Here is a 288,358-nt window from a genome sequence, read left to right as displayed (position 1 = left end):
AATGGTTTTGTTTTACTTGCAATATACATTTAAAATATTACTCTTAGAGTTTCCATTCAAACGTATGACTACATTGAAGCTCTGAGCACTGTAAAGATCTCCTGTGGAGCTGTGGAGCATCAAAGCTGCTGGTGCTCTGCTAACAGAGCAGCTGATCATCTGTTCATGCTATGCCTTTAGCAGAGACATGGTACGATGAGTGCCTCTGCATACAGAGAATTTACATGTATCTGCAGGCAACCTTCCTTTCAGCCTAATGGGGCTCTCAGACACAACGTGACGACCACCTCTGTGCTCTGAAGCCCATTATTCTCAATGGCTTTCAGCACGCCGCAATGGTTTGTTACTGTGTTGAGCAAAGTGCACGCACAGGGCACCACTCTGCAAGCTCAGCCCAGTTGAACTTTGACCTCTATGTGCTAAGACAAATGCCTGCATGGTTAAAATAAAACAAGGAACCAATCACAAAAGGGAGTCCCTGAATTATAATGCACTAATGTACATTTGAGTCAGCACCTCAGAAGGAAAATCCTATCTTGGGAATTGATTTCTAAGTAGGCTGGAGGTTTAACAGTCATGTAGCTTGTTGTATATTTTATCCTCAGATATTAATTATTACCTTAACAAACTTTCCTTCATCAACAGCGGTGCCGGGGCAGCGCAGTAGACAAAATGCATGTATGTCTCCATCATAAGCCTCCTGGAGCATCATGTAAAATGGAGGGTCAAATGGAGTTCATGGCAGCTTTACACAGGGCTTACCTCTCTTTACACAACTATCAGTTCAAGTTTTATCTTTTGAATCGGATGGCAAATTGAATCATGAAAGACTGTAATGTATATGTTTCAGAGGAAGGTGGATATATGTGAGACATGGGGAATTAGTCAGCTGCAAATATGACTTGACCTCAAAAAAATTCTAACAAAAGGTTTCTCAGTGGTTTACAGTAGTATCAGATGTACTTAAAAACATACTAAAAGTTTACCAGAGTTTGACTCCAAGAAAGGCCCCATTTTCAAAATGGCTGCCGTCAGGTCCTTTAAAATGACCATTACTCCTTTGTTAACCTCCTAGACCAGGAATACTGGTGCCTGATACATGTTTTGGCCATTTAATATTCGAATTAGCATATTTTCATGATAGATGAGTGAAAACAAGTACATTTATATATTAAAGTAATTGGTTACAAGCATATATATGCGAAAAATAAGTCAAATTCCACTTAAGTAATTGCATATTTCTCTTTTTTCATATTGTTTTGCCTTGTGTTGGTGGTTTCTGTGGTACATAACCATTTTTTTTATTCCAATAAACACTAAACTAATAAGAACTGTGTGGTACTGTAAAATTAGTCAAAACAGGGCTGCCACGTGAAGGCTCAGTACCGCTAACCCCTTTTCATTTTGTGTGTTTTATTTATTTATTTATTTTTTTTACCTTTTTTATAATGCATTTTTTTTTTGTCTTTTGTTTTTTATATATTTTTTAAATACTTTTCTTATTTATACACCTTGCAGTGTGACCTTAATTCACCATTAGTCGTCACACTCTTCCTCCCATTGAGGTTGATTATAGTGATTCTCACAATTCCCAATTTGACATGGTCCACAAGCAGGCATGCATGGTAGTCCATATGCCCTGCAACTGCACCGTTGTGTTTTGCAGGCAGTTGTGCAATTACAGTGTATCATCTGCAGGAGGCTTTCTGGGGCAGCAGTCTTACTAGTCATAACTGGCAGGAATCGGTTGTCCACCAGTTTCCATCCCCAATCCACTGGGTTCAGGTCACCTTCCTTTCCAATCCACACCATGATCTGGAAGTAAACCCTTTGGCAGTGGTATTTGGTTGCGGACTCAGTTGGAGGCAGACGTTCTGGGCCAACAAATGATTTGGCAGTGGCGATTTTCTTGCTAAAAAGATTGTAACGCAAAGAGGCAAGTGAATCGCTACTCTTTCCGCCAAACAACACTGCCATTGCCTTGGTCCCATGGTCCTCTATGACATTCCTTGCTTGATGTTTGAGCAGAAACACATTTGCACAGGACTGGATGGTTGACTCGCCATTCACGAGTTTCTGGAATGCTGTCTGTTTGCCAACACTCAAAATGCGTGAAGTTGTAGCACATCCTGTGAAGGCGTGAACAAACAGCAACTGGGAACACAAGTCACTATCCAGGACTTGTTTCATCTCACTGATGTTGTACACCTTAGTAGCTTTGGACTTGTCTGAACGAAAATAGAGGCCTCTATTTTTCGTCCCAGCATAGAAGAGGAGAAGAATTAGTAAATCTGTATCCTCCCCTATCAAGGTTGTGGGCTGATGTTCTGAGGCCTTGACTGCAGCTTTGACAATGTCCACGTCTGCGTCACCTGGAGCATTGATAACAGAGCAGCCCTTCTTCTCCAGCTCCTCGGTCATAAGATGGATAAGTCCTTGTTTGTTGCAAGATCTGGAAAGGAAATCATCCTTTCTTCCCACAAACTCAGTCTCTGCATTGAAGTTAACAATGGGGTGAGTGTTTTCACCACGTCTCTGATGCGTATTGTCTTTAATGGATGGACCTTCTCTATAACCATCAAAAACGACTGTTGCTTTACCGTAAAGGCGTATGGTAAAGTCTGCATATGACTGTGCAATGGCACCGTAACTGTCACCCTTTTTCCATGCCAAGCGGTGAACCAGGGAACCACCATCAAGGACATAATGCTCAGTTGCTGGGATGGAATCCAGGACCGTTTTGTTTGATTTCTTGCTTGAGAACTCAATGATAGCCTGCGCTAGTTGGGGCTTGTTGGCTTTACGGAAGATTTCCCTGCCTTCAAACAGGGCTGCAGGAAATGAGCAGAGCTCATAGCTCATTACATCTTCCAGTGAAAACTGCCCAGTTTTCGACATGATCAGGAACCGTTGGAACAGCAAAGCAGGATCAATGGTTCGGTCATGGGCAACTTTGACACTGGAGTCATCTGCAAGGGTTTTTGCCCGGTCTTTCCGTTTGAAGGATATTCCAAAAACAGGTTTTCCAATCATCAAGCTATTAAATCCGGTTAGCATCATTAGCATTTGTTTAAAACTCTTGCGTTCAAGTTGACTGATCATCTCAATATCAATGTTTTCCCAGACTTAAAAGTCTTGCACATGCCCCCCCCCCCCCAAAAAAAAAAAACCATTAAGGTAGGCCTATGTATCGAACTGTGGGTCAAACATTGTGATACAAACCAAATTGTGAGATTGGTGTACCGTTACAGCCCTAGTAATCTCATAAAATCATGTATTCCATAGGTATATAATTATGCCAGGGTAATTTAAACAAGTCCAATGAATTCCTAGACCCAAAAAACATGGGATTAGACACCAAGATTACTTTGCTAGGTAAAAAAATGAAGCAGTTAGGATATTTCAAGGACTTCCTGCCCATCTTGGACGCCATCTTGAAATTTACAACTTTCTAGTGGTCAAACTTTGGTAAACTTTTAGTATGTTACTAAGGACACCTAATACTACAAGAAATAGCTGAGAAACCTTTTGTTAGAATTTTTTTGAGGTTAGGTGTTTTTTTTTCATATATGCAGCCGCCTAAATGGAGTAAAGATAAATGGCTTTTATTATAATTCATGATATAAAAGACAAATGTTGTTGCATTCCGTATGTACAACAACAAAACATAATGGGGCAATCACTGCACCTCAACCATTAGTCAGGAAATGTACATTTGGTTCAATCACATTAACTCTATGTTGGTTAGCCATGTAAACATTTCACCATGTGATGATTCACTGTAAACATGGGTGGGCTGATTGCTTTTAATGTTGTAATTGCTACAGAATGACTATGCTTATGGAAATATGAATTTCAGGACTTAATGATCATAAATGCTTTAAGGTTGTACACAGTAGGAGGCTTACCACCTTCTACCTATGAAGATCAATGGAAACGGCTCTTTCAAGAATAAGTGGGGGGCTTATAAAAGCTATTGTGATATTTTAAAGAGGTGCCTCGGTAGGTTTGTGTTGCAGAGAAAACAGGTGGGCATATCAGGCTTTGTTGATTCTGCCAGGGGATTTCACCTGCGGCAGAGTACAAATAGTAAAGCTACGGCCTCGTGGGTGAAGTTAATGGCTCCCGCTCCTCAATGTTGAGATGAAGTGATGTTCTCTTCTTTTTTCATTGGACACGAAGGTTTAGAGTGTGGTGGTTCCACTTTTGGAAGTTGCAAAAGGCCTAAATAGCTTTTACAACAGCATCCACGTTCGCGGGGCTCATTCCAGTCGGCCACTTGAAGAGCCTCCACTGTGGCGCTAGAGCTCATAAAGCATTGTTGATGATCCTCCCGAGTAGTTAATATAGATATTAGCTAAAAATGCAATAATGAAAACAATTAATAACAACTTAGAAAACATAGTGCTGTGTGAAAATGTGAAAAAAAGAAACCAGGCAATAAAGAACCCAGTTAAGGAAGCCTTATAATGAAGAATTAATATGTCTACCCTTTTCAGTCAGTTCACATCCAGCAACATTGCCATGGAAAGTGGCTCATTTGTTTGGATCCTTGAAATCTTAAGCTATGTTCACCATGAAAGCCTTGGTGCCCAATCAGAATTTTCTCATTCTCCTACACAAAACTGTGAGGAATATCGAGAGTGATATAAAGATTGGGGCCGTTTCACTGTGTGAACATAGTGTAAGGTCCGATTCTCCCCCAGCAGACTGTCAAACTGCTCCCTGCTGAGCCAAAACTAGACCTGGAACCAGTGGCTGTAAAAACAGAGGTCCCTTCACCAGACTGAATTCCCCAAACTGTTCTCTGGATCCAAGGGCCTCATAAACCCACAGCCTCTTCCTTGTTGGCACGAGACAGATGCATCTTTGTTTCTGGCAACAATAGTTTCTAAATAAAATAGGACCTTCGAGTTTGGCAACAACAAAATAACCTCGTAGACATGACACAGTCCTGCCTATTCAATTAATGTATCTAAAACTCCTTGAACAGAGCCCTGAACCCAGCGGCGTCCTCAGTGCAAATCAGATTGTGTCTTTATCTCAGCAGACTTGCGTCAGAGAAGCAGTCTAATGTTTATAAAAAAAGATAATCACCGACAATTGGGAATAAAAATTGTGTCAGAAAGTGTATGGAATAAGGATAAATAAAGAATTATACAGAATGTGCCAATGTATAATCTTTGTTTTACTTGCACAAGCCTGTTTTTCGGATTCGGTGTATCTGTTTATGTCCATGTGTTTATTTATTTTTGTGAGTGTGTGTGTTTTCATATAGAAGATGCTTGATCTGTTATCGCCATGTGTGATAGCTGATAAGCTTATGGAGCCATTGGGGACTTATCAAACAGTGTAGGATCATAAAACCAGACTCAACTTAATGTGTTGTTTAGAGAAATACTACACAACCACATTATCCACATATTTAGCAATATGTTTTCCACAGTCTGGAATACTCCAGTAAAAGCTTTTTTTCTTTACTTGGATCAAATGATAATGTTCAGTTGCTGACCAAGCTGTGTGCGAATCACTGGTGGCCAAACAGCGTTGGTCCTGCTGTCCGCCCTGAAGCCATGTAAGGCTTCCCACCAGGCAGCATGACCACAGCCTTCTAGGGATGTACTGGAGGAGATCAGAGGCAGATGAGGCCTTTGACCAATTCATCTGGGCATGGAGGGTGCACAGAGGAGCCAGAGACTTCTCAATGGGAAGCATGGACATGGCAACAGATACAGACACAGCTCCCTCGGAGAAGATCAGATGAGATCAAAGAAATGTATTTCAGACGGGGGTATTAGATTCGAGATTTCCTTGAGGGTTTGTAGCATCACCCTCATATTGAATGCTAGATTAGTTTGTGCTCTCAATCCTGAGCTGTAAGGAATAATCAGTCTTTCTTGTTTTTGAAAGATATATTTTCAGTCATTTTTACTTACTTGCCAAATCCAGTCAATCGATGTACAATTTTGCTCTTGCTAACTTGATTTGGCCCACCCCTACTGCAGTTAGACTAAACTTTACCCACATGTTGTGTTACTTTTTCAACTTTTTGCAATTGAAAGGCAGAGAGGTTCATAAATTATTAACCATTTAAAAATTAGCTTGTCCCATGTGAGGATTCCTACCGGGTTCAACCCCAGCTATCTGCTTTGCGTTAAGCCGCACACATTCCTCCCAGAATTTCCCCTAATAACCTTATTTTCTTATATCTGTTTATTTATTTTTCAACCATTCCTGCATAACTCATTTATTTATTTTGTATTTATCTGGGAACCGTATGTCTTGTTGGTTGGAGACACAAACTGCTTTGCATTCACTAACATACACAGAGCATAAATATTGGATTAAGTAAACAAATTCGAGAGGCTCACCTCTGAATGATATCAGTAAGTCGGCTTTCGGAGCCAGCAGGAATGCCACGGCCGCAGTCTTTGCTTGAGACTGAACACATGAAAAGAGAGAGGGAGGCAGGGAGAGACAGAGAAAGAAAGAGAGAGAGAGAGTCAAATGGCAGTTTAATCCTCCCTGAGTGTTATCTTGCAGGTGTTTTGCAGACTGTGCTCTCTTTGGAAACTTTGAAATCGGGCCAGGCTTTCATGTGCAGGATAAGGTAGAGAGTCGGTGCCTGCCTGTTTGTGGGCAATAAACATCAACACAACAGTGCAGGACTCAAGCTCACAACTGCACTTAACATGTTATTCCCCCAAGCTCCTTGTTAGGCAGTGGGCCAAGTTGTTAACTTAAAAAAAATACAGCAGTTTTCTTTTTCTTTATTCCTTTTGTAGTGGGACTGAAAGGGAAAAAATATGAAAACGCCATCTTAATTTCTATTTTCCCTCAAACAGGTAATTACAAAGCACAATGAGTCATACTGAAAGGTGCAAGAGTCCTCTAAAGTAATTAGAATTGATGTCATTTTATCTTAAGCAATTAGCATAGAGCAGCATCCAATAACACCCATCTGGATACAGAGTTAAATTTCTCCAGCGTATTCACACACATGTTCCTGACTTCATTACGATTGAACCCTGAGCATAGATTTCCTCCCCAGAAATTAGCCGGACTGTAAAAGCAGGGAGGGGAATAGACCCACGGCCTCCTGCAGACAACCAGTATTGGTGTCGCCGAGTTTTAATGGCCCAGTTCATCACCAGGCTTCTATGACAGCGGATGGTCGGGCAGCATTTGGTTCCCCCAAGAGAATGTGCTGTTTTATTGGCCTCCTCAGCGCTGAGTTGTCCCCTGTGCCCATGTAATACAGCAGCAAACGTTAGCGAGAGGGAAGGCCCACTCTCTGATTAATCGGCATTGTATGTTTCTCAATGCTACCGCTGCGCTCGTGTTCCATATTTTGTAATGGTTATGGGCACAGCCATTTAAAATGCTGCTGAGGGAGCCATCAGTCAGGATGCCGCATGGCTGAAGTGGGCCCAAGTATTATCGAGCGAAGTGTGTGCACATGAGAGCTTGTCTGGCAAGAAGAGCAAGAAGGATAAGGACCGGAAAACAGATGCATGGGTGTACGTATGATGGAGGTGTGCGTCCGCTTTGTTTCACTTCCAAAAATATAGTAAGCATCACTTTCTGAATGTCTTTCAACAGCACAAATTTCCCTGGGAAGCAGCTCTACAGAGCCACCCCACTCACCTTCTGTTGTGAAAAAAGCCTCAGTGACGTTTAGCACCTCTCACCAGGTAAAAGCTAAATCATACCGACAACAGTGTGGGGCACACATAAAATCCAAGGGAGAGGACTGTTCCGAGCACTTGGCTCCCTGTGGCCCAGCGTTATGGGAATCGGATGTGGGGGCCAAATGAGACAGGCGATGGTGAGGAGCAGTTTTTTTTTTTTTCATTACCCTATAATTCCCACAGAGCCTGGCAACCCCAGTGTCTCAACATTACGCCCAAATGCAATGTGGCATTTCATAACTGCTCTCTCCATGGTACTGTAACTGTGCTGGTTCTGGTGAAGAGAGCCACTCTCCCTGTCGAAGGGGCTGTGGAGGTTAAACATATGAATCAGTGCCTTGAAGACAACATTTCATCCAATGCACATTGACATTGTGAGCAGCGACTTGTGGGAATGTCAATGTTAATATCAACGTTGTCCAAATCTTTTGCTGAGAGACAGAAAGGCTCAGTTACATAAGTATTTCAAACGGTGAAATGTTGCTGACATATCAGTTCATTTGAGTTGATCAGCAGAGTAAACCTGGCAGCGAAGAGAATCCACGCAAATCTTTAGGATGCGCTCACCTTTGATAAACTTTGACGGGTAACGTTGAGGCGCTTACTAACATCAAAGTGTCTTGACAGTGTTGACCTTTGAGGTAACAGAGAGCTGGAGAGATCAAACAGACCGAGCTATCGCAGCTTATTAACTGTGTTGTCCAATCCACTTTTATTGAATCTGCTCTATTAGAGTATGAAGGGCTCCTTGAAAGAACCATGGTTCATTAAAAGTCATGGTTCAAATAGTCTTGAATAAACTTTGTGAAGAAAATGCCCCGTTAGTAGCTGAGTTGGCAGTTAGCTGGCTCCGAGAGTTATGATGTTCCAGCCCTTACGGGAACAGTAAGGGACGGGGAGTGGCCACAAAGGTGGACTCAATTTACATGACTTAGTCTAAAAAAATACATGACTTTTATTTTTCTTTGAATTTTGAACCTTCTTAATGGAAAATAGTTGATAACTTACAAATTGCCAAAGATGATATTTGCAAAAGATCAATCTTTTTTCGAATGAACTGGAGGTAACAGTATTCACTCAGGCTTTATTCCCCAGCATTCAATCACATTGCAGCAAATAACCTTGAATAGCTAATTCTCTTACCTCACTCCCTTCTTGAAAAAAATTTACCAAAGGAACTTTAATTCACATACAAGGACTATTAGGAAAACTCCTGCATGCAAAATATGATGGTCCACAATAACAGGTGGGCAAAAGCATCCAACTTAATTTGAAATTTAAAGTCAAGGCTAATATTAACAATGTTTAACAATTTTTAAGGTAACAGGTAACCAGAGCCAGAACGTCAAGTAAAAAGGAGTGGAGGAAAAAGTTTCTAGAAATTAAAGTCCATCACTTGGTTGAATGTGCTTGGTTACAGTCCAGGATGTGAGGCATTTCCTCATCTGTTTAATGTGCTCAGATCCAACACATTTGTAGAGTCCCAGATTTAAAAAAGAATCACAAATGAACCACAACAGCCTTCAATCTCACAGTTCAGTGACACTTGCGTAGGGCGGCAAAGCAATGCTTTATTGTCCGATGTGGATATTTATAGCAACTTGCCCACGTCTATTGTAAAAAACACAATTTGTGACACTTTCTGACTCTAATTTGACAGTTAATACAGCCTGAGGTGTCACAAAACAAAGACATCCAAAACGTAGTTTACTGCTGCAGAGACTTTCAAAATGGAAAACTCAGTTGAGCATCACAATTTCACTCACTGTGGACATTTGGTTTGTCTTAAAGATGAGGGGGTTTGCTTGGTGTCAGTGTGCTGTATATAAATATATTATATCTGTTACCAATTCAAAGCCTCATGTACAGCTGAAAGAGTCAGTGAGAAGCTTGAGGCCATATTTGATGAATGCAAGATTTAAGAAGATTTTGATTCGATTTTTTGTGACATTGCAGCCAACATGCGGAAAGCATTCACAAAGTGCACCCCCACTGAGCAGAAAGATGTGCTTGATGAGGATCACCTTGAAGAAGCAGAACTCGGGCCTGACCTAACCCTGGAAGATCAGCAAACATTACAAGTTGCTATTTTGCAATGTTATATGCACATTCTCCAACTCAGTGCTGCACATTGGAGAATGTGAGGAACATAGAGGCATGCTCACTTCTGAAAGCTCAATATGGAACTCAAGACTGAGACAAGTGAAGACAGCTCCCTGGGATCATCGAAAGCTCCGTCATGTTCCATATAAGGCTGGAGACAAGGGGTTGACGCTCCCAGCATGTGAGTGGAGCCTGTTTAGGGAGTTGGTCCCAAAGCTGTTTGACCCAGCAACAAATTTGAGAAAGGGAAATGATGGATACAATCTGTTTAGTTGTTTCCTGTGTCCTGCCGCTGAATCAGCACCTTGAGAAGCTGAAGCTACATGTCAGAGTGGCCTTGTCAGAAGTCCAATTGGAAATATCGAGGAGAGAAAATGCTCCCTTCAATGGGGGAAAGCTTTATTTGTTTTCTTCATTGGATCTGATCGACTGCAACAATTATACATTTATAATGTATACAGACAATTCCACTGCACTGCATCCTCAACAGTTATTGTAATGAGGGTTCTTCAGTTTTTTTGCCAGTTTTGATGAGGAAGGGTGAGAGGACCATGGATTAGGGGAAGGACTGTTTGCATCATACATATAAAGGGCGAAGGATGTTGGGACTACAGTTTTGTAACTACCTTGACATCTTGTTCTGGGTAATGAAAAAGAAGGCTCATTCTTCACTTAGTCTTGGAAGTGCCTGCCTCCAATGCTCCAGTTGAGTGAGTTTTCAGCCATTGTGACATCATATATGTTAACAGTGTGACTGACAGACATTTGGCCAATTTGGTCTTTTGCTTCAATGCATCATAGGGCCCGGAGATCACAGAAATATTCCAACCCTGTGGGAGAATACGTTGAAGTTAATGCAACTGTTTTTCCTCCCTCACACACACACACACACAGAAAATGCTTTACACATTTGCTTAGAGAAAGTATCGCTATTGGTAAAGAGTGCTATATGCTATGATAGGACAATTAAATTGGGTACATTAAATATATTATCTCTCTGTTAAACATGCATTGTTTATGATGAAGAGGGCATCATGGCTTGTGTGTTACTGAAAAGTGTACATTTAGGGCTGGAGACTTATAACTTGTCAGTATAGACTTGGTTTCACCTCTGAGTGGTCACAATTGGTATTGCAACTTCCAAAAAACGTCTTTAGCATTGTGACAAATTAATCTAAAGAACGCCTTAAGGGAATTTGACCAGGATTGAATAAGACTGAGGGAAGTAAGTGACAGTCAACTGAGTGGGATTTGTACACTACTGTATGGGAGAAAAATAATAACAATTGAACTCAGTGCAAAGGGCAGATTTGACATTTCAGTGGTGTAAGGGGCAAAGGCACAAGCACAGGTTGTACACCCTGGAGCCCAAACCTACTTGCTTCACTAGTCTTCGCAATCTCACCTTCCATCACTGAAAGCAGATTTATACATCTCCCCACTGTCACTTTTTCATTTTTTTCCCCCTTACTCAGATCAGCAGCAGCACCAGAGTCAATAGAATTCCAAAAACATTATGTCCATCCAAGCAGAAAATGTGCTCCAAACACTGCCCTGCTTCGGCCAGCAGTGATGCCGGGTCCCTGCTTTGTGATATGTTATCAGTTGGGGCAGAGATGGCCACAGCCGAGGCCTGTTGGTCATCCTGGAGAGCAGACGTGGCTGATGGATATCTTTAAATTATATCTGGTAGACAGCACGGTAGGTTTGCCTCAGTGAATGTTAAAAACCTTTCTGCTGCTATGCAGTTACAAGGAGCTGTCTCTACTGCTCTCTTTTCTGCACATTTGCTTCAGGGTTTGGACTTTTTACTTGTACACAAGTGATCTAAACACAATTATGTCTAATTCAATCAAGTTAAAACTACTAAACACTTTCTAGAGATTAAATGCTGCTTGTGTCCTGTTTTTACCGTTGTAAATTAAATAAATTTGGTTTTTGTGTTCTTGCAGACAAGACAAGCCCTGTGATAGAAAACTATACTTGATAATAACAAATGTGTCTATTATCGAGAATACAGTGTTTGATTTTGACTTCAGCATAGCCTCAAGAGTCTATACGTAGTCATATGGATTGCACCTACCGCTCATTTCCATGGTTGAGTAGACAGATTGGTGCATGTGTCCACTCCTGTGAATGTTGGTTAGGGGCTATATGATGGCGCTCTGTTGCAGGCCTAATGCATATTTCAAATTTAAAGTAAGATTGATTTTTGTGGTTAATAGCACAAACCAGCCTCATGGATTTTACGCCACCGTAAGTAATATTTCAGGAAACATTACTTGGCAGGATGTGTGCTTGGTTTCCCCCCTACCCACCCTGCTATCACCCCCCACCCTGTCGCGGTGATTGCCTTGCTATCTCTGGGCAGCAGTTCTGTTTGTGCAGTGCCTCTGTATGTCAAAAGAGAGCCTGTTAATTTTATGATCTGTCACACGTCTGCCTCTCTGCGACGGGCAGTGGGCGACTAGGTCTGGACTTCCTTATCGCGCTGTTCATTTCTGCCACCCCTGCCAGACTGGAGTCACATCACATATCCGGGCAGCAGGACTGAATTGGTTTCCACATGCTATTGAGAATAGGTCGGCTCACAGTGAGGAGATTATTTCAATGCTTTGACTTTGAATGTAGTTCAAAGGAGGTTTGCAGGCACACTGCATCAGTAATGACGACTGCAGCCATCTCTGCTCACACTATATAAACTTTGGTTATTAAATCCCTGCATAATCTAAATATGTATTTGTATGCAGATGATGTTTATCATTCAGTTAGAATAATTCCTTTTCAAAGTGGTCCAAGAAAAAAAATTCAGGGATTCTAATATTGCCTTGACAGCTATGATATCCTGTTGAGTATCTTGAGTCACTCCAGTCACTTTAGTTTCTGTGCTCGGAGAAGGTGGGAGGTTCTCAGAATTAGCTTTCATCAAAAGAAGAAATGAGAAAATGATCTACGTGACACTAAGGACAGTCACTAACCCTCCTGGGAAATGTCTCCGTGTATGTCTGTGTGTGTGTTTTTCACGATTGTGAGCATGGTGTTGGTGGAATAAATAAAGATCTCACATTTGGAGCAATAACACATCTTTGGGCAACTAAAGGCTGGAGGACCAAATTGTGCAATCCAAAGTAAATGATGACCTTTCTTTAAGTTTAAGCATGTTTACAGGAAACATATTACAATGTTTGTCTTGTGCCTCCATGAAACATTATCCAGATAAGTCTACTTTAGCTCTTATAGATAACAACATCTACTTACATCAGCACTGGAATAGAAACTGAAGATCTTTATAAATCCCAAAACATGAAGCACTCAAGTAACCCGAGCTTTGTTAGGATGAATTAGTAATCTTCTAATCAAATCTGCAATCTTAAACAAAGACACTATATCCATCTATCCAAACACAGAGCAGGTGGGCCACTTCCCTATGTAAATCTGAAGGCTGTCCGCCAAAATTGCTCACAGCCGCAGAAATTAGGAGGCTTTGTGTTGCAGGGAAACAAGGAAATATTCAAAGCATACAGAACAGCCACATCAAAGTCAATGGGCACAAATAGAAATACAATCTTCACTGAAATAACAGCGCATGAACTGGTACATGCGCATGGCAACATTTCTCGTGAATCTTAAGGATTTGGATTATTGCCAGAAAGCAGATTTTTTTCGGAGTAAATTGTGACTGTGGTGCGTTATTTTTCACGGGATGACGTGCTACAGAGAATCAGATCTGAGTCTCATGACGACCGCCTGGGGAGCCAGGGTGATGATGTATTAGGTCTGAGTTTTTCCGAGATGGCTGAGCCGCAGTCACCAAGACAACAAAAGGGCCCCTGTACCAGAAAGCATTCCTTCTTCCTCCCACTCTCATTGACTGCTAATGGGAGTGAAAAAGCAAAGGAGGCCATGGAAGAAGAGATGGGAGGAAAGATGAGAGCTCTCCCACCCATTTCAGAATAGTTCCCACATACTGGGCTGTCATCTGGAGGACGATGCCATTAATGTAGTATTGCAAATGCTTTGTTTGGATCCATTATTGCATCTCAGTTTTCTCAAAGCTATTTAATTGTTGACAGCCACGAGACATGGTTTAACAAACAGTTCAATATGGCCACAGAAACAAATGTTTTCAGTTTCATTGTGTTCCAAGAGCCATACACTGCATTGTTCTTAATGATGATGAGCTCCACACTGTAGCATGTACCTGATGCCTCCAATGGTTTCTATCCTGTCCACATTCTGAAATTCATTGGATGGATCACATCAAGAAGCAGGGCCGGGTCTAGGCAGGGGCAAGAGGGGGCCTGGCCCCCTCAAATAAATGTTGTGCCCCCTCAAACTAAATAGGGTTAGGGTTAGGGTTAGGCACAATGCCCCCCCAAGATTTGTGGCTGCCCCCTCATACATGCCTGTCTAGACCCGGCCCTGTCAAGAAGCCTCCATTTCAAAATCCCTGGTTCGTGGAAGTCATGATAAGGGGCCTCCTACTGTTGGTGGCTTGATCCTATTGCATAAGAATGGTAGACAAGAGAAAAAAACAGTGGTGATTGTGCATTCCCAACACGTCTTGAGAAGGAGGGTATGGCATCTTTGTAACAGGGTTGGAAAAGGTTGTTTGTCTGGGCCCATTTCTTTAGACTCTGGACTGGGGGTGGCACACTTCAGAGGCCAGATGGAAAAAATATGCCAGGCAAATAGAGCAGAAATTCTATTGTTGTGGGTAATGACTTTCTGCAGGATTCATGCTGAGAATATGAAAGGCAACCCCCACCCCCGCCCTCCACTAGATACCCTCTCTCTTCCTCTCTCTGCTGTTCTGTCTTGTCCCCTCCTCTCTACACAAATCCTACAAATTGCAGCGCACACAAACAAGTAGCCTGCCTAGTAATTCACTGGAGTATAAATAATGCAAACATCCCAAACACATATGTGGTTGAATTATATTAGTACCTATAGTGACTAGATATAACTTTAAGCATAAGCAGGTGCTGTCCCTTCGGGGGTGGCATTAGAACTTGTTATTATTCCCTTACGCCCATGATGCAGTTTTCCTGGGCCGCAGCAAACAATTAGCTGCATTATGATTCTGGCGGACGATATTTCCACGCTGGCTTAATTAGGACTCCAGCCACAGAGGCTAACCATCAGTGGTTTGAGCACAGACTCCCACAACAGGTGACCATCTGCAGAGGGACACTAAATACAGGGTAGAATTAAATGGCAGAGGGGGCATTACAAGTTCATGTCATATGGCACCAAATGTAATTTTGGTGAAATAGTCATAAAATATGTTTGTACTGTTGAAGAATCTTTGCTTTGTTGAGGTCTATAAATAAAAGAAAGAAAATACCATAAAAACACAAGAAATACAAAATACAAAAAGTGTGTCTTGATTAAAAGACCGACGACCATGTTGGAATGAGTTGGGAAAGCTAATAATAAAACGAGAGATCTCTTCAGTGGCCCTTCCAATGTCACACACAATAAAAACAAAGAACAAGAATTACATATAAAAGCATACACTCGTACCTGAACACAAGCAAGGCTGCCAAGCAAGAATGAATCACATTTAGTTTGAAATAAATAGTCGAACTGAACTGAAGTGAACCAACGCCACTGAGAGAAGCTCCATCATGAGCTCAAACCATCTCAGTGATGCCAATAAGAGAAAATAAATTATGGCTTCATAATCTTTTGTGGTATCTTGATAGCACAATATGGTAAGAATGGCACCATTTGAGCAGAGCACTGCCAATCAAAGCCAACTTCACCACAGATATGCACATTACCTCTACACAATACTCTACTGTACAACCCAACCCTCGTGACCTCCTTTCCTGTGATGAGTAAAAGAAAAGCACCAGAGGCAAGGAGGGTAGAGCTTGTCATTACATTAGGTGGGGTGTTTCTTTTGATTTGGTGGAAATAGTTTCTGCATTAATGGAGTCATTCTGTGGCTCGTCTCGTGCTTCAAAAGAGGGAAAAACAAAGGCTGCGGAATGACAGCCCTGAGCACTGTCCTCACATATAGAATATACATTATTGTACAAAGCTGTGTACATGATAGAGAAGCATGTGTTACTATTCAAATGATATTCCTTTGCAATTCAAGCAATCTGTTTATAATGACGTCATTGATGGTAAAAATAAAACCCGCATGAATATGAGTTGAATAACATGTAACAATCATATATTTACAGTGTTTCAGCCTCAGATGCAGTTTCACCTTGAAACATCAAAAAGACTAGAACTGCTTTAGAGGATTGCAAATAGTCATAATTACACAAATACATCTTACATAATATTAATCACATTAACAATGTTGTGTACAAGATCATTGAGCAGTTATAGGTTGTCCAAGTTTGCTTATCTCTTCAGAAGTTCTCCAGACTTACCGAACAATAAATCCATAACAAGTTGCCACAAAAAGTTCCACACTTGAATTGTCCCTGCGGTTTACTGTGTTGTTTACTTGAAGTTAACAGCACCCCAAGTCCTCTAATTGGAGGGTTTTTGAAATGCAAGGAAACAGATGAGCTCTGATGATAATCAAGCTGAAATTAGCACAGGGCTGCAGTCACAGGTGCTGAGCCCTCAGATGCACAAACGAGGGCGAGCAATGCTAACTGTATTGATTAGCCGCTAGCGCTTTGTGCCATACAATCAGCATTCCATGCACCATTGGAATTAGCCACATCTGCACCCACTCCTCGGCTGCGCACCATGGTCAACTAATCATCATCACAAACCATTCAAACTTCTGGGAGAGGACTTTGATTACTGGGGAGAGAGGCGCCTTCGATTGCAGCAATTCTGTCGGTTTGCAGAGTTTGAAGAATGTCTTTGAGGATTAAGTTATTGACATGTGCTTTTTCTGTTGTTTTTTCTCCATTGCATAGTAAACTTTACTGTCCTATAAATGTAGCATACATTTTTTTATTAAGAATTATTTGGGTCTTTAATTTGTAGTGCTACCTTTATTCCTGTCTTATTACATCACTTCAAAATGAAACAGTCTGGCAATACTTCACTTTCTCCCAGAGCCATCAATTTCTTTTTTTCATTAGCCATTTTGGCAACATCTCAATTTATTTTATTCTTTTCAAAACATTTCAAATATGGTTATAACCTAGTTGCGCTAAATTTGCTACAATGCTATAGTTAACGAGTCATCTGGCACCTCTAGCTTGACCTTTTTTAAATTCACAAGTCTCTCAATATGGGTCGCGTTCTGTAAAAAATGGAGATGGTACAGAAGAATGAAGAGACTCAAAGACCTCCTGAGAAAATGGGGGTCTGGGAAAGGACAACAGGGGTGTAATGAGTATTGTGATAGACATCAAGTTGGAGTCATGTTTCATCAGTTGAAAGGCAGAGAGAGCTGAGAAGGCAGATACAAAGAATGGCACATGAAACAACCAGGGGAAAGCAGATCCCAGAACCCTGCTGCTCTGACTCAGATTTATTCCCTTTTCCCTGTTGTCTAGAGCAGCACCTGCAAGATGCAGAGCAGTCCAAGTGCACATGCTGTTTTTAACAACTGTACAAGGATGACAGCAACAGACAGTAGCGGTGGGACTACGCGACAAGAGATGGTGAAACACGAGATCCTGCCATCTCCCCAGTGTACAAACAAGACATGGCTGCAAGGGAAGAGTGTGTACTCTACAAAAACTCTCTCCCTCTTTTTCTTGTGTTTCCAAGTGTCTGGCCGATGCTTATCACCCACTGTCAAGATAGCTTTCACTATGTCGTGAGGACACAAGGACAAACACAGAGGATGGAGGGAAATCAGGAAGGAAGGTATAAATGTTCCCTTTGAAGGTCCTGAAAGACGCTCATACCACACAGACGCCCAGGGGTGTGAGATCTGCACTAAATAACAATGGGTCAATTAACTACATATTGAGAAATGGTTGCTTAAGTACTAATGAGTATAATCAAATCAGTATGCAGTACCCCCAAAGGCCTTTTTAGGGTCTTGAAGCTCATTGATTGCTGTTTCGCGTGATTCACACTTGGCAGGTTTGGAGGATTGCAGTTGGAAAAGGTATTTTTTAAGCTTTACCTGGTTAATTTCAACTAAGATACACAACTGTAAACTGTGATGGATGTTTACAGTGGACAGTGTGTGCTCTTGTCTTCTTAGTCTAAATAAGTTTAACCAGGTGTTTGTTTAAACCCGGACTGAACGGCCGATTGCTTGACTTCTTTGACTTGACTCCTTTAAGCAATGCTTCTGTGACTCCACAGATCATATTGTTGTGTTCCTATCACCAACATTTTTCTATATATTTCTTTATTTTTAGAGGTCAGGCTTGTTCTCTATCTGCACTTAATAGAATAGTACCAGTACATGAACAACTCATACACTCCTTGTGTCTCTTCATAAACTCTCTGATGCTCAGGGATCTTAAAACTTTCATCTCCGTGTTTTAACAGTACTATTTTAGGTCATGTTTGTAATGATGAATATGTAAATGCTCAGTGTTTGTTCTGATAATTCTCATGTGCTTCCATAGTTGGTGGTGGGAAATCCACAGAGGACTGGGAGTAACCCCATTAGCGCACTGCTGGATAACCATGCACAGGCCCAGGGGAGGTCATTATGAAGGAGCTGTTTGCTATCTTCATATCAGTAATTAACATATTCAATGCTGACAACTACTCTCAGCATTTAACCTAGATCTATTTCAACCACTCTATATAACATACACAAAACAACAAGAAACCCAGAGAAAGACAAAATAATTCATAATAGTGATGAAAACATCACCTACATTCCACAGATGACAATTTTAGTCAACAGGTTGAAATTGAAAAAAACAAATGGGCAATACAAAGAAAAGGTTTTTCTCCTTTATTTAAATAATAAAAAAAAAAAATCCAGTTCCTGTTCAGGACCTTTGTGACCATTTAGAGGAGGTGTGTTTGGGTTAGAATTGCAGGAAAATGAGACAGGAACCAGCTGCAGAAATCAGTTTCCACTTGATGGCTCCATATTTACACGTGAAGAAAGCATGAATAAAGAACAATTCACTACCAGGGTTCTGCCTCTGCTTTCATTTCATGCACAAAGAGAATGAAAGGAAGGAGGAAAGAAAAAGCCCTGTGAGAGAAATGACAACACAGCAGAGGAATGTTTGATATACACTTGGACTCTGAAGGTAGAGTGAAAAGCCAAACGTGTGTATCTGTGTTTGTGATAAAACAGGTACGAGTCTTTCATCTGAAGGAAAATAGGCTGATCTTCCAGTGCAATCATTCTGTTTCATTCAGTTTTTTAATGCGGAAGAACCACAAACAACAATTTCTCCCAGTTCCCTTCAGCTACCGTGTTTGTCTCCGTCCTTTGATAACATCATTTTGATTTGGAGACAGTCATTTTTTTATCTGCATTCTTTTGAAAATCACATGAATTCATTGGAGGGAACAGGTGGGGAACAGGTGGGAAACTGGTCGCCTCTCTTTGTGGAATTGCTGTAAGTTGATTCCCAGCCAGTGTTTAATTCAGCTACAGGGAGGCAATGGGCGAATGTTCAAACACATGCCAGCTTTGCTTCAGGGCCTTGCCTCATCCTTCGATACGTCAATCGCTTGCCAAGTGGTTCATAGACTGTGAGAAAACACAAGTTTGATTTTTAAGGGCTGATAGCCAGATCTCTAAATAGACAAGCAGCAGCACTTTTTGCTTCGGTGTATTCAATCATATTATTAGGTTGACAATACAGTAGCACAGGGATATTTCTCATTAAAGTATATAGGGATGAGGGGACTACAGTTGGAAGCAGAGTAACATTTCAGAGAGGCTTCTAGTTTGATTGCTGTGTTTATTCTAGTCACTGTATTTGAAGGTCTGTAGAGGTCTATTGTATCATAAAAATTGGTAAAAAAAAACAATTACAAAAAGTTTATTTAATTATTTTTTTTTAGATTTTTGTCAAATCAAGAATTCCTACCACACATGTACCAATTAATACTGCTCTAATATATATTTTTCCTGGACACAGTTTCACCAGGCTTATTCTCTCAAATCATGTGCCAAACTGCTCAACTTGTGTTTTCAGCAACGAGCTGTTAATGCACCCTTGTTGCTCTCACAGCCATATTAAAGTAGTTTTTTAAGATGTGATAAGGCTTTGTTAATGCAGATGCTGCTTCTAGTTCATATTAGAAGCTTTCCACTGTCAGGAGGCTCTTATCGTGAGGCAGAAAATGCAGTGTTGCCTTGTTAGCAATGCAATTAATCAATACAAATTACTCTACACAACAAGTTATTGACATTTCCTCAGTGGATCAGTTAAGAGTTTTGCAGAAACAGAGGAAGTGAGGTTTGTGTTACACCATGCAGTCTGTGTTGTTTGTGAGAAACACCTACAACACGTCACCAGACATCGCCTCGCACCTTGCCATACTTTCCTGTAGAGGACCATTTGCAACACTTGAATGGGCATGGTTGCTTAGCTCACCCGTGTCAAAAAATAGAATTCATGTGATTGCTGCATGATTCAAAGCGTAGGTCAAGAGGAGCAGGTCATAATGACCTTTAGCAATGAGGGGCTTGTCTAACATGCTCTGCACTGACTAATATTGTCTCTCTCAGCTGGTCAGCAAGTGATGGTCTTTATAAACACTCTGGCTGATTTACTTTTGGTGCTTGGCTCCTTTTTGTTCATGCACACAGCATTAAATCCTGATTAAAAACGTGCACAATCACACCTCCTTTTGAATTCTATCTTTGTACGCATGCACTTGTTGCAATAACAAGTACGAAATATTGACAAGAAGTCCGGCACCCTATTGTTGTTTGGTAATGTAAAACAGCAACAGTTGCCAGGGCTGCCTGCCGTTCATGGTGTTATGAGCCCGGGCCCTGATAAACATAAGGTACCAGCTGGTCAGTACCCGTTTCCTCAGAGGCAATTTGCAGATGGAAAAATGCTTTCATGCTCCACACTGACATGCAAGCACACACATGCATAACAGTATGAAAGAGCCCGAGGCTGCTTCAATACATCCAGACCAGGGAGAGCACTTTTGAAGTTGTGCAGGTCTGAGATGTTAATGTTTTCCAGGTTGAGTTTGGGTGTAACTTTGCTAGCCTGAAGTACATTGCATGCTCTGGATGATTCTGTACCTGATCCAAAGGATTCTGGTGCTCATGGAGGGCCCAGGGGATGAGGGGAAGCAGAGAAAGTTATGAAGGGAGGAAAGCCGAAGATGAATGAGTTCAGCTGGAGTTAGAGACATCCTAGTTTTCTAATCTTCAGGTGAAGTGTTTTTGAATTTTAAGTTTTCACATATCTTTACTCTTTCATGCTTCAAAACTAGTTTGACGGGGGTGAACTGATAACTTCCCTGAGCTCTGGGGGATCAAAACGTAACTTTGCTCCCTGGAGTTTCTGTACAGGTGCACGGCAAAAGTTGCATATTAACAAAAGAGACAACTGCTGACTGTTTCTTGAGGGATTCACACAGAGCTGTGGGGCATTACAGCCTTTCATTAGAATGCTGATCCAGTCAAAATGCCAGCCTGGAAAACACAAACTTGGTGAAAGAGAAGAGGCTTGCCTTGTCAGGAATTTACGTTGATACACCAAAGAAGAGGGCAGGCTCTCCTCTGTTTGCTTTTTTTCATTCTCCCGCTCTCCTTTTCTCTCTCTGTCTTCGATTGTTCTGCTCTGTGGCTTCATCAGCATTTTCCCTCCATTTAAAAGCGTGGGATTATGCAAGAGAAGCAGCATCAAATGATAGGTAACTCCCCCCCCCCCCCCCCCCCCCCCCCCCCCACACACACACACACACACTCTCCCCCTTCGCCTGAATACCACCCCCTCTCTTTGTCTTTAAGTCTCCTGGCTGCTGGGCATGTAAATTTGTGAAGCCTGTAAAAACACAACTCAACAGTCAAGTCACTCACTGACAGGGAGCGCTGTCAGCACACACACACACACACACAAACACATAATATAGGGACTACTGTATATTTTCATACATTTGACCTTGACTTCAAAAACCAGCATGTGTTTGTGTGTGTATATGTGGGTGAGCTGATACATAATGGAATGTCTCTAAGCCGACGAAGCGCCTTCAGGATGCAATTGTCAGTTTCGGTGTGAAGCGGCAGCGCTGCAGCTTTAGTGTGGTGAGGCTCCTGGTTGGTGAAAGCTGGGATGAAGTCAGCAGTTGGTCATGATGCCCTGCACTGCTTTTCTTTGAATGGCAGCTGCAATAAAACCCTTTAGATATCTGTTTTTTTCTGCCACTTATGCATTTGTTGTTGGAAATCTAGAAAGAATACAGGATCAATGAGAGCATTTTATCAGTTGACTATTGAAAAATGTTTATGCTGAGAATTTGTGTTAATGCTACGCTCTCCCAGCTGACTGATTCTTGTAAACGATTTTTAAAGGTCTAAAAACATGTAAAGAGACACATTGCACACAGATACAAATTTTTTGCAAGGGTGGACCAAATGAATAAAATCGTGAATTGTTCTTTTCAGCTGAGACTGAAGTCTTGCAACAGAAGCACCACTTGAGCAGTCGGTAAACAACAATTCTGGAAATGATTGCCACTGCAGGATGTCCTCTCACAGGATTATCTGAAGGAGTTGATCAAAAGGAAACCTTTCTGACTTCTGCGGAGACGGAACTTGTGTGGATAAGGTAAAGTTGTTTTTATTGACAGCGTGACTCTTGTGTGCAGTGCCCCAGAAACTTGTCTGATGCCGTCAAGCCAAAGCACATTGATTATTGGGTGTCAGTGAGTGCACTATCTCTGAACCTTTGTGTCTCATCTGAGGCGTTGGAGTCGTCTTTTGAGTCATTGTGCTCTTTCTGTTGTCTACGGGAACTCACACTGTCCTTTTGGTTGATGAAATCTTTCGATCTGTGCCCTTTTTGAAGGATGTGGTTCAATATATTATTCTTCCAGGCTGATCCTTGGATAAAGCTGCTGGAATTTTCTGTGCCTTGTAGCTTATAGAACCAACAAAACCAGTACTTTTCATATATTTTTCATAGATGAATAAATTATTCATTTGAATAACCCTGAGTTACTTCATCATTGATCTTTTTCCTGATATGGCGATAAAAACATCCTGTATAGAGTTCCTATTACACAATCCGTGTCTGCTCCCCCTGACAGTATTTCCTGGCATCTGTGTGTTAATCAGTGATTGCTTGCATTGAATCTATTAGTGAGCCGACGCAGGACCTTTTGCTTCATCGACAGACCTGTTGTTTAGCCCACTGGTTCGGCAATAATCCATTAAACACTTTGTTTACATTGCCTATGTAAATAAACCCCCTCTTACATCATATGCGAGCAGCGATTTATTTAGCCTCATTTAATAATGCTATTAAACTTTTACTGTGCAATGAAAAGACTGTACTCACAGCTATTAGGGGCAGTGCAGGAAACCAAGTGTGCTGTGATTTGCACCACATTATCGCCTCTGATGCATTTTACCTTTAACATAATGGCCCAAAGTGGTGGACAGCGTAATACTGTGGGTTAAGATACATTGTGTTATCGTCGATTTACATTTACAGTTTGTATGTCCATGCGCACAATATTTGTCTTTGTGAGTGACTTGGATTTTTAATACATAATTTTAGCTCTTTCCATTAAATATGAAAAAGTGCATCCTAGCACAACATCTATAAGAGAGATGCACGACCACGAGCGGCGCTTAATGAAATCCCTGAGTTGACTCCTGTACAGAGCCGAGTGATAAAACATCACATCCTCTTTTCATGCGTGAGTGTCAGCCCACATTACACATCAGTGGCTGCACAGCAAACCAAACAGGCTTGAGTAATGCTTTGCAGCCTGCCAACTAATCTGCCCAGCAACATCTTACCCAAGGCATGACAGATAAGCAGGGGAGAAGCGTTGGTGAATGGGTGAGTGGGCGTGAGGGAGATGTTCAGGGCATGGAGGCTGGGGAAAGTGTATTGAGGGATGCGCAGGTCTGTGGCATGTGGCACTGATGGAGGAATAAAGGAGTTGTGTGCATCCTGGACACAGGACTGAACTGGATCTAGGAAGCAGATGTGCATTCTTAGAGTTTCCTGGACATGCACTCTGGCTTATGCATGTCAGGGCTACATGTGGGTAAAGAAATTTGTGGAACGAATGGATGAGACAACATACCAGGGCCGGGTCTAGGCAGGGGCAAGAGGGGGCCTGGCCCCCTCAAATAAATGTTGTGCCCCCTCAAACTAAATAGGGTTAGGGTTAGGGTTAGGCACAATGCCCCCTCAAGATTTGTGGCTGCCCCCTCATACATGCCTGTCTAGACCCGGCCCTGCAACATACAGCTTGATGGAGAAATACTCAGTAATCTCCTTTTTGTCAGTAATAAATTCACAAATATACAAAATCTAGCAAGTGTATTTACGTGATAACTGCAGGTATCAGCAATATAAGTGTTCCACCACACCAGAGAGTGGCACAGTGAAATTTATCCTCAAAGTCTCACAAAAAAGGTGCTGCTGGAAACTTGGTGAAGTGACTGTGTGTCATGTGACACAGCTTTTATCACTCTGGACACTCAAATGCACTTTGTTGCCTTAACCCATGAAGTCTACATGCAGCATGTATCTCCCTTCAGGAGCAGGTGCATCGCCTGTGTGCTTCTGCCTTGAGAGCCAGATGGCATGTATGTACATTTATTAATGATGTCATTAACAAGTCACATGATCAGTGAAATATATTGTGATTTGCTCAAATGTATCCCTGGAAAGCAAATTGCATAGTGGGTTATGTGTTTTGGTTTGTTTTTCTGAAGTTTTAGCCCACAACAAACATTTTGGAAGTTACGGGTCTGACAAAGGCCATTGATCAAAGTGTAGGGAGCTATATTAAACCAAAGTAGTAGTGAGAGCTTTTGTTTGTACATCCCAGATCATCTGATTTGTTTTTAACAACTCTGAACTGAAACGAATTGCTGACAAATGTAGAAGAAAGGTTTTCGTGATTGTCATGTTTTAGTTCAGATTTGGAAATGCTCATGTTTCTGAATGGTCACCTGCATCCTGTCAGAGCAGATTGCAAATGATCAGTTCATCAAAGTTGTGACTCAACTGTCATCAAGTTACTTTGCCTCTGTATATGAATCCATTTGTCATGGTGATATTACTGATTTACATTAGTGAGATTCACAAGACAAAACATCTGATGCCTGATCATACTTCAAAACCCAATGGATTAAATCCTCCACTGAGGTATAGATAAATTCTCTGTAGTTTGTCCAGAGTATCTTAGGCAGCAGCATCGAAGCACCTGGTCGAAGAAACTAAATACAGGCTGTAAACTGGACTGTCAGACCCTGGACAAGAGAAGTGAGCGGATGGGGATGGCAGACAGTGGGGTGAGAAAGGGATAGAGCATGTGGGGGCCTGCAGTTGGTTCAGCCACGATAAGGGAAGCCAATGCTGTAAGAGACAGACTATAAGAGAGATAAAGACCTGTGATGACTTATTCCATAAAGGACCGACTGAGAGGAGGGAGAATCCATGAACACACACACACACACAGATTGATTTGGGTGAGCTGTTGAAAGAGAGCAGAGGGTGAAAGAGAGAGAAGATGAGGTGTGGGGGTGATGGACGCTCATGGTGGATGTCCACATTATTGTTCTGGCAGCGCAATCTTCTCCAATCTTGGCAGTGCGTAATGGAGGCCCGTGAGATACCAGGTGCTGTTCCATTCTCCATTTGAAAAGGCAGGACCACATGCCAGAATGAATTGGATGAACCTTTTATTGTTTGGCCTGCACTCGGCTGGGTTACTGCTGTAGGGCCCCGCTGTTTGCAAAAAGCCTAAAGGACAAACACGAGGCAAATAGGAAACATCTCCGTGTCTGTCCTGACACACAGTATATTGTTTAACAGTAGAAACAACTTGTTTTATATATATTTATATATTATATATTTATTAAATCTGTGACCAGATTTAAAGGGTAAATGTACTACACAAATTTACCAAAATATCGATATTCAGATTAAATCTGTTTTAAATTTCTACAGTTACCATAGTCATACTTCCACACAATGCAATTAGGAATGAGATCACTACCAAATTATAAGTACAGTCATTTTGTGTCTAATCTCTTTAATTTGGACAAAATGTTGGGCCCAGAAACCTTCCTGTTCCTGTTTCTAGTCTGATCAAATTTGAGCAGCTTTGGTTGCCTGAAACCTCACAGTCCCCGTGGAGAGCAAAAGAGGCGGAACACATTGACCGAAGTGCCTCGGCTGTCAGTTTTTTAATTTATCTGCATTCATTTGCAAAGCGCTGTTAAAAGAGATTAGCCAAAATGTCATCTGGATCTAAAACATACCAACAAAAAGTATCTCTGTTTGTGTTTTCTGTGGAGAAACGTTTAACTTGTGTGTCAAAAGGAACTAGTTGCACTGTAAACAGTGCATGGCGAACAGAAGTAAGAGTGTTAGCCCAGATGTCTGCTGTCTATACCGGAAGCCACAAAATATTGGCCGTTGCCCCACAGGCTTATTTGTTTTTAGATGATAGCCGATGGGCTCAGAGATTGCCTCGTGTCACACTTTGCTGTAGTGAGGTGGCTGTGCTCAGAAAAGCTCCACCATTACTCTTGTGACTAAAGCAATGTAGTTTGTCCAGAGTAACTTTCATTCGTCAATCACACATGTAGATGGTTCTTAATTTGGCTCTTCATTTGGCAGTGTGAATGACAGAGTGATTACCAGCTCTTCATCACTTACACTGATTGCAAGCGTGTCTCGTCTCACCCCCAACACACACAGGCACGGACACACACACACACACACACACACATACACACACACACAGTGAGACAAATAAAAAGGGCTGAGTGAAGTGGTTGGTAGTTGGTGGGGGGGCTGTTGTGGTACACAGGGACTGGAGATCATCAGATTAATAACCTTCTGTTTTATTAAGAAAACAGTATTATTGTATTTGATCATTTGAGCGTGACAAAACAAGCCAATACACTGACTGCCACAGAGCTGATTAGTGTCCATTATGTTTGTTTGGAGGACTTTGGTCAGGCCCAAAAGGATTAGGGCTGATTTAGTGTCTCAAAAGAGGGATTTGGGAGGAGTGTGTGTGTCTGTGTGTTTGTGTTTGTGTCTGTGTGCGTACAAAAACTGTTGCTGTGAAAGTGCGAAGCAAACACTTTGACTCTTTAGAACAAGACCCAGAACAGGGAGCGTGTTGCCTCGTTGCCTGGTGACTACGTTGCTAGCCGCATTGGCAGTACAATAGGATAATGAAATCTCTTGCTGTTCCAACTCTCCAGGCTACAGCACAAACAGAGGAGTGGAAGAAATACGCTTCGGTTCATTGTAGCCGTTGGATTATGGATCACTTAATAATGCCTTTTCTTTGTGAGGGACTAGCAGCTCGGGACATTATACGTGAAGAATGAGGGAGTCGTTCCCATGAAACCTCTTCCATTGAGATTAAAGTTGTCACTTGTTTAGCATGTTGTCAATTTTGATGTGGACGATCTTGATCATAGCCCAAACACGTGTTGGAAGAAGAAAAGAAGCTTTATTGTCACCTGAGCTCTGCAGTGCCAGAGGCCATGTTGAAGAGGGTTTGCAGCATATGATCAGCATGTGAGGACGGCCTCCTCTCTGTTCTCACCTGAGGCCTATGGGAGAAGGCGGGTCACCTCAATGAAGGTGTGAGGAGAATCTATTACAGCCACTGTCATGTTCCTTCTTAGCGACAAGCATAGACTCCCTGCCCCCTGCCTCCTCCTCTTCCTCACAGGTCCTCACATCTTTCCACCTATTTACTCTTACCTTTCCTCTCCTAAATCCTCTTTACTTCCGCCCACATTATTTTTTGTTCTTCCCCCCCCCCTACTAGCCTGTGGTGTCTTCACGTCTCATGTCACTTTTCTTCACCGCTCTCTGCTTGTGTCTTAAGTATCAAATCATGTGTTTTAGATGTGGGATTCAAAGCCTCGCAGCTCGGGCTCCGGGAAGCCCAATTCAGTGCAAAAAACATGCCATCTTCACAACTACTGTGAGCAGGAACACAACAGCTACAAGAGAAAGAACATTATTACCTACGAGCAGGTCTGCAGGCTCGACAACAGAAGGGACAGCAGATAGAGGGTGAAACAAAGATGGATAGCTCCTCATGTTTGGAAGAGTTGAGGGGGAAGAGGGTGTGTGTCTTTTTAGTTGTGTGTGTGTGTGTTTGTGTGTGCGTGTGCATTTAAAAGCACACTCCCTGTGCTTCTAATTAGCTGATGTGTTCATTAGCTCTGTCAAGAGATTAGGCGTTCAGTCAATCAGGGTGACAGCCTGAAACACGGCTGTTAATGTTTCCTTCTCTTGTGATTACACTAATGTTTGACTTGTGCGACAAATGTTGGAATGTCCCTGCGATCCTCTTTGCTGCTTCACTGTTTCCCACTACCATTCTTTCAAAAAATAATAATGAATAAAAGGTCAGGGCTTAAAAATCACTGTTTTCCTCTTTAACTTCTCTAATGTCACCATGTTGGCTTCTCTTTTATTTTTTACAAAAGCCCACACAGCATTGTTTCCCTCCCACACATCATTCATAACCTTGAGCAACCAGGGAGAAGTAAGAGACTCCGACCACTTAAATTCAAAAGAGGAATTTTTTCAATAGGAAGAAAAAAAAGAGAGATGTGACCCTCATGTATCCATGGTTACCTTGGCTTTATTGCTGTTTGTCTTGGGCAGCAGATGCAATAAAAGAGCTGGGAGAGAAATGACCGGGCAAGGAGTGTAATTGCAGAAGAGGGTACCACATGCAGGTGTTCACAGGGCATCAGGAGGTGGGAATTGACCTGAAACGTTCTCTGCTCTCCTTGATTTGCATAGCTATCTGGTTCATGTGAGTCTCATTAGCCATGATTGGACGACCCCTGGATGTGCCGGCACAGGACATCAAATTTAAGTTTTCCAATTAAGAGTGAGAGCCATAGGACTTCAGGTATGCTATTTAAAAAAAAAAGGCCAAATGGAGAATTCCATGTCTCTCACAGCAGGGTTGATCGGCTTGGCCTCATAATAATGAATAATGAAACATGGATGTGGCCACTCATGCATTTACAAAACAAACAGGAGAGGAAAAAGTGAAAATAGGGAGGGGGGTATGTGTTAAGATAAAAAATACCTGCATGCAATCCATTTTCAGGAATGCTTGACACCACACATTTTGTTAGCCATTTACTCTCCTGTTTGGCAGTGCACAAGGAAAACAATTATCATTCCCACCTTCGATAATATTCTTCGTCATCTCTTCTCATAATTGTACCTCTGCTGCGGGCCTGAGTATTAAATAAAAAATAAGACAGGAATGCATTCACACTTCTGTGGTCCTGGTGGGACAGATTGGAGGAAGAAGGAGGCACATTATCTCCTGTGGTGTGACCACCTCAGGTAGATGGCCCACTGGGGCTCAAGATAGATGCTGATATTCACATACACACGCACAAACAGACACACACACACACACACACACCCACACAAACACACACGCATACACGGGTTTGGTCATAGAAGCACTCAGATGTTGCTTTCCACTGAAATGACACTGTTTAGAAGAGACATTTGAGAGGAAGCTGTCTGAGTTACGGAGGTTGAAGGATAGATAAGAGGGGTCTCCCCACAACTTTACATTCTGCTTGACTATTAATAATGGATAAACCCACCTCACCTCACCCTACACACACACGGACACACATCCACACTCAGACACACAGGTTGTGTTCCACCTTGCTCAAGTTATGTGACGTTTGTTGATTGTCCTATTTTTTGTGTTTTTGTCCTATGATGTGTCACTTTTGAGTTGTACATTGCTGTGGTTTGTGAAGATCTCACTCCAGCTGCTGCATGTCGTTGACATTTGCAACATTCTGAAACAATAGATGAATAGTGATAGCATAGACAACAGGGAATATGCGAAAAAAGAGAGTAAAAGTAATGTCAAGAGTAAAAAGTGAAAAGTCCACTCTGATGGAAAGGCAGGTTCACGCGATTAACACAGTGACACACGAAAGCCTCTCCTGTAACAATCGAATGCGAGCCAGTTATTGTTCTGGCGCTGGCTCATCAGGGAGAGTGTTGCCTTTTGGGAAGGACACCCATGGGAGCTGCAGGAGAAAGCACGATGATGACACACACGGTGCACATCATTCAGGCACCCCCCCCCCGGGGCCAATGACTTCCTGATGTCTCACCAACAACTGACAAGCCATCTAATCAACATTGTGGAAATTGCTGTCCAGTATTGACCTGTGATATTTTTTAATTAGAAGGTAGGATCTCAGTGTTGGACTGTCACTGTCAAAATAAAAAAATGTTCAGACCTTAAACCAATTTAGAAAAGAAATTATCACACAAAGACTATTTTGTGTCATCACTGACTATCCATCAGCTTTTATATTGGATCTTTGGCAAACAGATATCAAAACTGTTTTGAATCCCATGCGGAAACACATAAATAGAGCATTCATTTAACACAATTTGAACACGTGAATAAAATTATGAAAAAAATTGGGAGTGATTTGAAATGATCACATATTTGTATCGAGAATTTATATTTTTTAAAGAAGGTATTTCAGCCTCAGTTTACAATGAAATGGAAATGTAGAGAGTTCCGGACTCTACTGAGAAGAAATGTAGCACTATTTCAAAATTCATGTTATATTGACCCAGAAACCTTAAAGTGAATTTAAAAAAGAAAGCTGAATCTTTTATCAGATTCCTTCAAAGTGGAGTAAGTAGACTTCAGATGACGTTTGGCTTAGGTCTCCTACCTGCACATTTAAAGCTTCCTAATGATGCAATCCTTAGTAGTTCTGGTTACGTTCCTTCCCTTTGACACCTCTTCAAAGAGCGAAACATTTTTAAATGCAGTTGCTTATTTTTACTGACCACTGTAGCATGTAGGAAACAAACAGGACCTAATCGTAGGAACTGTGAACTCCTGAAACTGCTCCGCTGAACCAATCTCTATAGTATCATATAAGAAAAATAATCAGCCAACACCATTGCTGAGTATTTCCACCTTGGACCTGCAGTGTAACAATGACAGTCTCCAAAACCTGATGCAGATAGCAAGGTTTTCATACATACATATACTTAAAGGGATGGTTCACCCAGAAATGAAAGTTCACTCATTATCTAGTCCCCACTATGACGATGGAGGGGTAGGTGTGTTTGAGTCCACAAAACACTTTTGGAGATTCAGGGTTAAAAAGTGTAGCAGCCGAATCCAACACAGTTGAAGACATTAGTGACCTATGTTTAGACGTATTAAAAAAACTGAAAAAACATAACATACCTCTATACTGCTCGTGTGGTGTCATCAAAGTATCCACAAGCCCCGACATTCATATTCAACTAGCTTTTTGATAACCTAGTCAAGCTTAGGGCCATTGTCATCATGCAGTTGTATGAGCGATTCATTATCATTTTAATACTTCCACTTGTAGGTAAGGCTGTACAATTTGCTATGTTTTGTATAAAGTATGTTCGAACAAGCTTGCCTGAATTACTTGGACATTACAACTTGTTCAGCATATTGCCAAAACAGAAAATGGCCAGAGGTTTGTGTTTTTTTTGATGAGCAGGTTCAGAGCTACAGACGAGTGGCTGACGGTGGGTGGGTGGAGATAGATGCAGGACTGATTCATATTCATAGATCTGCAAAGATAAATAAGTCGAAGGTGTAGAGTTACATCCAAGCCATCCTAATGCCATGCAGTTATCTTTTTCATGGAAAATACATCAAAAGATTTAAAGCGGACATATTAAGCCCATTTTACCACAGTTGATATGGTTCCTTGGGGTCTTAATGAAATGTCTGTAACATATTTTGGTCAAAATACCATAAGGATCATTTAAAACAGCACCGATTAGCTCGCGAGTTGGTGGAGCCCGGCTAGCGTTACCTTGCTCGTCCAAGGCCATGTCGCGAGACTTCCTACATGGGCATGGTGTGACTATGACTTTTATTTTGGTTGTAATCCCATTCGACGCACTCTAGCGTATCGTTTCTGACATAGAGGAACCACAACAAATCGCTGGAGTTGTTTTTTTCCAGAGTTTTTGTAATGGTAGACATGCCAGATACCCAAATCAACGTGTAGAAGCACTACAAAAGTGGAATTTTCACAATATGTCCCCTTTAATATCAAGGTGTAGAGGTAGGCTTTCTGGGGTTTAATCAGGACAAGGAAAGGAACTTTCACACCACTGATAACTGCAGTAGTCTGCAGCATCTATCCTGATATGTTCTTACGCAAGTTGCTTATGACAATGCGACAATTATCAAGGCTAACGTCTTGCCATTTCTCAGTCTGAAGGAGTGTTCAACAAATTGGAGTGGAAAAGTGTTAGTCCAATTATTTAGCAGAGTCTGAGCAGGTGCCATTACCAGGGACTGCATTGATCGCTTCAGTTCTCTTGCAGATATCAAATCAGACAAACACCGGTGTAGCAGGCATACAAATGAGCTAATGAAATGTGTCGGCGCATCAAAATGTTTCAGTCTGAAGAATAGCAGAAGCTACACAAAAATCCCTTGGGTCAATCCAAATAAGATTTTATTATTGATTGACCCGGAGAACAATGGGTATTTTGCATTCAAATGAAACTAAGGATGGAGAGTGAAGGATGTAAGATGCTCTAAAAACCTCTCTTGATTCATTAAAAAGTGTCTTCAACAAGAGAAAGAGAGGCAGTATTAATGTGTGTGCGTGTATGTGTGCATGTGAGGCACAGCTGAGTGATTGTCTCCTCGTCTCTGAGGGGTAGTTAGAGCTGGCGTGGCCTGTCGTTGCTCTACAGGCCTCTTCAGCCCTGGGACATGGCTGGCTGTGTCATCAGAGTCACAGAGCTCCGTCTGTGGGGAGAAAAACATGCCGTGGACCTCTTCCTGTGGAGCCCTAAGGGGTCACTCTCAAATAATCAGCCTGTCAGACTGTGCTCTATGTTTCATTCTCCCCATTGATGTTTTCACATGTCTCTCTTACACATTCCCCTTTTCATTTCCTTTCCTTTCCATTCTTTTTTGAGGTGTGAGGGGTTTCATTTTCTTTTATCTGCTTTTCTCTCCTTTCCTCTATTCTTCCTTCCATAACCTTTACTTTTTCTATCAGCTGCTTTCCTTCTCTCTCCATTGCTTCCTTTCCAATCTTGACTCCTTAAATCCTCAAACCTTGTCTTTCCATCCTTCTCTCCCTCGTGTTCTCTTTTTCCATCTGTCCTTATACTTGTCATTGATTTTCCACAGCTAGAAGCTATCAATATTTCTTGCTGAAGAATGAAATCAATCGACAACACCCCTCCATGAGTGGTTAAAAATGTGAGTCCACTGGTCTATTATTAAAAAGCCAGTAGCGAAAATTCACCCACCCATCTCCCCGTGTTCTGCTTGAGCCTACGTTCGCTAATGGCTGCCCCATAACCCACCCCGATATACTTGATCGATCCGCCGCCTTACGTGCTTAAAGAGGCAATCTAGTAGGGGAGGAAGTGCTGTACCCATCAATGTGTCATCCATACAAATGATATACTCTGCATAAGGTTTCAAGACACTTCGGCATCAGTCAAGTAAGCTTAACATAAACAGATAAAATATTTGGCTGGCTATGCATTACTTCCAGAGAGCAGAGCCACTTATTGAAATCATATATCTATGTTGCATTTTGGGAAAACATTTTCTCCGAAATGTGGGATGTAAAGATATGTACGGGGGAATTATTGAAGCCCTTACTGGGAACAATTTGCCATCCATGTTTTCAACCTGTCCGTCCCACATGCCTCCAGGTCTTTACAAAATAGTTTTTGTTGACAGTGACTCACGGTAAGAAGGTGCAGCTGGGATCTTTCAGTGTGGGCCGGTCGGGTTCTCTCTGTGTCTTCATGGGTTTTCTCTGTGTGGCCAGGCCAATCTCACACAATCCAAGGATATACAGACTGGGGTTAGATAGATAGGTTTGGCCTTGTGATGGGCTGGTGACCTGTTCTGGGTGTTTACCATGCCTCTCGCCCAATGTCTGCTCGCATTGGCTCCATCTCTCACAAGACCCTGAAAGAAGAAATAGTATACCTAATGGATGGGTGGTTTGTGAGAGATTGTGGTTCTTCTTCTAGATGCATGGTCGTAGCATTTTCTTCTTCAATTCTGTCCAACGTTTCCACCAACTACAATCAGAAATCACAATGTGGAGGCACAACGGGCAAAAATTGCAACATTGTGACAAAAAAAAGTCCACAAAGTGAATACACCGTACAGAGAAAATAAAGTCCTTATGCTGTAATACTGATGAAGCCTGTGGTTTAGCATCAACCTCTCAAGTGTTTGTAATCATCAACCATCACTCCCTGTACTTCCATTCGCCAGCTCCATTAGTCTCTCCACTACCAACCCATGGTGTAGCTGCAATGGAGTAGTTTCTTTTAGTGTTTCCAACCTAGTAATGGCATTGTATGTGGCTCTAATGGCGATGAACACCCGGGTCGAACTCAATGGCCGGCTGTTATATTTGTTTCACACAGCTATCAGTGTACAGTGTGGCCCTCCAGCCTGGATAGCAGAATCCTGTACATTTTAGGTTACATTGTACAGTAGGTGCTGTACATGAGCAGCATGTGCCAGCATTTCCTCTCTGATCCCTGACAGTAGAGATAGTTGTGTGTGTGTGTGTGTGTGCATGTCTTGACAGGAAGACGTGGATGTGGCGTCTTCTTTACATGAATGTTATTTTCTGACCAGGAAACATTTCCTCTATGCAAGTTCTGGAAATCAACCTGACATCAGCATGAGACTCAGGAGCAGACACTTTGCACAGCCCACCCCCCCTCACCCTCTTCCTTTATGCTCCACCCTGCCCTTCACCTACAGTATATTCTCATCATGTGCGCTGTCTCAGCTAATGCAGGAATCTGGAGCTCGCCAGCCTGTGAGTCAGCCATAGTAACGTCTTCCATCACCACCATCATCATCATTAAAGCCTCAATGCACGAGGTGTTTTAAACCAAATGTGATTTCACGAAGTTCGATTGACAACTGTGAGCTCCTATACCTGACTTTGGACTCTTATTGATTATCTGTATGAGGCTTACTCAAAACCTTGCTGCTCTCCTGCCAGGCTAGAAATATTTTCTAGTGTGTGTGTAAGTGTGTGTGTGTGTGTGTGAGTGCGTGCACACCAAAAGACTGACTGAAAACAATGCATCCTAAATTCCCCATTGCTTAAATGCAATCATTTGAGTCACACTGTGCAATCCTGGATTTGCTTTGGGTGAATATTAAGCCTCATTAAAATGTGTCAGACGTTTTTGTGCCCCAACCCTTTGGACAGATGGCATGGTCCACCATTAGAATGCTATTAAACTAATTATCAGGGCAGCACCCACACCCCCACCTTCTAATTATTTCCCAGCACACACTTTACCCTTCTCTGCGTGGGTGCCTGGAGGGGAAAAGGCCAAAGCTGCAGATTTGCCAGACAGAATCAACAGGACACCTCAGGGAGCTTCTTCCGCACTGGAGAGAGCTCAGAGGGGTGGATGGGATGGATGATGAGGGGAACAGGAAGTAGGAAGGTATCGGCCATCTGGTTGACCTACTACATACCGCTATCAATAATCAAGAAGTTCACAAATAGGACCTGGGTTTTGCTGTCCACCGGAGAACAGGGAGGTTAGTGTGATGATAACCCATGTCATTAACTCAGCTTAAATGAAATAAGCAGACATTTAGTAATAGACAAGACGAATACCCCCCCCCCTCCACACACACACACACACACTTTGCAAAGGTTATTTGAAAATTATGAATATACTCATATGCAATCCATCACTACAATGGAAATCGGAATAATTGGGCCGAATGCTGTGCATGTCAGCAACACAGCATGAGAGATGAGAATGATCTATGAGTTTTCTTAATGTTTCCTGCTGAGGAGAGCTGCCATGCTAAGAATGCGTAAACACCTTCATATACACAAATGGAGAGGCTGTGAAATAATAGAAGGAGAGAAGCTCCTGTCAAAATGACATGTCACACACAGACAAACTGACAGCTGACATTTCACACCGCAGTCAACAATCAAGTCATTGTTCATTAGCTGCACAAGGCTGAGTAAAAGGAAAAACTGTTTTCATAATGGAATTGACACCAACACACACTCATTTGTAAACCCATGCATGGGAACACAGACGTACAGAATGCTTCAACCTCTGAGGCCGACCCCAGATTGGGGATCCCCAACTCCCTGTCTCCCCATTCCCCCCAGGCCTCCAGGCGATAGCATGTGCAGTGAACTCATTCTGGTGCAAAGACAGAAGGCAGGTCTGCCACACATCCAGACGGCTCTGCATCCCTTAATGAATGTGGCATTTAGCTGATATTTACATGCCATGCATGATGCGAAGTTAGCATGCCAAACACTAAGCTTCAGATTAAACAAAGCTGAGCAATTACACAAATCTATCATGCAAAGATTTACTGCAGGTGACCCGTGCAGCTTAGCCAAGACACCCCCTTAGTCCTGGTCCCCCCCCCCCCCCAAACCTTCATTAAAATGTTACACACACAAGTTATTTACATAGCAGTGAAGCGAAACACAGTATCTCTGCAGGGGAAACTTTCAATCCAGTCCGTCTGCTCAGGATGAAATTGCTATGCTGACAAGAGGCAAAATATCAATCAGAAGTAATTTTTTCCCACTTCCTCGGCTGTCAGCGCTGCAGTCGAATGTTGACCTAGTGTCATAATACATTTGTTTACCATTTACATCACTCACTACACTGACTCCAGAACACAAAAAGATGTAGCAGCAGTGGAATATAAAGCAGTAAGGATATTTGTGTGGTGGATCCCTTCCCCTGTGGTACTCTCTCAGAAATGACTTCACCTCAGCTAGACCGGCCGAAATGAAAAACAAGGCGTCATACCAAAAATGTAGATCACAAACGCCAGTTGAAAGACTGACAAACATGTGAGGCAATAGGGAGTTGCCTTTTTTACATTAAGCAGATGACAGTGATTGTAGGTCTGCCATCAACACCCGTTAATGGAAATGGTGACTGACTGAAAAGCGACTAGCGTTGACAGAAGGGCTTATGTCAGCAGGTTAACTTCTGGGCAGCCTTGTGAGGCCCTTTGGAGCATGTGTCAAGATCTTTACTGATAGCAAATACGGGTTCAGGAGAATGGGTGCCATTTCAGTCTGTTTATGTTTGTGTCTGTATGTATCACACTGCCTCTAACTCTTAATTATCCTGCAGACCACAGCATCACAACCCCTTTGAATTCACGGCTAAACACTCCGACAGTGAATTTGCATGGAAACTAGATAAAAATGTCAGGCCAATAATTGCTAGTATCACAGCAATTTAGCATTTTCCGTTGATGGGGCCCGGCAAGTCACGGCTACATGAATTGATTTTTCACCAGGTCACTGACAAGGGAAAGCTTAAGGCTGCATGTGGGCCAGGGTGACATTATTGACATTTGTAGTTCAAAGTCAAGCATTGGTGGCAGCATATTCCAGTGAGAAACTTAATTCAGCCAGCGCAACTGTGACATTATTAGGATCATGTGTTGGGAATGAGAAACTCACTGCCAGATTGTGTTAGTGATTTCATAAACAGCGTTTTACCGGCAAAATGAGGAAATAGCTATCACTTTACCCACTTATCTACCAGAGGGAACAGATTAATCAACAATTTGGAAAAGTAACATTAGGCCACTTCCATAATTTATTTTCCTTTCCTTTTTTTCTTCCAAATGCACCTGTGTCCACTGTCACTTATTCTGCTGCTTGCACTATGACATCCCTTAGGTGTGGGCAAGGTGTCTGGGAGCTGTGGACCCATCTGTGGGCTTCCTCCTGAGCCTCTTGAGAGGGCCACAAAGGCTTCTAATTATCCCTGACCTTCTGGCTCTCCCTTTCTCTGCCTCGCACTCCGGGCCCCTGTGGCTCGCTCAGGTCTCCTCTCTCTCAACCCAGTCCTTCCTCACTCTGTTTGCCCCCTCGCACGTTCAAAATAACCCCTCGTCTTAGCTCCAGACGCTAATTGCTGCCATTTCAGAGACAAAGACGGTGTTTGGTGCAAGGCAATCCCGAAGGTCGGTCAAGGAGAGGGGCGCCAATAACACCTGCGTGTCTGTTGAGGCTGGGTGGGCGTGTGCAATCACATCATGCCTTGACAGGCACAACTCTTTGTTTCAAGGTGTTCCATTTGTGGAGACGAATGATGCTTTAAAGCCAGTCATTAACAGCGAGCAAGACAGAGGACAGACGACAGGCTTGACAGGTTTATGTATATTGTTAAAAACTTATCATTTTCAAGCTCAATTGGCTCTGTGTTTACAGTACTTTATGTTTGTTGTAGGAACATAAAGCTCGATTAAATACAAATATGAAATGACAATAGAGGTATTCATGAGTCACACTACATCGAGATAAGATAAGATACCACAGTGTTGATTGCTCCAGTAGTAGCAGCTCCAGTGTTCTGGCTGCAGGGAATTCCTCCCATTCAGACACAGGAGCATTAGTGAGGTCAGCCACTGATGCTTGGGGATGAGGCCCAGCTCACTGTCGGTGTTCCACTTCATCCCACAGGTACAGGGCTCCGTGCAGGTCAGTCCAGTTCTGGGGAAATCATTTGCACCTGGCTTTTGGATTTCCTCTGGGGCATCGCCAGGCTGAAACAGAAGTGGTCTTCCCCCAAACTTGCTGCCACTTAAGTTGGAAGCAGTCTACAGTGTAAAATACCTATTAATGATAAAGCACTCCAGGGTTGGAATTTTTCGGCAGCCACGATGGCCACATTAGCCTTTGTGGACAGATTTTCACCAACCTCGCGGAGGGGTTCACAATACTCATCTCCCTATCTCCATCCTCAGGTGATGACGAGTCAGATTTAACTCTCTCTCCCACACATACGCAAACTATTCCATTTCACCAGTGTGTTATCTCTTTTGATGTTTACACAGTTAATTGTGTGACTTGCAGGAATTTACCTTTTGAACTTAAATATTAGCATATTTATGGATTCTTAAGATTTCATTGAGGAAGGAGGGGATGTCAATTTACTTTTCTGTAGAATAAATATATATATGAAATGAATATGTTTTTTATTATATTTATTATGAAAAATTGTTTGACTGAATGGCATTTGTGCCCTAAAAATCCTGGCAAAACAAAAGGAATTGCAGTAGAGGCAGACAAGAACTTCCCAAATTACAATCACTTCTATCCAGCACCAACAAGATGCAAAATGCTGTCAATTCTGTATGACTGTCCAACCCGTTGTTAAGTTGTTAAGTTATTGGAAAATGATTGAGTTCCAAGCCAGCACCCCACATATTCTGTTCTATTTAATACTAACTACTAAAACGTGTGTCTCAAAAAAGTAGAGGCTGTTTATCAGGTGTGAATACAAGGGGATGGTTCAAGCTAATCATGATGGAATAATGCAAGAATATTCCCAAAGGTTTGTCCTGTCCTTCCTAATCTGTGAATATCGTTGTGGCATAAATAACCCAAGCCCCTTTACTCTGTGTACAATACGGTCTTAAAGTATGTTACTCTTGACCAAACTTCATAAAGTGTTTACTAATGAAAGTGAACTAACATTGCCCTGGTCTTGACAGCTGATGATGTATGGGTTTGGGACAAGGGGAACTCCATTTGTTGCTCATGCATGCCACAGCCACTCAGAGCGCTCTTGTTCAGTTTACGGTCACGGATGAATGGAGAAAGTGAACACGGGCGGTAATTAAGACCCCGGCTTACTGAATTTCACACTTTTCAAATTTAGATTTATCACCCAGTAAAAGGTGGCCTCGCCGTCTACCTCGCCTCATTGTGAGGACGCTGAACCAACAAACAGCGCTTTACACGTAAAAATAGGTCTGATAATTAGCCTTGGAGCACATATTTCTAAATAAACCTAAACAAGCTTTTGAGCTTCATAGTTTCTCAGCCCTACTTTTAGATATAACGTTCATTTTCCACCCAACAAACAATTAGGAGGACTTTTTATTTATTTTTCATAAAAGATAATTCCTGTATTTTAAAATGTTCAGTTAGTAACCTGACCAAGGGCCCATCGCCATGGAGACTGTAATTATGTATGCCCTGATGTGAGGGGTGAAAATAGACATGGAGAGAAAGGGGCTGATACTGTAAAGGACGTCAGTGAATATCAGAGCTTGAGCCCTGCAGTAAATAATGACTCCACTGCCGCACTCTGTCTCCTGCTGAAACCTCGCCGGTCTCTCAGAGAGAGTTGCCAAGGAAACAGTGAATGAAATAAATCTACAGTTTCATGTCAGAAGGTTGAAGGAGACTTGGGGGAACTAGACAGGAGACCAGGGAAGGATCGGTGTTCGAAGAAAATAATCAAATGTGTAATCATTTGTGTCATGCATAGGTGTACAGCACGCACAGATTAGTGATGGTAGGGATAGGGGCTGTGAGACATTCTCTAAGGAGGAAACAAAAGGGAATTTGGAAACATGGGAATAAAATTGTGAAACAGCATTTTGGAAATCCATTGGAGATTTTTCCTAGAAGTCAACCTTGAGAGTTCTACTTCTTCCCTGAAAGCACAAACTAACCTGGAAGAGCTGTGAGAAACTTATTGTGAATCATGATGGCAAAAGCTCACTGCCAACCTGACTGGTAACCAACAGCAGCAGAAACAAAGTCAGCCTTGTTTGCATGTTGTTTGTGTTCAGTCAGGATATTTTTGTCAGTTATCTGGCTTGTGTTGTTTGACTTCTATGTATCTAAATGACAAGTTGTTGCCCCCTGTTCTTAATCCTCGCCACCAGCATTAATTAAACATCCCTCCCCTGGTCTAATTAATGCAGCATTACGAGGGCAACAAAATAAATCACCGCTCTGCATATATCTAACTGATTATGTATTCCAAAGTATATGGCAAAGGCAACACAATTCTTCCCTCCCTCCTCTCATGTAATTACACACTGATCAGAGTTTTCCCACATTGGATATGATGCAAAAACCAGATTAATTACTAAATAAACAACAAATCTGGGTTATAGTTAGTCAATAGAGAATGTGAAAGAACTCAAAGAGTCAACATTTAGGTCATATAACACTCGGAATGTATAAAACTTTCAGGCCTCCTTTATCATGTGTTCCGTGGCTCCTGGTGCTGCGTCAAACCATTTGGAAACGGTCTCAAACCGTTTTCTTTTGGCCGACTTTTGGATTTGAGGTATGGTTATTTGCGGCAGGCATCTCTGCAGTGCTCAAAGGCAGAAGCGCCTTCCATCCTTCAGTGCAATGATAGTTCTGCTGGATCACATTTGTAACATGAGCATTTGCGTAGGTGGAAAGCCCTTAAACGCACAGGCATGCAGACACACGGTTCTGCTTTAACAGCCGCAGAGTTTCCAGCTGCACAGTGACAGAGGTGTCACTTTCTCTCATCCACCCACCTCCTGAGCGGACAACCTGTTTTGTTGTTAAGACCTCTGTAATGATGCAATGAGATAGGAAACAGCATCTGTCTTTGTGTGTATATGTGTGTGTGTGTGTGTGTGTGCACATGTTTGTGCACTTGGCTTCTGCTCACCATGTATACATGTTTGTTCTTTGTGTACTGATGTTCACCGCCTTGTTTCCTTCAATTACACACGTACAACTTGCCAGCAAACTCCCAAGTTCATGTATAATGGATCAAGGGATGTTCTCGCCACTCATACTGGATCACCTCAGTAAGCAGGCCTCAAACAGCCCGGCATGTCCTGGCAATTGTCCCAGCAAGAGGAATGGGGACCTCAATGACATGGATGGGGAGCTCAGGCAGCGCCAAGCTGCTCAAATATTGATCAGTGGAGCTGCCTTTGAGCTGGTTAGTCTCAGCCAGTCAGTCACCCGCGGGACCCTTTGGTGGGTTGAAAAGGCCACACAGCAAACAGAGAAAATATTCGCAGGCTTGTCTGATTGCATCCACATTTAACTGGGGAGATGCCGCTGCTTCTCTCACAGCAGAAGTCCTCAGAGACAGAAAGGGGGAAGCATCACCCTTATATCGATGTTCTGCCCAGTTGTACTAGTTGACACGTCCCAGAGGAAGAACACAGGTTGATCATTGGAGGACAATAGTCAATACACACCACTGAGTCTGAATTTAGCGTTTCATACAGAGTGTCGACTGATGTACTAAACTTGCTGTGGTAATCATATGAGAAAGAAAAACATTTCAAAAAGTGAAATGATTTGTCGTGTATATGATGTGGGCAACCCTGAGGGATGATACTAGGAATGTTTCTTACTATCTGTTGAAATGTGCACTTTGACTGTAGAAAAAAACTTGCTAAGTATTTGTCCTAAGATGCATATAAACATGACATGCGTTGCCGTTCATATCCCCGTTTTTTCTCATACATTATTTCTAAGTCACAAGGACAGTTTTGTACAAAGTCTAAACACCAGCTCATCCCTGCCCTCGTGCAATAAAAACCTGACACGCTCGCCTTCAGCCAATCACTTGTAACCTGTCAAACATTTAAAGTGTTTCTCTCCCCGCTGTCATTCTGCTGTTATTTCAGTGCCATGGAGTTTTGTGACCCAAGTCCACCCCTTCACTGTGGGGACTGACCTTGTAGTCTTGCTTCAAATTTTCTCATCATGAAATGGGATCGTGTCTCACGAGTGCATTCGCCTCACTGTCACAAGCATAAAACATGGCAGAAGTTTAAAATGTTATAGGGATGGCATGAGGGAACACTTTATGGGATTTTTCAACTGTAGAAAAAGCATCCATTTTGTTTTGTGCAGCAGTATCTTATGATTTTAATCATACAGAGAGCCAAATAAAAAAAGCTACAGGTGTTGAAAACCATGAATACCATGCCTCTTGGAGTTTATGGGGATCTTAAGGTCAAAACACATAGCTGCCAAATGTTGAGTGTCAAAAACAGCTGCCCCTATCATCTCCAGTGTACAACCTCCCCACACCAGTGGTGGCCGGACATATGAACACATTGACTCACAACTTGATCCCACTCTCCTATTTGTTGCTACACTGTCTCTAAAAAAAGATTTCTGTTTTCCTTGTCTCAAAATCTCTGTGCACTTGACAAGTGTCATATGACCTGATGCGCTACCGAAGTGGCAGCGTGATTTCAGCTTCAGACATGGAAGATGAGCAATGTCTCCAGGTGCTGAATATTCAAAATAGAACCTTTTTGGCTCTGCATTTCACCTGGACTAGTCTATAATTAAAATTAACTTTTTGATGAGCTCTAACTTTTTCTTCACCTAGGCTACTTGTCCAGATGCCAAACCCAATCTCTCCCTGACTCTATCCGTAGTCTCAGATCCGATTTGGACGACTGCCACTGATTCCCTGCACGACAACACAGCATCAGGTGCATGGCTTTCGACTCATCCCTTGCCCAACTTGAATTTTCCTCCTCGTGACTGCAGGCTGTTGAGTGGTGATGGCTGGCCGAACATCGCAGCCCTGCCAGAATCCTGACACAGACTGCAGATGCACTGACTGACATAGGTCCCCTCACCCCACTGGCACAGGCCCTCGCCTTGCCATCTGGTGCTTCCAGAGCAGGTGCCAGTCACTCAGCACATCCGTCTGTCCGCCCGCCTGCCTGCAAGACATGGCCCTCTGCTGCGGCCTTCAGACCAGCTTCACAGCCACCTCCCCCTCATCACCTCCCTTTCGCCAACGCTGAGTTATCTGTTGCCCAGGCCTGACCCCATGGGATACAGTGTTGCCAACAGGCTGTGGTTGTTCGGAATCGGTTCACATACATGTTGGGCGACTTTTCATTTGGCTTGTGAAGAACAAAGAGGGAATGTACAGAATAAGTGACATGCGCTTAGACAGATTGTCACTCTGCCTGATTTCAACATGAGCAAGCAGGCAACCAGTCACTTTGTCTTCCATGTTCAGAGCAACGTCTTGAAGACGAATAGATGTGTCGCCGGGGCAGACTCTTGTAGAGACTCTCATCAATCCTCCCTCTGTCAGTCAATGCTGGGCTGAAAGATATCTCCCGATCGAAGCAGCTGGGAGCAAAAGATGAAGGCGCTGATTTGACTGATGACATTTCAGTGGACATTAGCAGTTAAGCTGCCTGCTTTAAGAAAAGCCCATCAATATGATCGCCTCCTTCTTATAGACAGGCAGCATGTTGTGCTAGCCTTAATTTTGTGTTTGCTTGCTGACATTTCCTCTGATGTGGACAATGCATCAGAGCAGCCATAATCTCTGCCCATCTAAATTGCCTCTTTTTGATAGCTGCCACTGCTCAAGATTTGACGCAAGTTGCTACTGAATCCATTACCCCAACAGCTTGTCACTGAACATCAGTGACTGCAGATGAAGGAATGCATGAAACTCTTCCAAACAAGGATGGATGACATCTGAGTTGAAAGAGTGAACTAATTCAGTTTGTGGTTGTTTGGATTTTAAATGAGATACTTAAATTTAAATTCCCGAAGATCCCTTTGAAAGCGGATCACACACTGCACCACTTCTGGTATTCATTGCCATGCTTTGGTAAAAGAAGCCTGCATTGAAATCTCCAAGCCACATAAAAACTTCTAAACAGGCTAATTTGAAGCCAGATTGTAAGCCCAGTCTGTTCAAGGCCGTGGTGTGTCTTTGGGTCACGACGAACAGGTTGACCTGAAGGCAGATGTTGTTTGGGGCCTGTAAATGCTGAGTTGGTTTAAAAGGGTGAGCAGACATATGAATTGATGAATGTGTGTCAATGAGACCCAGCACCCGTCACAGAGAAATGTTGCTTGTGAGCAGAAGGCTTATCGTCTTCAAAGGGCCAAACCGTGCCATGCAGCATGTTTTGCAAACCAATGCAGCTCTTATCTTGGTAGTCATAAGCACTTCCAGAGGTCCTATCTGGTTTGCTGCCATGGGTTTAATTATAAACTAGTGCATGTCGCCATGGCGGCGTGTGATCTGAGCTCTAGATGAGTCACCATTCTAGTTTTTTACTGCTCAGGAACTTTACTCTTGTGTCACTTCATTGTTACACAACACTTTTCAGGCTCAAACTGGACTCCTCACATGAGCATAATATAGCCTTTCAACGGCCTGACCCTACAAACGCACATACACACATGCACACACAAATGCAGACGCCTCCCCCAACACACGTGGCAGGGAAGCCGGCGTGATAGCAGCATTCCAGCGCACATTACTATCTTCATCTTTCTGCTGCTCTAACACCCTAACCCGTTGTTCAGAGATAAAGAGAAAAGGACCATATGCACACAGACACTCGCTCACATACCAGCACGGCGATAAAAGTCACTGCACTCTGTCCTCCCCCTCTTAGATAAAGCCAAGCACAGATGAAAGCCCCTAAGAAAATATAACAGGGAGATTCATTTGTTGTGTTTGATAGCATCGGCATAGAGGAGACAATAGAAATGCACTAGTGGGGCTCAAGAGGGGCATTCAAGGCAAATGTGTTACTTCAGAAGGAGCACAAACACCCCACATGATGCATCGCGCCTGCAGCGCCTTGCTTCCGTGCGCTCCAGTCTGAGGTAAAATGTAATCTCTGTGAAGTTTGAAGGACGTTTTCACTATTGAGAAGATGCTCAACCACATGGGCAATGCAGAACAGTTAGGGAGATAACTGATTTCTCAGATCAAGGAGTCGTTCAACGTTGGATCAGGTTGAGCTGCCTGACAGGAGAGGGGTTTGAGAAGTTGATAAGAGTTTGCTATTGTACTTATTCATCTCTGGAGTATGATACAATGGTTGTCTCACTGTCTCAGTTCGAAACAAGCAAACTGCAGACAAGGTTAAAAGTACTCCCTATCTCCTGCTCTGAACTATTACCAGTTTCCTTCATTTTGAAATGTCAGACGAGGAAAAAAAATAATGACAAAATGGAGAAACTTAAGCATCATACTTGTGCCAGTACTCCTGAAATGAAGTGTTTCTCCCCTTATAAAGGCCCTAACCCAAATCTCTAGAAAACAAACAAAAAGTTCAGTTTTGTGTGGTCCTAAGACTTCATGAATCATACTGACGTAAAGCCCACCCCCAACCCATGGGTAGTTTATCGAGCGCAAGGCTATTACATTGTGTACACAGTGAAGGGCAACATTTTTTGCAAGTCAGCCAAGTTGTTATCTTATCAGATGTGATTTGTGTGTTTGTGTCTGGCAGAATTTATTAAACGCTGGCAAGTCTTAATTAAAAGTGTGGAACAAAACCTGAATACAGATTGCAGGTGCTCACTGTATTAGAAGTAAATGTTGCCTTTTTCATATCGACACATAAATCTCCCATCATTCCGAGAATTGATAATTCTTTTGGTCACACCTTTTCTGCAAGTTAATGGATAAAATATAGCCAGCAGCACTTATGAACATTACATTATCATTATCCAAAGAAAAGCAACTTAACTGTTAGTTTATTATCAGGCTTGCTTTTCATGGATGATTCACAATACATGTTGGCTGCATGTCAGTCGGTAAGCATCAATTATTATAACTTCATAAATATATTTATCCTGTAGATTGTAGTGGATCATTCCATTATCAGAAATGTAATCATTTTATTAGTTGTTAAGGGAATGGTTTCCATATTTTGGCAAATAACTTATTTACCTGTTTGCCACAAAAAGGATGTTGATATAACAGACATTTCGTCAGGGAGTTAGCGTAACTGAGCATAAAGACTGGAACAGGGGAACCACTCTGTCCTGAGGTAACAGCTCATGCTATATGGGTTAAAAAGTAATTGTTAGGAGTTATGATATGGGTTAATTTGTCAAACAACTAAATAGTCAGGTACATAACCACTTACACTATTTCTTACCACCTGTTTCACATGTGGCTCTTTTACGGCACATGGACAACAAAGTGTACTCTGCAGAAATGTAGAGTTACGCCCATGAAGTTAATAACATTGAGCAATTATCATGTTCAGCTTCTCAAATGTGACATTTTGCTGCGTTTCTTTGTGTCAATTCATTGTAATTTGAATATTTTGGTCATTTAGTCATTATACAAGCAATTTGAGAACAATACCTTTTTATTTAAGAATTGTAATGAGCATTCTATAGTTTCTTCTGACATACAGAAATAAAACCGTTGTCCAAAGGATAATGTTTTTATGAGTTTTTTTAATATTAGTAGATATATTTGTACAGCTGTCCATGATATTGAAAATTATAATTCTATAAAGACAATACTCACATCAATAATTTATAACACTCCACAACATTTATAAATACAACCACATACTTACATAATAACTATCCATGTTTAGTTATATTAGTTAAACAATTGTATAATAGTTATTTTCTACAGACTGACTGTAAAGTTCTTGCTGCTCTGTACAAGTTTGTATTATCTGCTCCTCTCTATGGGAGCAAGTCATCTCTTTTACCAGCTGCATGGTTGCCTGTTCCCTCCTCTGGAGGCCTGGGAGTTCTGGTGCTGATCCTAAGGGCCCCTATTTTTCCAGAGTCACCAGCAATTCAGCCTGGTTTTTACTGCACCCCACTGAAAGAAAACTAGCCCCCTCTGAACATGGACGTACCAGTAGAGACGACATGTTGTGGCTCATCGGTTAAACCTCTTCCTTTTGTGTTTTTTGGCTTCATACTGTCTCCGCAAATGTCTTTAAATACTGAGGCACTGACCACTAACAAAAGAACCAAATTCACACACTCATTCGTGTTCTTATACTCCCTGCATAGTCAGACATTTCTTACATTTTTCAGAGGTCAGCATTATTTAATTGTGCAGCTGGAAATTCCAAAGACAGTCTACATTTTTAGTGCAAGAGTGAAAAACAAAGGTGGGTGAAGTAGAACAATCCGATTCCGTGACACCTCCAGGCACTTCTGCATTGACACTCGCTTTGGCCTTTTTCCCCCCTCACCTATGCTGGCTGAAAGTACCTCGTATTCTCACCATACATCGCCGTCGCGAAGACAGACTCTAAGGGACTTAGATTGGTAGTGTGAAAAATGTCCCCTCTCTCGGAACCTTTGCACATTTGTTGCAAAGTGTAAGTGTAAGTAAGTAAAAGTTCCACACTGGCGACGCAGTTTTCAGTTCTGACATAAACACATCACGCTGGTATGGATGGTACAGATGTATGATGTCTTGAGCGCGGCCAGGTTCGTTGTGTTTATCAGCCGTTTCATCTGTAATAATTTAAGATTCCGAATAATAAATAAATATATATAATTCCCATTATCGAGCCGATAATATATTGGACAGATATATATCGTGCATGCCTGTTATTTCTGTTTTGAGACGACAGATGGCTGAGGAGATGCAACTGCACCACACAGTGCACACTGCACCCAGTCTGTGGGTGCAGTGTGCACTGTGTGCGCACCGAACGGGACCTGAACCTGAATATTATTCAAAACATTTTTTCTGAACCTGAACCTGCATGTCTGGTCCCGATGGTCCTGTCAGGCTCGGGTCAAGTACCACAGATGCTCAGCTGAGGGTTCACCTGCAGGGCTGTGTTTCCTATGATGTGCAGCTCAGAAAACTCTCTGAATGAGGCCCATTTACTGGGTCTTTCTGGAAATTTTAGAAAGACACACCTTCAGCAGTCTGTAAACACAAGACACAAACCACAGAATTGACTTGGAAGGGACTAGTGTCATTGAAGAGTTGTCCGAGAATGTAGAAAGATGAAGGAGGCCCTGCACATCTGATGCCGGGCACCATCTTTGAATAAGGGTTACAATTGCTCCCCATATGTGACCATGTGTGATCAAAGTTTTGTAGATAGTTCACATGATAATAACTGTGTTTTCTAAGAAAACTAATGAAGAATATTTGAGTTTAAAGCTCCCAAAGCTTGTAAAAACTGAAATGTGCATCCTGTCCCTTTATTTTCTCACCGTGTCTGAACCATACGAGTCCTTGTCCCAAAGCATAGACTGTACTCAGCTTTTAGATGACGAGGACGTGTTCCGGAGGGGACTGTACCATCTCGTTATAATCACATTTTGAAAGAAAATCTGTGAAAAAGTTATCATAAATGAAATTATGTTTGTGTGTAGGCCCCTGCCACTGGGTGATTGTGGGTGTAACAGCAATCAGCCAAGAGTCTTTGGAGTGTTGTGTTCTCCAAAAATCAGCTCGTCTATCACTTAGATTCCCTTTCATCCCTTTGTATGACAAACAACATCTGCAGAGAACACACTCGGCAATCAGCCTTTCATGGCTTGATCTCTTAAATGGGCAATTTCGTCTTTATTTTGCCGCCGCTGTATATCAACTGATACAGCAGTCAGTTTGGTTTTCCATCTCCATCGTCAGCTCCAGTCAAGAACACTTGAATGAGTCACTTTGAATCATGAGATTAAGCTTGTATATTATATGAATCAACATCGTTGGTAAACACAAAGAGTGTGGTCTCTCCCCTTGCTGGGGTTTACTTCATGTTATTTTAATTCTCACCTATTAAAATGCATAATCTCCTTTACTCCTCACAATTGCAGAGAACAATTGCAGCCTGAGAGCCGTCTATTGTATCAACAGTATGATAGCGAGCAACAAAGGCCTAATTACTACCTGCTGGATATGATGAGGAATAATTAGCTTGATTGTGGGGAGCCACTGACGACGAGCTTGCAAGGAGCTCACTGGTGCCCATTAACGGAGGGGAAATAAATATATTATCTCGGATGGGTTCACACGCGTAGTCGGTTGGATGTAATAAGAGCAAATCAGTTTAGTTTGTTTATTTCTCAGTTGTTGAACTGTTCTCAGGAACGTTTTTACAGACAGGGATTTTATGGTGAAGCAGAAGAACTAACTTAATGAACACCTCAGATAACTGCCTTCCCCACTTAGACTCGTGTTTAACAGCGTGCAACCTTTAATGCATCGTGGTGATCTGATGAGTCCAGCTGAGAGTTGACACTTGCCCAATCCCCCCCCTCCACACCACAGCCTTTCCATGGAGTAATTTGCACACCTCCTCGTTTCTGAAACTGAGAGTTTTAGAGCTGGGTCAAAGTATAATCCAGTGTGAGGTCGTGTAAAAAGCTCTGGTTCCTCAGCACCGCCCTCCACATGCGGCCCCTCCAGGCCTTCCCTCTCTGCTGGGGTTAACGCCCCATGCACCCTGTTGGTCCGTGCAACATTCCTGCTCCTCAGGATGACCGTAGACTGCTGCGGACCATTACCACCGAACAAAAGGAGTGGATGAAAGAGGGCGACGGCGAGAGAGGGCAGAGTGGAGGCAGGTGCATTTTAATGACTATGTTTCTGTGTACCCATGCATGTACAGTCCCTGAAATACACTGCTAACAACTCTTCTCAGCTGGGGAAGATGTGCTGCCACTTAGGAAAAGCCTCTCCACACTCTCCCTTCACAGATTCTCTCCCAAGATCCGATCACATTTTCATAGGCGCGTCTGACAAATGCTGTGCGGTTAGATGTCAGTGTGTGGCCAACCATTTGTTTTCCCTCTTTGCATGTGTGTGGCCACCTCTGTCTCATTTTTCCTAACCCAAACATTACAGATAGCTCCATAATTCAGAGGCAGCGTTTTTGTGTCTTTTTCTTTCCCCCCCACAGTGTTATTACATGCTAAAAAGCTTGTCTGGGTTCCTAATGGGAAACTGTGATTATTTCGCTCAAATTACCAAAATAAGTTATTGTAACTTATAGCTTGCAGATCACGGCAGGAAAAATAAGAAGCACAATTTAATTGTGAAGGCAGAATAGTGCATGCGGATGAAATATGTTAATAAGCTGCCGCGGCATGAGCGCAACTTCTGGTTAATGGCACAACACTGCAATCTGGCCCTCCAGGGGAGAGAGAAATGAGCATCTTCATCACCACAAGTCCCCCGTCTGAGAGAGAGAGGAAAGAGTCAAGCAGACAAACGGCATTAAAAAAACAACAAGAAAGACAGAGCGAGGCGGCTTCCAGTCCACATTATCACTTCAACCAGAGAGGGAATCAGCAAAGAGAGGCTAATTTCCTTGAAATATCAGGGAAAAAGAGAGCACATGAAAGAAACAGAAAGGATTAAACAAAAGGGCGAATTGTAGGGAACGTGAACCAGACATGAAGGAGAGAGGATGTGAGGCATGAAGCAGTGAAGGGAAAGATGCATGCAGAGAGCTGTGGGCAGCAGCAGGGGGTCGGTGTGAAAGTGGCATCAGCACATCTCGGGGAACCAGCCCATCAGATCCCATCCCTCCCAGCGGTGCGTGTTGCCGTACACACACAAATGTTATGCAGTTTGAAAGCCATTACCGAGCACCTCAAAGATTCACGGTCGCCTCACTTCCCCCCGTGCTTCTGCAGGGGTCCAACCCAAGAAGATATTTGTGCTTGTCCTCCTCTTCCTATCAAAAGCACTACTGATACTGGGGCTATGGGTGAGAGCGTGACAGGCGCATGACATCAACATCCCAACCCTCTCCTGGAATGATCTCACATAAGTGGGTGGGCTGACTCAGCCGCTGAGGGGTGAATCCTGGAGACGGGGGGCACAGCCAGGTCACGATGACAGCCCCGAGCATGACGCAAATAGAGGAGGCGACATTACAGGTTGAAATTGAAATCAAGCAGCCAGTGTTGATTAAAGCGATACGTTTGTTTTTGCACAGGGGCTCGGGGGAAACGGAATGGCCTTATTAAACTGTGGTCTGTGTCACGCTGTCAGGGAAGAGGGAGTGATCGGAGAAAACATTGAGAGAGACAATTTGACTTCCATGTTCATTAATGAAACATTGCACAGAAGAGCATTGAGTGGCAGGCTGTGAGTCCATTCAAATATTCAGAGCTACAAAAGCAAACATGATTGAATTATAGTATTTTATATATTTATTTATTTTTCAATAAACTCAAATAACAACAATGAATTGGTACTTTAATATTGTGTGAGGGGCTAAAGCCTGACACACAGTATCTTATTCCTCTGTACCATAGAGCTTTAATGGTGTACACAATCTACTAGTGAGTCTCACTTTGTTTCCTTATTCATCATGAACACACACACTCCATTTATTTTGACTCAATCCCATATAAACTAATGCAGATAATGGGAGTTAATAATCCAATGTAATAACTTACTACAGCACCAAAGTTTGCTGTTTGCTGTTATTTTAAAATCGCCCTGGGACCGACCAATGACTAGAATCAACACCTCAGTACCTCTTTCAGGCTACTGTGTCATGTGTTTCCCCTGCATGACCTAGTAACTACCAACTGGTGATATCAGGAAGTTGTAAAACAGCAAGCTACAATTAGTCCAACATGTCTGTTGAGTCCATCGGCCAAGTCACAGCAAGACAATCTCTTAGATCAAAACTAATCAGTTGGTTATTGGCCCTGAGGACAAAATGCTTAGAAGACTGCAGGCAAGAACATTCAAGTCTGTGTAAAGCATGTCAGTAAGTCATTACTGAAATAGGACGTGAAAAGAATGGGAACTGTGTATAACTGAATTGTGAAGTTCAGAGTCTGAGAAGGGCAACATCATGATATATTTTATCGGTCGACATGCAAGACGAAGTGTGGCCCTCTTTGGCATAGCCCGGCCCTAAACTATATAGGATCTAGGCTCACCCTGGCATCATTGCTTCTCTCTCTTAATCTTGTTTTTATTCTGTGTAGTGTTTTGTTTTTCTGACAGCACCTGAACGCAGCACCCCTAATGTTAATATTCCCACTGCCACTGTTTCGTTTTATTTTCATTGATAAGTGTATTAATATGAACTCAGCCTAACTTTCAGACAAATTGGCAAATCAAATAATTTATTGCAGCTCTGAGGGGAAATGCTCTCAAATCTTCTGAGAGGAATTACAACATATTTCTAAACACCAGGGACAACAGAGCCAGGGGGGAGCTGGTCAGAGTGGCTGTCGAGATAAGACTTATCCCCAGGACAACAGCGCACATTCTCCTGCGGCCTGGTCTCAGCCCTTAATGTTTGTGCATTCTCTTATGTGTGTACTTTGTCCTCAGGGACCACTACAGTATTTTGAACCTGGCAGACAATTTTGTTGGTTTGAGCCCTTTTACGGTATTTGTTGACTGCTAGAAAAATATAAAATAACACCCTCCTTATTCTTGAAGGTCTCCCATGCCAGACATTCCTCAACTTTCTGCTCTTAGTTCCCACCAGTCAAAGACTTGTTGCTTTTTTTTTCTAAAGAGCAGTGGCTCTGTTTTCCGTCTAAAATAAAGGTTAAACAAAAAAAGGAGCACCAGTATCAATTTAAAACTCACCAATTGCCACACAAATTAAAAACAACACTGAGACATGTTTACACGATCTGACCCTTTAATTTTCTCCTTCCTCCTCCTGTTTACAACCAGTTTACACGCTATCTCATTTGTGCGCTTTGTTTACTTCACCCTACAGCAGCCCTTAGGTGTGGATGATACGTGCCTACTTTGCTTATGTGCATATGGGATTTGATGTGCGACGTGACAAAATGGGTTACCGTCTGTTTTTGCTATTTGAGGCCAGTGATCATTGTGTCTTCCCCATCCGCAAGATAGAGGAGGCGCACGGAATGATGATACACATCGAAGATTACCATCGCCCCTCGGACGCCTCATTGTGCCTCCATGCTTGATTTATAAAGCTTGTCACCTGTTTGTGTTTGAGGGACTGAGGAAGGGAGAAAGAGCCGAGACGACGCAATTCTAGGGCAGAAATGACATGGCTATTTAACAGCTAGTTGTGCATAATTATGCTGCAAATGAGTTTTGCATACTTAAGAGCTGACATCATAGAAAATCACTTACCCCATGAATGCACACAGAGGACAACACACACACACACACATGCACAAAGCTTAATCACGATAATAGCATTTGCTAGCAGGCGGGGTTGAGAAATCCCGTGTGGACAAGAAACTGTTCGCGAGAGGTTTTAGTGACCGGCCTGTATTCACTTAGCGTTATGAGAACTTTACAAGGAAATATTAAATCTGTACACTGCCTATGTATTTTCCCCTAATCACATTTCATGTACTTGTTCTACTACAAGGCACATGGTTTGGTAGACAGATGAGGTGCGGGCTCCAGCAGAAACCCTGTCTGGCTAATGAGAAAATGTTAGCAGAGCCCTGGAGTTGGAGACTAACCATCAAGTTGCGCTAGTTGGAATAAGGAAGTATAATTACGTCCTGAGGGTCGAGATGGGCTTCCCTCTCTCTACCTATCTCCCACTCTCACATACATTTCTCTTCTGTGCTCACAGACACACATAAACACTCGAGGCTCTATTTTAATGATCTAAGCACATGGTCTAAAGTGCATGGCACGAGCGCAATTAGGGCGTGTCCAAATCCACTTTTGAGAGTTCAACAGCAGGAAAATGAGGGGTTGCTGTAGCAGGCTCACGGTTTAAAATGGTTGTACTAAGTCCTTTAATTTTTAAGGGGCATGTTTTGGACACAGCATGCAATATACCAATCAGTGTATCATCTCCCATTCCCTTTGAAAGCAAGGTAAGCCTGCCCCATGGTCGATTATTATTATGATAGCTGTTCGCCAGCTTCGAGTCCTGCACCAGGTCGGGCAAGTGAAAAACTATATTAATATAAATTCATGGGTACAGAAAAACGTAAAGATTCAATGAACAGAGTTGGTTAGAATCAAGGAAATATATTTGCATTGCACTTGGTGCCGCTATGCTCTGGCTGAAGAATAGGGCCCTTTCTGTTAAATACCACACTCACAGGGGATTGTTCCAGCTCCAGCCCCAGCTTGTTTACCATCTGATGATCCTCTGACAGCTCCACTCTTTCCTCTTAACATAGGGGGCTGTTTGGCCATCAAGGCCAGGTGACAGATAAGCTGGTGGACACTCCACGTCCAGGGCTGTAACGACGCTGACCTTTGTAAACACAGATAATCAGTGACTCATTCGGGTCGGAGTCCCAGGCCCTCTGTTGTTTAGGAAGGTTATCTCTCCAGCTAAAAGTGGAGTCTGCACCCCGCAGGCATGTGAACAGGATGGCAAGCTTGTGTGACCTTGTTAGCCTTTGTGTATGCAGAAACCTCAAAGCTGCCCCTGGTTAAAGGTTAACACTCAACATAATAAAAGTCTTTCTTGTGTCTGGGGATGTCTGCGAGCATGGATCTCATCAACCGTGTAAGTGTGCATGAATGTTAATCATTCTACATACAAGTAACTCACAAGCGGAAAAGAAGATGATTTTTCCGTGTAGTAAATTACAAAGTGTGTCTGCTTTCACCAAAAGTCCACTCATCAAATCCCCCCCCCTAACCCTGACCTAATGTTAGGGCAATGGGTTATTTATTTCAAAAGACGCTGCAGGTTCTTAAAATACAAGACTCACATACCGTCATATGATTGTAAATGGTCAAAATAATTTAGTTATTGACCTTATTCTGAAAAAGACAATACTTTATACCAACCTCTTCATGTGCGGAATGAAGGTATATATGTTTACATGTAGCCGTGAATAGATGTACATAGCATACATCCTTCTGCTTTGCCCTGTCTTACTTGCATCACCTATTTCAAATCAGAAATTTGTACGATTCATAATAATAGTGGTATATAAGTTATACTACGAATGACCACGCGGATACACTGTACAATGTTGCAGATAATAGAGTGAAGAATGGGGGCTTTCAATCTGGTGTCTGTGAAGTTGTAGTTGAGGAACCTGTGAGTCTCAACAGGAAAACCACACATACACAAGCGCTCACACACACACACACACACACACACACACACACACACACACACACAAAAACGATGGCAGACAGGGAAACACAAGGGAGGGGTACACACTGTAAAGTGAGAGAAATAGTAATGACAACTTGATTGTAATGATACTCTATTATTAAGGTGACTGTGTAACCTGGTTATTTGAGTGCATTCAAATACTTAGAATGGACAGAACTCAGTCATGGGGTCAAATATGTTGCCTTTAACAAGGAGTAGGCAGATTTTGCATGCGTGTCTCTGACCTGCTGACATGTCAACATGCTGCTCAACTCCCCTGACACTGAGTGCAACGCTTCAATATTTGCCAGCCCCACAAAGCCGCCAGCCTCTCTGAGTGAAACCGAGCAATCCAGATTCTATCTATTTGATTTCTCACACTCCTAATATAACCACTTCCATATGAGGCTTTTTATTACCGCTCAGGGAGACAAGCTTTATTTGCAAGCTCTTTGCTGTGGCAAATAGTTATTGCTCCTTGGCATTTCAATTGAATAAGATATCAAGTTATTGTGTCATTCACTGGGCCCCATACGTGACTCCAATAGGAGAATAAGATATTTGAATAAGGGTTTTAATAAAAGGGAGCTGGAGATTTGATTCTACCTGAAAAGCGTAGGCCATATCCAACAATTGTCTGAAAAGAATATTATTTCCAAACTGATAGCTGTTTATCTTTAGCACTCAAACCGTCCATATATAGTTTTGTTTTAAGCACTTTCACAAAATCATGTCTGAGAATGTTGCTGGATCTTTCTATCACGCTGTGCTGTTTCAATATTGGCAATATTTCTATGCTCTGCAGTAAAACTTTAGGTTATATATGTATTACTTCAAAGTTCAGTTCACACAATTCATAAGGACACAAAACTGATTTTCTTTGAAACCTGTCATGCTACAGCAGAATCAGCATGTATGAATCAACATGTCTGTTAAAGGCTCTAACTTACTTATAACAGGTTTTTGGACTGACACTCATTTATCCTTTGTGATCCACAGACCACACATTGACACCCACTACCTGCCAACAGTTCTCATGGTGACTTTCTTCAGTAAAAAGTAGTTTCAGGGAGAACTAAGGACAGAAAGGTCTATTTTTCCACTACCACTGTGCTTCTGTTAGTGATGCAGGTGAAAGAATGTTATTTGTGAACTGTTGACATGATTTGGAAAATAACTTGTCACTGAATCTTCAGCACAATGGATTCACAGTGTGACTTTGCTTTCGCCGACATCTGAAGGTGCTGCAGCTTATCTTTGTAAACCCAGCTCTGCTGCCGCCATAGAAATACATCTTTCACCTGAAATTACGCAAATGTGTCCAAACTAGTCTGTGTGCAGCTGAAATGTTTCGGAAAAACACAGACACTGTTCTTTATCTGCTCGCTGACTAAATTTACTGTGGGACACTCAGGATGACAACACATACAAGCTCACATCAGGCAAACGCAGACAGGGAGATTCCTCTGCTATCCTGCTGACGAACATGTGGGCACACACACACACACACAAAAACAAACACACCTTATCAGAGCAGTAGAAGGTGGTTATGAAGCTGTGACAAACTGTCCAGCTAACTGAGGATATCCATGGAGAGCTTTTCTGTTCGCTTGTTTGATGCTGTTTTAGTCATTAACTCAGACAAATGCTCCAGCAGCTCCCTTCTGGTGTGCGCTCCACACACACACACTGTGCATCTATCCTCCCTGATAAACAGGAGAGTCTTGGGATGGGCAGAATGTGTCAACAGCGTGAGTAGTGTCATTGAGAAATTGTTTCTAAACGTGCATATGGGAATATGTGAGAATCTGTCGATGTGTTGAACTACACGTGAGGTTTCAATTGTACTTATGTTAACAAATACTAAACATTTGCTTTATATCCTTCCACGCATCCTGACACATGAGACTCACACAGTCATAGCTGGATTTTCATGCGATGTCAATATGTCAACACACAATGATTATAGTATAAACTGTTAAAAGCCAAACCGGTTAAGTGAGAAACTGTAAAGAAGGAAGAGATGCTGTTTGGAAGAAAATCTAAACTCTGTTCATTTGGGTGATTTTTCTCTGTTGACAGGAGTCTCCCAGTAGTTCTGCATACAGTAAAGGACAGGAGAATAATTGATTAAACTTTCTATATTTATTTTAATGGCGAAAGCATGTCAAGCAGATTAGAATTGCACTTGTCTGAATTTGGGGGACTCACAAGACACTGTATATTACAGCAGCAGTGGCCAAGATGTCCTGACTTTTAGCTATTCACAACAGCACATTATGCTCACGTCATTGACATGTGGACTTTCATTTTTGTTAAATATCTAATATTTTAATGTGTTCTTTATTTATGTTCTATAGCAGCCTTAAAGGAATTTCCCATCAGGCCTTGACCTTAATGTGCTAAATATCATGGCTCAACAAGAGAGTTTCCCTTGAGAGGTCACAGTAAGTTCAGAGGACTCAGCAAGATAGATTTATTTCCCTGTGCTCACAAAGTAGTTATTGTTAAACTTTTGTCAAATCACAGAAGTTTTAATCTCAAGAAGAGCTATAGGCTAGTGGACCCAAACTGGTTTAATGTGGAAAATACACCACTGAAATGTAATGAGATAATAACATTATCATTCATCTAACACAAGAAGCTGTTTGTCTGGGGCTTTTGATCGTATCACATGATGTTCCCTCGGCAGATATTTTATAGAATTATTGATGTTCCAACGTCAAACTTTTTGCATATTTTGTTCAAGACTTTGAACTTTAAACCTCATCCTCTAGCATTTATGGTAAAGAGCGACAGAACAGCCACTAGACTGTTATGTTGACTCAATGTTCGTCTTTGAAACCATGAGCTGCTGCATTCCTGCTAATTTATAGACAAGAATACGCATACACTAACATAAGGCTGGTTACTTGTCTCTTCTTTGTGAAAACAAACGGCACCAATGACAGACTTTTTTTTGATCTTATAATGGCCCATGACATTATTTACAGTTGCCGCCATGGAGTTTAGCAGCAAAGAGTTGTACTTTCCAGACTTCAAACCAGAACACTGAGATGTATTTATTTAAGCCTTCTTCTCCCCTCTTGTCTCGAGTGTTTGGTGAAAGAGGAGAGCTCTGTTTTCATGTTTGCACAGAGGGTTTCCTTGGCAAATAAATAAATTTCCCTCATCCGTTGATATTGCTTTTGAGGAAGGTTATCCCATGCCAAGCTGTTTAGTGTATCTTTTGGAACATATTAGACTTCTTACCCGCCACATTTATAGGATTAAAATGTTTGTATTCAAAGCTTTTGTAAAAGTAACATTTTCTTGTTCACAATAAATATTACTTTGTCTTGGTACCTCAACCGTGAACTCCTGTCGCTGGTCGGAATGTGGGCAGCAGGAATGAAGGCTTTGGGATTCTGGATTAAACAAACCATAAAAGATCCAAGTGTGCGCATGTTTCCACTAAACGTTTTATTGAATCATCCAGTTTCCGAGCTTAGACCTCAAAACCCACCTGGTGCTTTCAGCTGAGCTTCAAACTGCCCTCTCCAAAGAAAAAACCTCACTCACATTGAAAACCCAAATAAATTCCAAGCATTGCATTGTGTAGCTGAGCCAAGTTAAACATTCCCCATGTTTTGGTAGAGTTGGAGTTCAGTGTTCCGTGTACAGTAAAAGCCTTTTCAAAATCAGCCTCTTGTCTGAGTTAGGTAATTTGTATTAATCACCCCCCCAAAGCAAATTGCTGATGAGGCCCCTGATAACTATATTTCCACATATATCCAGACCAGGCTCTTGAATTCCTGGGGTATTTGGAAGCCAAACCACCACTGAGCTGCCCTGCTGTTCTTCCACTCTCTCCCCATTCATTTGACCTACAGTCTTCGCCAGCTCCTGTTTCCTGTTTTTCTCCCGTCTTTGTTTTCCCTGCCTGTCTTCATTAAACTTGTCAAGTTCCTGCTGCAGCTATGCCAGCCCTGTATTATGCACTGCTGTTCTCATCATCGTGCCCTTCAGCTGCTTGGAAACAGAGTATGACGAAGACACGTGAAGAGGCAGCGAACACCTAATACTAAGTAAACATCAAAGCTTGTTAATTAGAGTAAATGGAAGATTTTAGATGAAAGTGAGGAGCAATTATAATATAATTTTGGATAAATCAACATTATCTTTCATTGGTGTGTATGTCTTCTATGTTAAGTCCATAACCCGAATTACTTTGATTACTTACTGTGATAGGAAGTCGAAACCAACACATTCTCACTCCTAACTTGTGACATACAGACCATGTGACTTAACACATTGAGTTGACTTTTAAGCCTGGAATTCCCCAGGAGGTGAATCAGATGTAGGGTGGATGTGCAAAGTGCATGTCACGTCTTGTCATTTAGTTAACAAAAGCACTTTGGTAAGGTTCATAAGAAATGTGGTTTTGATTATGGTTCATTGTGACTTAACAAACATAATGTGACTATGAGGGGCAAATCAGCGGACAATGGGCTGTGGTCTGCTTGACTCGTGTGTCAACTTTGAGCACAGCAGAAAACATTGGCATTCTATCAGACCACCCTGCACAATCAAATATGAAGAAAGGTCCTGACCTAACCATTATGTGACGTCTTGGCAGTCAAGACGCAAACACACATCACATCTCATTATTGCTTTGGATTATAATCTACACTACATGAGAAAAAAGTAATTTAACATAAAATACATTACCAGATCATATCAGGCATCTTCCAACAATGCCCCAATCGGTAAGACGGAATCTCTTGTCTCTAAAATATGTAAAAAAATATACAGATTTAGTAATAAACAGACTTTGACAGGTTTAGTGATGGATAATTTTTTTGTTTTAAGGGTAAGGCTTCAGTGAACAGTCTCGGCCGAAGGAGATCTTAACCCTAATGAGATTTGTTTCTAACATTGATATGATGACACAGCCACCACCTTCAGTTAAGCGCCCTATAGAGGTAAATATAATTCTTGTGGTGCGTTTGTGGCTGAAACATGAAAAGGCCCAAGAATAACATTGGAGGCTGTAGCTTTAAGATTACTATTGACTTGGACTAAAGGGCTTAGACTAAACCATGAAAAATTACCCAGACTAAAAATATGTATGTGTGTAGATCTACTTTTGGCTGTGAGTGTATATCCTCATTGACAGCATGACACTAAGCCCATCTCATGCCTATTCAAGCCTTACATTCTTGACGAGATTTCTGCAGGCGACCACCAGAGGAGGTGTAGTCAGACCTGAGCTTTCAGATTTTGTTTTTTCTTGTATTTAAGTTATTTAATGAGCTTGACATGTGCATGTTAGAGTCTCCCAAAATGTTAATATAGACAAATAATTACTTTCTCTTGCAGCGAGGTAGGAGCACAAGAATAGTAACAAATAGATAAGTAAACATAGAAACAACATAATAATTATGCAAAATGTGCAATGTGGTGTGATTTGTATTATTCTTGTATGAGGCAAGGTTATGGTGATCTTTATGGTAAGTGACCAAATCTTGAATCCAACAATCCAAAACTGACTCCACACACGTTCGTGCTTCAGTGGACTGAGAAGGGATATGTGTATTTATTCCTCACTTTCAGACTGTATGATGAGACATTCATCAGTATACTCAGATAAACACAATACTGTGCAGCAATGCACACAGTCATGATCAGCAAATAATACTACTTTTACAAATATGCAGTCAAAAACATAGCAGCATTGCACTCGCAACATTAACACAATTTGTTTTTCAGATAAATGTCCCAACATTAATAAGCGTAATCATCCATCCTGTCTTCTGTTAAATATTTGCTTTAATGCTGACAGAACTAAACAGTGGACTGCTGAAGTAGCTGAAATGGCACAAACTGCACTGACTAACTGCCTAATGGGCTTTTTATTACTCACCACAAAGGAAGTAGTTTGGGAAACAGTGTGATAAATGGGATGAAGATTAATTCATCCATCCATCCCTTTTCTAGCACTTATCCAGATTCAGGTTGTGGTGGCAGAAGCTTAAGCAAAGTACTTCAAATGTCCCCATCTCCACCAATGCTTTCAAGTTCCTCCGGAAGGACCCTGAAGCCTTCCCAGGCCAGATAAGATAACTAATCTCTTCAGCATGTTCATCTCCAATGGAATGTACTCAGGAGGCCATCGGCTGATTGAACCACCTCAACTGGCTGTTTTCCATGCAGAGGAGCAACTTTTCTCCTCCCAGCATCCTCTGGAGGTCTGACTTCCCACCCATCTATCTGGGTGAGCCCAGCCCCCTTCCTGCCACTTGTATCAGCTTTCTCATTCTTTCAGTCACTACCCAGAGCTCATGACTATAGGTGAGGATTGTAATGTAGATGGTAAATCCAAAGCATTGCTTCCGGCTCAGCACCCTTTCACCACAACGATCTGGTATAATGCCCACCATACTGCTGATGTGGCTCCAATCCATCCATCAATCCCACACTCCACTTAACCTTGAATCCTGAATAAGACACCAAGTTACTGTAACCCCCCCGCTCTTCCGGCAGAGAACCAGACCATGGCCTTGAGGTCATCATCTGATTAAGACAACAGAGTCACATCCTGTGCAATAAACAGTGAGGCGATTCCAAGGTTGATAAACATGACACATTCCTCCAACTAGCTGCACCTTGAGATCTGGTGAATGAAAATCACACACAAACAGGATCTGTGACAAGGACCGTCCCTGGTGGAGAGCAACACCAACTAAAACATGTTTGACTTTCTGAAGAGAATACAAACACAACTCTGGTTATATAAAGACTGGATGGCTTGTTGTTACCTCATACTCCACAGTGTACCACCACAAGATTTCCATAGGGACACTGTCATAAGCCTTCTCCACCTTCATAAAGCCCCAGAGACCTGGATGAGCGAATTCTCACAACCCCTCTAGTCCCCATGCTTTGAATAATACATGTACAGACCAAAAATACTCAAAAATGATTTTTTTTAAATTAGCTCTCACCCGTCACTGTTTTTGTTCATCACAAGAAAACAGTCACTTAGTGTGCCTGTGTCCAGCCCAGTGGAATGACCAATCAATCCATTTTGACACAAATCATCCGTTCAGCTCTCCAACACAAACTAATCAAAAAGATACAATTTTGGAGGGATCTTTACATTCAATAATACATTAGTTGTGTTTATTCTACAAATTAAACATGCTATACAACTTTTCATTCACTAAAGTTCTTTCTCTTTGAAATCACTTTTCTCAAACTCAAATTCCCAGTGCCCTCTTCCCAATGTGCTTTTCACAAAGTAATTATTTCAGGACTACAAATGTATTTGGAGTATGTCCTCACTCTACAATGTGTCAGATGAGAAGCAGCAGACAGACGGGATTTCCCTCCCTATGAGTATTCAGACAGCCATCAGTTCATTGTCAGCGACTGCCAGTCTGCTATATGTGTTGACTTTTCCAAGCAGTGAAGAAGCACCATATCAAATGCCATCAGTCCTACTTGTCACTTTGCTGCCCATTGTATCTCATCAATGTGTGACACGCATTACGATGTGATCCCCTGTCGCTTTTTTTCTGAAACCAAAACAAATGTGGCCAATACTTGCATTAAAGCCAGGCAGCAGCTGACATTAAATCGATATGGAGGCATGTGTTTGTGGGCTGCTCCGTGGCAGCAGAGCTAATGACAAAGCAAGAAAAATTAAGTGTCTGTTTGGGTTTACTCCCCTGGCTTGACAGAATGATGGGGGCAGCGTAATGGGGACAGAAAGGAAGAGTGGACAAGAGACCAGTGCAGCTGCAAAGATCACTTCATTTTTAAAGCCTCGTTTGGAGAGTTGTTGGATACGCTGTGCACAATGCAACGTGACACTGATTACCACCGGCATGTCAAGGCAAGATAACCTCAGCACGTATGTGTCATGCTGGGTGTATATATGTGTTTGCCTGTGTGGTTTGCCTCAAGGGTCCATTGTGAGGCTGGGAGGGTGGCAGAGTTGGAGAGGCACAGACCAGGACTGATAAAACAGACAGAGGCATATCGCTAAATCAGACGCTGGCAGTGAAACAAATGGGGTCGGAGAAGGTCAACAACATCACAATGTCAGTCTCAGCCTGCTGCTGGTATGACTGTTGGTCTAGCAGAAACAGGGGAGCTGATAAACAAACATCTGAGCAGACGTACTATTGCAAAACAGCCACAGAATAATAGCTGGTAGTCTGGCATCTGATTCATATCAGTGAAGCAGAAAGGGAGGCAGGAGGGAGGGGGATTTGAGAAATCAACAGAGCCTATAATGGTTGTGTCCAATTGCAAATTAAAGTAACAGTTAACAAGGATGCAATGTGTTGGGAACAAGTGTGTTGTGTTGTTTGTGTCGTTGTGCTCTCATGCCCGGCCCATTGTATTTAAAGCACTCGCTGAAACCTTGTGGTGATTACACCCAGCCATATGTCAAGTCTGTGAACACTGAAGCTTGGCTGCCACTCAATCTATCGGCCTTTTATAAATACAGCCACTCTCATCAAACACTTAATAATTAACTGTAGAATATGCTGTGGTGAGTCGTTGCTTTTTTCCCACCATCCAATTCATCGGTCTGAGTCTTTATCGCAAATTAAAGCAGCATAGTGTGGCTATGTGCAGCATGTTATTTTGTCTTTATTACTCAGTGTAGACCTGCCGTTGAAATGGGTGAATGGAATTGCAATCGAATACTGCTAGTGTGAATGTACCCGAGGCACATCACGGACAATTGTGATCCAATTGCCCAAACCACCTCCTTGGGTGGTCAGGGACGGACTGTGACCACATTGTATATAGTTATAAATGTATGTGTTGTTGCTGTAATTTTTAATCACACTCAATGGTTCCAAACTAGCAAGGGAGCAGCAGATAGGCAGTCAGCAGTCATTAGGCAGTGAACACCTGTGGATGGAGAGAAGATCTGAAGGAAGCAATCACACTAACACAGCTTTGTGATTGGCTACCATCTTCTATTCTTCTTTCTCTGTAATTTTTGTTTTTGTTTGTCTCCGCTAAAAGCGACTGGATCCCAAGTGTAAATTATGTTAAAATGATCTTCGATCTTCGATTTTCAAATCGTCATATAAGATGAATTTTAATTCAAGCTTTAAATAGTCTAAATCTCGATATTGATATGTCTATCTAAAAAATATATATATTTCTCGTAGACAAATTGTACACTCTGGCCTAGTACACATGGTTGTATAGTGGTGGATTTGACACTAGACAACCATCTTACATCTTGAACATTTTTCAGAAAAAGTGAAAAGACTGGGGAGCATGTTGGTTTTCTTTTTGATAACACTCTTCTATTTTAAAACGCCACCATATCTCTGAAAGCAGTGGAAGTGGAAGTTTGTGTATTCCCAAGTTTCTCACAGTCTGACTGTCTACCACTCTTTCTATTATCTCCGTCTCCATTTCTCTCGCCCTCTTTGTCTCTGTAGTTTAAGTATATAAGTCTATATTTATATTCTCTGTTTCTCCGTCAACATGTAATTCAATTTCTGTCTTTCCCTGTCAACCTGCATTTCTTTCTCCCTTTTTTTCTTTTTGCATTCAATCCATCTCTCTCTCTCTTTCCCCTCTCCTGATTTTGTATTGCTCTATCTTGATTGTATTTTCTCTCTATATCCAATTCCATTTCTCGCTTTACATTTCTCACTGTCACTGAATCCAAATACTGCTGTGCCTTTCTCGCTCTCATCCAGCCTCTGTGTATCTCTGACTGTCTCTTCTTCCTCTCGGTCTTAGTCCCGCTACATCTCTCTTTTTTTCTCGCTGTCTTTCTCCATTTGTCTCAGAGGACAGGTCGGTTTCTCTGAGGGCTGCACTCTGACATGGTGAAATGGAGTTAGTTTGCTCCGGCAGTGACGGCGGCACTTGGCAGTCAGGATAACAACTCCAGATATTGACGGAGAGGACTTCAGGGTTCACCGTGAGCTGGCGGAAAAGGAGAGGTGATACTTGAAAGCGCTGCAGACATTAGGTGTCGGTGGAGTTACAGGAAATCACAGAGCTCTATCAGAACTATCTGAGGTTCCTTTAAATAGGTGGTTTCCTTTGAGGCCGATCTTGTGTTATTTATATAGTGTTGGTCTTTTATATTTGTGAAGATAAGGATTGTACGCATGAAGTTCAGTGCTGAGATCTGGGAACATGTTCAAAAGAGGTAGATTGAAAAATACCAGTTTAGCCAGAGTTTCAAAATCACTTTATTTTGAAAGTAAAAGAAAATGTCAGTTATAATCAGAAACTGTGTGTAGAGAGTTACAAATCAGTGTGTCAGTCTGTTCTACAAATTATGTTGTGTTTATTTTCCACTCAGAATAGGTTTGTGCCTGACTGATTGCTTCCTTATACCAGTTTGGCTTTGTTTTAAAATGTTGCCATGTCCACATGACACATCTATTACATAACATGGTGAGGCGTTAACCCTGCACAGCTCAGGCAGCTGCTTCTGTTTTCCCCTTTCTGATACCACGAGAGATGATTGAGGTTGAGTTATGTTATCTTTGCTCAGACATGAACTCCAGACAATGATTGCACAATTGTGTCCTGACTTTCTAGAATGCAGCTGGAGATTCAGGCGAGGCTGAGGTTATCAAGTGTTTCTGTTTGCAGCAAATCAACACCAAGGTTTGACTTCATCACCAAAATCTCTTGAATCTTGTCTTTCCAAGTTGACGTTGTTGTTTATGTCTTCTACATGTTCGGTATATTGGTTTTCTTTTTGTTTTTTTGTTTTTCAGTTCACCTGTCGCGTGTTAGAAAAGGTCATAGAGGGGTGAGTCCTCTGGATAATCTCCTATACTGTATTCTCACATTGGCTCATTCGGCCTGCAGAGAAAGTAATTTGCATTCTCACATACAGCTCCTCCGAATAATTTTAAGAGATTAACTGGAGTTGAGTGCATGTCTGAAATCAGTATTTGTCTACGTGGGGGGCCACAACTGGACATCATCATAATTCTAAAGAGAAAACTTTGCCCACAGCTCACAACTTGGTTAAATTTTACTCTCACTCTATAAAGAGGAGAGAATACTCAACATACCGTGATATATTCCTCACTGTTGCTACACCTTCAAATCCAGTTAAGCTCTGCTGAGGACTCTGAGGAGTCTATTAGCTTTTTGGGGGGGAAGCCAGATTCGTTCTGCCCATGAACAGCCTGAGGATGATGATACATCCATATGATGTGAAGGGTTCATCAGTTTGATGTTGAATACATTTTAGACTTATTGACAAGTAAATCCTTTACAAACTTTTTTTTAAATTGCAGCATTTTAATTGTGTATTCACAGGGTACGTTCAAAAACTTGTATGACTTTGATATTACATTTAGGTAGCTGTTCATGAGAACTGACCTGGCCTCGCGCTCTGATGTGAGAAGGCCCCTCATTTGTTCAGTTCTCGAGGGTAAAAGGCTTGATGAGTGATTCAGAAGAAGTAGGGTAATTCTACGCATTTATCAAAAACTTTTCATTGCTTGTGACCATCTTTGGACTTCTTAGTAGAACGTAGTCTTGTGATGTGTGTGTGTGTGACTGTGATATCATGGTGAAACTGCTACTTCCTGGTGAAGTTAGATTAGAGTCCAACATCAGTCTTGTTTTTCTCTGTTCTCTGAACCTATTTAGTCACATCCTGTCACTCTGTGGTAAATAATCCAAGACTAAATCGGGCACTTCACATGATACACTTTCTTCTTTTTTTGTTGCTGCTGCAGCAGCTGCATGACAACAGTCAGATCTTGTGAAAAAGACAGAAAACCAACAGGCGTTTAACACAAATATGTAAAAATAGCTACATGAAAAATAGAAAATATCAGCATGACAGCACACACACAAACACACACACACACACACACACACACTGAATGAGTGCTCCATCTTCACTCACACAAACTCATACAGTGGGACCAATGAGGCACCACCCAGCCCTTCAGCAACACACACACACACACACACACACACACACATACACACACACACTCATTTACAAAGGCCAGCGTTTCATCCTCCTCAGTTACCCGTCTCACTATTTCAGCTAATCTTTACCATCAGAGGCTGGGCTGCCATTGTTGAGATTTCCTCTTCTTAATTACTAGGACACTGGGCTTTGTGCTGACCGTGCTTCTGTTTCAGGCTCCATTTCTAACCCTGTTTTGTGCGTCCTTAGCCCCCTTGTAAGGTTGAAGGGCCAGAGGGGCAGCTAGGTTTACCACCTGTTGTGGCAATTACCAACAAACTAACAAAGCATGGAGGGCAGGGAGGGGCTTCCTTTCGTTTTTCATTTTATCAAGGAAAAAGTCTCATGCCACCTCTGCAATATTATCAATTCTCACTGAGGCATAAAAGCTGCATTAAATGTCTATATAAAAACTCACTAGGGAAGCACAGTAAAGATCTGATATGGCTAGATGAGAAAACTTGTCTATCCTCAGACGGATCAACACTTTAGAAGAGAAACATTAAATACGTAAACAACACAGAGCAAGTGCTTTGAAAAGGGGGATTAAATCAATCTGAGAGGTTTGAGATAAAGAATGTGCAGTGAATGTTTTTTGATTTATGATCAGGAACCATCTGAAAGTTACTTATGGTAGGACATCAATGCAGTAGGAAATATAAAAAATGATGATTGATCTTCAATTATGTATTTCCTATAGTTCTTGAGGAAGTTGGCAGCGAACTTTTTGAATGACAACATTGTTTTTTTCAAGCATGTGTGGCTTCTCTTTTCTTTAAGCCTTGATGAATATCACAGATTAAGAAATTGCTATGTGTCGATTTTGAAATCGGTATGACTTCATTTTGTCCTGTAAACAAACTATGCAACTAGTCAAGAATCATTTTTGTAACAATTGCTCAATTATGTGCACGCACTTTAAATGTGTTTGTTTTTTCTTTTCTATCATTTTAAAGATGAATATCCCTCTTCAAGAGCACCCTAGTTTGTTCCTTAAGTGCATCCCAAAGGGTTTTGATATCCTTCACACTGTTTGACTGCGTGTGACACTATGCATCACATGGTTTTCTTCAGGCACACTACGTGAAGCCTAATCTCAGACAGCAGTTTAAATCATACAGATGTCACTTCGTGAATATTTGGAGAATCTTTATTTCCCTGCTCAGATTGGAGAAAGAATAATTTTAAGAATCTGGCAGTGAAAGTTAAAAACGTGTCATTGAACGATTTTGAGAGTCATCCAATGTTCCTGTGTCCCAATAGATTTGCTCTTATTATTAATTGCTATTAAATACACACAAAGAAGGAACCTATGACATGTGAAACCAAACCAAACCAACCATGTGAGCCCTAAATGTCAGGACAAATGGAGAGAATGTTCTATCCATTACACGACATCTTCTACTGGCTGCACCTGCACAATATAGACACTGTGTGATGAAGGTTTCTTTCAAAACCTTGGAAAGACTTTAAATATATAAATATTAGCCAACATTCTGTATACATCTCTATTCGTAGATTCCCCTGAGAATGGAGGGTTTCCACAGCAGTCACCAAGGTGATTTCCGGGAGGGTAATCTCTCATAATTCAAGCCGGATGGATTCACCCGAAATCAAATCAGCTTCCCAGACTGTGAGCTGAGGAGGCAATATCCCAGCGCAATTCTTCATTGACCTACATAGCATTTCTCCCTGACAGTTCCTTCCCCCTCCACACCTCCCTCCCTCCCTCCCTCCACTGCTTTGCCCTGATCTCGGGGGCTTCTCCTTGTGTATTTGATGATGAGCAGCACAGGACTCATCATCTCAACCTCCAAAGTGGCATAAAAAAAATGGACCAAGTGGAGAATTTCCATAACCTACCTGCAAAAAAATATATATCTGCACCCAAATTGGATTCTGCGAGGCAGTTTGGGCGGTGGCTTTCCAGAAATGTAATTAAGCATCAAAGACAATCGCAAATCTGTGAGTCTCCAAAAAATGATCGCTTGATTAGGTATCGAAGATTGGGTAATTTACATCCATGATGATGTGAAATTGGGGTGCTGCAAGAGGTGTGTGAGCGACGCACACACACACACACACACACACACACACACACACACACACACTTTCACAAACACGCACCCATCCATTTGCAGCTAAACCCTGTCACATGTGCAGACGCTCGTACAGACCCACACACACACCCAGAGACAGACAGTAGGCTCCCTCATCATTAATTCAGGAGACATCACTCTCACCCTCCTTCTGCCCCTGAGAAACTCTCGATGCTTCCCAGCAACATTATGCATATTTATTCATACAGCTTCCCCGCTTCACTAAATGTCACTGTAAATGTTTCTACGTCTAATGACGCCATTTCTTTATGTTTTTGTTCTTTCCCTTTTCCCCCGCCTTCCTCCTCCTCTTCCTCTGTGTTTCCCCTTGCCTCCGTCTGAATTGAGGAATATCCCTGAAAACGTTTCAGGTCGGTTGTTCTTTCTTTATTACCATAATGTCTCCAAACTTCAGAAGCTCTTTATTCAGCCCTCCGCTAATTCCATTCACACTTAGTTTCACCTCGCCCAAACGCCTCAGAGGAGAAACGCTGCCTTTGTAGCAATTACTCCAGACCTTGATCTGACTGAGCCTCCCCTTCTACCACCTCTGCCACCACCCCGCCTTTCAAGAGTCAGCGTTGCGGGGATTGCAGCTCTCCTCTGTTTCCCATGTCTTCACCCAGAGCCTCAGAAAGGGACTGTAAGGGAGCCAGCTCACTTCATCCCCTGTTTATCTTTTCCCCCTTTTGTTTTCTGATCCATTCACCTCCCTCTCCTCTCTCTCTCTCTCTCTCTCTCTCTCTCTCTCTCTCTCTCTCTCGCTCTCTCTCTCTCTCTCTCTCTCTCTCCTTGTGTCTCTCTTTCTCTCTCTATCCCTCTCCCTGCTCTCCACCTCCTGTCTCACACAAACACGCACATGTGCATTCCACATTCCTCCAAAACAAAAAAGGATTACAACACAACGACAGAGGTTGGAGGAGTGTCCTTTGTGCCGGCAAGCCTGCTCAAGAGTGAGTGAAATATTCTGGGGCTAGTAATTATACACAGCCGCCGAAAATTGTCAAAGAGGTACAGTACAGCAGCTTCTATAGAGTGAGAGCTCTATCGCCCGGTTCACGTGCAGAATAACCTCTTTATTGGTTGTCATGGAGGAGACAGTGGATCATAACATGACAAATGGGGAAACAGTCTTTTAAAATGTTCATGGTCTGCACCTCTAATCCACTTTGTAATGCAGTGGAATGGGACGGCAAGGGTTAAGGTTATTTGCCACCTCACACTGAACATAAGTATACGCGGTGACGTCCCTGACGCACTCTCTGACAGTCAGAAACTTGCTGTTATTACAGAAGAATCACTGCCAAGATGGATTTGGATAGTGCATATCAAAGGTTGGGGTTTTGTAGCGCATAAATCCAAAAGCTGAAATGGTCTATATGACAGCAGCAGGCAAAACCCAGAGTCTGACCAAAATCAGACATATGTTGGTTGATTTGACATCAGGACTGGCATCCTGCACCCCGTCATTTGAGGGAGCGGGCCCGAAAATATCAGGCTGTGCAGCTGCAAACGGAAAATGGACCAAATCTCTGAATGGGTGGCTCGGCTTATTCCTCAGAAGTTGCTAGTCTGTTTGATTCTCCACAGTAGTGAACTGTTTGGGGTAATGTATGATCTGAATAGTTTTGGTGGGACGTAATATATCTTTGGGGCATTTTGTTAGCTCAGTGGAGGGGTTTAGAAACTTGTTGTGCATGTGTTCCCTTCTTATTCAGGGCTGAAGTGAGACATTTTAGACAGGAAGAAACGGAGGTCCTGAAGAAGATATCCGCCCAATTACAAAGACCATACTGTATTTCATTGTGGTCCAGATTTGATCTTATTCTTCTGTTACCTGTTAAAAGCTGTTCTGCTGATTTGTTTTGCATCAGAATTATTTTGTGTACGACCATCAAAGGGTTTCTCTGCACTTGTTTTAGTCCAACAGAGTATGACGTGCTCACATCCACCCAAACCAACTGAGCTAAACAAGGGATTATTCAGAAACTTGTCACATTAAATCTTACTGATAGACCAAAGAGAGTTTTAAGGGCAGGCAGCACTTTCACGTAGACCAGAGCTTGCCTCCTGTTATAAACCCGCAATTAACATTTCCATAACCATCAACCATATCATTGACACCTTTCCACCTTAGCTGAGAATATTTAGAAACTCATTTGTTTTTAAGATATTGACACTGGATGAGAGAAATATTGGTGTACTCAGGGGTCGTTGAGCATTGCCCACTTTTCTTTTGAGTGGTAGAGTTGCTTTTGTAATGTGTTGGGCTATTAAGAGCATCCAAAACGTTTTCAGTGCTCTTTGGCATCTAGATTCGACAATTTCTTGAATTGCACTGGTGAGATGGACACCACTTTTCGAAATATATTCCCCCGTTAAGTGCTCATGGACATTCTTTGGATTCTGCTGGCCATAATGTACAATTCACTCATGAACTTTTCAGGAAGGCCTTAATGCTCTGAATGGAAACATCATTTATCCTGTGTCTTTATTCAATTTGTCACCTGTCAGTAACGTCCAATCGAAAACAGCACAAACAAGTGTTTAAATCATATCTGAATTCTCGACCACTAACTCCAGAAACTGACCTTCGAGCAGAGCTGCAGGTACAATGCTCACTCGGACTTTCTGCCAAACGGTTTGAACCTGAACATTTCACTCTGACTCACTCACTTTGGTGAATAAAGGGCAGGCTAATGAAATCAAGTCCGCTGCACAGGAGCCGTAAAATGTCTGCTTTTGTACCAGAGCTAATTATTCATCGGGGCTTTACTAAAGATTAGTGCGGATAAATATGAAGAAGCAAATCCTTTAAATGGCTCTTTTATTGTCCCCCTACAATCCCCCCCTCATTTTAGATATGGCACAGGCAGGCACCCTTGTGAAATGACTCTAAGCCATTGTTCCCGTGTTATCCTGAAGACACGAAAGGCTAGTTAGTGCTGCCTTTGATAGAGATGCCCGCCACCATTTTAACATTTGTGTTATCAGCGAGGCTGAGAATTGTCAGGGCTGGGATGGGAATAAAGCCACTCGATCCTCGGTCTCCCTCTCTCTAGGAAGGAAAAATAATAATGTGCCGGGATTGTAGGCTTATCTTGCTCTATTGTACCACAAAAACTTTTCAAAGAGACATCTCAATACATGATGTGCATAAAACATGTCATCCCCCTGAATTGAAGTACTACTTGCAAGAGGGCAACTCAGTGATTTGCTACATTTTAGAACAGGGAGATGATAACATGTAACACACAGTTCAAATGACTGTTACACCGTAAGGAAGACGAGAAGTGTTAAGGCTGATGCATGGGAAGACTGGCTAAAAAAAATGATTTATATTAATGATTATATCCACAGAAACCTGTCATCGGTGCACTTGTTTGTAAACCCAGCTGTGGACTCTCAAAGGCAAAGAGTGAGGTGAGCCTGTGGAGAAGCGGGTGGTTCTCTCAGTGTTGGGAGAAGTTTGGCTTCGGGGCTTTCTGTTAGAAAAAAGTTGAAGAAACAACAGCTTTCAACAGTTTGGTTTAGTTAAGAACTACCATGTCATGTTTGAGAAAAGTTCATGGTTTGGGGGGTTAGACAGACCCTTTCAAAACTTTACCCACATCCAAAGTATTTTTCTTGAAGTCTTGAAGGGAACCTTCTCCTATGTGCTGCTCACCAGCTCTGATGCCCCCTACAGGGCAGAAGGCTCCTAACCACAGAGACCTGCAGCTGGAAGCCTCCAGTTATTGCAGTCGATTGTGCTCCAGCAGCAGATAAGTCACGCAGCGCTGAATCCTCAAGGCCTGGTGACAGAGGTTAGAGAAACAGGATTGGGGAAGTTTCAGCTAAATGAAGCCGAATCCTGTTTCAGTTCCTCTCACAGGAGAGTTGCACAATGGGGAAAATTAATATGAATGGGGGTTTTCACTGGAAGTTTCGCTGTCTCTAATGTAAACTCTAAAGAAACATCCACTTTCATAATAACTTCTATCAGAGATCTATCTGGGCCTTCTTTGAAATAAGGGGTTTCAGATGAATGCACTATTTGACAGGGTCATTCATCTTTGAAACTTTGGAGACTCCTGCACTAACATAGTTCCTCCTCTTTTTTAGACCTCTGGAATCCTTCTGTGTCACCCTTTTATATCTATATTGTCCATGGTGTCACCCCAAGAGTCAATTTGTCCTCCAAAGGTTGTTTTTTTATTCTTATCTGTGGTTTTTAATCAAAAATAATAGGCTTGAAACGGGGACTTTATTTGAATCATTGTTTACTTACTTGTGTGGATCCACTCACTGACATCTATAACGTCAATGAATCCCAGATCGTGTACAGAAAGACATGCTGTCATTCATGCGTCTGTGTGTATTTTTAGTGCAGGCTGAGATGGGTGACACACACACGCACACACACACACACACACACACACACACACACATACACACACACACACACACACACACACAGAGAGAGAGCAGCTTCTTTGTTCATGGAAGCAGCCCTGTGCACTCAGTGAGTCCCGTGGGCCCATAAAGACTCCCAGAAACCAGTGCATCAGCCCATATAGGCCCTCTACAGTATCCTTATGATATTGCTGTGACTTGAAGTGATGCTCAGCAGAACTTCATGCACTTATTGTGTTTTATTGAGATCACTTTAATCATCCTATCTTATAGCCACTCGTGTATGTAGTTACAGGTCTGCTGGATGTCTGTGTCCTATCGGGTGTCTACACTTCCACATAAGGGCAGATAAGAAAGAGTGAGCGAGTGACTCAGGGTAAAAAGACGGATTCACTCACAGGGCAGATTCAGACACGTCATCGGCTTATAGCATATTTTATGTCTGTGTGACTTTCTGACTCGTCCAGCAGACAGACCGATGGAGGCAGCTGGGGGGGGATCTGCATCTTGATTGCGAAGACACCCCCTCCACTTACCAGCACACACACACACACACGAACGCACGCACACAACCACGCGCGCCCTCGTACTCATCCCTCGTAAAGGGGCGTGTGGCGCCGGCAGGGACTCAACCCCTCTTCTCGTGCATCAGCGGAGGAGCCGAGAGCCGTGGCGCGCAGAGACACGGACGCGGGGGGGAAACTTACAATAGATCTGAGACGACTTTTCCCTTTTTTTAAATCTGTTCTTGTTTGCCTCCCCTTGGCATTTTGTTTGGGACCGTCTACTTGGTCAACACTGACCGGGGTGTCACTTACTGTGGCTGCGCTGAATAGGAACCAGCGATACAAGGAGAGCCCGAGAGATCGGCGGGGAGGAGAGTGGTCTGCACGCCGAGAGGAGAGCGCGAGTCTCCGGGCTGCGGCTGTGCGTCTTTGCGCTGTAGGGAGCCGCAGGACCGGGTTGGAACCGGGCGCTGTGGTGGTTCCACGGCTCTTTTTTAAGGGGGTGTTTGAGGAATAACTTGGACTTGGTTTTGAGGGGACGATTGTTGTGACATTTGTCCAGCAGAATCGGAGGAAGCCTGTCAGATTGTACACTCTGCTCCACGCATGTTGGAAGTGGAGAGAGGAGGGCTGGATGCCTGCGGGTTTGCGAGTCCTCAAGGCGCAGGTGAATGCAGCTCTTTTTTTTTTTTTACTCATGCGTAAGATGCAAAAAAAATATCTTAGAATAAATTTATTTTCATCATTTTATCATGTAGCCTACAGCTTTACACATCTACCTGATATGATCCCACTATTGTTTCCAGCCTCCTTATATTTTAGTTCTAAAATGTGGAAATTACAGCGTATATGTGCTATTAAAAGTAAGTTTCTTCAGAACATACCACTGTTGTACACTGTGTTTGTGCAGCAGTGTTACTGTACAGGGCTGCATGTGCTGATGGAGGTTTCTGAACACAAGCCGGCTCCTCTCGGAGGTTATGTTTATTTTTGTGCACCATGACCGTAAGGGCAGCCTGAAGTCAAAGACCCCCACGCTCCTTTAATTTACGCTTTAATTGATTTTCCCTAAATTACAAAGTGCCACTTTTAATGGTGTCACTGCTGTGGAACGGGGGTTAAACCGTCGGCGCATCTGGGGAAGCTACGGGCGCATACATTCAAACGACCCGGAGCAATAAAGAACTGTTTAAATGATTGTTCTTTTTCTATTGTTTAGATCCTGAGTAAAACCAATTGTGCTAAAAATACACAGCCTATGGATATGTTTCTATCCAAATTGGGGAATCATTCGTGTGGGGGACCGATGGATTAGGAGGCGCAGGAACTTCTTTTTATAGGCACTACCTCAGTTTGTCACATATAATGATGAGTCCCAGATAGAAGCGGAGGAGGACATCCAGAGGAAATACCCCCTACAGTATTAGTCATAATCCACCCTTGCAATTCCCTAAAACTAGATATGCTTTATCGCTTCGCATTTTCTCCAAACATCCCCAAAATCCTCAATATTTGGGGAGAAATATTCCTAGAGGGAGACATGTTGTGTTACTACATCTGCCATTTATGTGCAGCTCCTTTTTGTAAGGGAAGATAGGGGGAGGAGGGAGGGAGGGAGAGAGGGAGGGGAAGAGAGAGTGAGTGAGTAAAAGAGAGAGAGAGAGAGGGAGACAGAGAGTCATGTCACTTAACGGACTGCTGGCGCTCTGTGACTCAGTGTGCTGCTCCGCGTTCATATAAAGACGCGCGGCTTCTACCCACTATAGGTTATAGCTGTTTGTTATCAAGTCATATACACACCTCCTCCAGCCCCACCACTCTGATTCTACAGCGGTGGAGTGGTCTCAGTGTTGGGGATCGGTGTCTGTGCGCCTTTACACTCGTGTTTATATCGGTTAAAACCAGATTCGGGGAATGTCCGTTACGCACGGCAGCGGCAAGCATTCCTAACCTGCTCTGCATCTGTTTCCTCCAACTCCGCAGCCAAGGATTACCCCCAGCCCGGCCATCGTTTGACGGACTAAGGACACAAGTCAGGAGCGGTGTCATTTCTCTATCGTTTCTTCGTGCGCTTTGGCGTCTTTGGAGAGGATATGGCACGGCCGGCACTGGAGAGGGGAGCGCAGCCGGCACAGGCGAGAGGAAACCGGAGCTGAATGACAGGATGCCAGCGACCTGAGCCCGCACTCAGATCACTCCCGTCTGCGCTAAAAAGACACACTCTCTGCTTTTCTTTGACGAGTTAAGAGGAGAACAAGAAGAAGAATACTTACCAACAAAAAAAAAAGAGAGACGTTTTTGGAGGAGTTTAATTTTAAAAAGTTTTTTGTATGCGTAATTTTATTTTTGGGGTGATTAAAAACAAGGATGCATTGTGGATTAGTCTTGATCCTGTTCACGGGAATCCTCTTGGTGGTCAAGGCTTTCAAAAACGGTAAGTGTGACATCTGATATGTATTTAAGTAAATCTTTTATGTACACTGCAAGGCTACTAATCCCAATATTTTTTTAAAAGATAAGCTCAGCCTGATCCCCACTGATCTCCTGGCAAACCCGCAAGTCGCTCACCTGCCCAGTCTGCCAACACGGGGAAATAAATCTTAGTCTCTGTCAGTTCTGTAGACTTCTTGCTTAACGCGTTTTTTGAGATTGCATTGTCTCTCTCTTTTAACAGTGTTTTTTATATTTGTCATTGTTTGACTCTTTGTTGAATTTTTTAAATATTCCATTTTAGTTTCTTGGAATAGGCTGTGGTGGAGTTTATAGTAAATGCTTTGATAATCTCCTATTATGCCGCTTAAATATTGAATGAGTTTACTTTTATTTACTCAATATTAATTTCTGATAATTTGTGAGATCTTTTAAAAAGTTTTCTTTAGAATTAAGAATCGGTTTTCGTTCAGCAGTAGTGACAAGCGGTAGTTTCCAAACTCTGGTGTTCAGAGAGTCAGGCCAATTTCTGAACTTCCCCAACTTCAATAATCTCGCAGCATCAATTTTAGTTTCAACCTCGCGCTGTCCCTCCTTGTCAGTCGCTTAATTCCGTCAGAGCAGGTCAGGCTGGAGCAGCAGATGCTAGAGACTTTTATAATGAAATGATGAATAGAAGCGCAAATGAAGATGTATGCGAGCAGCGGCAGCAGCGGGCCTCTGGAAAACAAAGGATTAACCCGTCTGATGATGACATGCGCTGTTTAAAGTGATTTAAAGCAATAGCCCGTAGGACTTTGTGACTGTTGGCTTCAGCAGAACTAAAGTTCCCTTGAAGTTTTTTAATTTACAGCGATTTCTAAACAATAATAAAAGCTTCCCATTTTATTACTGTGTGTAAGTCCCTCATTAAACCGGTGTCTACTTCATGGGCTCAGTCTTATATTCTGTTTGTATTAAAATTATTGTTAATGAATTGTAACATTTATATTTTAAATATAATAATAACAATAGAGAATAACAAAGTGAATCGACACTGGGATATTTTTGAGACATTCTTAGATAGTTAGATATGGTTGTTTGTGTGTTTGCGTTTGGCACTGAGCTGAACAAGATTTCCGTTTGTATTGTTGTGGTGAAAGTCTTGTTTTCTCCTCCTTCTGCTTTTAAAGAGTTTCTTTTTATTTCCCCCCACTCCGCTCTGCAGATAAATGTGGAGGCAACATCCGAATCTCAAACGCCAACTACCTCACGTCGCCCGGATACCCCATGTCTTATCCCCCCTCTCAGAGGTGCGTGTGGGTGATATCGGCGCCTGGCCCTCACCAGCGGATCCTCATCAACTTCAATCCGCATTTCGATCTGGAGGACCGGGAGTGCAAGTAAGAGCAGCACCACTTCTTGAATATGCAAAGCAGATGTGGTTTTTGGCCCCTAAAACTAATTCATTCATTCAATCCCCGGGTCCTCAGTCTCATTTTGAAGTGGGTTTAATGAGGGATAGAGTGAAGCCTCTTATAAACATAGTTAATCTTACTTTATTTTATTTCTCAACAATTGGATAAACAATCGAACAGTTTTAGCAGTTGAACAACCATCTAAAATCCATTGTTTAAAAGTACATATCATTAAACTCTTACTTTATTTTGGGAACCACAACACGAGAATAATCCAAATCACGCAATAACATGATATTTCTTTCTGTGTGCTGGGTTGTTTACATGTGAGTTTGTCTCATGTACATGTGAGGTTTTATTGCATTTACGTGCGTGTGTGACTCTCGTGCCTCCCTTTCCCACATGCCTATTGCACATGAAACTGCGCCATCTAGTGTTCACAGCCTCTCTGAAAGTGTGTTCATGTGATCCGGCTCTGGCACCACTTAGGGCGCCAGGAATGTCTCACCCCTACCATTTGGTTTTGGAATGTTCCTGCTTTTCCTCCTGGTAGAGTGAAGTCATTGGGGCATAATATTGATTTGAAGTGCAGTGCTTATGCAGAAGGCATCGGGGAGAGAGAGCGTGTAGCTAAGAAAACCACCAGAGTCCATTAACTGTCGCTATTCTTTATGCTGCACGGAAAAAAGAATGGCCATCTTAATAAAGCATTCACTCTCATTTTCCCTCTTAAAATCCCATTATTCTCCAAACAAGTGAGACATTCCAAGAATTGGAGACATTAAAGAACAAATCTCTTTTTAAATCAGCACTCATTCTGTTAATGTCAGAGTTGGAAAGAAGGACAATTATCTGCCCTCTCTTGGATTTGCTTTTACTTCGATATTAACTCAAATGGAGGACAAATTAGCCCCTTTAAGTAAGATTTATTAGTCCCACCGATCCGTATTTGACTTGTAGCCACAAACTGTCACCTAGCGAAAGGCTAAGCAGCTATCCTTCTGTCAGATAGATGGTTTAAGCAGATGAAACCGGAGACAGACAGTAATGTGATGAGCCTGTGTCAGTGTGGGTGCCCCGAGGTGAGCCTTGCCTGGGCAGACCGCCTCCCTCTGATTGCCTGTCTGTGTGTCTGTGATTGTGTGTGGTTTTTTGGTGCGTGTGTCGGTGCCTCTACCCCGCTCCGTCTCAGCTGTTTGTTTACGCTGCAGGGCTCGGGAGAGTACAGGGCTTAGCTGGATCTTGTTACTGAATCCCCGTTCCACCCAAAACCTGGACCTTGCGCTTCTTTTGTGCTCCTTGAATGGTTCCTGGATTGGTTTGCAGGGTTTGGTTATTTTCCCTTTTTAATCCCAGATTTCATTCCCACTTTAACCTTCCCTCACTGCTGTCAGTGATTTATGGCAGATTGAATGCCGCTGTCTTTTCGAGGCAGGCTGCGCCTTCATGCTTCTTTTGGGTCCGATTTCAGCACCAGAGGGACCCTTAAACTGGCCGAGATACTGAGTTAGAAACGGAGAGCGAGGAAGGGACAGGAGGAAGGGGGGGTTGCAGTAACAATGCTTGTGCTAATCAAATTAGTCGGGAATGAATTTCCTGTGTCTAAACACACACAGTAAAAAGAATTTAGCCCCGCAGGCTGTAGGAAGGCAGCTTTTTTCCAGGCTGAAAGGAGGGCGGGCTTTGAGTTTTTGCGATCGAATCATGTACCTTTTACAATTAGCTCTGCTCTTTCATTTAGCGTGTTGTGTATTGCCAGTTCATAAATTTGTTAGCAGATGAAGTTTGTGTAGACTATGTGTCTGCATATGTGTTTGTATCACTCCTTCTCACTCATCGTTTTTTTTCCTTCTATTTGCATATTTCCTATTTGCATATTAATTACATTTGGAACAGCCTCTGTAATAACAATAGTACGTCCAGAGGACCTTCCTGCCTCGAGGAGCTAACAAACAGCCCGGGCTGTGAAACTTAAGTAAGGTTCCGATTCATGCGGGCCACTCAAGAGATTGCACCGGAAAACGGGGTCATCCTGACCTACAGCTTTTTCCTATTTTTAACACGGGCGTGCCTTTTCATTTTTAATGTTTTAATAGAGTGGTTTTCATGGAACTTCAGTCTCACGTCACAATACATTCCACCTTGTGCGCCTTCTCTATTTTACTCTGTTTTCTTCCCTAATTTCAAATTATGGGACGTGTAACATGAGGGGATAGGTTATTGTGATAACCGCTGACAAGGCATGTCCCTGGTAACTCGATTATAAGCAAGAGAATAGTCACTTATACATCTGCAGACAGTAGGGTATGATTTGTTTTGGAGCCATCAGACTCCCTGTCGCAGCTCCACTCACCAAATCTGCCCTTACATAATGGAAACTGATGAGATCCAGAATGGCTTCCTTATCTGATGGACTGGCAGAGTGGGTGGAGGCGCAGGAGGGGTGGGGGTGCGACAATGCATGCTTCAGTGCACTGCCTTGCAATCTAATTAGTGGGCAAATGGAACACACATGTCCCACATGTCCCCCAACATGGCTGTTATCAGCAAACCAAACAAGAAGCACTCAAAGTGGTGCTCGTAGAAGAAAAACAACCTTTTCTGAGTGGAGTCTGGCCGCGGCCGTGTTGTTGCACGTGTGCACGGCCCTGGACAGGTTTGTTTGGGGGAGTGCAGAGGCCTGTATCCTGAGAGCTGGAGGAGGAAAACACTTCATCACAGAGATAAGGACACTAAGTGAGCCCTGTGATTCTGAATGCAGAACGTGTTTACCTTTCACGCGCCGCTGTAGACTTTCACAGAGCAGAGATTCAGGGGCCACCCTCTCCACTTTCTCATAGCCAATGAGACAAAAGCGTAGCCGGCATCAAAGCAAATATTTGGAGTCAATTAGCTCGGAAAATCCGTGGGATGAGCATCTGAGCTGAGGTGAAAAATTCAGGTAAATAGATCTGCTGTCGCTGCGCTCACACCCCATGAACCCATTCTCTTCCTGTCCTCCATCTGATCAGGTCGGTCAGGCTCATCTGGCTGTGGGCGGACTTGTCAACTGAAGGAAAAATTGGGGTTTCAGTGGATTTGAGTGTGAACAAGTGACAGACAGATTTCACATGGGGCAGACTGAAGGGCAATATATCCAGTTTTTACACAAATATTTTCCTATAGTCTGATAAAGTTAGAGCTTCTAGACTTTTGAGCTCACTTAAACCTAGAGAAAGACCTAGAGAGTGTTCCATCCTGAGCTGCAGGCTGTTTTCCCCAACCTCCTTCTCTCCTGCTGACATGAAGAGGTGAACCTGCTTTCTATAGATATGATGTACTCCTGACAACATCATGAATCATAGATGGCATCGGATATATGCTGACCAGACCAGAAAACAGTTCCCGCACTTCTCTGGCACAGCCTCTGGAAGCCAGCGAGTCAGTCGAGGCGGCATTGTGTTGTTTCGGAGGAGCAGACGCGAGGGGTTAAAAACACAGTGGGATAGTGTCTCCTTCTTCTCTGTCTGGATGGTATTTTTTGGACCTCGCAGAAATTCCACTGTGACAGTCCGTGCAGTGGGCGGTGGGGGGTTTCGGAGATGTATGGCAGAGTGGTACTAAGCAGTGGAGATATTTGAGGAATGTCTTCTCAAACACCCTTTTGTGGGGGAGATTATGTAGAAAGTCAGCAAGAGTCTCCTGCCTGGCTATGCATCAAAAGTCTGCTCGAAAAGCACATTTCTCTTCTTTTTTTTTATTGTCTCCTTTCTCTGTCTCCTTCCACCCCGCTCTCCTGCTGAGCAGCCCCTGTGGAAGGCAAACATTCTCTGCTGTGCACCCTCTACAATAGACATCCTGCCTGCCCTGGCATTCCTGACCAGGCTCGGACTCTAGAGATGACTAACAGGAGCTTGGGAAGGGGAAGTGCAGAGTATTGTTCTAGATCTATAGTTGGCTCTTTCTTTCTCATGTGGCATCCCACCAGCTCCTCTCATATGTTCATAGAGCAGAACAAAGAGGGCCACCTGTTCCCTAAGTGAGAGTGGACAGAGGAGGCTTTAGGGAAAGGATCCTCTTGGTGACTTTCCTTAATTCCCCTGTTCCCCCTTCCACCTGAATAGCAGCAGTGCCCAGATAAAGCGCAGTGGAGCTTCACAGCTGGGGAGTAAGGAGCTGTGACTCCTCCCTGCATTTGAAAACAGCGGCTTCTCCCCACTCACTGCTCTCTCACACTCCCCTGCAAGGCAACCATGGGCAAATAAGGAGAAGTGGGCCGTGTGACCATTTATCAGCCGTTGTCATGGAGGAAAATAAATACGGCAGGAACGCAAAGAGAACCTTTTTTTTTGTAACAAGGCTGGAGGCTTTTAAAGAGGGGAAGTGCTGTGACCTGCAGGGGCCGAGGGGACGAGGCCTCAGAGTGACACGGATTGTTGGAGATACTTATGGCCTGTTAGCGGGCATTTATTTCTGTTGTTGATGTGTGCCTCTCTTCAAAGTGCGTGTCAGAGCACATACACGCAGGGGGAGTTGAAAGCGTCGCCGTGGAATAGGCACAGCAAAACAAAGAGTGCCTACGGCGACACCACTTCTTTTAACTACCGGCTTTGACAAAAGCGGCTGAAATTATGCACCTTGCATTTCCCACAGCTATAGACTCCCACAGCTCACAACAATGGAAATCAAATTACACCTGAAATTACATTGCGCTTGAAAAAATAATTGCTCGTCAAAAGCGTCTCAAAGAGCAACCCACTTTGAATTTATCTTGTTTGAACTCCACAGCAATTACTCCAAACCCTTGTTTTGTCAGCACGGTAAAACTTACAAAATTACTTCGCCGCTTAAATTTCTGTATGCAATATTTCTATTCTATTGCCTATCTGCAAACATGACCGTTTATGATGCAAGCGAGCCATTCAAAGCGAATGACAGCTGCAGAGCTGATAAATGTAACGCTTCGACCTTGTTAATTAACCAGAGGGCAGGAAAGACAGGACAGCAGATAGAGATGTTGCATCAGAAAGCCGTTGACCTTCACTGTCATTACTCTCTCTCTCTTCTCCTTCGTCTCTTTGAAACATAAAGGGTTACTCCCTGGCTAATGAGCAGGATTAAAGTAGGTCTGTGCACATGTGTGCTTGCATGCATGCAGTACGTGTGTGTGTGTGTGTGTGTGTGTGTGTGTGCAAGTGACCGTCAGGTTGAGGGTCTTTTTTTTTTTCTCCTTCTTCATCTGCCAGTGAAGTGTTTCACCTTGGCTGTGGTTTGGAAGGGCAGCCTGATTGAAAAGCTTTCTGGCTGTGGCATCTGCCATCCTCCCCACTGCTCTGTCACCACTTTGATTCATGCACAACCTGACCACAACCGGGAGGCGAGCCACTCTACCTCACAGCGGGAGGGAGGTCCACTTCACAGTGGAGGAGTAGGAAAAAAAGCAGCGAGTGAGGAAGGGAGGGAGAGGAAGAGAGACAGAGACAAGACAAGGCCCGTGCTCATAAATAACCTGCTGGATACTCAGTCACATATCTGAAGCAGCACAAAAGCATCATACAGTCTCATGTGTCTGCCTGTTTTGTCTTTCATCTCGATGGAGGAGAGTGAACAGCTTGTGTTTGCCAGGGATTGAGTGTCACTAAGCTGTTTCTGGCAAACGGCTGGTGATTTTTCCTTTTCTTCGACGACTTCTTTTTCTTTCCAAGCCCAAACCGACACAAGTCTCCCTATATGGAAGTTTCTTGTGGAATGGAGTCGCGGCCCACGCATCTAAGAGATGTCAGGCGTATGCTCTTTTACTTTTTTATCCAAAACAGATTGCTAGAAAAGGAGCCGTATGGAGAGGCTGCTGATTAGAGGACAACATTTGATAATCTCAGCTCTCTATCTGGACACGCATTTATTGACTGCAAGAAAATTCATACTCGTTTCCCTTCCTGTGCCGATGAAAAAGCATTAAACACTGGGGCTGCAATTCAATTACGCGTTTCTGTTTCCAAAGGACAGTTGGCAATAAGCACCATCTCCCCCCCTCTCTCTGCCTCATATAATATAATTAGCAACAGGTTTTCCTCTCTCGCCTTGTTTTTTCCTCTCCATCAATTGCTGATTTCTCAGTTTATGAGTCTTCATGGGTAAACACAAGAAGTGATACAGAGGGTGAGATGATTAATAATAATTTGAATTCATGATATGTAGGTTACAGAGAAGTTGCAGGTCGTGGATTACTTTCGAACACTATCTCCTATATCTCCTATGTCTCACTCGTCCACAGGAGAAATGAGAGTCTTCTTGGTTGAATTGATGAAGGAGTTCTGGATGCTTTTACACATTGTGTCCAGGCTTGTCAGACATGTTTCCTTCAGTGGTCTAACCTTGAATGGGGCTCATGATTTTGATTGATGGGGCTGTGCTCCTACGCAGCCTGTTTTTCCCCCTCCCTAACACCCCGGTGCTCACAGATTCACGAGGGGTGACCGGCAGGAGGGGGCCACAACAGCCACAGCGTTCTTTACTCAAACAATCAAGCGAGTCCCTGAAGGGCCTCAGGGTGAAGTAAAGTTTGTTTGCAATGGGTAAGAGGGTAGGTAGGTAGGAAGTGAAGCCATGGACTCTCCTGTCTCCGCGCCAGATCCCTGGGGTCATTTTCGGTTACTGTGTTTGCGCTCAGCAGGCTTTCGTGGCCTGCTGGTGTTTCGCCTCCACTCAATTCACCCCACCCCACCTGATTATGTCGGGGTGGCAAGCAGACAGTGATTGATGGGGCGGTACCCCACCGCTCTCTGATTGAGTCAGAGCACTCACAATCCCTCACTTTGTTTGTCCTTCGCTTGATCTCTCCTCACTAGATTGGCTACACCAGTTTGGTCTTTCTTTTACACCACAGCCACCGCTCCTTTTTTTTTTTCTCACGGCTTTAATTCTTTTGTTCGATGACAGTAATTGTCAAAAAAGGAGTGTAAATTTAGCCCCAAGGCAACCGTTTGTGGCATTATCACAGCAGGGTAATCCTGAAATAGTTATTAGAAGCCCTCATGTCTGGCTCTGTGCCCGGCCGGCCTCTTCCAGAATGACCCCTGCTTGGAAAAAGTGACAAGAAGGCTCGGCATACTTACTTACACAATCTCACCAGGAAGCAGAAGGAAATGATACTACTGAGACTGACTTCCTCCCAAGTTGACGGGAAACTTTGATCGTGGGGCCTGAAGTTGGAAGAGTCACCTTGCTCTCCATATGCTGGCCAGGGCTGGCTGGCCATCAGCACTTAGCTCAGCCCCGTAATGCCAAGCATTCCGTCCCTCTGCCCGACACCACAGAGGAGATGCACTGCTTGGCATGTGGCCCTCACAGCGCGGAATGTTTGGCTTTCAAAGTGCTGCATCATTGGAAAATCTGAGTTCTTTGTTCGAAATGAAAACAATGCAGCCATCAGAGGGAAATGTAGGATGTGGTTTTAAACGGTAGATATTGCAACCAACGGCTGATCCGCATTGAAAGGAAATCTGTCAACGAACGATCAACTGTTCTTGAAAATATGCGTCCATTGTAAAAAAAAAAGGAAAAAAGTGTATTTTTAACACCATCCCCTTTCCTCTTCCTGTTAAGAACCAGGAAAAGCTTGTATCGTCTCGAGGTTATTGTGTTGTTTAAGGTCACATGTGTTTGCTGCTGGATGTTTGTGCATGTTTTACACACCGAGGGGGACAATCCCAGTCCTCTACAAGGGTTTTCTCAGGGCCTGCTCCCTCTCCCCTGCTCCCAGCCAAGTGGCTGCATGTCCAGCCAGATGACCGGGTCATCGAGCACTCAGCCCAGACTGCTCTCTCACCCCTCAACCCCAGCCTCCTCCACAGGCTGCAGGGATGACAAAGAGAAGAAAGAGGAGGGGGACGCATGGTGGGGCCAGATGGGTTTTTTAATTGAATAATTCCCAGTGCAGTTATTACCACTATCGCCCTCGAGCCTTCTTTCCTTTGCAGAGCCATGTCAAAGAATCTTACAGCATATACATCACACCACTGGACCTTGCAGTTTTGACAAATGTTTGCCAACCACCTCTATCAGCTGTTTGCACCATTTTCTATTTTAGTTTTTATTCCTTCACCGCTTCCATCAACTCGCATGCCTTCACACTCTTTCTTATTTTGTCTATCTCCCTCAGCAGTCAGTCTTACTTACTTCCTGCCCATTGTGGAGAGGAGAGAGTGTTTTGAATGGCACCCAAAGCTTTACCTCCAACTGACCCCTCGCTCAACTCTGCTCCTCCCTTCCCTTCCCTTCCCTTCCTCCTCTCCTCTCCTTTCCTCCTCTGCTCCTGCTTTCTTTGAACGTGCCCTGCTCCTCTCGCACACGCACACACATATGAGCTGTGTGTGTGTGGTGGGTTGTGCACATTGTCATTGTTGTTGTTTTTTTCTCGTCAGCCCACATAATGTGAAGTCACGTAGCGTTCACTCGGCTAATCTAAGTCCCATGCCAGGCTCATTGGGTCTCTGGCTCAAGGTTGTTTATGGTCATGCACATGTTTCCTCATGTTCCTTCTTGTCACATGGTTCCAGCGCGCCGAATCATAATCATGTGCATCCTACACATGTAGTCATGAACAGGATATCCTGTGATAACCTGAAATAACCTTCATTTTTATGTTTCTATCAAAATAAATGTGATATTGTTCTTGGATGATCAGCGTCATGACTCAGTTCTTTTCTGAAAGGTAACTCCAGATAATTTCAAGATATTATCCGGAGGTGTATGTGACATCGCAAATGTTGGAGTCACTTGCTGTGGACATTCTCTGGAGATTCTTCTGCCAGCCCCTTGTTAAAATGGAAAAAGTCCCCATGTGAGAACACAGCAGGAGATTCTCCTGAAGATTCCCTGCGCAGTGAGTGGGTGCATTGACTGACCAGAGAATCTCCTGCTGTGTTGTTCATATTCGAAAGGCAAACTCCGGAGAATTTATGGACCCCACTGTGCAGACATTCTGGAAACAGCTCATGTGATGATTAACTGAGCTTCAAACAGGGTCTTATTTGTTTCACCGACTTTCATTTAGTTTGTAATGGGAACGAATGAATGTAGCTGTGTTTGATTTGCTACAGGCAGAATGGATTTATATCCTCAAGGCAACTAATTTGGTCCCAACTGTGTTGATAATAGCACCTAAATGAAAATGTCTGCATTGTTTTCTCCAGGTAGTGCTCGCTGGTTCACACTGGTTGCCTCATGACGATTCGTGCCCTCAGAATATGTATATGGTTTGTTTCTCAGAGGTGATTCACATGGGAGCTGTGCCAAATAATATCACGAGTGCCTCTCCTGGGCAGGGGTGTAATATTATGAGAAGTTCTCAAATGTACAGTATATATTGTGAACTGCGATGTAGGCTGTGGGTGCTTTGAGTCTTCATTATACAGTCAGTCTGGTAGAGGCTGCCTTGTGCTCCCTCTGTGCAGGCCGTGCATGTATTCCTGCAGCTGAGTCCCACAGGAGCCTCTGAGAGGGAGTAGGTGATAAGAGCGGGGAGGGGACAGTTTGTTTAAAAGACAGTATCAGGCCCGATATACTGCATTGTCCCCTTTCTCCCAGTGCCCTGATATTTTTACCCTTGACCTCTGATTGTTATGACGACGAAGCATCATTTGAGCCGTGCCGCAGACCCCTGTTGAGGAGTCCCTCTTCTCTCACCTCTGCCTGCCCTCCTCTCCTGTGTAATCTAAGATCCTCTCAAATGTCAAGGTGGGACAAATGGGTGCCATTCCCTCCTGTAATGGCCCCAGAAATGGGCTGGAGTGTTTCCCTTTCCCTCCCTCTCTTTGTCTCTTTCCTCTTTCAGAAAACATGCGGGCCTTTTCATCCCTTTCTATCTTATTGCATGGCTTTCTTTCTTTGTATTTTTCAGACTCTCATAGCAATTTCCTGCTTTTCTTTTTTGGCCTTTTGTAAATTGAATCACAGAGTTTCTGGCTCTGGTGTTTTAATATGTTAAAGCTTTTTAGGACTGGGTGTAGCACTGACATATTGCACAACGGCTTTCACTCAAAATCACATATAATAAGGCCGTTTCGTCACTGTGGCTTAACTTCTAAGAAGTGTTTCTAGAAGTTTAGCCCAAGGATTTGTGGTTTCATTTGAAAAATCCTACATTGGGAGCCTGAATATTCATATCTGCACACTAAGATAGATACATATGGAGCGCTGCTGTATGCTACGCAAATTCATTTCTGAAGCACACTGAGCAGAGAAAAAATAATAAATGTGTATTTTCGTTTTGCCAAAGGCAGTTTTCAAATTTATTATACTTATTCTCGCTGTATTCATGATAAAAAGATGTGTGATAGGAGAGAAATGTGTGGCTACTTGGGATATTACCAACCCTGCTTACCATTGTAGCTATTATAAACAGCTTTCATACAGTCTGTTGAACTTTTCACATCAGCAGTGAAGTCTTTTTTTATCTATTAAAAAAATCAAAAAGAAGAATATAGTAATAATAATATAATCACAATGGCAGCTTCCAACTTTCTACTGCATTCATAGATGGGATATTAACACATAAATACATGCTGAGGTCTTATAATATTAAATTTAGAGGTCTTTTATAAAGAAACTAACATTCTGTGTTTTGAACATTTCTTAAAAACAATGTAATTTAGAATTACCCTGTGCAGCTTAATAACCATTTATTGTTGTTGTCTTCTGGGGGTTAATAGGATTTATCCCATTCCAGCAAAAAGACCTTTGTGAAAAATGCAGTCAAGGTAGTTCTCTGGGAGCAGGAATCACACATTTTGGAAGCATCACAACACACAGTCTTGTTTCAACCCAGTCAACCACTTAAAATAAAATAATGAGACCTTTGATCATCTTCAAGTCAGCTGTGTTAGGCCACATAAGACACATGGCTGAGTAACAGAGAGCAGTTTTTATCCCTACTTTTATCTTTTACTCTCACTTCTATAATCCCATTATAGTGACCTATGTGTCACGACTTGCAGAAAATCCCCCCGTAGGGTAGAAGCCTCCCTCTGTCTATCTGTCCTTATATTTCTGAATAAATGAGCATGGTGCATGTTGCAGAGGGAGAAGGATGCAATAATTGAGCCTAAATAGCCAAATTCATTAATTTGATTGTTGGCGACAGCAGACCTCTCGACAATCGTGTAATTAGGAAAGCTAATGGATGGAGGCATGTTAAATCCATCAATGCTAATGATAATTGCTGTTTGGGAAAGCGACACTGCTCCACAAACGTGTGGCCAAGGCCGCCACAAAATCAGAACCAGCCACGATATCTAAAAATATGACAGATCTGACTCTCGCCGTGTGGGGGTGACACCCAAAGAGGCACGTTGGCCGGGTGCAGCTGGGCCGTCTGGGCGGGTAATCTACATCTTTTCATCCATCTTTTTTAACTTCAATCCATCCATGTGGCAGGGAGGCGGCGAGCAAAGCAATCATGAACCTCTCCCCTCACAGACAAGGAACCACTTCTGAACCCATCAGCTCTGATTGGTCGGTGGTTTATCCTGCTCGGTGGGTTGGCACGTTCTGCGGCCTTCTTTTTTTACGGATTCAGAAGTAGAGATCAGTGCAGAGGTTGATAGCTTAAAAAAGCTCCCAAATTTGTCATGCCTTATGGTAAAGCTGGTTTAATGATGAGGTCTCTCCCTTCAATAAAAAAACGCAAGGGTTACCACTGGGGTTAATGTTTTTAGCGTGGACCTGGTTTTACTACCCCGTTTATTTAGCTCTTCCTCGTCTGTCCAGGCAAGCTGACGTTTGGGTCATTACAACTGGACTGGCTCTTGGGAGGAAGAGGGAACTTGTTATTCTAGTCCGGGTTAATGAATGTCACATGCAAGAAGGGGAGGGGCCAGTATGGGAGAGAAAGCGGAGAAAGAGAGACCATTTTATTCCAGTGATATGTCCCCTCCAGGCTTGGAAAGAGTAAGTCGCAGATCAGCTTGTCTCGGGCCCCATTGTACAAGCATTAATGATATTTTCCTGGAGCCCCAATGACAGTTTGTTAGCGGGAACTCATTAGCACCTGAAGTCTCCGGCTGGAGTTTTCTGACAGCTGACAACAAGGTCCTTTTATCCTGTTAAGCCTCCATGGGCCTCCCAGAGCTGTCCCAAGCATGTTGTCCAGGCCTTTCCACCTGTGTTACTTGGAGATGTTTTGCAGGTGACATGTTTTCATGCAACAGCAATATTATACCGTGACAGCCACAGAAAAAAACAGAATGCCAGCAAAATGCGTGAGGCATTTGTTCTACACGCAGCTCAGAGCTGCAAGAGAGTAATGACACAAGAAGAGCTCTTGTTCTAGGGCTTTCCACAGAATGCTTGAGCTTATAAATGGTCTGATTAAGAAATCTAACCAACTGTTTGAGGCTTATACAGTCTGTCATAGCGTTATTCCATTGCCTCAGATTGTATTCCTCTTTGTAGAACCATATCAAGCGGACATTTATAGAGGGAGGACCGATTATTTCCATGGGAAAGCTTCAGGCAATATAACTGTTATATTGTTAGACCAGTGGTTTGTCGCCTTCTCTTTGGCTTCGCAATGAGGGCTAATGTTCTCGTTTGACACTGGCGGATTGCTTTCGCTCTGTGCCTGAAGAAAGACGGCGAGCTAATACATTTGAATCGGTGAAGCGAAGGTCGTAGAGAATTACATTCGCCGCCGCCCCCCCCCCCCCCCGCCCTGCATCACCCCCAACCCCTCTCTCTTTTTTTTTCCCTCTTAATTTCCCCACTGGATTGGCAAACCGTTTTGACTATTAGCAATGTGTTAGGGTGGCTCACTGTATGTGTGTAATCATCTGTGCATGTGTGTTGTGGTGTGCTGACAGGCCCACCCACACCCAAAGCCGACTAGACAGATAAATAGGCGCATGGCTTAACTGGATTCTATTGTCATGAGGAATAAGAACAACAACGGCAGCATAAAAAAAAAAAATCACCACACAGGCCCCTGAGAATCTAAGTTTAACTTGACAGGACAGGAGGACATAGTTAAGAGGCAAAAACCCGAAAGTGTGGGACCATGCGGGGCTTACAAGTAGGCCGTGTTCTTGTTCTTCTTTTGGAGATTCTTAACTGTCCTCCATCTTTCCCCAAAGACTCCCAACCCTAGAAGCAAGTCCCCACAGGTGTTTAGAGAAAAGGATTAGAGCTACACTTAACACAACTGGCAACAGGAGAGCCTTTCATAGGCGTCAAACTGCCCCGCCAAGCGTTTCCCATAATGTCTTCCAGATGATAAGGGCCTGGATAAAGTGTGTGGACCTACTGGTGCAGAACCACTGGAGTTCTGGCCCACACACCAGTCATTTAGTCACAAATAGAGATGTTTTAGACGTGTCGTCTTTCTTAGAGCGCGGCGAGAACCCCCTCCCCCCCTCTACAGGGCAAATTCTCTCTTCCATCTGCATCCTGTCTCCCACGGCGCCGCCTTTACGAGGACCGTGCGTGCTGATAACACACCAGTGTGAAAATGCAATGAACAGCTTTCCTGGAGTTGCGACGAGTTGACAGAGGCAACAATGAGACTATTTCTCTCGTTTGGAGGGTGAACAAAGACTCTGTGAGGACAGGCTAAATGAAAGCATGAGCTGATTGGCTTCTGTCCACATGCACACATATGTTTATGAGCTGTTCACACACTCGTTTGCACATATATCATGCATATGTGCAGAGAGACAACATAACTACACACACACAGACACTTGCTCAGCTCCTTCAGCTGTACTGCAGCTTGCGCTTCTCTCCTCTTCATCTCAGCGATGCATCTGAGCATCAATTTTTTAGGCGTCTGGCAATGCTCAGCTTTTGGCAGTTGCAGGGGAGGAGTCAGATAGCTGCAGAGACCGAGGCTCTGAGGTGAATTATAAGTCTGCTGATAGAGCAGAGCAGACCCACAGAAAGATTGATGCTCTCTGTTGTGAGCTGTGAACCGAGAGAAGGAGAGGAGAGGTGGAGGAGAGGCAGAATAGGAGAGGGAGAGGAGAGGAAGAGTAGTAGAGGGAAAGGAGGAGAGGAGAGGAAGATTAGACGAGGGAGAGGAAGAGTAGAAGATTGCGAGGAGGAGAGTAGAGGGAATTTATTTCATGAATAGAAACAATTTGGGGAAGAAAACTTACTGCTGCATCTTTTTAGAATCTGTTTAGATAAATACTGGCCCATTTATTGCAGACTATAACACAAGACATGTAAAAATACCTTTAATTCAATTTTGACTGTAAAAAACTTAACTGGTGACTTAACTCGACAATGACAACATTAGAGCAGAAACAGGATCCCTGCTTCAGGGGAGGCCGTTAAACTAAATAATGAGAAACTCCCTGGCCGTTAAGACCTGAAGCCCTGGAGGAGGATAACATTGTAAACACCATGTGAAACTAGTACATTTTTTACAGAGCTGCAGCTGATAAAGTAGCTCAAACAAAGTGGTACTTGTGAAGGCCGTGCTTCTGAAATCCAAGCAAAGAGCAACGAGGAAAAAGCCAAATAACTCAAGCAGGGGATTTCACAGAGCAAGCCACATAAATGAAAGGACTGGGCTCCTAAAGGATTTTAAGCAGTTTGAACTGAAGTGTAGGGAGCTATATATTGCCAGATTGTGATGAAAGTTGTAATGCAGCTTGAATGGCTGTATGATCGGCCTGGAGCTGGATATATCAGGGCACACGGGCAGTCGTTGGATTGGATTTACAGACTGCTGTTCTCCTGCCACATACAGAACCAATCCTTCAACCTGAGGCGCTGGAATTTAAAGAGACAACGAATAAGAGGAGACTCATGTTGAATGTTGACAGCTTGAATGTTGAATGTTCACCTCAGATCACTGTTCAGAAAGATGAGGGAAGTCATCCATCCACCCGTTCTTCTTTGCAACATTTGTCTCTTATGTCCAACTCCACATTTAGTTACACTCGGTCTTTCCCCCGGTTTTGCTGACTCCCACCACAGGCCATAATAATTCCCCACCTCCCCAAATCCCCTCTGGCAATTTAGTTTCTGTTCAGTGAGTTTGAAGCAGGTGAAGGAAACCATTTTCATACGGAAGAAAGTCCAAATTGGTGCATGTGGAGACATGTCGAGGCCCACCTCAGGGACCTCACCCACCCTGAGCCATCATTCAAAGTGTAAATCGCCTTTTTTGTGCAAAATCCTGTGAATTAAGTGAGTTCAGAATCGTTAAGAAGGCGCAATGTTTTGACAGTAATTTAGGAATCAAGTAAAACTGTGAAAATAGGCCCCTTTGCCCATAGGGCACATATTTTCTGAGAAAACAGAAGGCGCATTTGTACGACTAAATGTGCCTGCTCACCTGTTGCACATTATACTTAACATACATTAAAATGTATTAATGTAGTACTATGTGTGGATGCATTTTCTTTTTTCTTCAACTGGTTTCTGGTGAATATGGAGGAGCGCGGCAGCAGGTCATCAGGGTTTGGGCAGGAAAACGTTGGATAGGTGGCGTGCATAGCTGAAAACTTGGCGTGAACAGACGCTATGGGCAATTAGGATCCATGGAAACCTGAACCAGAATCTGCTTTGAGAGGGGCGCTCGCCTCGTCACTCCCAGACAAAACACAGCACGGAAAAGTCATCTAAATCATCGTGCAAACACACTCACACGTGCAGGCGCTGGAGTACAACCAAGTCCTGCACTTTATGTTCCCTCTTAATAACTGCCTGAAAACATATACAGTGATAACTCGAGGCTGTTTGGACCACCCTCGCTGATAGTCACTCTCATTTCTCCTCTGCCATCTTGGTTGGCGTGCTACATTCTGTGTGCGTGTGCTTGAGTGCGTGCGTCAGTTCCCGTTCCCAGTCTCATTTCAGAGCTGTTTTCCTCTTCTGCTCCCAAACCCTGCGACAACTCAATTAGGCGGCTGCTCCCTTCAATAGCCCTAGGTCTGACATTCCATTTGAATGTGATGTTTCTGTGTCGGTGTGTGTGTGTGTGTGTGTGTGTTTAAATAGCTTTACCACCTGCTCTGTCTATACACCACCATCCTAAGCCAAAGGCCAACATATAATCACTCTCGATTCTCTCATAGTCTCTTCAAGAACAGTCACACACACACTGTGAGAGTTGTCCTGAGGTTAAGTAACACATAGACAACTGTTCAGCTGAAGTTCAGTAGTTAAAGCTGTTACATAAACCTGACCTGAGCACTGTCGGAAGTACACAACCTGTGTGTGGTTGTGTGTGTGTGTATGTGTGTGTCAAATCGATGAAATCAAAGCCGCCCACCTGTTCTCACAGTTTTAACCTGAGACCTCATTAGTACACAGTGTTTTATTTCCACTACATTACCTGCACAATATGTTGTGTTGCTCTGTGTGTGTGTGTGTGTGCTCCGGCAAATATGAATGCATGTGTGCATTCATGTGTGAGTGACATACCTGCACAGTATACACAACATACGAGTCATGTTCTAATTCCCAACAAATGTAACTTTTCAAGAGGACAGGAAAACAAAGAGGACATGCTGTGGAGAGCACACTGGGACTGACACTGTCTCTCTTCCTCTTGTTCAGGTATGATTACATCGAGGTGCGTGATGGCGTGGACGAGGGCGGTCAGCTGGTGGGAAAGTACTGCGGGAAGATCGCCCCATCTCCGGTCGTCTCCTCTGGAAACCAGCTCTTCATCAAGTTTGTGTCGGACTACGAGACCCATGGAGCAGGTTTCTCCATCCGATATGAGATCTTCAAGACAGGTGGGTGGATTCATACAGATGGAGTTTCACTTAATCCCAGCTATCTGATACATATAGAGTGCACTACATACAGCATCATATCTCCATGGGACAGAAAGTAGCTTTCATTATTTCTACTTGAAGAATACTATGTTAAGTGGAACAGAGACCGAAAGAGACCGGTGATGGTCAAAAACTAAATATTACGTTCTCTTGAAAATTAGTATGATTTTACTTTAGGTGAATCCATCATACCAACAGAGCAGGATACAATATGAAGTTCTGATAATGGGTTTTTATGGTTTGTTTGTGATTTAGTCAAGGCACCAGAGCATCAAATTATGCACTCGCAATATGGCAGACAATATGTTCTATTCAAAACCAATGAATCATAGTCACATATGTTCCATAATTGCGGCAGTTTGTATTTTGTGTGAATTATTGCACAATAAGCATGGACATAATTCACTAAGCTGTGATCCAACTAATGTTGTGTGGAGTGTTGGTTTATCGTCAGATGGCAGGTTAGGACTAACGCAGCAAGGACATGGACCTGTCACCATAACTAATGACCAGCTGGTTCTGGAGAAAGTGAGATCAGTGGACTCAACAATACACTTGTTTTCTGAGTGCTGCTATGGAATTCAGTCACGTCGAGAGAACATATCAACTCTAGACATGCCTGGCATCCAAACTACGTCAAAATGTATAGCCGCTAAAACGGAGAAGAATCCTTTTTAGTTTGAAAACTTTGTGGTAGTCTGGACGAGCAGAAACAGAGATGTTTGGAAACGATGAAGTAAATCTCACACCCACTTGCTGATTGGATCTTTTCGGTGATGACGTAGACTTCACTGATTCGGCGGCCTCCTATCACATAACCACCTATTGAAAGAAAACAACCCTGAGGTTACATGTGTTGGAGAAAAGCTATTATTCCATTATTTCCTGTTTACACCCACACACGCCGCCAGTGGACATTTAATGTGCGTTTTTTAGGTGTGTTTGTATGGATGAGGATGCCATTGCCGAGACATAAATATAGAAGTATGTATGTAGCCTGAGGTTCCTTCCTTCATGTTAATCCTAAAAATAAGACCTCTGGGTTCTCCTAGTCGGGATTCGTGTATAATTAAGTTCACATTTCCTCAGGAGAAGTCTATCTTATCAGAACACAGCATAACACGAGGGAGTACCCTGTTGGTTGGCTGCCTGCTTTGTTTGGACTAAACGAAGCGGGAGGAGGACAACACATATCTGGAGAGTGACTAGCAGGCAGACAGGTGCCACAGACTCCACTTTCATTAATTAACCTCGGCAGCGCTCCGTAAGACGGCCCCCGTGACCTCGGAGACAAGATGAATGACTCTGCAAGGTCCCTCCTTACTTTTAATCTGGGGCTCGCATGCGTCTGCCGTGCCGTGTGTTTGTGTGTCTGGGCTCGTGTGTGTCTCCACCGCGGCAGGGCAGCTGGTGGAGTGTGGGTCCATTTACGAGATCAAAGCGACACTCCACCCCTGACGTACACAAACTCATCAACGCTGCTTCGTTCCCCTTGATAGTCCGGTTAATCTACCACATTCTTCCCTAATTTTTAGCTTGGTATTTCCCTTTCTCATCCATTAGTCAAAGCTGTTTATAAATGAGGCATGCAAGGGCCCAGTAGCAATAAAAAAAACACAGTTGTCGGATGTGTAGATATGAGGAAATACAGACTTGGCATGAAATGTGAACTAGTGTGGATAGAAGATAGAAAGTCAGGACGAGAGAGTTACACCTATAAAAATCCAGCTTTTTTTGCTGATTGAATCAAAGGGGAAATTGGGGCTGAAGGAGATTGAACCCAGGAACAAAGTTTTCTTCCCACTTCTTTTGCTTCCTTAGTTGATCCAGACATTCATTATGCTTTAAATTCACTCTGCTCTAACTGCTGCGATGAAAAGAGCTGGTCTTAGTGATCAACTAGCAGCTCTGTTTGAATAAGGCATAGAGAGCGAGTACCAGGCACAAAGAGAGATACAAAACTAGTTTATTAGCACAGCTTATCAACAAGCAGTGTATTAGTCGGGGAAAACACTGTGTTGGCTAACACATGTTTCGTTAATGATGGCACACAGATGGCCTGATAACGGATGGAGGAACGGGAGGCGCGCGCTTGTGCATTCCAATGAAAGGCAAAGCAACAAAAAAACAAGAAATGATGCAGGATGGGTTATCACTGTGATTATAGGCCTGGAGATCAACCTCAGGCACTGCTAGTACCTTACATCCTGGCTTTGAGACAAGCAAAGGTCATGTGGAAGATGGATATATGCACAAACAAACATATGTAAGGACTCAAATCGGGGATCACACGCCAATGCTTGCAAGCTGTAAAGCTGTAAACTATGTAAACACACTTTAAAACCCACGTTGTAGCCCTGGCTTTCATCAGCGGTAGCCTGCAAAGTGTCTAATTGGGAGAGAACAGGTTGTTTTGCGGCTCTCTATGGCCACTTCCACATCAGTCTCTACCCCACTCCACTCCTCAATCCCATCCAACCATCTTAATTAGCATGGGCTATTTATTTTATAGCCTGCAAATTGGCAGCCTCGCTCCACTGGCTGAAGTCTGGCAAGAGATGGGAAGGAGGGAGATCATGGGAGAGGAGGAAGAGATGGGGAAAAGGGATGGGTCGGAGAGTGAGGGATATTTGAAGCCGTGTTTGTGTTTCTTTTTGGCATACCACCTCCAATTAATAATAAAATGTTGAATTAAAAAATCTAAGCAAAACGTGAGGAACTAGAATGGCACTCGCATATCTCCACCAAGGGCCGACAGTCCCCATATGAAGCCACAACAAACCAACCAATGACCAAATGGACATGGGTTGAAAACACTGCCGTCTTTGTAAAAATAACGACAACCAGCATTATGGCTGCGTCAAATTAAAATCATGGTAATTCTATTTGTCTTATCATCTGACAGGATTTCACTTGAAATGTATCTGGACACCGCCATCCTCTCCAGTAGACCCATGCATACACAGCACATGTTTTCTTTTACAGCCCTGCAGTGAGCTCAGAGCCACATCAAGGCTGGCTGAGGGCCCATTGAAGTGGGCGACGAGGCAGAGATAGTTCCACTGGGAGCCCCCCTTCCTCCCACTTCCACACACTGAGGCTCATCTTCGTCTCCTCACTGTTACTCAGCACAATGACTGTTGGTGGCAGAGCTATCGTGTTTCTCCTTGCACTAAAAAACACAATCTCTCACACAGGAGCGCTGTTTATTATGTCATCGTGATGCGGGCACATTTACTGTGAGCACACACCTGTGAAAACACTGTCAAAGTGCGTGTGTGTGTATATTTATGCGTGTGTGTTTGGTGGGGCCTAATAGAGGGTACATTCTACTTTCATGGACGGCACGCCCTGATGGCATAGGTCACATCTGGCATGGAGAAGTACTGTCATCACACACGCAGCCCTCATGGAAACCCAAGACAACAAATCTCTTTAAGGGGAGCCGGAGGGAGACTGCAGCCCCCTCCTCTACCCCTTCCCCTGCCCCAGAATCCCAGCAGCACTGTGTCATCCCTCATTTGATTGGGTGGGGGGGCTGGGTGACGTTCCCGGCGCAGTCAATGCACTAAATACCATGTCAGAAGCCTCAGGGTGTGTGAGGGGATAAACGTCAACCGACCTTCCCATCTGTTTGAATGGCCGACACCCCATAGGTTTCAGGTTAATGTTTGATTTAGTGTTGAAAGAGTTAATTCTCCACCGGCGATTAATCCCCCCCGTTAGCTTGGCATGAGTGCAGGGCGGAGGAGAGGGGGTGTGGTAACAGGGGGTGAATGCCAGGGGGCAGAGGGGGGTGAAATGGGCTAATGATCAGCCAGAGAGCAACGTGGAATATAAACAGTGGTGATTTACTTAGGAGTCCAATAACAACACCTTCAGTCCCAATGGCTCCGGCCCCTAATAACCCCCGACTTTGGAGAGAGAGAGGGATGAATAGATGAAAAAATAGAGAGAATATGTGGAAAAGCAGTGCAAGAGGGAGAGTTTTAAAAATGAAAATAGCAAGAGGCCGTCACATTCTAACGCGTGTTCCGTGGCGCTGTGTTGTTCTAATGATGAACGCCCGGCCTCTGCTCTCAGCACTTAGAGCAACAGCTTAATAGAGACATAGAGGACAAGTCATCTAGAAGACTAACAGTTGAAAGGCGCCGTTTCCCCTCAATGCCGAAACCATATTTATTTAAAATGCATAATAAATCTCCAACACTTGGAAAGACTGAAATCAGATCTCCATTAAATACCATTTTACCGGCTACAACTTGTCCTGTTAAACAAACTCCAATCAGTCAGAGAGCGGGAGGGACTGACATTTGTTTATCCCCCCCCCCCCCCCCTTCCTGAGCAGAAGGGCTCGACATAAATGCGAGTTAAAAGAATCCATTACGGCCGGCAGTAAACGTTAGAGCGCCTGCTTGGAGGTTGACGGTAAATGCTGTGCGTTCAAGGTTACTTCTTTTTCTCTCTCCCGTCGTAAATGCTGCTGTTTGTTTAAAAGCAGTGCATGGACCAGTGGGCACATGCTAGTATTCGTGTGTGTGAAGTCAAACCTGTCATTGTAACAGAACCCTTTTCCATTTGAAACCCTGTCTCGCTGTCGATGTGATGAATCCGCCAGAACAGCGACAGAGAGTGAGTGAGGGGCGAGGAGTAGAGCATTTGGCTGACAACCGGGATATATTTGTTCCAACAAAGATGCAAGCACACAAGACGCCACCACTGAAAAGCGTGACCGCTATCACTGAATGCCTCTCACACTAACATCAGCACAAAGCATCCGGGTTGTAGCGAGGGGAGCCGGGGACGAAAGCCCTCCCGTGTTGAGACGCCAGATAAAAGAGATCTGTCGGATGATTATCTTGCCGGTGGGAATGACCAGAGCGCTCTGTCTTCTCTTGCCACTCTATTTTATTCTGATGTCTTCGCTCTGTCGTTTTCTCCGGGTGGCGGTGTATTAATAGAGACACACCAAATTTGACAATGGTGGAGTGTGTCCTTGGCTCGGCCTCAGTCGTAAGCATTCAGAGGCGTAACAGTAATGGTTAGATATGTAAAGTTAACTTTGAATTAAGTTGTGAATACTTTAAGCACTATCTTATACTTGCCAACTACAAAATATTAGTATTCAGGCCAGTCTTGTGCTTGGATTTTCACAGGTTTTCACAGTGGAACGGTTTCTCAAGACCAAATCTGTTCTGGTCAGCTGCTGCGCTGAGATAAGGGTCAAGGTGGGGGCTGATGAAATGGACGGAGAGCTGAGTTGTGAGCCCAAAGCCACAGGAAATTCAACACTCTGAACTAAATTGCATTTTGGATACCGTGGCTGTCTCGAGCACTTAGGAACCATGGACGCCTTTTTCAAAGAAGCTTCTTGCATCTCTAGTTGTTTTCCCCCCTAAAGCTGGCTGACATTTCTCCCAAAAATGGCGAGGATGAAGTGCAGAACGGCAGCATCCGTCCACCCGCTAATCCCAGGGAACGCTCTCTCTCGCTTTCTCCTTCTGAGCAGAGCCTCTTTATTTTCCAGGGGTAAATACGTGGGGGAGCAGCGAAATTAATGGTGCCCACTGTTCTAAAAAGCCACCACTTTAGCCACTGCACTAAATGTCAACTCTCTTTAGAGTCAAAAATGCCGCTTGCTGTGGCTTTCAACTTGGGAAGAAAGAAAATCAAATGGCTCTCGCTCCTTTCACTCACTCCACTGGTGGACAGGCTGAAGTGGGCCTGATGGTCTTGAATTAGGGGCCCAGCGAGACACTTGACAGTGGAAAAAGCAGTTTGCCACATTCATTTATGCAGCAATGACTGTAGTACAGCAGCTCTATCTAGCGATAACTCCCTGCAATTTTAGTCTTGATTGGCACCATCTGCACCCATAATGCCGGCTGTCAGAATAACATAAAAATTACATTATGACATTATGCTGGGCACATTTCTGCCACTAATGGCTCCAAATAATTGCCTTCCTGTTTTGTTTTTCCCCCTTCCTGTCATTGTATGTATGTGTGTTTGTGTAGAGCCTGTCTTGCTAACCCCACACAGGACCAGTGCTTGAGTCTGCATAGTGAACACGTCTTATGTGTCATTCCCTGCAGCTGTGAGCATCAGTTTTTCCCCCCCTCATGTGTCACTCATTCTCAAATCATAATCTTGCGCTCATGATGCTCTGACAAGTGGCTAACGTGGGAAATGTGTTAATGCTCCTCATCAGCTAAAAGGCAGCTCCCTGGGGAGCTGTGAATAAATATTTTGACTTTCCCTCGTGTGAAATTGTGTGTTTAAGTGTGCGTGTGTGTGTTGATGTATGCAAAGTCATTGCCCTTGCCTTCCATCACTGACACTGTAATTTCGCCTGAGCACCACTCTTATGTTTCACAGACTGGTCCTGATGAATGTGTGTGTGTCGGTGTGTGAGAGAGAGAGAGAGAGAGAGAGAGAGAAAGGGAGAGGGAGGGAGAGAGAGAAAAGTGTTTCCACCGTAAATCAAACTGTTTACTTATTGTTCCCTGCTCCTGGTGATTGAAGCCTTTCACTAATGTTTACACTCATGTTCCAGATGTTCCAGGAGTAGCAGATTTGACACACACATACACAGACACACACAGAAACAGTGAGGAAACAGTCTAATGTTTGTGAAAAGGGGGGGGGGGGGGGTGGGGAATGCTCAAAACCACAGTGAGAGGAGTTGAGACACAGATGTTGACTCTCGTGAAAAGATGAAGCCATCAAGGTGGTCCTTCTGTGGACCGTAAACTGTCCTCCACTCAAAAGACCAGATGGTAGGCAGCGCTCTTTAGTAACCACCACACAAAGTCACCCTTAACAGATCACCTAACCAACAGCCGTACAACAGAATCATCTCCGCCGCTCTCTCATCTCTTCCCTTCATCCTTCCTGCAGGTCCCGAATGCTCCAGGAACTACACCTCCAACAGCGGCGTCATAAAATCCCCCGGTTTCCCGGAGAAGTACCCCAACAACCTGGACTGCACTTTCATGATCTTCGCCCCAAAGATGTCCGAGATCATCTTGGAGTTCGAGAGCTTTGAGCTGGAGCCGGACCCGACGCCCCCTACTGGTGTGTTCTGCCGCTATGACAGACTGGAGATTTGGGACGGCTTCCCCGGAGGTGAGTGAACAGTGCCAGTAAATTGTTTTACTTGTAGTTTAAACCATGAATGTGTATTTATCTTCTATCTACCATCTCGGTCTGTCTGTATGTGGCTTGCATATCTCAAGAACCATTCATATCATCTGCTTCACTCTGCCCAAGGAAGTGCAGAGTGTAATTTGGTGCGATGTGGACATGTAATATGTTGAATATTAATGACATTTTAATAAAGAGGTGATTAGTGCTCTGAAGATTACAACTGCACTTCCCACCAATGGCAAGAACACCTGATTCTCCTGTTCTCGGTTCTCCGTACTGAGTTGAGCTTTACCGAGCTTTGAATAAAACACATGAACAGCTCTTTGTGCGGCAGCAGCTTCCACTAGTCAGGCTTTACTTGCCGCGGCTAAATTACGGCAGATCACTGTTATAGTTTCAAGAAAGAAATCTGCAACCAGCATTACCACAGACCAAGTAAACAATCCTTTCCATACAGACATGTTTAGAACAGGCACTGCACTAATTTTACTGAAAGAGGAAATTAGATGATTTTCCTAATAACATTTTTTTTTAAATGACACACAACAGAACCCATCCCTTGTTGACTTAATACACTCGGGGCATTTGCTGCCACAGCCTCACTTGTTCTTGTATGACTTATTAACAAACTTCACTTCACCAATTTAGACACAGAAGAGTGATTGTTTCAATAGTGGAACAGGAAAGATGTGAAAAGCTGCATTGTCCTGCTGCTTGGAAATCGTCTGTCCTGCACTGGGAAGCAGTTCATCTCTCCAGAAGGAATGAACAGCTTTACACTATATGATGGCATTACCCGGGCCAGTGGGCTCACTGCCTACGCCAGGCTTGGCAGAGCTCCAAGAGTCTGTCGTCATGAGCGTAATGCTTCGTCATTGCTCAGTGCCAGACACTTCCTGATTACAAGGGCCTCCCGCCCTTCCTTTTCTCTTTCACAGGCTGCATTGTGTCGGAGGATTTGTTCGTGTCAGTACGTTTGGGAATTCGGGGTCTAATGTAAGCTGTGATATTTAAGTTGTTGCCTCTCCGCGTCCTGATTCACAGGCCGATCTTGCAGGAAATTACTCTAAAAGGAATTTCCTCTGGAAATGTCCTTGTGTTTCCCACTACGGAGAGGAGAAAAAAAGTCTAATTGAATTTGAACTGAGCCAGTTTGGTCCTGATAAGAGCCAGCATCTCCCGGTCACAGGGCAAAGCAACGCAAGATTCAGACGCACAATAAAATGTAGTATTTCTCAAATCCATCTAAAAATCAGCAGGTGAGAGAGAGAGGAGCGGGGGAGCAATGTTCAAAGAAATGCTTCCATAGCCCAAGATGAGGCTTTGAACTCAGCGAGAAAAATCACCTCTTGAAGTTTTCGGCTTTTCCTCTGGCTATTCCAACGCTGGGTGCAGACGAGATGAAAGCTTCTCTCATCCGTCACTGGCTGAAAATTGAAAGGATTTTATCGAGTGGCGTTCAACCTGGTGCGTATCAATGCTCCAAGTGATGGGGTTGAAGTGTAAATCTAGTCGCCTTTTCAAGCGAGTTTACTCAAAGTTCTGTCTTCTCTGTAGATGTGCAGCAGCTGAACCTTTGCTCCGTGACTCATTTGTATGATCTTCCCAGGAGGTGGGACATGTTGAATTTTCAAGATTAGTGTTGATTAATGCTTGTAGAGCAGAGAATATCTCACATTATTATCACCTTTAAATACATATTTTTACAAAAAAAGCACCATTGGGGATGGGGAGAGAAACATTTCCTGTGCTACTTCGAAGATTTCTACGATTTCTCAGTTGACTCCGGTGAAAATGCGACACGAAAGTACCAGAATCAGTCGACCAGAATCTCTTTTGCCCCACACTGAGTCTGTGCAGGGCAGAAACGGGACACCACCGCTTTGGACTGAAGTGGCATCGCACCCTTCATGTGTTGTGACAGACAGCCTTGTGTCAAAATAAGCCACGGGTGGAAAATAAGTGTGTTGGCTTTTGCCAGGCGGTTCCTGTGGTGCCTGCTGGATCGATAGTACATTATCACAGAAGGCTGGAGCCGTGTTATTTGTCAGGGTGTGCAGAGCCAGGAGATGTCCGGGCAAAGGCAGACCTCCGCAAAGCACCAGGGGGGAATCACACCTCCCTGTACCACTACCACTCAAAACACACCCTGCTGGTCAGGCTCTGTGGATGAAGAACCTGCACTCCCTCATCCCTCTTCCCCGAGGACCAGAAAGACAAACAGGAGTTCATAGCAAGGGTCTTAAACATTTCATACTTCTGGGGAGTCATGCAGATAATCCAAGAGATAGTGTTTTGTCTTGTTCTGCCCAGTTCTTGGCAGGCTTAAAGGCACACATGGATTCTCACAAACACCTGGGTTATTAAGATTAATCTGAGCCATCGAGTCTCTGCCCTGTACCTCTCCGAGGCCGTTCCCGGAGGAGCTGGGCTGGAAGAAGCATGTTTTGGATGACAGGAAGCCGCAGGGAGGCAGGACTGTCACTGGCCGCTGATCACAGCATTACTAATCACAGATAAGTCGCAGCTCCCTGCACACCAACAAGGAGCACACGCGAACAAATGTGCACGGATCGCAGCGCACATCAGAGGCATAGCGCAAGGTCATTGTGCTCTCTTGCTCTCCCTTGTTACCACATCGCTCTTTCCCGATGCTTCCCCACCCCTCTGCCTCCCCTGTCTCTCACCTTCAACCCCTTTTTTTCCCCATTCCTCCTGTTTTTCCATTCCTCTCAGTCTGCTCAGTGGAACATGTCCCTCTCCTGGTTTTATTGCTCTTTAAATGGCCCTGTAGTCTATCTGTCCAGCCTTTACGTGTTTTTGTCTCTTTCACAAAACTCACTCAGCCATGGCTGTGTCTGCCTCAAGTCTGCACGGAAATTTAAAAAAAAAGAGTTTGGATAGAGGAAGGACGGGATGTCTGAAGTATTTACAGCCACCAAATAGACAGAGACCGTGACCTGTCCACACACCAGGTCCCTCTTCCGCTTTCCTCTTTTTGTGTTTGACCAGCAAGCATCCATGGAATGTTGGGAGTCTCTTCTCACGCATCGTTACGGGGTCAAGTAAAAAAAATGCAGCCGGTGCCATGCCTCATTGAGACACTAGTTTTCACACCTCTACAGGGGGGAGCTGCTAGTAAAAACCCATGTGTGACAAGGCCGTGGCAAACAAACAAATATTAACCTAAGTCGAGTCTAACAGAGTAACGACATTTGTGCTTTTCTCTCTTTTCTCCCCCTAGTCGGCCCATACGTCGGGAGGTACTGTGGGCAGAACACTCCTGGCAGGATCATCTCCTACACAGGCATCCTGGCGCTAACAATCAACACTGACAGTGCCATCGCTAAGGAGGGCTTCTCTGCCAACTTCACCGTCATTGAAAGGACCGTTCCAGAGGGTGAGCCGGCATAAAAACCACCGCAAATCAGACTGATGGGATTGTCAGAGAGGGAGAGCGAGCCAAGGAATGCAGTCAGAAACCAAAAATCTATATAATTGAGGTGGAAATCCAAATCAAATCAGAATCCAGGGAGATCTGTTCAGTGGAAGAAGATTTTGGTTGTGAGGATAGTGAATTAAAGCTGTGTAGTTGAATAAGAATTAGGGGGCAATAAAGTAACCACCAGAGGAATATTACTAAAAGTAAGAAACAGATGTTGACTGCTACCGAAGCTACTCATGGTCCTATTGTGACAAATTTCCACCGAATCGTTTAGACAAAGCTTAGGAGTTATTAAATAAACACCTCTTCCTGCTTCATTTGACAAATGTGTTACATTTGAGAAGACTTGTAAACTGCCTCCCGGGGTTTACAAGAAGCTACGTGTACACACTGTGGTTCCAGACAGGCTTCAAAAGGCAGCCCCCCCCACCAGTAACCGCTCTGGACACACACCAACACACAACCCCGGGGTTTCTTTTTACATGCTAGGCCGTCGTCACAGAGTTTGACCTCCAACCCCATTTTGCAAGACGTTCCGACTAAACATTTCATTAAGGAAGACGAGGACTGGAAGGAGTCATAAATCTGTCTATAGGACAGACCACCCCGGGCACACACAAACACACACACACACACACACACACACACACACACAATGTCAGTCTTTGAATAGCAATAGAGATGGATGACATTCAACAAATCTACTAATCATCATCAAGAGGATTTTGTTTTGCCCAAAGGGAAGATGGGCGCAGAGTACACACACACAAACACACACAACCCTGTCTCACACTAATGAGAGCGGCGATGAGTGCTGATGTCATTTTCTCCTTAGTTTCCCCTGAGCTGAGTTGCGTTAATCACACATCATAAAATCAGATTACGCAAATCAAGTTTTCACATTCAGCATTAAGTGGCATGGTGAAATATCTGACCCATGATCAGTAAATACCTTAATTAACTTGAATTGCTTGCTCTTACATCACCAGCTGAGAGGTATCCAAGATGAGATTAAAAAAAACTCCAAACTTTCGTTTTCCAGACTTGCACCACTTAAATCATTCATAATCCCCTTATGCATAATACACGCTTCTGCGTGGCAAGTGGAAGGGTGTACTCTGGCTGAAAGCTACTGTTGATAGATGATAAGGTGATGAAAGGAAGCCTGGTCTTTTGCCCTTATCCTGCTCCTCTTGCTGTCATTCCCTTCAGGCACCCTCCTCACCCTCACTTTCACCTCATATTCTCCCCTAACAATCCCCCTTTGGCCAGGAATCCACATGATCAGATATCGTCCTTTGCTGTAAACAAATGCCTGATTTTGTTTTTGTTGATCGTGACCCAGTGATCTAGATGATGTGGGTTTTTGCATACAAACGTTAAGATGAGAGCGAGCAGTCTCCTGAAAGAAGGAGCCAACGAAGCGGGTGGAGAGGTGTGAGACAATTTTCTCAAAGCCTCACACAAAGACTCGTGCATGAGCACATACATATGCAACCGCACACTGACACTGTCTAGCACAGACACACACACTGACCCAGTGACTGTGGTGTGTTTGCAGTGTGGCAGATGGGGAGACCATCTGTGTTAGCGCATAGGCAGCAGCCACGTAGCAGTTCCTCACTGCTCCTCATACTGTGTGTGTGTGGGTGTGATCAGATTACTTGGCCGAATAATTCCAGATTACTTCAAATTGCCATATTTTAAACAGTCGAGATTAATTCATTAAAATATAATCTGAGTTGATTATAGTTTCTTATGTTTACAATCTGATTACGTCATCCCTGTTATGTATTATTGCATTTTTGGCCAAAGGTAAATTTATGGTTTCTGAAGGTCGACACCTTAAAACACTGTTAATGTGCTTTATATCCAGCTTCATCACCAGGTGAAAAAGAAGTAAATAAACAATAGGAAGAAGAATTGTCCATGTCTGTGCGTAAATGTGCTGTCACATACCACTGTGTTGTTGTGGTGACATTATACAAATCCTTCCCAGATCAAAAGGTCAAGTCGTTCGTTCAGTCCGTTGCTGCCTCTCCGTCCGTGTTGGTGTCAGCATGTCTGACCTCCAGGGGATAGAGAGGCTGACCCCAACCTGACCCAGCTCTCGCTTTAGCCACGGAGCCCGGGATGCCTCGGAATGGCTTACCCATGTCAACACAAATAAGGGGAGCCACCGCCTACCACGGCTGGTTGGGCCATTGGGTGTAAAATATGGCCCCAAAATACAGATACACAGCTCACTTAAACTCCCCCAAGAGAGGAAGTAGGGGGAAGATAGTCACCATGTAGAAAAAAAGATACATTTCCCGCAGGGAGGTGAGGCAAATAGGTCCAGTCAGTGGAAGAAATAAGCACAGTGAAAGCCACTTTAACGCCTAATACCGGCGTAAACTTAGCTCACACTGAATGTTTTATGAAGACACTTTTACATCTTAATGTGGAACACTTCCATCCTTCTACCATTAAAAAGTAGAGCGAGAGAAACAGGAAGGAGTTACTGAGGCATCGCTGATACGCTGTTCTTTTCTGGCCAGCAGTGCTGAGTGCCTGTCGTGTGGTGTCATCCTCCCCAGAGACGAGCTCTGAATCAGGAGGACACTGAAAGCACATGCTGGGTACATTCTGGTGCTTTCAGCGCCTTACAACTCGTCTAAACATCTTTTGCTCACTCCCTTTTTATCCCTTTCTTCCACCTTCTATCTGCCTCCCCCCTCTCTCACCCTTCAGACTTTGACTGCAGCGACCCTCTGGGAATGGAATCGGGGGAGATAACATCGGACCAAATCATGGCTTCATCCCAGTACAACCCCAGCTGGTCCCCAGAGCGCTCCAGACTGCACTACTATGAAAACGCGTGGACACCGGCTGAAGACTCAAACAAAGAGTGGATACAGGTACAACCTTACTTTGCAGGATTGAATTATTATAGATTTTTTTTGCGAGCTAAATCAACTACTACTGAGGAAAGGTAGAAAGTATTTGAACAGTCCACTGTGGAAGACTGCCTGCAGTATGTTTTTTGGAGGTGAGTCACAAACTGAGGGTGTATGCACAGTAGGAGTGTTCGTGTTTGTCCTTCAGTCTCCGGAGCTGTTGTCTCCCCACAACGCTTTGACGAGAACCCAACAATGTGGATGATGAATGTCACCCACACTGATGGACCTCTGGGTGGTCAGAGTTCACGCCTCACAGAAATTGCCAGTGTCCACTCTCTCTGTCATTGTCTGCCTGTCTCTGTGTGTCTCTCCTCTGTCTTCCCGTCATACCTGACAACTTTCCCTTTCCTTGATAACGGAGTCCACCTCCAGAGAGGCTGGGATTTAGTCCAGGCATCCTGCCTAGCCACACACACATCAGCTGTGTCATACTTTTCCGTCTTTCTTTCGGCTTATCTCATCATCACCCTCCAGGGATTCTTTGGGAAGATTAAGGATTTAGATCTTCCTCAGATGGGGATAAGTCCCATATTCCAAGTCCAACCACAGTGCAGCCCCCCACCACCACCGCCACCTCCAGTGACACAACCACCATAGCTCTACTCGTGGTTTGCACAATGTTTGATTTATTAGCAGAAAGCCTCCAGGCCTTGTAAATGCCCAGACTGTTTTTCTTCTTCTACTGTTGTTCCACAGTTTTTGCTTCATCGTTGAAAAGTTTTGGCCCCTGCATATTCCTCAAGGGATGAATAATAGAGCTGACCCAAAGCCAAATATTTGCTTGGGGAGGGCCATAAGCAAGCTTTTCCTTTTATTATAGCAATGAAAATATTGTCCTTGGGGCCCCCCATTGCTCCTTTGGACTAATTTAATCAGTGTGTGAGCGTGTGTGTGTGGGTTCACATGCATTCTCCCGTGCTTGTGTGCGTTCTTGACTTTGTGGGTGAGTAAGAAGGTCTGGCTGGGTCCTTATCGTCCTGTAGAGGAACCCAGCATGTGTCTGAGTGGATCAGGATTCATGGCCTCCCTAAACACTTTTCCAGTAGTTGTCTCGTACACTTACATAAAAGCATTTGTCTCTCTAAAAGCAAAGTCCATGTTCATACTTGTCTCCACTCGTCCTTTTGTCAGTGGCAATTACAAGCCGTCACAATGATTTGTTGCCACTCAGGACTCTCCCTGCTGCAGTATTGATCATATTGAGGATTCGATTTGGTAGTGACATTTGGATTTTAAAGGGGTTGTGCAATAACGGCGTGCTGATCCCTCAATACTAATCAGTTCAAAATACTGAACTGGACTCTTTTTTAATTCAAACTCAGAGAAAGAGCCAAGTCTCTGTTCGTCACATAATTTATGTTTTCCAAGGAGTGTGATGCTCTTGCGCAGAGCACTCTGAGACGCCCAATTATCACAAGTGGTATTAAAAGAGGCGAATTCTTCATTCCTCTTTCATCATGCTTGTCCGTGGTGCAACAAGCTCTGGCCCCCTCACAGCACGTACAAGTCATCTCAGTCTGCTGTTACATGCATAGTAATCAATTCATTATTTATTTCATTATCATTCCCCATCTGCAGTATGAGGCCCACAGTTTTATTATTCATGACAGCTGGCCTTTTGAATCCTGGGCATTTTCTTCTTTCTTGTGCTGAACATAATCCAGATTTGCCATCCATTTTAATGCTGCCTTATTCTGATGCATGCAGAGGAGGAGGGCAAGATACCAGAGTGTGTGCACTCTTCTCTGGGTAATTAGATTGGTGTGGTGTGGCTCAGCAATGAGTGCTGGGTTAGCCAGGTCATTAATCGGCCCTTTGGTGAACACTGAGATAGACAGATGTCCTTTGAGGGGGTTGAAGAGGGAGTAATAAAAAGAGGCTGTAATCCCTTAGAACAGGATATCATTTTTTCCCTTGTTCCTTTCAGATCTGCTCATTTTCACTCCTCTTTTTTGCCCTTGTTTTCCTCATTCCTCTTGAAAATTCGGGTTTACAGATCGACATCAAGGCGAAGGGAGATTTGTGCATATTATCTGACTGCATGAGCCATGGCTTTCTTTGAAGCATAAGAGGATAAACAGTGGGGTTATAGTGAAAATAAATGAGGGTACAGCCCCCTCGCAGACTACCCAGTTTATGGACTGATCCTTGCTTTATGAACTCAGTCCACAAGGATACCTGAGCAACGCATAATATTGCTGAGGAAGAACCTTAGTCTGCACAATATGTTTGTCTCTAAGAGGAAGGTTTATGATTTCAGACTCGCAGGTCACAGCCCGAGAACTTACTGTTCCTCTTGGACCGTGACAGGGCAAATTGCTGAGAAGCTGATACATTGTAGAACAGCTTTGTCAAATATGTCAGTGGAAGGATCTGATGGCCGCCGTGAGCCACAGCAGCACCGATGAAGCAATAAAAGCAAGACTGGATCCCAGTCAGGAAGCCTCCATTGATTGCACATATACAAAACATGAATAATTTACACTGTCTTGGAGAGAACCAGACTGTCAATACCTGAAAGCCTCTTTATTGTGCATCACATCATGGTACGGTTCATATATCTCATACACCAGGACTAGGTTATAGTTTTTGATCCTAATAGGCTTCACTTCATTTGTGCTCTCCATTTCTATGATATAGTTGCAATGGCTCCTGCCATTATCTCCAATCTTCTTGCCATGATGAATTGTCCCCGACAACTTCATCAGTATTTGTCAGTCCCTATAACAGAAAGTGTTTAATCATGAGTAGACACAGTGAGCTCCTTTACTCTTGCAATCTTGCCTTAGGGGTAGAGGTAAAGTCAACCATTTGCGGAGAAACTTATAACAAGGAGTTAGGGACGGAGGGGTTAGGGGGGGGCATGTCCCACTTTAACCATATTTCCTCTGAATCTGTAAGGTAAACAACACTGTGAAACCTGGGCCACTTAGCAAAGATAACAGGTTGACTTCCACCGCCCGACCAAACAAACAACCACTAATTGTACACTTCCTCGACAAAATCACCAGTCTGGCAACTGCAGCGTTTCCCTTTTCTGCAGCCGCAAGTGGCGAGGGAAGTTTGGATTATAAAACGGCACTGGCTTCTATATCCTGTTTTCCCTTCTCATCCAAATGTGCTTTCAATTACCCCAGGTCAAAGCGCCACAGAAATACCCCCTTTACTGCCATTGTCTCTGTCTTCGCTTTCTGTCCCGAGTCCAGGGGTTCCCGCCGAGTTGATGAGTAATTATGATATGGACCAGTAATTAACAGCCGCTTCTCAGTTGATGAAGTGCAAGAAGTGAGGAGCATGCGGCTGCCGGTGAGATCATCACCGTGCCGCACAACTGGAAACAATGGATGCTGTCTGTGCCTCGCTGCTCACAGGCCTCGCTCTCAATTGGAAAATCAATGTGAGGATAGAGATCCACAGTTGAGTGGAGTAGCCCAAAAGTGGGACTAGAAATCGAAACATGAGGGATGGCATGATGTAATGAAATGAAACAGTGCTGCATAAGTACCCCTAGACACAAACTCAGCTCAGCCGTAATCAGTGTCATTTTCAGTGTCTGCGCTGGAGACAGGGAAAATGCCTGAAAGCCTGGGAGTCGCTCGTCATCAGTAAATGGAGCTCTTTAGCTTTATATCCAGGGATGGGGTCATCGTGCAGCTTCCAGACGTGACATACCTACAGGTCGCCCTCGTTTCCCTCCTGATCCCCGTGTCATGGTTTCATAATCATAACTCAAAGTGTTAGTCATGTGTGTGGGGTAAGGATGGGACTGATCCCATCTTAACTGAGTTAAGAGTCTTTAAGGTGATTCACACAGAAGGGAACTGTAACACCACTGTTAGGAACCCTTCCTTTAAAAGCTGGGACTTAAGCGATTAATCATGCAACAGTACTTACCCAACCGGGGGAGCACTTCACTCATGGCAAACTGGACCTTTTATTTGATTATATCTTTCACCCTACATATACGTCCCTCTTTGTCAGGAAAAGAGATGATCAGCGCATAGGAAGACATGCATAATTTAATGCCACCAAAGAGGTGTCGAGGGGCTAAAAATAAAGTGTAATTGCGTCAGGTGAATATTGTGATAAATGGAGGGTCGTAGTGGAGCTCATAGGTCCTGCAGCATCAGAGTAATAGAATTTTTATGAAAGGAGAATTAATTACACTCTCAGGTAATGGAGCTATTCCTAAAACGCTCAAACTACCAACAACGAGGTAGTGGAGTGAGTTCTGAATGTCTCTCGAACTGCATTGTAGAGTAGCTGTGTTTATAGCTGCCTTCTGGCACGCACTGAATTGTAGACAATCTCCTGGCATTCTTATGAGGGGATGTACGTGAGAATTCAAATGTCCGAGTTAGCGGCTCCAGATTTCCTCTGGCAAGCCCCTTAGTAAAAACTCAAAATGAGCCTCAATTGATACATTATGTCCTGCCTTTGCATGCTGCATAACCCCTTACCAGAATGCTCCGGAGATCTCTGTGCTGTTGTGAACAAGGTGAACTCCGGAGAAACAAATTCTGCGGAGATTCTCTGGAGTTCATGTCCTGACACGGCTAAAGTCAGCTCAGAAAGAAATGTGCTTCCCCTTATTACCATAGAAATTACATTTTAATCAGATTTTATTTGTAAAACAACAGGTGGATGCAGGTTTTTATGCATTTATGTGATGGCCCGGGATGATCCCAGCCTGTCAATCTCCAAACAGCTGCTCTTTGACTTTAGAACACAGAGGAGCGCTCAATCCTTTCTCACCCTCAGCATTTCTCTCGCTGTTGTTTTTGGTGAGGGAAAACTAATACATTCATTCCCCAGAGGCCTTGGTTATTCACTCAGCAGCCCACACACATCTCTCTCTCTCTCTCTCTCTCTCTCTCTCTCTCTCTCTCTCTCTCTCTCTCTCTCTCTCTCTCTCTCTCTCTCGCCTCAGTTAGAAGCAGAGAAATGGATGGGGGGAAAAAAGTATTCGGTAAATTTCTTTCACTCTGAGAACGATTCGCTGCTGCATACAACTTCTTGGAAACTCAATTATAAGGCAATCAAGCAGTGAGAGATAGAGCCCTTGAGCCTTTGCTATCCCCCCCACAGCCACATGTCTCCTCTCTACACCCACCTAACAATGACTATGCTTTAACCTCAAATACATATAATTTGGCCTTTGCTGCACATCTGAGTCATACAGCAGAGAGACAATACACTAAGCTCCAGGGTGGCGTCATGATCACTCCCACAAATGCCACTTGTGCTGAGGAATAAGCATATTTTTTTAGATGTGTACAAACACATGAAAATACATCCACTGTCTGTCTCTCTTCATAATGTTACCCCACATTAACACACATACTGATGGCTCAGTCGAATGCCTGACGTGGATTTCAGTTAGCTGATAATTGCAAGCACACCTGACATTACAAGCCTGAGCTCGTCTAATTCTTTTGCTGCTTTTCTGGTTTCATTAGTCTGTGAAAACGACTGGAGCCATGTACAGTGGCTGGTGTGAGTCAAGAGACTTTGAGTCATCAGTTTGCCTCACAACAGGAAAGCAGAGAACACCCAAAACGCACACACACACACTGATACAGAGTCAAACATATTTTGGACTGAGCTGGAGCAGGAGACAAGAAGACGTTGAAGTCGTGCCCACATATCAGCATGCCACTGCTTTATGATTTCTGATCCTGTCTGGAAGGTCTATGGCTCCAAGAGTTTGTTTGTGTCCCTCTAGATTTGAGTTACCATGATTCAGCATACCCAAAACGTATAATTTGCTCTGTCTATAGGTGGGATTGAGTCCGAACACGCTTGTAGGAGAATAACAATATAGTGAATGTGGATTTATTCTGTTGGATCAGCAAAGTCTGGAAATGCAACATGCCCCTGCAGATGCTAGATTAGGAGTCATAAATCTAACCTTCAGTGCAGTGATTACATCACCCATTAGGCATGATTCAGCCTTTCAGGGTTTGATAGTTTATCATCTGAGCGGCCTATATTTACCCAAGACCCGCTGCACGCTATGTGCAATTTCTAATTGTTGGTTATTGGTTAATGTATATAGGTCATGTTGTGCTGTTCATGGCTGCAGGATAAAAAGGAGTCCCGCCAGTAATCATTATCTGGTCCTGTTTGTTTTCACTGCGGTCTCTGCGGTGTGGGATGGACTGCGCTTTACATCCAAGCATCCTGGCAGCACGTCTTCTCTCCCTGACCCGCGTAACCTCAGTCTGTTAGCGCAGCCTCTGCCTCGTTCCTCTGCCTCTAACAAGCAGCCATTAATAAATCATGCTTCGCCCGTTACACATGCCCTGTTAGCAGCCCTTGTCTGTGAAATGGATCTCGTCTGTACACTCCTTCACTGGAGACCCCACTGTTCTGTCCATCACATATCTTCCAAGGCATCAATGTCAACGGCCAGCTACACCTTCCAACCCTCTTCCGTCCATCTATCCCTCGCACTCTGAAGACCTTTGTCCTCGTGTCCACAGATGAACCTGATGCCACTTTTGGACTTGTGTAAAAGATTTTCAAAAATTCAGATAATTCAGTTTTCCTTCAGGATCTCTTTGATTTGCAGGACCTTAAAGCTCCTGACTACAAAGTGATGTGTATAAGGGCATCTAAAAAAGAAGTCTGAAAAGAAAGTTACCACTCATCAGATGAAATCCTTTTGGCTCAAAATATTGATTAAAGTCTGACATCACTCTAACCCTCTTCAAATCAGCCATATTTCAGTGCGCTCATGTCCTGAGATTGTTCCGGTCTGAGCACCCATGAGTGTTCCCAATTAGTCCCGCCACTCATTTCATCCCCAGAGGTTCCTCCTCCCCATTACATCTAATGAGATCCTTTCAGAAAAACATCCCAAGGCCAAATCTACCTATTAGGTGAGCCTTTTTAGTAAGCCCCATCAACATTGGTCCAGATTGGAAATTGGTAAGACTGGCTCTTTGATCGCAGCTGTTAAAGACTTTTCTGCACTACTATAAGCAAGCAGAGGTCTCACTGCCATCCACTGTGCTTTCCCTTTCCAGTGCGGGCACATACTGTACAGATATTTACCCAACAGAGAGGAATTCAGCTCGTGTGTTATTAAATGGGAACCATCTGAAGCTGACAGGATTTGATTTTGTCTCTATTTGTGGACCCAAAAGAAATCTGGGACTTACTGTTAAGCCCATTGAGCCTGTAGTCAGGAACAAAAGTATTCTGTCTTTATATGAGACAGTCTTTGTGAGTCTCCATCCATCCACATCCTTCGAGTAGCCAAGAGACAGTGAGAGAAAAGCATGGGGGAACCTCATTTATTGCTACCATCTGTTTATCTCTTTTTACTTCTGGAAGTGGATTTGAGGAGCAGGAATGACCAGCGCTCTGTGGCATGCAGATGTTCCTTCCCTGCTCTTTGCTCCGAGTCATTACGTGTGGTAAAGTGCTGTATATGAGGTTGGCAGACGAAGCTAGCGCCTCCGACTGTATGGTTTTAACATGCCAGAGCTGTACTGGAGGCAGATCAACCTGGCTTTGATTTTGTCAAATATGTGCACGCTACTGGCTCTGTCTGCTCGCACCCGCATGAAGGATTTCACTGTTGTCGCTGTCGTTACACACCCTTGCAGATGCACATACCGATGGTATCCCCCTGAGTCGATTCAGTAATCTACTCAAGACTCTGGTCGCCATCCATCACGGCCTGAGCCCATCTCACGTCAACATCAAAGGCCTTGTCTCTCATCATGATCTTGGAAACCCGCTCCACCGACACCCCGGCTTTTTCGTGATTCGCCGTTTTAGCGGAGCCTGCATGCAACACCATTACACCTCATTAATGTCAGCTCAGCCTGTCAGCGGCAGTGTTAACGCTTGTTAAAATTAAGCACACTGCTTCATATGCTGAGGAGTTAGCATTCTTTGACGGGCTTTAAGTTTCACATCACACCCTCTTTTTTCCTCAAAGTTATGGATGAATGGATGGTACGGGGGGGTTAAGTAGCCTCCACAGAGGTCAGGAGGAAGACAATTTGTTGTTGTTGGTGGCTAGTGTGTCCCAAATATTAACTGACCGATCCTCCTTGCTCCGAGCCACGCCCTTAAAGTCGCAATGGGGTCAGACAAGACATAGACAGCAAAGAAAAGTGATATGCAGACGGAGTGTGTGTTTGTGTTTTCTTTGGCAATGATGGACATGAACAAAGCATGATGGCTGTAAGACACTATGCTGCTCCAACAGGTCTAATGCAAATCAATACATTTCTCTGGTCAGCATCGTCTCTAAATGTTTAACACACACACACGTTAAAGTATATACATGCCACGACAGAACCGACTCTCATTCACGTGCCTCTCTGAACCCACCGACTGCGGCTGCCTCCTTGTGAAAATACATAAGCCCTCCATTAATGCTGCGCAGTTCATGATTACTTTATAAAGCACTGCATGTTTAAAAATCCCAACATTTGATATTCAGTGTGGATCTCTCTTTCCTCCTGGCCGATTTTGATAATGTGATTGTAGAAACCGTTTTATTCAACATTCACTTTTATCCAATAAGCTCTTGTCTCCCATCTCAGGAAATTAGATTGTCATCCTGTGTCTCTTTCATTAATGTGACTATCATTTCATAGCTGTTTATTAAATTCCAGGTAGCAGACTATGGCCAGAGGTGATTCTAATAGAGAGGGGGTTATATTTATACCTCTCCAGCTTGTCGGTGCATTATTAATACAAACTGCACTGAAAGCCTCTTCTCCCAAAATTATTCATGTATCTGAGCCGGAAAGGAGCATTTTATTTCAGCGGTATATGCTCCAGTATGTTGCGCTGAAGGGGAATCTTGGCTTCCAAGATTCACAGCTACTGTGAATTTTTCTCACAATAGATTATATGCAAAGTCATTTTCACAGCATTTGCTCAGCTTATGTATCTTTTCTTTTGCCCTCCACAGGTGGATCTTGGGTTCTTGCGGTTTGTCTCGGCCATCGGCACAGAAGGCGCCATTTCCCAGGAGACCCAGAGGGTTTACTTTGTCAAGTCGTACAAGGTGGACGTCAGCTCTAATGGAGAGGACTGGATCACTTTGAAGGAAGGCTCCAAACAAAAGGTAGGCGACCGATAAATACTTTATTTTTGTTTATACCTGAGCAGTAACTATGTCATTAAACAAGGCTACACGTGTACTGCACTTAGAATATCCCAACCCAATGTAGCAACCAGCTGAATTGAATTGCGGTCTGCTCCAAGTTGCCTTTGAACGCAACAAAAGGGAAAATACTCAGCATTATGTACTTGTCTCTGTCTCCCAACATGCAATTATATGCTTTGCTCGGTATGGTAATATACACACCATCTGTGTAAGTAAATAGTATTTACAGCAAAGACTGCGGCGCTCATACGTCTCTGCAGTAGGCGCAGGGAGGATTGTGTAAAGAATGTAGCCACCGTTTTATGTCAGGCTCCCGTCAACTTGTAAAAGACTCAAGGTTGACAAAAGACTTGACAAACAAGGGTTAAAGGGGAGAGGGAGAGACAGAAACAGGAGAGTCTGTCATGTTTGAGCAGCTGGTAGAGGTGGGTCCAGGAGGGGAAAGGGGAGAAAGGACGGGAGGGATGGCATGCTTGACTGGAGAGCGACAGGCTATAACCATCGATTGCTGATCAGCCTGTCAAAAAGACCGGGTTTTGTCCATCTGGAGGTAAACAAACCCTCCACTGTGGGTGTCCGTGGGGGTCAGGGAGGCAATGTGTGTGTGTCTGACAGTCCTCAGGTTGTGTGACATGTAAATACCACAATGTGTTTTTTGAGTGCCAGGCCGCATGTGGAACAAAAATAAGTTCTCAACGGCAACAGAACCTCCAAACAAGCGTCTTTGCGCTGCAGTGTACACATACCCAAGGCCTGATTCTTTTATGGTCCCTCCAAAGTACACAAGTTGCTTCTGTAAAGTGGTGGCTTACGGGTGCCATGGTAAGCCCCGCCAGTGTTTTCCGGACTCTAAAGTGCTTTTGTGCGTAGGGGCACCATTTGCTACATGCTGATCTTGCAGTTTGGCGTCTAAACGCAGCTCTGAGAAAAAGCTACTTTACAGTTAGAGAGGGGAGAAGAGACCCAGCGTAACATGCTCTACAAGTATTGCTCAAGGTTACAGAGGGATAAACTAGTTGTAAAGACCAAAGGGTCAGCCCTGTTGTTTTTTTTTGTTCATCCTAGATTAGCTGAACCTCTATCTTTTTATCTTTCTCTTCATTGTGCTACTCTCCGCTGGATTCCTCTCTTGCCCAAAGCAAGGTCAGGAGGTCACATGGTCACCGGTGTTATTCAATTACCCAGAATGAACCGTGATGGACTGCGGGGAGTTGCTTAGCTGGGTGGCCTGCCTCTTCGTATGGTACTAGCAAACTGTCAACTGACCCCAGGGGAGAACAGCGGCATCTCTGACCTTTAAACAAGACGCTTGCAGTAAAATGTCCGCCAGAACTGGAACCGTGGGGACACAGAGAGGGCATCTTGAGCCAATCTGGTCTCGTCAATGTTACATTTAACTGCCTCGGGTTTCACAGTCACACACCGTGGCGTGTTTGTGCTGCTGCATGTGGTGCAAGAGGAAGTGCCGGAAATGTCAGGAGTGACAGGGAAGCTATTTATCAGTCAGCGAAGCCAACCTTCAGACGGCTTTATGGGATATTTGTCTGTTATAGAAAGGGTTTTCTTACACATTCTTGCACCAGTAAAGTAAAATGATCCCTTTTAAAGTAATATTTAGATTTTCACTTCTCGTTCCTATGTCAGTACGTTGTCTAAACGAAGATTAAGGCCAATCACTCAGCTCCAGTTATAAATCTCAACACTTGAACATGAATGTGAATCTTTTTTCGGTTCTTTATTCTGTGCCAAGGTCTCACACAAATTTCCAGCCTGCATCTCAACTCAACATGTTCTGTCAACAACTTTCTTTTTCTCCGCCTCTATCACAGGTTTTCCAAGGCAACACCAACCCAAAAGACGTTGCCAAGACAATGCTGCCTAAACCCACGCTGACACGCTTCATACGGATCCGTCCAGTTACCTGGGAAACAGGCATCGCGCTGCGCTTCGAGGTGTACGGATGTAAGATATCAGGTTGGTGTTGCTGCGATTTCCTGCTGATCCACATGCATACACACAGGTACAAACACACGTAGATCTCAGCCCTATGTTTGCATAAAGCAGCCGTGGAAAACAAACTCCGATTAGATACAGAACTGTTTTAAAATGCAATAGTCAGACGATACCACTGACTTTGTTTATGATATATGTCCGTTCAGCTCTGCTCACATTGCAGCTTAGTTGGTATGTCCCATCCTACCCCCAGTTGCACAAACACCTCTCTTCTTATAGGACGAAGCTCTATTTCTGTGCGAGTCCTCCTCCAAGGCTGAGGCAGGCTGCTGCATAATAGAGCAGTGGCACATGAGGGAGGATTACCTATTTATGCTACCCCATGTTTAGATGTAGCTCATTCAATATAAATGGAGCCAACAGCTGGAAGGCAGGGAGTGCTGGAACCGGGTGGGCTCTATGTGGTCCCATCCCTCCTGCTGATCTGGTCTCAGCCTCATCTTTAGCCACAGTCTGTCTTTTGCTCACAGTGCGTTGATTTTGGCAAAGCTTTTCTCATCCTCGCCTTTTTTGGGGGTTATTCATTGAGTGTGGTGTCTGTTTGTGCATATATGTATGCGTGTGGCTCACTTTCATATGGTTTTAGCTCATCTGACTGCATCTTTATGGCTCCATGAGCATGTGTATCGAATGCTAATTAGTGCGTGCCTGAATACTTGTGGACGTCAAACGAGGACAGAAAACACAGAAAGTATTCTTTTCAAATGTTGTTAGTTCAGGATGAAGCCTTGGATTAGATTTAGGGTCAGGATTAGACATAGTCAGCCAAACGTGCTCATTCGTCAAGTTTGTTGTGTTATCTCTTTGTGTGTGTAGTTGTGCATTACATACTGTGGATGTATCTTTTCATGCCGGAGCGCAGGGCACTGCGGGTACAGCAGGGCTGCAGCTGGGGCGAGTGTTTCAGGCACACGACCAGACCGCTGCGCAGATCATAAACACATCACAGGATCGAAGTCACCACAGGGCCTCCATGCTGACGTCAGCACCCCTGGGTGCTCTGAACACACTGCCAGCTCCACAGCATGGTAGCAGCACAGTGGGAGGGAGAGCAACTGAGAGGCTCTTGAAGGCTGCATGAACTCATTGACTCAGTCATTCCTACCTTAGGTTATGAATCTCTAATATCAGAACTTTAATGACAAACTTTTTTCTTGAAACTGCTGCCATAGTAGCAGCCTACACAGGGAGCTCTCTATATATAACAATTCAAAGTTGCATTATCTTTAAATGTCAAAACCACGATTAAGGCCGCAGAGGGGTGGAGGAGGTGTACCCAGACTGGTGCAAGATGCTTTTCCCTAAATCACCATGGTCCCATTCCCCTTGCTGATACAAACATCCACACATTAATAATAAAGATCCACCGCCCTGATGTTTGTAAATAAGCCTTGGTGTATAAATATCTGTGTTGAACCACTGATGCTCCACCCAAACCCTTAATGCGGCCCACATAGCCATGGATCAACATCCGTGCTTGCAGTCCACAAAAACACACATGTGTTTGTTCCTCTGGGTGTGTCACTACATGCGTGCCATCTCGGAAGCTGCTGTGATCGCAGCTGAAGTTGATTAACAGCCCCATATGAACCAGGGAGTTCACCGCAGTGCCTCAACTCAGATCAGCACCCATGCAAGCACGCACGCACACGCACACACACACACACACACACACACACACACAGACACACACACACACACACACACACACACACCTTTCTCTCATTTATTCCTTGTTCAAAGACAGTCAGCGTGCAGTTAGCTCTACTCTGCCAGAGGCCAGCTCCTGTGATCGCTCCCAAACAGACCTGGGCCAAAAACAGAAGAAGAAAAAGAGAGAAAAACCCTGAAAACAGTGGAGGGGCTAAACTGACGGCGTTTGTTCCTCGAGTTCTGATTTTCAAGAATGAAGGTCCAGAGGGTCCCACGGGTCTGCATACGAGCGGCTTTAGATAACCAGCAAGCGAGAAAGACAAGTCTGAATAAAGCCTTGTTCTCCAAATCTTTTCCCAGATGCAGCTACAAAATTGAGTCCCATCAGTGCTACAGTGCACACTTTGTCTCACAGAGACACAGGGGATGTAATAATGCCCAGATTTATTCCTCTGTGGGAGCCAGATAGTAAATATGTTATTGCTTACCCGAGGTCCCTGACTCACTGTCTTGGGACTGGGATTGAGTGCACGAGAAAAGTTAGTAAAAGAGGGAAGGGGGTTTTAGCCCTAACACAAGCTGTCAAGTGTCCGACGTCTGGTCGTAGTTACAACACACAAACATTTGTAAACTCCAGTATTTTCAATTTGGATAGAAGCAGAAAAACATTGCAACCAGTCAACGAATGCTGGAATACTTTACTCCTGGAGGTGTTTCAGAATTACATTGTTTTATTGAGATTCATATTCAAGTTATGCTACCCAAAACTATGAAGCCTATTCAAAGACTGCTAGTGTTTACATGAATGTCTTCATGTCTTTACACAAGTAATCCAGTCACAATACACAACAGTGTAGGCTATTTAACTGAAACCTTTATTATTGTTCCTCCCTACCTTTAAAGCAGTCTGGCAGTCACTTAAAATCCTTCAATTTAAGTTTTGGATTTTGTTTTATTTAAACTAGCACTGGTGCAAAGAAATCCTAGTTATAGTGTTGGGTTGTTGTCCTGGATGAAACATATTCTAGTCGTATCTCCCCCACCTTCTCTGGAGTGCAAAACAAATCTCATGTTTAAGCATGCAAATAGCTACAGTCTGTATCAACAGGTTGTTATTTTAATTCACCGTTTTGTATGAAGGGATGTCCATGAACAGTAAAGGGTGAGGAATGAAGGACAAAATGGCCTTCTCCCTCAGGAAACAAATCCGGATTGATCTTAAGACGCTAAAACCTATAGAGGGTTAATATATATAAGATCATAGACATGGAACAAAAGGAGGAGAAGAAAGTGGACAGAAAACAACAAGGTGTTAAAAGGCAGTCGCACAGATGCTGACAGCTGCGGCGTAGAAGGTAGATGACTGCAGCTGCAGATAAAACACAAAGAGAATGTGTTTTTGTGTGTGAGTATATGTGAGTCCATAGAGGGAGGAGGGGGTGGATGAGGGAGATGAAAAGAAAAGGCGCTCCCAGTATGCAGGAGGTGGAAGCACCAACCGAGAGGAGGGTTTTAATTGGCTGCCTGGAGACAAGTGCTTCAGGCGGAGGAATTAGTATGCATGAGATCTGCAGACAGAGGGAGAAAGAGTACGGAGGGAGAGATCACAGTAACATCACAATGAGTTTAGGAAATTGTTCTCCTCACTTTCACTGTCCCACTTGCTACTACATAAACCTCAAATTCACCAAACTTGACTTGTAGCTTAGTAATTTATGTTCAACATCAAGCCCTTGGATATAGATGAAGTCTGTAGTCGCTTGTACCTGTCATCTCAGCAGATTTTCATTGGTTTCTATCAAAATGCTAAGCACCTCTCGCTTTCCCTTTGTGTTTCAGAGTACCCGTGTGCGGGCATGCTGGGCATGGTGTCAGGCTTGATCCCCGACAACCAGATCACAGCGTCCTCCCACACAGACCGGAACTGGGTGCCAGAGAACGCTCGCCTGCTGACGAGCCGGACGGGGTGGACCCTGCTGCCCCAGCCCCAGCCCTTCACCAACGAATGGCTGCAGGTGGATCTCGGGGAGGAGAAGATCGTGAAGGGGTTAATCATCCAGGGGGGGAAGCACCGTGAGAACAAAGTCTTCATGAAGAAGTTCCGTCTCGGCTACAGCAATAACGGCTCTGAGTGGATGATGGTGCTCGACACCAATGGGAATAAGCCAAAGGTACGGGTTTCTTCTTTGCTTGTCGTTTGTGCTAAAACAATCTTGTAAAATACTGAGGGATGTCCAAAAGAATCCTCAAAGACTTCTTTATGTGTATGCAATGGTTCTTTAATGGGAATGGGTTGGGACTGATGGTTTGATAGGATATCGCTTTACCTTCTGGCTGTAGGCAAATGGTTCGAATACATACTTCTAAAAACTGGCTCACAGAAACATCGGAACATCAATTCCGATTTTGATGCATGTAGTCAATTTCCAGTGGAGCGTTGCGCCTGGCAGTTGTGACTCATTCAGCAGTCGTTCTGAGTCAATTTCAGCAGCGCTTTGAATCACATAAGGATAAGCATCTCATGTCTCGCAGAGTCCTTTCCTAGTTCTCCTCCTGCTTTGTATTCTGTGCGACTGTTCAACCCTTTCCGTGGATAGTGAAACCTCTCCAGGATGGGGGGGTGAAGAGAGGGAAGGGGAAAGACGAAAGGAACGACGAGAGCGAGGGAGGAAAGAGTGTGCAACATGGAGACGTGATCCAAGATTTATCTGCGGGCGACATTGCCTGCTCCGAGGACGCATGCCAACCGTTTTCACACAGAACCTGTATATACGAGCACATATACAGAAGCATGCGCACAACCCCAAGAAGAGCTACAACAGCCTGTCCCCAATTACAAGCGTCCCTGACAGGGCATAAATCTGATCCAGATGGGCTGATTGTTGATTTATGAAGGGAGTCAAGGGGATCCATATCCCCCTGTCCTAGTTAGCCGCCTCTCTCCCCTCGCCTGAGAGGTTCCCAGCATCTGAGGCACACCAGGCCCCTTCACGTGATCACACCCATTAATCCACTTCCATCAATCCTCTATCTCCTCCTTTGCTTTCTTCTCTCACACCCCACGTTCCCCTCTTTTCGACTCATTTATTCCTCCGCTCGAAGAGGATCTGAGGCGGAGTTGAAGAAACTGAAAGTTGCCTTTGACAGAGGAGTGGGCCACGCTGTCTCAGCCACGGGCCCCCTGCGCGAGTTGCCTAAGCTGCGCTTTAGATGTCAGCAAGATGAGAGCGATCTGGTCATCCTCTGTTCTTTCCCTTATTTCCAACAACAGAGCACATGCCACCCGTCCACCCATAGCTTTCAGAAGGCAGGAATAAGGCTGCTTCAGGGTATCTGCATTTAGAAAGCTGTATCGATCAAACACCCAGCACTGATGCTATCAAAATAATTACTCTTTTCCGCTCACACTTTCCTCTGTATCTTTGTCCTTCTTCCCTCCACCTGCAGATATTTGAAGGGAATAGTAACTACGACACTCCTGAGCTGAGGACAGTGGAGTCCCTGCTGACGCGTTTCATCAGAATATACCCAGAGAGGGCCACTCCTGCTGGCATGGGCTTGCGACTCGAGCTCCTGGGCTGTGAGATCGAAGGTAAGCTGGAACCCCAGTTAACATATGTACCGTAATCTGTTGCATGCTGTGTGTTCTATGCAAATGAAATGCAAGAAGCATTTCCTTCCTGTCGAACTGATTTCTCGTAAAGCTGAAATTATGTTTCTACCAATGGTGGCAAAGTACATGCATCCATCCATTATCTATAACGCATATCCTTTGATGGGAGGGGGGGCCTGGAGTTTTGGTTTTGACATTACCAACATCGGTGCTTAAGTTTTTTACATTTTTTGTCATTGTAATGCCAAAAAATAATAACTCAGCACATCCAATCACACACAACATGTATGTTCACATGTCATGACACGCATAAAGGTGAACCGTATATCATCCGGGCTTAATGACACCGCTGTAAGTGGCTTGCGCTCCATGTCTTCGCCACAGTTCAGGTTATTTAAAGATGTGTGTAAGGGCTCCCTGCGTTGAGCCCACAGCTGTCCAGCTCGTGCTCTTTATCTCTGCAAGGGACACTTGTCTTGTCTCCGCGTTACATCAAAGCCGCCCATATAGCTCGCCACTTCCAGAGGGGATCAAATGAAAGCCCACCTCGCCCAGTAGGATCATTGCAGCCTGGCCCCCATCGCACTCTTCCCAACCCGGACATGTCTTTCTTCGTTCAAAGGACCGCACACACTTTGCTATCTTTAAAATGACCCCTATTTTTCCCCCAGCTCTTTATCTGTCTCTCTCAAAGCTGATGTAGCGCACAAAAACAGCTCGGAGATGCAGAGCGCACTATAGCCCTAAGTGGATTTACATATTGGATTTCAGGGAGGCCCGTTCCTTCGTAAGCCTCATGGACTCCCACAGGGAGCTTTAGTCAGATGATAATGCTTGTTTTCAGTGTTAACACCAAACACACACATACTCACACAGACATATACACAGAGAGCAACCGCAATCACCTTGCCAAACATGTGGTTACAGGCATGTGTACACAATCACGCACACACAGGTGCTTTCACTAGTGTGTTCAAGTGTGTGTGTGTGTTTGTGTGTGTGTGCAAGGAGTCATGGTAAAAGGGCTAAATCCTCATTTCTGTGAGAGGCTCCCCTGACGCAACGCTGACCCCATCCCTGACCTTCCCCACCCTGACTCTGACAGGGGCTGATCTGCCCCATATTTCATCTTGCAGAGGGAGTGAGCGAGACTATCCCCTGGCACACATACAGACACACACTCACAATCTCTCATACACACAGATACTGTAAAAATACATTTTTCTGGCAGTTTGCCTCTATCTGTCTATCTGTGCTTTTCTCCTTATTCCACCGCTTCCCTCTAACTCTTTCCTCCCTCTGCACTGGGCAGCCTGTTCATTACTCAGTCAGTGTAAACACACACAAATACACACACGCACCGCAGGACGGCTGTGCGGCAGCGGAGTGTGGCATGCATCTAGGGCCATGGCCACATCCAAGTGTAACAAAGCCATAATGATAGGCCACTATGGCAGCCAGGGGCCCTGCCTATAGCCAATCCCGAGCCTTGTTTCTGCGTCATTCAGTTTCAGCCGCCCAAGCCTCAAGCACCAAGCCTTAGCTTGAGCTCTATTTATACACCCACATCTCCACAACCTGATAAAATGAGGGATGCTAATAGTTCAGGCCTCCATTAAAAACAGCGTGTTACTGTGAGCAGTGCCTGCTGAACCTATTTATACACATTTATTTTTTTCTTCGATTTTTTATCTTTATTTTCAACTTAAATCCAACTCAGCCTTTAAGACTGAATCTACACCCCTCCTTAAAACTCTTTGTATCCGGCATTGATCACACTTTTAGGATGACATCCTGTTTGTCTACAGAGCGTGTTTGAATACTTTTATTCTTTAGACAAACGTGTCATAAAATGAATGGTCTGACATATTTTTCCATCTAAATCTCAGGGTGTTATTTAATTTAAGAATAAGATCAGAAAGCACAAACCAGTAGGTGCTTGTTCAGCTCGTCCCCTCCAGCCCCTCCATTATTGTTTATGTTTAACCTGAAATCTAATCAATGCTCTCTGCTCTCTCGCTCCTTCACCTTCACAGCCCCTACGCTGCCGCCGACCACGATCGTCCCGCGCACCACTCCGTCAGACGAGTGTGACGACGACCAGGCGAACTGCCACAGCGGCACAGGTGATGACTACGACGTGACAGGTGCTAACATCGCCCTCATGAGACTGCAATCACCCCCACCCACCCACCCTCCACCCCTAACCCCCAACTCCAACCCCCAACTCCCTGCTCCTCCTTCTGCTTAAATGCTACCACCAGCTTCACTGCTCTCTGACACAGACAGATCTGATACTGCCACAGCTAAGCTGCCATACTGAGCACATTAACAAGGACACATGCATGCACGCATGAGCACCTTGGCATGTAGACGGATCTAACAGGAGACCATTATCATGCTTGCAACAGTCAATCAGTCAATCCAATTTTATTTATATTGTCCATATTCACAAATCACTATTTGCCTCAGAGGGCTTAACAATGTGTGCACCCTCTCCCCTAAAACCTCAACTAGACTGGGGAATAACTTCCAGAAAATACCTTTCAACAGGGGAGAGAAACACAGAGACCTCAGACAGAGGCTGCATGTAACGTAGAACAGCTGTCTGTGCACATCAACAAACGTGCACACCTCACAGACACCTGTTTCTAAGCCTACCAGCAGCGAGATCTGCGCCGCTCTCTTTTCCTCCTGCACCGTCTTTTCCAGTTCCTCCTCTTGGCCTCATTCCCCACTAACCCAGTGACTCTGAGCCCTCACTGCTGCCTGCTCTCCCTATTAACCAGCAGTCTCCAGTGATGAGCACGGCACCGTTTCAGTCTATGTATTTGAAAAGTATTACCTTACTGCTTTAGGGGTAGACGATTGACAAGCTAAGGTTAATTAGCATGGATACATGTAGTTGATGGGTGTAATTAGAGAAAGAGACTTTTCTGGATGCAAGGCAATGCTAACCATGGTCTTTTGTTGTGTCAGGTGTTACCACAATGCCAGAGACCACTACTGTTGACGTGGATACCCTCCCAGGTGAGCAGAACATTTGTTCTATCTTATTCCATATCACACTGGCCCAGGACTTTGAGAAATCAAGTAAATATTCAACTGCTCACGGTTTCTTTGAATTCATTTCCATATATTTATCCAGAAGCACACCTTTAGTTAATGGTTGCCAGCTGAAGGCGGCCTCTCTCCTCTGATGTGTGTCTGTTATTAAAGCTGATGATGTGGCCCTGAGAAGCTCCCGCTGACATGGTGAGGGAGGTTGTGTGATGCGGGGCGAGCTGATGATTAGCACTGGTGCTCTGCTGCTGCCTCCTCAGCATAATCACTAATCACTGGGCCGGCACTGACACACACAGATACACACACACACACACACACACACACACACACACACACACACACACACACACACACACACACAAACACAAAACAGGAAAGCACAATGCAAAATGACCACAGGAAATTAAGTGTCCTCTGGGCCCCCGTGCATGGACACACACACACACACATGGCTGTGTCTCCTATAGCATGGTGTTGAGGCAGCAGCCAGCTGAGAGGCTGAGCCACAGTCTGACCTTGGCTAATGGTCCATAGGCCCCACCCAGCCCCCCCGTCACTCCATCAGCCTGCTCTGTGGTCTGTCTGCTACTATAATAGATTAGAGCTGAAGTGCAGGTGTGTGTGTGTGTGTGTCTGTCGCATGCATATAATGTGAGTATATGAACACAACCAAGTGTCTGTGGATAAGCACTTTCCTTCTGAGTTTTAATTTCAAGAGTCTCAAAACATGCATGCTAATCAGTTCTGTTCATATGTACGTCTGTGCGTGGGTGCGTTTGTGTGTTTGTTTGTGTGTTAATGTCTGAGTGGCGGTGTGCGTGCCAAGTACCCTAATCTCAGAGTTACCGTTGGCATTCGGCAAGAAAAAGTGTATCTTCTTCTCCTCGTCACACAGCCACGTGAGTCATGTGGCTGATCATATTATCCAGAGCTGGTTGGTCGCCTCAGTCAAACCCTCCCAAGAATGGAACAAACTAAAAAAAAAAGGCCATAGCTATTTTAATTGGGAACGGGATTTCTTGATAAAAAAAGTGTCTGGCGTCTGAATCGCGGCCCCACGTGGGAATTCCATCCTTTGTGTTTAATGGATAAATAGAGCCGTTGCCTGTGGAAACCAGTTAAAACAGAGAGTATTGGTTTGTATAGTGTGTCATTTGGAGAGTCAACACATTTTATCTCTCAAGGCATCTCTTGCTGTAGTTAAAGGCCGTGGCTAACATCCCAAACATCTCCCTCCCGTGTGTTCTTTGGAAGACTTTCTTTATCCAATTTGAAAAGCACGAAGGCCTGAGCTCCCACACATTTTCTTGCCTCCATGGAGACTTCTTCAGCGCCGCGTGTGTCCACAGGGAGCTGCATTGTTGGAATGGGGCCCTGGCACTGTTACCATAGCCGTCTTCAAACCTCAAGTCCCCGCGCTCATTAAAATCCTGAGCTCTCCGCAGGTTGCTACAGGATTTGCTTTCTCGACCAGACGCCATGTCCAGACCTCATCTTTCTCCTCTGTTCTTAAAGTCCCCACATACCTTTCTTTATATCGCCTGTTACATTCATTAAAGAGATCATTCACTACAGACGATGGTTTAATGTCAACATGAGGTCTACGCTGACTGTTCTTCCTCATGTCATATCATAACGTGTCTTCCATTCCAGTCCCCTCCTGAGTGACTGTAGTTGTTTTAATGTCCCCCAGCTGTGGACTCTGAGCTTGGGTCCCATGGATCTTTGCTGCCCTCTACTGCTTCTACTTGGTCACTGTTAGCCCAAGTGGAGCCTGCTGTCAAACCATGAAATATTCCTAAATCATTTTGAGGATGAAATCTGATCTCCGCCCTTCTTCTTGTCTTTGCAGCCTTCCTGTGGTTTGCCTGTGACTTCGGCTGGGCCAATGACCCGTCGTTCTGCAGCTGGACATCCGAGGACACCGGCTCCAAGTGGCAGATCCAGTCCAGCGGCACCCCCACCCTGAACACTGGACCCAACATGGATCACACAGGTGAGAGCCCCGCACGTGATTCCTCAAATCCTCCTCACAATGAAAACCTACAACCTTCTGACCCAGTAGCTGCTGAAGTCACATTTCCTTGCAGCCTCAGAGCTTTTTCATGCCACTTACACAAGTTTCTCTTTGTCCCACAGGCGGATCAGGAAACTTCATCTACACGTTGGCAGCGGGTCCCCAGGAGACGGAGGTGGCTCGGCTCGTCAGCCCCGTGGTCAGCTCCCCGGACTCGGACCTCTGCGTGTCCTTTTGGTACCACATGTTCGGGTCACACATCGGCACACTGCACATCAAGCAGCGCAAGCAGACGGACGAGGGGCCCGCGGACATCCTGCTGTGGACGGTCAGCGGTCACCAGGGCAACCGCTGGAGAGAAGGTCGCGTCTTTGTGCCGCGCACCAACAAACCCTATCAGGTAAATACAAGTCTTTAGGAATTTTACAGCTGAAACTGGCCTTTTCTTCTTTCTGTGACTTGTTTGTGCTTGTACCATTATGCCTGTTTTCCACTGTGGCGTTCATGAAAAGACCAAAAAGTCACTCAGTGCTTTTTTTCTTTTTGTTAAGGTGGTGATCGAAGGGCTGGTGGAGAGAAAGAGCTGGGGAGACATTGCTGTGGACGACATTACGGTTCTCAATGGGCTCAGTATGGCGGACTGTAAAGGTGAAGCTTCTATTCTTCATATCCACTCAGTTCTTCATAAGAAATATGACTACACAGTTTAAACTGCAGCTTGTCACCTTCAGGAACCGTATTTATTTATCATTTCTTTATCAAACAGACCCTGCCGTACCCACTGAGGCCATGCTACCAGAGGATGGCTTCAATGAAATCCGTAAGTCACCCCCAAACACAAGAGTTGTTTTCCAATACCCCTCTTTCAGGAATCCTTAGGAGTTTATGTTCTGACATCTCATTCTCCTCCTCTCCCTCCGTCTCCTCTGCAGTCGAAGAGATCACTGAGTACCCGGTGTTCGTGGAGACGAACCAGATCAGCGGAGCAGGCAACATGCTGAAGACCCTCGACCCCATCCTCATCACTATCATCGCCATGTCCGCCCTGGGGGTCTTCCTGGGCGCCATCTGTGGCGTGGTGCTGTACTGCGCCTGCTCACACGGGGGCATGTCGGACAGGAACTTATCAGCCCTGGAGAACTATAACTTTGAGCTCGTGGACGGCGTCAAGCTAAAGAAGGACAAACTCAATGTACAGAGCTCATACTCAGAGGCTTGAGATGGGACTGAGCACATCGATGAAACTGTGTGACGTGCACGGCTCCCAGAGCGTGCACTAGACTGGCTGTGGGCGTATCCTCTCGTGTCTCCGCGAGCAGGTACGCTCAACGGACTGCCAACGCCCTCACCTCGCTGGATGAGGGACAGGTTCAGGATCCAGTGGGGAGGTTAGGACTGATCCACGCTTTTCTCAGGAGCTGCAGTAAAAAAAAAAAAAAGAACCTACCTGTAGGGGACACTGTGTACAAATAAAATACAGAAAAGAAATATGTACAGATGATTTAGATGATATTTTAATTTTCTATTTTGATTTTCATTCATTTTTACAATCGGATGCTGGTGTTGAGACCAATTTATTAATAATGTTTAAAGTATTTATCGTTTTCTGGGAGAGAAATGTTTGTTTCATCATCAGTTCATGAAGGCTGTTGTATATTTTCAACTTTTGAAAGAGACGTGTCGAAAAACTTCAAACGAACCATATCTGGCGAAGCGGTGGATTTGCCCCATGTCGTGGTAAACAGGGTGAGTCCGTAGGACCCTGACACGTGTCCTCTTTCCTCTTTGACCCCGATCACTTTAAAGTGAGGGTTCCATTCATGGCAATGTATGGTTCTAACAGTGCCTTTAGTACATTTTGGTTGCTCTCCTCTGTTGATTTTCTACTGTATATGGCTTAAGTTATGATTACAGGAAACAGGGGCACATTATCTTATAAATATCTACAAACCAGGATAACAATCTATCACTGCGCTTTATTTTTCTTTTATCTTCTTGTTGTCGTCATTTTCTGTCCCAAAAAAACCACACACTGTAAATAAGTTTTAATATATTTTATTGCCCTTTTTAAAGAAAGTAAAAAGGAAAAAAGCTGCAGTATCCCTTTTTTCATGGGTTTGTGTGTGCGTGTGTAAATACAATCCTCTCACTGTTTTGTGGCAGGTGCAGTGTTACTTCTCTTTCAGATTTAGCTGCTCGGTCGAGCGAGATTCATGTGATGCTGATGTTGCAGCAGTTTCAATGTGCATTCGAGCATCTGTCATCCAAACCACTGCACAAAAAATAAAAAACAGAAGGAGGTCGCAAAAGAAAAAGCTGACATACTGAACTCTTGGCACCTTCTCTCTTTAAGATAATCCCTCATTTCTTCATGAGTCACCAGAATCTTTCAGATTAAGCCTCAAACACACTCATGTCGATGGCACAGCGGCTGGTCAATTATTCGTCTGCCAGCAAACCAAAACAAGGCCTCATCCCTTGGTTTCATCTCAGACCAACACTAACTCTCCCATCATCACTGTGGTTTGAGTTCTATCTGGACGATGCAGCTTGAATGCACTTTGTTTCTGACCCCCCCGCCCCTCGTGATAGGAGCCTATCAAACCAGGGTGAAGGGGGTCACTACACTAACTGAAGAATGGTGCTATCATTACTTTAGCCAGACAAGCGTGTCTTGTGATAGAACCCCTGTTTGTATCCCTCACATGCTGTACTGTAGCTTCACGGCCGCTCGGGCCGCAACCAGAGTTGTACATGTGTTCACGTGTAGCAGCCATACCATTGTGATGTCAGAGCTGATGTCATTGGGACGGGTCGCTGGTGCAGCGGAGGGTCGAGTGGCATCCCCTGAATCAGGTCACCTGGCCTCCTCCTCCTCCTCCTCCTCCTCCTCCTCCCATGGCTTTACCAAAGGATGGTTGTTCTGTTCGCTGGGGAGAGGGGGGGTCACACCAACTCACAGCTGCTCAGTTCACCAGTGGGCATCACTCTCAAGAGAACTGATTCAACCTGTCCAAGCCCCTGGAGAGAAACATGGGGGGATGTTGGGAATTGTAGTGAGAAATGTTTCTGTTTTTTTCCCTGTCTTTTTAAGCTTAAGAGGTGAGGACGTCACCTCAGTGTGGACTTGTGTTTGCCGATGGCTGGGACAGTCCCACCATCCCCCACAGGAGGGGAGGGACCTCTGAGGGGACACATGGGCAACAGGGACCTGCAACTCAATCAAACAATCAAAAACTTGATCCTGAGGACGGTGACGTCTTCTTCATCCTGTGTGCGCTGTCCTTGTTGCCGTGGTGAACGCATCCTCAGCTCGTCCCATCTCCGTTTCAGCCTCTCCACCGTCCGTCTGTGCTTTCAGCTCTAGAAGGACTGTAGCCATGTGTGCTAGAGAAAAAGGATACTGTAGTGTGGAGTCAAAAGAAACGATGTTGCACTGATAAATATATTTAAGAGGTTTATGTGTTTATAGCATTCATTTTCCAGGAAAAAAAAACTGAAGAAAGTCAAAAAAACAAAAAAAAGTGTTCATTTCTTTCATCTTTTTATATATATAGTTTCAGATTATGTGATGTAATTCTGAAATGTAAAGATATCCAGATGTTTTCATTATTGAAAAAGGCATAATAGATTTTTCCAACAGTAACGTCCCTGACCCTTCATTTACATATAAACGCTTCGTTTTGTACTGTCTTTCCAATTTTGTGCAGAACTTCTTTTTACGAGAATAAGAAAAAAAAGACTTTTATTTTCAATACTGCTTCTGTAATTAGCTGTTGTAGGATAAAAAAATGAATAAACAGCAAGGCCTTAAAAGGAGAAGAGGATATTGGTTGTGTTAGGATCTGAAGCCTCTTTGTTTCCACTCTGACGGACGTACCAGTCGGGCTGTAAAGGGTCAAACCAGCAGAAACTGAATCTGTTTTCTTCATCCCAGTCGTGTAAAAGCATTTCTGCAGCAGGACGGTGTCCGCTCTCTGTCTCACAGCCATCGCTCTCCAAAGATACAAATAAACTGCGTCTTGATGACAAGGAGGTTTAATCGTTTATTTGATTATTTATTAATTACAGAGCAATGAACTGTGGTTATTCATGCCCACATCTTAAAGCAGATGCAAGCTTCTAATGTGTGGACGCTCCACCTATTGGTGGTAGAATAATGGCGTAGAGCGAAGGGCGGGTACTGACCACTAATGAGAAGCTGCTGTGAGCTTCATCCCGTCGCTCAGCTGCTCTTCATGTCGGCCTATCATTAGCCAGGGCTTCCACTCCATTGATTCTGGGCCAACTCCTAAACTGACAGGAGGCCTGATATTACCAGTGTGCGGTGAAGCATGCTTTTATTTATAGTTTGAAATAATTGCAGCTCATAATATTAGCACTTGTTTGTGATGATGTTTGTCTTTAATCGTGTGAGATAAATAGAGACAGTGCTTAGTCTCCATTATCGTAAACAAGCAAATTAGACCTATGAAGTCATTTGGCTGCGTATCCTTCACAGACAATTAGCCGCTGTAACCCAGCAACCACGGCTTCATCCTTTTTATCTGACTCAAAAAGACCTAAATCAATAATCTCGCTTCAATGAGTTCATCAGTCGAGCAAACAACAGACGAAGCTTCATCAATCATTTCCCCGTGGAGCTGAAAACGATCTACGGCCACAAACAATTACATTCGTACATTCAAAGATGCACAGTTTTAATAACCTGCTCAGTTTGTGATACTTGTATCAAACATTTTCATTTAGCTGTAACATTTTAGCATAGGTCCCCTTTGATAGAGGCTTTATTTGAGAAAGGTATTATGGTCTGGTAATTGTTGTAAGTTTTTCTCTAATGCAATATACATAGAGGGGAGTTGATGAAAGCAGGACAAGAGGAAAAGTGGAAACAGAATGAGACTATGAAACTTTAAACAAAAGTTGAGGATTACATTACATTACATTACATATCATTAGGCCAATGGTTTTTATTTAAAGGGTCTTACAATAAGTGGATTCAACTGGAGGATGCATGTTTGTGTGAAAATTGCGCAACAACACAGAACAACGTGTTCAACATATTATGTTTTTGATTTCTGAGAGATTGTTTTGTTTGGTTCAGTGAACTTAGCTCAGTTATAAATCAATGAACAACTCTTTAACTTCACTGATCATAAGTTCAGACAACTTACTCAAGGCAGCAGGGCAACTTACCACTCCAAGTTCAATTCACTTAAAAGTATTTAAAGTACAAATGTCTACTGAGACACCATATCTGCAGGTATGATACATTTCTATAAACCATTAATAAAGGGACATCATCACTTCATAACATTAGGTCTGAACTCATGAATATGATTCAATCATTAACAGATTGATTCTGGAGTTCGAGTTCAAACAGTCCAGTTTAATTAAAGTGGTTTTCACAACCTGCCAGGTTTGTTCCTTTAATGACTCATAACTGATCTATAAACAATGATAAAGTCATTATTTACAACGTATAAACCAAGTTAAAATAGTTCATTTACAGGCAGCAGATAAAAAGATCTGTGTGACTCAAACAGCAGCGAATGCAGCAGTAAACTGCATCTGTAGTTTTCGACCTTTACCACCAGGTGGCTCAGTGGAGCAGAACCTCTCAAAACAAACGTGTCATAGACACAACATGAAACTCGATTCCAGTTTATCACAGGAGAGAAAATCTCCTTTTTCCTTTTAATATCATGGAAACTGCGGAAGTGGATCAGTGCAGTTGAGGACGAGTCATTTATTTTTCATCTCTTATATAATCCATAGAAGTACCATTAAAGGAATAATTAGTAGACATCTTTGTAAAGGAAAAAGGTTTTACTGGAGATATTTGACCGGGCACTGTAGGAAAGACACAGTTATAAATAATCATTAATGATGATTGAATGAATCCCATTAGATTAAAATGGTGCTGTTATGTAAATGCTGTCCCACTTTCACGGTGCACCGCAGCACCGTATGAGATTAGAGCCATGTTTGGTTTTGTTCTATTTTATTCCTAGCAAGATAAATCAAAAATATTTGCTCTGATAAAAGTCCTGTTGTTATCCCACTGCTGCTGCTCTAGCTTGCTTGGCAGTGAAGCTGGAAACTATGAACAGTCATAACAAGAAAGTGTAAACGAAATGTTTGTTTAGGCATTTAGCCCTGGTTCCTTGCAGTGACTAAAACAGGCCACAGGGAGGCTCCAGAACTCAGAAAAGTACTGACAAGTATACACGTGTTTATACAAAGTCATTTCTTTATTAAATTTCCCTCAAAGCGTCGATCTCAATGCATTACATGGAAATCCCTACACAGAGCTTTAACACTAAAGAATGTTCTACTGTGCATAAAGTTAAGTTTTATCATACTGACAGAATACTGTAGTGAATAACATTTACTTATATCCTATGTTTGACCTTCAGAAGACAGAAATCTATAACCTGAACCATCAGCAAGTTTTATGCTTGATTTCTGTTGCTCCTCCTGCGACCCTCACACGAGAAGCAGTATCGATGACGGCTGATAGGATGTTGCTGTTTGTGGTTTTTAACTGTAACCAGCCGGAGAATTCTTTGGATAACATTTGAGACATTAAGCAAGAGGAGGTTTATTTCTGTCACATCTGCAGCACAGACAGTCTGAGCTCCTCGTCTGTTCTGTCAGTGTTTTTCTGCCTGTTGGACCCACTGAGCTTCCACTGAACCTCGTCACCTCCGCTTCCTGTTACCAGGCGAAAACTCTCTCTGTCTTTTTTTGGTCATATTTGTTCACGCTGATATGATTCATGGATCTGCAGGAAGGTCTCCATGCCGTTCATTCTTCAGCATGATTCATGAGATTGCTGCTTGACGTGACTGTAGATTCTCTGGGATTAAATAAATCCTCAGTGCCAGCATGAGTCCTCTATGAGGCCCTAAACAGAATCGATATGGGGGCCACTTACTCCCTTGGTGCTGCCAGTGCTATTGACTAAATTCACTGCTTCATTATTTGACATACATTGCTTTTGCCCATTAGCCTTCCTGAATGATAAAAGCCTACCCACCTTGTCCCAGAGACATTAGCTGTATAGAAATGTTCAGTGTCGTCCGTCCAGAGAGCTCAGTGCTGGACCACAGGGACACAAAGACACACATTCCCCTCTAAACACTCTCTGGGGACTAAACAGGATCCGAGGATCTTCCGGAGCAGATAGTTTGTTTTCTCTAACATTTTTCCACTGTGTCCGCAGAGCAGAGGCAGAAATTACTTTCCGATGAGTTTAAAGCAAATAAATAACTGGCTGGGTTGATTATTTTAACTAAAACTGATCCAGAAAACCTTGTTGATTCTTATTCATTTCATGGCATCTCAGAAAAAACAACAAATGAAATGAGAGTATTGTGATTAAGGCATTTATATCAGTTGATGAAAAGTTATTTCTTACTTTCTTTAGACTTTCCTACTTTCTTTCGCCTGCTGTTATCCTCAGTATAACTTAACTTCTCGCGAATCCTCGTGATACTCACAAGTTCTTATATAATAAGATAATGCAGTAGTAACTAGTAGGAGGATCACAGAGGACCTTGAGGCTAAAACATGGTGCAGATGACTTTGTTTTGAGTTGAATTTGAATGTCGGGGTTTACAAACACTCGTGTGACACTACAGGAGCAGCATGGAGGCATTTTATGTTTATTTCTATTGTTTATTTTCACGTTTGATGAATCGGTCACCATTTACCTTGGTTGTATTGGATTTGGCTGCAACACTGTTCACTCTTGAAACTCCTAGTGTTTACACCCCCCCCCCCCCCCCCCCCCCCCCATCAGCGTAGTGGTGAGTAGATAATGAGTGGATTTTCATATTTTGTGCGAACTATCCTTTTAACTGAAGTCGACTGTATCAAAAAGAAAAAATATTTAATGAACCCCATGAGGAAAGGAGGAAAACAACTCTCAGTTAAAAGTCTCTAATCAAACCTACTTGTTAAAAAAATTGAAGTATAGTCAGTGTTGGAGCTGAAAAGGATCGATAGGAATAATGACAGTCGGACTTTATAAATAATTTTACGTATAATTTGTTTGTTTCATGGTCAAGTCAACAAGAATACATTTATATATTCTGTTTCATTACATGTTGTACTGAATATATACATAAAAGAGCTGGACATGATGATGGTGGTGATGATGATGATGATGATGATGTCAGATTGATGTCAGATTGATGTTACAGTAAATAGAGACGCTGGCAGCATGTGGATCAACAGGCGGTGATGTGATGGGAGTGGGGGTGTCTGTCAGCCGTGACGCCGGTAGGAGGGTCACTGAGCTTCAGTAAGTTACAGATATTAATCCAAAATCAAACAGGAAAACAGAAGCATCTGCCTTCAAAATAAAATAAGCTAAATTGGGATCATTGAAGCATGTCTGACACAGGAAATTTTTTCAGTGGCCACTTTTCTTTAAAGTCTGTGTCTTTACGACCTGAATCATCATCTTCATCTTCATCATCATCATCAACATCATCACTTGGCCCATTGTACTTTACTGAGGGGACGACTGAGGAGCTGCTGTGACTGCCAGGTGAGGGTTGTAAAGTCAGATTGTAGTAACAAACTAGGCTGTATGATATAATTTTAACATAGTCTTGTATATTTATAGTCAATATTAAGTAGGTATATTAGCAGGCTGTGGAATCCAATAGGTTTATACTGAAATAAGGAATTTATCTTAAACATTTGAAGGAATTGTATACTACAATCATTAACACAGCAACATAAAAGAAAGCACAACGATAAAATAATTGTTTAACAGTGCGTCTGTCCGATCATCGACCTCACTATCTTTTTTCTGAAGCTTTTCTGATTGGAATGAGTGTTGTTGTGATTTGTTGTGTTTGTTTGTGATTTCAGGTTGTGAGTTGTACTTCAGGGCCTCCATAGTGCCGGCATGTAAAAACCAAAGTAAGGATTTGAAATGTTAAAAGTCATAGAATATTTTTAGTTCAGTGATGATAAACATGGCTAAATGAAATCTGATCATTCATTTATGTATTCATGTTTTGATCCACTCGACTAGACGTGTCCAGGTTTTATTTTGAAGGTCCTCCCCGGACATACTGTATGTCACTCTGTGTGTCTTGACTCTGAGTCCACGGCGCAGGAGGAGCAGAGCCTCAGTTTCTCTCGGACTCAGACTGAGCAGCAGGAACCAGGAGCCTCTCTGCTGCTGCTGGATGTGGCTCCGTCTCTAGCTGTTCTCAGGTCTGATCTGCAGGAGAAACACTGTGCAGTCTCCTGTGAGGCGGAGGAGGAGGGAATGAGCAGAGGGAGAAATCTACGGTGACTTTTTCCCGGAGGAGACAAGTGGCCCCGGTGCCAACAGGGCAGAGAGAGAGAGAGAGAGAGAGAGGGGGAGAGAGAGAGAGGGAGAGAGAGAGTGCTGCTGCTGCTCTATGACACCAGGGATATAACCACACTGACAAGGTAAACATTACACACATTGTTCTCTTTTTATCCTGTAACTAACATTCTCTCCGTTGCTGCTATGGTTACAGTTAATTATATGTTTGCAATACTTCATATAAAGTGTTCATGTGATGTTAAGGTGGATGATCATGTTAGTCACTTTCTAATTAGAATGTTAAGATTCATGGTTGTCTACAATAGTCAGAAATGACAATACAGTGCTTTTACTTTCAATACATCCTATCACTGTGATGACTGTATGTATACAGCTATGGTTGAAATGAAGAGAGACCACTGGGTGTCTGCTTTTACTATTTAAGGAAGGTGTTGAACATGTTTCTGCTCACAACAGATTCAATAGACACTGGAATGAAATGGCTGCCACACATGTAGAGATGCAGAGTTAACACAGATGTGCACTGGTCTGGTTAAAGTGATTGTTGTTGGGGGGGGGGGGGGGGGGGTGTTAGGGCTGGACCTTCTCATCATATATTGATAATTATCATGAGAAATGTCAAGATATTAGATATTTTAACTCTACAGTTCTCCTGAGTGAAGGTTGTGGTTTCTTCTTCATAACAGACACTAATTATTGATGTTGTTTTATTACCCAGCCCTAGAAGCCGGAGGTTTTTCTTAGTTCAAACCTCATTCCCCTTTTCCCCTATTGCCAGGATCTTATAGACCATAATACACACAATTATCCTCACACATTACATATAAACAAAAAAACTATAACTTCAAAAGGAAGATATTCTTATAAATCCAAAAAGTATCTGCATTCATGGAAAGGTCAGCCTTCAATTTAGTACATAAATTTGAATCACATGGTACTAAAAATAATATTTTCATTTAATTTATTTTCAAGTGTTTTTTTCCATCTAAATGTTATAATTCAATTTAAGTAAATATCACATGACCTCTTGATACTTGATAAACAACGTTATTGTGGACATTATAATGGGATAATTAGATATAGTAGATGGATCTATATATAAGTATATATATTGTGTTATTGCCCAGTCCTATAAGTGGCTTATTGCTGTTTTCAAAAGTGGTGGTAATGAAAGTGGAGGGCGTGGTCGTATTGGGGGGTTTGCATTTCAGTATCATTATTCAGTTCATCTGCACTGTGGACACAGGGATCTGCTCCATCATCCATCCATCATGCAACAGGCTGCTCTCCTCTTTTCATGTGGGTTGTCATATGACAGAGGCCTCAGCAAGGGATCTCACATGATCTATTTAAAACTGCTCAGTTCACATGAGACGCTGCCGGAGGGAGGGACAGACGTGGTGAGTTCGGGAGGTCCCAGGGACGGAAGGAGCAGTGGAGGGACGTGATGAGCAGGACGTCAGTGTGAGGATCAGATGTACAACAAAGACCTCAGGAAGTACACAGCAGCTTATTGTGCTGCTGCAGTGCATGACTGAGAGGCTGCACAGGATCCTGTGATTGGATCAAGCCCCCACCGCGTTCCACTCAGTCTGAAGGAGAGCAGGAGGCTGACGGCCTAATAAATCCAGCTGACGGAGCTGACTCCACACTGCAGCCGCCACCGCAGAGCCCTGACATCAGTTTAATCAGGGAGATGGAGGCTGGAAGGGAGGCGAGGACGGAGGGAACGGGGAGATATGGATGTCAAAGGGGGGGGGGGGTAGGAAGGACAGTGAGAAGGGAAGGAGGGGGAGGAAGGCTAATTGAGGATGAGGGTTAAATGTAGGACATGTTTGAGGAGGGGGGGAGGAGGTCTGAAAGACCGTGGAGGAGCCAGCAGCCACCAGCTAAATGGATGTGACCCCTGGGGGCCCCCCCTCAGGGAGCAGCTGCTGCTGCTACCGGGGGCCGGGCTCTCACCTGATTTACGATTCACTGCACACACACACACACACACACACACACGAACACTCACTGGACCACACCCAGGCCTTTCTACCAAACATGTGACGTTTCCGGTGGTCGTCTTGTGTGTTTTTGTTGCTTTGTCAGTGAGCGACACACACCTTATGTGTGAAGGTGTCCCACTGGGGCGGAAATGATGAATGTGCTCTCTGTGCTGCCGTGGTCCTGTGGGAAGGAAGTGATGTATGTGAAGGGTTGCCCTCCATGACACATGCTTTGTGCCAGAGGAGGGGATCACTGGCTCAGAGGTGTTAAGCAGGACAAATAATCGCATGTTATAGCTATTTACGCCCACCACACACACACACACACACTAAATGACACACACACTTTCACTGCAAATTCGAGTGCAGGTCCACACTGATCCCCGAAGAGCTGTTACTGTGATGTGTTAGGTTGTTAATCACATGTCTGACCAACAAGCACAAACCACAGCATCCTTCTTGCTCTTAATCCCCGTCCAGACTAACACGTCAAGAAACCCATACATCACGGGATATCTCACGTACACTGGCTTCCTGCTGTAAACAGGAAGCACTTGGTTGGTAGTTGCAGAAAGAGCAAGACTTCAAACGAAAAGCAGCAATGGCGAAAAGTAACAGGGTCAGAAACGCTTGTAATTAATTATACACTGTTAGTCGTGGCTATTGTCGGTTGTTTTCCTCTGAACCAGTGAAGGCTACATCGTGACCGAAGGGACCCTTCAGTGGTTGTACCTGTCTACGCAGCCCCGGAGCTTTCAAATTAAAACGGGGCCACCAAGCGTTTCCAAGCTTCTCCAGTTTAACAGCTCTGAAAGTCGGGAGGGGTGTGGACGCCAGATGCGAGTTGATGCGTTAAGGAAAACATTGTAGTATGGACGTAGCCTGAGACTGTTCTGTGCAACACAATAACTCCCTGTGTTGTTTTTAGTTTTCTAAACATAATTTTTGGAACGTTTGTACATTTTTGCAGCTAGATTATGGGGTGGGCCACACTCTCGGTTTTGGTCTGTGACCTCTGTTGCTGCTTTTAGCTGAAAACCTTTGCCTTTGCTCTTCGCGCTGCCCCACACAGGGTCTCCTCCTGCTTCTAAAAACAGCCTTTAAAACACCAGGGAGGAATGGCATGGTGGTTTAAAGCTGACCTCGGCTCAGCCAAGGTCTGCTGACAAAGCGGGGCTCGACATGGTGGTGGTAAACAGTAGCAGACGTTTATGAAGCTCAGAGTTCTGGCACAGTGTTTACTATTGTGACAGTGTGATGTTTGAGCCCAGTGAGAAGATAAATGTTTACGTGCAACAAAGATCCAACCAAATAAATGGTCTTTACACCTAATCGGAAAAGTATCAACCATCAAAACTTTGCTGGTGGTGAGTATTAAGCGTGTATGAAGTAATTCTATCTTTCAAAATATAAATTACATTGACCACTCCCTATGTGCCTGCTGCCTTCAGTGGCCTATACATGCATTGACACATAGAGGCAGCACAATGCAAACACTGTTCTCTGTCTTTGTGAATATCGTCTGTTCGATGCTGACGTCTCAGGGGTGTTAAGTGAGTTACCACAAGGCTACCAGTTCACAGACAGGAACTCCTTGTAGTCCAGTAACTTCATACTCCGAGGGCTTCTTTTAAAGTCACTCGTCAACACTGGGAAATTCCTGCTATATATGTAGGCATTGAAAAACACCCAGGAATAAATGTAGCGGACAATACAGCAAAGTCGACCTTTTTACACTGTACTCCAAAAGTCTTAGAATATAATCCTGCCCCATAAAGGATGGATATAGATTAGTGGTAAAGCATTCACATCATGTTTTCTTAGGAAGGCATCTTCATGGATAAGGAAGATGACAGCTGATCTGAACAGATAAGACAAAGTCTGCTTCCAGTCCAAATGTGTAGTATTTGGACTTTCAGGGCAGAATAGACATTTGAAGGTGAAATTAAATCATTGTTAACAGTGTCTGTAGAGGAGTTTGTGTCCTTCTGTTGTTTTGCCCTGTGAGTCATGTTCGACGTCCGGAACGTCTCCAGCTCTCTCACCTTGCTGTCTCTCCAGGGATATGTACGAAGAAAATGAATCACGGATTTTGCGTTCATTAAAATCAACAAGTACACAAACGTTGATAGCTATTCATGAGCCGGTGCCCGGAATTTAAATTTGCATCATAAAGTCCTGCATGACATTGCAGAGTCAGAGATTAGAAGCGTGCAGACAAAAGCCAGACGTTAGTAAGTGTTGGTGGGTTTTTTGAGCAGTGGAAAAGGGGCTTAAGAGATTACAATTGGAAATGCAGTAATTACATTATAGTTGCTTTTATTATTTTGACATTTATGAGACTCTACACCACTGGGAGTTTGATGGAGGGTGCAGGTGCTGGGCCGAATGCATCTTCAGGTAATTCCCAGATGGTCTTGCTTGTGTTGTTGGCTCATTGATGGGGAAGATATCATCCTCAGCTACACATTCAGGAGATTCATCTCTGTTTTGGAGTCGGATGGTCTGTAACAGCACCTCTGAGGTCAGGACTGGAGAACTGCGTGTGGTCAGTTAATAGGTTTGCGTATGTGTTAAAGTGTCTGGTGTCTCGGCTTTGGGTTTTGTTTTAATGACACTTTTGAGAAGCAGACAGCTGAGTAATAAAAGTAAAGAGCAGAGTAATGTAACGTTTGCTGCAGAGTTATGAGTAAAGTAATAGAATTATCTGACTCCAGCTTACAAGTAACCTAAGCAGTTTTCAGACATGTCCTGTGGAGGAACTTCAGAGAATTGGGTCTGGACTTTCTCAGCAGTCGGCCTCTCAGAGACAACACGGCGCGAGATTCTCCAATCAGAAGCATTCCCAACAGCAACCAAGCAGAGGCAGGAAGTAGCATATTCATTCTGCTGCGGTGAGCACGTGATTTTATTAACAGCACATCGACACCAGCGTCCCCTTGACTGTCTTCTACGTGTGTGGCGGTGCTTTTTAACCCGGGGATAATTGTTTTATTTTAAATTTGTTTTCGTGTGTCACATGTTAGAAGTGTGATCAACCCACAGACACATCAAATCGCTGGAGTTGTTTTTTTCCAGAGTTTTTGGGACGGTAGACATGCCAGATACCCAAATTAATGTGTAGAAGCACTACAAAAGTGGAATTTTCATAATATGTCCCCTTTAAGTTTGGCAAACTATTCAGATCTGCTGATGTAATTAAGTTTGTTGGATCAGGGACATCTTGTTTGGAAGCTGTTTAGCAGCGACGGTTCTCCAGAGTACAATTTTTTCATTTGGATTCAGCAGAGTCAGTCTCACATAGTTATAGAACATGATGTCCAATCAGGCCCCTGAGAAAGTCTCGAGAATTGAACATGACAGATATTTCTCCAGTGCTCCCAGGAGGAAATACATGTAGCCACGCAGCGCTCACTGTCTAGCTCTGCAGAGTGTTCACTCTCCCGAGGTAGCGGAAAAGGGGGGCCCTCTGGTTCAAGTGTCAAGTCTGGGGCCTAATGAAAGACATCTGAGTGTCATTAATGTGCCAGTCCTGGAGCATTAGGGCCTCAGCTAAAAGCAGCGCTGTAAAGGTGTCTACAGCCGGCCTGCTGCAGAGTGAAAATCCAATTAAAGGACCGGGCATTGACAGATCTATCCAGCGAAAGCAGAACTGTCTCGGATTTAATGTAGTTTCCACGTAGTCGCTGTGACTTTTAGCTTCTGTTGGGCAGCTTGCGCGTGTGCTGCTGTTCTCATGTACAGTTGTGTGGCTGCTTTGTCCTGACTTTCCGTCTAGAGTCACTGCGAGGTCAAGATTCGTAGTCTTGCATAAAATATCTTGACAACCATTGAATGGTTTGGAATGAAGTTTGCTGCAGTCATTCGTCTTCTTCTGAGGATGAATTTGAATAACTCGTTGATCCCTTCGTTTTTCAGCAGATGCCACCAACAGGTCAAATACTTGACCTCAGCAGTTTTTTGCATGTGGGGCTAATTAGTAAATGGTGGCATGCTAAAGGTGAATAATTGTAAAGATCTTCAAAGCATACATCTGTTAGCTTTGTCATTGTGAGCATGTTAGTATTTCGCTCGAAGAACTGGCGCGGTACAGCCTCTGAAAGGGGACATATTATGAAAATTCCACTTTTGTAGTTCTTCTACACGTTAATTTGGGTATCTGGCATGTCTACCATCCCAAAGACTCTGGAAGAAAACAACTCCCGCGATTTGTTGTGGTTCCTCTATGTCAGAAATGATACGCTAGAGTGCGTCGAATGGGATTACGACCGAAATAAACGTCATAGTCACACCATGCCCACCATGCACACCATGCCCATGTAGGGAGTCTCGCTACATAGCCTTGGACGAGCGAGCTAACCGGGCCGGTGGAGCTCTGCTAGCGTTAGCTCGCGAGCTAACGGTAGCGTTAGCTGCTACCCGTCAGACATTTAAGTGACCGCATAAACAAGGGACCCCCGGGACACCTATAAACGTTGACTCAACAGTGAGGAAGGATGCTGCTGCTGCTGCGCCAGCTCAGGCTCCCACTGCTCCCACTGCAGGGCTGCGCTGGGGAGCTGGGGCTCTGGCAGCCAGGCTCACTGGGGGTGAGGGGGGCGGGGGGCGGGGCACTCAAAACAGGTCAATCTGAGGAGGGCTGTTTTAGACAGGGTAAAAAGGGTGCTGTTTTAAATGATCCTTGTGGTATTTTGACCAGAATATGTTACATTTCATTAAGACCCCAAGGAACCATATCAACTGTGGTAAAATGGTCATAATATGTCCCCTTTAAGCTGTTGTTATGCCATTACCAGAAAAAGGCAAAGAAGAAAAAGAAGAGGAGGAAACAGAACAGTTTGGGCACCGGCTTGTTTCAGCAGCGCTTCAGGCTCATTCTCACTTCTTTGCCTCGACAAAACAGTTGCAGAGTTTTTTTTATCATAGTTTCCTCCAGAACGTCTCCTCTTCACCAACAGTAAACTTAACCCAAAGTTGTCCAGGAGCCATCTGAGAAACTCTATGCGAATGGGCTAGTGTGTTTAGGGGCACCATGTTAAAACTGTCGGGAGGTGTGCGACCAGCCGGAACGATGCCGTGCAACATGGCACGCGTCAGTGGACATGACATCAGTTGTCCTCACAAGGACGTGATCTGTGAGTATAAACTAGCTTTTAGAGCTGTTACTGTAGCTGTTTACGTTCGTTTAAACAAACTTTCACTGTGTCTTTTCAGATCTGGAGAAATTATTTGTATTTTTCTCTCCATCCTAACACACTATTCACTCATCCCATTTCACTGCTGTAAATATTTGTGGGAGACTTCAGCCTGCTGTCATGTATCTGATTTATTCTTCCCGCTGCCTCTGCAACACAGATGCTGCTCTGATCTTTGTAGATTTTCTTGTAAATTAATACACGGCAGTTGTTTGTTGATTAGCAGTGAGGTCCTCAGGCTGTTGTCTGAATCAGTTTGCCGGCTTGTTTGGTTTTTGACAGAGTTTAGATTACTGTGATGGCCTGGTTTAGGTTTAGAAATCACGCACGCTCAAAGACAATGTGCTGCTGTTTGGCAGCTAGCAGCATTTCTAATGAGGCAGTCTGGTCCCCTCTCTCTCTGTCTCCCCTCTCTCCGGGCATTTCCTTCCGTACTCGGTTGAGTGCCAACTCGGTTATCTGCGTGGCTTCAAGAGGGAGATGTGGCTCGTTTCCAGCCACAGGGATGCAAGCTTCCTGCGTGATCCAGTTGAGCTTCCTGTGTTTCAGCAAAGGAAGCGCCAACTCAGCAAACACAGGGCGTTTGGGGAGGCTTTCTGTACAGCAGATCCCAGCTCCACACGGCTGAGCCCTGGGCTCACACTGTCACAGCCAGGCAAACCCCACAAGAACCTAAAATGTAGCCTGCATTTACGCCTGGTGGTTGGTGGTGAGAATCAGATACTCTGCCCCTCTCTAGATCTGCTTTTCGAGGATCTCCATAAATGGTAAAACAGATGGCGCCCTGAAAATGTCTTATTTTACAGATGCTTGCGCAAACCATGTTTCTTTCAGGTCACTTTTTTTTCCCTAATAAATGCAACTGTACAACAGCAGCAAAACTTTGGAACACGGGAAAATGAATTAATTTATATGATTCACAGTACGTTGGTTGTATGAGATGTGAATTGTCTCCAAGGAGGTTAGTTGTGTGTCTCCATGGGGTTGATAGTCCACCTTTTGGAGTGATTGCAGAGGCCAGGTGGGGGAAGACAAGTCAGAAATAACTGCACAGCTATTTTCAACACAGAGATGGAACTGTGAATAAGGACACGAACTTGGCCTTCCCCCAAATGTTGTGGTTTTGCCCTGACTGTTTCCGCAGGACAAGATGTGATGAGATGTGAACCCAATTCAATATGAATGTGTTTTGGTTTACACAATACAACCCAGATCTGCCCAAGTGGTATTGATTCACTGACTGGAAAAGTTGGACTGTCCTTCCAAACAGTATCTGTCCCAGAAGCACGGTATATCTTTAGCCCCTGTCACACAAGGGGAATGTTGGCAGGCGTCAGGCCAACATATGTGGCTAAGTGTTTTGTTTGAATAGCAGAGCACATTTTTCAAGACCAGCAACAAACCTCTGTTGAATCGTTTCAATAAACCATCACAGAGTGCTGAAGAGGCTCTCACTTTGGATTTACTTAATCATCCATGGAACTGCTCTAAAATACCTGATTAACAAAGATTTGTGACGATCACCTCAGCCGTTTTCAGGCATGACCTCTGCGTGCCGTGTTTGTGCAATATCGTCTGAACCAAATCAAGATCCAGATCTTTTGAATTTAAATCTGGTTCATTTCATGTTTTTGAGGAAGGTGGTGGAATCCGCCCACATGCCTTTCTGTATGTATTTTCATTCTCCTTGTAAACAGCACAGAGGCAATGTCGTAATCAAATCATTTAAATTAAATAAAATGTTGTACTTTTAATCTAATATTTAAAAAATATTCTATACATTAAGACCATTTGGTTTGCTGTAATGAAAATAGTATTTATTTACATTTGAAAAACCCATGCTGCCAACAAAATGTAAAGTGTCACATCTGCCAAGGAGATGTTTTCATTTGGGTTTGTTCATCTGATTGTTTGCTTGTTTATTCCATGAGATGTTGTGGAGGAGTGGGGCACGACCCACCATTGAATTAAGGTGCGGATCCAGTTACAGCTTTCACTTTGTTTGTGGATATGGTGTAAAGAGCCACGGTAAGCAGCAGTTTAAAGCTCACTACGACTCAAATCATCATTTTGCAAGCAAGTGTTCAGCAAGTTGTAAAAAGCTGTAGTGAAAACAACATACCGATTATCATTTAAATTCACTTATTCAATTTATTAAATAGACTTATTAAAATCCTCTTTGCTGTTATCCTGTAATTGCCTTTGTTGACATGTGTTTGCAGCAAAGCCAGTTTCAGTTGGAAGGGATTGTAAATACAAGTTAAGGCTACCTTGGGAATATGACTTGAGTCCATAGAATGTGCTTAAGGTGTGCAGGGTATTTTGTAACATTCGTCTGCTCACTGAACTTCTTCTCATTTTATTTCTTTGAGGCCAACAATAAAGAAACTCAAGCTGAATCAGACGTGATGGAAAATCATTGGCGCTGCTTTTGCTCGATCACAATTTTCCACACGTTCGAAGTTACTCCCACTCTCCTTTTTTTCTATCGGACAAAGTAGCTTCTATTGAGGAATAGTTTGACTCCTGGACTGCTCATGTAATGTGGAAACTGTGATGAAATTTCTCCTCATTTCGGGCTTTCATCCCCTCCCATTTAGAAGTAGTTTTTAGTTTTTTTCCTCTGTATAAAGATCACATTGGAAACCACTTTGGATTCTCTGCCTGTATTGAAAGACATCGCCATGTTTCTCATTAAGATTATTTATCTTCTAGTGGCTCTTTTGGGAAGGAGGGGACGGTGAGTGGGAACACTTTAAAGATCAGACTGTCTGTCCTGGTCTCAGCGGGCAGCCTGATTCATTGCTTTTGTCTCTTGTGAGAGGGTCCTCTGGGTGGTGGTGGTGGTGGTGGTGGTTGGAGGTGGGGGGCGGCGGCAGTGGAACGAGACACAGACGGACACTGTTTGGTATTCCGCTTCTGTTCTGTGGGGCGGCTTGTACGTCTCGGAGCCCAGACATGTTCTCCTCTCTGCGCGGTTTGAAGGGTACGTGAAGTCAAGGGGCCGCTGGTTCAGCTCAGCTCGCTGTGGAGGGAGTTAACTGAGCAGTTGTGTGGGTGGTTTGAGGGGGGGAGGAAGGAAACGAGGAAACGAGGGAAGGGAAGAGAGAGAAAGGAAATGGGTGAAAGAGAGAGGGAGGATGGGAGTATAGGATGCCAGAGATATGCCACGGAGACTGACTGAATGCATTTTGGATTTTTTAAGGAAATATTTATTGAACTCAAGACCCACATTTTTTAGGTCTTAGATACTTTAGCCATACTAACGCTGTTCTTTTTCAAAATTAACACATAAACATTCTGATGAAATTACAAAAGCTTCAACAACCACATAAATACTGTTCAAATAGAGGGGGAGAATTAGGACAAAGTAAGAGGGCTAACTCAGCAGAAGCAAGGAGAGTCTGTTAGATCCTTTCCTTTGGAAACGAGGCAACTCCTTTCGCTCGGAGTTCTGCACCGCCCTTTCCTGTTTTCCCTTCTTTTCCATTCCTTCGTTTTCGCGGCCGGAGAAAACAGCCATTCTGAGGGAGGGAAGTCCAGGCTTTCCTTCCACAAAGAGCACTGTGACTCTGAAGGAGCACAGGTTCTCACTGCTGCAGTGTACACTCTGCTGTGTTGAGCTGTTTCCCTCGCTGCCTTGCTCCTGACTCTGCCGGTCGTTATTCATGGCTGTGCTTGGAAGTGAGTAAATCAATCCCAAGCACTTGCAAATGCAGTTGGCCAGTTTGTTGTAAATGTATAGTTCAGATCGACAACAGGGGCAGACTGATCTGAGTTCTTGGTTTGTGTTTGTTCTATTGCTGTTGTCCTTTTTCATTGACTTAATTATTTATAAATGGTTTAAATTAATCATTTAAAGACAGCAAATTCATAAACATCTGAATCTTGGCATTTTTGCATTTTGTGTTTGATTGACTAGCTCTATTTAAATCTATTTTATTCCAGAAATCTCTTTCTGTCTGTATGTTGAACACATATCTTGAGAAGTGTGTATTGTTAAGGGCCCAAGAAAGAACAGTGTCAAATTTGGTGAGATTTGACAGACAATACGTTCAATATTAATAAACTTTGAATAAACAGGCGACCAGCGCTCTGTAGCAGCTTCAACTGGCACTCATCAATGAAAGTGAGGTTTTTGATCACGATCCCAATGCGCTCATGACAATGGCAACAACAACTGATTCTCCACCAAACTTTGAATTATCAGGTGAGCAGCTCTTTGTGCAGGATTGCTTGGGCAGCTTCAGGCTTCTGTGGACTGAGTCCAGCAGCGGGTCAGAGGTTCAATGACTACAGGTCACTTTTACAGTTTCAGAGAGAAAGCTGCAACCAGCATTACCACAGGACAAACAAATGATTCCAAACTGGTGCTGACTAAATAGCAACAAGCTGGAGGAAGAAAGATGTGGGAATCAATCAGGGTGGTATAAATACAGCATCCTTGTATCATGGCTCACATTTCCCCAAAGTGCTGTAACAGTATTGCAGGTTTCTATCCTGGTCAGGCAGCGGTCAGCCCCTCAGGAATGCCTGAGAAGCTCGGCCCGTTTTAGTCACGCACTGCAGTGTCTGCCCTGCATCACTTTCTCCTGCCAACTGATAGAGCGTCGCAAAGCCCATAAAACACTGGGCTGCTATCAGTCACACCTCAGATGTGTGTGTGTGTGTGTTTGTGTGTGTGTGAGACAAGTGGACATGCATGCTGGTGTCTGGCAGAGAGACATAGAAAGAGCATGGGAGCTGTATAAACGACTTTCCTGTAAGAGACTGAGCAGCACAGCTCTGTCCTGCTGTTCACAGTAAACCGCCTGGAATTTATCTTTATCAAAAAGTTCACCTTGTTGAGCACGTAGATTCATTCCAGCAGTCATACAAGATAGTGCCTGCTTGGCTTTATCTTGCTTGTTCTCAATGGTATGTGGGTTTCATTTCTGCGCACCATGGTTTGTTGAGGCATTTTTTATGGGGGAGTGAAGTTTAAGACTGGTGTCATGGAGTGTTGCAAGATCTCGTCTTCCCAGCTAAGCGCCAATGGAAAAACTTAAAACATGGTCAATGCAACTGCTCAGTGTATTTAATATATTTTCTTTTAGTTTAAAGTCTTAGTGGACCGTTTTATTTCACTTTTAGCAGTACATTAAACCGGAGTGGATTATAGTACCATAATTCAAATCGCATGTTGTGGTCATGACCGATACATTTACAGATGTACTTGAGAAATCACAAAAGCCTTTAAAAAGCAGGATGAATGGCCTTTTAAGGAGCTAGATAACCATCCACATCATTATCAGACGATAAAAACCCTGTTTCAAACCATGTGTATCTGCCTGGAAACATCTTACATCTGCATCGTCTAAATTCACTGCATAAAAGTGTCCATAAAATCTTATCTTACAACATAAGGCCGATCAAATCTGATAGAAAGCATCATTAGATGCACGATTAGACATTTTCTCTCTAATCATTAGCACATTGTAGCAAAGATGTTGCTGAATAATTGTTTCCTCCCAAAATTTATCAAGGTAGTAATTTACTAAGTCGCACATGTTTTTCCGCTCACTAAATGTGAGGATTAGTAGCTTCCTTTTAAACTGATGATATATTTTTGTTTTGAAACATGGAATATAATGGAATATAATGCATTTTACGCCTCTAAACATACCCATATCAGATTAAGAAACCGAGTACGACATATTGGAATAATGCTCCTGCTGAAGAAACCTTTTTTCCACACTGTCATGTACCTATGACATTAAAGTAGAGGTGGACTCCGAGGTATCTGTACTACCTCCACCTCCACCATCTCCTCTTCAAGAATGGAAATGGAATTTAGCATGGTTCTACTGAAGTTCACAACTGTCTCCATGGTTGTGCCCTCATTCAAGAGCAGATGTTATTCCCACGCTACATAGCGCTCCACCAAGTCACTGCCACCTGCACGGACACATCCCATAACATGTGCAGATGAGAGGATGCAATGTTGTACTGAAAGTCAGAGGGAAAGGGAGATATGCATTGTTATACACTGAGTGACTGGTAGTTAAACAATTATCCCATAAATAGAAGACGATAATCACTAGATGGATCTCTAAGTGAATAAATCTTCTGGTGAGATTGTGTAAACACTAAAAACGACTCCTGCACATTTGTATGAGGTGAGGAGCTGAAGTTCCAGCATGTGAAAATAAATTATAGACAAATCGAAGCAAGAAATACACAATAATAGTTTGAGAAAGGAAATTTAAGCCAAACCCACATTTTTTATCTTCTTTCTTCTACTGAACTGCTAGAGAAGAAAAAGTGCACATGTTATATTGTCTGTGTCAACCATTCCAGATTGTATTTACGACTTTCTTAGTCTGAGATTTAAAGGTGCTCTTGGAGGCAATTTAACATCCCGGTCCTGACCTCTCCCAGCCTGCTCTCTGTCCTCAGCGCCATAATTCACCGTCGACCTTTTTTCCTCCCATTCCTCTTTGCAGCTGCTAAGCTCCACGGTGTAAAGGCAACACGGTTGTTTTTCTAACCCGACACCTCGCTGGACCTTTATCGACGTAGTTTGCATTTGAATGATTCTTTGGAACTGAAAAATAGAGCTGAAGTCGAAAACCTCAGCAAGAGAGAAAAGGAAAATATCTCTGTGGTTTTTCTTAAAAGAGGAATGTGAACCTGAATTCCTTTATTTCAGGCTCTGTGTTCACTTAAATCCCTCGCAAACATCGACTGTACTTTATCATATTCTTTCACAACATTTACACCTGCTTCACATACATCAAACTCAAAATATCTGTCTTTCATTTAAGGTCATCATATAAACATTTTGTGACAGATTTATTGTTAAAGTCCGATGGCTTCAGTGAGGCAGCGGTGATGAGGCAGATCAAGGTTAGATGAGGTATCCGTCTCCCTTGAAATCACCACGAACACACACTGACACACCGCATCCATGTAGAGCAGCGGAGATTCAAACCAGCTGATCTAATCTGGGGGGGGGGTGACTGCAGACAGGCCGTCTACCCCTCTGTGTCTATATAAACAGTCACTGCCACACACACACACACACACACACACACACACTCAGGAATGCCTCACTCAACACCGTGCACACTGAACACCAGAGCCTCCTTTACCCCAGTGTAAGGGAACGCAGTCTTTTAATGTGACCTCTATGAGTAGCCACAGCCGCCGGCCTAAAAAATTAAGAACAGAAGGAAAAGGTTTTGTCACTTTATCACTGTCTGCTTCTAATTGGAACCTGAAGCTTTGAGATCCAGTGTTGTTGACATAGGCTCCTGTGGAGATCCACTCTGTGGCTTATGGTCAGGTGGGTTATTGGCTCTACATTCCACATGATAATTAGATGAGCCCTTGATGGACAGTGAAGCTTTATACCGTAGAACATTATATTATTAAGAGATGAACTACTGTGTAGTAGCCATCTGAGCTGCAACTCATTCGATCTGTCAGTAAGAGGTGGTGAGAATCCCACAAGCACCTCAGTGCTCACTTAATGAAGGCAGCAGTGGTAATTTACACTTGTAGGACATAGTTTAAATATAAACATAGCTCTTTAGCTAGGATTATTTATTGCAGATAAAGCTGTAACCTCATCCTCTTCCCAGGCATGTGTACTCGATTGGTCGGCCTTTGGTCAACTCAACTATCTCTGGAAACTATTCATGATATTAAATAGATTGGCACTCAACCCACTGCTGAAATTCAGTAACTCCAGGCAGTGTACCTGCTTGACTTTGATGGTCTCCCAACGTCAGCCCACCATGAGGTTGAGGTCGTGGGTTTTATCTAGAAGCACCTGCAGGTCAAAGTTTTAGTTTCTCTTGCAAAATATTTGGAAATCCACTCAATCGTTCAGCAAATGATTTGAACAAGATGGGTGGTTGGTCTGACACTTTGGTCTAGGATAAAACTATTATACTGTTTTCAGAAATGCAGAACTCAACTGATCATCTGTACTTTCTCAGGAGGTCAATGCGTGAACACAAATGTCAGAGTTAGAGGCTACAGACTTTCACCGCCTGGCCTCCTAGTGTAAAGTCTGCTCCACCCGGTTGCTCCACCTCTCGCCTGAATAAGAAGGAGGATTTGTTGCTGTTGTGACCGCGTCCCAACAGAGAACCTCCCCCTGCGTTGTGCATGTGTGAAAGACAGACTATCGGTAAACTCTGGACCCAATTCCCTGGACTTTACTAGGTCATGACTGAAAATGGCTTGAATCACTATACTATCGGATGTGTTTCCTTGTATCTTGCCACAGACATTCATGTCCCCCTTAGGAAAATCTCAAAGCCGGTTTGTTATTGTCTGATGACGAATTAGCCCCTTGGGGCAACAGCCAATATTTTGAGGCTTCTGATGTAGTCGGTGGATATCATATGTGGATATGCCTTCCATCGTACACCGTTCCCTGTCTGACCAGTTTCTTTTATCACACGAGTCAAATGTTTATCCACAAAAAAACCAGCAATACCCTTTGTAGGGGTTGTAGATGACATTTTGTCTCTAATAACATTTTAACAATTTAATTAATTAATCTCCTAACTTTTGCTCTCATGCTATCATCAGGTAGAAATTCCTTTGTCCTTTTGTTTGGTTTATGATCAAATAAATCCACCTTCGAATTGTATTTTAGGTTTGGTGGTGAATAGCAAATGTTAGCTTAAGATTGCTGATTATAATAAACATTATAAATATATATACACTACTCTGTAAAAGTAGAGTCTCAGAGCTGTCAGCATTGGCTCTACACTGTTCCCAATTCAGTCATTGAGTTCAGAGTAATGTCCTTCAGTCCCCTCATCATTAGTAAGTCATGAGTGCTGCATTAGCTGCAGGACAAGATGTATCGATATGGCTGAGCAGAGGCCTGGGATCAATATACAGGACATAAGAGGGGGTTGGACTCAAGGGAGTCAGTGCTATTTACAATAAAAGGGGTTGTGGGAAAAAGGAGCCTGCCGCCTAAGCTAGGGGCAAGTTGATGTGACTGTGTGTGTGTGTGTGTGTGTGTGTGTGTCTGAGCGTGCATGTGTGTGTATGAAAGTGGTCTGAATTGAATTAGCTTACTGAGAATAGCCAAGCTCCCGTTGCTGGATTATTTATGACCTCCAATTATAACCAAGCCATTTTCGGATACAATCTTTCCTTTCTCTTGCTCCTGTGGACCCTGGTGTCCAGGATATTTGGATTTAAAGTGTTCAGGCCACCAAGCCCTCTGCTGACGGTTATTGTTAGAGACACGGACACATAGACAGCTGCTCTTTTAGTTTTCATACCACAGCATGTTAAAAGGATCTCTTCTCTGTGTGTGTTTTCAGATGGACCTGAAGCTGCTCTTGATATCCACATTGTTAGGAGTCATTTGTTACAGTGATGCTCAGAAAGGTAGGATTCCTCTGTCAAATTGTTCTGTCAAATGATGTCTTTTCGCATATTACTCATAATGACGGCTCCTTCCCTGGAGAGTGAGAGCAGCTACTTTAGCTAAACGATGTCCCTGAGCAGTAGAGCTGCACCCCAGCATCACGGAGCGTAGAGGATAATGGAAAAGACTGAATATTCTGTCTCAGTCTCCTATTACCGTTGAGCCACACAGTGTTCCACATGATCTGATGCGTAAACCCAACTGGGTTTAACAGCCTGCTTACTTTGCAGGGACTGTGATGTACGACTGCTCGCTCTGACTCTGCCTTCTCTCCCTTTGTTTTCCATCCAGAGGGGAACGAGTGCATCAATGCCAATGCCAAATCCTGCGGGGACTGCATCCAGGCCGGAGCCAAATGTGGCTGGTGTAAAGACCCAGTACGTGAATCAGAGCTGTCAGCTGTATTCGCTACAGTATTGCTGACGCCATTAAGATTATAGCGATAGGGAGCAAGTGGTGTGGAATCGTGCTTTATGTAGCTTTTACAATTATTAATTTACCTTATTTTTTTTAGAATAAGCTAATCATATTTGAAGTATCAGAGAAAAATAAAGAAACACCATTATAATTTCCTAAAACCGAGATCTTCAGATTACGTAATTTTGTCTGACTAACAGCCCAAAATTTTTTGTTCGTTCCCTCCTTAACTATAAAACTGAGGGGGGAAATAAAACCTTTTCACATTTTAGAGGCTGAATCATGTAAATATTTGGTCAAATTGCTGTCAATAAATTTTACGAGGTTAGAGTAATTGATAAATTGGATAATTGTTTCAGAACTAGCCTACGGAACAATAAAACAGTAAAAATGTCAGATGTTTCAGGCAGATTTAGTCACCTTCACATGTGCTCAACCAATCAAGAATCATTCTCAGCTGTCAATCATGACGTTTTACCTTGTTTTATAGCTTCAAAAGTAAAAAATTACTGTAATTAAACATGATGGGAACATTTACTTTTTAGTTTAGTCCCTGTCCCATAGATTAATATGGATAGTATATGTGTTGGACCCTCTCTGTCTGCTAAATGATTATGCCTTGCACTCAGTGCCACCAGTTTGTAAGTGTACGTCTTTTCATTGAAATGTTGTACTTTGAGATTAACTTTTGTTCCAAGCATAAGTCAAGACCTCAGAGTTAAAAGGCTCCTTTAGAACCATAAAAGACATTATTACAGCTTTCACAGACACAGTATTACTCTTTATGATAAACTGATATTCTCTGATAAAACTGATGGATTTGCCCTTTAATTCTCCCTGTGCTGCCGCTCTCAGGGCTTCCTGAAACAGGGAGAAACTGTGTCGACCCGCTGTGACGAGCTGCAGTCTCTGTTGAAAAGGGGCTGCGATGAGGCGATGATTGAGAACCCGCATGGCGTGCAGACGATCCTGAAAAACAAAGCGGTGACAAATCGCAGAAAGGGAGAAGATAAGCTGAAGCCGGAGGACATCACTCAGATTCAGCCCCAGAAACTTAACCTCACCCTCCGATCCGGTGAGGACACATTTTCCATTAGCCGCTTTTACCCTCATTGGTCTTTTTTCGATATTTACCAGAAAGTCGCTCTAGGGTTTTTTAATTATGTTAACTTCCTGTAGGTGAGCCCCAGACGTTTGACTTGAAGTTCAAACGAGCCGAGGATTATCCCATCGATATGTACTATTTGATGGACCTGTCCTACTCCATGAAGGACGATCTGGAGAACGTCAAGAACCTGGGAACCAGTCTGATGGTGGAGATGTCAAAGATCACCTCTGACTTCCAGATAGGTGAGGATCTTCAGCAAAATAATCCATAGATCTTGATGAAAACATTTATCTATAAGGGAGTGATATATATGAGGGACTGCAATTTAGTGCTGCTTGATTGCTAAGAGCCATTTTAGTTTTATAATTTCTTCAAATCCTGTATCCATCTTGTCCTCCAAAAGGTTTCGGTTCCTTTGTGGAGAAAACAGTAATGCCATACATCAGCACCACTCCGGCCAAGCTGCTGAACCCATGCACGGGCGATCAGAACTGCACCAGCCCCTTCAGCTACAAGAACGTCCTGAGCCTGACCAACAACGGCAAGAAGTTCAACGACCTGGTGGGCAAGCAGCACATCTCTGGAAACCTGGACTCACCAGAGGGGGGCTTCGATGCCATCATGCAAGTGGCTGTGTGTGGGGTAAGCCACAACAACTCTGTTGCCATTCAGTGATCCTGTGGAAATAATTACGCTCAGGTTCACTATTTAATGCAATTTTCCCACAATTATGCCACTTGCTCGGAGGCACACTGCACCAATAAATGTGTTTATGTGATGATGAGTGAAAGTAGAAGCATTTTATGGCTCCTCTGTGTTTACAAGGGGATGTTTTGATTCAGCGATAATCAAAAGTTCATGTGTCCCATTCTGAGCTGCTCACATACCTGCTTAGTTATTAGAGAGGCATTACACACTTTGACTAATAATGCATTTCTTCCTGGTTTATTAGGAGCAGATTGGCTGGAGGAACGTGACTCGTCTCCTGGTCTTCTCCACTGACGCTGGCTTCCACTTTGCTGGAGATGGTAAACTGGGCGGCATCGTGCTGCCAAATGACGGAAAATGTCACTTGGAGAATGGCGTTTACACAATGAGCCACTACTATGTGAGTAGAGAAATATTGTTGTGACTGACTTTTAAAGATTTCTGACTCTGCGTTGTAAATGTGACTGTTCTCCTCCATCTTCCTCCAGGACTATCCCTCCATTGCTCACCTGGTGCAGAAGCTGAGCGACAACAACATTCAGACTATCTTTGCAGTCACTGAGGAGTTCCAGCCCGTTTATCAAGTTAGTCCCCATTTTGAGGCTCTTTCTGATAATGTATTCGTCATCCCAAACTCCTAAGCTGTCCAATTCCTTTCGAGTGGTTTTTGGAAGATGCCCAGTGCGTCTTAATATCCACCTGGGTTGATGCACTACATCTGCTGTGAGTTAAACTGCAGCAACTCATTCAATCTCTGATTATTTCCTTGTGCCTCAGTGTTGTTTTTCAGGCTAGCTCAACCCAGTTCCATCTGAGCATGATCAAAGCTCTTTTATTATGTGTACACACAGGAGCTTCAATGCTCGAGAGCTAATGTATAATAATCTCATGTAGGCAGATTAAATTAGTTCGATTGCATCTAAATATGGAATGAAATGGTAAGTAAAGGTTTATTTTTGGATTCCAGTACGATGCATTTGTGTTTTACATAAAAACGTGAACAGAATAGTATTCTTGATCTTTTGTTGTTGCTAATTGAGATCAAGAACATGAACAAGATTAACAGATCTTTACTCTAAACTTCTCTTCTCTCCTCAGGAACTGAAAAATCTGATACCAAAGTCTGCAGTGGGCACTCTGTCTGCCAACTCCAGCAATGTAATCAACCTTATTATAGACGCTTACAATGTAAGTACACTGAGATTGTTGACCTTTAGAAAACTTTGGTCAAATGATAATTCATCCATATAAACCACATAAAGTGTTGAGTATTTTGACTGAGATGGAGCAGTCAGAAGTTTTGTCCAAACACGTTTATCACTCAGCCAAGCCTTTGTTTAATGCACGCAGTCAAAACAAATCTATCTGATGAATTTCCAGTGAAAAAAAACAACATTCCTGTCGTTATCTTTTGGTTTTGGCAGTCTCTCTCGTCAGAGGTTATTCTGGAGAACAGCAAACTTCCAGAGGGAGTGACCATAGCCTACACTTCCCACTGTAAGAACGGTGTGGTCAGTGAGGGCGAAAATGGACGCAAGTGCTCCAATATCTCCATCGGAGATCAGGTGAGAAAATTACTTTTTTTATTAGTCAGATGAGTAGCTAATAATTAGCCTGGCAGTCGTCTATAGTACGATAAAACAAACTCAAAATTCAATATGCTCAAAGTTTTTGCTGCTACAGTCTTACTGAGTCTGTCATAGCAGGAAAGTTATGAGAGCTACGTAAACTAATATTGAAAAACTTAGATTGTTAAACACAGCTTGTACCTACTAGTTATGTTTGTTCTCTTTGAACACTATTCAGTCTAAGTTAAGCTTGATTTGCATATTAAGTTATTGCATTGAAAGTAGAGATTCAAGTCCAATTTATTATGGATACATTTTTACTGACCTTTAACATTTCTAAACTTAAGTCAAATCATAAATCAGGGTTTGCTGCTTAATTTTTTTTAAAATTAATTAGGTTTTTAAATTTGTCATGAAATAAGTTCCAGGTTACTGTGCAGCAGCCTTAAAAAGGTTTAAATTGTTTTCTTTACTGCTGCGTTGACAGGTCATGTTCAGCATTAGTGTGACTTCGAAGGGCTGTCCGGAAAAAGATCGCGAGCCTAAGACCATTAAGATCAAGCCCCTGGGCTTCACAGAGGAAGTGGAAATTACCCTGAACTTCATCTGTGAATGTGAATGCCACAAGGACGGCATTAGGAACAGTCCAACCTGCCACAACGGGACCTACGAGTGTGGAGCCTGCAAGTAAGTCTGTCAACTTGCACTTGACACATCAAACAGAAAAATAGCCTTATAATTAGTCTTTAGATCTCTGTTTTGTTTTAGTGTTAAATGAACCCTCCCGAATGCCGACCTGTCTCTGCGTCTCAGGTGTAATGACGGCCGAGTGGGCAGAGAGTGCGAATGCAGCAGTAACGACGTGGCCACGGAGGACATGGACCGGACCTGCCGTAAGGACAACGGCACGGACATCTGCAGCAACAACGGAGAATGTGTGTGCGGCACGTGCGAGTGCAAGACAAGAGAAAACCCAGAGGAGAGGTACAGCGGACAGTACTGCGAGTGTGACAACTTCAACTGTGACCGCTCTGGAAACAAACTGTGTGGAGGTGAGTGTGTCAGTACAATGGAGAAAGCTTTACATAGAGCGGTAAAGGCTGTTTAAAGGAACTAGGATGATGTTTTATCGAGTTAATTAGAGCAAATTAAGTCAATAAAAGCTTTCATGCAAATTTTTTTCTTCAGGGCATGGTCGCTGTGAGTGCAGAGTGTGTGTCTGTGACCCCATGTGGACGGGCAGCGCCTGTGACTGCTCTCTGGACAACAGCACATGCATGGCCAGCAACAAGCAGATCTGTAACGGCAGGGGAACGTGTGAATGTGGCACCTGTAAGTGCACTGACCCCAAATTCCAGGGTCCCACTTGTGAGACCTGCCCTACCTGTCCAGGAGTCTGTACTGAACACAAGTAAGTCTGGAATGATGAGGGATCAATGTATGTATATGATGGGAAAGTTATGGCTAGATCAAATTGCTCCTCCTCTCTTTACTGGCCAGGGGGTGATACCCCTCATTGAGCAGCTATAATGTAGAGGGAAATATACAATAATATAAAGCTGCAGAATTCTGAATTTACCCAATTGGTAAAATTATGTCTTTCATTTTAAAATATTGTTTCCCTTGACACTGATTCCTCCTGGCGCAGAGGGATTATTTCCCCGCAGTCATATGAATAGTCGGTTCGATGCCAGGACACAATACCAGTAATAAAAGCTACACATGACTGCCAGGTTTGGCTAATTCTGGACAGCTGGAGCCTCATATTAGCTTCGACTGAACTTTAGAATGTATTTTTACAGAACCAGGACTGTGGAGTATGTCCCCTCATCTCTGGTGGTGACATCATCCATATGATGGTATCACTGCTTGGTCATTATGGAGACTGCAATGCTTTCAACAATGACATTTTACAGTTGTTGTATTATGATACACTTTATGCTTTATACCATATACTAAATGCAATATACGCTTATTATTATTATTAGACATGTATGTTTTGAACTGTTTGATTATATATACAATTTGATGTATGGTTTGATAACTTTAACAAAATGATAACAAAGAAAAACATATATAGCTTGTTTACTATTAGCAATTAGTAAATGTCATGTCAGAGAATTGAATCAATGTTGAGTATGACATGTGATTGTAGAGATGCATGAACACAAGGGAAAGAAAGAAAGCAAGAGAGTTCTTAGAAAGAAAGAAAGAAAGAAAGGAGGAAAGAAGGAAGGGGAGTATATTAAAAAAATGTTTTGTCTGAATTACCTGATCTAGACCTGAACTGGCGGTCAAATAGTGTTAAAGTGAAGGTCACAGTCCTTATCGAGTTTTCCTACTGCTCAGAAGACGCATAAAATCTGTAATCCATACATTCAAAGTTGGAGGAAGTCTTTTTATTTCCATTTTAACTGTACAAGTTTCTTTGCCTTGAGATTGGCAAAGACTATCATGCTTTTGTTGCAAAGGGTTAAGACACAGAGATCCTGTTCTACTGTGTCAACCATTCTGAAAAGGCCTATGTGGTTGTATAGACTGTGGTTGTGTACAATTTGTGTATAAAGACCACGACGGTAAAAATCCTAATGATGCACACAACTAGACACAAGTGAGACAGCAGATTAAATCAGTCAGTGCCCATAATGAGTAATAACCCTGTTCCCTCCAGAGAGTGTATCCAGTGCCGGGCGTTCGGCACAGGTGAGAAGAAGGACACATGCGAGCGCGACTGCAGCTACTTCAACCTGATTAAAGTGAAGGACAGGGACAAGCTGCCCCAGCCCAACGACGCCTCCTACCCCGTGATGCACTGCAAGGAGAGGGACGCCAACGACTGCTGGTTCTACTACACCTACGCCGTCAACAACAACACAGACAAAGAGGTCCATGTGGTCGACGCGCTGGGTAAGCAGAAGGCCGGGCTGCACAAGGGTGTGGAGGGTTTCTGTTACAGAGGAAGCTAATTACAGGGGTTGTGGTGCTTGGGTTGTAAAAATAGATCTTTTGTTTATTCTTGGACAGGCCGTGTGATGATGTGTTTTTGCCATGGTATCGTTATTTTTGCACTGTTGATTTAAAATGCCTAAACAGTCTGCCGTGTTGTCCAGACTGCCCCGCCGGTCCTGACATCATCCCGATCGTGGCGGGTGTGGTCGCCGGCATCGTCCTGATTGGCTTAGCCCTGCTGCTCATCTGGAAGCTGCTGATGATCATCCATGACAGGAGAGAGTTCGCCAAGTTTGAGAAGGAGAAGATGAACGCCAAATGGGATACGGTGAGTGCCTGGAACCATAACCCGCTCTGTGAAAGCTGAGCCCGATAAATATTTTTGGTTTTTGGCTGATGTCTTTGTTTGAATCATTTTAAATGCGGAAAGCAGGTGTTGTTTGGCCGAACCTGCAAAGCCAGTCGGCGGTCGGGGGAATTAACTTGTGAGGATCAGATGTTGTTCCTAGCAGCAGATGAGATTCACAGGCTTGTTGATATGATTACGAAGCGTCTCACTGGCATCTTGTGCCGTCTCTCAGCAGCGGGAACAGAATGAATTTGTTGCTTTTGAATGACGCTCAGAACAAAAAGGGGAAAAATGTCTGACACCCTCTGGACTTTTTTGGGAATGTTATGCGGAGCTGGTTTTTTTCTGAGGAGTGGCCACAGCTCCTCCCCTCCATACTTCCTCCCCTCTGTAGCATCCTCCAGCCAACATCAATATGACAGAAAGCGTCATGTCAGCAGGACCTAGTGTGCTGTCATGTGCCTCCACCTAGTGGTGGAACTGTGTCATACCCTCAGTGTATGTGGGTATGGTGATGCAGATGTTTCTGATCACTGCGCATGTTGGATTCTTTCTTATTACCATGGGCAGGGCAGTCTGTGGCTCCGGCTCACTTTCATTTTGAGAAATTAGAAGGTGCTTTTTAAAAATCAGACGGACCAGGGGTGGCTGACAAGATAACAGGGCGAAGCAACCATCAGGGATTTCACCCTCCATGAACTCCTTTCTATCCCCACTTAGTAGCCATCCCTTCTTCATCTTTAGCCTCAGTGGAAATATTGTTATTAGTGAATTTAAATAAATATAGATTACATTAGGATGTCAGACATTTGGGGCGAGTTGACCCTTGTTTAATTAAGTGAAGCAATGATTCTTTATCTCTTATAAGAAATGTTGAGTATATCTATCTACAGTTTTTCACTGAGCAGAGATTATAAAACAAGTTATACTTCAAACTTTCTGCAAAAGTGTAGGGTCTCAATTCTAATTGATTGTTATTACAGAGCTCATTCATGAGGAGCAATGTTCCAATCAAGTTCCTCACTTACCATTTCATATTCATTTTTCTTCATATTCCTGTTCATGAGCAACAGCAGCTACTTTGGTTTCTGTAACAGTGGAAATGAGTTGAGCATTTTTTGATATATTTGACAAATATTTTACTAATGCCAAACAAAATATATACCATAACCTGCATATATGGTTTACTCGGTTCATATGTTTTATATTTACACATTGTATTTTATCTGTGGAGAACCTTTCAGCAGAACTCAAGAATTCAGTTTTATCAGCAAAATAATAAGGACATTATACAGATCCACAGTCAGGATAGAAAATGTGGGGTGGGCCTTAACATGAGCTCTTTTGTCATGTAATCTGTCCATGAGCTCCCAATTGGAAAAGAAAATAATTATGAAGGGCAGAAAAGTTCATAAAGATCCACATTTCAATAACTTGATCCTGAACAAATATCTCTCTGAACAAAGCTAAACAAAGAATTTTTTCTTTTCAAGATTAAACATTTTAAAGCAAATAAGTAGTAAAATTCATACCACCTGTGGAAGGTCGAGCATACCAGACGTGATGAAACTAATGAGGATAAATTGATTTAAATCTTCTATTGAGAAACCTACACTGTTCCATAGATCATACTATATTCTATTTATTTTACCCTCGTCTCTTTTCCACTCTTATTCACATCTTCTTGCCTCTACCATTCCAACTTTGTGCTTTATTTTTCTTTTTATTCTTTTTACCTGTGCTGTTGTACTTTTTCCCCGCTCAACTTTATATTCTGTCCTCATCCTTCGCCTGTAGCAAGAAAACCCCATTTACAAGAGTCCTATCAATCAGTTCCAGAATCCGAGCTATGGACGTAAAGCTGCTGCCCTTTGAGTTTGTATTTCTTTTTCTTTTCCACCTGATTTCCCTGCATGGACTGTTTCTGTCTGCACTTCCTTGCTTTCACACAGTCTCAGTTTTTTTTTTTTTTTTTACATTCTCTTTATTGTAAACCTGTCTAAAGTTGAGAATAAGAACAGTAATGTTGTCTTTATAGTTGGGAAAAACTGCATGAGTGTGCACAAAACATGTTCAATGTTTGAAGATATAAAACTTCCTAAGGCCACAATTACAAAAACCCTTTTTGATAGGTGATATAATTTAAAGACATTAGGCAACATTTGTAAAGGTGAGTATTTGGTGTATGTTTTATCACAAAAGGCATGACTGTGTGCTGAGTGTGATCTAAATGAATGATGCCAAATTATTAGTAAACATAAAATGCTCTATTTGTGTGTTTAATGATAACCCTGTGTTTTTCCCTGTGTGGTTTGGTGAGTTGTACAGAAAATGCCATGAACTAATAAAGCTATCTTATATTTTGAGTACAATGTTGTAACTGATCCTTTTCATGTTTGTTTCCAGGGTGAAAATCCCATCTACAAAAGTGCTGTCACGACTGTGGTCAACCCCAAATATGAGGGAAAATGAAGATGGCGTCGTGTTTTCAATGAACTCTTTTATCGAGTATTTTAAATCTGCAGTATTCAGTTTGTTTGTGTTCTGAGCAGAACTTATGTCACTTCTTCTTGTCACCTTATCATTTATTCTGTACCACTCAGCCACTGCATCTGTATTTTTACTAACACTTTATCTGCATTGGTTTGTATTTTAGGTGTACAGTAAACAATGTGTATATACTTTAAAGCTGCAAAGCTGCAGAGGTGGATGATATGATGGTTGTGTGTTTTTCCTGCCACAGGACTGGTATGGGCAGACGATTTAGCTTTTTTTTAACAATACATTGACAATGCAAAACAGTATATATACAATAATTCCTCAGCTCCGTACAGTCTCTGTCTGTTGTCTTTCTCTGTGCACTGACTTCCTGTGTGTTTCTGTGTGTTCAAGACAAGACCTTGGTTTCATATGTAAGTAGTCAGCCATAGCAGCACATTATGTCAATGTCTGTGTGTGTGTGTGTGTTTGTATGTATATATATATATATTTGAAAAAACGACTACAACAGACAATATTCATATAAATATATATATATATATATATATATATATACACAGATCAGACAATTGCATTGAATCATAATAAATTCTGCATTAGCGAATTGTTGTAAATTAAGATTTAAACTGCAGATGAGAAACATTCAATGTTTAAAGGTTTGTTTCGCTCTTAATGAGTTCTGTTGTCTGTCTAGAAAGACTAAATACACAAGATGAATATCAATATCAGCTATTGTTATTTGTATTGTTGATATACTATCACAAAGGGATTGTTTACCACTTGGTGAAATTATAAAATTGTGGCGACGTTGAACAATCAAAGGATTTTGTAAAGTTATGATACAAGTTGCAATTAGCGAATGAAGTATTCTTTTATTTGCTAACTGTAGTAATTAGCCACTCTCAGGTCCCCTCCTGTGTTCTTGTCTAGAACGCCAAAAATATGTATTCTGTCCGCTCGTCCGGTGAACTGGTGAAATCATTCGTGTTGGTCAGTTTTATTAGTAATGTTTCTGAAAATTGAAAGCATTAATCTTGAGTATTTGTTCAGATGTCACATGAATCACCTCTGAAATGCTTTTACACCCAAATGCCTCTGAGGGACAGCCCGCAGGCCTTCACAATATTCTTTTCAAAGTGCCTTTTATTTCAATACCACGTTCTCTCTCTGTGCTGTTAATGAGTTATTTATTAAAATAAAGTACAAAAGCTGTGTGCCTTTTTCTTTATAGCTAAAATGTTATCGTATTCTGAAAATGGACATGTTTATGTATTTTTTGGGTGCTATTTTGAGGAGTGGATCTTCAATTTTTTTTTCAACAAAATATTGATTCTGGGCCTGGGTGTTTAGCTGTGCTGTCCACATCCTGTTCAAAGAAAAATGTAGTAAACCCAGTGAGGAGGATGCCTGGTGGAACTTTGGACATATATCAGCCTTTTCATACTTCTGTAATAAAATACATAGAAAATATGTTTGTATCAGAGTGTCGAACACTTGCCCTTTTGAGTAAGTATTTGGGGCCAGAGCACTGACAGTGGGAGGCCCTATTGAAATTGTAGTTATTATTATTATTATTATTATTCAGGCAAATGAATTGGCTTTTTGAGGGCTTGGTGGGGGTGGAGCCTGCTCACTTCCTTGAGTCAGCTGTGTGCTTCAACAAAAGGGAGAGCCTTGGTGCCCTCTTACCTTTCTCTGCGATAAAGTCCAGCTGGTTGTAGTAGGAGTCCATCACTTCCTTTGACGTCACCACCTCTAGGTCCTGCTGGATCAGCTGGAGGAGCTGACAGAGGCCCTCAAGAGACGGCCCGTCTCCTTTCTGCAACAGCCTCCTAATGCAGCAGTGCATGGCTTTCTCAGCCAGTACCTTGGAGAGGAACAGCTCCCCAATGAACCTGAGCGTATTGAGGAACTGATCGGAAGGTTTGGCGTTCTTCTGCTCTTCCCTCAGCCGGTCGATGACCCTCACGTCCCGGACTGGCTCCAGGCAGGACCCACTCTTTTGAGAAATGCCCTCCTTGTCCAAGTTCTTCCTGAACTCTGCCTGGCAGTGTTTGACCAGCAGAGACCTGAAGGAGACGCTGGCTGACCAGTCGGTCAAGGACTGGACTTCCACCTGAAGAGGAGAAGACCATAGAAAAATTTTAACGCAAATGCAAATCACATACTTAGGAAAACATCGTAATTATTTATATGCAAATAATCATGTTATACAGCAAACACCAAATGTAGTCAACTCTAAATTAACTTATTATTTGATTAACCAAAGTGACGATTCATTCGGTATTTCAGGTACTCCTAAGTTTACCTTGTTTTTGAATATCACAAATCCTTATTTCAATTTTTCCTTTCTTACTATTTGAAAAAATATATACTTTTTGTATCGCTACCCTTCTAGTTCACAAAAAAGATAAACTTCTCAACTAAGTAAGAAACAGGATGAAGTAGCTTCCGGTCATGAGGCATCACTTACTGTGGAGAGGTGTTGACACAGCTCGGCGAAGACTGCAGCAGAGTGTGGTTTCTTCACGGCCCTCTTGAAAACGAGCTCAACCATTTCCTGCAGGCTCTCCTCACCGTCCAAGTCCTCGTGACTCAGATCCGTCATGAAACCTCGAAAGTTTGCAGTGACGCAGCTGACGGACTCCTCCGGCCTGACCTGCTCCTTCCTCACAGCTTCTTCCGGCTCCGTGTCACGGGGCCACCGGAACATCTTCCTCTTCTCTCCCAGCACAAGAGGAGATGGCTTGGAAGTTAATCCAAAGTCAAATCCAAAGAAACAAGTTCCGGTGCAAGAAACGAGTTCAGGTGAAAGAACCGAGATCAGATAAATCGTAGTTTTCTTCAAGGCAAATCCAAAGAAACGAGTTCAGGTGCAAGAACGAGTTCAGGTGCAACCAGCCAAGTAGTCAAAAGAGAACCGAGCGAAAACTGAGTGAAAACTGACGCTTAAGTAACGACAGACTTCAAAGTTCTGTTTTTTACCTTTGATATGAGATGCTCAGATTAAAGGAAAAACAGAACGTTGAGGTCAGTCGTCACTTAACCGTCAGTTTTAAGTCAGTTTTCCTCTGATATACATACATACATACATACATACATATATATGCAAACTGTACAAAATATAAAACTATAACAACTTACTAAACTACATAAAATATAAGGAATAAAAAGTATATATAATAATAAAATTGAATATATATTTATTAATTTGATCATATAAATCATTAGTTGTTTACACATAATTTGCATAGAATAAAACAAACTCAAACTTCACAATGCTGTGATTCTTCTTATTAAAGTTTTAACACATGTTAATGAACTGCACTCTTCTGATCTGTAGAGTGTTTTACATTACAGGTCATCATTCAAACATACATATTCATTCATATAGTGCATTGTGTAACACTCGCACAGCAAATTGGGGCTCGGCGTCATGCATAAGGTCATTGTTATTGCTTTTATCCAACACCCCCCAGAATAAAGTGTAGTCGCATTTTTCAAAACAAAGTTATACGTTTCTTTAGAAACAATGAAATATCAAGAAATATAATTTAAAAAAGAAAGAGTAACAGAAAGGTCCACTAAATTAAGAAACACACAGCGGCATGGATCTGGAATGTCAATGCAGGAGGTTGTGTACCACATATAACAAAAAACAGTAAGGGTCTGTAGTGCAAAACATTCACGCAGGAGACTGGAGGACACAATTTGGGTTCAGTTTCTATGACAGGGAGACTTGAGGAGGCAGAGACTGAAACTCAGACCCTCTCTTCGGGGACAAACCTCCTGACCCACAGAGTTTTAACTGAATTCTTGTTGCTTGTAAGGTTTGTTCTGGGGCAGAATTTGAATGTTGATTCCTGCAGCTCAAACCCCATACACACTATTTCTCTATCAAATTAGGAAGTAACATGTTAACATCATGCTGTGGTTATTTCTGTGTCATAATTAAAATAAAAGTAGGGTTTGGCTATGTTACTGTAAAGAAATGTATTATTGCCTTTCAATCTAACATAAATGCATACATTACTAAAATGTGAGGATCTGTATTTCCATTCAGTTCTTAATGTTTATAAGACCTTATAATACATTTGTTTGTACTAGTTAATTTCTAAATGCTCTTTTTAGTTGTTTTTGGTTGTTTGATTTGTGTGAATCCACTGACTCCACTTCAGTGTACTTATAGCAAGAAAATGTGCAAATTATATGTGCTAGAAAAAATAAGTCATTTTAACAGTACTTATAATTGTTTTACATAGAAAGTAAACAAAGACAGTTCAAATTAGCTTTTCAATTAAAGCACCTAAATTAAATGTGCCATTCCTCAAGTGAAGGAATAAATAGATGAATAGATAAATAAATAGGGAAAATGTAATGAATAAGTTCAAGGAAACTACAAAAATGCATAATTGAAAAAACCTATTCTACATTATGTATTGTTTGCACAGGTATTATGTAACAGGTCAAAACACACATTTGACTTAAACAAGCATGTCTAATATCAAAATGTATATATAACTTTCTACATAGTGTCGTTTTTATAATGTCCTTATAATGCACAGTCCATGGTTATGTAATCACAATAAACAAAAGTATAAAGTCAACAGGAAGTTCCAGTAGGTCCCACCGGAAATGGTTGGAGTGAGGCGTCTTGACGAAGACGAACCATCTCTGCTGAGAACCTGTAAACAAGACACACTCAGACACGTCGTTAGAAACCGGGTCGTAGCAGATTACCGAGGGTGACACGGCTCAGCGTGAACACACGATGGAGGACGACATCGTGACGACGCTGAAGATACTGATTATAGGAGAAAGTGGCGTTGGGAAGTCCAGGTAACATCATGTTATCTCCCGAGAAAAACGATGGCGTGGCTCTGTGGTAACGACAGCTAGCTGCTGGGGCTAGCTTAGCAGCTAGATCAAAACAATGCGATGTTCCGGGGGTTCCGCGGGGTTTGAAAACTCTGTAGAACACTGAGCTGTGTTTGTGCTCTTTGCTTAAATAGATAATAGGTCACAGCGTTTGGTTGTTTGAAGCTTACATAAGGCTAACAGTGTGTTAGCTTTCAAGCTAACCTAAGGTCCTGTGCGTGACATCATCTTCGCTGACACATGACATAGATATGCATAATATGAGCCACCACAGATATGATGCATAGTAAGATTCATTGTTTAATTAAAGATCATTTAATGGATTTTTCCTCTATTTAATTAGGCTGTATTTGTAGCAGTAGCATCTTCAAGAGGTAAATACCTCACATCATTGTTAACAGCAGATCTCTACACGGGTTTGCTCATTTTAAAGCTTGCCCTCTGTTTTAAACCACACAGTTGATTTAGCGATTAAATTCTAATCACAGGTCGTTAGCCACCGCAAATCAGCTTATTATTCAGAGCAGACTACACAGCAGGGTTTTCCTTTAGTAACATTAGTCTGGCAGTTTACTCAGCGCAGTGTGCCAACAGGGAGGTCGCTCAGGTCCTCTGGTCTCCATGACTGTGGTCCAGACTGCATGAAAGAATCCGGATAGGCAGCCCGAGCCATCAACCATCACATTGCAAACTATGGTATTGAGTGCACACAGCATGCCTTGCAGAGCCATGGCATGCTACACAGATGATGAGCTGCTCAGAGCTGATGTAAGCCTTCTAACAAGTGATCTTAAAAGTAAAGAAAATCCTCTGTCAGTGCAGAATCAACATAACAAGCTGTTGTCACAGATCTCCAGGACCACGATCTGTAGCATGATCAGGGAGGGGTTGACAATAAAAGGGGAAATGGGAGAATCTTTATTTTCGGATGAGCCACGCATTAGCCCAGAAGGTTGTAAATAATCTCAAGTGTTTGTTCTAAATCATGCTGTTTAGATAACAGTGGTGGTAGCAATCAAAACAACACAGAGAGTTTGTTCTTTCTGTATTAATGTGCTTGGCTTTTTCCTTTTAGTTTTCTCTTACATTTGATCCACTTGTGCTGCTGGATTTCTTACTGTGATGACAGCTCTGGAGTGAAGGGGACAGAGTTTATGTCAACACTATAACAAAGACCTGTCCAGCTGTACTGTACTCTTCCTGCTTGTGCAGCAATCCAGCCAAGGGCAGGGTTTCCAGAGAGCAATTTTGTTTTATTATTAAATAGGATTTTGCTTAACTAAATTAGACTATGATTAGGTTCAAATGTCATTGTTTGAATCCGTCTGAACCAGCTTTTGTCAAAAAGGCAGAGCCCGACCTTCCTATACGCATATTGCATAGAGTCCCGCAATTTAAGCAAGGCCCTGAAGGCCCTAAAGGCAACGCTCTGTAAAAAGGAACTGACTTTTGAATAGCATACATATATTTAAATAGTTTCTCTGCAATCTATAGAGATCTTCTAATCAACAAAGAGACATTTGCCTGGCAAAGAATACACACATGTTTCATTTTACCTGAACAAATGACTTCTACAGAATATATATATATATAACTTCCCTGTCTACAAGCACAGCTTTTTGGCTGTATGGAACTTAAATATTAAACACTCCTTGCATCCTTCCTTATGACCTATTCGGAGAAAATACAAAAATTATGTTCGGGTCAAAGGAAAAGAGTGAGCTTATCCCCATCATCAGTGCTGTGATTAAGCCCTTTGCACTTGATTAGTCATAGTTGAGAAATGAACCCTGTCCTGCTGACTACAATCTAGCGGTGATGTCATCCAAACCTTGTGTGTGTGTAATGCCAGTGATGGACGAAGTGATCAATAGAAAGAGATACAGAATTAGATAAGTCTGGAGCTTAAGGATATGTTGGGTGAGCCAGGCAAATGGAAAGATGATCACAGACCAAAAGCTTCGCTCACCCTTTGTTTAATAGAATTACTGAAAAATGCCATCCAGCTGTTGTGTTTGTTGATTAATAATCAGAGTCTTAATGCTCTTATTTCTTTCTCCCTGTCAACAGTCTCCTCTTAAGATTCACAGATGACATGTTTGATCCAGAACAGTCGGCCACAATAGGTGAGTAACACCAGAGAAAAATGAAAATAATGTTTGATGGTGGCATCTGCACGACAGTCATCAGCCACAATCTTTAACTGCAATAAACACACAGCCAAAGTTGAGGTTGTACTTTGCACTGGTGTTGAACTGGTTTGAAGGAATTATTTGTAATATTTTCCATCCTCCATTTGAGCTGCTTTCAGACATGCACTGAATTCTTCTCCAGAGGAGGTGCATGTGTGAATGTAAAGTCAGAGTGAGAGGCTCTGGATTATCTGCAGACTTTCTCCACCTGGCTCCCTAGTATAAGGCCTGCAGAAATAACGGAGCTTCCGATGTGAGCGCAGAGCAGGGGATCCCCCCCCCCCCCCCCCCCCCCCGCACGCTGGATTCACTGCGAGCAAGTTGGGGGGTTGATGACTATTTCAATGCACAACAGTAGGATGGGCAATTCACAGAAATGTATCAAAACCAACATTTATAACTTCTAATCGACATAACAATGTGGGAATTCATACTGCAAATCATTTAAAACCAAAGTCAAAAGTTTGAACAAATATAGTCAAATTAAGGTTTCATAACAGTAATGTTGCCTGTTAGGATAGAATTTTTTTTGTAGTTAGATTTTAATCCTGGCGCATCTGCAAATGACGGCTTTGTTTAATGCTGTGAACCTTTCAATGTGTTTAAGAGACACCTGCTATATTTTTCAGTGGTTTGAGGGCTACCTACTATAGTGGGTTTATTTTCATGAAAGCATTAAACAACTCAAGGTTTGTCATCCTATTTTGATAATTTGGGATATTAAAATATTTTTTCTTTTTGAAAAACTAGTTGCTGATAGCACAGTCTTTTTCTAACAATTGTTTGAAACAGTAAAAACACATTTTCTTCAAGGTCACAGCATGAATGGCTTCTGTGTTACTTTGCCAGCTGTGACTCTTTCCAAACAGATGTCTTCATTGGACATAAACTTTCCCTCACTGACTAGAATCTCAAAAATCACTTTTAATCCAGTGTGACTCCATCGTAATTCAAGTTTTTTCCTCATCATACAAAGCACTTTATATGAAGTTGCTTTTCTCACTTCAGATAGAGTTTTCATGGTTAATCATCACATTTCTTATTGGATTAAGATGCTTCTTAAGCAGAATGTAATCACTATAACACCCAGTCATCATATGGTGTTAATGAAACTGAAGATGAGCAGCAGACAGATAAGCAGCTGTCATGGCGCTTGTATCGAAATTTAAACGTAGTAACCTCTGGGTACACCTGCAAGGGAAGTCATCTGCTGACATCAGCACTAATTGTTTTGAATATGATAGGATGTGCTGTGATGTTGTCACTGCATTTACAAGATACGACAATGGGCCTTCCCTAGGTCCACTGTGAACGACTTGGCCTGCAGGGTTCAGCCCGGCCTTGACTTGTAGTGGTAGTGGCATCTTGTTGTATTGTGATATTACAAACAGATGCTTGAGTGTACGCTCTCTCTCTGGGAACGGCCTGTCTGAATTTGTAGTAAATTAGCATAAGCAGCAGATCTACTGGACCAGGTTCAGGGAAATGTTTAGTGTAAACTCCTCTCCACGTGCATCTGGCAACAGTATCTGAGCAACCCTGCAGGACCTGAGGGGGGAGCAAGTTGTTGTGATTGACTGTGTGAATAGACGTGTGTGTGTCTGTGTCATATATCCTCGCCTTGTGTCTGTGTCCCTTCTTTGGCTCTGGGCTGAACTTCCCCCCCCCCCAACCCAGATGTAAAAACAAGCCCATCACAAGTGTACATTTCCCTGGTAAATCTGTCACTGGATGCTAAAACTCTGGCCCATTTGTCATCCAGACACTGCACGCTCTGCACACCCAGACACTGCACAAAGGCAATCGAGGAGATTTACTTGTTGAGGGGAAAGGGGACAGCATTGTTATTTTCATGTAAATGTCTGCTCCTCTGGGACCTGGCAGGGATTTTAGGGTTGAATCATTGCTGTCTGATCCATTTCACAGGTGGTGGATTTTTATTTTTTCCATTTTTTCATACAGACCTGTATTGATTTCGTTCTAGGACATTAAACCACACCATCCGCTCATGGTTTATATGAATACAAACTCACGCCATAATTTAAATACAGAACATGGGATGGGCATAATGCCAATCTGAAAAAGCCGGGGTTAACAGAAGTTCAGCGAGTGTGGTGCGTGTGTTTTGACAATTCATCATTGATAATCACAGTCTGTCGCCATTGTAATATTCTTGGCAGTAATTTGCCGAACCTGTAAGAGTCATCATATTGGTAGTGAGGCAGGATGAGGTAATCACGAAGGTATGAATGATCGACTCTCCTCTCATTGTCTAGGTGTTGACTTTAAAGTGAAGACCATTTCTGTGGATGGCAACAAGGCCAAGTTGGCAATATGGGTAAGTGACAGACATACTTCAATAACAGCACACATGTGACTTTTGTCTGTTAAAGAGCAGAGGTTCCTTTTTAAAGCTCCTCCATGGCTGCGGTCGGACTATTCTCTCAATTCCCCAGTAGATGGCGGCTTTGTAACACCATGTCTGCCCCCACGCTCCGCCAGGGACTCGGAGTCAGAGTCCGACTTGTTGTTTGTGTCCGTCTGCCCTGGTTTCCCTTCTGTTTGAGCCACCAGTTATTTTTCTGGTGACTGTGTCCAGTTTGGCTGACCTGGTCGTGTTTCGCAGGACACTGCAGGACAGGAGCGCTTCCGAACCCTGACACCTAGTTACTACCGTGGTGCCCAGGGAGTCATCTTGGGTAAGTTTAGTGTGTGTGTGTGTGTGTGTACAGGGGGATTGTCGCCCTCTTTACCTCAGAGTCGGACTGCTGGTTGTAAAAAGAGTGATGTCTTTCCATCCTGTGACCCACACACACGCACACCCTCCTGCCTGTCTCTCTGGAAGTTAGTTTATACCCTCCTCATATGGACATGCATGTACAGCATGAATACTCACACACAAGAACTTCAGTTCAACCTCTTAAACAGACTTCCTCCACAACCTGCGGTTTCTGACCATTCTAATGACATATATAGAAACGGAAGGTGCCTTGGTATAGAACTGGGATTATGAGAGCTACCCATGTGATGCTGTGTAAAAACTTCCCTCCCTTTTGGTTTTATTAACCATCTGTTTTTAGTTAACACTCTATTATTGCAGTTTTTTTAATTTTTTTGTTCAATCAGGTTTTGCTTGTTTTTCAAAAGTTGAAATAACTTGAGTAAAGTTAACAAAGTCTCCACTTTTCAGTTAAAATAACAGGAAAACATAATTGAAAATTCACGGACTGTTAGATTTAATAACTCATGAAGAAACATTTTAAATGAGATGCATTCTCCCTGTAAACACCTACATAATTCCATTAGATAAACAGCACCACATTGATGCTCATAACATTCCCAATCTGCCGTATTGTTCTGTTGCTGTATCAAGTATTCAAAGATTAAATAAAGTCCTTTCTCTATGACCTAGAGGGTGGTCAACTTGTCATTTACAACGTGTGTGTATATGAATGACTTCACTCTGAGCATGTCTCCTTCACAGTGTATGATGTCACACGACGAGAAACCTTTGCCAAGCTCGATAACTGGCTCAACGAGCTGGAGACGTACTGTACAAGGAATGACCTCGTGAAAATGCTTGTTGGAAACAAGATTGATAAGGTGGGTGGGTTTGTGAATAGATGAGCATCAAGTGTCTGTGTTCCTGCTCTGTCCCACAAGGTTCTTTGATTAGATATCAGCAATTCATCAAATCTTTTGAATTCCTCTTCAGTACCTTTTTGTATCATGAGATGGGAAAACAATTGATATTTGCTGACGTCGTACAAACACACAGACGGGTGACACATTTAAGAAAAACATGATCAAGTGTCAAAAGGTCTGACTACAGTGTGCCATCAGAACAGCTTCAACTGCTTCCCTGGCATCTATTCTACAGTTCTCTAAACAAGGGCTGGGTGATGCAGTGAAACATTATATAAAGAAAAAGAAAACATCTGTAATTATCGCCAAAATAGTCCAAAGACTGATTTTGGCTCCTGAGTAACGGTTCTCTCTTTGTATCCGTCTTTATGGGCAGAAAATGAAAATGACACACTTCATAAACATAAAAACATTTTACAAATCTGATGTAGATAAATTATGTGTAATACCTCCTCACTGAGCCTACACCTTGCATTAGCATTATATCGGTAAATTAGACTTGATGAAGCTTGTATAACAGTATTAATTGATTTAGTTTTATTGCCCAGCCTTACTATGGACTTGACTAGAACAGTGGGGACCACAGATATTCCAAAATGTAGTGTTTTGATGACGGTGGAGAGCAGTGTCAGTCCAAACTCTCCCACAGCTGTTGATTGGGTTAAAATCTGGTGACCGCAGAGGCCATATCTTATGAGTGACCTCATTTTTATTTTTATCAGACCATGCTGTGACCCTTTTTGCCCTGTAGATGGATGCATTTTCATCCTGTTTCTCCTTATTTTTCAGATTTTTCCTACAGAAATAAGATTCTTTAAAAAAAACATCAGCTTACACCCATTTGACAAATGACAGAACTAAATGACCATGGTTGATATTTCTGTCAGCTGGTGCTTTACCAGGACACCAGAACCAGTCAGAGGGGATAAAAATGCCCACTAAGTAGAGCATTATGAATTTATTGTGTCCTGTTCTTTGTCCGTGAAAATCACTTTTCCTCTCTGCCCTGCGGAGACCACAGTAGCTGTCAGCTTCGCCCGGCAGACCTCAAATAAGCCATTACCTCTCTTTTGTTTTAGGAAAACCATGAGCTAGACCGGGCTGAAGGGCTGAAGTTTGCGCGAAAACATTCCATGCTTTTTATAGGTAAGTCAGGAGGATTCCCTGCTCCGCAAAGACCTGCTGGGCATGAGTTACAGCAGACTGCTGCACAGGGGAAGCAGCTTTACAAATAACTCCAATACTCGCTGAGGAATGCTTGCATAGTTCTATTTATAAAATAGGATTCATATATCATCTTCCATGTGTTCTTGTTTTTTCCCCTGTGCATTTCACTTTTCACATTTGTCAGTAAAGGACTACGTAGAAGACTTGAAATGACACTTTTATCTCCAGTAAGTACTGAAGAATGTCGTTTTGAAAAACGTGTGGTGAAATGGAAAGATTTCAATCTCCTCTGTCAAAGGCAATTGTTTATATATTGTGTGTGGCTTTCTAAATGCGATTTATGTCCTTATTCTCTGGTTGTGACTATTATGTGTCTGGATATAATCATACTGTGGAGCTTGTGTTGACTATATCCCTTAAATTAGTGTCTGGAGGTGACAGTTATTGTTGAGACATTTTCCTTCCACCACCAGATGATGACATCAAGATGCAGACATTAATAGTTGTTGTATCTGTATCTCATCTTCCCCTCTGCACCATTTCCATTCTCCACACGCCCATTTCTCATTTTTCCCGCCCTGGTTATTTTTTCTTGTCTCACTACTTTTTTCTCTGTCTGCTCCTGCCACTCCACTTCTCCCCCTCCTCCTTACACTCTGTGCTTCCAGAGGCAAGTGCCAAGACCAGGGACGGTGTTCAGTGTGCGTTTGAGGAGCTGGTGGAGAAGATCATCCAGACTCCCGGCCTGTGGCAGAGCGAGATCCACGGCCGAGGAGTGCAGCTCACCGACGAGGACGCAGGAGGAGGAACCTGCGGCGGCTACTGCTCCCTAGTCTAGACAGCACATACACAAAGAACACAAACACATTCTCTCTCTCAAACACACACACACACACATGTACAGACATACACGTGTGAATACAACACTCTGAACAATAACATAAACACACACTTGAAAGAACACTCTTCTTCCCGCTGTGTGCTGCCCTGAGTTGAGCTCCCTGCTCTGACATGAAGGCAGTGGAGGTCTGACTGTCTCTGCTCCGCTGAGCTCGGGGACGACCGTCCACACACTCTACCTGTGTCCACACAGACACTACTTTTTGCACACTTTATAATAACAATGCTGCGCTAAAAATGCAATATGCAGCTCAGCCTTCCTCAACAGAATTGAGTGAGTTGACCCTCCTCTGTTTTATTCTTTGTGTTACAATTTTGTGCAGTTTAAGGACCTCGGTCAAAAATACAAATACTTTTCAGTTTCTCTTTCTGCTTTGGACACTCGGCTCCAAACGTGTATACCAAATTAGTTCAGACAAAAGATAAAATGTCTGGAATAGCATTATGAGAATAGAAGAAAAACGTATTTGACCAAGGTCCTTTCTCGTCTCAGCATGCTTTTGTTCTCGGAGCATCTTGCCTTAGCAAGCACATCTGTATAAGTGCAGGACTGACCTGACTTTTCTCCAGTGTTTGTCTTTCCCCTGCTCTGTCCTGTGCTTGATCCCAACCCCCTCCCAGCACAGACTCTGTGAACTTAATGCTTCGTATAGTGAAACTTATCAAGCCAACCGATCTTGTATTCCATCTCACCACTCTCAGTTGAAAGCTTGGATCAGCTGTCTGTGTTGTCCACACAACTGCCTCATTTCTTCAGAATATAATAGAGTTACCAAGTGTTGGGAATGACGTTTCTCTGCTTTTATTGACTTGCACTTCAAAACCATCGGTCTGTTTTGAAGAGTGCGTAAATCACATAGATTGGCACCAGCGAGTGCTCCACTGGGTGCAGAGTACCAGGGAACCACTTAAAATTGCACAGCTTTTTTGTAATGAGTTGCTTTAATGGAGTGTGACCGACTGGCACCCCCTCACTCAGACAGATAATATCAGTAATATCACTGGCATTGCAGCAGTCTTTGATATGGATTCCTTTGACTGTACAGAGACAAAGGAAAAGTGTTCAATATTAAACAGGGCAGTGAGTCATGGGGGTGTTTCCACAGAAGTTGGAAAATCAAAGAAAGAGCCATGCGCTCCACATTGCTAATGGATTTCACAGTACTCCTATCTCTGTATTTGTATCTGAGTAGCAGTTATAAATGTACTGTACCCCTGACCTCTGATTATGTTTGTGGTATTCGAGTGCTGGTATACAGGCTGGGAAATGTAGTTCAGAGAGTTTAATGGTGCAACAGGGATGGTGAAAAAGACATGGAGAATGTGTCTTATCACACATTGGAACTTATTTTTTAAATGTTTTTAATTGCATGGGAAATTCTGTGTGCCATTCTTTTTATGTTTGTTTGTCCAGTGTATGACCTTCAAATGCTGTTTGCTACAAATACCTTAACTTATATTTAGCTGAAAATATAACTTTGCATACAGGGTTACCATTTAGATTTAATGGTACAATAAAATAGGACAAAAAGTGAAGTAAGCTTTTACTTGTTAAACTGCTATCGCTGTCTTTTTTGTGTTCAGAAACATGTTTAAATATGTAAAGTTATAAATTGTGTGTATTTTCGGAATTTGGTGGGATAATTCCTGTATGAATTGTAAAGCTGAATGTATGCAAATTTCACTACAAACCGCCCTGTGTATTAAAAAAAAATAAAAGTCTTTTTTTAATTCAACATGTGTGTGTTATTGCAGACTCTAGGTTTTGCTGTGAAGCCAGAGATGTGTACAACTTGAATGGGTTCTTTGACTAACCATGAGGGATTCCTCTTTTTCTAGTAATTGCTTTAATATCCAAATTTTCAAAACAGAAAAACCAATAACTCTGTTGCCACGTTGGAAATGTCACTGTTAGGTGATGGGTTTTTCACTCAACGCCCTTCACATTCCTCTGTCCTCAGAATAAAGACTTGTGTTTAAACAGTGTCCGAGGAACCACCAGACCCCAGACGTGTGATCTATCTAAATCATCTTTTTGGCAGACTTCTCAGGAAACACCACCACAGCCATAACTCACACTACCAGCGCTTTAACTGAGATGTGCATAATTCCTGGGCGATTATGAAAGGGTCGGGCCTGGCAGCCGGAGCGAGGACTCTCCCCTTGTAGCATATCCCTCATCTGTTGCCACAGTCCAGGCAGCCGTCTGGAAATATGTCTCAGTCAAACAACATTGGAGGCATACAGCATAATAATGCCTTCATGTGGTCCAACCATGTGCTGAGCTGTAGCGCTGCTGTTTCCTCGTGCCTTCACTGGAAAAACATCAGATAGCCTAGGGGCTGAGCTGACAGTTTATATATTTTTGAGAATAACTTATAGAGTTGGTTGCTCCACATTCCTTTCATTGTCACATCATGATAAGTAGTGCTGTGTGTAGAAGCCTTTCTCTTATCCCTGTATAGTAATACCTCACTGCTGAAAACTCAACAAAGCTTATAACATTACATTGGAAATGTAATTGAATCAAGTTAGGTGATCAATTGGAATGTTTTGAAAATAGTTTCAGATGAATTTTGTACATCAATTAATGCATGTAATTGTTTTATTTTTTTAGCGCAAAGCAAATAGGTACTTATATCTGGATGCTACCATCCCTCAATGATAATGTTTCGCAGGTACAATATTTGCCATTTTCAGATATACCGACAGTTGCCGTTTGCTGATTATCAATAAACCCACAGCACAGATGATGCCAATGTAAATTTGATTGAAAGTGATTACAATATCATTGCAATTCGGGGGCCATTATAAACGTCACCAGATGCAATGATAATCAATTCAATAGCTGCCCATATGTGAAGCTCAAACCTCATGTTGAAAAGTCAGAGATCACCAACTCGGTGTGCTTCGCTGACCCGTGCTTTCTGGGCCATAGGCTTTCATTGTTGCACAGCAACTCGAAAAGACTTCAAGGAAGTGAGGCCGTTGTTGAGGTGGAGAGCCTTACTTTCTTTGGCACATCCAGATTTAGTAACATGCCAAACCCCCAGAACCATCTTGTCCTGCTCCACCTTGTTGCCCCAGAAGTCTGAGAGCAGCCCTGCAGGGAGGGTTTGATGGACTGCTTTCTGCCCTGCTGTCTGCTGCGAGCATGCAGCCAGGCGCTAAGCTAACAGAGCGGATCTGGCTCTCGTTAACACAGTCTTGTCTCCCTGCTCTTCCTCCGCCTGCCGTGGCGGCGGGCTGTATGGATTAGCACTCAGATGAGCCCCTCATGAGAGCAGTCATGCTGTCATGTGTAAAAATGTTACGAGACGTCGGGCATCGTTTCATAAGGTGTTGGGTTCCAAGACGTCACTCACTTTGTCAGGCTCATTCCCGGTTTGCTATCAGGTAATTGTTTTGCCATAGTGACTTTTAAGAGTGAGGAAGAGTGAGAGGATGATTGGAAAGATCATCCCTTGCCACAACCTGAATTCTGTATTCAGGTCGGCTTTGCTTCTTGTAGGGCGGCCAGGTGCAACAAGAGTTCAGGGCCTTAAGGTTTTGGGTTTAAATCATTTCATAAACAAGAACAGTCCATTTGTTTTCTTCAGACAACTTTCCCTGTTCTGGACAAAAAGACTAGAAGGCACCTGTAGGTCTGAGGACTGTTTGACTGTTTACGTTCAGAGTTGAGGCAGAGGAAAATACCCCTTTGCTCCTGCACTTTCCTTTCTAGAATCAGCCAAAGTCGAGCTCTGGCCTCTCTTAGGTTACCCTCTGCACACCAGAGGACCGTGAGGTAATGACCGGCATGCCCAGAACTGATGGCTCTGTCACTGCAGGTGGAAACACTTTGATTATGTGAGACCTTGTGTTTACATTGTGGCACCCGTTTACATTTAGACCCTTTGACATTTCATCAAGCAGCGGGAGCGTCCCGTTTCAGCGCCCTGATCTGTTTTGAGCTGTGTGACCTGCTGTAGGTCTCAGTGTCCTCTGGTTAGGAGAAAAGCCAGTCGACCTCCTTCTTATTGACCACCCAAAGCTCCTACAGGTCTCATCCACACACACTCATACAGCGCTTGTGCTGTGAACACAGCTCTTCACCTACACACACAGAAACCAATGGTATACCTGGGTCAATTTTTAGCTCAGTGTCTTGACGTGAGGACTAACCCACCGATGGACGACTCCCTCTACTTTCTCAGATACAGCGCCCAATATCAAATCTTGAATCTTGTGTGGCCTTAAACCAGTATTTAAACTCTGGATACTCAAAGCAACTCACAGATCAAGAAAGTAGGAAGTAGGTCTTCAAGAGCTGATATGTCAGGGAAGGCCTTGAGAGCAAATAACCAACCAATATGGCCTAATAGAAATAATATATTTAATATTTCAGCTGATGTGACTACATGAATGGTCAGAGTAAAACCATTTTAAGGAAGAAGTCCCATCAGGAAATGCCATGGGTTCTGTCAACACAGAGGCTTACCCACATCCTCAGAAGTAGCACGCCTGTATGTGTACCCATCAATCACACGGGGCCTCCCGTAACTTAATAAGAACGGACAGGAAAACCTCTGCACTTGTTTGGTGTGAACCTCTGGCATTGGATCCATGTAAGTCAATTCAGCTATAACAGGGCTGTAATTGAGTTTCATCATATTTGATACTCTGTCAATCTAATTTAAACCTAAATGATTGTATTGTAACCCACACGTGTTATTTTCAAAAACACGGCACCCTGTGCACAGGCCCTAAAGAAAGCAGGAGAAGGGGACGCCTCATCCTTGGAGAGAAACTCCTCTCGCCGTGGGGGTTGCTTTCATCCCGGCCTCAGGTTACTGGGGAAATAAGCAAACAGGCTCAGGACAGGCAGGCAGCAGGGGCACAGCTGCCTTGTAGAAACAAAATAGTTGGATGAGTAATTTCATTCATCATTCCACAACCCATAATTCCCCTTGTCCATGGTGCTCCTGTCCCGTGTGGCATACCTCTGGCCACACACCGATTCTGTGACCGTGTCGTCATCCGGTGTATCAGGACACCAGTCCGGATCTTACTCATGCTACCGCTACAACATGGAAGCAAATACGCATGTACTCAGGCCATCGGCTTCTATAATAAACTAATCACTTTGTATCAACAAGGGTTGGGTGTAAGCTTTCCACATGCGTCAAACATTTTCATGGAATAGACACATGCTTCTACTGCAGAGCTTTGTTCCTACTGAAAAAAATCCATTCTAATAAACTCCCTTTTGGGTGAGATGATTGGCATGTATAGAAACAAATTCATTATTTTGTATAAATAATCTGGCCCCTATGTTGTAATTGCACTGCTTATTTTTCTTTGCCAAGCTGATCTGGATTTTTTGGGGTCGGACCAGAGAATTTGTTGTAAACCACCAAGACTAAAAGACTCCCCATTTCACTGTCTTTGAAGAGACAAGGAGGTCTGCGAGGCCATGGAAGCTGTTTTTTTCCCCCACCAGGTCAGACCTGAGCCGTGCAGAGTTTAGGGACAGAGTTCATGGGTTTAACGTTTTGGCATTTTCCTCATGTCTTGTGGGGTCATGTTGCTTGAGGCGTCAACCTAGTTACAGCTCCCCATCACTGTTTTCTTTCCTGACCATTTTCAGTCCTTGGTGCCTTGGATGTAACCCAAGTTAAGGTTTATTACTGCAAACCACAGGAAACTCAGACTCTCTGATTGTATAGTGGACAATTGAATTTGAAAACACAAAGCCAACCTCTACCTCTCCCACCCTCCCACTAGCAAGCAAAAGTCAAATAAAGCACTCTCCAAGGAAATCGTACCCAGGTCACAGAGACACGAGACACTTCACATGTACATTAGGTTCTTTTAATTCAGCCTGTGCGTATCCTCTATCCACTTTGTCGCAGGATTTCCTTTCAATCAGATTATGAGGAATAACAGAGGCGTGACAAGTGTTTTGTAACCACATAGCTCACAGGAGTCATTTAGTGGGGTTCACCCACAGGTACTTCTGTCGGTCTTATGACATGCGAGAAGACGATGTTTGATCTCCAGTTTCTCAAAGCTACTCACGGATCAAGAAATTAGAAAATCAACTTTATGTAGTGATTTGTCAGGGAAGGCCTTGAGAGCCAAATACAATTGGTTCACTAACACATAAACTACAAATATGGCCTGATAGATGAACAGAAAATATACAACTTAAACTTAAACTAAATGTTCACTGTGATCCATGGGCGGAGGAAGCTCCGGTTAACAGAGGAAAATTAGATTAAAAACATGGTGTAAATTATCTCGTTTCGAGTCAAATTTGAATGTCGGGGCTTGGATGACACCACAGAAGCGTTTTTACGTTTGAAGAATCGGTCACCATTTACTTCAAGTGTGTTGGATTTGGCTGCAACACTGTTTTGTGGACTCAAACACGTCACCAACCCCTCAATTGGCATAGTGGTGAGTAGCTATGGAGTGAATTTTCATTTTTGGGTGAACAATCCCTTTAACCTACTACAGTTGTTCTCATGTTGTAGCGTGTCTTTTGAGAACTGAGTGTGGCAAGTGTTAAGTTGACATGCCAGATGGTTTGTTACTCAGGAACGTCAGGGGAGACGTCATTGGAAACGGTTTGGTAAAGTGCCTTTCAATCAAATGCCGATATTTGGCAAGTGATCAGAGGAACTATCTGACTATCAACATCTACTACGGTTGGCGAAGCCAGTGAAGAAGAGTGAAAACATGTTTTCCAATGAGAAAAACCTCCATTCTCTGCTTTTCTTTAAATGAATTAATACTCTCCAGTTCTGATATAACTGATCCTATCTGATAACCTCTATAGGATACGTCATTGTTGCTGGCGAACATTCACTTCTTGTCACACCTAAGATATGTCTGTGGCTGCCAGCTGCCAGGACGCTGATTGATTTAAAGCATTGTTGTCCGGCCATCAGCAAATAACTTCTGGAGTCTGGAAAGATGGATTCTCGCTTGTGAGTAACCAGCTGCCTCTCAAGGTAAAGTGTGGTTGACATATGTAGCACTTTTTTTGTTTGTTAATGTATATAGATTTTTCATTTGGTAGAAACAAAACAGATTCTGGGCTCAACTCACCTTACCTCACCACTAAATCTGTTCTTACTACATTTTGTTTTTTTTAGGCCAGTGCCGTTCATGGGATTCAGAGCAGCACTGTTTTTATGTTTGTTTCAGAATGAGGAAACTGATACCTTCAGATGCAGTAGACTTGCTAACCAGATGTGCATGCATATGGGCATTCTTTAATGCCGTCCTGCATGCATTGATTTTGACTGTGTTTGTGTGTGAGGGTCGTGGGGTGTAATGGTAGCTACAGTACTGGGGGAGGCTATTTTGTCTACACCTCACCACCTCCAGTTGCAATATGGCTCACATTATTACCCTGCTGAGCTCCAGCTTGTCTAAACGCTGCAGAGCTCTCTTCTCCCTTTTCTCTCTTTACGCCAGTTTTCACAAACATCATGCCCATAGCAGGCTTGTAATGAAAGACCAACTCCCCCTACCTCCACCGTGCTGTTGCCTCGTGCCCCCCTGCGGCTGTGAACAGATAGTGTAACAACAGTGTGTGCGTGTTGCATGGTTCTGTTTCCCCAAAGTTCAAACCTTGGCTTCATGTTCGTGGGGCCCGGAGTGGCTCCCAAAATTCACTTAAGGTGTTGGATGCCTGGGCTCGGCTTCCCAGCAGGCAGCGGTGCCACGCTCAAATATTGACATTCATCCCATCAAGCAGCAGACAGTAGCACATATTTGTTTCAGGGAGGTCATGTGCTGCCATCCATTACCACCTCCACAGTGAAGGACTAGGATGGATGGATGGATGTTTCTCTGCGTTATCTGTGTCTTCTTACCGTGTCCGACAATGAGATAAAGCGAGAATTTACCATTTGATGAGTGTTTGATGAGAAGATAGAGACTATTGTTATTTTCAAGCTAAAGTCATGACCATAGAGATCCTATGGATCAGAATCCAGATCACAGGTTCATCAGCTTATCCGGAGCATTAGAATGCACCTGGGACCTCCCTCTCCCGGTGGCATCAGCTGAGGCTGGGAGGGTTTATCAGGAGGTTGGGTTTCCTTGTTCAGGTGATAGTTTTGCTGTTAGACGGTCAACACCTTCAGTTGGTTGTCTTAGTTTGTGTCGTTGGTTTGGCTTATCCTAAGAATTTGTCATTTTTATGCCACCACCCTTTCTCTGGGAAAGGGTGGTGGCATAAAAATGGCGTAAACTTGTAAAAGATGCATAAAAAAATCAGTTTGATACATTAAGTGGGTGATGCTTGGGGACTGTATTCCCAGTGTTACCTTTCAGAACCCAAGGACCCGTTTTGTGGGGGGTATGATATGATATGTCACATGTCCGTGATATGAATGAAATAAACCTGTATTTGCATGGTTTTTTTTGGTCACTCTTAGGTTAAAGAGTTCAGTTTTAGGTCATTTAGGGAGAATCTGACCTTGGCAGCCCTCATGCAAAGTGATCACCAGTTTGGCATTACTGTCATATCAGGTAGCAGAAAAGATTCAATAAAACAGGTTTTAGTCCCTGTTGATTGAAAAACAGATCCTCATTGATGATTCTGAGGCTAAATCAGAAAGTGTGGGTGAAGAGAGAGATACTGAAGAGGGTGGCACTGATCATGTTAGCAATCTGGGCTTAGAGCAACTAGATATGAAGCTCAAGCCAATTGAGTTTGAGCAAATGAGAATGCAGTTGACATTCCAGGAAAGGCAAAGTGAAAAGGAGCAGGCCAATCGTTTGAAAGAGCTGGAATAGATGAGTATTTCAAACTCTTTGAGCAAGTGTCTGACACTCTGTCTATCGTAAGTGGTCATTAGTTAAACAAGTTTTCTATTTCTGTTTAAAAAGAACTTTGTGCTTTAGTCCTTCAGTTTTGTGACTACAACAATACAATCTACATGAAATCCATATTTGTCTGGTGCCCAGTGTGGATACTGGCTATTTAAGTTGATGTTTTGGACATTGTACGGTTTTGGGGTTCAAACTTTTGTTTACAATATAGTGGAAGTTTGTTTTGTGATATGCCAACAAATCTGGTAGATAGTAGTTGTTGTCTTTTAAAGGGGGGGAGGTGTTATGACCATCAGGAGCAATGGGATGCACCTGGAACCTGCTGGGAGGGGTTAAAGGGAGCTGTGGTTTCCTTGTTCAGTTGTTTGCTGTCAGAGGGTCAACACCTTCAGTTGTTTTTTGGAGTTTGTGTTGTTGGTTTTGTTTTGTTGGTTTTGCTTATCCTAAGAATTTGTCCTGTGGCCATTATTATTTACACCCCCCTTTCTCTGTGACTTCTGTCTTTGGGTCCACATTTTCTATTATTCTACCTGATTAAGTGGATGACGGTTGGGAACTTATTTCCCACTGTTACCTTTCAGAACCCAAGGACCCAAGGAATGGTTTCAATCTCCAATCTAATGCAAATAAGCACATTATCACCAATGTAAAAAACATATACAATGGTTTCTGTTGTGCTCTCACTTGACACATCTTCGGCCCCATTAGGTTTCTTTCTGTTCACTGGTGTCTATACCAACTCCTCCTCAACCGAGCTGCTAAAAGTTTGACTGCTGCGGTGAATATTTACTTTGTCATGACAACACTGACAAGTTTGAATTTGGATGCTTCATTAACCTGCTACTGTCATGAGAGTCTAGGAAATTTCTGATTAACAGAATTCCCTCCTTGCCTTCCAGCCCTGACGCGAAGCCTACAGTGGTCACCGTCAGGGGACTCCAAAAGACAAGTATACTGTCTCTGATCATGAACTAATGAGATTGTTCCACAGCCATCTACACCAAGAAACAGGATAAGGCGCAATGATTGAGCTTAGAGGAAGAATTCCAAGTGTTGCACAGTGTGCGCTCTGTAGGCAATGAAAAGGCCATATTTTCCAAAGGCCCTGGGAGGGGCCTATGTCACACAGTTCACGCTAAAGTGCTACTGTACACAGAATATAATTGATGTGTCCACTTTAGCCAGTGCAGGCATCCATCTATGAGCTTCATTTATTTCAGCATATGGCACGAACTGATTCAATTTCACCACAAAACATCAAATAAAAAATGAAACTTAAGTACAGATAAATCAAGAGACCTGTAACGACAGTGTCAATAATTCCTAGTCTGGTTTTCCTTCCAGTGTATACCTAGGATTTGTGCACTCTGACTTCAATTTATGATAATGAAAACATTAAAGTATTAAAATTCTAGTTATTGTAGGTCTCACTTTCCACTTCCCTCATTTTCCAGCACCCCTTCAGTGTGATTTTACGCACGGTTAACTTTCTGTGTTTTGGATTTTAGCTCTCAAAGTAAATTCCAGTTACATTAATGGAGACATATTATGCTTTTTCAGTATTTTTCCTGTAGTGGGTTAGGTGCTTTTGTGTGTGTGTGTGTGTGTGCGTGTATATGTAAAAGCTATGCAAAGTTAAAAAGCCCAAAGTCCACGATAACGGAAGCTCCTCTCCCCAAAAGAAAACGCTCTCCGACCAATAATTCCACCCAATTGTGATCATATGACATCATGATTTCCCATATTTCGGTAATACACAACTAGCACCTAGTCTTGCGTGCCCCCTAACTGAGCCAGTTTAAGCAAAAGCATATAGGCCAACAGTATAGCTTTACGGGGGGGGGGGATTTCAGACAGAGGCTGAAAAGAGGAGCTGCAGTAATGGACAGGATCAGGAAAGGGGTGTTTTTTGGATTATGAGAGTGTAAACCTTTTCAAGTACTAACAAAATGTCTTTTTAGAAAGACCGGGTATTATGAAGTATTTTTCAAAAAGAAAAGAACGGTAAAATTACATAATTTAATGAAGTTTACAAACTTCTCATTGTCACGATTACATTAAGTATTTTAGACTCCGAATCAAACCTCATTAGAGTCAGAATTCAGATCAGGATTTTGTGAAGCAAGTTATGATCTTTAGATGCCAAGGGAGAGGGTGGGTCTCATCATACTCACTGAGTCACTGCAGCTTATTGCGAATAATGATACATGTTCAAGTGCCCAAATCCGATCTGGGAACATCAGAGTGGACAGCATGAACATCCGCAGCCGCAAACAGTACAGCAGGACGTCTCTACTCTGTAGTCATTGGATATTCACTTTTTCCTCATACTTTTCATTACTTGTACATTGATGCCAAACCAGAAATATCACTGAAAAGGACAGTAAACGCACCCCCAGTATTAAGCCCTCGCTTCTTACAGTTGCTTTCCATTATGTCTTCTATGCCAAGAAAATACAGAACTGCTCTTGTTCCAGACGGCCTTACTAATTGAATTTAAAAGTTAAGTGTAAGAAATGAAGTACCCACTGACTGAATAACACTTTTTGAAATGATAGCCAGTGAATATCGACAAATAGTTTGTATGACAGCACCATAAACATGCATGAAACGAATGCTGATCATATTTTTAAATTTTCAATTCCAGAAGAAGCATAATCTGAGACAAGCTAACATTATTGGGCTAAATGTGTTGAAAGATTAATGAGTGTTTGATGCAGAAGGTCGTTAACCTGACCACACAACACACGTACCCACACTTTTTTTTTGGCCCACTTTTTTTTGGCCCACTAAAGCAAAAATGGTTGCGGTGAGTGAAGTCGTAATTGGGCTTCATCAAATCACGAATCACCCGTGACGAGATCGTGAATCCAGACAGCTCTGCAGTTTTACACCAAACATGTGTATATATTTATCTGACCGGGGGGAGGAGGGTGAAAAATAAAAATAAGGGTTCCATAAGTAACATCTGGAGTAGTGGGCTCCTGCATTGGCAGAGTGCGCCCATTCGATTTCCAGATTTATGGTAACATTACAGTTTTGGCTCCGGCTTTGCAAAAGCAACGCGAGGCCTATTTATTTGCTCGCCTTCAAAACTGGCTGCCACACTCATGCCACGCTGCCTGCCAGGTCCAGCCTCTCACTCCGGGTCTCTCTGCCTCCGCCTCCCTGTATGTTTCAATATCACAATATTCCCTTATGAAATGGTCAAATGTATGTGTGTGTACATCTGTGTTTAATACTTTTTTTTTTTTTTACATTCAGACTGTTCTGTAATACCATCCTTGTAAAAATATGTCCTGGGCGTTTCACTGGACACATGCAGGCCTGCTTAGTGAGGGATTTATCCATGTGACAATCAAGAAGGTTTGACCCACAACCCTGTTCCTTTTACACAGAGTGACTCACGCACGTCACCCAGCAGACATGTGTTTGAATCCCGCTGCAGTCCATCAACAATGTATCTTTTTGCTCCCAAACACAAAGTGTTAACGTGAGAGGACCTTTCAGTCTCTCTCCAGGCCTCGCTCGCTGCCAAACCGCATTCCAGCGTCGGCTGCCATTTCTTACATCTGCTGCATTGACGTGGTCTCACTTGACTGTAGTGAGGAATTTATTTAGCTTTTCTGTGATGAAATATTACACAGAGACACCAGGCCCTGCTCTCCACTACGTCTTATTTGTGATCCCCCGGCTGTCGTTATGTTGTGAGTGGTTGTGGCTTCTGTTTTACTCCGCATTTGCCCGGCGCTGTTGCTGCTGCCGCTAAAACTCCCAGCGAGTGGTGGAAACACTCTCTGCCCTCACAGGACTCAAACATGGTAATGTGGATGTCAGGGTCCTTAATACTGAGAGTAGATAAATCAGGGAGGCCCGAGAAAAATGAAACTGCACACTTTAACCTCTACCCTGGGCATTTACAGGTGGGTAAACAGAATTTAAAAGCAGTCAGTCAGTAAGATGAAAAATACCAATAAAATACTTTGTGAAAGAGGTGGAGGGGGGGGGGGGGGTGATGGTGATAAGAGAAACAGAGGCAGGCAAAAGAGCAAAAGCTACACAAAGAGCATTTACCTCTGCTAAGGCCAACAGTCCCCTTATGAAATTACATTTAAAATTAAGATTTTTGATGTGACATGTACCAAATTTCTCAAACTAAATATCAGTTCCCTAAACATAATTTGTTTTCATCAAGATCCATTTATTCTCTGGAAAATCAATGGAAATGTTAGAAAACATCCCATTTCACAATGTTAAAGAAAGTGACAAAAATCCGTCATCTGAACCAGAGACACACAAAATGTAATGGGTTCTTTTTTGGGTCGCACACCACTCCTCCCACAAAATTTTATGGAAATTAGTTTTTGCGTAATCCTGCAAACCAACAAAAACCAGAGCACAGAGAAAAACATACCCTCCTTGGCAGAGGTAATAACAGTGGAAAGAAATGATGATGTGGAACGTGAAAGTGGTTCGTTCCTAACAATGATCCTACAGAGACTGATTGCTCAACTCTTCACTTCCCCTCAGCTCTACAGATCTGTTCAGCCAAAGAGCTCCGATAAAACCGCTGCACTGAAGCTATACAGTGAACAAACAGTAGTGTAGGATGTGGAAGCTGAAAAACAGATTGTTTTCTCAGGAGTTGTGTTGTATTGAACCCACATTGGTCAAGGGGCCAGAAACACGACTCCAAATGAACGTGAAAGCTGCTCTGTGGCTGCTGGATGAATAAATGTTTGCATTTGCCATTATAGTAGATATGGTGATAAACTGTGAGTTGCGTTAACGGCATTTTATGATGCTCCCAAGTGACCAAAATAACTAATGTATTTTAAAGAAATACAAGTAAAACATTTTTTTTCAAATTGCTATTGAATTTGAATATTGTAATAGGTAAATCCTCCTTCCAGTATGTCTGCCGTGTGATTAAGATTCAATAAACATTATAACAATTTTAACATTTTAACTTGAATTTAGACTTAACAGTCATTTATCAATGTTTTCACAGCCTCTCAAGGGATTACATTGACATTATCAGGTGTTATTATTCATATGGATGGTTTTCTTAGAGCTGAGGATGAAAAAAACAAGTTTCTATTCTCAGGTATGTTACTGATATTATAAAGTGATCGTTGACCGTTGACACATCACTAATAGGGCGGTTCGATCCCAGTCTACCCCAATATGAACTCTCAAAGTGTCCTTGGGCAAGATACTGAACCCCAAAAGATTGCTAGTGCTGCACATTGACGGGAAATGAAAAATGGTCTTGTTGACTCAAAGCACTTTACATCATGTGTAGTATGTATTGTATACCTGTGTGTGTGTGTGTGTGTGTGTGTGTGTGTGTGTGTGTGTGTGTGTGTGTGTGTGTGTGTGTCGTTTTAAAATGTATAAATGCCTCATATAGGGATGTTAAGGAAACTGGTCCTTCTACATTGAAGGATGATGCACCCACCTCTGTGAGTCACTGTCTAACCCTAGCCACGCAAAGATACTACTTTTCTTAACAAGGGCAATCCATCAGGCTAAAACCGACATTTCAGTGCCTTGCTGAGGGCAAAACCCCACAGGGAACCAGGCAGTCCTATCTACTCTGGAGGATGAACACTGAAGAGTAAAGTGGCCCGGCTGGTGACACCACAGAATGTGAAAATAGCAATCATGCAATCATGGCATATGGTGCTGCCATGACAGTTATTTCTGAATGTTGCTGTCCCAGCGACAAACAGCACCCATAGTGTTCACAGGAGCTGAAATTAGACTCCAATGAGAGGTTTCTTCTAACACAATAATGGCTCTTTGTACCGAAATATTCTAAACATCATTACTGCGACCTTTGACTGTACACCAAACCTTCTACTAGATCATGACTTGAGCGATTCTAACGCCCAGACCAGTGGCTCCCAAGCTTTATGGCTTGTTACACCTTAAAACTAAGCAATGTCGACTTGCATCATTAGTGTGGAAATAGTTAGAAAACGACAAGAGTTTGTGAATCCATTTTCACACAAGTTAGAGTCTGAAAAAAACCAGTGTCCTGTGATCAAAGACAGAAAAAGCTCAAAAGTGGACCATGAGATTCTTTGTTTTGTCAAATTGCTGTTCACAGATCAGAATTGTATTGTATTTCTTGCTAGGAAATGATTTAGTTTGCTGGGGCTGCTACTCCACCAGGCTTTAGCAGTGGACTCCTTTGATGTCAGACTCACAATGGACACATTTTGAAAAGGATTGAAGTCCATGCTGTAAAACATTCAAACATTCTTCTGGCCACTACATTACCAAATATGCAACTTGACCACTAACATTTTTGTCATTTGGTTGTGTTATGCTGGTAACAGCCTATGGCAACAGTTAATGTAGCCTGACACATCTGGCCTCAAGCAGAGACAAGGAGACGGGTCCGGTGAACTCACTTCTCCACAACACCAGATTTGTCTTTTTCCTTTTATTAACTTGTAGTCTTGTAGTTTTTATACCACGTCTTCTCACATATTAAGTAGAACTTCCCCAACACCTTTAAACAAACTTGGAAGTTAAAGGTCAGTGGAATTCTATTTTAGCAGTGAATTCATATAACTGAGATTCTATCACAGGGCAATCTCATGTGTATGAAATTAGATGCATCATTTTAGCGTTTATTTGCACCATCAGAAGTAGAAGTACCAGTTCTCACCCACAGCTTGTATGTCATTCTGCTCTCCACCGGTTGCTCTGCTTCTCCTTGATCCCATGTTGGCAGACGTGTGCCTGCTCGGGCCCACAGCACCCGTGGATTGGGTCTCATTGTTTGTAGCAGCTGTTGAGTCGGCCTCTCTCAGGGGCTCAGACGACGGCCAATTACCAGGATTTAGGCTGTTAGGAAACAGCTGAGGTGCAGGCCAGCTTGTCGAGCCCCGTTACTGTTATCGTGTGAGCGCAAGTGACTCTTGGATGGACTGAGACGTGGGATCCTGGGAGGAAATTCACAGGAATTATCCTCCAATAAACAAAACCGGGAGAACCAGTGCATGTGGCTGTGTGTGCATGGTGGGCCTGTTTGGAAGCAGGAGGGAAATTGAAATGGGTCAGACTAACCTTTGAACACCAGCTCTGAACATGAGACCAGGGCTTTGCGGTGAGACTATAACTGGGATTATGTGAGTTTACAGCAAAGCGGAAGAAATGTTTTGCGTGGTTGGAGTTGGTGTAAGCGTTGTTTCACCGACAACACAGCACGGTGCATGTACGAGCGGCTGCGGTCGGCGAAATCGTGTGAATGAAAACTCGACACCAGGTATCAAAGCAGAGATTTCCTGCATTCCCTCGCCCCCCCCCAAAGACCCATTCCTGTTCCATTTCATGAAAAGTGTGTCTCCCTTTCTCTGAGAGCAGTTTACTCTGGCAACTCAACCACCTACATTTATCCATTTCCTAGTGTACTCGGGTCAGAACAACGTGCATCGCCGCCACAATCGGCTCTTACAAAGGCAATTGACCCTTTTTGTTTGAAACTGGCAGTGTCACTTTTTCCCCCCGTTTCAAACCGAGACCCTCTCACAAAACAAAATAAAAGGAGATGATGTCCACCTGGAATAACACATGTCCTCAACTGGCCAAAACATAGCGTTTGCTTGCGGTTCCGTGTAAGCACAGCCCTCTCCCTCTTGTTCCTCGTGGTTTTTAAAGAAGTTTATTATGAGAAACGAAGACCGGAAATATTTTTCAACTGCCTTAGGTTAGCTCAACAAGGAGAAGACTCAGAAACCGCCTTGAAAAGCTGAATCTAGTAGAGGACCTGGAAAAATATGGCTTTGATACAATAATGGAGACGAGCACACAAAACGTTGTTGGACATTAATTGGACGTGAATGAAAATTGTCTCGTTGTAAAATGATAATCCAGGAAAAGGAATCCACTTGGGTGTGAACAGCTTGGAACAAAAATTATTTTTTCATCCTGAACAAATTCTTAAGGGAGTAATTAAAAAGGTTTTTGCAGGACATCCCAAAAATCTGAATTCATGCGGGAAAGAAACGCACTGATCGAGTTCATACGGCCTTCACTGAAGTAATTAAGTTAGTCAGTAATCTATGTAAGCACTGCGCCGTCTAATTCCTCTTCCCTGTTAATGTTTCCTTGTATCATCCAGTGGAAGTTGCCAGTATCATGCAAGCTCAGACTGCACTCATTTACAGACGTGCCCTTTGGGGAAAAATGCTAATTTGTAAAGTACCTGACCCTTTTGTCTCCTGTGTGATTTATGTCTGGTTCACACAGTGTGCAGGGTCTGAGCAGTGGCCTGCGTGCATCGCCTCCTCAAACACCCATGAAGTTTGAGCTGATCCAAAACAGCCCCGGTCCTGAAAGTGATTGCGAGGCTGGAACAAGTTTTTAATCAGTCAATTCTTTCAGGAATCTGACAATTAGGCAGCAATTTCTCTCATATTTGTGTCCAAGGTCCAGGAGCAAGCAAAAGACGAAGTTCTGGCTCTAATGAACAGGGGCTCCTCGGAGCATCCTTCACAGCAAGTAACTAATTATTTCAGCATGCCACGGGAGTCATATTTCCTCATCAAATGGGAAATGATTTTCAGAACGTCTGTGTTCTTGGATTTCATTCCGTGTGGTTTTCGCCCGCTGCCGGTGAAGTCAAGTCTCTGGCGGACTAAATGGCCAAGGTGAAGTCTGGAGTCTGTCAAGTCGTGGGGAGAGCCAAGCGAGAATCTCCACTTGTCTGTCTCGTGTGCCGAGATAACCATGCAGTTCCACGACTCCCTTCAAATCTTTCAGCAGCACAGAGAAGAGGCACGGATGAAAAAAAGAAACGAAGGGAGAAGCTATAGGCAGCATGGAATATCACTTAGTTTTTCAATGGAAAATGTGGCTCAGGGGAGGCGGGGTTTGGCCGGCTCAGTGCAGTGAGAGATGAGAGGTCAGAAAACTTGATAGGATTATTTGAGGAAGTTTCGGGTTGAGCCATCTCACATGGGACACGCTGAGGTCTCGAGGCAGCCGATCCACAGGAAAACAAATGGGGCAACTTGTTGGGTGTTTTGGCCGCTTTATGGGCTGTTCCCTGATTGGTTCTGACTGACAATGGAACCACAGGATACAGTACTGTCCAAAACTGGGCAGCATTCGCAGGTTGTGGCATTTGCTGCGACTGGCTCGGGAGCAACTGCTGTCATCAACTTTATTCCAGTCTCTAAAATCGATTCTTGCTTTTTTTATTTTCTTCTTCGGTATCTCTCTCATTCTGTCTTCCCTGACGTGAGCGTGGTATTGGCCTCAGCTCCATGGCACTGCACAGGTTCAGGCGGTGGCATGGTAGAGCCATTAATATACAGGAAAGACATGTGAGACTGAGCCCTGAGGAAAAGGACACACCTAGGAAGTGCAAGACATAAACGCAGTCTTCCCCCTGGCCTCCCAGAGATGCCAGACACAGCACAAAGGCTCAGTTGTCTATTGACGCTATCATACAGGATGCACAATACCACGAGCTTTCAAATTATACGTAGAGACTTCCTAAGGTATCCCCATCACGATACACGAAAAACCCCAACTTCATAAAATCTTTATTTAAAGACCTTTATATATTTCTGCTGCTGCCCTCTGGAACTCCTGAGAGACAGATTTTGATCTGATCCAAGGTCAGGCAAATAGAGTGAAATGCCCAACATCCTTCTAAAGGTAGCAAAAATACACAAGAGACAGCAAACGATGGGGCCCGAGCCACTAATGTGTGGTATGCGGTTGACGCAGCTCACTGCTGTATACATTCAGCTCTTTCAATGGTTTGTCATGATTAGTTTGTTTAGCTCTTAAAAACCACGCCGACTTGTGTGTCATAAACAAACATCTCCCACATTGCGTTCAGTGTCGAGCCGTGGCCCATGGTTAGAATTAAGACTTTTGCCTGGTGACATCAACAAAAGAAACCTAAAATTGCCTAAAGTGGCAGTTTACAGGCTACAATTTGTGTTTGATTTGTTTTTTCCTCAGCAAAAAAATGGGGCTTTCAAATGATAAACACACAAAAAAACACAGACAAACATGTAATCTGTGTGTAATTAGGGAAGATTAATTATCTAGAGGCATCTTTCAAGCTGCAATATTTGATATTTTTATGTTAACAATTAAATCCAATAACTAGGGAATTATTCATAGTGATTAAAAATGGATTTATCGCCAAAGTGCGTAGTTCCCCTTAGCTCTACAGAATTCGTAACTTTAACTGCTAGCAAAGCACTTTAGCAGCTTAAAAGTGCTACAACCTAAGTTAGTTTTCTCTGCTGCAGAACATGTTTTCTTGCTGGGAGTAGGTCGTGGTGATAGTTTTTTGCTATAGGAGCTTCATCCATCACTGTGTTCGCTACACAAGACGTTATCGTACACTACAACGATATAGGATGGGCCGGCTGAGCCAGGGCTAGCCAGTTAGCATACTAATTTTGGTAGAAGAAAAGTAGTGACAGAAATAAAAGCAAAGCTTCCCACTTTTGGAGACAGCTCTTGGAAAGTAATGGAATGAAGTTGGATGCGGAACTCACAACATTTCTGCTAGATCAATAACAGCTGGTAATGCTAATGCTATGTAGCAATAGCAAAAAAGAGCCAGACACAGAGACAAAAACATACCTAAAAATAAAATGGCACGCATTAGAGAACATACCTACGCCAAGGCCCAATAGCCTTTTTAAATTCAATCAAGCTGCACTACTTATAGGTACCAGTCCCAGACTCTCCTAAATAGGCCAGATTTTTTTCATCAAGATGCGTGAAAAACGTCCTGAAATTAAATTCTGGATCCAATGCTAAATTTAATGGGTTCTTCTGTGACCCATACCCATTTTTTTTTTTTTTGGTAGAAAATCTTGCTTAAAAACCAACTAAAATACCAACACGGGGTGAAAACAGTGTTCCTGGCAGAGGTAAGGAGTAAATGTTATTAAAAAACTCCATATAAATGGTTGTTTTTATATCTACTGGATGTATAAAAATATGAAATAAATTTGAGAACACATTTGGCATTTATATGGTTCTGTCCCTGACCCCTATTGGCAAATTAGTGTTTTATGCAAATAGATTATATAGCTTTTGACTATTCAAATGAACAAGAAACAAATGAGATGCCTTTCATTTAATTTCGAGGTTTATTCATTGCCTTGACCAAGTAACAACTTTTTATAAAATAAACTTTACATGAGAGCAAATTGGACAATACAAGGAGATATGCATTTGGTCATTGGATCGAAAATCCAGTCTCTATCAAAACAAAAAAAAAAAATCTGAATTTATATAACTTAACAATAAAAAACAAACTGTGGTCACCACTTTCTTTGTTTTTACAAAGTCTGTAATAATAATTTATAGGCTTTATTACACACCGTCGCTTTCAATTTGTTAGCATGGTTGTGGGAGCAGGGTTTGTGCTGTAGAAATGCTTGTACAGAAGTTTGGCCGTAGGAACCACTTTGTTGGTGCTCATAGTGTCTTTGTTGCTGAGCGACTGCAGGTATAGGGACAACAAAGGCTCCTCTGTCGTCTCTGGATCCTCCTTTCTCTTGCTCTGTCTCTTCCCAGTGAGCGAGTATCGTGTGAGGTGTGAGGGTCGCGAGTGGTCCAGAGGTTCAGAGGTGCGATTAGAAACACACGGAGTGGGCCCGGCACTACCCCGCAGCTACCCTTCCTGGATAAAAAACACATGTGGGAGCCCACAACCCCCACTGCATAAGCAAATAATGCCTGGGGATTGGCTAGTGCGATTCATTTCACTATTATTCCATAGGCACGCTAACAGGAATAATATGCCATTGTCCTTTTATTTCTTTTACCGCTCATCACCTTTATGCAAAATCACATCCATCCACAAGCCGACCAACCCAAAAACTGGAAGTGCACCTTTTTAAAAAAAAAACAGTTTGCACATCCAAGACACATTAAAAGGTCAAAATGTCACTGTGCAGTTTAACTCCCTCTCCCCAAAAGTCCTTGACCATAAGCACAGTCTGCGTTGTCGAAAATAAAATATAAAAACTGCACAATTTATGAAGGAGTGTACATTTTGACACACATAAACAGTACCTTGAAGATATACATAAAATTAAAAAGTCAGCATAGAGAGCCAACTTCAGTTTCACCCATAAGCCCAACAGTTAGTGAACTTGGCATCCCTCGCCGCAAACGTGTATACCATATGCACCGTACATAAGTACTTTCTATAAAAAATAAAAAAGATTCTTTCCATCAGATGACAAAACAGATCTGATTGCTATATCGTTAAGAAAAGGTACAAAGTTTGATCGAAAACAAAATGACCACACCTATACAGACAGAAGAAATACTTTGCACACTTGCCTGGGCGACAAAGATAATACTGATGTGTATTTTTGACAAGAAAAAGAAAAGCGAGGGGGAAAAAGTCAAACTTTCAAGTCCTCAGGCTTCTTGTAAACTGCAATTTGAATGTAATGCTTAACAGCTGAGAGGGCTGAGGTTCAGAGGGCTGGGGGAGCTGGTGAAGGATTCTTTTTTTTGTTTGTTCAATCCGGACTATCGTGTTCCTAGCACACACAAAAAAAAGTGAAAAGGCCACACTGTCGACAAATAACACTGATATGCCAAGGCAAAAACATCCCTTTTAGGTCATGGCATTCTTCCATTTAGTACTGTACAGAGCATGTCCGTGGATCTACGTAGAACTGTGTCACTGCACGCTGAGTGTGACGTCATTTGGGTCCATGCGTGTCATTTGTGCACATTTCAGCAACTTAAAGCCTCAGATAAGAAAGGCTTGCTTTGCTGGTTAATGAAACCCAAGGCTGAGATGTGGACAGGGTAGAGAATGTTGGCAGCTTATCGACGTGCTGCTCACGTTCGAGCAACTTATCTACTGTATGTATCCAACAGTATTGTTGGCGTGCCAGAAACAAGAGGCTGACGGAGACAAAACAGGGTTCAGTTTACAGTCAAAATGAAGACTCCAGTCTAAACAAGAAGAGAGAATTGATGCTGGGCATTAACTGAGAGAGCGTGTGTGCGTGTATTATTTGAGTTCATCATCGCCTCAGATGGTGAGCTCATTCACTTAAGGCACATGCTGTTATGGTGCGTTTCCATTCACAATCACGACTAAAGTGTAAAAAAATTCTTCACAAATTCCAAACAGGCATCTAAGGAGCTGTTCTTTGCATTGACCACAGTCGGTGAGTTATTTGTCTAGATAACAAAGGCACTTTGGCAAAAATGCACATTTTGTAACGTGAAAAAAATCAGACTCTTCCAAAAATAAGTTAACATTACAAAAGTGTCTTGTTTTAGGAAATACTGTCGCAAAACTATCACCAATACTTGTCTGTCACACTTTAACCCAGCAATGAAAAGGATGGTCAAGGCCTCTTTTGCACTTTTTTGGACAACGGTAACAATCCAAAAATATTTAAAGTTCTCTTTTTGTTCCACACTTCCTCGCCTCAAAAACCCCCTTTCCTCAAACAACAGTCCTCTATTCATGTCAGGGAGAGTTTATTTAGACTCTGGCGAGTTTGCTGACACAGAAATGTTTGCTGGTTTGCATAGAGAGATGGGAGCATGACGTCGGGGCTAATATTTCTGCAGCAGCGGCACTTTAACAGTCTTGATCTCTGCTATATGAGACGACTTCTGGATGATGCAGCTGGTGGTCCCGGAGGCACTGTCCTTCCCCTGCGCCAAGTTGGTCAAGGCCATGGCGGCGTTGATCTCCTTCCAGTACGTCTCGTCTTTGCCCTTCACCTTTTCCTTCTGCACGGCTACGACACCACCGCCGACACTGAGGATCGGCACAACAGGCAAACACGCGCACAGAAGAACAAAACAGGGTAGAGCATTAGAGGTCAAGTTGAGCTTGTGATGAATGACACAAAAAAGGATTTAAACTTGAGGTCAGGGGAAAAGAAAGTCAACTCACTTGTCATATTTACTTAATCCATGGTCTGTGGTTTCTGAAAGCACAAAAAGAAGAAAAAACTGGTTAATTTTGCAGAGTTCTTTGGGGTCAATGAAGATTTATTGAAATTTAGGAAAAATACAGGTTCAGGAGTTGTGTGTGTCTGTGTGTGTGTGTGTGTGTGTGTGTGTGTGAGGTCTGCATGCATACAGCCTGGCCTGTGCAAACATGTGCTGCTCTGTGTTCTCTCTCTCTACTTAGATCTCAGACAAAAATGACCTTTTTGCAAGAAGCCATCAAGAAACAAGGTGACTAATAGGATCAAGTTGAAAGATGTTTCTTATGACTCATAAACTCCATTCGCTAATATTTTGTTCAAAAACAAATGGGCCCAAGCCAGTGTAATTGAGTTGTCTGAGGAATTCAGATCGAAAATGACTGAGCGTAGAAGATTTGAGTGGGAATGAGCAGCAGCAAGTGAGTCAGTGAAAGAAAGACGGAGGCCTTCCCTCCTTTTTCTATCTCATATGTAAAGCATTAGCAGGGAATAGCAAAGTCATTAAACAATGAAACCGAAATTTTCCTCGGGGCAACCGAGTGTGTTTGTTTCGCTGATGCTCACTCAGATCGTGTGCACGTCTGTGCGTGTTTGCTCTGAACCTGTCTCCTCTTTTGGGTCCAGGTAGGTTTTGCCCAGCAGTGAATACGATGACACTGCCTTGGCATTTCATGAGGCATTAAAAGAGAACAAAGCATCTGGATTTCCTAGCTGTGCTGCCTTCAGGCGATCTCCTTAAGTCAACTAAACACGCAGCTAAGGCTCCTGTGAGCTTTTAAGAAGTTTAGTCTTGACCAGGTAGAGCTGACTGACTGACTTAAGAATGTTCAAAAGAGGGAAAATTCCCTTCCAATCTCCATTTAGTGCAAGCAAAGTCTTTGTTTTATCTACAGGTCCTTGTCTCAACAATGACTTCTTGCTCTCTTGAATGTGACTCTTTTGGGGCGGTTGTGGCTCAGGAGGTAGAGCTAACCACTAACCAGAAGGTTGGGGGTTCGATCCCAGATTCCTGCCTTCTGCGTGCCTTGGAGAAGATAATGACCAACAAATTTCCCCTGAGGGCTCTGTCTGCAGTTTAACAATGATGTATGATAGAGAAAGTCCAGCAGATAGATGTAGATGCACTTGTTTGAATGTGTGTGAGAATGGATGAATAGCAAAACTGCTCTGCCTTGAGTGGTCACAAGGCTAGAAATGTAAATTCACACAATTTACCATTCACCGTCCCACAACATGTCCAACACACGTGCCAGATAGACTCAGTCTTATGCACAAAGCAAATGTCTCAACCTGAGCAGACATTTCAACACACCACCATCATCCACTACAGAACAGTGGACCGCTGTTCCTGAGCTCGGATTTCATTCCTATGATTGTTAGACGAGATTGAAAAGGTTTGCACGAGGACACTGTTAAGGATTTAGCGTTGTCACAGACGGCCAAAGACGGAGAGACAAAACTCCCCTGGGCTCGGGGAGAAAGCACACACAAGACTTTACTGTTCTGCTTTGTCACCTCTAACCTAACCAGAGCCCTCCATGGACTTTCCAAAGATTTGGATCCGGTGTTCAGGATTTTGCAAGCTGCCATAAGTGCCTAATTATTCCCAAAGCCTTCCTCTGTTCCTGCCTTGTTTTCCAAGAGTGTTCCCGTGAAGCGTGACCCAACACTGACAGTACCGGGTTTGTAAGGTCCCTGGCTGATGTGGGCCTGATTATGAAATATCCTGCAGTTTTCCTGTTTCTTCTGTAATAGGTGTATTCCACAGAGAGATATAGACTTCGCTCTCTGCAGTTTTCTTCCGTTGATCGTTCTCAGACAGAAAGAGAAGAGAGAAATGTGTGCGCACGTGTGAGACAGAGATGAGGACAGGATAACCCAGAAGTACAAACCACAGAATGAGGTTTTAGGTTTTAGAGTTCCAACAAAATCCTCACACTCGTCTGGCCACAATTCCCCGTGGTCCTATCATTCCCTCGGTCTTTATCTTGCTTTATCAACGAGTCCTTTTCCCTTTTTATTGATATTCCTCTTTTTCCTTCATCCTCTGTCCTCATCCATTTCAATTCTTGCTGCAGTAATTTGCTTTAACACCCCTCTGATCCAGGTGCTCAAGACTGACCATGCCCGTACAGTCCAGCCAAAACAAATGCAATATTTCCCGTCTGTGTTTTAATAACGGGTGACTGTGCTATGTCAAGAATATGCACGTCTTCCACGTTTTCAAAAGCTGTTTTGGAAAGCCTTTGATTTTATCCATTCTCCGCTTGATCTCCTATTTTTTCTGAGGCTCTATTTCAACCATTTTTCAGCCACTTATTATCTCAGCCTAAATTGTGAATATCAGGAAGCAAAAGGCATCCTTTCTGCACTCTATCTCCATCTACTCTCTTGATTGTTGCCAGTGCTCCGAAGCAGATAGCTCCTGATTAAAAATGTGCACAATTCCCCATAATCACAGCGCCGTAATTGCAGGGCCAATTACACTATTTTCATGTGTTGTTCATGTTCCCAGGAAATATTAGCTCAGTGTTTACGGCTCATGTGTATAAATTGGTGGGTGACAGCACCAAAAAGGTAATCTCAGTGACATCAAAGGCAAAACGATAAGCAGAAGAAAGACGAAAGTGCCTTTTTGTGTGTTGTGAAGTCACTGTGGGCTGCGAAGTGCAGTGTGTGAGTCTTTCCATCCACAGCGTTAAGTGTTTCCAGTGTCAGTGTCGGTGTGTGTGTGTGAGGCAGGCACTGTCCAGATGCTGCATTCAGAACATACAGACCGTGTTTTTAAAAGACCGCGTGGAGAGGTTGTGAATGCAAAGTTGAATTATACCAACCCCCCCCCCAACCCCTCTTAGACTGAGTATCAGTCTGTGCCCATGGGAACCCCCGATACCAGGATCTGAAAATGCACCACAGCATTCAAAAACTCTGTTTCCAAAGCCCTGTGCCTAAAACATCTAAAACTCAGATTTTTTAAAACAAGCGGAGTGCCAAAGACTCAATAAATCACCAATAAATCACACATGACATTTTATTATTCTCTCATTCTTCTCTCTCTGTTATTTTTTTCTTTTTTCTATCTTCACTACTTTGCTACTGAGCACTCAGGTCCACTTTGCTGTTGCCTTTGGGCTTCACCAACAGTAGGGTTTCACGGACCGCCAAAGGGGAAAGCTAAGAAGTCTGATGGTTTCTGGCGTCGCGCTGGAAATCCCAAAATACTCGCTCACTTAGCATCACCGCGGGGTAATGGAGGGAGAGCAAGAAGGGGGCAAAAAAAGAAGAAGAAAAAAAAAACTGACAAGCTTTAACAAAACTTGGTAAGAATGAGGGAAAACAAGCAGGGGCTCACAAATTAGAGAGGGAGTGAGGTTACACCTGTTAAGACGACTGAGGAGGAGAGCGGTCCACTATCATCATTACCATCTGGTGCTGTTGTTAGCAACATACAACAATAAACAAGGCCGGCCCCGCTACAAAAACCAAGGGCTGGGCTGAATTAGGCCGAAAAATAAACACACATTCACACGTTTTATATGAGATTTACATTGCAGGCTTCTATTTGGTGTTTTTATCCAAAGTGACTGATAATTGTCGATTCTAGCGGTCAAACTAAATATCTGCCCGTCCATTAAAGACAATGGAGAAAACAGGTAAGAGGTATTGTTAGGTAAATAGTTTAAAATGTACTTTCTTACTGAGAGTTGGATGAGAAGATACCACTGTCATGTCTGTGCATCTAGAAGGTATGGAGTTCATTTCCTTAGCGTAGCATGATGCTAACTAACCTGGCTCTATTTTCCTAACGGCTGAGCTACATTTAGAGGTATAGGCGCATAACTTCCTGTAAAATTAATAAAAGCACACTAACCAGTTTTTCCCCTAAGTTTTACCACTTTCAGAACACTTCATTATAAGAATAAAGATGAAAATATCTTTCTCCTACCGTACCCTTTAATGAGTTTATAAGTTTTAACATATGGCTTCATTAATAGTTCATTAGGCTAATCCTTTATTTATGCTGTGTAGATGAGTTCTAATGACTTATGGGTTGCCAGGTTGTGAATCATTTGTTTTATTATTATTTCTATCAAACCATCAAGTTTACAACCTGTTAATAAGTCATTAGTAAAGGGAATATCAGGTCTGAAGGTTTCTCAGCTTCTAAAACGACATAAGAAAAACTTTAATAGTCATCAACAATCATAAATGTTAAAAGGCCATTAATAATATACAACAAGTCTGCGGCTGTTATTGTACGTAGAAGTAGAACAGTAGAAAGCAGTGTAAAAAAATGAGAAATACTCCTGATGGAGGAGGATAAACTCTCCTCGGAGGGTTTTCATAACAGCGTGGCAAATAGTCATTATCAGAAATATCTTAAACAAGCGATCTGTCAATTAACCAACACGTTCATGTTAACAAATGGACCCTTTATAAGCTTTTTGGGGGTAAAACCCCTGAATGATACCAGACTGATGGTGATATGAGTTTAGTTTGACAGGAATGAGCACATTATTCTATCTCTGGAGGAGACTTGAAGTTGGATACAAACACACACACACACACACACAAATCCAAATCTCAATTGCTAAAGCAAGGAAATGATCTCAGCTGATTTCCTCTTAAGCACCTGATGAGAACCAGAGTGGTGCCGCAGACTTGACGCTCTGCTCGCCGCTGACCTGTGAAGCCGCAGCACAGGTCAGCGTCATCATGCAGCCTCCTGGTTATATAACACAGATGGTCAAGGTCTGCGGATGAGTCAGCAGTTACTGTCACCGCGAAGTGAGTCATAACGCCACTCTGGACTTAAAATGCCTTATCGTCTCTGTCATCGAGATTATACTGAATGTACCGTCTCATTCAAGTGAGTGAATGTGCAGACATGTGATTGCATGGACCAGTGAGGCTGCTTTTAGCCAAATCCTCTGACCAAAAAGGAAATGACTAGCGCCTCAGGCGATACATGGCGACGTCTATCGATGCTATCTTTGATTTGACACTAACCCAAGCCACAGTCTTGAGCGTGAGGTGCGATGCTGCGCGGTCCCTCACATTTTTGGGCTTCCTTATTCATCCTTTATAGGTTTCTTTAATGATCTGGGCTTTTTATAAAGTGAAGGAGGGTCTGTAAATGGAGTTAGAGATGCCTTGGCTCTGTGCTTCCTTTGCGTTCTGCCAACGTTACTTTTATATCACCGCTCCCAGTGTCTGTCTCTACGGGTGGTGAAAAAGATCAAGTCTGAGACTCCAACGAACCAAACTGTCAATTCCATTCAGTCAGCCAAAGACATCATACACGGCATGAATTTAATGCCTTCTCCGTTTGCCCCGACCATGCCTTTATTACTTAAAGCATAATATTGAATAATTAACTCTTACACTATTAAATGGAACATACACACGGTGACACAGCCAGACAGAAACTGAGCCGCTGCCCAAAAAAAATCCCCCCATCCGCTGCATTTCTTTTTCTGTGTTGCTCTTTTTCCGTGTCTGTGCGGCAGATGACACACTGGTGTGGCTGTGGTCGGGACAGATAACCCGGATCCAGCAACGAGGATTGCCTTGTGTGTTCTCGCTTGATGGAGAAATAATAACAGTGTTTCAGAAGTCTAAATGCTGCCAGGTCGTCATTGTGTTTACGAGTGCCAGTAAACATAGTGTAATCAGGGCCCCAGTAAATCAGCCAAAATGAGAGGAGCGTCTCGACAGAGAAGTAAATACGTTGTCATGGCAAGTGTGTGTGAGCGTCTCCTTTATGTGCCTGTGTGGATGCGTGCGTGTGGACCGCGAGGGTGTCATGGACAAACAAACAGATAAACAAACATAAAAATCAAGGGCGGCATCAGGAAAAGGTCAGGGTTTGGGTTATGGCACGACAGCGGATGACCGCATGAAAATAAACATCAGAGAAGCACTGAAGAGGAGACAGTGAAGTGCCCGAAGCGACATCCACACTCGAACGTTTTCATTTGAAAATGCATCAATCTTGCGACAGATACACCTGGCGCCCACACTGGTCAGGAGTTCTAGAGCTGCTAAGACTGAGAAGTTTGGAATTGCTGCTGGCCCCGTTTTAGTCCAGACGGGCAGAGACTTAGATGCCTAAAAATTATGATAATCACTCAAAACCACCTCCTGATTGGGTCTTTTCATCAGGATGTAGCCAACGCTAATTCGTCAGGCACCTATCACACAAACCTATTCAGAAGAAATCAACTATTGTTAGCCTCAGTTTCCAGATTAGAGCACGACACGGATTATCAATTACAAGCGTAGTTCACCATGTAGTCATTGCCAACAGCTGTTGTTCAGGTGCATTCCGCATTTTACAATAATACAACTGTCTACATATGTATGAGATGAGCTATAACTTTATGCAATCCTGTGTCAATTCCTGTGTCAAGCCGGTCGTGAATGCCTTCCTGTTGACACATGCGATTGCCAACTGTACGTCAGTGGTCACTTGATATGCATTTTCAGACTTGCCAGTATGTACAGGGTTTAAAACTGATTCAGGAACAAACGCTTGTGTGGACAGAAGGTTTAAAAGCACATTTTTCAAACTAAAAGTTAGTATGGATGTAGCGTGTGAATCAGAGGGTTCGTACTTAAAGTACTGACTTCAACTCTTTGCTGATGACAAACAGATGAGCCTGTTCAGCGCTTTGAAACGACAGGTACAAGGCTAACACAACAGGGTCGACTCATCTCCTCCAGGGGATGAAGGGTTGTTGTTTGCGGCCCACAGAAGACACACTCACACACACACACTCACACACACACGCATGCATCAGAAAAAGAAAAAAAAACTAAAACCACAAGTAAACATTATTTAGATTTTGAAGTGCTTTCATGTGCCCAAAAATATCCTTTTTTCGGGCGCTCGAGGCCAAATGATATGTTTGCGCAGCACTCACTGCATCATTATGTTGCAATTCTTCTCAGTGGTAGATTGAATTGCCCTCTCACACTCTTGGGGGATTTCTGTGTGTGTGTGTGTGTGTGTGTGTGTGTTCTGTGTCCCTGCTAGGTCACACCTCTGCTCTCTCATTAAACCTCGCCCTCTACTCTCTGCTCCGCTCCGTCCCGTGGGAACACAATGGAAGACTATTGTTCTAGACATGGCTCAGATTTTAAAATGGAAACAATTTGTGTTTTATACAGACCAGGGCAGTGCAGCTCGGTTTCCCTGACTAGGCAGGCAGCTGTGCTCTCTGTATCTGATGACCTTATTATGTGTGTGTGGTTGTGTGTGTGTGTGTGCGTGTGCGTATGTCCCAAAAAGCTTTAGCCTGCTGCTGATTTTAAAGCGATCAGATTGTGAGGGCTCATTATTCTGCACTTTTCCAGTTCTATGTTAGGGAGTTGCACATAAACAGTGTCTGCGTGGATGTTTGTCTGTGAACACTTCCCCGCAGGATGACGGCCACAATGAACGCTGCCTCAGTCTGCTGGTGTCTCCTCTGTTTACCTCACACCCAGCCGCCGCTCAGTGGACTGGAGCCAATATCCCATCTTCCGGTGACAGAGATTCACCATCAGGTTTTTTTTTCTCTCAATTCTCTTTCACTGCCTCTGTATCTTCTATCCACCTTTCCATTGGCATGGAGCTGCATCCCAGTTTAATGCCAGGATTATACCTCACCTCTGCCAACTCCCAGTCATTCCCACCATCAGACCAGACACACCATGAAGGACACCTCACAGGTTTTCATATCCTGTTCATCTCTGAAAACTCACCATTGTGCGGTGAGTGTGAAAAATGACTTATGTTATAAAGTTAGTTATATTATCTATTGTGTCATTCACATACAAGCACCCAGCCCACATGGGATTATATGACACCAGCTATTGTTGCAGCTATAAAAAGTAAATTTAACAAATCTCCTTTCCCAAGCTCCCCAAATAGTTTATTTCCTTTTATATAATCATCCATCCAGAAAGAAAAAAGGAAAACAATGACCTCTTTCTTTTTCTTAATGGTGGAGTACAAGAGCATAACTCTGAACATAGAGGTCAGTGACTCTTGTTTAAATTCTGCGTCACAGACGCTTCAGTTGGATTTCAAGAACACATTTTTTCATATGACTGTACAACGATAGTCCTTCTATTTGTATAAATGAGGAATTAAGCTCCTACTCTGACACATACAGTAAAGTACGCCACCACAATCCTCAATCCAAGTCCTCTAAACTGACATTAAAGGGTCAATCCACACAAAGTACCCCACAACTTTTCACCCTGGTGGTTTTTAGACAAGGGATGTGACTGCGAATTCAATTTCAGAATGAAAAAAATGACACATTGGTTTCTGTTTCTTCCATTTGATACATTTTAAATTGTGATTGTACCTATGGCCCACAGGTGAACGTTTTGCAATAGTTATGCAGGCTATTTGCAGTATTAGAAACTGTGTCTCTTTGGAAATGCTAAAAAAAGTGCATCAAATGCATCAACAAAACATGACAACGCTTATTTTGGTTCCTTTCTGATGACGGATTAGAATAAAATATCCCAAGGACAATAAGAAGAGTCAGCCACAGAAGATCTGCAGGCAACAGACTGGACATATCATACTCCAACATTAAATCAGACCATGGTCACTTACAGAGAATGCAAATCATTGCCTGATTTCTTAAATAAAAAGACATTAGTTTGTGTGGCTGCCCTCAGACTCTGCTGATACCAGTAATATAAGTATCACCAGATCAACTAGGACTGAAAGATTCCAGATATTGTACATAAATATGGACAACACCTATCCTTTTCCTCTTCCTCCCACTATCCGGCACTAATCATTGGACAATGATTCTACAGACACGTCTTACTTTTTAATCTTTTAAGGGAACTTTTTTCAATAGTCTATAATAAAAACATTATCATCATCTCCACTGCACTGGCAGGTGTTTCAGTGAGAGGTATGTTAAACTATCCTCATGTCCAGACAACACAAGGAAGAGATGCAAGAATAGCTCAGTTTTTTGTTTTGGGGAATGCTGTCTTTCTTCTCATGACAGGCCACTGCTTAAAAAAAAAGCTCCACTCTCCATCTTGATGGAACAAGTTCCTCCCTCTCCTCTTCTCATCCCTTCCACACTGAGTCCTAAAGCCCAACCTGAATCCAGTGACTCTTGGCAAAGACTGCTGTCTTGGAACAACATCCCCAACATCCTCGCCTCTCTCTCTCCTTCTCTCTCTCACTCTTGCTCTCTCCTTTCCTATGAAACTGTGGAAAGAGCAAGTTGAAGCCAGTTTATCCACATCTTTGGATTCCAGATGAGGAGTCCTGAGCCATCACTGTCCGGGAGTGGCTCATTGTCTCCGAGCGGCCGCGTGTTGAGCATTGTCTGTCTGTTGCTCTGTGGCCCACATTGAATTACACCACCGCTCACCAGCAAACACTGACGACTCTTAAATCCGCCACAACAGCCACAGACGCTCAACAACGCTGCTGTATAAATCATCACAGTTGGGCTTCTCAGAGGAAACAAGAGAGACAATAACAGTGGAGGAAACCATGTTAATTATATCCCGTTAGTCAAAATATTAAAACAGCCAAGATGAAAATCTCTTTATCACGAACGACCATCACATCTTTCTGACTTTTATACCTCAAGAAAAGAAATCCAAACATTCTTGAACTTTTCCACATTAGGACGACATTTCTTCCATTCACCTGGACGAGTCCTGTGCCACTAAACTCTCCAGGATTCAATAACTGTCTGGCACTCACGCTGTGGCCTAATATGAAAGGCCCCTGGGATCTCAGCTGCTGCCGAACTGTTTTCATTGATCAGATTAATGTGTGTTTATACACACATTTAATTAGTGACACTATAGATGATCTAGTAGGGCTATGAAAAAGGGTAGACTTAGAAGGAGAGTAGCAGGGAAATGGAGAGTAAAAATAATAAAGATGCTTGCCGAACTATTTGTTTTCTTCATGCCAGTAGTTGATTGAAATATCGATATCCAAGAAAATGACAAAGAAATTTGAGCAAAAATCATAAGTGCTTTTAGGATGAACAGAACAACTTTGGTGATGCCCTGACACCTGACATTTGTGGTTGTGACATTTGGATGGACTGCCATGAAAGTGTGTGCTTGTCTGAATAAAAAGAAACCATCATGGGATCAAAGAAGTTCCAACACTACGACAAGCAAGGACCTCGAGACGCTCCCTTCTGCTTGATCCATACTTTGAGTTTTTGGGTCTAATTAACAAATACGAGCATCCTAACACTTTAAACTGAGGGGGAAAATAGCCCCCTCGACACATATGTTTCATGGCTATAGCCGCTAAGAAGATCTTTTTTTCATTATCTTAATTTAATACATGCACTTTGGAAAGATGCACATTAAAATCGAATTATTGGAAACTCACTGGAGGCCACTGCCTTGCTTTAAGCTATATGTACTTTTCTATATCAATAGAGACATTTGCAAGTGCTCCACATTCACCATCAGGCTACTGTACTCGGCTGAAATCAGAGACCATAAAGGAGAGAACCTGAGAAACTGTACCACTGTCAGCCTCGTGTAAAATGTCCGACCGAGATCGCTGGGTCCCCGTCCGCAGAAACGTTGGGAGTTATTTGGCGTATAATGATCCATATGATATCGGACGGGGGCGAAATCTGGTACTGAGCAAGAAGAAAAACATTCAGCCAGATTCCTGCCATTTAATATCCCATTAAAGGGTAATTTGGCATGAAACCCCTGGCATGTGTGATGGAATTCTACTGCTCCTTGTGTTCAATGAAATTCCCCGAAGGCTTTTGCCTGTAGGTGTATGTGCATGTGGGTGTTTATACTGGATGTGTGCGCCTGTGCTTGTATGAGGCCTGTGAATTGAACACGAGGTTGTGTGTGTGAGTGTGTGTGTGTGTGTGTGTGCGTGTGTGTGTGTGTGTCCTTTCAAGCCAGCTGAAGTTTAGTTTTCCACTGGGGTAAATCTACACTCTCCATCTCCTGCCACGTCTGACTGCCCTCTGTAGTCACAGATAACACTGTGGGCTCAGGCCGTGGCCACAACAGCCAACTGGCCCGCTAATGGACTTTTGGCCAATGGCATGATGGTTGCCAGGCACGCCACTTCTGCTTGGACCAATCACAATTGTTTTACAGGCCTGGAATTCAGCAAAAGAATGTGCCAAGAGACATCGTTGGAGCTCTTTCTTTCAAGTTCAAATTATTTTCCTCCTTGCTGCCTGAACGACATTTTGTCACTGTCAAAAAGAAACCAGGGGAACATTCAGAGAGCTTAAGTCTTATTTTTCTTCTGTCTGTTTTCCCCCCGTTTACCTGCTGTAAGTACAGATTTATGTGAAATCTGCAGCTCAGGGAAGGATTTTTCTCCTATTATGAAAACACAATAAAACAATTTGTAAAGAGAAATGTGTTCACTACAAAAATATCTGGAATGTGCAAACCACAGGAGGAAGAAAAAAAAGACGGCAGAGGAAATGATGCAAACCCGAGCTTAAAATGATTTCTCTGTCTCCCACTTTCAATTGCTCTGTCTGCGTCGGCGAGATCAGATGTGGAACTAAAATTTCACTCTCTCGACTTCTCTTTGTTCCATGTCTTCAGCTGGGCGATCGGACCACGAGGGCCCCAGCAGGTGTTCGATCCCATGAGTCAACACTGCTTCAGATAATTTTCCATGTGCGGACTCAAAAAGCTTCTCTTGCATGTAACAGAGTAACACTTCTGTGAATGTGCCAGAGCACGAGAAATCCAAGAGGGAGACGCCAGGGCCAAGAAATTATATTAACCATAGAGATAAAATAGTGATTCTCTATTAAAAACAGCAGGCCGGCCAGGTGAATTAATCCTCTTTCTGGGATTTCTCTTATTAAAATCTGGTAGAGAGGGCGTTATATGTCTCACTTGGTTTATCCATCTTTTTCTTCCTTCTCCATCTGTGAGTCCCAGCAGGTGCTTCGCTGTGAAAAAGCCTGATGTTCGTTCAGGTCACAGGGTTTTGAGTTTTTTTGATCAGGAGGACTGTAGCAGTCGCATTCACTGATTTTATACAAAGTCTGCTCTGACACACACACACACACAGCCACAGAGACACACACACCCCACCCTGCATCACGCTCCGATAATCTAAAACACATTTGTCAATAAGAGGAGCTTTGAATGAAGCACAATAAAAGCTGCTCTTCCCTACACAAAGCCCACATCCTCCATCCCTCCATCACCTACACCTTCAGATCCGCCCCCTCTGGGCCCCGACCTCACTCAGCAGAGAACGAAAACATCACTGTCGGTCGGCTATGAAGTCTGTCTGAACAAAGGGGCAGTGTTCTCACAATGAAGAAGACAGATCTGACCGTGATTGTTCACGGCTCAGCTGAGCTGTGAACCGACACGTTGTTAAAGCCTGAGTTTTGTGATTGGCAAGAGCCTGACACCGGATTCACAGCAGAACATGAGCGTCAATGAGAAGCACTTTTTGCACTTCAATTAAGTTAAACTAAGTTTCCCTGCTGCCTTGAATACATGAGTTAGCCAAACTCAACATTAGTTATTGGCTCAAAGTAAAACCAAAGGAAGGTTTTATGTATTATAAAAAAAAAGTCTGCAATATGAAGTCAGCAGCAAGAATTCTGCAAATTTTTGTTTATTTAGAAAATTAAATAAAATTTAAATAACTAACCCTAACCCTAACCAAACAAATTGTCCTAGTCAAAAAACGTATATTTATATATCCTGAAATTGTATGAAATTTCAAACAGAAAATATACATTTTAATTTGAAACTCTAACAAAAGTTAATAACATTATGTTAATGATAAATTATATGTGGATTGTGTTTAATTCCTGTAGGGTGTTTTACAGTGATTATAGATTGTAGATGGATATACATTTAGCAATGAATGCTTGATTTATATTTAGTTTCTTTACTTCTCTATTCACATTTGTTTTTTTAATTCAATTTGAAAAGTGTGTGTTAAAATTGGCTAAACTAAAGACCTGCCTAGCAAAGATTTCCTATAAACACGTGGAGGGAACACAGTGTGCAAGGTTTAAAGGATTATTGCCTTTTAGCCACTAATTTCTCCACATTTGTTTTGTGTTACCTTCATGAAAACAATATGAAAACGGCCAGAAAGAAAAGAATAAACCCTCAGGCTTCACCTCCCTCTGGATGGAAAACTAGGATACCCTCAGCTCTGTTGAACATCTGCGATAATATTATCTGCAATAATAATCTAATGTAAATGGGAATTTTTAATGTTATAATGCATTTGGAGGAAACACTCATCAATCATTTTAATCAAAAAAAATGTGGACAGTTCTGCGGAACTTCACGTTGTTTTTAAAAGCCGAGGTGAAATGTAAAAATCTTCCCGTATCACATGCTGCTGACACACAAACACAGCTTGAGTTCGTGTAGGATCAAAGACATGCCAAACAGTAGTCTGAGGGTGAGCATGTTCCATATGGCTCTGTTGTGTCTGGCCTGTTAGAGCCTGGTCAGGAGAGCTGGATGGGAGGAATTCCTTCTATGCAGGGCTGGAGTGAGGAGGGGGAGAAAGGGCCACTGTGCAAAATTGTGTGTGTGTGTGCTTAAAGTGGCAATACATGAGAGTGTGTGTGTGTGTGTTTGACACATGAAGGAGCACTATTTTTAAGGCTCAGGGTCCTTTTTAACTGCATCTTTAGTCAGGAGTCACAAGAATCACCTTGGGCTGCACAAGGCCTGTATTGAATAAAAGTATGGAGGTGTGATAATGGAGCCGCAGTGTGATACAGAGAGAGGGCAGGCGTTTGGAAATAATGGAGCAGCTGCAGGAATTAAAACAAAATGTGCAGATGGAGGGGGACAGAAAAAGAACAAAAGTGAAGGATGTCGTGTGTGAGAGGGAGACTCTTGAAGGGGAAAGAATGTGAGAAATGTGGCTCCTTACCAGTCCGATAAACAAAGTTGGCCTCGGCCTCGGAGGAGGACGGCGAGAGCAGCTCGTCGTCGTACTCGTTGGAGCTGAAGGAGCCGGAGTGGTTCCTCTTGCGAGCGTCCATGACGGCGTTGGCCACCATGACGTGGCGCAGGGAGTCGTTCAGGTAGCGGTGCAACAGGCTGCTCTTGTACTTGGGTGGAGACACGTAGTCCTCGGCCAGTGAGGCGGCTTCGGCGGCTGAGCGCAGCCCTGCGCCCATGCCCATACCCATGCCCATGCCCATGCCCATACTCATGCCCATGCCCATACTCATGCCCATGCCCATGGCCATGCCCATGCCCATGCCCACCATGGAGGAGCCCTCCTTCTTGATGACACTCTGGTACATGGGCTTGGTGAGCTCCTCTGGGCCGCTCTGTGTCCTCTGAGGGTTGTCACCATCTACAATAACAGAGGGAAAATCAGACAAAAAGGATTTAGATAAAAAAATATGTACTACCCTCTCCTAAATGCAAAGGGCATATTTTCCAGTATTTTTGCTCATACTGATATTTTTTCCTGTTTCTATTACTGATGCCTTAATGTATTTTTTATGCCGCCTGCACCTGAAAAGCATTTATACTACATATAGGAGTAATTTTTTTTCTGCATAAAAAAAACAAAAAAAACTGCACACTTCATCTATCCTCATTCTTATCATTATTATTAGTTGTTGTATAAGGTTTTAGTTTTTGATTAAATGTTTCTTTTTTGGTGATTATTAGGAGCTCTGTTAGTTTTGATGCAGTTCAGGATTCACAGCTAAACACGTTCGATGCGGCTGTTTATTCCTTCCTTGTCAAATTTAAATAAAAAGCTTAGTTTTTCATTATTTGTCAATTTCTTCACACTTTTGATTCATCTCCTCTTGCAGAGTTAATGCCACCACAACAATTGTCAGTGATATCTGCAAAGGCCTTCACGAGATTTGACATAAGTGTATGATTTTTCTTGTTTATAATGTTTTTAATTGTTTCATTAATAGCTCCCCCCACACATAAACACAGTACTAACAACAAACTTTCTATTTCATATAGACAGATAGATGGATACTTTTATTAATCCCGTGGGAAATTTAGATATCATGATTTATGTAACATTCTCTATTCAAATATAAAAATATCAACTCAAAAAATGATGCCTATCATATCATTGCTCCCAGCAATCACACATTTTCTTTAACAAACGCTTCACTGATTTAAATTGTGTAACTTCTGTGCATTGCATGTTCCCCCCCACTGAGTCAGAGTGAGGGGACGTCAAACTAATCTTGAATCTAAGTGCAGGAGCAGGGGGATTTCAACCCGGCGCCCCTGCCCCTCGTGTTGGCATGGTCTCAAGAGCAGAGAGCCTATAGCCGAGACTTCCCCCCCGTCAGAAGCACGTTGCCCCGCTGTTCCCCTGCAGAAATAAATAATTTCCAGGGCGATCTGCAGCTGAAGAGATTGAATTAGAGCACGGGTCCCTTCCCGATGAAAAGAGACGGAGAGGGGGGGAGATAGATAAAACACTGCACTGAAAAACCAGATATCCTCTGGCAACAGTGAAATCAGGGAGAAGTTCACCGTAGATACTGTCCCTGCCAAGACTGTAATTTAGTAATTTGGGCAGGTTGGACATTCGATTCAGTGCGGGCCAAATGAAAATTATAGCTCCCACATATCAGAAACACATGGAGGTATCGTACTTGCCCTCCTTCCCCTGCGCTGACTGAGGTAGAACTCGGTGAACGCTCAGCAGTCTCCTCTGAGACCGCATGAGCCATAATGGAATTGTCATTATAATCCCGTGACAGGGTCCTTAGCAATCAATGTCTGCCATCTTTAAAAGAAAAAGGTCTCTTTTCACACCTCCATGACAGCACGTTCTCTACACATCCATTGCAGAGAATAACAGTTCCTCTCTTGGACTTGCTACTGTACAAAACAAGCCAGACCATTTCAGGACTGTAAGAGGAATGTATAGCGGGTCAGTGGGGTTAGGTCTGGCCCCCGAAAATAGCCTCTGGAACAAAAGCATAGGCATAAAAAACATAATGTAGGGCCTCTCAGTTCACGGGTCAGAAGTAGGAGCAAGCTGTGGAGAGCTTCGTAACCATAACGTGACAGGGAGAAGAGTCAGGGAGATATACCGAGCCTCCGGTGGTACGGTGGCCTGTGGCGCACACAATGCAAACACCATGCACACATTCCTCTGTCGGCCGCACGCCCAGCCTCCACTCCTCAAAAATCTAATTAGAGATCACCGACACCACAGCGCTCCCCCTTTCTGCAAATTCTTTAAGCTGTGTGAGCATGTATGTTTCATTTATTCTTTCATTTTTTTTTGTTTATGTTTCCTGAACCATGTTTTCTACGCTGTCAGTGAGTTGAGGACGCCACCCGCTCCCTTGGAAATCAGCATGTGTCTGCCGTAAATACAAGGTTGACAGCGAGCCGCTCGTTTCCAATTGCAGGCTGGGAGACAAGGGTTGGCTCAGCGGGGTGTCTTAATGACAGCGTGTTGCAGCCCGCTGGCCTCGGCGTCTCTTGGCCCGGTCACACGCTCGCCATTTATACACACCCAGAACATGACTCTGCATAGCATCAGCCCACTTTAGCCCGGGCGCACAGGAAGATGGTCTGGCCTTAGGCCTCGTTTCATGTCATAATGCTAGATTTGAATTTCAGGGGGCACAGCAAGTATGATGTAAAGAGTCTTCCCTGGTCATTCTGTACAAAGAGCACCAGGTTCACAACAGAGTGGGGCCAATTTATAATGGACGTCTGAGGCATTATGATGTCTTATCTTTGAAATGATCATCCATCACTTTGATGGACGGAGCAGTTACGCAAATGGAAACGTTTTCCGCTTTACTTTAATACGCTGTATATGCCAATCAAGCAAATTCAATGATTTTCAAATTTGACATTCTAGAATATTACTTTAGATTTAGCATTCGTATAGTGCAGGTATTTATAGAAGTGAATTGAAGAGTAACCCCAAACTTGCTTGGTCATCATTACATGGAGCCATAACCAAGGAGATAAAGTGTCACGGACAAAAGTCTGATGACTAACACAGCTGTGAGGGAAAATATATAATGATTTTAACATTATTTTCAGTTATATAGATTAAGTAAAGATGGAAAACATACCCCGGCCATAAGGAAAAAATAAACTGATGTAAATGTATGCAGGAATTGGTATCACTTAAAGTGTAACTGTAACTGAAATATTAAAGACCTGATGAAACGGATTTCAGGTCCTGTTTGATTCTGCACATTATGTCCCATAAAAACACAGGAAATTGTCTTGGATACTTTTTAACATTTTCTGTTGCCCTGAATCTGCATCACACCTCAGAGCCAGTGCCCCAGTGGACAGTTAGTCATAGAAAGAGAAGGGAGAACAGCCAGCTCTACAACTGTGGATTAATCTGACACCATAGGTCCAGGTATGCAGTCACAGGAAAGTTACAAATTACAGAGAGCATCATCATTGGATGGAGAATGGTGTTAGTTTAGTATTAAACTGTAGAAAAGACGGCAGCATTGAGAAATGCTGAAAAAGAGAGAGAGAAAGAGGAATAAAGAGTGCTCTGTAATGTTATCTCCATCAATTAAGTTTTCATAAAGTTACAGCTCCTGTGTCGAGGGACAGATCACATTTGATTTTATGACTTTGAATCTCTTGTGTCCTAAACCATTGGATCCTACAACTCTCATTCTGCAGCTGTAGAGCATCTTTCATTATACCCTTCTGATAGAAGGGCTGTTTTCTCAGACTTGACAAAGCTCCTCGAGAGACACGGAGGATATTATACAAGTGTTTTTAACAACTGAGTAGAAGTCCATATGAGTAAATTGCCACCTCAGTAATATTCTGCAGCAGGCAGCAGGGCATGTTCAAGACTTGAGAACAATCAATAACATTTCTTCCTCCGCCAGTTGCAGAACTTTAAAACTTGCCCAGCCTTGTGAAACATATTAATTCCTGTTTAACTAGATGTTAGTTGGCACCACCGTGCTAGCCCCAGTCCAACAACTATATTATATGATATTTAAAAAACTATATAAGGGAACATGATATTTAAAATGGGGAAAGTGAGATCAGGATTAGTAAAAGACTATTTTCAGTTTGACTTCATGTGGCATTTCGTCGGCAGGAGGTCACGGTGCACCCTGGAGTCCCCTTTGAGATTAATGTTCCGTGATCATTCCTATGCATCACAGACTATTGCTCATCCATCACACAGTGTAATCATACAGTGTTACCTCTGTCAGTTGGTGCAACTCCCTGTGAAATGTTTGATTAAATAACCTATAAACCTCCTGTTACACTGTGAACCTGGGGTCCTCAGACCTCGGGGGCAGTTTCCTACACTTCGGCAGTCAAGCTGTGATATCGGTGAATTCTCCACTTTTGCAACACACACCTTGTGTAACTTGGAGCGTAAGAGTGAAACCGATGCTGTATTGTTGTAAGAGGACGTACCTTCCGAGCAGCTGTCGTCACTGCTGACGCTGAGCCGCTCTGCGTTGCCCTGAACGTATTTGTTGTAGAGTTTGATCCTGAGCGCCCAGCTGAGGTCTGGCTGCCTCACCGTGTTCTTCAGCCGCCTCCTGGCATTCGCAAACCAGTTGGACACCTGAGAGAGAGAGAGACGGGGAGCGAGGAGAGGATAAAAGTGGGAGCAAACGGCAAATAGGAGCATTATTGTTTTGAGTCCAAACACTTCCACATCCGTATCAAAACAAAGACTATACTTTATGAAAATGTCTGCTCTCGGCCCGCCATCGGTCTGATTCAGAGGAGCCGAGAGGGGCTGAGGCTGAGGAGAGGATCAGAGTCAGGTTGCGGTGCAGCTCTCTGAAACTGAGCTTTGAGAAACATCCCAGACGCTCCGGAGAGACGCATCTTTTCTGTATCAACACCATTCAGAAACATTTAACACGCTCCAAGTACCGGACAGACAGTGAACGCAACGTTTCATTAACCAATGTTCCGACCGAGATGTACGTCCCCCCCCCCCCCCCATGCTTATTCTGGACTCGCACAGCCTCCCTGAAATAATACAGATTTTTTCCAACACTGTCTTCAAGATGCAATAAAAAAGACACTCGAGCTGGCACTCGTCCTTTCACTGGGAAGGGAGACCATTAGATGTTATACTAGAATAACTTTTCATGCTCAATAGATTTCAAGCAGCTTATGAAGGGGCTGGGACAGGGGCCTTATGCTAGAGTACTTATTTTTCTGATCCTCTCATTCAGTATCGTGTTTCTCGTTAGCTGGGACCATCCCACATCCCTTTGTCTCGAGCCCTGCAGCGCTGTGGCACTCCACAGGGGAAGGCGGCATCCAGGACATGTGGCCTGGGCTGAGGGGAGGCGAGGCGGGGTGAGACGAGGCGAGGCACGGGCCTGCTCGCTAATGAGGACTGGAGGAAAGATGGCTGTCATTGGGGGTGAGAGAAAACAGAGAGGAGGGGAGGAGGAGGAGGAGGAGGATGCCACACTTGCTCAGATGACACCGGCAGAAAGAACAGGGGGGGGAGGGGGGAGCGCAGCAGCCAAACCAGCTCTTTCACCCACGGCCTGTCTGCACTGTGTGAACCGTGGAGGAGACGGCATGCAGGCACGGCGAGGGATTTCAGCGGTGGTGGAGAGATGGCACCGGATTATGAAGAAACAGTTCACAACATTTACATGGAAAAAAGGAGCTGTTACGCTCCGACATGACAGATTTAGTTGCTTCGGACACCTGGTGCCAGGTGGGAGCACACTGGGAAAACTGCACAGGGAGGGATGCGCTCTGCAATACTGGCAGCGGCTTCATTTGGACCAAATGGTGGAAGAAGTGGGTCGTTCTTAGCCTCCATGAACGGATGGGGAGGGAAAAAGAGCTGCCACCTTAGGGCTGCAGCTGACAGCTATTTTAATCTTCGATAAATTAAGGAGAGACAAGAGTGAAAAACATCTGTCACATGTCCCCAGATATCAAGGTGACATCTTAACGTTTGCTTGTTGTGGCCAAACAGAAGTCGTAAAAACCAAATATAATCAAATTCTTATGTCCTCCACGAAGAAAAAACTGAGAAAAGCTGCATATTTTTACAGCTGAGGAAGTAGAAAGTAGAAACAGATATCAGATATGTTTACTTAATAAATAACGAAATGATTAATTGATTGCAACAATTATTGGCAATTGATTTTCTCTTGATCAGCTCAGCGCCAAAAATTAAAGAAGACGACGACAAAAAATAACTTGAGTACAGAATCCACAGATCCCCCTGAGGACCTCTTTCCTGGTGGAAAATGTGATGGAAATAATTTACCTTCGTGTCACCTCTCTCGCTCAGATTCACAAAATCTTCCACTGACCTTTGACACCACCGCTGCTGCTATTTGGGTGTCAGCTTAAATGAATGCGTGTTTGGGATTGTTCGTGTGTGTGTGTGCGAGTGTGTGTGTGTGTGTGTTCACAGCACGGCATCCCACTGTCCAACACAAAGCATTCCTCTGCACTCTGCTCGCGCTCACCAAAACAAACAGCTCCATCAGGCCCCCAAAATGAGAACCAGATTAAGCGACGTGGCCGGCGGCCCGAAAAAGCTGCTGCAGACGCTCTGAGGCCGTATCAGTGACCTTGTCAACCAGATGATACTGTACACACACAGCTGGATGCACCAGACACAATATACACTCGTATTCACCACTGGGTTTTCCCTCTAACTGGTCTGTTTGTCAGCTCTACCACGTTGCTCTGGTATTATCAGTAGAGGGTGCAATAGAACTTAAGGCATAAAGAAAATCCTGTATTCATAACTGCAGTGTATCCAGTGTGGATCAGTCGTGTGGGTGAGGGGCTTTTGGCGGGTCTGATGAGAAATAAAATGGATCATGTAACTAATTAAAGAACGAGAATTAAGGAAATGCATATGTAAAGCTATTTTTCAAGATTTCAAATAAAAATCTTGGAAAATTATGAATTATTTTATAAACAATTAAAAGAAATAAGAACCTGAGCAGGGAGGCTAGTTTGTTTGAGCGGTTTTAAATCATAATCACTGACTTAGACAACTCCAACTTTCATTTAGGACGACATCAGCTTTTACCAATAACTGTGAAATTACAAATGAATGAAGATAACAGAACTGTAGCATTAGGAAGAATATATAAATAAATATCAACGGTACAACAGAACTACAATACACTATAGTGCAGGTTATTTTTAATATATATGGGTTTGGACCTTCATTGGATCTGAGGACAAATCTGAGGGGTCATTTTCAGAATAGTTTTGACCTAACGACCTGCACAATGTATTCAATTTGAATGAGATGAGAGAAGAAAACGACTTTCTGGTTATAATGCAATATGAAAAAGAGTTGAAAAGTCTAAATTACTTTCTTAATGGGTCATAATTCTACAAAGGTCACAGCCAAAGACACAGAACACGACTACAATTTGAATTCATGACTACAAGCTTCACACCGCTGTGGAATAAGAAGGAACCAGCGTAACTGCCAACTGGAGCGTTTCGAAGAAAAGTAGAATTAACAATTCACCGCTGCATGAGAGCTGTAAAATAAACAGTTCAAGATGTAAAAACACTTTGGGCCCATACGCTCCTAATTGCAAATGCGAGTTCAAATCCAGCCTTTCAGACCTAATTAGACAGACACTAAACCAAAGGGATCAAATCTCACTTTTCCCCCCTCACCGATCACACTCATGAATGGTCCATAAAGTCCCTCTCACTTTTTTCACTTATGCAGCATTACATTTTTGTGATTACTATCATTATTATGAGCTGACTGGCAGCATGACAGAGTGGACAACAATAGACTCACCTGGACCAGGGTCATTTGTGAGCCGAGGGCCAGCAGGATTTTCTCCGTCTTGGTGGGGTAGGGGTTGTCTCGGTGCTTGTAGAGCCACTGCTTGAGCGGCCGCGCCATGTCCTGCAGGGCCTGGCGCTTGTGTCGGACTTTGCCGCCACCGGGCCGACCCCTGTGGAAAATAAATTAGCTTAATATTGAGCCAGATAGAATATACAGTATAAGGCTGAATAATTTCTTCTTTTTTAGTTATTATATTGAGTAGTATTGATTTCTCTTTTTAAACTAACAATCAGACACGTCAGCCTAAAACACGTGCAGGATGTGGTTGTTCTTTTTGTCCAAGATAAACATTTTGACAAGTTCACTTTATGCATTTTACACTTCATGACAGAATTTAAATTTAATTTCTACCTTTTCAAATTGAAATTAAAATCTGGCCTTAAACTCATCAACCAGAACCAGTGTTGTTTATCGAAGTGAACCAAACAATATAACACAGCTGCAATGTAGTCTGAGTTGGCCAGTCATGACACATAAAGTGAACACTCTCTATCCAGTGTGCAATTTTCTCACCCAAAGCACTGCAAATTAAGCAAGGACACATTGGAGGAGGGGAGAGAGAGAGAGAGACTGAAGCAGACAGAGAGAGAGAGAGAGAAGCAGACGGCTGCTCGCAGTTTTCTTTTCATTGCGTGTCCCACAAACCACCAACACGTTGCAATGAAGCAAACAAAAACATTTTTTTGCCAGATTAACATTTTACACGTGGGCGAAGTGGATCAAGAACAATGTAGCTGGGTCACGATCGCAGCCAAGCCATCACACAGGGGAGTGACACAAAGAACACAAATTATTCTTCTGCCTCTTCCTTTACAGAAAAGAGCTGTGACACATGTCCAGAGGATGCACATAAAAAAACATCACATCAGGAATCTACCGTGGGTTGGAGATAGAGCCAATAGGCTTTAAGGTTCAGCTGTTAGAAGAATACTGTAGTGGGATTGCAAAAAAAACCACCACAAACTATTCCCGAAATTCATTACTGAGTCCCTAAAGGAACATTTAAAGTGTATCTAAAGCCGTCATTCGTCTTTCCCGAGCTTTGAGGGTTTCTCACCTGTAGCTCCAGGTTTTATGAACCTGTAGATGTCAGTGTGGTGCTGTGCTCAGCTTCTTCTTGTATCTCCCCAGAAAAAAGAAAGCTCAACTGACTGCAGATGTCACATATTTTAGTCTAACCTCAAGTCTGCCTGAGGTCCATGTTCTACAAATATTTTCCTTGTAATCTAGATCGGTATGAACATCCTAAAGAACATTTTACTAGGTGTTCTGAACTTCTCGTGCACATAAACACCCACCCACACTAGCGAACACTTATTTTTTTTAAATAATTTAATGTTCCTCATTAGTCCTGATGTTTCCCCTGAGGTGACACGTCACACTTTATGATTACAGGTTCATAGGCTTCTGGAGGGCACTGCTTCCCCTCAGTTGTCTCACCTTGGCCACTGCACATTCAAACAAACATGTGATATCAGGACATGACCTTCACTTACACCTGCTCCCTGTCACTGAAAAACGAAAAATAAAATAAAAGATACAGTTAAGATGTGGTCGACTAGACCACACAGCGAGTTGAAGGACGAATTTCTTTATTAGACACAGATGGAGACCTCTATGAGACACGCTACCGAACAAGGTTGACCTACTTATTAATCTTAAGATTAGGTGTCCACATCAACACCCAAATGAAGACGAAGGGTATAATTTCCTGATCTCTTATTGCACTAGAGCCAAGTGGAAAAAGTCAGACTGGAACATCAGATTAGTGTTGAAGTCTTAAGGTAAAGCATGAGTAGTTTTCCACATGTAAATGTCATCCAATGTGGTTATTTTATCTGTGCGTAATCGTTGGATTTCTGGGGTAAACGGTTACTTTTTACGCAGCCACAGAAACGACTTGATCTGTTTGAAATTTAAAGAATTGTTACAAAACCCAATGGGACTTGTGCTCATATAAATATCAGCATTACATCTTTACAGTAATATGACCCATGACGCCCGGCGTGAGCTTGATATTTCTGAATCTGTCTTATCACGCGCACAGCGTGGAGATACGATCACAGAGCTCTAGCGAAGCCAGCTCTTTTGTTCACACAACTTTGTGCTGAGCGGAACAACCGTGAAATAGAGGGATTCCTCGCGGGCTTCCGGCACTCCAGTTAATCCTCATGTTAATACAAGCCACACACATGCCGGGCAGCAGCAGCGTTAAACACAGCAGCGCAGGGGCGCGCACACATACCCGCTCCGCCTGTGTCTGATGGCCTGGTTGTCTCTGATGCTCTGGTTGCTGGACAGGAGGTCTGGATGTTGCCCGTCGATGACTTCTAGATAATTTCTGCTGCTCATCTCCACCTCCTTCGCCTTCTCCTCGAACAGGACCTGGCTGCTCAGCTTGTTAAACACAATGGTGTTCATCTTGGGCCAGATAGTCCACCCGATTTCTCTGGTGCGCAAAAATGTTTGAAAAAGGAAGAAAAAAAAATAGAGATCTCCTGGGTTTTATCACAGTGGCCCCGCGTCTCTCCTGTGGAACAAGGGATGATATTTTACAAAACGTGTAAGTGGTCGTGAACTAAATGAGTAACTTGGGTGCAAGATGCTAAACGGGAAATAAAACTTTGATATCAGGGACAAACTAAACTGAACAGAATTTATATTAGTCCCTGACAAAACACCCGTTAAGCATTAATTCTTATTAGATACCGTCACACCGATGTGTGTAGGGTACTTGTCACTCTACCTGCTGCTACAATAATACTACACTGCATTAAACTGTCTGCAGACCAGCTCCAGTTAAAGCGGACCACGCGTAACTGCGCTGCTGTGATGTGTCAGTAAAAGGTGGCTCTTTGTGCAACATTTGCATCTACGATTCCACCTCCAAAAAAAGAGTCGCGTTTAAACGGTTCTACTTGTTTCGTCAAATAGACATTTTTTGGAAACCAACGCAGATTAAAGCCCAGAAGAATCGGCGCAGGTCCATTAAATCCATTATGTGTAATTTGGGGTAAATACGTTTAACTTCGGTCGTGCGCAAAGATTCCGCGCTGCAGCAGAAGCTCATTCACAAGTTAGGAGGAAAATCAGGTTTGAGGCTGAATAAAATCTAAGTGACATAATTCCAATGAGTTCTGTTTAAAACACATTGACTTCATTCCCTGCCCGGAGGAGAATTTACTCCAAACTACAGGACAGTGTCGGTGGTTTGGACAGCAAACACTTGACTTGGATACAAAAATAAAACTTGTGTTAAATTCAGGAGTGAATATCCCTGCGTCTCCTCCTCTCCATCGCGGTCGCGCATCGCTATAAATCCTCAATGGTTTATTTTTGTTGGTGCGCTCCGTTTTTTGAAATGCACAACGAACAAACCTGCAGGAGCAGAAACTTGCTCCTTTTGTTTTTGCCTTTTTTTAATTTATCTGTAAATGTAAAATATTTAATCTTTGCAAACGGTGTGGCACCGTGATGGGGTGCCACTGGGCAGCAGCCTGATGCCAATATATGTGGAGCACCATGATGTCCAATGAAACAATAAAAACCTCCTATTAGAATCTATGTCTGTTATATTTTATATGCATCTATATGAAAGTCATACAGACTAGTGTCTGGATAGAGCGCAGTGTAAACTCAGTCCATTCAAAGTCTGGTAAACTGACTATAGATCAGATTATCATCCACTACATCTACGCTGCAATAAATAACCTGAAAATAAAAATAAGAATGTATCGGTCCTTTGCTGATCAATACTCGGTGTGTGTGAGAGTGTGTGTCAGGTACCTGTCCCGGGCCCCTCCTGCGTCTCTCTGCTGTGTGTAACAATAATCCTGTTCCCAGTCGCCCATTCCCCGCTCACATGTTCCTGTCCTGAGATCCGGAGCTCAAACCACACGGACCGCCGTCTCCTCCTCCGCTTTATCCAGCGGCCTGCGCCTCTCCGCCCGGGACTCTGAATATCCCACCCTGCTCATGTTTCCTCGCACACAGGCCGAGCCTGCGAACATATTGTTGATGGTTTACGCCGGTTCTGGGGCCGAGGCCAGCACAGGGGCGGAGAGGGAGGGAGGGAGGGAGGGAGGACAGCACGCTGCACAAAGTGGGCTGTCTGAGATCACTGAAGCCAGGCTGCTTTGAATATGTTGCTTTTCTTAAAGGTTCTGTGTGCAAGATTTAGGCAAAAGGGATCTTTTGGCAGAAATTGAATATAAAATAATCATAGTTTTGTTTTCACTAGTGTGTTTCATCTAAATTCTATAAATTGTTGTTTTCTTTCCCCTTGAATTGGCCCTTTATATTTAAATACTATTTAAATAGCAGGTCCTTTCTATGGAGGCTGCCATATTTTTTTACAGTAGCCCAGACTGGAGAAACTAAACTGACGGCTACCACAAGTTCTCTCTCAGGTTTGAACGGAGATGGTGAGGTGAGGGTTATTCAGCTGCAACATGCAACTTTACCACTAGATGTCACTAAACTCTACACACTGAACCTTTAAAACAAGTTCATCATTCAGCCTCCTGACACAAATTTTATTCTATTTGCCTAATAAGTCTTGTTACCACTTTTTAATAACACACCCTTTATAAAGGCTTTATCACTTTAATGAGGATGGAACTAATGGGTTATTAATAGTTAACAAAGTATTAACTAATGTTAACTAAATCAGTTACAAACCATTGCATAAAGCACGATATATGGATTAGATAAGCAGGTCAATACCACGCTTGTATTTTAATACTGAATATGACACCAACCAGCATCCAGTTAGTCTAGCTTAGAATGAAACAGCTGGTATCAAAACCCACTTGATGAGTTGTATGAACTTTGTTGTTTATACATGAGTATGATCAGAGGACGTTTAGGCCAAAAACATGGTGAACACGATGTCGTTTCGACTTCAATTGAAATATCGGGGCTTACAAACATTTGGATTACACCACATGAGAGGTTTTTTTTGAAGAAGAAGAAGAAGTGGTATTGGATTTAAATTAAATCAAATTCAAAACCCCTACTAGTGTACAGGGACCCACACAGTGAGACCAAATATTGATCTTAAATGGTCCTATGGTCTTATCATATTAGTTTTTGACACCGTAAATTCCTTTGCATTCCTCACCTGAACAAACCGTCCATCCTCTGTCGTGTGGAACATCATCTTCAGGTTGCCTGAAGCGGACATCAGTATCAAACTCAGACCCACTGCTTTTGCTGCAACACCGATTATTTCATCAGAATCAAACCCGACATAATCCGGCTCGTTCTAGTGACATCGAGAAAAAGGATCGTACTATTTAGCCATGCCACTGTTCATTACTCCTGAGGTACCCTGTCATTGACTTCATTTATAAAAGCTGTCACAGTATGAGCTCATGAGTCATAGGTCCTGTGGTGCTCAGCTGGGGTTTATTCAAGGTAGTGATTCGAGGGACGTGACTAAGCAGCAAGAGCCATAGGCACGGTTAGGTCTGTGTAATTATTGTTTATTTGTACTTATTTTAATTTAACAGGGGAAGTCAATGTTACCCATGTGAAACATATGGTTACCAAAACTATACATGTAATTTAGAGAGATAGTGTGTGCTGCCCCCAAGAGGAGTGTGAAACAGTGTTGTACACGTTCTGTAAACAGTGCCTGGGGCAGTCTTTGCACTTACAATTTGGGACCCCTTGATGAAAGCACCTAAAACATGAATGTGGCTGAATAATTACAGATAAATAAAACCAGCGAGTAATTAAAAATCGTGATTATTCTATGTGTCAACGCTAATAAGCTGTTTGTTTATCAGAAACTCAACCGAGAACAAGAGGTAGACATCTTTTGTGGTGTCATCAGTTGGAACTGCAGTGAGCTCAAACTCTCATGTCTCTGTTAGCTTGTTGCTGTAGTTACTGTGGAGAAAGAATACACTAAACTTGCTAGTTAAGTCAGATACTTTCCATAAGAAAACAATGAGAATGTTTTCTAATGCTTTCAACTTAATTTAGTGCTTGTTGTATTATTTTAATATTAAAAAAATATTGATGTTTTAGGTTGTGATAGTTCATATTTACGTGCAATATATTGACTGTGTTTTAAAACAAATTAATTTGTCTTGCTGAAATGCAAATACTGTGTCATTCATGTTCAGTCTGTCATAAACTGAACTTTTGGATCTCACACTCGTTAACTTGGAGGAAGGAAGTTGGGACTACTCCAAAGGGACTACTTTTGTAGTTTAATTAATTACTTTATTTTATTTTGATGACCTTTTCAAAGGGCTCTATTTTAGTTTTTTACCCTTTTGTATAAAACTTACAGCGCTCGGCTGGTTAAGCTGTTGGTGTCAAGCAATAAAACTGTCAACTGCTTAGCATCAAATAAGCTGCTCTAGTGGGTTGTTGTAGGCAATCTGAACCTCTTAACCTGGGTAGATGTTAGCACCTCAGTTGTCCCCATCGCTTGAGAAAAGAGCCGCTACACTAACTTTTACTAACAGCTCGTGCAAATATGCAATGAATGGCCCAGTCATGTAATCACGTAAATTAAGGTCACGGAGGGTTTATTTGCTCAGGTTATACACAATATGTAAGTTTCCTTCCCGCCTGAAGTGAACTTATGTCACCTCCCATGACCTCGTCTGTGTTAGTGAAACCTGCGGGTCACAACAAGCTTCTCTAGGGATGTGAAAATACATGCGCTTGTCATCGGCATCTCTTTAATCTTAATGCACCTCTTCCAGAGCCTCTGCTCTAGCTCAACATATCTGTGTTTCAGACTCCTGCTTGTTGTCTAGTATGGGCGTACCGAATGATTCAACAGGTAGGAGCACCACATTAATCATGATGTCCTGCTCGGTCGGGGTTGGTGGCAGGGACTCTTTAGGCAAACCCTGTGCATGGCTCTGTTTCATCTCAGGCTGGAGTTCATGAATTAAACTGGCATCTGCTTTCGTTGTCCTCTAATCTCTGTGGCTCTACTGGTCATTTGCATTTGACTAATAATGGTTTTCAGAGGCCTGGCACCAAAACTTATATTTTAGATTAAGTTAGACACAGCTGAGACATTGTGCAGATACTGGCAATTTTTGGGCTCAAATGATACAGGAGCTTAGGAAGTGATTCTTGTAATAGTTTAAAAACTTTCCCGTGACACCCGAGTCTCCTACTCTAGTTCCAGGGAAACATAAAACCATGATTAATCCATTAAAAAAGATTTTACTTATGGGGACACACCGCTCATTTTACAGACCAAAGTCAATTGACTACAAATTCTAACACAAATTAAGTGTGTGGAGTTTGAACAATGTGGTGTTTACAGGCAACACATGCCTGATGAAAGATGCTATTGAATGGAATTATGGGAAGGAAGTGAAGGATCCAGTATTTTTAACCCATACCAAGTGTCCTCCATAGTCAGGCCTCACAACAAGGGCTGTTCACATCAAGGAATTGACACACAAGTCAGTCACAATATGACATTTATACACAACTAAAGTGCAACAGCAAATACATATAGTAGGAAGCGGAATTGGGTCTGGCTGTCGTTTTGTTGTAATCATACTGAGGACATTTATATATTTGACAAATTGCAAATATCTTGAAACTGAACGTATCAATAGAATTAGAAACACATTTGTTTATACCACCAAAATAGTCTATCCTGCAGTTCAATATTAACTTGTAGGGACTCTAGCATTTAGACTCTTACAACTCTTGGTTAAGGTTTAACCAAAACCACATCCTCCCCCAGCGTGTGCTTTTCCTTAAACGTAAACACAGACAGGACTGTGGACTTGAACCTCAGTCGCTGGTGTGACAGTCATGAACGTCTGACTGCCCATGCACCATCAACCCCAAACACGACCCTGCAGCTAATAAAAGTGTGGTTTCATCCATTCAAAACAACAGAATTGTCCGTCATGGAGCTTGTTAGCACAGTTGCTAGCGGCAGAATGAGTTTACACATTTGAATATATGTATCTCTCACTGGCACTTTGTTCCCACGACTGCAAGTTGGGAAAACAGGACAATAGCTTTATTGACAACTCTTATTTTTGCCAAAAACGAGATTGATAGACTAATGGACATGCAGATTTGTTTCTATCTGCTGTCATCTGTAATCAAATACGCTGATTTTCTCTTAATTCAACTGATATAAATTGGGGCTATAAAATCAGAATTCCTCGGCTGCTTAGATTATGACCAAACTTATCTTTTGAATCTGTCTTTTTTTAATTTCCCAATGTTTGTGTAGTGTAATAATAAACCACTGAGTAACCTTTTTGATAAAGACCCAAGTTCCAATATATCTTTATACTGATTTGTATAATATGGTCTGTATCCCTACATCTGAGGTTTTCTTTTCATTAAGGCGAGGAAGGAAACCGTAGTTCAACGTCATCCTACCTCTTCTATCCAAGACAATTAAGTTTAAATGTCAGCGTCATTTTGGGATCATGTAGCCCCGTTCTTACATGTTTTATATACATGTGTCACTCACTATAGCATTGTTTTATATCACGTGTACTGCAATTCATTTGTATGTGGCTTTGGGTCTGGGCCAACCAAGGGGCGGTTGTAGTGGAGAGGCGGTGGACTAGTGGCAGAAACTTGGACTATGGGCAGAAAAGGTCTCTGGTTCGTCTCTGGTTCGACTCCACGGAGAAACAACAAAAAGACGAACCTGGATTTATCTCTCCAAAAATCCAAGAGGATTCTCCCTACCCTGTCTAGTGCCCCTGAGCAAGGCACCTTACTCCCCCAACATCTGCTCCCCGGGTGCCGTACATGGTCGCTCACTGCTCTGTGTGTCCTGCACCAGATGGGTCAAAAGCAGAGGTTAAATGTCCCTACCTGCATGAGTGTGCCTGTGCATGTCTGTGCATGTGTTTGGGACAAATAAATGCATCTTAATTACTTTCTTGCAACATTTGTTTTACTCCTTAAATTTCCAAATGAACTCTGATCCCTACAGAAAACACAACACTAAAAGAGGTAATTAAATGGTTTTTCGATCTTTTGATAAATTAAATGTTGTATTGATGGATGAAGATCCACAACAAATCCTCAAATGTAGGACTGGCTCGTCTGTTTTTGAAGCGGTGAGAGTAAAAGTGAAAAGCAGACGTTCATTAAACATCACAGATCCAGCAAGGCCAAAAACAGGGAACACTCTGTTTTTGGCCTTGAGGTAGTTCATCATTCAATATGTATTAAAGGATCTGGCTACGAAAGGTTGAAATCAGTGTTAGCTAAACGTCAACACCTTACGCCATTACTATCCAAATTATTTTTGAAAACCACAGTTTTAGCACCCATAATCTTCCCCTCATTTAGGATGATGTTTTCACTCCAGGCCGGGACTTAATTTCGTCGTGTAAACCAAGTTGGAATTATATACTGTGGCGCACAGACTACTTGTAAAGCCACAGACATATTTGTTTGATAGTTTCCCGGCTTTGGTGGAAAATGTGACAGAGGAGTAAATTTGCAGGTTGTTTAAAATGACCCAATTACAGTTTTTCAGGGAGGTTTTAAACATCCAGGACTCTAATCAGGAAGCTGCAACGTGTGGCGCTCTCTACATGTCTTCTGAAAGGAATCAGGAGTCAAAACCAAATGCCATTAGTCACTGGGATAGCTCCTTGAAATTACAGTGGGGAATAATTGCAACTTGGAATACCAGGGGCTCTTTTAAGCTTCCCATCCTCTGTTGTCTTTTTAAATATGGCTTTCCAAGAACACATAAATGGCTACTAAATAGGCACATGCTGCTTCACAGGGGAGGAGATTCCAGTTCAGTGTCCAGTGTACGAGGAGGCGATGGATACATCTGTCCAGTAATGTGCTTTCACTGGGAACTGGACCCTTTGATTTTCTTGTATTGTCGATCCAAGTAGAATTAAGTCAAACAAAGCGTGCTTCTCACTCACCTACGCCTTGCCAAAACTACTCACTCATGTTAGAATAACAAAAAGGCATATTGGAGTTGGTCATTAATAATGCCAGCACGGAAACTTCAGTGAAGCCTTTCAGTTATCCGCGTGTCAGCGCCTCAACAGCTCTGGTTCTACTATCTTTGATTGTTGAGTCTCCAGGTATTTTTTCTCTGTGAGCAGACGGTTGCAAAGCTCTGAAGTATTTTTGGGAGTGCTTGGGCAACCTGACAGACAGCAGCGAGCTCGTCTGGAACACGAGGTTATTTATGCATCGCAAAGAGGGAGAGGACATTTATTAATGTCAGAATTAAATCAAGTAGAAAAGAGAGAAAGAAAAAACCCATTGGAGTTCCGAGGTCAAAGACGAGAATGTCACATAAAAGAGACGCAACACCACTCCAGAGCAGAAAAATGCACTTTTGAACGTGAGCCTAATTGACCACTTTAACAAGTATTATTCTTAATTCTGTGAAGGAACTCAAGCTGACAGCATCCACTACAGGTTTGCGCTTTGTGCTCGTGTCTCAGAGTGTGCAATCAGTCACAGATTTAAATAGGATGTTCCATAATGCCTTGCTGATGATTTGTTGATTTGGTGCTATTCCCCTCAGTTGCATGTCTTCCCCTCAGGTCCAGAGTTGTGATAGCTTGATGAAAAGATTCTGATGAAAACTCCGGGATAATATAATTGTTGGTGCGGTGCCATACGCAGCTCTCAGGTTGGTTCAGGATCCAGTGGGGGAAACCTGGCCGGACTTATGGTTCACAGCTGTGCGGCTGGGAGTGCGTGCCAATTCATCACTGTCTGCTGTGTGAGGATCTTGGCATTTCTGAGCATCTTTACCAGACATTATCCTTTGTCTGCAAGAGAATAAAACTGCCTGTTGGCTTTCAGCATCCTCTCCTTTTCTAGTTTGGTGTAAGCGCGAGATGAAAACGTGCAGACAGGCTGTAGGTCACGCAAAAAAAACATTCTGTGAACACAAAGCTAAAAAGTACAGTGAACTACCACGTATCACATTACAAGGCAAGCTGTAGAATGTAAAAGACAGTAAATCAGTGTGAACAGAAAATTAACCACAAACATGTTGTTGCTTAAAAAAGATGCACTTACCTTTTGGAGGCTAATCAGTGGGATTCTCTTTTTTTAAGTCGTACCTTCCAAGTTTCATCAAATTTCATCAAGTGGTGTCTAAAATTTCACAATTTCCTCAATTTCAAGGTCAGGCAGAGAAAAAAAGCTCAGATCTGTTAATGCGGTTGACAAGCATATCCTGAACCCTGGGCCCCCTCCCTCTTCCACCTTACACTGACTACAACAGACAACAGATCCGGTCAGTAGACGCTTTCATTAGATGTTGAGTGCCGCAGCAGGCCGGGATGAGCCAGGATGACGAATCTAACATGAATCGTGCCCAGAGCCTCCAACCAATCTGCCTCTTATATTCATGGGATAAAAATGTCAGTGTTTTTAAAGACAAAGTCTGACTGGCAATTCTCACAGATGTCTGTGGCTGCATTCGATATTTCTTTGTGAAATAGAAACTTGGTAGAACTTCGGGACTGCTGGGTACTGACGCTGTTCCCTGGATCACTGCTCATTTGGTTTAATAGAGATACTGAAAATAGCAAAAAGGTTCATGGTACAATAAGAACAGTTTTTTTTTAAATGTTTATGTGCAACATTGCCTCCTAATGGTCTGCAACCAGTTCTCTTTCATGGAACACTTTGCACTTTAACAGTGCAGGCTGAATGAAGCCCTATGGTGCAACACAGCTCTAATTCACTTTTGTGTTTCCTCAATGTACATCTATAGGGAGATGGTTTCCTATTTCAGAGTTTGTAGTATGTATATTTTTTTTATATATTTGATTTGAACTAAGAGTGGTGTAAGTTATATAGTCTTCGAACTCTATTAATGTGACATGTCATACTTTGGGTTCATTTTTAGAGCCTGTGCTTTTATACTTTAACTTGAGTAAAGAGGTTGAATCAATACATTTACAAAAATGACCCAAGTCAAATTCAATGTATTGATTCAACCTCTTTACTCAAGATAAAGTATTAAAATACTTTTTGACACAAGTATCTGTACTTCCATACTTGAGTAAAGAACGAGAGTACTTTTGCCACATATGCCATAAATCATAGACTGACTAAAGCTACCACGATTTCACTTCTTGCCCGTGCTGCCATTTCTGTGGAATAAAGCACTTTTTTTTGCCAGCACATTCATTTTGTGGAGAAATAATTGCGACGGAAAAAATTAGACAAACCCTCTTGCGACCGCACGTATAAATAAGCCATCCTGGAGGTGCAACCTGATTGGGCTGCAGGTACCGTCACATGCCAGTAGTGACCAGGACACTAGTGGAGCACAAAACTAGAGAAGAGTCAGCCATGAAGGATAAATGGCTTTCTAGTCTTTGATGACCACTCAAAGCTCTTTACAGTACAGTTTTACATTCACCCATTCACACACACATTCATACAGTGCATCTATTCTCAGTACTTTGTTATTCTATGGGGGGGCCATTCAGGGTTCAGCATCTTGCCCAAGGACACGTCGGCATGCAGATGGGTCAGACTGGGGATCGAACTGCCGACCTTCAGGTTGGAGGACGACCACTCCACCCCTCAGCCAGAGCCGCCCCAGAGAGAGCAGTTGTGCTTCCTAAATGCACAGATCGATATCCCTGAAGTTTACCTGACTTGGTGTAATACTGTGACGATCAAGTGCTCCCTTAATGTTTATGAGCAGTACATATGCCACTGCAAGAAAATGTTTTGTCATAAAAATGTCCTGTTACATAACACCAAGTGTGACACAGTTCTAAAGTGTGGCCATTCAGAACAGACGTAAAACTTTATGCATCTATACATGGTTCATACGCGCACTGAGACTTAAAAAGCCTAATACTTGTAATTAACATATATTACTAAAAGCCACAGCTGTCATGACCAGTGAAGATATTATGAATCTTTCTGAGACCTTTATGGAGACGTTAGTCCTGCAGCTCTGAAATGTGACCCAGACGCTGTGGTATTTACCCACTCATTTCTCTGTTTATTTATTGTCATGCCAGCTTGTTATTTACTCTTTATGGAAGGGGATGTCAGGATTCATTAGTGCCGTGAAAACGCCCCTTAAAATGTTTTTGGAAAAGAAAGTCCACTGCGATATGCATGTGCATCACAGGACAGCACTTTAGCCAGAGAGTATAGAATCCTGAGACGTTGTGAGGAATGGAATCGGGGATGCAGGGAGGCAGGCCGCTGAGCGAACAGCGAGGGAGCGCAAAACGCGTGGCTCGAACTAGAAGAGCTGGTGGTGTGAGCATGCTGTAATGATATAAAAGCTAATTTACAGACTGAGAACAGAGGAAGTGTTCTCGCCCTGGTCCCTCGGCTTCCAGAGAGCACTGCGCCGTGTTTGGACGGAGCTCTGAGAGGCCGTTGTGTACACGCATGTTTTTAATGGCTGCGGCGCAAGCAAACCACGCTGCTGCCACTGCTGTGCAACAGTTTGTCATCTTATATTAAAACTGGCCCTTAGACACTGAAGGGGACGAAAAGCCACTTCTAATATTTGGAAAGGACTTTTACTGTTCATTAGTTACTTTTATGAAATATTGCTGCAGGACGCCTGGGGAGATGTGGGATCTTTAAAAGGACTTCAAAAGGTTGGTTCCAACGACTGGGCTAGTATCACAACACACAGCTCACGCTCTGAGGGACAGCCTGACCGTAAAAATAAGCGATATATATTTATTACTGCATCCACCCTAAATGTGAACAGACTAATGTCACGACTGCAGGAAGAAAATTCCAGACATCAGTCTTGTGCAATATGTAATAAAGTCTTCAAGTGTGGTTGCATCCATCAACCCGACCTATGGGAAATGTCTGCCTCAGTCTGGACAGGGTAAAGGTCAGGCCAATGGTGAGACACACCAGTTGACATGCAGGGGTGTGGCAGATGCCGGGGCCCACATGTACCTCAAAACAGGGGAAACAACATCAGGGATATCCCTACACTATTTCTATCCCCTCCCTGAAGAAATGAGAAGCATGGGATCTAGCATGGTAAACAGAAAGGCCAGAGCCGGACGTAATTGCTGCCTCTGCCGAGGCGCGGAGGCAGAACCTCTAATTTCCTGTGAATAATGTCCCTGTGTCAGACGGCAAGCCAAAGAAAGTGGCAGTTTCTTTTCTCAGAGGGTTTGTGGCTCAACTAATACACTCGACTGTGGCTTTATGACCAATGGGCCCGAGGGCCAGGCTCCTGCAACCGACTTACTACTTCCTCTCGGCCCCTGCTCTGGGCTGCGCAAGGTTCAACATTTGGCACGGAGAGGAGAGTGAACCAGCTTTTCATTACTATCATGATACGGTTCCCAATGTTTTGTTGTGTTCCCATTTCTGTAGGCAAACCAGAAAGTGCGGTCTTAGCGTTTGTTTCAGCCACAGATCAACAGTTCATGGCTGTTCAGGAGATGCGCCACTAAAGGCAAGGAAGAAGAAACCTGTCAGGAAGGAAACATGGATGTAAACATTGCAAGTATTTAAGACTGCTTCTGTAAATGCTTTATTAGGAAGCCAGGCAGAGAAGGAGCCAGACTCACTGTTTCCCTTCTGCTTTCAGTCTTCATGTTAAGCTAAGCTAACCACATCCTGACTCCAGCTCTCGACTTAACACACAGGCATGACATCGATACAATGTTCTTACCTAAATGTTGGAAAGAAAACAAATGATCTAGTCCCCAAGATGCTGAACTATTTCTCTAAGTTGTAAAAGTTGAACCAGAAGCTAAAATTAAGAGAAATTAGAGAGTCAAATATAAAAGTGTAAAAAAGGAAAAGCCTATAAGCAGCCGCACCAGAAGAACAATATGTTTCCTTTTTTGTTTGTTCAACTGACTAAATGTTTTTCCTTTTTAACATTTCTTCAGAATCAGTTCTGACGTTGGGCACGCTGCAGAGGCCATAAAGAGTGCTGCCTGGAATTAAGGAGCCATTAATCATAGTGAATTTATTTGCTCTGAATAGTTTGGAGACAGTGGCTTCCTTCAGCTCCCCGTTCGTTTTTTTTGGAGGAAGTTGCTTCTCCAGAGTAATAAGTTCACCCGCGTGCTCTCCTCCGTCCGTGCTCCTCTAGTGACCCCCGCGTGCAGCTGGTAGTGTTTAAACTTCAAAGAGTGACGAAGATTTTCAACCACATATTTTCAGTGTTTTGCTAATTTTTGATTTTAGCACGTGGCCAATAGTAATGATGAAAGTCCCATGAGGTCTTGTGGCAGCGTCTGTGGTTAGTGCTGAGCATCTCAGCTAACTGGGACCAGGACAGTGGGATCAGAAGCAGATAGGCCCACAGACGTGCAGAGGGGCGGCGGTGGAGGCTTTCACTGAAATGTGCTGTGCAACGGGCTGTCAACCCTGACATGGCCTGTTTATCATAAACAAGAACAGAAGACAAAGGGATCAGACGATCTCAGATCAGCAGCAGAGGGCTGCGTTCACTTACTACTGCTGTGTCTGAATATGTGAAGAAAAAAGACAGGATCCTCATCGGGGGAATATCATTTCAAAACTCCTTATTTCGATTGTTTTATAGTTGGTGTTGACTGAAGGCCATACGAGTGTTTTGTTCCCTAGATATTTACTACTGGACAAATAAATACAACATTTTTGTTTTTATTGACAAAAATAATGAGCTTGTTTATAAAGTAAAGTTTTTATTGTTTATTATAAATGCTCCTACAAAATGTGAAACCAATGTGAACAAACTTGTAGTAATGTGTAAAATCACAATTAAAATTCCTTCTTGTACATATCTGTGATGGAGAGACTGTTGTTTTCCCAATCGCTTCTTATGACACCAGAGCTGGAATTTGTGTGTTCATAATATCATGTGACATTTATACAGATTTGTGCAGATGCTCTGTGCTCTACACTGGTGTGCGAACAGTAGGTTATTCAATTTTTTTAGATAGTGTGTTTTCTGAGTTTTGACGTGTTACAACTACAGATTTTTCAAACTGTAAAAGAAGAGGTTGAACAACCTAAACAGATGTGGGTCTTGTTTACATATTGTGGTCACGTGTGGATTACTCAAGGAATGTTCCTGCAGAGGACGCAGCTTCACGCTGTCTCACACCGATCAACGTATGGGGCATTTGGCAAAAGAACAAACGGGAGAAAGACGCATTTATTTTTTTCAACACGGTTTCTAAGTTGAGAGAGTCAGGGAGCGAGAAGAAGGCTTCCTACAATGTTTGGACGAACCCTTGATGAGGTAGTTGATGTAAATTAGGAGCTCAGGACGAAACGGAAGCAAGGGGGCAAATAAATACACACTCATCAATCAAGACAAAACATTTTTATTTGAAACCTCAGACATATTTTGATACAGCATGTTAGAAACGCTTGCGGTTCTGCACTTTTCTCATACATTTGATTTGAAACACATACAGTGGGACTAGAACAAGATGGATGCTGATGTAAATATTGGGCCGTCACAGGCTGCCCCTTTGTACTGGCAGGGGACTGTACAAAAAATGTTTTTTGGGAGGGGGCAGACAAGTAAGGAGCCTCCCTGGTGTCAGGTGGGAGAAAATAAAGTATACTGTGTCCAAGCATTGTCGTCATCAGGAGTCGTTGCAAAAAACTGTTATGTCATCAGTAGTCGTTGCGGGAACCCGACACGTCGTCAGTAACAGACGCAACAAAAAGTTTTGCCAGGTACTTCATTGTTATAACATTGTAGATCTTAAATACACCAATGCTTTTGTTTGAAGTTACTAAAGTGATCAACCTATGATATCCAACTAATATTTGTGATAATACAACGTGCAACGTGAAATTATGTCAAAATACAGAAGTTATTGTGCATAAATCAGCAATAACGATGTAGCATTAGCATGCTAGCTACCGAGACATTGGCAGGTGTAATGGTAGCGATTTCTTTTAGGGTTGTTGTTAAAAAAAAATGCCATAATACATTGAAACGATATAAAACTAAGATATTTTTATTCTAATAATTTTTAAATCCTTATTAATGGAGAAAATACTACATGTGAGTCTGGGATTCAAAAGGCATTATGGGATTTTTTCACAGTATAAACTGTATAGCCCTAACACTTGCCCCTACCCCTCCATCCCAACAAGAACACACAAAACGGAGGGGTAGTGTTAAGGGGTAGGAGGGGTGAAATGGGATTGAGCCTGTCTACACATGCATGTGCAAATACATGTGTAGAATTGAACATAGTAATTTTTATAACAAACTTTTCATGATCACCTGTTTTGTGAAAAGATTCGTCAATTAACTATAAACATGAATGTATATATGTATGTATAAACATGCATGTTTATAGCAAACAAAGCAAACATAAGCCCTAGCTTTGCTTTTCATGACAACAGAATTTAGAACAGGACTTCAGAACGGTCTCTGGATGTGAGGAATGGTTTGATTTTCTAGAATTCCATGATGTCAAACGTCTTGTGACTGAAGTGGCTCATAGAGACACAGTGCAGGATCCTGCCTGTAAAGCTCATTGAAGCAGTGTGCTCAAAGGGCTGAATTTGCCACGAGGAGGTCTGAATGAAGTGCTGGCCAGTGTCACGCCTTTACCCAGGGAGGTTACAGTCAAATAACCTTAATCAATTACAGTGATATCAAAGAATTCAGTACATTTCCGAATTAACTTGGGAAATGAGCAACGAACTAAAGATAGTACTATAGAGAGAGAGAGAACATTTACAAGAAGACCCCAGTCCCACACTTGCAGCTGCGTGTTGGAAGTCCCAAACAACTATGGGTCATAGCTTGAGGCTGGGGAGGAATTCAGCAATGTCCTTGATGTAACGTAAGTTCACTGTGATCAGTAGTATGGTATAAAATATTCAATCAATCAATCAAGCTTTACAAGCGATTGACAAAATGGTAAGAAAAAGGATTGAGCTCAGAGACCAGGGCATTCATGCATTGAAAAAGATAATGTAAATGATAATAAAACAAGAAAATTGAAATTTTATAAAGCCCAAAAAATTATAAGCACTACATGAAAGCCAGACTCAAAAGGACGTTAAAATCATTACGAAAACGAACAGGCAACCAGTGCAGGGACAGAGAGCGATACCGTCCTTATCAGGCACCCACTTTACCTTTCCCTTTAAGTTCTGGGACTATCTGTAAAAGTTTGACTCAGTAACACCCCCAGCTAATTTTCAGCCAGGAAAAACCCTGGGATGCAGGAAATTTCCAGCATTTGGTATGTTTACGATTATTTTGGCGAATGCTGATTCCGCTCCGAATGTGTGGAATTGAGTTGAGCTGTTGAAATGTTGTTCTAAGTCAAGGGGAGGGTCCAAAAGTAAATATTAATAACTCTGGGGGGGAGGGGGGGGGCACTATTTTAACAAGTCAAACATAAAGCTTAGAGCCCTTTCCCACAACGTTTTGCAGTCCCAATCGATATTTTCTTGGGTGGTGGGATCTTCCCTGCCAGAGCCTGAAGTCGGATGTTGCGCACACAGCCAGCAGCTGCTTCCTGCAGCTTCTCGTCGTCCGAGCCCATGATGAGGATGAGGGGCTGCGGGAGAAAGAGACAAAGGTCACAGTCGGCAGGAGGAACAGATTCCAACTAAATCATCATTTTCCGACAGTGGACAAACACAAACTTTGGGGGAAAACATCCAGCCCCTGAATGAGTGGGCTACTGTACAGCCGCGTCCGTTTCAGCTACTGCACGCCACCACTGGTGATGGCTGCAAAGACACACAGTGGCTGTGCGGTGACAGTTTCAAGCTGCGCAGTCACGTGCCCCCTCTGTGTGCGCGCATGTGTGTGCGTCCGACTTCCAAACCATGCCTCAGCAAACGGGTTACAGCTGCGTGCACACATGCTTCTGTAAGTTTGTTCAGATGAAAGGCATGCAGGGCGAGCTCGACATTAAAAACCTGAGCATGAACCACACCACTCCACAGCCTTTCCGCTGCTCCAAAGGTCAGATTGTATCCGTCTATTAGTGGCTTGGGTAATGGATCTCGTTAGATCTTATTGCAGAACAAGGCCTTTTGCTTTCCAGAAATCTCAGGCTCTGCAAGTTTATTTTTTGGTTACATAAAATTGAACATTAAAAAAACATTTTCTAACCTCGAATGATGTAAAAGCGAGCGAAAAGGGGAACACGCTGGATAAATGGAATTACTGCTGAGTGGCATGTGTTTTTATAAAGTGAGCTTTTTCCCCCCTCTGTTTTATCTGCAGCAAAATCACTACGTTATGTTTGTGGGCGGTTTAAGGGGCTGAATCAAAATAAAACTAAATGTAAGCATGAATACCCTGGTGCAAGGGATGAATCTAAATCTGTTCAATGTGTGCCGTGCGGTAAAATCACAATGGTGCGCCACTGAGGTTTCCCAAGCCACACTTTCAATTATTTAGGGGAGTCTTGTTTACATCCATAATCTAGCAACAGCAACATCACATCCTTCAGCTAAGCACATAAGGGCTCCCCGCTCCTACACATAATGAAGCCTTGATGAATACAGTCACCGCCGAGACGTCTGAGGCACTTTTAAGCCCCAGTATGTGTATAAGGGCCTTGTTCCCCCGCTGAATGAGAGGGGATTTTGAGAAAGATCTCCCTAATGATGAGCATGCTGCAGCAGGCTTACATGTGGTGTTGGAACACCATCTGGATGGTTTCCCTGGTTTCACTGCAGCAATGTCACATCTCTGTTGATCCTGCTGAGCAACCCAAATGACAATATCTACACCGTTGCCGTCAAAAAGGTTCAGGGACTAAGCCTCTTCAAAATTTACATCAATCTGCTAATTTAGATTTAGTTTACAGCAGATTGTCTCTGACAACTTCTTGCGAATCTCCATTTTCTAAACGTCTGTCCTGTCTCATTATTCAAAACTGTCATCCTGCTCAGCACAGGCTCCAAATATCAACATAGGAAGTGATGAGATTCCTTAGTCTGTCTCACACAAATGAAATGTCACTGTCGATAAGATTCCACATCGTCCACATTTCCCCAGCGTCTGTGCAGCTGATCAGCGCTCAAAGCAAACCCGAGTCTGCCTCAGTCTCAGGTTATCACTTTGATCGTGATGCATGTCTGCGCTGAGGCTGACCCCGACCCCGACCCCTCTCCGTGTTACATGCAAACTTAAAGCATCGCCCTGCACATTTGTGTGGTTAGCAAACAGCCGGTGAGAGGACATTCCCAGGGTTTTCAGCGCAAAGATAAACAGTGAAAGGAAAACAGATGAAAGACGGGGTGAGCCGGCTTGTGCACGGGCACGGAATCTCTGTGAAGCTGCACTATAAGTCCAGTCAGAAAACTGAGAAAATAATATCCTTCCTGCTGATTACAATCACATCATTTTGTGGGGAAAAGGCACGCAGCAGTGCAAGATGTTAGCTCCTCTCAATGCGCCAGTGTGGAGGAGGCTATATGAAGCGTTCGCCCTCAGGCTTTATATGATTTTTAAATAGGCTCCAAAACACCTCCAAAAGCAAACTCACATCCTCAGGCTGCAGAATACATGCAGCTCGCTAGACAAGTCTCTTTTGTGAAAAGAGAGGATGCCTGAGAAGTGCCAGGGGCAGCATTTTTTGCCAACCTCATAGCATGTTATTCAGACGTCGCCAAATAAGGTCTCCCGAAGCGCACAGCTAGGCTAAGATAAGCGTGTCTTTCTATGCTAGCTTTTTTTTTCTAAGCTGCTCTTTCCCTCCCAGCTGGGAGCTCGAATGAATATAATACGCCGCTTGTTGGATATTCCCTGACTGTGGTAACATGAACACTTGCCCCACGTTTGAAAACTGGATCGTGAGTTTTTGAGGTTTCGGCACTTCAGAGAGCTCCAGAGAGAACTGACCTCCAAGAAGGGAGACGCTGAGCAAGCCCCCCTCCCTCCCCAGCCAATGGGGGAGAGGGAGGAAGAGCGGGCGTGGAGTCTGGGAGGACTGCACATTATTGTTGCATGTGTACACCCCCCCCCCCCCCCAACACACACACACACATCTTATTGCACATGGAGGTGTCATGGTGTTAAGTGCGCTCTGTTGGACCGCTTCTGCTCGCAGGAGTTCAAGCTTAAATTCCCCAGTGCCGGGTCTGACAGCCTTTATGGCTCCACCACCCCGACGCCCCCACCCCCAATCCCAGAGTTCCCATGTTCAAGACTTCACTGTGGAGGCAAACAGCACAAACAGACAGCAGTGTTTAGCTGGGCCGAGGGGAAGTTGGCGAGGGAAGTCAAGGTAAACAACATTCCCTGCAGCCTCCAGTGAGCAAGAGACTTGCTGCTTTTTCTGTGTCTCTTAAGAGGAAGAGGAAGGGAAGGGAAGGCAGTTCAGTCTGAACCCTGAGCCTGTTCAACCTGAGGAACATGGCTCGGTATTTCTGGTCAGGGCGCGAGGGAGAGAGGCTTCAGTTAAAGGCTCTAAAACATTACTGTCCAGGGATCTCAATAACACGTTTGTTAAAGCGGAACAACGCACAACGGCTGTATCATCTGGTTACGCACAAGCCTTCAGATGTAAACCTATGACGTTCTGCTTGGTTTTTATTCCCTCGCTTTACATTTGTGTAATTATTACCCCCCACAGTGTCGCTGCACTTTCGCTGCTGCAGTCTGAGCGTGTAAGAGAGAAAGACATTAAAACAAACACTGATCGTGCTGCAGCAGACGTGCGCTTATGAAAACAAAGGCAGCAAACATTTTTTTCTCTTTGAGATTAGTTAAAGCCCAAAATACATACCAGGACCTGGCAAAAGCCACGCTCTGGAATACCCTCAGTGGAAAATTACCAATAATTACCATTCGTATTTTGCAATTTTCATCAATTTACTCCACAAAGCTTTTCTTATGAAAGAGCCTCTTAAATACAAATAGCTGGCCGAACGCTGTCTACAAGGATTTATGGTTTCAGCAAACAATCCCCAGTCCTTTGGAAGCAATGTAAAGCACTGAGGGAAGGAATGTTGATTTTGTACGTGACACAAAATGAAGCACATCCGTATAAAACGGCGAGATACCAAGAGTTAACGTCAAATCAAATGGCTGGGACGATTAATCTCTAAGCTTAAAAATTCTCTTATCCCCGGTATGCATTTCCTGTGAGAGCGAGCAAGAGAGTTCCTTTTCTTGAACAAGGCCTGATATGATCCAAAACATTCCACGGAAGGCTTTATCCAAAAACATGAACTTAAACTGTTGTTTTTAATGGGTTTTTGAAAGTAGAGATAAAAATAAAACAAATATTGTTCATTTTCAATTCCTGATGCACGGGACTGGGTCAGACACCCTCATGTGTGCTAAAGCAACTTCAGAGTAAGAAAGACCCTTTCTCATTCGTAATCATACACTACATGTGGCCGAGCATGTTTTGAGAGTTTCTCAACGGCACCTCCAAAAACTCTTTGAAATATGGTTGTAATAATACAAGGAGCGGTCCAAAACTTTGCAGAGTGTCATAAATAAGACACGGCCCGGTATCAGTACTCGATAACCGTCCAACCCATTCAGAACTATTGGACATTGTTCTAACACATTCTCCCCACCAGCTGCTTGTATATCATGTAGCTGAGCACTGCAGTGCACACAAATTGGGGAAGAAAAGGCAGCTCCCACACTGTAATGCTTCCTCCGGGGTCAGGCAGGTAAGTATATCAGCCTCCCTGTCCAGACTGACTGAGTCTCAGACCAGACTGAACAATGAGGCTGCCTGTGTTGTTTCCATGTCTGAGATTACGAACAAACGCAACGCTGGTGCAGTTGCGTGGCCTTTGGTGATTAAGCTCTTTAAAAGTCTAAAAATACATTATGGTGTTGCAACCCTTAGCTGGTACATTAATAAGGGCAAACACAGACGGATTAAAAAGGGTGGTATGTCTTGCATTTGCACACACGCACACACACACACACACTAAGAAACACTAAGAGTTGTCAAGTTTTTTGGTTCTAACTACAAAAAGTAGAAGTAGTACAATTATCTAAATGACTTCTGAAAAGTGGACATAACTCTTTCATAACTCTTTCGGAACACCCAATGTTCAGTCCAGCTATAGCAAGTGTTGAACCACATTCACTGTAGCAAGAGATCAAGCTAAACTATGCCATTTTACGAACATGGGAAAAAAATATCTGGCTGCAATAGCATAACCACTTCATAATTTATACTGCAGTTGTTATTTAGAGGGAAAAAAACATTTAAAGTCACAGTGGCCCGCAAAAAGATTTCTCATGAGAAAATCTCTCTCTGTGAAACATGATTGAATTAAGGAGTGATAGCAATGTTTTCCCCAAATTCTGAAATATGGGGACTGGACCATCTGTGACAAGACATCAATTACAGCCCAATCTTAACATAAAATCTCTTCATCACTGTCAGAGACAAACATAAACAGTCTCTCGAGTGGAACGTGGAAACAGCGCGAGAGACGTCAACGTGCAGCAAAGCAAGACGGATTCTCTTTGGAAGAGTGCTGCACAACCGCCACGATAGAGACAGCTGGCGGATGTAGAAGAAACAAAACTTGACCAGCTCTTACCCTGCTCCCTAGCCTGAGCCATATCCTTGTTGCATTCTACCCTGATGTCCAGGAACAGCCCTTAGCAACAGTTACCCCCAGCTACAGCCCTTTGACTTGTGCTGGGATGGCATCTAGGGTCTACCGGAGAAAAGGCACTTTGCACACACTGAGCTGTTTGCTTTTCTGAATTCCCATGACAGCTAGAAAGTGGAGTCATGTTTCCGCCACCGAATAAAACCCACTTTGTTTCTGCTCCATCGGTCAAAGGGTCTGAATACAGTCACAGCTTTTCAAAGTTAATTACTCAGAGCTTTTCACACATCACTAAAACAGCAGCAGTGGGAGGCCGAAGCTCATTCTCCTCAATGTGTTTATGCCAGATTTAGTCTCAAAGCAACAAATAACTAGATGAATAATTAAGGGTGTTAATCATCTACAGAGAAAAAAGATGTGAGCGTTCAGAAATCCAGCCACAATAGTTGTGCAACTCACCTTGACCACTCCCTTCTCATTCATGGTGATGCAGTTATTGGGGTCTTTGGACAGCTGATACAAGGCCATGGTTGTGTGATAGTGGACTGCGCTGTTGTTGGATTTGAGGTAATCTACCAAGGGGGCCACGACACCAGCTTCACCGAAGGATGCCTTGTTGCCTTCCCACATACAGCAGTGGCCGATGGCCTCGGCGAGGTGCAGACAGAGTCTCTCGTCAGTCTGTAGAGAAGAGAACAAGATGCTATTGGTCCTTTGTGACCAGTCACAGTCTTTACAATGCAGAGAACAACAAGCTCTGCTTGAGAGTCTTGGCAATATCTACAAATGTTCTTCTCATTAGTTGGATTTATTCTCCATTGAGTAGGAAAACACCAACTAAAATCCATTGTAAAGACAGTTATTTGTGCATTTACAATCACTGCAGTGTTCTTGAATAGTAAAACCTTGTTGTTTGTCTCCAGCGGTGAGCTGCACTTACTGTGTTAGTCAACTTGGCCAGCAGCGGGACAACGTCGTGATCAGTGAGGACTGCCAGATTCTCCTTGTTTTTGGCTATTTTGGAGATGGCGGCGCAAATGCTGGCCAGCACTTCGATGTTTGTTGACTTCAGCAAATTAACAATCAGTTCCAATCCACCGACAAGAGAGCGCACAATTTCCCCTGCATCCTATAGTGAGAGAGTCTGTTATTAGTTGGTTCTCCAAAATGAACAAGGAGGGAGTTAATGGATTGGGAAAGAGGGGAGGCAAGCAGGGACATTTAAGCAAGGCAGACAAAACAAAGAAAACTACATGAGGACAAACAAAGTATTTTCGTCAGGTCAGGCATCACAATCATGGTCCCATCAGTGCAAACCAAACTGCAAGGACTATCTTTGTCTGTGCTTTCAAAATAAAAACACCCTCTTCTACGGTACATCTATGTTTGCATGAGCAAGCAATAAATCTGACATTGTTGTAAACCTCTCCTCTTACCATAGCATGTCAAAATGAAGACGAAACATAGAATTTAGAGCTCAGAAGTAACATTTAAACCTTTCGCCTGGGGCTAACACAGTGTAGACTCAATAGTTCATGGTTTGAATTCACGGCACCAGCTGGTACCACAGGCCTCTGAGCCACTTATGGGGCAATGCCTACCAACCCAACAGGCTGGTAGGGAGTGCTGAGGGAACCGCAACGGAAGAGCGGGCAGAGACACTGGCCTTAGTATGGCTTGGCACATCAGGCCGCTGTTTAAAATCACAACTCACCGTATTGCTGGCCACAGAAGATTAGATCAAGGTGGCAGAGTTTGAAAATAGAACCGAATTTCCCCCAAAAAACTTACAATTATGGATCCCTGGATACAAATCACAAAATATGCTTAATTTGAGTCCATTTCAAATCTACATGTCCGGAGCCGATGTATGTCACAGAACCATAGAGTACAGTAATCACAGAATTCATTATGTGCAATGTATAGTAATTCATCAAATTCAGCAGTTAGCTGATTTATAGTTGGAGTATTCAATTTCTTTCAGGGGAGATGGGTGATGTACTGCTGTGTTCTCCTCTCTAATACAGAGCTCACAGCTATGATCAGGTCAGGGTGCGTTGCAAGGAGCCTGTGATGCTGTGCCAGAGGATGAGCAACGTGTGCAGTGCAAGGCAGGGAGGGCTGTGCCAGGGCCAGGAGCTGACCCCCCGACACACAGGAAGCCCTTCCTCAGGAATACTGATGATGCCTGGCCGGGAGTCCCTGCGACAGAGGAAGCTCTCTCAAGCCACCAGCTGCGATAGACTAGCCAGATCTCTTTCATGGCCTGGACGGGCCCCCACATCTGAAAACTGCAGCATTATGAGGCTGCACACGGAAAGTCCTTTCTCACTATTCTCTCTCTCTCCCCCGTCCTCTTGCCCAGGATGAAATGAAATAGAAAACACATTATCTGCTGTGCGTGATTTCAGGCTGAGGGGAGCAAGCCAGCTCAGAATGGTAGAAGCATGCCCTGACCCTTTCTCTGGAGCAATCAGGCTTCTGTGACATACATGGTTGCTATGTATAGGAAAAATAAATCAAGCATCTAACTGTGCATCTGCATCCAGGTGAATTAATGATACACCCCATTACTTGCGCCTATACTTCCTTGATTGGAGAACAAAGATAATTGAATGATTCACTACTTATTCTACGTGTATGGTACTGAGGGAGTTTAGGTTGTGGACCTGTGGGCATAGGGCACAGTGTCTGTCTGTGGAGAGGCAGCCTCACGGTATGGAGCATTCACCAGATGCATATATACCACAGCTCTTTCATAAATCCACTATGGAACTGCTAACTCAAAGCACATGGGATTTTTATCTAAATAACGACTGCACCGAGGCAGCTGTATCAGGTTCCTCAATTCAATGGGTAAAGAGCGCTATTTAGCTCTTGTCGTTGCCCCAAAAAAAAATCACCCAAAGAGCATGTTCATGAATTTCCCACAAAATTGGTGTGCTGACGTCCAGACAAACATTGTCAAACTTTGTTAGAGCTCAATAGAGGGTCCGCAGTCCCCCCTGCTCCCTCCATATGGTTGCCATGCATCACTTTTGCTACACTTCTGGGCCAGAGAAAATTCCAGCCAGCAAACGGGCTTCACCCCCAAGACACCTGCCCGGGCTCAATATAGGTTTAAACTTAACCAGATTGTCCCACTGACAAGATGTTTACCTTAATCACAGCGATAATCTAATAGAACAACATTACGTGTGTGGTTGGAAGCCATACAAGTGCCGAGGAGATCAAAGAGCTGTGGATGTGTAACTGAAATTAGAGTTGGTTGACAACAGAGCTTGAAAGGCTAAAGGTCTGTGATGATGGCATACCCAAGCTTAAATCTTTTTTTAAAAGAGCCCTCCACTGAGTTGGAATTGCACTTATAATAATGTCAGACGCAGAATGGACATTTAAAAATATATATATATGTTTTTCCACATATCCTTCTCCAATGTCAAAGCCTCATAATGTAACTCCATTGCCAACAGTTCGGTTGGAGATTTGGGTGTGTTACAAAAGTAGTGTGAATTTAGTCTCGAGATTGAAGCAGCGGGCTACAGAGCAATTCTGCCAATTGTGTATGAAAATATTTGAGTTGATGAGGTAAGCAGAATTCAAAGGTAGGTTGTGAGTTCTTTTGGTAGCCATTTGTGCACTGTTTTCAATAGAGAGTTGGGTTTACAGAAACCACCAGCTACCCTGTGCTCTATGCGTGGATCGTATGCCTCCGTAACTATTAGCACGTTGAGGGAAGATTTTCAGCTGGGAAATCAGAAGCCATGTCACAGGATATTACTCAGTCTCCCTGCGTTCTTCCAAATTCACCAATCCCTGTGTGCCAAGGAGTCCTCTCTGCTTCATATTAGCCCAAGGTTCATGTAAGCCTCCGCTGATACAGCTCTAGCCCTGCTAACTTCCAAGCAGCAGCAGCGGCAGCATATGAGCTTGTTTAGCGAGTGTGGGATAACCCTTCAGTCTGAAACAGCACAAACTATGCAGAAGTCTTTGATTTACAGGCAACATATGTGCACATTGTGTGCTTCATGTGTGCAGACAGAGACAAGAAGAAGAGGACAAATCTGTTGTGGACGAAGGAAAATATATTGTGCTGTACTGTACCTTGGCATTCTCAATGCATGGACAAAGGGCCCATGCAGCGCTGGACTGAACCTCTGTACTGGAGTTTTTCAGTAAGGACCACACGAAGCGGACCCCGTCAAGCTGGCTAATGACGCTGCAGAGACGGAGGGAAACAGTGTGAGAGAGAAAGGGATTAACAAATAGAGGACGAGCAAAACAATAGAGGTTTTTAGAATAAGAGCTAAATCAATTCAGACTGATTCATGTTTGAAATTTCTGTGCACAACTAAAGACTAAGAGCTCCTACTGCATCAGCCTCAACACAACTACAGCCAAGCAGGATCAGAGCGTCGATCGATTTCAGCATTTGCTTTCATCACAAACTCGCCTTCGGTCCTGCTCATTTCCTCTCCAGGCCCAGAACCCGTCTGCTTACTAGGATCACGCTCCACGGAAAGCTTGGCTATGCTATGGACAGAGGTTAACCCGCTCAAACCTGTGTATAGTGCTTCATACATGCATCTATAAATAGATTGTGAGACAACCTTACACTTTATGTTGGTGGCTTGTTTTTCAAGCCGAGCCAAAAAGAGGACCTCTTTCCAAATCAAACAGAGCCAGAGACAGGCCGCTCTGTATTTCATAGGGTTTTGAGCGAAGTTTACTTAAGCATGAGCTATATTTCTTGTCATATACATGACTGTAGTCTGGGGTCTGAGAATTACGCCACAGAGCACCCGTTGTCTGGTATAAATAACATGTAACGTGTTCCCCATGTGTGCTTCCACCAACAAGGCCGACATTGAATGCTGTCATAATTACTTAAACACTCCCTAATCACAGTATCTCCGTGACTGGCAACGAGCAAACGCTCATCAGGGACGTCCCCTACACCATCTGTCTTCCGTTTGCACATAAATCAGTCTAGAGGGATCATAACATCAGATCCAGTCGGCGGGGCCCCTTAAATCCGGAGCAAAAACAAAAGTGAAGCGTCATATCATCCGCCAAAACAGCTCTGTCTTAGCATGAAGCAGGTACGAAATGGATTAGCAATGAAGCGGCATCTGACAGTGATGGATTAGAGGAGGGGACCACAAACCCTGGAGGCATTAAACGACGTGTGTTCACTCTTGTAGCTACACAGGATTTACTGGAGGAAGCGCTACGTCATTAAGCACACACCGCTTACTGGTTGAGAATTTCATGGAAAGCCTGAAAGTGATCGATGCTTATTTTGGGGCTTTCAGTAGTCACGGACGGCCTGAGTCACAATCATGATGAGAGAATGATTGCACTGATCACCAGAAGTTTTTGATGGTAAAAATAAGGTGAAATTAACAATAGCTGACTGTGTGGTATCATGCATATACGTCGTCATAATATTTGTTAGCTCGCCGTACTCTGTCTAATCTCTGGGGATCTCCAGGAAAACTGCTACAGCCGTGCCAGATTTGGAGCACGGAATAATCAGATGTGAGCTTTGTTGATTGCTCAGCTCATGACTGTACACATGCATTCCCCAAAAGAAGCCATCACCACAAAACATACAGAAAACTGCCATCGAAATAAGACCTCTCTGTTTATAACCACGTGTTAAAGCCTGAGAGTTTACAAGGTCTGGCCTAAATATATATATGCCGTGAGAAAATATGGAGAACACGATGAACCTATGTAAAACACGTCTCCTCTTGTGTGAAGTTTACAACAGTTTGTGGCTGTCACTTTGTAATGAACCTTTGGTTTTTCGCCTCCCAACAAATGTAACGGGCTCGTATTATAGCATTAACAGCTAACGAACAATGTGAGTTCAGACACGAGGTTGTGTTTGTGTCCAATGCTAACTAAGAAGGGTCTTGTATTTCATAACAGCCTTGTAAAACCAATAGGCGCAGATGAAAGACAATGCTGTGCAGTGTTGAGGGTGAGGTTAAATGAGCACAGAACAAAGACTTTGCTGGACTGTGGTTCGTGGTGTTTTCCCAGCAATTTGGTCTTGGACAGGGCGGGTCTTTAGGTATGTTCGTGTGACCAGCTCAAGTCTTGACAGTAACCGCAGAGCTATAGTAAAACACTGGGAATTAAACCACAACCGTATTTAACACAGCAGGTACAATAAACAAAGCTTTTAAAATCTGTCATTAGGCTGGGGATGAAGGAGAAACCTTCCTGGGTAATAACAAATTAAATGTCTACAAGCATCAGCCCGTGACAGGTTAATGATACAGGAGTTGTGTGTGTGTGTGTGTGTGTGTGTGTGTGTGTCACTCCCTTGTCATAACATATGACATCAATACATGTCCGAAGAATACATATTTGAAGCTAATGCTGTAATGTCAGTGAGTACGCCCCTGATCACATTTTAGGAGACACCTCACACAGGGCTGTTTGCCCTGTGTGAGGTGTAAAGACCATGTTAGCTTGTTGGAGACACTGGAAGAGACAGTGACTTACGCCATGTTGTCCCGGTCTATGGCACAAGCACCAACTGTCTTTGTCACATTCACGAGCAGCGCCTGCGTTCATGACACAAAAAACATGTACATGGAGAAATCACGAAAATAGAATGTGCATGTCCATGTATGAATCAATATAGAAATATTCAACTTGTATGCAGCAAAAGACGATGAAACTTGCCTGGTTTGTCTCAGTGAGCAGATTGATTAGTGGATTGATGCCTTTACACTTGCGGATGATTCCCCTGTTAGCAGCCACCTTGGCAAATTCCCCAATCGCTCCAACAACGTTAATCAGCACATCTATAGGCTGATCAGTCAGCAGGCTAATCAGGGACTCCAGGGCTTTGTGTTCCTGAAACCTTCCAAGGAAAAAGAGGGAGAGATAACATTGATTAATTACAAATTGAAGAAAGTAAAGTCAGTGGCGCCGAGGCGGAGGGCTTTTGCACATCTGCACTTTCAGTACATACATCAGCAATCTATAATAGTAGCTCTGAATAAAACTTACAAGTTCCCCGTTAAGTGACAACATTAGCAGTGAGCACAAAGTTCAGCTGGATGATTAGAATGTGGTTTTGTTTTACAGATATAAGGTCATGAACTAAGTACTGGATAATAACATAACCTAATCATGGCGCTAGATGAGGAGTTAGGGTTACTATAATTTAAACTGCAGAGAACACAAATTAATGAACGAAAATAAACTGCTTTCACAAATGTCGACCTCAAGCTGTTGGATACATCACCTGGTAAACCATGAATGCAGGTCCCAAGAGGATCATCCAACTCATTATGATTTAACCCCTTTTGGACCACAGATTTTATGATAATGTGTCCATTTTGGACCGTTATTCATGTTGCCATCAGCAGACAGATTATCATTGATATCACGGGAGCCACATAACTATTATGGCCACCGATAGTCCAAGTGACAAACAGTAGCGGCAGTGCTTACTGCAACCCAGTGGCACAGACCGTTTTCCCACGACTGCTCACAGTTGTCCCTTGTATGTATTTTGCATAACCCAAGTTTTGCTGCGGCTTGGAACCTCTCCCTCCCTCTTTTGCTGTGATTTTGCCTTGTTTGCCAGTGCTATAGAGTGGTAAACTATAGTAAACATTTAAAAGGGATATAATGTGGTTGCGAAAAACCTCAACAAACCTCTGATGTACAGTTAAGTTCTATGACTGTTTTTATTCACAGTTACGGTTGCTGGCATCATGGACCGTATGCTATTGTAGAAGGCCAAGGTCATTTGGTTTTGGTCAGGGTCCACCGACAGACAGCCTATTCTTGCAAGTGAAAACACTGCTAATGAACAGAGGAGCTGCCAATGTTAACTTCAGTGAAGTTCACCATAAGAAAAACAATGGTTTCCCTATGCCATCACTGAAGTGTCATCTGCAGCTGACTACAGTAGAATTATCTTGTAATCACAGACATAACTTTTGATAAATGAACAGTAAGTCATGTCTGTTTTGTTAGGCCGGTCCCAACTGAAGTAATTACGCAATGGCAAGAGTAACATTACACAAAGAAGCCCGGAGCAGCTTCTACTGGAAACACTGGGCTCCACGCAACCGGGAGCTCTATTCAGGCCTGTGCGAAGACACAGGAACCACAGTGGGGCTTCTGTGCAGCAGATTTTTATGATTGATTGTCTGCCTTTTCCTTTCCTCATTCATCTGCACGAGTTCATTCAACTATAAGTGCAGAATGCTTAAATACTAACAAGGGCTTTTTAATGCTGGGCCCAACTGAAAGTGAGACATTTCAGGGAGCCCTAGTCGCTTATCCATCACAAAAGAAGATAAGAAGCTGAAATGTATCAGACAGCTGGACCTACGTGAAAGAAAGCAAGAGATCAGAATAACTTGGGTGAGCAGAGAAGTTCTGTGAGGTAAGGAGAAGAATCATTCGGAAAGGTAATTATGGTCTGCTCATCACAGGGCTGGAACAGAGGTAAGATGGAGGGATAGTCCATAATTGGAAGCGTACCCCACAATCTTGACCCCAAACATTACTGCACTGGCAAATACAGTCTAAGACTTGGCAGTTGTGACTTTCCATTGCAAAGTTAGTCCGTCACCCTTTTGTTAAGGCTTTTTACAGCATTTGTCTGTGTCCATAACACCTCTATAATACACAGGCTCTCATGGCCACATATTGATGCATACATAAATCTGCACAAAATTGTGTTTCAGTGTTTCCTAGCAGGACTTTTACGAAAGGATTTTCCTAGTGCAAATAACCTTGGTTCAGGTATAGCCATCTCTGCAGCTCTGGAACGAAATGGATAGGATAAACACAAGCTTATGTGGTCTTTTAACAAAGACACTGAAGTTATCAATGTAATCATATTTTAGGGCATCAATCATCTTTCATTTTGATACAGCATTAATCAGGAAAATGGATAACACATGGCTGCTACTTGTCTTCACTGAAGGTTGCCCCCTAGCCAGTATACTGTCCATGCACCATGCAAGTCATCAGTCACATAAAAGTAAAATTCATGTTGTTGCTCTGGTTTCATTTGAGCGTATACTTATTGAAAGAAAAGGGGGTGGGGGGGGGGAATCCAAATCTCTGTCTCCTATTATTTCTGCGAGCAAGCTACATTCCAAAATGATTTTCATTTCAGTACACCACTCAGCTTATGATTGATTCTGAAATGAGCGCATGCCCCGAAAACCCTGTCACCATTAGCAGCGTTTCCTTTTTGACAGTAATGGCTCGGTCACTCCATTCCAAGCTTTTGCCCCGACCCAGACAATTTAAGTGATTCAAATAAGCCCGAAGGACTATGAAAAAACAGATCCACTTACGCATTCAAGTGTGCATTAAATCATTTCTCTGTGCATCGCGCTACTTTCCTGCTGAGGAGGAGGCCACATTTCACCTTCACTCACACCCAACTGGCCACATCATCCAAAAATACAAAATAAAACACAGAAACACAAAAGTGGAACCCTACTCACCTCACCGCCTGTGGTAAGCTCGCTAGGGCAACTCTGTGACAAGCTAAATTTGGAGTGAAGGCTCTGATATCTCGCGTTGGTTAATGTCACTACATGTGGTTCACATGTGATTATAATTATTTCTATTATTGTTATATTCAGTAGTAGTAGAACTGTTTTACATCGCTGCAGTGTGACAAGTCATTACGTATGGCACAAGGCCTGCACTGGCAGCAAGTGTATTAAACTGCCACATTACTCATGGCCAGCGCAGTTAACTTGTTTCATCGTCATGCCAAGCTGAAGTCAGAAGGGCTCTCAATCTGTGCCAACGTCTTTTTTTGGGGGTAATATATTTATTACAAAGCCATCTGAACAGCTCTGTTTTGAACCATGAAAATAGAAAAATAGAACTGTCCGTCTAAGCAAATTATGCTATTATCTTTAAATAATCGTCTAAATGAATTCCCCCAATTGATTTTCTTTCATGGTTGAATGGACAGCGATCTGTCCGTCTTGCTTTAAAAGAATGTTACAGTCATGTTCCTGCTTCTGCAAAGGAATCCTCACTTAACTGGATGTGGCAGCAGACACTCCGCTCCAGTTGGGAGGACTTAACTTAGACTTTAAATGCAGGATATCATTCTGTCGTTTGTGATATATGAAGTGCAGAAAGATCTGTGTGAGTGCTCCTAAGCCGTTTTTCTTGTTATTTTTAGAGGTCCACTGCAGTTTAAACTGTACAGAGTTTCTGAGTCAGAAGAGAAGCATTTATACACTCACCTCAGCAAAGTCCTCAAAGTCTTCATCATGCAAATTATAAAACACGTCTTATCACTGTCTTGGCTCCAGTGGAGAGAAAGAGTTTGAATCGAATTAATGTCTTGCCAAGGTAAAAAATTGCTGCATGTGTTTTCTACATTATGTCCCCAGCCTCACAGTGAATAAGAAAATAAACACAGCAAATCATTCTTTCAAGAGCGAACCGGAGGATGCATGGAGGAAATGTATGGGGCTGCCAGGGCACAGTCTCAGGGCGTTATTAATTTTAAAGGGAAAATTACGGACTTGTCTATCATTTAAACACTTAAAAGTGCAAGTCAGAAACTCTCCAGAAATGTCACTGCAGAATAACCGGGTTAAATGACACTTAAATAAACTTCTGCTTTACATGACAAATTATTAAAAGAGTCTGTCATATCGAGGCCGACTCTGTCAGCATGCATGATTGGCTCAGTGCGAACAGCCCTGGACTCACATATCATTCTACAAAATCAACCTTCATTACTGGTGAAAAATATTCAACTCTAAAGGCAAAAACTCATTAAAGATCAGAGCTAATAAGGAACCTAACAAAATCCACTTCATTCAAATAATCCCTTCACACAGACGTGAAGGAAAAAAAGGACATGACATCAACAGTCCCCTTATGAACCCACATTTTCACCACTTTCACTTGACCCAAATTTCTTATTCGGAACTGCACCACAATCATAACTATCAGTCCCCTAAACATGCCTGATTAATTACATCAAGATCCATGAATTATTCTGTGAGAAATCAAAGAAAATGTCGAAAAACACCCTATCTCACAATTTTAAAGAAAGAGAAATCTTTCCGCACCAAAATGTATTGGGGTCTTTCCTAACCTACACTGCATCCATTCAACAAAATGTGTGGTTATCTGTCCAGTAGTTTTTGCTTCATTCTGCTTAATAACAGACAGACACACAAACAAACGTGCCCTCCTTGGTAGAGGTAACAATGAACCTAACCCCGTCAGTTCTATATCCACTGCTGCCATTACTGCTTCCACACACTAACAGGCTGTTGAAATGCTGAATCAGTATTAACCCCCTGTCTACATCGAGCCTCATTAGATTGCTGTACTTACAGTAAGTCATTTGTCAAAGTCACACTAATCTGTTGCTACTAATTCCGAACACAGAGGCATACATTAAAAAAGGTACGGCTAGAATAGGTTTCTGTATCTGTGGCATGTTAAGTCTGGGTGCATCTTACTGTGCATGTGTTTGAGAGAGAGAAAGAGAGAGAGAGAGAGAGAGAGAGAGAGAGAGAGAGAGAGAGAGGGTGCATGTGTTTTACTGAGAGGTAATATGGTGAGAGAGTGAGTCAAGTCTTACTTAGCCACGTTCTTCATGCAGATGGAACACTTCCAGATGGCCCCAGTGGCGGCGGCCAGGAGCTTCTTGTCCTCGGCCTTGCCCAGCAGCAAGACCAGTGGCTCCAGACCATTGTACTTACGCACCAGGTCACTGGTCTCCTTGTCCTCTGCACACTGCAACGCAAAATAGTAAAGATGTCAAGAGCTTCGACATTTCCTATACAGTATCAGTCTGACTGGGTGGAAAAACACTTGGCAGATCATTATTTTTGTCCTTTCTTCCCGTTCATATATTATTTCACAGTGTAGAAGTGGGGAAAACAGGTACCTTGAAGATTGCACTTGCACAATGCATTTGTAGCTCATTGTTGTCACTGCTTAGGTTCTGGACCAAATCCTTGATCATGTCCTCATTCTTAATGGCAATCCTGTAGCATTCCTGTGTCGATACACAAATTTAACATCCACGTAAACACAAGTAACCTAAATCAACATCGACCGAAAATTTTCCCCCTTATATGTTTATTTTTATCTTGTGCTATTCTACAGACCCTCCTACAATATTTCTTATTTTTCAATCATAGTTTAATGGACAATGTATTGAATTAAAACAGGCAACCTTAGGCCACAGAATGTATAATCCTACTCTCACCTCTGAGGCACACTCCTGCAGGGTGCCCACCACAGGGATAAGCATGTTCACATCCGGCGACCTGAGCAGTCGTCCCAGCAGCGGGATGCCGCCGGCCACGCGGATGGCCTCCTTATTCCTGTTGCACTTGCTGCAGCTCCAGAGCGCTAAAACCCCGCAGTGGGCCACCTCCACATCCTTCTCCTGGTTTGGACTCATGTTGGCTAAAGTCGGCAAACAGTCCAGCAGCTTTACCTGAGCACAGAGACGAGGTACACAGACACGTGGATAAACACAAACATAGAAACGTGTGCAGACATTCAGGCTGACCACACATGTTGAGGCAGAAAAACCTCTGTACACACATTTACACAAACTTGATGAACTTGACATAAATTCGAAGACACTGAAAAGTTTGCTTGCAGGATTGGGGGGATAATGGATGGTGTCAGATGGGAATAGCAACTTCTTGGCTGTGATTAAGGGTGTGATTAAAATTATATTACTACTGAGTCTGCATGGATGAAAAAGCCAGAGATTTTAGCAGTGGAAAACTGAAAAGCCCAGTGTGGCGGTTCATGGCCGTCATTCAATGTGCTAATCCATCGTTCCTGACCAGTGAGACAGAGTAGGCAAAGCTATTACCCACAGCACAGTTCAAAGGTGGTCTCATAGCAAAGCATGAAATTAATCTGTCTACATGAGTGACTTGCACATGAGAACATCCGATCTGGGGCCGAGGAAAATATACAAGGCATGTGGGCTTTAATCACAGGTCCCTTTGTCAACAAACATGAATGCAGGTCAGAGGATGTGAGGGACATTCTATCTGTTTTACCACAACATCCATTCTTGTTTAATTTTTTTTAAATGGATGGCGCACTACCTGGCTTCTGCTGTACAGAGTGAAAACGGAACAAGTGGATGATTGATTTGCTGTGCATCAAAACAGCTCAGCATAGTTTGGATGTGTGTTTTACACTCTGAATTAAAAGCAAATAGTAATCATAATATGCGGATCACCATCCTGTCCGTCCACAGTTTCCAAGATGTCTGTGGTTCAGTGCAAAGTGTTTCAGTTAAAACACACACTAGCTGACACAGACATAGACCGACAAGTGTGTTAATGGAAAAACTGCCAATGTGGGAGAGACTTTTTTATCCAATAATGCCAATAAAGAAAGATCAGGTTCTGGTTTGTAGTTTTCTCTGCTGTACACGAATCACGTTACACAGGCCTGAATTTACGATCGTCTGTCCTAACACTCACCAGTTTCTCGATTCCACCACATCGCCTGACGGTTGTCCTCGCCTTGCGGAACCTGGCCACGTTGGCGATTGTCTCAGCAGCTAAGGCCTTGAGATCCTTGTAGGGCCTGTCAAGAATTTTCACGATGCTCTGCAGACCGTCCATGTCGAGAATGGTCTGACAGATTAGCATACTGTGACTAATCTTTCGTAGGACTTTCAGAGATCCAATCTAATCACAAACACACACACACACAAACACACACACACACACAGAGCAAGCATTAACAGTAAGTACAATACCTTAGTTTGAAGGAAACTGTTGTGACTATGCCAACCGCAGGCCTCAATGCAATAGTAAAAAACAATAGTAATAAAATCAGGTTAAAAAGCAAGCACACATGTCTTTAGGCATACTGGAGAGAAATTGTTAACCTGTGTCTTTACAGGAACGTTCTCTGCCCAGTACTAGTGTGTCTGTCACTGAAACACAGGCTGGCACACACACAGGGCTCTGTTCATGCCTGTGCGCCATCCAGGTCCAACTTTTGGCACAGCTACTTACTTGGCATTTGACTTCATCTGAATCCAGCAAGTTAAGGAGGACTTCAACGCCACCTATGTCCCAGATGTCCAGTTGGCAGCCCTCCTGCATCAGATTTAAGTCCAACATGGCACACAGGCAGAGCACGGTGGCGGTCTGGTCGCCTCTCTGAAAAAAAAATACGACAAACCTAATGATACCACTCCTGCTGGGGTTTATTCTGCAGCCTGGCATGGGTTCAGCTTTGTGGAGGTAACCACTGATGGTGAGAAATCATTTGTTCATAGAGGATTGAGCTCTGACAACAGTGTCAAGCTCAGAAACCATTAGACTTTGCCTTTAAGAGGAAAAAAAACTAAAACTATTAGCGCTGACACCCTGACTCTAATGATGACATTGAGTTCAATCCATGAGCTGAGCTCCACATCAGCCACTCAAAGACGCTTCGCGCATTTTTTATCTTCCTTTGGTGTAGGTGTCTCGGACTGAGCTGTATGAATGGAGGCCTTACTCTAGTTTGGTTTGTCTGCAGCCACAGACTAGATTCTCCAGACATAGATTGCCCTGCCTGAGCTACTCCATGCCTATAAATCACCGCACTAAGCAGATGGGAGCAGGGATAAGGTTAATAGGGCTGTAAAATGATACCCTGTTGACCTCAGGCCTCTTTCTTAATAAAGTGGTGCTGTGTGTTTTTTGCACATTATTGGCTTGAATCTCCTGTCAACAGGGGTGGACGTGTATATTGAGCAATGGTGTTCAGATACCTAACAGTGTAGACTCGCGCCACTACCAGTGCTTCATTGAACTGGGTCTTGGCAGAGGTCGAGCCATAGAGGATGCATGAGGTTTCTGCAGTCTACAGCAGACAGCAGAGGGAAGGCCACTAACGACAAGAACAAACCGAACCTCCAGCTCCACTCAGGAGAGGTACTGGACGCACTGAATGATTGATTACTTCTGTTTTTTTACTTCATATTTGACATTAGATCTCCTATAACTTGATCACTTAATAGGCCTTATCATCATAAAATAAGCATAGCGCATCCTGAGAAAATATCTATTCACCTTTTTTTACTTGAAAAATTTTAGTAAATCATCCAGATTAGGCAGGTAGTAAATGGATTATAAACTGTTTAAATCAAATGTTTCAACTTAGTGCTGCAGTTATTTAAAAGAAAAAGCATCAAAAATGTCTTGATGACTTGGAGCAAAAATATCTAGAAATACAATTATTTTGAGAAAATGAGCTGATATTGGCTGCTGGTGCTAGAGACAGGATTTTGAGTCGCGACCAGTAGAAAAGTTCTCATTTGAGAAGAGAGGGGCAGCAGTACTGTGACTGCCCAGCAGAGGGGGAGCAACCTTAGTGAGGCCGGAACACAACAACGTGTCAGGACCCAGATCACCCCTTTTAATCTATGATATTTGTATTGATGGCAACAGAAGCACCGTTTTAAAAATGCATTGAGAGAGGCTGCCCTCTTTTGAAAGCTGTTTCATAATTCTTTCTTTTGCTGTGATATTAAAAAAAAAGAGGGGATAATCAAAAAAACATCTGCTCAGAAAAAACAAATAAATTATATAAATTATAAAGAGATCAGTAATGAAAATGTTAACAAGCGCCAATATTGAACTGGTAACATATTGTATATCAGACACAATATTTATATATTTTTTGAGAATATGAAAATTGTTTGGTGTTTGGAGAGCCAGCAGCCAACCTAACTGATAGCAGCTGGGGAGCTTTGTTTTTTATTTAAACTGAGACAAAACATTCAAATTATGATTTTTGGCTCTGTTGCTGAACTTAACATGTGAAATGTTTTATTACGGACGTACTCAATAAACAACCCTTTCTCATTTTAACCCTTCTCTTAGCAAAGTTATTAGATTGATTTTCTCAAGTCTATATGCTGTACTTATATCATATATACAGAAATCGGACTATAAAAATAAATGCCTATATGTGGATTATGATAAAATGCCTGCTTATAATGTGGCAATGATGCATTAAACGCTAGAATAAGAAGGGTGAGTTATGTTTAAATCCATTCATTTCAGTTTCTCTCCTAAAACACATACAGTACACCCACCTAATCACGCGAACATAAACCCATAGACTTAAAGCTGCATTCTGGATTTTGCAAGAGACCATGCAACCATTTCACAGTCGCAGATCTCCAGTCACACAGGCATTAAAACAAACATGTCGGAGCCCTGGGCAAATATTCCTGCATAAATATCATTAAAACAAAAAACAGAACATCCATGTGTCGCTTTCTGAATGTGTTAAACTTCCTAGAGTACAAACGTCTGTCTATAGCGCAAGGGAGAAGGGGGAAAAAAAGATCTCCTCCTAAAATAAAACAGATATTTAACTTGGCTCATGCTAAGTTTCAGCGTCTGATGGTAATGATATTATAAAATGACTACTGGACAAACCCCATAAATAACTGAACTGTGTGGTTTCCAAAGAGATAGAAAGCGGGGACATGTTGGTTGCTGTAGTGCTGCGTTGTGCTGAAGCAGGAATACACACAACCCTAAAGCTCACAATCCCACTAAAAAACTATAAAACATACAAACCAGTGATGTTTTCTTTTCCAACTAAATTTGCCTCTTTCATATCGTTTACATCATCCTTTTTGCTTTTCTGGAAAGGAGCAGCAGGCTGGTTTTAGAGTGGGAATTTCCTTCCATTATATTCTGTTTAGCTTAGCTAAAAATACCTGCCTCAAATGGAGCTTTACAGCAGCATTTTCTATAAAAGATTTACTCCGTTGCACTGCGAACAATTGTATTTAGAAGCAAGCCACATAAGTCAGAGCACAAATCTGTTCGTAACGTAAAGAAATCCAATACTTTATGAAAATATGTTACGTGCACTGTAGCTACATATTAAAAACACTATTTAAATGCCTTTAAGCTGAGGCAGCATTTAAGGTATTTTACTGCTGAACACAAAGGGATGGATGTGCAACTTGCAACAAAACAGATTCCTGTCAAAATAAAGTAAAAGCAGTTTGTTCTAATATAATCTGCCTAAATGATATTGTCCAGATAAACAGATAATAAGGACCACTGAGTGAGGCAGGTCATAGGTATTCCCAGCCAGTCTGGGTTAGTGGCGTTTCTGTCCTCCTTTCTCTCCTCCTTTCTTTCCCTCCCATGTTTTGACACATTAATTTTCACCATATGTCCTGTCAGACCTATCACAGGCGTGCTTCATTTTTATGCTTTTTGCGGTGTGGGCAAACAGTGCGTACAGCTGCTGCCGTCAGACATTACTTTCCCCTGTGCCTCGTGTGTAACCAAACAGGCTTGTGTCAGAAACCAGGAATCCCAGAGCCGAGCCAACCACTTCAATGGGCATCTTCCTGCAAAGCACCGCTTTAAATTGGAAGAACGTTTACTTAATTTCATCGAACTTAACGTCTTTTTTTAATGAGTGGCACCTTGGTATGACTGAGGTAAAACAGACAGGTGGGAGTATGTGATTGGAACGTTACTTTTTGTCATACCATCAATTCTAAGTTCTTCCACACGTCCATGACTAAATATTATTTTCCCAGTCTGCAGTTCAGACGAGGGTTTGAAATTTAAAGACTGCTTTAGGTTTGCATAGAAATTCTCAGGAAAAGTGCGTGGACTTTCCTGTCAGTTGTGGCCCCCCCGCCCCCCTTCACCTCCAGTCTGTACACATCAGATTTTTGGGCTTTGAATCCATTAGAAATAGTAGAAAAAGTACTTGGGTGACAATCTCATACCTTTAAGAACTTGACTAGCTTGTAGATAAGCCAGTAGTCAGGGGACTGTTCTATCTGAATCTGCAGACGACGTTCTGACAGCTCCTCTTCATCCTCATCCTCAGTTGAACTGTCACTGGACAGCTCCATGGCTCCTGCTAGGGTTTTACTGACCAACAGATAACAATGAACTTTTTAACACAGATAACGATCCACAAGGTGTGGGACAGTGTAATAACTGGATAACACATAGGAAAAGAGATTTCATGCTATTATTTTCTATCCTTCTGTCTGGCTTTGTTTTAAACGTAAAAACAGCTTGTTCATCCCACACAAGGAGACCGATTAAGGATTATAAAATTCAAGTGTCAAATTTGTCCTTCCTCAGAATCTAAGCAGCAGGAAAAGAAAGAGTGGAATAATGTTATGTGAAAAGTGGACTCGTCATCATATACAGACTAAAGACTCTTGCTCGGCTATTGATGCAAACAGAAATGCAGATGGCTTTTTAAGAGATGCTCCGGCCGCTTGGATAACAGTATGAAAACTGGGCACTGCGGAGTAATGAAACTTGGTACAGGCTCATATGGGGCCACTGAGGGACAGTTCCTGTGTACATCGAAATAGAATTTCCAGGGGAGCACATTATCGGACGGAGCCAGCTGATATGAGGGAGGGTTTTCCAGGAAGCAACACGATAAACCCTGAACAAGAGCTTCATGGATTTGCCAGGCCTACACATGGCCCTGCGTGGTGAATGGGGAAAACTGAGGAAATGCACCCTGAGGTCCTTTTTTGCATGCAAGAAGAAATCATAACACAGACTAAAATCCGCTGCATCAATTTCTGATAAAAAGAGTATGTATAGATTGTCCGACAAATGACAAAAGAGCTGGAGAAGGAAAATGCTTGTACGTATATATGCACGTCATAATTTCAGGCAGAACTTTAACCACTAGTAAAACAGATTTTAGTTAATCTTTATGTAACTCCATCTATAGAGAAAGAAAGAGCCCTTATAGATTAAAACAAAGCAGAACTAACTCAGGATACTTACCTTTTCTGGGGAGTCATGCGTCCAGGTAAGGACGACAAAGAGAATTCTGCTTTCAACTTGCCCTTGGCTCCTGTTGCCTGCTTTTTCTTTCCAGACTTCTCCCGTCCAGGGTTGTTTTCCTCCACTTTTCTGTAATGATGTGAAATAAGAACCATTATGCCAGCTCCTATTTTGAAAATTGATATTTTTCTGATACAATCATTATACAACAACTTGAGACTAGAGTTCTACAGGTTTCATTTTGAGCAACTGAGATACTTTTATCTTGAGCCAGTTTTTCTCAAATGGGTACGGATATCACAAGATACAGCTGCAACAGCTCAGTCCTGGCTCGATCTATTTATCAATCAAAGACCATATGTGATGGATTCTCTGGGGATTTTTTCAAAGACCATTTTCCTAGCTCTCTCTCTGTAATGGGGCAAGTAGGGATCCCCATTGTGAACATATTTATTAACTCTGGTTATTGTAAGTGGAAATATTTTCACAAATACATATAAGCATATCTTTATGATGGCACACTGAACACATGTGTCAAAGACCTGGAATCACCTTCATCTGAAGCTCCTCTCTTCAGCATGGAGCCTGAAAATATTTCAGGATGGGAACTATAACTTACCCACATGGAGGCACGAGACCTTGATTACTCCATCTTGGAGATGGCTCATATTTCTTCTTGCCGGCTTGAGACCTCTGGGGTTGGCCTTGGTCCTCCATTTGAACAGATTTGCTTTGCGTCTTTGATGTACTGTCCTTCTTTGACATCTTGGAAACAATTTGTGGGTCGAAAACAATTGCCTTGTAACAAAACAGTATCGAAATGTTATACTATGCCTCTTCTTTTTCTTTGTTTGGTTTATAGGTGGGTTATTGCCGCGTGGCATCCAACTCAAGGTATATTACCACCATCCACTGTGTCTTCATCAAAAACATCAAAATAATCATAGTGGCTTCAAAGTCAAGGACAAATGGAATGTAAAGGTATACCTTTGAGGGCAACTGCAGTACCTCTAGGAATGGTGCACTCAAATAATAGATGGAGGTAATATACCTTGGTTTCCGTCTGCTAATAAATCGGATTAGAAGAAGAAAAAGAAGAAGCCTTTGAGGAAAATTTGCCAGATGACTGATATCAAAGGTCTGACATCAAAGGTGGTGTCCTGTTAACATACAGGGTCCCATTGAAATCTATTAGTATTGTATCAAACAATCAAATAGACTTTAGTGTCACCATGGGGAAATTCGTCTTGGGCCGAAGTACTACAGCACTTGACGTTGCTTGCCAGAGGAGTACGGTCCCAAAATTGCATACAGAAGAAGAATAACTCGAAAGATTTGGATCTGCTTTATGCTCATGTTGCCAGTAGTAAGTAATAACAAAGTGTAGATGTGAATTGATTTATAAACCGCTTTCATTCTTTGTGTCACTTTCTAATTTTGTGTCATGCAATAAGTTCCTGTCATGTAACCATCTGGGGCTTTTATTCTGAAAACATAGCTTCTATACAGGATTCTTACTGAGGTCCTATAACCATCTGGAGCCTTTGTTTTGAAAATCAAGCCTATATTTTTGCATCCTGGTAAGGTCCTCTAACCACGGGCTTTTATTTTGAAATTCCAGCATATTTCTGACACTGTGTGTGTGCATGTACCTTAGTTATGTGTATTTATGTCATTTTTGTCACATCCCATGGGAACTGCTTAATGCTAACTGCTAAGTGCTGTTTGAGGAGAACAGTAGTCGTGAACCCTGCAATGGTAGCAGAATTAGTAATGTTATTGGCAGTTACTTGTTATTTGTTGTTAATAGTTTTTATTGTTATTTCTTCTTGTTCTTAAGATAAGATGGTCCTTTATTAGTCCCACAACAGGTAAATCTGTAAAAATAAGACCTGTTTACAGAGGGTTCCGAGCCCGTCATCTCTTACATGCCAAGCCAGCGTTATACCATTTGAGCTGCTCCACGTAATAAACAGCTGACTTTTTCTTTATTTGGTATTAATAATTTCAGTTATGGTTAAAACTTGTTTATTTAAACCACAATGTGATTGAATATTATAGCGGTCTGGTTTTGAAAGGAGAACAAGTGCGGAAAAAGGGGAATAGAGCAGGTAAAGAAAGAAAGAAATGTTTACTATTGTGGGGAAAAGGTTTTCATTAGTCTTTGAGGTATTAATCAAGAATTTGTCAAATACAGAGATAAGAATTGTTGTGGTTAAAGTGAGAATATGTGACCATGGGAGCGATATGACTTTAAGGCTCCTTCCAGAAATGTCTTGTCTGTTTAATATGGAAGTGAATGAAGACTTTTGTGGGTAATCCTTCAGTTTTTGAGCTCACAGAGACAAACCTTTCGGTCTGCTAGATTTCAAAGTGCCATTTCTGCAACCAGCACAAATGTACTAACTATTTGAGCAAAACAAATTATGTATTAAGAACTACATTTGTGAGTTTGAGAACAATTTTAAGAAAATAGTTTTTAAAGAATTTCAGACCAGCTCTCGCTCTAATGATTGAGTTCCATTTAAAATGAATAGTCAATTTTGTCGCATTTCTTTGCTATTTTCAAGCAAACTGTTTGACTATGCACACCAGGCACACATAATGATAATGTATGCCCAATAATAGTATGTTTTAGGCAGACATATTAAATCACGTATATTTCAATCATAGACTGTATATACTGTAAAGTTGGACCATACACTGTATATAAAGGAGTTCAATGTCTATGTGTGCGTGTGTGTAGAGGGGGTGGGTGGTATGGGGGCTCAATCTTTTTGATGTTGGAACAAAGAGAAGGTTGATTCAGACATTTTTCAGCATAGTGACAACCAGACACTAGCTCACTAGCGTGGAACAGCACAGACACTGATTACACAATCCTTACTCTGTTTATGAACGTGAGTCACACGGCATCAGTGATCAAATCAGAGGTTTAGAGAGACTGACCCGTTTCATAGGACAAAGAGGCTCTTCAACGCCCACACATTGTTGAAATTCAACGCTACAAGAAAAAAGGTTTTAATGTGTTGATGATGATAATTGCATCTGCCTGTATTCTGCTGTACCTGCTTGTTTATGTGCTCAGCGAAATATGGAGATCTGCTCTTCAGGAGTGTTGGCAGGTCTGTGTACGTATCACTTGTTCGCTCGTAGCCACTCTCCGCCCCCTCCTGTTTTATGCCCTGTGAAAACAAAGTGAAAAACAGCCTCATTATTTCCAAAAACCACAATCATAATGTGACCCACATGCCAGCCGACCTCAGAGAGGAAGTGTAAAACCATGTAAACCGCTAAATTAAGTTTAAGACACTACTGCTCTTTGAGGTGTCTCTTGCATCAATGTCCCCCATTCGGTTTTAGGTTGTGTGTTTTTTTTTGACTTGGACGAACTATTTCCAGGTGGAGAAACAGAGACAGGAAACCGAAGGCTTGTCAGCAAAGTCAGTGAAAAGTGAAAGGTGTGGAAACGTGCACAGCTTCATGTGATGAAATGATTGCACACACTTGAAGAAAGATTACCAACATGTTTGGAATGTTTGAAGGGACAATCTGTGTGTTTAAATGTGGATACATGTCAATGTTTTACTGTTGATACCAATAATAATTAGAGTATATTAACAATATATTAAAAACTTTAACTGTCTCTTGACAGTTCACATGTTCTAAAGTATCCCTGGAAATTTTTATGACCTTTTTGATAATAATAATGACAATTTGCTCCATAACACCTAAGCACCTGTTTGATACTGCGAGGGGCCGCACAGGACATAATATATTCCCGAACTCCCACATACAAACATTATCTCTCTCACACACACATGTTCTCCTTTCACATACTGTACAAACAACTGATTTCACAAACATTTGTGTATTCTCACTCTTGCTGACATACATTCTCCTTTCACTTTGCATTTAATTCATTTAATTGTGACATCATGACATAACCGCGGTCAATGGAAACCAACATCATCAACCCATTGAGGGCTTGATTAAAAACCATACAAAAAATCGAAGTAAAAAAATGTAAACACAGGCTGATCCAGCTTCCTTCATAACTGAGACTCATAATGTTACTCAGTACTGTGTATGGCCAGCTGCTGGACAGTCTGCAGTGGTACTTGATGGCGTCAGATGCACTGATACATCACGTCCCATAGGTTAGGGGAACGTGAGGGCCACTCAATGGCATCAATGCCTTCGTCATCCAGGAGCTGTCTACACACTCTGGCCACACACATCCTGGTACCCAACAGCAGTCAGGGTAGTGTAGGCTATGATATGGAGATCTGTGCGACCCACCATGATGATGATGTTACAGGCAGCATAACATTCACCACGGCCAATCGGTGCTGGGCTTGGCTGTGAGCACAGGTTATGTTCGTATGTGAACAGAGAATATAAAATTAATGCTGTCACCGACGGTGTCATTATGCGTCTTTGGTTCAAATTGGCATAACGTCTGCCGAGATAAAAAAACAAAAAGGTTGTATTCAACTAATGTTTTAACTGAGTGTGGAGTGGAGAGCATCAACTGTCTGTGTTTGTCAGCTGCAGTCGATTTGATGTTAACCCTAACCCTAACCCTAACCCTTTCTTCTGCCGTTAATTCTATAAGAACAAGTATGATACAATACAGTTCAAAAGCACACACACTACTTCCTCCACAGTTAATGAAGTTAGTGAACCCACAGCTCTCTGACAATTGTAACTAACTATTGTAACAAAGTCAAAAGTTAATCATTTAAATTTGAATGGGTCTGCAGCTTTCATATTACCTTACTTGATAACTATTTACTACTGGTCACTTTCCGTAGCGGTTTCACCTGGGAACAGCGTAAATGCATGGAATAAGATGTCATCTCTTCGGGTTGGGACAAAGTTGGGCACAAAAAAGCTTTTTAATGTTCTCGGGGCTCTCTTGGAAAAGAGATCTTAATCTCACTGAGACTGAATGATTAAATAAAGACTTAAATTTAATTAAAATGTGCTGCTCCTTCCAAGTGGAAGAACGTACAGGGGACCTAATATTGTCACAATTGCTCATGATGGACAACAACTACCCGCTCTTCGCAGAATGGCTGGAGCACCAAAACCACAGAGGTGGATTTAATGACAGTGCACTAGTTTTTGGTCTATAAGGATGTTATTAACCAGAAAGTTGGTTTACCTCTTGATATGTAAAAATGTTCTCACACAGAAAAAGAGGCAGCATCAGATAAACTGTTGCAGTTCCTGGTGCTTGTCTTACCGCGTTGAGATAAACTCCACCAGTGCTGCAGGTGATGTGGAGGTCCTCAGTGTCACACGGCTCAATTATGAGGTAACAAATCTCACCATGCACCTGTCTCCACGGGGGGGCGCGGCAGCCATTGGAAAATTCGTAATCTAGAAAAGGAAACAAGGATGAAAGGAATGTGGAAATCCCAAACGTGCACCAGACTTTACAAGATGTATTGTATCATGGGATCAAGTCCCATCACAAAGAGGATGACAGCACTCGTGTAGCATTTTCCCAGAAGAGCAACGGTTTTACTTGCAATTAAGTTCAACTACTAAAGACAACTTAGCGAACAGCCACCGTCATATTTCAAATCTGGTTTTAAGAGTATTTTTAAGGAATGTGTCCTTCAAGCTGGGAAACAGGGGACACAGGCAGCATTTATCACTTACTGTGCATATGCCAGATTCTTTGTTAGAGAATGATAAATACACTGCAATTAGGCAAAAAAAACCTGTCCTGACTAATGATTTAGTAAACTGTAATCTGACAGATTTAATGACTTCCATGTCTTTCGTGGCGGCAGAACAGAGGCTTTTCATGCTTTGGAATATCCAGCAAGAGTGTTAATGGCAAATGCTTTACTGGAAGCCCAGTGACATGTGTAGATAATTCCAACCTGATGTGTATCGAACCGACTTCAACAGCCTCCCGTCCCCTCCACGGCAGAATTGTTTCAGCGACTCCACGTCACTGTTTGCTGCGGCCGGGTCGAGCCTGACGTGTCTGTGACAAAAATGCAGAAAAACCAAACAACAATCTAAATCATCTCGTTCAGTCATGGTTAGTTTATATTAACCTGCAGCTTCTTTCAATCAGAAACGACCACATATCTGAATGGATCTAACAGACAGAGAACAGCTGTTAAGGATGGAACGGAAATCTGAATGAATTCTAAAGGAGTCAGAGAACCTACTCTGATATTTCTTCAAGCAGCTTGCTGAGGAGCTGTTGGTCCATATTTTGGAGCAAACGAAACAGCTTGACCTTGACCTCTGAGTCCTCTGATGTGTCTTCGTCTACCGGATCGGTTTGGGTGTCTTCTCTCTCCAAGATGTCAGCGAAGCGAGGACCAAGAATTTTAACCACGGCGTCCCTGTTTTCTGAACAAAAACAGATTTGTTATAACTTAACAAATTTTCAGTACCAGAAGCTGTTCAGCGTTAGTGAAAACGTGAATTGGGTTCAGTAACAAATCACTTTTCAACATTCCCTCTCTATTAAGCATTGAAAATGCACTATACAAATATTAATCATGTATTCCTCTGTTGGGACAAATATACCAATATCTCCTGTTAGCAGTGGCCTTAAAGTAAATACATATCTGTGAGGAATTACCAGTGGCACTATATCAGATGGTTGGAGAGAATAACAAGGAGGACAAACAAATAAAGTCTGTGGGTTGTTTGAGGTATGCTGCTGGCTAGACTGCTCAGGATGCAAATCCTATTCAAACCTCATCTTGTGGTCATTGTGCTTACCTTCTAGACACGTTCGAGCTTCCTCCAGCTTCTTATCAGCTGCCAGATGAAGTAGTTTAGAGAGCTGGCTGAAGCTCCGCACATAAACAGTCGGAGGAGACAGCCGGAGCAGTGGTTGCCCCTCACTGTCTTTCTCATTGGACTGTACATTGAATTCACTAGGGGGAGAAGAAAACAAAAAATGTATATCCTTAAAGTTTATCTCTACCATCATGTGTTTTATATTAGATTATAAATGCCAACATAATTAAGGCAGATCAGAGTCTGTATTAGTGTTTTTGTACTTCTCTACTTTCCAGCTACAGGATATAAAGCTAACCACACACTGAAAGGAGGCCAGGATTTCTGATGAAATCAAATGGAATGTCCTCAGTCTTACTGAAGCTGAAAAACAAATTAATTATAGCCTACTGCTTTGAGTATAGCAAAGGTAAAATACATTTGGACACCACGGTGACAGCATATCCTGCACAGACACGTAATACTGAAAGCAGTGGCCAGCCAGCTGCGAGCCTCATGATTACACTAACCTGATGTCATAGTCTGTTTTGAAATCAGATGCCACTAAAGTGGTACTCCACTGGAGGGGCTCCTCGAACACATGCTTGGACTCCTGTGGGTGTCTGGAGAATAGCTGCTCCACAGAGCGCAGCACTTCTTTCAGCAGGGACTCATTCATTGGCGTCAACTCCAGTTTGCCAGTACCAGAGCTGGTCCACTGGGCTGCCTTGGTCAGCGTTACCCCCATTTCACCAGGCGGGAGATTCTGAAAGCAACAATAACATGTGGCACTTTGGAGATGAACCTTTGTGAGGAAATGTCTTACAAGTTTTCTTACATGTGATTGTTTGTCTATAAATTAGCAAGATTACACAAAAACTACTGGAAGGATCACCACACAACATGGTGTGGGTCAGGAAATAAACCATACAATTTTGGTGCATTCAGGAATTTTCTTTTACCCTGATTTCACTGAGAATAATTCATGGATCTTGATGAAAAAAATGCCAGCAAGTTTAGGGCACTGATATTTAAGAGTTTGTCAAATTTGCTGTAGGTCCAAATAAAACCCCAGATCTAGTGAATTAAAATCCGGATCATGTTTTATTTAGAGCAGATTTTTTGACTTGTGTCTATTTTATACCAACATTGCATGTTTCTTGTTTATGCTCTTTATTCCTTAGATTATGCCCCATTACAGTATTTATAATAGTTACTTTACTAATGGAGATTCAAAAGAAAAAGGAGGTAACACTCAACTTTACAACGACCACTGTATTTCCCTGCATCCCTTCCAAGCCACACTCCCACATTGTTGATTAAAACCAGTCAAACAGCCTAAAAATTACTTTTCCTCATAAATAAGTGTCTAAATAAATGTTTTACTCGTATTTATATACCAATGGGTATATATATATATATACCCTAGTCCTACAACTCTTCATAGCTCTAACCTGACTATTGTGTTCTTTAACCTAATTCTTTCTTTCTAACTAAGCTCACACTTTTAGACAACAGACACCACAGACATGCAGACTGTAGATCTACATCAGGCAATTCATCACATCTGTGTGTGAGCGGCCATGAGTTCAAACGACAAAAACGCGAAGGCATCATTTATTTATGGTTCTCATTAATGTGGAGGTGTAACGGTGTCTCCTGTGACTTCACTACCTCTGTTATTCGTGCGGTCTGAGCATCAGAGTCACTAAGTAGCTAACTCGCTAACTAGCTAGCATCGTGTGTTTCTAACATTAACTGCGTCGTGCGAATATGAGATGAAGAACAAACTTACCGTCGGTTTCAACTTCCTCTTCTTCTTCAACTATCAACGGTGTCCATGGCAACAAGAGGCTCGTACCCTCCGCCCCCCCTCCCTGTGTGTGGTTGCTACGAGTCATCCAAACACTACGGGCAGCGCCTTGGGTCAAAAATCTCCAAACCCAAACTTTGAAATGTAAGAAAAGAATCCCCATAAATAAAAGGAAGGAAGTTGATGATCTACAGTGATATACACTATACTGTCATACACCACATGCATCTGAATATGTCCAGTATTCAGATGTAAATCCACTTGGGTTCATATTTCACATATTTAAAGTGTGTAGCGCTTGTTTATATACAGTCCAGAGTATAGAGTATTTGCAGTGAAATACAAGATGGTTTCCTCTTCTAGCTGAGGTAAAAACAAAGATGATTTAATTAGATCGGCACCGCCCACACGTCTCTTCTACCTGTGCGAATCTAACTTTGGAAATGTTGTTGTGACCTTCGTGGCCAGAGACTCTAAAATGTTAAATCAAATGTTGTCATAATAATAAAAAATAAAAAAATCCCTGTATGCCTCCCTTCTAGAGTGTCCACATGACCGCATATTTGAGGGCCTATTTCCTCTCTCGCTGCTGGCTTGGCGCTGTCCTGCAGACAAACATTGGTCAGGGAAAACAGTCTATTTGAGTGGATACTCTGTTTAGACGCAGCAAATGAGTTCACTCAGTTCAGAGTTAATAAAGCCATAATGTCAGTCCTCAGAGGAACCGTGTGTTAAACCTTATTCTCGACACGGAACAGCGATGGAAATAAAAAGTCTCTCCAAGCGGAGGAGCCGGTGACAACGAATTCTAGATCTGAACGCGATAGGCAATAACCCTTCTCTTTTTACGACAATAGCCATGCTCCAGAGAATCCTGCGTCTGATTCTCTTTTATTGTGCACACTGAAACCACTCAGAAGTGATATGAAACAGAGACAGAGAGATGGTGTCTGACTCAGCAGGCAGCTTGTACAACTTCAAACAAGCTCCCAGACACATGATTCATAAATAAAATACAGACAGATTAAACTCTTTTGAAGGAAAGAAAATATTTTTTTTCTCATTGTGTGGCAGCTGCCCACCTGTCCCAAGGCTGCCTGAGAGAAAGGCCAGTGAAACCTGGGATTGTCTCTGGTATCTCTGCTTGGCACGCTGTCTGCCACCTATCCCTTTCTTCCTGGCGCTGATGGCTACGCAGCAGGTGGAACTACTTTATCTCCTAAACAGTGTGGGTGAGTTGGACCGAGCCTGAATGTAAATCAATCAGCAGCAATCCCCCGGAGGAGAGCGGCAGTAGCTCATCTCTATTATGGAGAGAGATCACCGTGGATGCTGTTGTTGTCGAGGGCTGGATTTATGAGTATCCCTCCCCCCTCCTGGTATTTTATTTGGAACCAGGCGGGAAAAGCTGTCGAAATGAAGAAGCAATGAGAGTCTGCAACGGGGTCCGGAAGCTGGTGGAGCTCAGACATACCAGCGAGAGAACTCAGACGGAGCTGACGTAAAGCGCGTGCATGTCTGTCTTTGCCTGTCTGAAGCACTGAGGGGGGAGAAAGACATTCAGTAGAATGGAAGAATGAAAAGAAAAAAAAAGGGGTAAGAAAAAGCAGGATAAACGAGAATCTTAATACATCTAACCCATGGTCTCATTAGTGAGTCTAATTGCTGTTTGTTAAAAGGGATAAAGTGAAACCCTCTCCCCAGCCGGGGTCTTTTACAAAGTAAAACAAACACGCCCGAGCTCAGAAGCACCTGCTCGCCCTCAGATGTTCTTTGACTAAAACTTAATACAGCATAATAAACACGTCGGCTCTCCTTGCCATTTCTCCAGTGCTCAGAGCTCGGTCGCTGATTGAACAGCATGGAAACAGTCTGATGACCCAGGCAGAGAGGCAGCGCGGCCAAGCCTCCGTACAGATGGACATCGTGATTGCATCCGTTTAAACAGTGTGTCCGACCTCCACAACACTCCATTAACACTCGAATGAAACCTACACACGGAGGCTGTGCGTGAGTAAGAAGAGGGATGAAGGTGCACTGGACTACTGCTCCTGCTCCTGGTTTGGAGAGAGCGGCCTGGAGAGCTGCGTCTCCTGATTTGTATCCTGGCTTGGGTTCGTCCACCGCAGAGCTCTGGTGTTATTACAGGATTTGAGTCAAGTCCAGGTCGGCGCGGCCCAATGGCGACGCAGCTAGAAAGGGAAAGGACAAGGGTGACACCGGTCAACGTAATGAGGGAGGGATGTGTCGGGTGAGTCCTTGTGGAAAAGGGAGAACAGTAAAAACGGAGTCTAACATGAGGCCGTGACCACATCCCATGGTTGTAAAGAGTGCAGAATCCTATCTTTCCTTTCCCATAATCCTCTGTGTTTTTAGGCAGGACAACAACGGGCAAGTGATTTCAGACACGGGCAAGAAGCTTGAAGAACTGTACTGTGACTTTCCTCAAAGGACACACAGGGCGCTCTGCAATACACTCTGAGTCATTATCAATACAGGCTATCTTAGCTTTTCTTATTTTTAATTGGACAAACACTGGTGAGGTAATTTGTTATGAGCAGCTGCCTTGTTTATTGACTGATTAAATAGGTAGCGTGGTTAAAGAGGCCAATGGGAAAAAATTGTTTTCCATTGGAAGCAATGGAAGCAAAAAGAAAAATGAACATAATTATCCCTCGCTCCAAAAAAAAGATCATCTCCACATTAAACAGTAATTGTGTGTTTTCACCAGAATTGTACCAACGGTTTTGATGCACAGAGTTCACTCGATGGAAATTAATCAAAATCGGTTCTAAATGAGTCTCAGCAAACAAAACCCGATACTGCTGAGAATATATTTTTACATTATCATTGCTCGAGCTTCTTATGAACATAAACCTGCAATTGTGGGTTCCAAATACTGTTTACAGTATGTATTTCAAGTGGCGATCGCGTAGTGCCAGTGCTTTCTTTGGAGTGGACGGACGCTTGTCAAATATAGACGTAACGCAAGATTGATGGCCCGAGGGCATCGGGGGGGGGGGGGGGGGCAATGACAAACTCTCCATCTACGTGACTTAAAACACTTTTTGTTTATTCTGCCATCCTGCGAGGCGACACTGGGCTCCTGTTGCAAAATGCACTTCACAAGAGCTCTGATGTGTTTCCAGAAAAGCGGAAAGAGCCCATGCGACCACAAAACATATCTTTGGAGAAATCATATCGCAATAAACTTGAATATTCCCATCTCCTGTAACTGCACCGATCTGCAAACTGTGCTTTCTTTGACTCTGCAGGTTGTCATTTGGTGTAAAAATGGAAAAACTAAAATACAGCCATGGTCACAGCACAGATATAATGGGATGGGATGGGCTGTGTGTTTCTGTGGTAGAGATTATCGCAGGAATTTAAATCTGTATTGGATATATCTCTGTAAATAATATGAAAATTTCGCAGCGATTTGCTTGTCTAGCCTGCTGCGAGTCTTAACAAGCACCATATAGAGCTTCAATTGATATCACATGTTTTACATAAAGTCAGACGGGGCCTGCGAGCTCAGTTCACGGTGTTTTAATATTTCCATGGCTGTGGATTTGACCCCTGCGTCGGCCACTGCCAGGTCTTTTTGTGGCAGAGCTTTCTATAGTTAGAGGAGTGATTTCCCCCCAGCTGGCCAAATACAAAATATTTCACGCCAAGTAGTAGTCTTCAAGCAAACACCCTGCGCCAAAGCTCTTAGGTAATTCACTGAATCGGTATCTGCACCTGCATGGGCAGATATTAATAAACCCTGCTCTGTTCTGCTACTTGCAGTGGGAGAACCAGTGAAGAGACCTTACTGGAGATCAGCTGACTAACACATTATTAACGCCGGGTCTCTCAGAGGGGGATTCTGCATCTGTTGGCATCATTCTTCGTGGTGACGTCTCCTGCTCATGTGACAGAGGGCAAATCAGGTTTTGAGGGACGTATTGACTAGAGATGAGAGTGATCAACTAAGAAACCCCAGCTCATCTGAAGTGGATTAAGTCCTTCTGCCCCATGTTCGAATCCCTGGCTGTTTGCTGCATGTCCTCCCTGCTCTTCTCCCCCTGCACAAAGTTTTGAGTGACTGTTACACACTCACTCCCTCACTGATGGACAGGGACTTTTATGAATAGTGAAACAATTATATTTGTGAAATTAAAAAATAATGACTGGAAACAGGAGCTGCAAAAAATAAATTAGGTTGATGGTTGAAATTAATACTGATGACATTGCTAATTACAATCAAGTATTACAAAAAGTAATACTGTACAAATACAATTTCCCACATTCCAGCAGACTTGTGAGAGACTATGGCTTACTTCACAGCAAGTTAGTCTAATTCGTCTTTGAATTATTCCACAGCCTCTTCCAGAATAATAAAAAAACAACACATCACATCTGGAAAATAAAAAAACCTGATGAAATATTTGTGTGAAAAAAAGCAAGTCCATCGTGCATGGCCACAAAAACCTGTGTCCTTGGGTAGAATCTGTTATTGTGCCCCCTCCTGACCCAGAGACACACTTTGTGCTTTGTGTCATCTTCAGATCCCAAGAGTGTAGTAAAAAACCTGAGGATCAACCCGGACTGGAAAACTCCATCTGGTCCAGGATCATTGTGTTTCAATTCATATGAATGAGATTGAAAACAATTATGTTTTAGGAACAAACAATATAAAAACCTGTAACTTCATAAACATCATAAAAGTAGAGAGACAGACAGAGCCACTGACTTAGGAGACATTTCGGTATTCAGACTAGCACTGCTTTGCTTCACTTCTTGATTCATTTTGTTGTAGATTAATATAAAAATTGTTCAAATCAATTCCCAATAGATAATAAAATAAACCACAATAGCATACCTCTGCCATGCAAGTCCCAAACAGTCCCCATAAGAAATTTTAGAAGAATTTTATTTCATGAAATGTTAAAGAAAGTGGAAATAATAAATGAATCCTGGATCCACACAAAAATTGAATGCCTTATTTCCTGCATCCTTGTCATCCGTCACATCAAGAAAACCAACTGTGGTAATCATAAATAATAAAATGCGGCCTCGGGGCTTTGTGAAGCCACAAGTTGTGTAGAGAAACTTGGTGCTTTGAGGCCAGGGGGGTTGTTGCCCACTTTGTTCCCGCTGACCACTGACCATGCACAGTTATAGTAAAATTCCTAGTCAGAGACTGGTCAAGGACTTTGGTTGGACGTCCTCCCTCTCCTGTCTTCCCTCACTTCCGGTCATGTAAAAAAATATATATATAAAAGCCCCCCAAAGTCCTGATGAAAGCAAACGTGAAAGCCGTCTTCGCCTGGTTCATGTGAGGATATGTTGCCCCCACCTTGACCTGTTTACCAGATAGAAAACTCTAAATACCCTTGAGCTGGCAAAATCCGTTCTGCTAGACTTGATTGCCTTGCCCCTGTTCCCCCCTTCCCCTTGCCCGGAGATAGCAGCTGGTTTTACTCTTTCAAGACTTTCAGAACACTTAAATAAAAACACAGATCTCCCCTCTCTCCCTCGGTCCTCCTCCCATCACCTCCTTGCTCCTTCTGTCTCCCTCGCTTCATCTCTTACAGTGTAATTATTATTTTGAGAGTGCGGTCTGAGAGGCCGTCCACATTTGGCACTGCCTCACTCGCTAACGCTCAGGGAGCTCTAATACAATTTGACTCTTGCCTTCTAACGTCTCCAGGAAGACATCAGGGGCCCTTTGTTCCTCCCCTCCCCTGAGTCGGGATGAAGGGGGGAAGCTGAGGTAGCAGCTGAGAACAGAGAGGAGTGAGTGGGAAGGAGGTGAAGATGAACACATGGATAAAAAGAGTGAGCTGAGATGAAGATAGATGTTGAGTGGTGGAGAGAAATGGAAAAGGTGGAGAAAGGGAGAGGGTGAGGACGGACAAAGAGGGCGACTTGTTAAGTGCGGTGAGATGTGCACGGAGGGGGAGGCTGCTCCTCCGTCCTCCCGTCATTAGAGGAGCTGGGTGCTGAGACCTTTATGTTGGCACAGCACCAGCGCTGGCACAGTCAGGCCCAATCAGAGAGGAGTATTGCTCCTTGGAAATGCGCATGTGCTCGTGAAAGGCTCGAAAGCAAAAAGGCGTCACTGTGAACAGACAAACATAATTCAGAGAAGGACTTTCCCTCTGTTGTCTGTCACATCATTTACGCACAGAACCGTAAACCTCTGTCACTTCTCTGTACAGTCTCAATAATAATTTTGTTATAATCCACCTCGAGAGAGTTTAAACCTCAATTCTCATTTCCTTAATGCTTTGAACAAGTGTTAGTATTGAAGGTGCTAGTACGATAGTGATGATGGTATTGACACTGCATCATTTATGGTTCTTTAATAAAGGTTTGATCTAATGCAAGTTAGTTACAGAACTACTGTTAGCAGCTTTATAGCACTTGTTATTCACTTTTATTTGTACTGTATACAGTGCAGTCTGCATTTTACAAGGTGAGAGAAATCATCATTGCTTTGGAAGACACTATAGTACAGGTGAGATCAACAGGCTGCCAGGGTGACTGCAGTGGCATTACACATGAATAATGGCTGCCAATAGTCAGTATGAGGTATTTAGCTGAGCATGTAACTGAACACAAATACCTTTTAATGGCAAATGGTAAAATCCATACAGCCGAGATCTTATACCAAAAACTCTCTAAACCCTCGCCTGCAGATTTTGGGCCCGAATTCTGGTTTCTAGTTTGACCGATAACATTCAAGCAGGCTTTGATTCCCCCTCAATAAACAGTGAAGAGCAAAAGAGGCATAACTTGGCTAGAACACATCCACCAAAATGCATTGTTTACCAGCTTTTTAATTTATCTGCAGTCATGTGCAGAAAGCTGTTTTAATAGAGACTATCCAAAATGTCGTCTGGACCTAAACAACCTACAAAAGTATCAACGTTTGTGTTTTGTGCGGATAAACATTCAACGCATGTGAAAAGAGGAAAACTAGTCGGACTGTAAACGGTGAACAGCAAAGGGGCTGCTGCCCTGGGCACTGAGATTTGCTCTTGACGGCAAGATGGCAACCTTTTGTCAATTTGTTAACTTACAATTTATTTTATGCTCAAGTTGTTGCCAGGAGGGCAACAGGCATAGCGTGAAGATCAGGCAATTGCCATCACTTGCTTACTGTTCCCAAACAGTAGCCTCTCTCATGCTCAGAGAAAAGGACAGCTGCACTCAGGGAAGAATTTTGGAAAAACAATATGCTTTTCTACAAGATTTCGACAAGCCAGGAAAAAGCAGTCAGTGCTTGTGCCGTTCCAATGCAAACAGTGTAGTGTAATCACAAAGCTCCGAGGACTAATCAGCCTGTCTGCGGCCTGCGTGTGAGATTCGCTGCTGCTCGGACTCAGGGGGGGGTTGGTACAAGCCTCGCGGCGGGAGACTCTCTGGAGGGCTGCAGAGCGGTCAGAGTGCCAGGTAGCCAGACTTTGGACCGTGGGCATTTCCTCTTTTCAGATGGCTTCGGTTGAAGGGGCGCTCCACTCTCTCAACCCCGGACTGGCTGTGAACCGTCCCTGTGGAGTGTCACTCATTAGGGCCTGTGGTCCGAAGCCAAAATCTCGACTGCGGCCCGAGCTGCCGCAGCACCAGTCCCTGCCATCAACACCTGCTAACACATCACACACAGGCTCCAGTGGACTGCTGGAAAGAACTCCCCTCTGCTCTCCGGCCTTTGACTAACAAGGCCCTAAGCATCTCTTTCTTTTCCTGACACCTTTGTTTGTCAGTTGCCCCTTTTCAGTTGCCACTACTTTTTGACCTCATGCTGCATTTCCTCACCAACACCTCAGAAGTTCCAAAAGTGATCACGCTAGCGTGTAAAACTTATTAGTTATGAATTGGCAAAGGTAAAGCAAATTATGGTTTGTTTGTCTTAGAGCCCTGCCACATGATTTCTCTAATGCTCTGGAAGTGTAACTTGTGTGGAGGAGACCTTTTCACAGCCCTGTCCTCAGTCCACCAGGTCTGGCCTGGACACGACCCGGTAGCTCAATCCCCGGTCTGCTCTGCACATAATATACCCACATCCTCACCGGGACCTATGGCTCCTTATTGGAAATTACATCACCTCGTAAAGGGACGTGAACAACTATAAAATCACACTGCTTCTTGTTATTCTTTCTCTTCTAAGAAGTCTACAAGACTCTCCTCTAATTTAGTCCTGTTTTAATTCTTTCCACCTTGACTCTGAGATCACTTGAGAGTCCGTCATACTGTCCAGGTGGGGGGGCAGGTCATCGAGGCTGGAAGAGCCCTTGATTAGAAACACAAACATCCCCTAATGAGTGAGTACACAGGCACCCAGCGCTTTTCCTCATACCTCACCATCCAAGGAGAGAAAGAAGTTGACAGTGTGTCAAAACATGACACGTGGAGCATGCAGGTTCAGGGGCCAGGCGTTGGCTTTTAGGGTCCGGGAACAAGCCGATACATCTGTGGATGTCGAGATCAGGGTCGAGCCGCTGTCATCCCCTCGCCGTGTTGATACAGAGATGCCAACAGCTCCTAACATGTCACCATGTTTCAAAGAACACGGCTAACAGTGTGAAATCTGCGAGTCCGTCACGAGGCTTTTACGTGCAGCAGGACCCCGGCTTTGCAGAAAAGATATACATTCTATCATCCTCTCGGGTTTCACAGGAGCACTTGTTACACCGCTCGTTAAGTCGACCCCTGTTTTCTCAGAAGAGGAGATTCATAATGTGATGATGTGTCCTTGTGGATCTATGGTGTATGAAATCAGACCTATGTCTCCACATACAGGGAATCCAGCATTCTCCCCCGATTAGGTCACACATGTCCTCCAAGGCGTCGAGACCACATGTACTGAATGTTATATTTGGCAATCAGGGCTATTGTGCAAAAGCCATAAAGTCCTGCACAAAGGACCAGATATATTACAATAAATCATAAAAACAATTGATTTATATCACTAATGTGCAGCCATAGTGAGATGATTTATACGATCTGATGCAGCTTACTATAGAACAGGGAATGCCACAGAGCAGCCATGTCAGCAGCAGGTGCAGGTACTTGGTTTTTAGTTTGCCAGGTTTTGAGATTTGAATTACAGTTTGTTCTGTAATCATCCAGAGTAAAGTTCATCTGCATGTAACTGCTGTGGCTAGCTATAGATGACACGTTAGTAAGCCAGTAACAGGCCGACCGCCAATAGACCACACTATGTAGATCAATAAAACTTGTACGATGCAACAAAATAAAACTCAAAGAATGTTTTCAGATTTTGAATAAAGTTAAGCACAAAGGTGCAGCTAGAGATAGAGATTTTGGTCTCGTAGTTACTCAACCGTATGTTAAAAACAAACTGACTTCGCTCGTCTTGATCTCACATGGCTCTCTTCGGTTTCAGAGTGCCGTCAGCTCATCTGAGGCCCTACGCAGAGCAATGAGCTTCTTAGGTATCTTGGAGGTCTGGGGCTCAGTCCCTGTGGTGTAGCTGCTGCCACATGAAGGTAACTCTAGTGGAATTAATATTAATGACCAGTGACCAGGGCCCCCTTGTAATCCACTTACTGCCATTACACCGGGTGAGCATGGCTACCGACGCTACCCCAGCTGGACGCACTGGTACATTCCATTTGAGTGGTGTATCTTTGAAAGATGGAGAAACACGTTTTGCTACTTACTTTTGCATGTACTAGATTTTACAAAGTTGCATGGACTTGTTCAACTGACAGCAGTGCTGGAAACCTATCAGGATAATACAGACTATAAAAAGAATGCTTCACTGCAATGAAAACGGACACATTTGGAATGCAGGTGATATTTTTCTCCACTGCTCACTCACCCTAACACGGGGAAATCATGTCAGTTTCAAGACTAATTTGTAGCACACACGGGGAGGGTCGTGAACTCCTTGTGTGACCTCTAGCTCCAAAGATGACAGTTCAGAGTCTGCGTAATTAAAACTGCTTCAGTAGAGGCCAACAAGGCTCAGGGGAAGGCCACAGCGAAAAGTTTAAGAAAATACAGGTGGACAGCTCCGTACTCCTCTAACATAGTCAGTGCCTTTGTGCAGCCTCGGCCCCTGTTCACTGCTTTAGCTCCACATGTGTCAGAGGAATTCTCGATGGGGAGGACCCTCCAGGTGAACTTTTACCCCCTGCACTCATTTACAAATGTACACAGAGTTGAGTTAACCTGTGGAGCCCTGGCGGGCGGCGTATAAATATGCCACCCTGCATTAATGACCAACTGGGCTACGGCTATTAGACTGAGCGTGTTGTTATGATTTACACACGTTCTCTTCAGCGCGAAAAGGTGTTCTCAGGCTGGGGAGGAGCGAAGGGCATCCCTTGTTCACGTCTCACTCCCCGCCCTGCAGCTCCTAAAGTCCTGTAATTGAGAAATACAGCTCAAGGTAACAAGCCCCTAAGACCTTTGCTTAGAGACATGAGGTAATGGTGAGACTAATTAGGCTGAGGAGACAGGGTGGGCGGAAGCCCCCGGCCTGAAGTCCCATTAGTCTACGGTACAGTCTCCCTATGGTCAAGGGCATTTACGCCAGGATGGGGAAAACAGAGCGGCATCGCTGGCATGCTCCAGCGGTATATGGTGATGGACTGAGTCACCACATGAAAGGCTGGGCACAGGCATAGCGGAACGCTGGGGAAGCGAAGGACTCTGGGAGAAAGGCTCATTCAGGAAAACGACGAGGAAACCCAGCAGGAGTCCGGGGGGCCCCTCCCTCTGCTGCCGAACCACTTCTGATGTTCGTGATGTACAATTTGTCATGTGACAAATGCAGGACTTATCATGTTGAGCCACGCACAGGATATTGGCCCTGAAGCTGTTATTATAACGTTGTAAATCAAAATGATTGCGGCTTTTATCGTAACGCGAGTCAGAGACATTTAGCTGTAATGGTTAAAGAAATTTGTCGGGGGGGACGTTGTAGGAGCCCACTATGACGAGTCGCTGGGCTCGGGACAGGACAGACCTTCGGACTTCTCCACGGCTCAATCCTGTCTGTTTGTCTGCTCAGACCGCTGCTGAGGCCCTGGCCCTCATCTGCTAAACAATGGGTTCAGTTAATACATGGATTTATGGACATGGAAATAAATACATCACAAAGGGTAAGAGAGAGAGAGCGGTTCATGAGACCTTACAGCAGTGCAACAGGGGCAGCATTAATCTCCATGATCTGAGATGAAAGCTGAACCTAACTTCCTATAAATCCTTGGCTTCCTAATGCGTCCTGTTAAACTATTAGAGTCGTCCGACCACAAAGGCGAATAGATGGAGGGCAGCTTTTTGATTTGGGGAACGCCAGTGTTCTGGTCCTGAGCTGGGGAAGCCATTGCTTGGTCTTTACGCACATGGCAGCTCACTAGTCAGGGGCATGACAGAGAAAGATGAATAAAGAGGAAGAGGGAGATTTGTTATTTTAGAGCAGTCAGAGGCTGCAGCCAGGATTTTATAGCACTACATTAAGATTTATGAAAGTGTCTCCGGCTTTGCTACAACTTACTGAAGGGCAATGCCATTTCCCGCTGTTTCTTCATCATATGCCCCGACCCAAATGTACACAGACAGTTTTTTTTAACTATTACATCATCACTCATCTGAAGTGCCTTTGCATATGTGGCTGATCCTTTCATTATCCATGTCGGGTGGGGGGGAAACCTAATCTGAGAACGCATGTTTCTTGTCCTCCTCTGCTCAGAGCAAATAAAGAACAGGATCTGGGCTGATGCAACACTCTCATTACTCTAAAGATGGCGTGGGCTCCTGAAGGCGTGGGCTGATGACACGTCACAGACCAGAGAAAGCCAAACAGCGGGTCCGTCAGTACCTTCAGTGACACATCATCAGGCGCTGGTTGTTTGTCTCGGAAAAGACTCCGGGAGTTCAGGGAGTAACTCGTACCTGTAGGGCAACTGGAGTGCTATCAAAACAAAGCTCAACACCCTGACACCTTAAGTCAGGCAAAGCCTTATGAACACAAGGACAAAACTACAGTGGATGAGATAGGGGGTTCATAAAGATATTATCTTAAGTATGATGGGTGGAACTGTGGAGTGAAACATGATCACTAAGAAACGGCTGAAACTTGAAAACAGAAGATGGAGAAGGTGGCAGCAGGTCTGACGACTCCCTTAAGTCTGAGATGAGGACATCTTCACCCACGAGGAGGGAAAGAGGTCCCATCTATCTTTTATTTTACAGTGTGAGTGGAAACGGGGTCAGTTCACTCACTAAAGGCCGGCGCCTGGTTCTGCAACTGTGGCTGCGGCTTTTCACGCAGTTGTGTCGATTGACTCATTTTAATTTATGGTTCTCCAAGGGTTGCGCATGTGCAAAGCAATTCACCGCCAGAACACTAGGTGGAGTAATGTTTTTTGTCGAAGACGACTTTAGAGACGCCTTCTTTGTGTGTGGCAGTCGTCGTAGACTGTTTATTTACACCGCCACTGCTGCTCCTCATAGCCTTTTTTAGGCGGACAAATTTGTCCCTGATCTTCCTCCACAGCTTCGTACACTCGTCGACCTGCAAACTGACGTTAGCCGAGATCTCCTTCCAGGAATGGCTGGCCATCTGCGCGGCCTTGTATTCCGTCAATGACGGGTTATACAATAACCATACGGCCATACTTTCGGATCTCTTCTGCCAAACGCTCTTCTATTTGGTCCATATTCGTTCTTCTAAATCTTCCTTGGTTTCTGCCGGTATTATGGGGCATGAAACCGGTAATGTGAGATTCCGGAAAGGATGTATTTAGCAGACCAATCACAGCCTTGCGGGCTGTGTGAGGCTTGCGTAGCTTTGTCGTATAGTTACAAAAATTGGGCGACTCACGCTAGCACGCAAGAAGGGGTATGCAAGCACGCAAGGGGCACGCAAGGGGGCTTTTGCGCTTGCGTGTCCCTGAGGACGCAGAAGCATGCGCCGGCCTTTAGAACCAACATGTGTCATTGTCCAAGCATTTCCAGAAACACTGAACTCCCTGAGACAATGCAGAGTGAAGTTAGTCCCGTGTTAAACATGGACCATTGAGCTTGATGGCTCTTGGAAGGGAAAAACCTCGCTCACTCAGTCTGCCTTAGCTCAGAGGGCACAATGAGCCAGCGCCCTGCTCCTGTACGCAGAGCTGGCAGCCTACGAGTCCCCCCCCCCCCCCCCCCCCGGCACTCTGCTTTTCTAATTAGGAGGAAAGACAGAGTGGGACAAAGACACAAAGAGAAAGTGAGGAATGGAATAGACGGCTCCTCCCGTCGGCCTGAGCGAGTGCCGTTACCTCCTCCTGACCTTCTCTGCCACCTCCTCCTCCACCTCACAGCATCCGCCTTGGCTGTAAACGCCCCCTCCCCTCCCCGCTCCACAGAGCCATCAAAGTGAGCACTGTGGAAAGGAGGAAATGTGAAGGTTAGACGAACTGATTTGGATCGGTGGGGGATTTTTTTGGAACTCCATCAAGCGGAGGCCTGCCGAACCCTCCGGAGGGGAGGCTGCTGGCTGGAGGCTGTGCTTCTCCAGAGCCCACTTTCACCACCCCCACGGACCCCCGCCCGTTCACAGAACCCCTGTTTTCAAAGGTCCGGTGACATCTGAGTTAGTAATTTGGTATGCAGCTGTAGCAGGACACTGGGGTTTAATTGGGCTGCAGTGCTCTGCTGGTTTTAGCATTCGCAGCATTCAGGCCCCCCTCTTCTTTCTTGATTCAGTAAATCAACGTCTATTTCCAGAGCTCCACCTAGATTTCCAGGTAACATCTGAAAAAAGTGTATTGAAAATCATTCATTTGCATTTTCTCTTTCAAGAAGTTTCTTTTAAATGTTTACTAAATTTGAAAAATGGTTTCTGAATACAAGTACATGTATACACAGGTTGTTTTAACAATCTTAAAGTGACAGAACACTTTTTAAAGGTTGCTTTTAAGATTTTTCATCCTTATTTGACGTGTCCAGATTGAAGAGGCAAAGGCCAACTGAGCAACTAAGAAGCCAACTTGAGAAGAACTATTTGACATTTATTATATCATGTAACTGCATTTTAAATACCTCAGATACCGTCAACACAGAAATCAGCTGTGATGGCTCATAGGTGATATTCACTGATCTCTAGAAGAAAGGTGTCAGCTGTGTTTATGCGACTCTGGACTTTGGAGTGAACTTCTGTTGAGCAGCTGACAGATGCTGCTGGAATATTTTTCTCAAAGTTGAACAAAGCGGAATGTGACGTCCCACAG

The 288,358-nt window shown here is 43.1% G+C and overlaps 6 protein-coding genes across 9 annotated transcripts; 3 read left to right on the top strand and 3 right to left on the bottom strand.

Moving 5' to 3' along the window:
• The first annotated feature begins 57,219 nt into the window (after positions 1 to 57,219).
• Positions 57,220 to 134,229, top strand: nrp1a (neuropilin 1a). 4 transcript variants are annotated; one of them, XM_053412040.1, is made up of 18 exons: positions 57,220 to 57,322; positions 76,538 to 76,988; positions 78,192 to 78,366; positions 94,927 to 95,108; positions 102,051 to 102,278; positions 105,544 to 105,699; positions 108,478 to 108,644; positions 117,628 to 117,783; positions 119,655 to 119,799; positions 123,331 to 123,662; positions 124,939 to 125,083; positions 127,141 to 127,251; positions 128,084 to 128,134; positions 130,023 to 130,166; positions 130,310 to 130,587; positions 130,739 to 130,835; positions 130,954 to 131,007; positions 131,120 to 134,229. In XM_053412040.1, exons 2-18 carry the CDS (start codon positions 76,922 to 76,924, stop codon positions 131,404 to 131,406), a joined length of 2,775 nt encoding a protein of 924 aa, XP_053268015.1. In that variant the 5' UTR covers positions 57,220 to 57,322; positions 76,538 to 76,921; the 3' UTR covers positions 131,407 to 134,229. The 4 variants fall into 4 exon arrangements, with proteins under 4 accessions (XP_053268015.1, XP_053268014.1, XP_053268016.1 ...); XM_053412039.1 differs by lacking the exon at positions 57,220 to 57,322 and adding an exon at positions 74,697 to 75,221; XM_053412041.1 differs by lacking the exon at positions 57,220 to 57,322 and having other exon boundaries at positions 76,226 to 76,988; positions 127,141 to 127,230.
• Positions 134,230 to 139,325: 5,096 nt separating this feature from the next.
• On the top strand, positions 139,326 to 166,964 carry itgb1a (integrin, beta 1a). Its single transcript, XM_053412036.1, has 16 exons — positions 139,326 to 139,649; positions 156,052 to 156,118; positions 156,450 to 156,535; positions 157,431 to 157,650; positions 157,755 to 157,925; positions 158,087 to 158,325; positions 158,636 to 158,791; positions 158,880 to 158,975; positions 159,490 to 159,579; positions 159,816 to 159,956; positions 160,447 to 160,646; positions 160,773 to 161,011; positions 161,148 to 161,370; positions 162,631 to 162,866; positions 163,070 to 163,236; positions 165,664 to 166,964. The coding sequence occupies exons 2-16, from the start codon at positions 156,052 to 156,054 to the stop codon at positions 165,727 to 165,729; spliced, it is 2,397 nt and encodes a 798-aa protein (XP_053268011.1). The 5' UTR covers positions 139,326 to 139,649; the 3' UTR covers positions 165,730 to 166,964.
• LOC128426170 (eukaryotic translation initiation factor 4 gamma 1-like) lies at positions 165,757 to 168,469 on the bottom strand. The gene is made up of 2 exons (XM_053413041.1): positions 168,230 to 168,469; positions 165,757 to 167,872 (listed from the first exon to the last, which is right to left on the bottom strand). The coding sequence occupies exons 1-2, from the start codon at positions 168,467 to 168,469 to the stop codon at positions 167,387 to 167,389; spliced, it is 726 nt and encodes a 241-aa protein (XP_053269016.1). The 3' UTR covers positions 165,757 to 167,386.
• A 1,901-nt stretch (positions 168,470 to 170,370) lies between these two features.
• Positions 170,371 to 180,274, top strand: rab18a (RAB18A, member RAS oncogene family). Its single transcript, XM_053412568.1, has 7 exons — positions 170,371 to 170,595; positions 172,705 to 172,760; positions 175,103 to 175,164; positions 175,453 to 175,525; positions 176,311 to 176,429; positions 177,551 to 177,617; positions 178,307 to 180,274. The coding sequence occupies exons 1-7, from the start codon at positions 170,528 to 170,530 to the stop codon at positions 178,474 to 178,476; spliced, it is 615 nt and encodes a 204-aa protein (XP_053268543.1). The 5' UTR covers positions 170,371 to 170,527; the 3' UTR covers positions 178,477 to 180,274.
• An 18,227-nt stretch (positions 180,275 to 198,501) lies between these two features.
• Positions 198,502 to 227,165, bottom strand: mkxa (mohawk homeobox a). The gene is made up of 7 exons (XM_053412624.1): positions 226,980 to 227,165; positions 225,439 to 225,723; positions 223,143 to 223,302; positions 219,782 to 219,935; positions 215,277 to 215,708; positions 201,310 to 201,343; positions 198,502 to 201,171 (listed from the first exon to the last, which is right to left on the bottom strand). The coding sequence occupies exons 2-7, from the start codon at positions 225,612 to 225,614 to the stop codon at positions 200,964 to 200,966; spliced, it is 1,164 nt and encodes a 387-aa protein (XP_053268599.1). The 5' UTR covers positions 225,615 to 225,723; positions 226,980 to 227,165; the 3' UTR covers positions 198,502 to 200,963.
• Positions 227,166 to 241,555: 14,390 nt separating this feature from the next.
• odad2 (outer dynein arm docking complex subunit 2) lies at positions 241,556 to 273,053 on the bottom strand. The gene is made up of 19 exons (XM_053413040.1): positions 272,836 to 273,053; positions 272,306 to 272,463; positions 271,741 to 271,927; positions 271,444 to 271,550; positions 270,795 to 270,931; positions 269,793 to 269,905; positions 265,544 to 265,672; positions 264,508 to 264,655; positions 260,759 to 260,905; positions 260,216 to 260,371; positions 258,967 to 259,200; positions 258,643 to 258,753; positions 258,334 to 258,488; positions 253,410 to 253,590; positions 253,227 to 253,288; positions 250,812 to 250,926; positions 247,648 to 247,773; positions 247,167 to 247,388; positions 241,556 to 241,711 (listed from the first exon to the last, which is right to left on the bottom strand). The coding sequence occupies exons 1-19, from the start codon at positions 273,051 to 273,053 to the stop codon at positions 241,556 to 241,558; spliced, it is 2,862 nt and encodes a 953-aa protein (XP_053269015.1).
• Positions 273,054 to 288,358: the final 15,305 nt, after the last annotated feature.

The sequence above is a fragment of the Pleuronectes platessa genome, chromosome 20 (genome assembly GCF_947347685.1).
Source record: "Pleuronectes platessa chromosome 20, fPlePla1.1, whole genome shotgun sequence".
Classification (NCBI taxonomy): domain Eukaryota; kingdom Metazoa; phylum Chordata; class Actinopteri; order Pleuronectiformes; family Pleuronectidae; genus Pleuronectes; species Pleuronectes platessa.
This window is presented reverse-complemented; position numbering and strand designations above follow the sequence as displayed.

Coding starts and splice junctions, on each gene's coding strand:
- odad2 (XM_053413040.1), bottom strand. CDS start 273,053: ATGGGGGTAACGCTGACCAAGGCAGCCCAGTGGACCAGCTCTGGTACT. Junction 271,551..271,740: donor CTGCTTGAAGAAATATCAGA/GTAGGTTCTCTG, acceptor TTTTTGTCACAG/ACACGTCAGGCTCGACCCGG. Junction 241,712..247,166: donor ATGAGAAGGGAGTGGTCAAG/GTGAGTTGCACA, acceptor TTTCTCCCGCAG/CCCCTCATCCTCATCATGGG.
- nrp1a (XM_053412040.1), top strand. CDS start 76,922: ATGCATTGTGGATTAGTCTTGATCCTGTTCACGGGAATCCTCTTGGTG. Junction 78,367..94,926: donor CTGGAGGACCGGGAGTGCAA/GTAAGAGCAGCA, acceptor CCTCTTGTTCAG/GTATGATTACATCGAGGTGC. Junction 128,135..130,022: donor TGACGTGGATACCCTCCCAG/GTGAGCAGAACA, acceptor TTGTCTTTGCAG/CCTTCCTGTGGTTTGCCTGT.
- mkxa (XM_053412624.1), bottom strand. CDS start 225,614: ATGAACACCATTGTGTTTAACAAGCTGAGCAGCCAGGTCCTGTTCGAG. Junction 219,936..223,142: donor CACAAATGACCCTGGTCCAG/GTGAGTCTATTG, acceptor TCTCTCTCTCAG/GTGTCCAACTGGTTTGCGAA. Junction 215,709..219,781: donor TGACGACAGCTGCTCGGAAG/GTACGTCCTCTT, acceptor CTGTTATTGTAG/ATGGTGACAACCCTCAGAGG.
- itgb1a (XM_053412036.1), top strand. CDS start 156,052: ATGGACCTGAAGCTGCTCTTGATATCCACATTGTTAGGAGTCATTTGT. Junction 159,580..159,815: donor TTATTATAGACGCTTACAAT/GTAAGTACACTG, acceptor TGGTTTTGGCAG/TCTCTCTCGTCAGAGGTTAT. Junction 161,012..161,147: donor TGGAAACAAACTGTGTGGAG/GTGAGTGTGTCA, acceptor TTTTTTCTTCAG/GGCATGGTCGCTGTGAGTGC.
- LOC128426170 (XM_053413041.1), bottom strand. CDS start 168,469: ATGTTCCGGTGGCCCCGTGACACGGAGCCGGAAGAAGCTGTGAGGAAG. Junction 167,873..168,229: donor TGTGTCAACACCTCTCCACA/GTAAGTGATGCC, acceptor TCTCCTCTTCAG/GTGGAAGTCCAGTCCTTGAC.
- rab18a (XM_053412568.1), top strand. CDS start 170,528: ATGGAGGACGACATCGTGACGACGCTGAAGATACTGATTATAGGAGAA. Junction 172,761..175,102: donor AGAACAGTCGGCCACAATAG/GTGAGTAACACC, acceptor CTCATTGTCTAG/GTGTTGACTTTAAAGTGAAG. Junction 177,618..178,306: donor ACATTCCATGCTTTTTATAG/GTAAGTCAGGAG, acceptor CTGTGCTTCCAG/AGGCAAGTGCCAAGACCAGG.